The sequence below is a fragment of the Uloborus diversus genome, chromosome 1 (assembly GCF_026930045.1).
Source record: "Uloborus diversus isolate 005 chromosome 1, Udiv.v.3.1, whole genome shotgun sequence".
In the NCBI taxonomy this organism is placed as follows: domain Eukaryota; kingdom Metazoa; phylum Arthropoda; class Arachnida; order Araneae; family Uloboridae; genus Uloborus; species Uloborus diversus.
In genome coordinates, this window is record NC_072731.1 from 74,749,255 (window position 1) to 75,037,612 (window position 288,358).

The following is a 288,358-nucleotide window of genomic DNA, read 5'->3' on the forward strand; positions in this document are numbered from 1 at the left end:
TGTTAACTGATGGCAGGAAATTCATTTATCCTCTACAAAATTGCGAATACTCTACAAAATTTGATGTGAATCAAGGCTCCTTGTTAGCACTTTATTAATTGCAAAGGAGATTTTAAGCCATGCCGATTGACAGCTTATTGGCTTTCATGACACGCATGATTTCTGACTAATCGTTATCATTTTTTTGCTATTCCTCGAAATTGGTTACTACTTTACGCACCGTTAGCTTTGTTGTTCTTCCGACTTATCAATTTAAAGATCCTTCATCTATTGTTTTTAAGTACAGCCAAGAAAAATATGCATTATTTGCTGTTAGATGTACAAGGTTTTGTTGAATGAAAAGTTCGATGCATACCGCTTATCATTCTCCTCCTTTTAAAACTTAAGGGCATTACATTTATTGCTCTGAGGTGTAGTCATGAGACAAACAACTTTTTCACTGAGGGCAATTAACGTTGAGAAACCAGAAGCCATCATTAACTCCCTGACAGTAGCAATAGCTGGGCAATCCGTCACTCTGTTCATCCACCCTCCCAGACACAAGGGGAGGCAGAAAATGAATCAAGTTCTCCTCATTTCTGATTTCGGTGTCATGATCTTCGAGCCACTTCCGAAGAAAAAAGAGGTTATTTTTGAACGATGAATTAATTTTCCTCCTAGGTATGTGTTATTCTTTTAAAATATTATTTTTCATGTAAAAACGTTCGAAAAAAAGTAAAATGACTTACCGGTGTTTTTTCTATACGGTTTAATAAATATTAATTAAAGAAATAATTAAAAGGAAAAAATAATAAGTATATGTGCGGGGACACCATAAAATATTACGTTTCGTTGTTACCATTTTATTCTAAGCAGCAACGTCATTTCCTCTATCCTATCTTTTTAAATTGCAAGAAGAAGTTCATAGGAAAAAATGAACTTGTTGTATATTAGTGCACAAGCTAAGGACTTTAAATTTCTCAAATAGGGGAAAAAATAACTTTTACTATTTCTGTCGCTTTCTGAATGAGAGAAAATGCCGCCAAAAATTTCACAAAATTATAAATTTTTACTTTGCGATTTAAAAATAAGATAACATTTCATTACCATCTTATATAATTAAAAACTGAGCGTATGTTCCAACAGTGGTAAATTGAAACAGATTTTTTAAAAAAATCAAAAAGTTTGTCGCCAAGTTGGGGACAAAACTTGGCAACCAAAAGACTGACGATATATCGCCAAGTGTCCGGCAAGTTATAACACCACTTGAGTTTGCAAATTAACAATGATTTTCCCCTAAAAAGGGGCAAAAGACCCCTATAGAAACACTCGAATGCAACCAAAAGAGGAGATGCTCAACTAGACCCTACTAAGAGTCTACGTACCAAATTTCAAGTTTCTAGGACATACCATTCTTGAGTTATGCGACACACATACGCACATACGTACACACAGACGTCACGAGAAAACTCGTTGTAATTAACTTGGGAATCGTCATTATGGATATTTCGCGTGTCTATGCGTTCTTAGGCACTTATCCACGTGTGGTCGAGTCGAAAAAAAAAAAAAAAAAAACTCAACATTCATTTTGGGGGTGAGCAAAATGGAAATTAAGGTCGATTTTCGAGTGAAATTTGTTTCGCGAATACAATACTTCCTTTTCTGTAAAAGGAAGTAAAAAAGACGACACGCACAAAAAACATCTCATTTGCTTCTTGTCTTGCAATAGTAAAATTATGAGTTTTATCAATTGAATTAATTTTTAAAAAGAGGGATTAAAAATGTAAGTGTCAGCATACTTATAGGAATGAATAGAAAGTCTAGCATATATTTTCAAAATCTGAAAAGTCAAATGCGAACAATTCTTTTGTTGTAGTTCTTGAAGTTCAGCTCAATCCATCTGGATGCATGCAACTTAGCACATCCATTCTCATTTACTACACTTGTGTCAATTTTTCAAGAAAAATAGATTGATTTATTTAAGCATGTTACCTTTCCGCTTTAGAAAACTTATTTCAAACTCTAGAAATCCAACTTAGCATTCTATCCACTAATGGATCTACATAATGAGCAACTAACTTCTTTGATGTAAATCTAACGATAGCAAAATCACTTTTTTTTTCATTCAAACAAGAATTTGAAATCTATTTCAATTTTGTTCAAGCTCATTTGGCTGATCAAAACATAACTCATCAGTACAGTTAGTTTATGTTTAGATGTTTGAGGGCGTTATGTGGGCTACAAGTACGAACTGATATTTTTATCGTTTAGCATATTTTACTACAGTGATTATATAAATCTATCACTCATAGTATGATAAATTTTATTATGTTAATATGGTTTTGAATGTTTAAAGTTAATGTCAACTAAGTAAACAGCAGTTACATTGTTTTCATTGTGTTTATATTGTCATATGGATACTTGCACCCTTGGATCATATATTGTTCAATTCATCAACGAAATAGCTTGATTATTTGGGAGAGCAAAATTTTCCATTCCATTCGAAAAACCGACAGTTCAAAATTTTAAACTTGCTAGAACTTTAATTACAGCATATTTCAAAACTCAACATCGACGGCAGACGAACATTTGAAAAGCCACAAGCCGATTCAGCAACGCCCTTTTTGTAGGTGTCTCAGTGTTACCAACAATCAATGCAGAAACTATCGAGTGCTCGTGACATGTATCCCTCTAAACGAAGGGATCAAGTATCAGTAATATGCGATTTTTACAAACATACTTGTCATATTATTAACAATCAGTGGCAATTTACAAAAACTATTTCTCAATTATGTCTATACTTTAATATACTACGACTGTCTATACTTTAATATTACACTTCAGGGCAAAAGCATCTCAAATTAAACTTCTTCTCAAAAATTCAAATTTGCCGTAAAAACTTGAATGATACCTCATTTTAAAGGCGAAAGCTTGCAGATTTTGAACATGTATTGATAATGCTTATATTTGCAATAGAATTTTGGTTTTGAGTTCATGTTTATTCATCTATCAATTAGTTAGAAACAGCAGTACACAAGGATAATAAGTTAGACTACGTATTTAAGAAGGAAAACATCAAGTATATTTTTTCTTTTCACCTGTTTTATTTGCATAATATTCAGAGGTTCTGATTAGTTTATAAAGTATTTTTCAACAATAGATTTAATATGTCTTAAAAGGCTCACGATTTTTTTTTTTTTTTTTTTTTTTTTTGACTTACTGTGGTACGTCCGTTACTAAACTCGGTTTAAAATGGTGCCATAAATTTATTTTTTAGCAGAAAACTCCCAAAACATATAGGCTTACTTTTAGTTTCAGTTGAACAACCTCATACTAAAAAATAATTATCATTTGATGAAAATAATTGGGTAGATCCTTGGTAACGGACGTACTGGTACGTCCGTTATCAAAATTAGACTTTTTTACACGGTTTTAGATTATTTTTATATTCTATATATAAAGCTTTTGCTTTTATTAAATTGTCCATCATTTCATTTTTAAATTTAAAAAAATAATTAAAAAAAGGATTGTTTTAAAAAGTATATTTTTAATTTTTTTAGTTTTACAATTTAAAAAAAACGCTAAAAATTTTTGTCATATATCTTGGTGTTATTTTTAATATTTATTAAATCGTCTCTCATTTTATTTTAAAATTTAAAAACATAATAATAAAAGGAATGTTTTAAAAAGTATACTTTAAATTTTTTTAGTTTTACAATTAAAAAAAAAAACGCTAAATATTTTTGTTATATATCTTGCTAATATTTTTAACATTTATTTACTATTCAAATTACTGAAAAAGAAATTAAAACCATCCATAGTTCTCATATATGGTAAGCATGGTTGCAGTATGGAAAATTTAAAAAGCGAAGAAGCTTATGTGAACAAAGTTGTTTCACAGGTGGATTTGTTAAATTTTATGAAAAAGTCAAAAGAAAATTTTAAGTGCTCACTGGGCTAATTCTCGGTATACTTCATACACTAGATATGCATGGATTCAAAGAAAAGATTAAAATTATGTGTTAGTTTCCGACTGTTTAGCTTATGAAAAAATTAGTGTTTATACCTATCTCAGATTCAGATAGTGAAAAGTAAATACATTTTCAGATGAAGTTTCATTGTAATTTAAAAAAAAAATTGAATTGTTTAAAAAATTAAACATTCTCAAGATCACTTGCAACTATTCTGTAACTTTTCTTGGTATACCGTAACTAAACCGTATGACTACATTACTACATAAAATCTATAAAAGACTATCAAATCCTTGTACCTGATGAGTCTTGAGGAATATTTAAAATGAAAGGGTGGAAAAATTAAATAGAAAAGCCTATGAAGAGGATGAAAATGATCCTAATAAAATTAGGACCATAAGTCAATGTTAAAGTTGCAACTAAATGAAAAGAACAGTTATTCATAGCTGAACTTACAAATCTGGAATGAGGGGATGTTGGACATGAGGTGAAATGGTATTGAAAATAGTAAGATATTTATAGACAATGGACCTGACCAGGGGCGGCATTCCAGCATTTCATTTGGGGGGTCGAGTTTCTTAAGTATGAATTACCTCAGTATGGAACAAAACACATATTGGCTAACAGCAAGTAATCATGATATGGGCTTAGAATTAATAAAAATTATTTTTCAAAAACAATTTAAATTTTTGTGACAAAATTTGTAATTTATTTTGTAATGTGTTATCATACAAAGTATCTTGATACTACAGTTTTCATCTTTTAATAAAGTTTTGATTCCTGATCTTTAAAATACGGAAGAACAGGAAATCTGGTTACTTATTTTCTACTAGCTGAACTGATTGGAATAGTTGAAAAATAATTAAAACGAAGTTACGTATGAAAACATACGTTTCACATCTTGCTCGTCAAAATCACCCTGGTAACTTTAAAAATTGTTATGGTCTTCATTTTTCATCATTGAACAGTCTAGTCTAGTCTAGTCTCTAAACAATTCTTCTTGCCTCATGCTATAAATTTTACTCATAATTGAAACATTTTATTTTTTGTTTTCAATATCCAACCCAGATAACAGGGAGCTAACAATACAGGAAAATATTTATCATCAAATCTTGTGCTAATTTTATTAGAAACTGATTCTATTATTTTATACAATATTTTAAATAAATATGCATTTTGGTCACCTCTTCTCAAGTCATTTGAATATTTTTTGCGTTTTTAAAAAAATGATCTAGGAGTAAGAATTTTGTTGAAATGATCCACACACTTGGATGAAATGTACATCTGCGTGAAATTTATTAATAGTTTCAATTGTACAGTGTAAAAAAATTCCGAAACGTTGCTGGTTATTTCCGTGGAACGTCTCGGGATTTCACACGTTTTCACCTATTTCCCTGTAAAAACAAGTATCATCACAAAAAAGTATCCTGAATCGCTACTAGTTTCACGCGTGCAGACTTTTCACTGTTGTGGAAAATATTTTTAGCAACCAGTTTAAAGATTGAATGAGCGTGTTTATTAGGTGTATCGGCCTAAGGTTGCTTTCGACTTGTCCAGATCGACTAAGCTCCCAACGAGAGCGAAAATGTCAATGGGTAGCTACAGCTTTGCAAGGCAGGAATTGCAGGCAAGAAATATGCTTGGTTCCTTCTTGCATAGCCGTGGTCGTTCTGATTTTTATGGAGCCTTCTTGGTAAATTAGGAAGGTTCTAATCAATTACACTAAGCCTACTTAATTTTTCTAGAAGGCTCCTGGCTTTAACAGGGCACATTTCGCACGTCTTCATAAAGTTTCAAGGTTGATTTTAGAAAGGTTACTGACTTTTAGCGGAAAGCGTTCCTGATTTTTCCAAGATATGTTACTGGAAGAAATTGGGCACATCAGCTGCCCATTATTTTCCAGGAACGTTTCTGAATCGTTTTTACAGTGTAGCTTCAACATTCCAAAAATTAGTTTTAGCTGATCGAAGATGTTTTGATTGAGCAAGGCATTGTTCAAAAGCGAATAAGCATTCAAACGAAGACGTGTTAAAGTATAGTAACTTTTTCATTATTGAAAAAGTCGTTTTCCAAAATCACTGCTTTGAAATTATCGAGGAGGGTCTTTATAGTTTAAAAGACCATCTTCACTGAAAAAACGATTCAGAAACGTTCCTGGAAAATAATGGGCAGCTGATGTGCCCAATTTCTTCCAGTAACATATCTTGGAAAAATCAGGAACGTTTTCCGCTAAAAGTCAGTAACCTCTCTGAAATTAACCTTGAAACTTTATGAAGAAGTGCGGAATCTCCCCTGTTAAAGTCAGTTATATCTCCAGAACCTTCTAGAAAAATTAAGTAGGTTTAGTGTCATTGATTAGAAACTTCCTGATTTACCAAGAAGGCTCCATAAAAATCAGAGCGACCACGGCCAAAGCTATGCAAGAAGGAAGCAAACATATCTCTTGCCTGAAATTCCTGCCTTGCAAAGCTGTAGCTATCCATTGACTTTTTCGCTCTCATTTGGAACTTAGTCAACCTGGACAGGCCGTAAGCAACCTCAGGCCAATACACTTAATTAACACGCTCATTCAATCTTTAAACTGGTTGCTAAATATATTTTCCACAGTAGTGAAAAGTCTGCACGCGTGCAACTAGTAGCGATTCAGGAAACTTCTTTGTGAAGATACTTGTTTTTACGGGGAAATAGGTGAAAATGTGTGAAATCCCGAGACGTTCCACGGAAATAACCAGTAAAGTTTCGGAATTTTTTTACGGTGTTGTGTTGTCTCTTGAAGAGAAGACCCTCTTGTGTCACTTCAAGATTGCATATTCAAAGAGCCCGCAGGAAAGATATTTGTTGATGTGAGATATTTTTTTCAACATTAGTATGTATTTTTAAGAAGTATAATATGAAATCATACTATGAATTGAGTAGCTGAAATGTGTTTCTGGAAAAAGAAAATGGTGGTGAACACTCATTAAATAGACACACTTAAAATATGAGCGTAACAATGAATGTAAGATACCAAGGCATTTTCTAGTGAAAATCATGCAGCCGCACCACTGCACGGGCCTCATAATCATAATTGCACAGAGCACACAAGAATGAAATATTTAGCCTATATGAGGAAATTACGTCTTTAGTTAAAATTAACCGTGATTCTTCATCAGTTTTTTCTGTTCTGAAAAGGCCGGTAAAGGATTGATGTATTTCTAATAAATCATTCAAAAAACGGAAAACACTTGCTCATGTTTGGAAATGGGTCAAGTTTCATCAATAATTATGGAGAACCAGCAAGATTCTATTTTTATGAACACTGTTTTGCAATTTACATAAATTGAAGTTGCTCATTTTTTATCACTCCTCTCAAAAAATTTGGGGGTGCGACCGCCCCCTCTTGACCCCCCTATTTGCCGCCCCTGGACCTGACCATTATCATTGTATTACACTACTACTTTAATTATGACTGTGTTGATACTATGTTTCAATTTGAACTTAATATTTCAATTATTGACAATCGACATCATTTAGAAAATCCTGTATGAAAGTTTTGATTTAATCATACACACCTTTTTGCCAATTATTTTCGTTCTTATAACAAATCTTTTGGAAAAGGTACATCCGCCACCACTGCTGGTACGTCCGTTACCAACACAAAATATTTTTTTTTCATTACATAAAAAAAGTCTTTAAATGTTTTGATTGTTTTGAATTCTTGTACATTTAAGTTAGTAAGAAAAATATTTTTTCACTTGTGAGATGTAGTAAATCACAGAATTTTGATCAACACTAGCCTTCTATTGAACGTCTTGTCCAAAAATAGTACGTCCGTTACCATTCACAAAAATGTATGATTCTCAGATTTATTTTATGTATGAGAATGAAAACTTGTACAGGGTGAAAGGAAATGTTAGGCTTGAGCTCAACATGCCAAAATTTTAACCAGCAAATCGAGAAATGAGCTATAAAGTGTCATGAATCATTGTATTTTCCTTCCAAATGGTACATCCGTTATTATGATTTTGCCCTTCAGTATTTTTTTTAAGTTGTATATATTGGATAGTGTAAACTTCAGAATACTTTCCTAAAAAAAATTTCCTTTGACACATTCAGACAATCATTTCTTGAGCTAAAACAAAATGACTGAAAAAAACAAAGTGTTGCCAGATTTTATGTACAAGTATACCTTTAACATAATTCTCAGGTTTCAAATCTCTATTTAATGATTTTTGTACATTTTTGGCTATCGAATCATGTATCCCCAAGGATCAAGTATCCCCAGTCTCCCCTACATGTTGTTTTAGCAAACAGTTTTAAAGGAAAAGATTTTATATCAATTTTTCATGAAAGTTATTCAATTATCATAATATCAAATGTTCTTCATAGCTATGTGGCATCATTTTATCTTTTACTTCGGTTTCATAAATGTCAAATATTCAAAGGGTTCAATATTCATAAAGTAAAAGCTACTCATTTGCGTGTTAACGGTTTAAATAATAGTCAAATTCCCAAAAAATCACAAAATACTTGCTCAAAATTATGCATAAAAGTAATCTCATAGCTGTATATTATTTATGTTGAATTATTAAACTACAGAATAATTCCAATTTATTATTCTAAATCATAAGTTTATTGGTGCAAACTAAGCAACTGTTATCTTATATATTACTTAATAAGTTAATTCTAGTTGGAAATGCATTTCCATCCGCACAATTAATCTTATACTAATTACAAATTCATTGTATAATCGTCATATAAATTTCGCTAAGCAACTTTCCTTTTGTAGTCATGTCAAAACGTGAACTTAAATATGCATTTGTTGATCATGAGTTGCCAAAATATTTATCCACTAATATACTTGATAACATCAATATTTAAATATAGAGTTCTAGGCATCGGATAATCAATTAATTTATTGACTAATATTCGCAATACTGTTATAATGTAGGTGAAATCTCAGACATTTTTTAAAAATTGTGTATTGTATCGCTGATGGCCGATTGCTGTTTGAGTTTGTCCTACTAGTCTGTTAATTGAAAATGAGCATTACGATTTACGTTGATGCATTTGAATTATTCTATGCCATAAAATCTCTGTCTCCTGTATCGATGGAAAGATCTCTAAAAAGGCATTGAAAAGGACCTAGAGGATCTAAATCTGTAACACATATCATAGTTTGTATTATAACTGAAATTCGTCAAGTATCTTTGAAGATTTTGTAGTTGGAAATTTTAGTAATTTAACATGTTGTTTTGATATATGAGGCAGTGAGAAGCGAAGGGATGCAAATGGCAAAGTTAAAAATTCGAAGATAACCTGTACTAATGGTAGGTGAACCCCTCCTCTGTCGTGGGGCTAGAGATAGTACTAGTAGCCCTGGTAGGCGCTGCTGTACAGCATGGTTTAGAGAAAAAATATCAATGAAAGCCTACCTAGGGCGTTATCTTTTGATAAAAACTTGAAAATATCCACTTACATCCCTTGCTTCTCACTGCCTCATATGTTTTTACTGTAGAAAGAACTATTTGTAAATGGTGGTGCTGAGAAATCTCAGCTTAAGTGTGAATAGTTTCAGGAAAAGCAGATATATTTCAGGATTAAAATGCAGTTTCTGATTGTTATGCACTTTAATTTATAAACAATAATTTTCATTTATCTTGCATTATTCAACTAGATGTATATTTTACTTGTAAGTGAACCTCAGATGAATAGTAGACAAAATGAATGAAAATATGCACTGATTCTCCATTTTACGTAGTTCAAAAATAGCTTTGACTTTTCCAGTTTGACCATCAAATAAAGCAATTTCCGTCTTTAGGCAAAGCAAGGATCAACGAAGAGAAACAAGCAGTCTTCAAGTTAAATTCATCAGGTTAAACACCAGTGTTCATTGCTTCAACGGAAACCATCGGTGATTCTCATAAACTATAATTTCGAGTCATCAGAATTAGCCTCATTTGTCATTTTGAGTCAACTGATTAAAATGAAACGCCTAGCTTCTTCATTTCATGTAGCTCAAAAATATCTTTGACTTTTCCAACTGGGCCATTAAATAAATCAATATTCTTCTTTCTGTTCTGACTAACAATACTGAGTGTCAAGAAACAATGTTTTCTTCAAGTTACATCCCTCGAGTTAACTTTATTGCTTATTGCTTCAGTAGGAATAATCTATAACTGTCATACATTTTTATTAATAATCTGAAAGAGCCTGATTTCAAGTCAACTGAATGAAATGAACTCCATTGGTTCTTCATTTCACGCAGTTAAAAAGAGCTTCGAAATTTCTAGTTGGATTATGAGAAATACAGTACGTTCTTTCTCTTATTTTTAAATCAACTAAGAAGCAGTTGCATCAAGAAACAAGCTTTCTTTAAGCTCCCGCTCTCTGGATAAATTTCATAGTTTATTGCCTTAATAAAAATCAGGGATAAATTTTCATAAATTATATTTACAAGTAGTCGGAAGTAACCTCATTTTCAAAAACGACAAAATGAAATAAAATATACGGTTTGCCTAAAAGAATGTCCCGGTTTTGCGAATTTATATTTCCTAAACTATTACATTTAGCACTATAAATGATGCATAAAAATAATGATTAACTGTGAAAGTGTTTTTTTTTTCACTCACAAATGTTCGATATGTGTGCTTTTCGTAACGCAACACACATCTATAACATACATTTTGGAGTGTTTCGCTGTCAATCTTTCGTAATGCTACACATATGAGATCTTTCAGTTCTTACAGTGTTGCAGGCAATGGTGGTGTTAAAACGCTGTCTTTGACAAAACCTAGAAAAAAAAATATCATATGGGTTTGGTTTGGAAATCTGGTTGGCCAACGCATAAAGGGTAAATCATCATCACCTGCTCGGCCAATCCAGCGTTGCGGAACGTCAGTGGTGCAGTGAAGTGAGGGGGACGGGAGGAGGTTGGTAAGATCCTCCCGCACTACCCAGAGGTCTTAATTTTTACATTGTTGCCTTCCTAATACAGTAGTTAATACACGTGTAAGTACTGTTGTGACCAAAAAACCTCTTACGGGAGGAATTTCCGGCTGCGCTAATGCGGGACGTGCACTTTTAAGTAGTTACTTAAGTTCAAAAATAATTGGATAGTTTATCTTTATTTTTACGTTTTAATCATGTAAATGTAATAGTTTATGAAATATAATTTTTTCAAACCAAGATATTCTTTTATGCTAACCCTGTGCAACTTTTCTGCAGATCATCTAGTTCAAAGAAAGATTCGACCTTTTCTGCTGGACCATCAAATAAAACTGTTTCCTACTTTAGATTCCAATCACCGAAGAACGAATGTCAAGAAACAAGTCCCCTTCAAGTGCCATCCATCAGGTTAAACTTGATTGCTCGTTGCTTTATTGGTTGTCATCGATAGCTTTTATGTGTCATACTCGTAATTACAAGTAATCACAAAGAGCCTTATTTTCAAAGTCGACCTAAGCAAAAGGATTTTTCATTTCTCGTAGTTAAAAAGAGCTTTGAGTTTTCCAGTTGGACCACCAAATAAAACTATTTCCATCTTTTGTCTAAACCAACTAAGAGTGAGTGTTAAGAAACAAGTTCCGACTCTCAGGATAAATTTCATTGCTTATTATTTCATTAATCAGTAGTAAACTTTCATAACTTAAATTAAAAGCAATCAAATGGAACTTCATTTTCAATGTCGCCAACAGGAAATGGACCACTATGATTCTCCATTTCGCATATAGTTCGAAAAGAGCTTTGACTTTCCCTTCAAGACCGTCAAATAAAGCTATTTCCTTCTTTTTGTTTAAACCAGCTCAGGATGAGTGTTAAGAAACAAGTTCCATCCCTCAGGATAAACTCGGTTATTTAAGGATTTGACTTACGATAGGAATCAGTAAGAAGCTTTTATAACGTAAATTTTTAAGATGGATGGAATATCAGATGGAACCTCATTTTCAAAGTTCATGAAAGGAAATGGAATACAAAGATTATCCAACAGTTCGCGTTGTTCAAAAAGAGCTATGACTTTCCACAGCTGAATCATCAAATAAAGCAATTTTCTTCTTTCTGTTCAGATCAGCAAAGAGTAAGTGTCAAGAAACAAGCTCCCTTCAATTTCCACTCAATTCCACCCTTCTCGGAAAAGCCAGACAAGGCAATCTGGACCTCTCATCCCCTTTTCATCGCTTTAAGGACAAAAGGGTTGGCTCTACTCTGCTCAACCCACCATTAGATTCGATTGATTGAGACATTTTCTCGCGGCTGTCGTCAGAATTTCTCACCCCGCAGCAGGCAGTCGATGCCGAGGAAAATGTAACAATCTAATAGACGAATGGACAAAATTTGGGAATTAGGAGAATCGAGTTTCGATTTGATTTGGGATTCGAGGGTCGATTTGTTTTTGTTAGGAAGTAAATAAACTGGTCCATACTGCTAGAGTTTTTCAAGAGAAAATATGATGAGTAATCCGCTCCAACGAATGAACAGTTCTTAATTGAAATAGAAATGTTTCAAACGTTTCTTGAACTTCCTTTATGCGATTTCAAAAGGGAAATGACTAGAAAATTTGTTTCTGTTCACTGGTTAGACGCGTTCATTTACTGGTTGCTGCACCATTTTCCTTGAACTGCCCTGTGCCCTCCGCCCCCCTCCCAAAACTGATGGATGCATACCCATAAAAGTTCTCCCAGTTTTTGTTTTGATTATTATACAAATCGTTAATAGTGTTTTCAATGCCATTTACCAAATGATACAGTTTTAAGCGAAGTTATGACTCTTTGAATATAAACTGGATCTTAAGCGCTCTCACTGTCCATACTACTCTATGTTAAAATTAAATTTTTGATGGTTTAGAGTCCATAGAATAAATGTCGATCAACTCATAAGTCAGTGGATAAACCATTATGAAGATTTTACTTTTATTTATTTATACAGACGTTAAGCTGCTTCTCATACATAAGGACTACGTACGCGCCTTGCCTCCGGACACACATAGGAAAGATTTACAACACAAGAAAGGGAAATAACACCCAGGGCACCGGCGGGCGGGAATCGTACCTACGACCTACGGATTAGAGGAAGAAGCTTCTACCACAGAGCCACGCAGGCCCCAACATTAAAAAGATATAAGTGAAAAAAGTAATTTGCTACATTTGCCTGTTGTTAATAGGTGACTTGTTGATTGCGCTTTAACATCAGGTAAACTTTCTGACGATGATAAAATCATGATCTACCAAATTTTGTTTTTCTCCATAGAAAAATGGGAGGTTGCCCTTACTGGTCTCCATGGCCTTATTTGGCATACCAACCTTATTGAATCTGTCGCGACTCCTGGTTTACCCTGATGTCTTTCCGCTATAACCTAGAGTTAAAGTGAGTCGACTGCAAACACCACCACGTTTGATGTCCTCCAAGATAGAATCTTTCCCTATGTTTTATTTTGTGCATAATCATGAAATTGGCTTTAATGCAGTATGTCCTAGTGAGGTTTTCAACCTTGAATTTAAAAAAAAGAACATATAATATTGTTAAATGCGAGTTTATTTTTCCAATAATAAAAATTTGCCATCAAACTATAAACAAACTTTATGTCGAAATTTAATGTCGAAATTGATCATGAAAAAATAATTTCAAAATACGATCCTAATCGTTTCTTTTGTAGCTATCGTATGCATCAATACATGATACTTTGTCCCCCTTCCACAAATAATAATAATAATAATAATAATAATAATAATAAATAAATAAATAAACATAATAATACTAATAATAATAATAAATAAATAAATAAAAGATTCTTTAAAGAACAGTGTGCTAGTATTTTCATTTCGCTTGGAAATTATTTCTCATTTTTCTAAAAGAAATGATGTCATTTTCACATAAATAATATGCTTTCAAGTTTGCTCTGCACAAATAAATAACGGAATTCAGTTTTACTTAGGGGGGGGGGGGAATATGAGGAAATGTAACAATTTTGAGAAAATTATTCCACTGCCAGTGCATAATTCTGAAAAAGTTTTATGAAGTACAATGTTGTTCTTACAATTATTCTTGATAATTGCATAAACATGATTTTATTGATAACACAAAAAATTCTTATCTTTTTATCGTTTTGCGGGAAGATTCTATTTATGCATGCTGTTTTATCAGATAAAGCCGATGTGTTTAAAAGGAGTTAGATTCTTCATTTACTTTGCGGCAACAGTAGATTTTTGTTTTAACGCAATTACCGTCTCTTTTTCCTTCCTACACAAGCTCCAAATTGAATTATATGCTCACCAAAAACGTTAACTTTCTTCCAAACTCTTTTCCTATTGTTATGCATATTTTATCGCTTTCATGATGCAGTTATTTTCGTCAAAATTACTAAAATTATTTAATCAGAAACTTATGTGTGTTTTTGTATTTGCGTTGAAAACAAGAAAACTACAATTTGTTTTGGTATTTGTAATTAATATGCACACATTATTTAAAAGAAAATACATTAAAAGCAAAGAAAATTTGAAAGAGTTTTTGAGAATGTTAAATGTATTCCTTTTTTCAAAGTAATAAAATTTGAAATATTGCTTACACTCGCACGAATGAATGTGTGTGTGGGGGGGGAGCGTGTGTGTATATGAGTGTACAATAGTATCCCTAGCGGCAGAACAAATTATTTTTTACAGCGTTTTTCTTATTGTTAGTATGATTGCCCTTTTCAGATCCGTAGATGTTGCCAACATATATTGTTAGTACCTGTACTACTTTTGAATGATGGACAAAAATAATCTAAGATATGTTTTAATTATTTTTGAGAAACTGAGTTTGCTTATTGTCCTCAATTTGCCAAAAACCTGACGTTTATCTCAAATCGCTCTAATATATTGTGCTTGTCACTTGTAGATACAAGTCAGGTAATTCCTTTTTATTTCATTGAACGACTTCAACAAAATGAATCATAAAACTCTAATATATGTGTTAAAATTCATCAAAATTTAGTACTATTTTATGACGTAAAAAACTTGAAAGTCTGTCAAGAGCTTCAACAATTTTGAAAAATTAACCAACTTCGAGGTTTTGACATACGAATTTATGCCATATCTACAACGTTTTTATAACGAAAGTAAACTTTCACCTATAATATCTTTTCATGATTTAATCATTCAAAAATATAACAGTTTAACTGATTTTCAAAGTCAAATATATCAATACATTCATGCCCTTTCAGAAAATATCTCAATTTGTTCTGCAGTTATCTAAAAAATTGGGATTTTTCTCAAATAGCCCTTTTATTTACGTTGAAACGATTAGATACGGTAATTACGAATGAGGCTGGATAACGGTGGTATAGTATGATGTAATCAACTCTTTTTGATGGCATTAGAGAGTCAAATGTAAACATCTCTTTCAGTTTCTATATTATGCATATCTCATTTTATGATTATCACAGATTATGTCTTTCACAAACCAAATGTTCAAAAGCTTTCAATGGCAGCCACATTGAAAGCAGTGCAACAGTCTTTTAATTTCTATAACTAAAATGTAATACATTGTTTTTGCATTTCACGAAGAAATTAGACAATCAACTACAGGGGAGAGCGGAGCACAGTCGGACAGTTTTCTTTTGTTTTGTTGTAATTTCTTTAATTCTAGTTTTGAATAAATTTTAATAGTAGGGCATTATTGCAGAACTCTTTAGCTATTTATGTGGGTTTTTTTCATAATTTATCCTCATTCGTTTCTATTTGAAAAATTAAATTTTCGAAAGACTGTCAAAGTGCCCCAACTTGTGGCTTTTAGCTAGTGCATTGATATTCAACACTGAACAATAATTTATAACTGAAATTCAAAAATTAAAAATTACCTGATTTGTACGGTGCTTACAGTAGAAGTAAAGATGGCTGCAACTTTCTCAAAAAATGAAATGTCGAAGTGGCCAGTTTCCACAGTGTTCTCATACACGTTAAGTAACTTGTGGATTTTTTTTGTTTTTTTCAGATTTGTAAGAATTTGCTTAGTAAGAAAATGTCATTTTCCCCACTGCGTCCTGCGTCCCACTGTACTCCGTCTCCCCTACTACCATACTAAGCACAAAAGTAGTGTCTGCATAAAAGCTCAAACTGGGAACTAAGGGGTAAGGTTTTTCGCCTCCACATATTTTATTTTGATGCCCCTTTTTCAGAATTTTATAAAAAATGTTTCCCATTCTTAAATGACCATAGAATGTTTTATTTAAGTTTAAATTATTACGAAGAAACGCTTGGGTACAATAAGTGAACGTTGTTTAAAAGTATACATACGAGTTCTGCTTAGCGCGGTAGTACAGATATTAATTTCGATATTTTCATGCTGAAACATGTTAAGTTAAACTGCAAATAACAATCAGCTAATCTCAAAGAATTGTCCTAATTCCACAACGTATTATAATTGCAGCTATTTTATAAAGGCGGGAGATTTCACGGGCTTTACCTTCCTTAAATAGATATCATGAGTCATCGTAAAAGGACTGAATAACTCAGGAATTCATCACAAAAATAATTTAATTTTGAAATGGCATATAAATATTGATTAGCAAGTAGTTCACCAAAAGGGTTTCAGGTTGTTTTGATCCATTTATGTTTATGGGTGTCAATTAACGAAATAATATTGCTTTGTAGAATACTATCATTGTACTTTTATATCATGGCTTTAGATTAAGGTTGTTTTAGTGCATAGGCATTAATTTGAGGAATGGCATATGTGTTAAAGTAAAGTAAAGTGAAAGTTTTAGCAAGATGAGCTATAAAAGTAATTGTGTTGAGAAGAATTGAAAGCTTGGGAGTAATTGGAGGATTAGTAAGACTGGAGTGCGAATTCTAAAAATGAACTGCAATGGGAAAAAAATTATTTAAAAAAAAAAAAAAAAAACCTACTGCATAAAAACCAAAAAAACTAAAGCGAAAAATGTATAAGCCCAGTAGTTTAGAACGTATTAAGTACTACTGAATAACTACACCGTTGAAAAAGTTTTATAACCGTGCACAGATAAGACAAATCATAAATTTAAAAGCACAATAGAAGGAACAATAGTCGGGGCCAGTTCCTTTCTGATTCAAGGATCCCCTCAAAATTTGAATGGATCCCCGACTGTTGATCTTTCTATTCTGCTTTGATTTGAATTATCTGTGTACGGTTATAAAACTATTTCAACGGTGTAGTTATTCAGTAGTACTTAATAACATTCTAAACTATTGGGCTTATACATTTTTCTTTTTAGTTTTTTTGGTTTTTACGTAGTCGGGTTTTTGTTTTTATTTAATAATTTTTTATTTTACACTTTTTAGTTAATTTTCATTGACTTAGTTATTATGATTAAGAGACGGTACATTTCGCAGCCTTATCATTTCATTGGGATAGTTTGTTTCTATCGTGAGGTTCATTACGTAACTTGCGGTGGTCTAAACTACTGATAATTAGTCCCTCTAGGGACCTAACTCGGCTTAAAGCTACATGTGCTTGAACTTCGGCAAAAATGCGCGAACTTATGTCAACCACAGCACAGCTATATGAACAGCCTGTATGATGACGCGAAATCGGAAACGTCGTCAGTCAAATCTTTCTCGCAAAACTAAAAAAGCCTCTCAAGAAAGTACACGTCGCGACACTCAGTCCCTTGAATCAAATCAAAAACAAATGCAACATGTTAGAGATGAAAATCGAATTAGTAGACTCCCTTTCTTTTGGTACTTATTGCACGGGTTTATTTTGATGAGGACTACAATCTGAGTGTCTTGCCTTCGTTACGCATAATATATTTTTTATTACAGTACAGAATACATATAAAGAACACATGAAAGAATATAAATCAGAAAGAGGGGAAAGTACATCCGGAGAAAAATGTCTTGACCCATCACCTCAAGTGTGAGAAGCAATCGCTTAGACCACTCGGCCACAGAGACCCCAATTAGTAGACTTAGTGAACAAAAAATTCAGGCAGTGAAAACTTCCTGCATTTGTCGCACGCAGGTAGCGTGCGGCACAGTGTGCGACACCCAGCGTGCGCCGACCCCAAACTGACAAAATGGCAACTGGTTTTTGAAATGGTGCTTTTGATTACTGTCATGTGTTTAGTGACACTCCCAAGGTTAAGACAAACCGATTGACGTAAGAATTACCAAAATTGGCCAAGGCGTTTAGCCTGTACACTGTAAAAAAAATTCGGAAACGTTTCTGAGTATATCGTGCAGCTGCGGTTCATGAAATTTTCAAAAACGTTTCTGAGTATTTCGGAATTCTCTTTCTGTAATGTCCGGAAACGTGTCTGAGTATTTCGGAATCCTCTTTCTGTAATGTCCAGAAACGTGTCTGAGTATTTCGGAATCCTCTTTCCGTAATTTTCAGAAACGTTTCTGAGTATTTCGGAATCCTCTTTCCGTAGTTTCCAGAAATGTTTCTGAGTATTCTGTGCAGCTGTGGTTCATGAAAGTTTCGAAAACGTTTCCGAGTATTTCGGAATTCTCCAAACAATTTTCAAAAACGTTTCCGAGAATTTCGGAATCCTTTTTCCGTGATTTTTTCTAAAATATAATTCCTTATTATAGTATTGCATACCATATCAGTTTCAATTCTTTCATATCTAAGAGCAATAATACAAGCAATTTTAGAATCATTCGTGGATTTTTTTTTTTTTTTTTTTTTGGAATTTCTAATGACAAATAGCATGGTTAACAGCATAACATATGCACAGTTATAAATTTTTGAAAAATTATGAAATAATCTACTAGTTTCATTCCTAATCACAAAATCGTCGGGGAATTGGAGTGGGGGTACCTTATGAAAAGTGGGGATTGTTTGTTAAACAATCTTAAACTTCAGTTTTTCTCTCAATATTTTCAAGACAAAACTATCAACATATTGTATTTTTAATGCAGAATTTAAAAACATATCTTGTATCAAACTTGATAGCTTTTATCTTTGGATAAAATTTGACAGGACTTACCTACCCTTCGCGTTCCGGAATTCGTTCACCTCAAGTCAATTTCTCTGACGAACAAAGTGTACCGAAAAGTACCAACAGAGAAATTGATGAATTTAAATATGACACCAAGTCCCTCTGCTGGAACCATTCGGGTTGATTCTTCTGTTCTTGCCCTTTTCCAGCTCATCACAAATATAAATACTTACTCAAAATAGGTTACTGATTTTATTTTTACAGTGTGCGCAAAATGCATTATATATTTTATTTATTAAAACATTGAACTCTATTACATGATTATTCCATCACATATTCGAGAATACCCCCCCCCCACCATAAGAGTGATGGTGCACCCATAAAATGCTATGAAGCGCCCCCCCCCCCCCTTGAAAAAGCAACATCATATACATTATAAATCAAAGTATCATATACATTATAAATCAAAGTATCATATAAATTATAAGTCAAATACTTTAATATGGTGTAAAAATACAAAATTATTTTATTAAGTCTTTTTTTTTTTTTTTTTTTTTTTGCTTTTGGTAAAATTGAGGCTCGTAAAACGAAAAAAATGAAGACACTTTTAAATACATATATGTATTTGTTTTTTAAATAAATTAATACACATTTAACTAATTTAAAGCGTTTCGCTAATGCAAATATTTAAAGAGATATCGTCATTTAGATAATACTGAAGCACTATGTTCCTAATTACAAGAGATAGTTTTTTTTATTTTTTACTTCATACAATCTAGCTACACTGTTTACAAGAGAATGAAAACATGCAACCTTAAAGACGAACTATCAAACCTGACAATTTGCATATTATAACATTTAATTCATAATGCTTGATACATAAATGTTCAGCCAAATATTAACTGAGATTGACACATAAAAACAACAATAACACTTATTTAAATTTTTTTATAATCTTCAATTCATAAATTTTACAGAATAAAACTAGACACACTTGCACTTTAAATATGTGTTCTATGAAATGTAAAATATTTTCAAATTGCAATAGTTCACAACGAAAAAATTATACTGAAGAAAATAGTTTTTTTTAACGAGATTTATATGAACTAAATTTCTTTAAAGTAATAGAGTTGCAAAGCGACTTACCTATTCGTCGGTGGTGGTCTTTTGCAGGCTTTGGTCACCAAAAAGGTGATTTTTATGACAGAATAAAATTCTGCCAACAAAAATTACCCATTTGGTAGAAAGAAGAAAAGTATCCAAGAAAAATTACCTACACAAGTTATGCGACGCAATGAAGTTACATGGCGTCCTCTCGCCAATTATTTGGTTTTTAATTTCAGTTTGTATTCCTTCCGCGAGCATGCGTCGAGAATTTGCACTTCATACTTAAAAATAAGTGACATAGCTTCAAATTCAATCTCATGACGATACATAAGCAAGAAAATATAAGACTTTAACATTATCTTCAGTGAATTCATGCGAGGAACAAAACTTCTACTAATCCCCTTGATGAGTGTTACTTCGCATACATGAGTCAGCAGTTGTTTTCATTGCGTGCTTTCGAAAGTTTCAGTTTAGAATTGCTGCTGGACTATAAAATTGCCGTGTCACCTGCGCATGCGTCGACTCTTACTTTCTTGCTAAACGGGAAACGTTTTTGATTATAGCAGAAAACTGCGGAGGGCGTACGAATCTGTGTATTACGGAAAACTTTTTTGTATATTCAGAGAGTTTTCCGAGATTTTTTACAGTGTAGAATGCCAGGAACAGACATACATACATAGACTGATAAACACATTACCCTCCTTTGCGTCGCGCACGCGCAGTCGGGTAAAAAAAATGCAGGTCTAGTTCTTGTTACCAAGAAACAGTTTTTAAACGTCTGATTTAAGTGTTAAAAACCGAAAAAGGTTTTCTTTACCAACTGAAATGCCTTCTCTTCTTCGCACTGCATGCAAAAGGATCGCTGTTATCTTTGTTTATGAATGCCAGCCATCATTTCAAAGCAATGAGTTCAATTCTTTTTAATTAAAATATTCACAGAATTGTTTCATTATTTTTTAAGTTTTTTAATCTGTATAATGCAGATGATAAGATTTTAAAACTAAGCACCCGTATCCGACTGCATTTGTGGAAGGGCGAATGAGTTTATCACCAAATGCGTCTGGTGGTGTACATAAAGGAATGTATACAAAAACAACATTTCTCCCATCGCTAGAGCTTAAAACCGCAAAAATTAAAGAAGTAAAATCTGCCTTCTTTTAGAAGCTAAATAAATTTTATTGTTTTACTCTAATTTTTCATGATTATCTTTGTCATCACTAAAATAATTCTTTTAAGAAGAACTTCGTCCTCTTTTTTTCCCCACCTTCGGTGAATCTTTTTTACAAACACTGGATAATTCCACCGCTGAGGGAAAAAATTATCCCAACTAAAGCTAACTTCTGTATTAGCGAGAAAGATTTTTTAAATAAGGAAGTCTTCTCAAGTAAAAAAAAGGGGGAAAAGAACATTTCCAAATACAGCAAAACCCCGCTACTAAGAACTGCAAGGAACCTCAAATTTTATGCATTGCAGCGAGAATAGTTGTAATTGAATTCAAGCAATGTAGTGGCAATTAAAACGGGACTGAACATTTATTTGTTTGAAGCGGATATTTCGTTGTATTGGTATTCATTGTAACGCGGTTTTACTGCATAACAATATGTGACGAAGAATATCGTAATATGAAGTTGTTCAAGTATGCTTTCTGTAGGGCATATTTGCACCAAAAAACAAAAGCAAAAACCATCATACTTTTGCTTAAAACTTTTCATATTTTTTTGAATTTACAAATGCTCAGGTGAGCATAATTGAAAGAACATAACTAAACAACCATGAGGAGTTTTCTGTCTCTCTCTCCCTCTCTATCTCTCACTCTCTCGCTTAGTGAGTGTGTGCATGTGCTTTAATAAAATTTAAATCCTTTACAGCTTTAGTAATATATATTATAAACAAAAAAAAAAGGTTAATTCCTTTTGAATACTTTTATGGCATGTGCAATTTATAACTCACGGGAAAAAAACCTCTTCATAATGAATCAAATCATTTTAGAAAATATGATATGTTCGATATAAACACGGCATAGTTTTTGATGCTTGCTGGAAGTTTCTTTTTTTTTTTTTAATTGTGGTACTTCGTTTAAAAAAGGATCAACAAATTTTCGCTTGGATGCGCCACTGATCACTTCGTTCTATTTTGCACATAATAAATGATAATGATTTTTTGGTAGCGTTAAATCGAAAACTAAAACGATGTTCTTTCTCTTGATCGCGATATTAATCCTCGGCATTTTATTAATACACCTCCATGTGGAATACTGAGGGAAAGGGGGGGGGGGGGTTTCGATCCTGAGAGCACTCCTTTTAATGTGCGATATGAGAAATCTCCTTTTCTCCTGCAGCGCAAAAACGCTGAAACGTTTCTAGCAAAAGTGGCCTAATCTATTGGCATCTCAATCGTGGAGTGCTTCAAAATGTTACAAAATGTATCTACACCTAGGATTCAGTGTAAACTCTTCATATAAGTTTTTGAATGGGATCGATCTAACTGCAACAAATTTCTTTCAAATTTTAGATAAAGAACGCCAAAATTCAGTTTCTAAAGCAGAACTTAATTACTAGCATGCTTTGTAGAGTAACAGGAAGGAAATATAACGAGATACCCTGTTAATGGAGCTGAGAAGGCATGTCTCAAGTTTTCTGCGATGTAACGTAGGCAGATCACAATTTGTGACATAGCTTTACCTAACCAATAAGTTATCGGCTTACAAACAAGGTTTACTAAATTCCCTAATGCATCATCAAATGGTACTACTGCAGTCTATAAGAAGTTTCAATTAGTTATTTTATGATACAATCTATTCATGTGATTTAAAAGTTATAACAGTTAATCTGATGTGGGAGTTTTGGAATCTATAATATTTATGGCTCTTTTTTCTCCATTACCTTTCACAAAAGTTCAGAAGTTTCAATTGACACTGGCATCAAAAGCACAACTTTTAGACTTACTGGCTGTTATTTAAAGGCCGACAAAATCAAATTTCCTGAAAGCAGATAAGAACTTAGAAAGTGATTTAATATAAATAAAGCGTAACGGAATATGTCCTCTTTATCTTCATTAGGAAAATGCGATTTATTTAAAAAATCAAGATCATTACCCTGCTTTTAAGAGGAAATTTTCCTTGATCTATTGATATATCTCCATCTATATTTATTGGCATTTCTTGATTAGTCAGCATTTTTATCAACAGCACAGTCATCGACTCAGTGTTGTGCAAAAAGTCACCCCTCCTTTAATTGGGGCTAACGATTTTCTGACATTAGGACGGTTTTTTTTTTTTTTTTTTTTTTTTTTAATAGCTTAGAGATTCAGTTTTATATATAGGAATCCTGGTGCTTTGTGCTGCGAAAATAAAAAACTATTAGTAGTTACACTGCTCAAATTCACTTTCGTTACAAATTAACTTCTCTAAAAAAAACTAGCATTAAAAATTTGAAAACTGTTGACATGGTTTTGCTTTATAATTTTCATTACTTTTCCACAGTTGCCCTTCTCGAGAGAAAAGTAACGAAAAGAGCATTTGTCTCATTCTCCTACAACATCCATTAGTCTCTCATCCTAGTGTTTCTCTTAATTTTCCATTCACAATTGAAGCACGCATCAAATCTGACCAAACTTTTAAAAAAAAAGTAGTTTACATATAAAGTAAAATGATTAATTAAGTAGCAATGGTAGTAATGAGAACTCAAAAATCTCATTCACTAGATATTTTTAAACATTTAATCCAATGAATGGTTAGATCCAGTGGCGTAGCCATGGGGGGGATAGGAGGGTCAGAACCCCCCTCATGAGCCCCAAAACAATATATATGTATGTATGTATGTATATATATATATATATATATATATATATATATATATATATATATATATATATATATATATATATATATATATATATATATATATATATATATATATATATGTACAGTATAAGTGTACAAACTTGAGCGCATTGCTTTACTTTAAACTTCAGAAAAAATTACCCCTTCCCTCCAAGGATTTTTTCTCGCTACGCCACTGGTTAGATCATAAAAAAATTTTGAAAAAAAAAATAGAACCGACTTCAAAATTGCTCTAAAAAGTGAAAAATAATTTTATTCTTTAAGCACCATCGATAATACTTTTAAACATAATTTTTGAAGTTGGCGCAAAAACGATCGATAAAATCATTCACAGCCATAATTCAACAACAAATATAAATTTTATCAGGTCCAGTTTCTTCACTACCACATGCATTACGCATTGAACACAGCATATTTAAGTAGCGATATAAATGTTTCGTTCCTAACTTTGGATGATTTTTTGATAAAAATATGAACGAAGCATGGTTACAATGGATTTTACGTTTTGTTTTTGCGCCAACTTCAAAAATTATGTTTAAAAGTATTATCGATGGTGTTTAAAGAATAAAATTATTTTTCACTTTTTAGAGCAATTTTGAAGTCGGTTCTATTTTTTTTTTTCAAAATTTTTTTATTTCATTCTTTTTAGTGTAAATGCAGATATTTCAGTAAAAGTAAGAAGTTACCTAGTAAGAAGTTCGGTTCTATATCACTGTATTGCTTTAGAAAAGCCTTTATTCAAAATTATCATTACAATTACTATTAATGTTACTGTTATATGGCACCAAACTTTTATAACAATGAGTTTCATATTGTCGCGTAGATGAAGATAGCGAAGACAACGTGAAAGCCAAATGAAGCGAATACTTGAGAAAGTGCTGGAACTTTCCAGACTTGGAAAGATACAGAAATTAATAGAACATTCGAGAAAATACGGGAAACAGTAGAAATGAAATTTTAGTAAAATTCACTTTGTCCTAGTCGGGATTTGAACCTGGGGCGCTCGTGTGGGAAGCGAGAATTCTACCACTGAGCCACCGTTATCCACGGATGAAAAGTGCGAACTTCGCTGCAATATCATTTTAATTGCATAAAATGTACTGTTTTTTGCCCATAACTTTTTTTCTAAAGAACAAATATGGTCAAACAAAGTAATGGGACCTAAGTTGAGCCATCCCCTATCCATTAAAAAAAGAATCATCAAAATCGGTTCACTAGGTGAGACGCTATGAGTGGACAAACAAAAAAAAAAAAACATACATACGGTATGAACTGATAACCGCCTCCTTTTTGAAGTCGGTTAAAAAGCGTATCCGACTGAAAATTGGACAGCTTTAGTACTGTATCATGCGATTGAAATAGTGAAATCAAACTTTCATTCTGTAAAGTGTGAATGCGTATCGTCGAATGTGCCGGAGAAGTCCAAACAATGATAATAACGCCACTCTTGGTAATTAATAGGTTGTTTTTACTAGCTTTGTAGTTTATGCATTTTATCAACAATATCCGACTGCCTGCGTTTTATGAAGAATAAACAAGTATCACGATTATTTTTTCGAGAATAGAGGAAGGTTGCCGTCAATGAACCACATAACAGTTTTCGATTTTTTTAGAAAGGAAATTCAACTTAAATTTCACATTAATTAAAGGAAAACTTTCTCAGTATAAATATATCTTTTAATAATAATATTCACTTTCATGATAAATGTTTACAATAAAGGATGAAAGGTAAAAATAAATATTTTAGTACGTGGTCCATTCATGGCTACCGGTTGCTATGGATGGACCATAGAGTTTCCATCGATGAACCACATTCTCAAATTAAAAAATCAATGCGTAACTTACAAGTATTTACAACAGGTGATCAATAAACACAAAAAATAAAAATAAGTTATAGAAAAAAGAGATTTATTTTCTAAAATGTTTTATTTTCGGATAAGAAAAACATAAAAAAATCCAGCACTCACACAAAACACAGCAGTTGTCATCACACCTCGTTCACCACTTGATATTTTTCCAACTTTTGCAACACCGTTGTTAGTTAATATCTTTTCAACCTCTTTTGAACTGTTAAGAATTTTGTTAAATCCATTTTGAAATTTATCGTTCAACGCAAGATTGTACTTACTCTCTAAAATATCAGAGAAATTATTGACGATTTTATTACTGAAACCAGAAACTTAAATCTCTGACTGCCAGAAAATATAGTTCTAACGGACATTTTGTCTTATTTAAATCTGTGGGACATGTTATTTTTCTCGGGCTCTAGAAAGGTCGATTCCCCCAATTTTTCGGAAGTAATTCTAAAAAGTCTTCTCTAGTTTCAAAATATGATTCACTAATTATATTCCTATTTTGTAGGGCTTATCTCCTAAATTTTTACTAATTGACTAAGGTAACAACAAACCGGTTTTTATCTTTCTTCCGACTGTTTAAAGTTGCTTTCAGGACTCTATATTGTCGGCAGACTTCGTTACGGTCCATGCCATTATTTCTGTAAGCTACTGTAGCACATTACATGCTCTCACTTGTCCACTGGCCATATTTTACTAGTTTTTGCATTTTTCTGGAACAGCAAAAGTATTTGGAACTGTATTATTATGTTTTAAATTTTTATTCAATTTTATAAAAAAAATGTGACTTGAATTTATAATAAAGTGTAAGAGTTTTCATGAATTACAGAGATTACTTTTTTTCATTGTCACATACATTCAAAAAAAAATTGAGCAATTTTCAAAGATAACTCAGCTGAAGTTAAAAACAATATTTGAGATTTTCCATGAATTAACCACTTTGTGACAAGGTCCATTCGTGAAAACACCTAGCGGTCCAATGGTAGCAATTGCGTCATTTTGAATATTCTTATAGGTGTTACTGCCGTGACGAATCATGAAATATGGTACTTGATAAGTAACTCTTTTAAGTCAATGTTCACGTTTAATTGACCAGTGATATTGAAAGAATGTACAACTAAAACCTCAATAATTAGTAAGATAATGGTAGGAAACTTTTCTGACCTATTAACAATGTGATGAAATAATTTTAGCTACTTGACGACTCTGAAGTAGACAGTTTTCAGACAAAAGAAGGTAATAAAACAGATTACGCATCTGCAAAAACTCTGGTACGAGAAATATCTTCACGGTTTAGTCACGGAACCGGTTCATCGACGGCAACCTTCCTCTACAGTCATGAAAAAGATGATCAAAAAGACCAACTATGTTCCATTACAAAAAGGTTACCGTTATAAAAATCAAAGCTGCCATTTTTCGTTTCATATTCTTGATTTCTGTGTTGTAACTTCTTTCTTGGTTAGGCCACTGTTGCACTAACTTCTCAGCGTGCCCTGACTGAGAGTCGTCTCCACATCGAACAGGGAGTGGAAGCGTTGAGTTGTTTGCTCAACATCTCGGGGAGTCCCCGGAGGCGGATACAATCCACCTGTTTCCCAACAAACCACCGAAGCGGATACAGTCCACCCCCTTTTGCTTTCAGCCTCACTGGGGGAGATCTGACCTGCCACCATTTAAGTAATTAGGATCCGTTACTGGACTCCCCCCGGCAGAAAACCTTTTTGTTGGCAAGAGTCTTCCGAGATGGATTGCAGACGATCCGGGGGTGGTGGGGGAGGGTTTCCATCAGTGTAATTGATTTCAGTAGGAAGGGGTGCAGCAGCAACGAGTGGGACCATAGGAGAGTAAAAAGGTGTGTGTAATGTTGGCTGATTTGCATAGGGGTTTTTGACGTTCACTGCAGCCCTTTTGGTTTTTATGGATGCCAGAATCAATTGATGACTCGGATGGAAACACTTTCCAGGTCTCTTAATACTGTATCTCCGGGTACGAATGGGTTACTTTGAGTGTTGCCGAGGAATGCTTTCAGAGCGATAGTTTTGCTTTGGTTTTCCCGGAAAAGAATATCGCAAGGGAGAGATCTCACTTATAAATGATTGCGTTCAACAAATTTTCTGGTTTAATTGTATTTCTCCAGAGGGATTTACTTTTAAAATACGTATTGCACGAGTTAAAGGATAAAAAAATAAATAAGTTCGTAAATAATGGGGAACGAACATTAGAAAATGCTTTTATTGAGCTGTCTAGTTTAATTCTTCGGGAAATACATTAATTGATATTTAATTACAACGACTGCAAAAATCATTAATTTTATTACACACGCCAGAGAAGAAATGAAATGCAAGTAAATGGATTTACGTATTCATGAATCTCATCCTTTGAATACTATGGCTCTTGTGACAACCATGATTAATTTAATTACTTAATTTAATGCTGCATTTATGGGAAAAAATGAAGTTATTCAATATTTGTCTCTTTAATGCTTAATATTATCCAAAATTTCTTCCCACTCGGTCAGCTGTATTATGTGTGTCGTATGAAGAGAAACGACATAAATGAGTGAAAACCTGCAATGAAAACATGCTTACATGTGTATCAGAGTGTTTAGAATCCCGTATCGTAGGGAAATGGAACGACAAAGGAAAAAAGAAAGATAGTAGCACTTCTACGTACCGAGAAAGGTGTTTCTAGGTACTCTGAAATCCTTGCGCACTCTATAAAAAGGAAATAACTTTAAACCCTGTACAAATTTTCTAGTGACACCAAAGTCATTTTAAGTTCAAGTTCGTGCTGTTTTTACTAAAATAAAATAATCTACTCTGGAGAGCGTTCGATATCGCTGCATATCGATAATGCACTCGACTAAGATCCTGACATTCTTGCGTTCGAATCTCAGTCGTTGGTATGAAAAATACGTAGATAGAGTGTTAAATGAAGCATAGATTCATGCTTTTATTTATTTCAAATGTTTTTCTCGTTGCTTTTTTTAAAGGATTTTATGGAAAAACAGAATAAAAGAACAGCAATTTAACGCCATTAAGAATTGCAGCATTGCCACCTCACGACCAGAGAATATACCTTTATGAATTCAAATGGATAGTTCGCTAAATTTACCTCCATTGAAAAATTGTATTGAAAAATTACAATATTTTCCCCTTTCTTCAGAGTGTAAATTTTTTTTACCACTTCTTGAGGCACTAGGTCAAAAAGTCAGTTTTAGAAGGTGCTCTCAAAGGTATTTTTATAGATCGGATTTTTTTTAGCAAAACTTTTTTTTTATCCTTCTTAAAAATAACTAAAGTATCTTTTTCTTTAAATTGAGTAAGCTATTATAATACGTAATAGAAAATAGCCTATATTATTTCATAAGTGAGAAAGTACTTTTCCTAAAATAATTGCAAGTGGAAAATAATTTAACTGACCTGAACAGTGCGACATTTCAATCTTACTAAAATTGCATATCTTTTCATGAACTCAAACCCATAGTTTGCTAACTTTAATACAATTTAAAAATTGCGATGACCCTTTTTCCACATTTTCCCCCTTCTTACCTTCCTTTCGATCATAAAGTTTGTTTTCCCGTTACTATAGTCGATAAGTCGACTTGCTAAAGTAATTGCAAGTTGAAAATAATTTAACTGAATTAAAAAGTGCAACGTTTTAATTTTACTGCCGTTGCATCTATCTTCATGACTTCAAATGCATAAATTGCTAACTTATTCTCAATTTAAAAATTGCAATGAACACTGTTTTTACATTTTCCCCCTTCCAGATTTCCTTCCAACCGTAAAGTTTGTTTTCCCGTTATTGAAGTCGCTAAGTCAAAATGCCAGTTTTACAGATTGTCCTCGAAGGTTATTTTACAGCTTCAATATTTTTCAGCTTTCTCTTTACGCTTCTTAAAAAATAGTTACGATATTTTTCTTTCAATCAAATAAAGTATAACAACTACGTTACAGAAGATAACTACGTCATTAAAAACTAATTACATATTTTAATTGCAAGTTGAAAATAACTTTTTCTTAAGTAAATTATTTTATTACTATTTTTATTTATTATTATTATTATTATTATTATTATTATTATTATTATTGTTATTATTGCGATTGAGTCGTTTTATTCAACACGTACCATTTAAATTTTGCACGAACAGGTAAATTTCATTCAAAAAATGGTTTAACAGTTCATATGAAAAAACTGTGCTTAGAAAATTGAATTGGTTTTACACGTTGTTTCATTTGTATATTGCTGAAGGCGATTTCCCAAGCAAAGTATTTTTTTATCATTATTTTTGAGTGAAATTTAATTGTCAGGAGTGGGGCATAGGACGCTTGCTTTCCGTCGAAACGACCGTCCAAATCAGCACAAAATATAGTTTTCTTATAAAATGTTAGTTTGCAAGGTGAGATTAAATGAATTGCGTTCTCGATGGAAATGCAGTATTTACAACTCCCTTTTGATTTATAAAGCCTTTATCCTCCATAATCTGATTCATGCTCGGAATTCAAAGTCATTGAAGTTTAAGCAACGAACTTCCTAATCCAGACCAATCCTTCCTTTCACGTAATGCTCTCTGCAAGCAGGTCATAAAAGATCTCCCGAGCCCCAGCAAAAGTACCGACGAAGGGAGTGTGGAGAAAAACCAACTGAACTCGTTCAATGCTGATGCGCAGCTGAGCCCCGAATCTCCCTTTCGAATTCGCGTCCTCGACCCTCTTTATTGTCTCTAATCGTCTGCGTCCTCTGGTTCCTGTAGGGTGTCTTAATCTCCCTCTATTCGCGGTGGGCCGATCAGAGTGAAATGTTCTCCGGGATTAAAATAAATGACCCTCCTCCCTTGGTGGCGAGGTCAGCTCCGTAGGGACATCAATAGAAGTCCTCGATTTCTGAAGCAAATTTCATGAAGAGAGAATTGAAACAAACCGGTATTAGTGAAGAAAGTGCTGCATTTTGATCTTTTAGGGGGGAGGGTAGTGTTTGTTTTCTAAATTCGAGTGTTTGAAAAAACAAAACAATAAATTTAATTTTAAAGGAAATTGTCGATGTGATTAACAAACCCTAAAACATTTATAGAACATTAACAAGACCCGAGAAAGAATATTTTCTTAAACAATTTACCCTCTAGTTTGAAGTATACATCACCAATGTCCAAACACATTTGAATATGAGGTAAAACACTTGATGTTTCTCTGAATTTCAGTTTTAACAATAAAAATTTTAAAAAAAAAACGAAAAAACGATTTGAAATTTTAATTTACTAAGTTTGTTTTCCTACTTTTAAACTTGTAGCAGACCGGGTTCTCTCTCCCTCTCTCGATCAAAACATCGTTCGTTACAAATCTAAAAATATGCGACAATTTTTAATAACTTTATAGTATTATTTTGTAATTTTAAAATACTAAACAGTAAAAGGCAAAAAAAAAAAATGTTTAGCTTCACGGCAATTACTAAATTCATTGTTCACACGTTAAAATGTCATTTCATCACGTAGGGGAAGGTTGCCGTCAATGGACTGGTTCCATGACTAGACCGCGAAGATATTTCACGTACCAGGGTTTGTGCAGACGCGAAATAAGTTTTAGTACCTTCCTTTAGGGGGTCATGGCACACTAACGAGGTACGGGGAGATATACCGTATCTCACGGTGAGCAAGACCCACACATTAAGGGGTAAACACCCAGCTGAGCGGAAGCTCAGTATGGTGACCTTCCCCGGCGCAATAAGCACCAAGCCCGTCCGTAGCACAGACGACTATCGACCGCCGCACTCAGTCCCGCGGGGGGCCCGCTACGCGGACCCCCCGTGAGATGGAACCTAAGGCCTACGGCTAAGAGGTGGGGGGTGTGTGCGGAGAAAAGTACCTTCCTTTGTCTGAAAACAGTCTACTGCAGAGTCGTCAAGTAGCTAAAATTACTTCATCGTATTGTTAATCGGTCAGATAAGATTTCTAGCATTATCTTACTATTTAATGAGATTTTCATTGAGTTATAACGCGCTTTTAATGTCACTGATCAATTTAACGTGAACATTGACTTTTCAAGTACAATTCACCATACTTCATGTTTCATCATGATTCGTCACAGCAGTAACACCTATAAGAATATTCAAAACGATGCAGTTGCTATCATTGCACCGCTGGGTGTTTTCACGAATGTACCACCTCACAAAGTGGTTCAGTAATGGAAAATCTCAAATACTGTTGTAACTTCAGCTCAATTATCTTTGAAAATTGTTCAATTGTTGTTAAAAAAAATATGATAATGAAAAAAAATAATCTCAGTAATTCATGAAAACTCTTATACTTAATTATAATTTCAAACAAAAATTTTCCATAAAATTGAATAAAAATTTAAAACATAATTAAATACGGTTTCAAATACTTTTTCTGTTCCAGAAAAATGCAAAAATTAGTAAAATATCGCCAGTGGACAAGTGAGAGCATGTAATGTGCTACAGTAGCTTACAGAAATAATGGCATGGACCGTAACGAAGTCTGCCGACAGTATAGAGTCCTGAAAGCAAGTTTAAATAGTCGGAAGAAAGATAAAAACCGGTTTGTTGTTACCGTAGTCAATTTAGTACCGCAGTCAAGTAGAAATTTAGGAGATAAGCCCTTCAAAATAGGAATACAATTAGTGAATCATATTTTGAAGCTGGAGAAGACTTTTTAGAATTACTTCCAAAAAATTGGGGGTATTGGCTTTTCTAGAGGCTGAGAAAAATAACATGATGTCCCACAGATTAAATTAAAATAAAAAGTCTGTTAGTACTACATTCTCTCGTAGTTTGAGACTTCAGCTTCTGGTTTCAGTAATAAAATGGTCAACAACATCTTTGACATTTTAGAGAGCAAGTACAATCTTGCGTCGAAAGAAAATTTTAAAAATGGATTTATCAAAGCTCCCAACAGTTCAAAAGAGGTTGAAAAGATATTAACTAAGAACTGTGTTGCACAGGTTGGGAAAATATCAAGTGATGAACGAGGTGTGATGACAACAGCTATGTGTTGTGTGAGTGATCGGATTTTTTTTATATGCTCCTCTTATCCGAAAATAAAACATTTCAGAAATAAAATCTTTTTTTTTCTGTAACTTACTCTTATTTGTAGTGTTTATTGATCGTCTGTTATACATATTTGTAATCCTTAATAAAAATCAATACACCAAGCGAAAGGATTCCTCATTTAACGCGTCAATCGTTCGCAAACTTCTGTTATTTCATTTATTTAATAATTTAATAAATAGTAAGTTTATTTTGTGTGTGTGTGTGTTTTCTGTGTTCAGTTTTTACTATTTATTGAAATCGAACTTATGTTTCGTTTTCATTATGACTTAAAATTACTCTTGCAAATTCATTTTATTTCGCCTTTCTTCCTTTTGAGGCCCGATAAAAGAGGAAAAATCTTTCTATTTCGAGTCAGTATTAAGAGAAACCAAAGCGAAAAGTCATCAGTATTCCAACTCATATTCTCGGTACCACCTCGCAAGCAATACGCGATTTCTGCGGCCACAAAGCGGATCCCATAAAAGCTCCGCGACGTAAAAGATGCGGAGATTGGGTGGGGTACAAAAACGGGGGTTATCTCCTCCGCTTAGCGAAGGGGGATTATGTCCCTCGCAGGGTCTGCCGACCCATTAGCCACTCCATCTCTCGGCCGGCCACATAATTAAATTACCAATTCCGATGACGGGGGTGACGTGTTTCCTCCCCCTCTGGTGATGATGACCCGCCCTTTCTCCGATCACCGGACACCTGCCTGTTGGAGTGCACTTCGACCGGATGGAAGGAGAAGATATTTCGTAATATGATGACATACACGACATATGTATGCGTACATGCTTCCTGTAGGCAAACACACATACACACGCGCACACATCACACACACACACACACACGCGCACACATCACACACACACACACACACGCGCACACATCACACACACACACGCACGTGCGCGCGCGCTCATACATTTGAACTATTTGAAAGACATTTCTTCTGGATCCTTAAAATAAGAGAAAAAAAATGGTTTTAAACTTCAAAGAAAATTTCTTTGCTCAGTTTAAAATACTTTCAAAGCTGTAGATTTGCTGCAACTGTGTACAAAATCATTCTGTTTTCATATAAGTAGAAACTTTCTGAGTTTAATTGGTAACTAAATAAAGAAATTTTTCAATTTTGAATTAAATTTCAAGCTTCCGCTCGCTGTGGTCGGACATTAATAGTACTTTGTTTAGATAAAACACTATAGAGAATGTTGATAACTGAAAATTCTTAACTTTTATTAATGTCAATATAAAATAGTTTATTTGTAAAATATCTATTTACTTGGAATTTTGAGGAAAACAGAAAGTGGTAATACACCTATTTAAAAATATATTCTAAGTGGAAATTCTATTTTATTTGTTTATTTATCTAATACCTTTTTTTTTTCATTCGCTCTTAAAGAATTAGGTGTCAAGGTCAAGGTATGTTTTATAGTCGCCCGATAAACCTGATGTCCAGGACTTGTCGATCCCTGTCCCTGGAAACCTAGAACCTTTTTCAGGGGACTGAAAAATTATTTCTAATTATTCATAAATTGATTCAGCGTAATTTCTAAAAACACTTTTTTACCAGTTATTTTTTGCTGTTGTCCGAGTAACCTAGCGTTCCAGATTCTTTGGACCCTACGTATATATCAATACATAGTATTCATAAGCTGCTTAGACATAAATGAATTGATACTGTTCGCGCATCAAGACCAATGGGCATTAGTACTGATATTAATATTAATGGTGTTAATCGTCAAAATGTACTCAAAATGTGAAAAATATGAAACACTTAAAAGCAAATTTAACTAGAACAAATTCTAGATGTTTTAAAGGTCTAACAACGACGTTCCAGGCGTCGTTGTTGCTCTTAAGAAACACATTTTTCCAGACCATCAAAATTTTATTTTATGCAAATTTCCGTAGAAGATTGCTTTGCGAAAATCGTTCTGGCAGCAGGTATTTCATCATTTCAAAGAATATCCATAGCAGTTAAAAATAGAGAAACTGTGGAGAAAGTGAGTGACGGTGTTCAGTACTGATATAATAAATACATGACATTAATTTAGGAGTAACATACGCAATCGTTGTGCTTGAAGTTTCTAAGCATTATCCATTAAGTTAATTTCTTTGTTTACTCTTGAAGAGATGTTTTCCCTACCGATGCTTTAAAAAAAAAAAAAAAACTAGCCACCCTATACTAAAAGGGATAACGCACCATGGCCATAATTGAGCCTCAAAGCCAAAGAGACTTTTTGGTTCCAAAACACAAATCTACCCGTGTTTGCCAAACTTTCAAACATTTTCCAAGCCTAGGGGCGAGAGTAAAAGCCTCGGTGCTACAGCAATCGAGAGCGGCTCCGAAACGAGATTAAGGTGGGGTGGTGGCTCCATAAGTGGCCGTGTCAACACTCTGCGCTTGAACGGTAGGGGACCTTTTCGGGAAGGTGCTCAGGTTGACACAGCGACAAGTGGTTTCGGAAGAATCTCGTTAGGTTTGTAGCCTTTCCACTTGGGTTCAACCCTCGAAGCTGTGTTCGACAATGTATACTTCACTCGAGTGCATTGCTGAAGATCTCCCTCCCCTGTCCCAATATTGTACCGAAAAGAAATTTTCTGGGGATTATTCCCAAGGCTGCGTGTATGTGTACAAAGTATGTTCCACACTTTTACCGCAACGCTAAAGGCCACAGAGGTTGGGAAATGTTTGCTGTTACGTAAAAGGGATTTTCTATTTATACTATAGTGGCTTAACGATTTCATAAGTTAGCACCATGGCCTGACTATGACTTTTGAGAACACTGGGAATGAACTTCATGAGTTCCCCCTCACCCCCCCCCCCCCCGTTCATACTATATTTTTGAAATAATAAAATTTTAGACTCTGAGTAAAATTTAAACATGTAATTATATTTTTTAGATTTTTTATGAGTCATTTGATGAATGTATAAATATTGGAGTCAATTGAATTTGAGCAAGATATTAGGCCCTGACCCTTTGGCTTGTCTTATTGAGCACTTACCTTATATTTATTTAAGCAAATTTTCTGCTTTAAATGAAGTCCTCGACAATTATTAGTTTTTTCAAATCATTGAAATAAAGTGAATGGTAGAAAATGAAAAAAAAGTATGGGGGGGGAGGACACTAAAAAAAACTCAACTACAAGCAAAATTGTTACTGCTGTTGAACAAGTAATGCGCTTTCAAATTGTAAGCAAAGATTTTCTCTCATAAGCATTGAAAGATTTTCTTCGTGAAATACTAAACGTTATGATTAACACATTGAAATCGTGAAAGCTTAAATGTTAATAATATAACATTTGAGTTAGAACCATCTTTGTAACCTATGTTAGCCAAACACCGCAGGAAAGACGTCAGTGAACATAACATAAACCGAAAGAGACCAGTCTGCCTCACGATTGTTGGCATTTAGCTTAGGGCGAATCTGCTTAAAAACCAATTGAAAACAAGAGAAACTAGCCTTGCTAAAGTCAAGCGTTGTCGAAACAAATTTTCTTCGTCAAGCATGTGTGTTAATTTTCCAAAAGGTGTTCACATAAAATAATTGATTTTTTTTTTTTTTTTTTTAATGGCCGAGTGTCAACAGTGAGGTTTTTTCTGGCCAATATCACCATCACTCACGACTTTGCTGTTGAATTGAGCATTCTTGTGCTAATGAAGGGACTCCACTGAAGGCTTGCAGGAGCTTTTTTCAGTATTGTTTCTTCGTGATTTGTCTTTTATTTAGGTGGATTACAAGTCACGGATAAGCAAATGTTTTTACTTTTCTGTTATAGATTTATTAGCTTTATGTGGATCATTGAAAATCAGATTCTTGTCTTTTTTGTTCAAAGTAAGATTTGTGCCTAAGCAGTAGCACTAACTGCCCACTTTTTTTAGCATTTGGCAACAACGAAATCCACTTTAGAGACAAAAGTAATAGCTTACAATGTGGACTATTATTTGTACAATACATTAACTTGTTTTATGCGGATCATTCAAAATTAGACTCTTGCCCTTTTTTTTTTTATCAAAGTAATATCTATGCGTAACCATTATAGCTGCCCACTTTTATCAGCATTTGGATACAACCAAATTCCCTTTAGCAGCAAAAGTAATAGTGTGTAATTTAGACTAAGATTTAGAGTTTAATTATTGACTTGTTTCAAAAGGATCATTAAAAATTACGTAGTTTCCTGTCCTCCCCTTTTTTTTTTCCTTTCAGAGTAAGAAGATCTGTGCATAATCACTAGCAGCCGAGAGCCCACTTTTTCCTGAATTTTTTCAACAACCAAATCCCCATTAAAAGCAAAAGTAACAATGTACCATTTGGTAAAAAAAAGTTTAATTTAGCTTAAGTTTTGGAGATAGACATGCCTCATAAGCCACTATCACTGCCCTTTAAAACAATTATAACAGCATGAAGTGCAAAAGTTATTCAACAGATTTGATGCCAAAACTGCATTGCAAACAAGAATAAACGGTAGGGGAAGCTGCTGTACCCGCGGACGGTTGTACCTACGGACGTTGGTCGGGAAATTCCGGGTATTATCGAGAGAGATCTTAATTGGGGTTCAACGTGTGTGTCACAGCCTTCTCCAGTACCCATGGACGGATCCAGGGTGGGGGCCATGGGGACCATGGCCCCCTCCGAGAAAATTTCAAGAATAGTTAAAATCCCCTTTTTTGAGCAAAACTGCAATAAATGTCCCTTTTAATACATACAAAGTCTAACAATAAGGAAAACAATCAAAGGGGGCCATGGCCACCCTGAAAAAGTTTCAAAAATAGTTAAGAACCTTTTTTAGAACAAAATATTAAAAAAAATCCTCATTATACCTCGAAGTCTAACAAGAGTATAAAAACAGCGCCGGGGAGCCTAAAACGATACTGAGGTAGTTTCAAGTATAGTTTTTTAAATCCTCTTTCCTAGCTTAAATTGAAAAAAAACTTTACTGTAGTTCATGTGAAGTCTAACAAGAATGGAAACAATGCCAGAGAAAGGGCATGGAAACCCCACGAAAATTTCAAAAATATCAAATGTATACCAAATATTTGGGTTCATTTAGCATAATGGGTTCTTCTTGTTAGATGTGTTTACTTCCCCCATGGGGGAAAGAAATTGGATATGTGTTAGTAAGTGTCCGATAAAAAGTTATACATTTAATTATTGCGCATTAAGTTAAAGTTAATTTCAGTTTTAACCTGGCATTATATAGTGCTATGTAATTATTCTTAATTCCCTTTTTAATATGGGAAGATCCAAACCATTCCTCGTCCACTTCTTAATATTACCAAAGATCGTCTGCAAACCACATTAAAAAAAAAAAAAAAAAAAAAAAAACTTGTAAAAGTTTCCAGGGGAGGGTCCCCCACCTCTCAATTTCGCCAATATCGTTCAAAATCGGCCTAAATTTTGTTTTATGCACTTGAGTTACAAAATGTTTCTGGGGGAGAACTCCTCCCTCCCTAAGATCATTGAAAGTCTTCAAGAATTACATTTCTGGAACTTCAATTTCGAAAATTTCTGGTCCTATAAAAGTTACTCGTGAATCATGGATTGCCTACATTTGCAATTTAAAGAGTTCAAATTTGAAAAAATTTGGGAGTGGACCTCAGAATCTCATCAACCCCTAACCTTACCATAGATAGTCTAGAATACGTTTTTAACTCTATAAATTGGTAAAATTTCCTGGGATGGGCCTTTTAATCTCTTCTCTCCTTAACATCACCACAAATAGTCTGAAACGGCCTTTTTGATGCTACAATTTTGGAAGGAGTGCTTCAAACCTCTCCCCCCCCCCCCCCCCCACCTTTACCAAGGATAATGAAAATGCATATTTAAGCCTAAAAATTAGAAACATTTCTTGGTGTGGGCCCTCGAATTTCTAATCCACGTATCATCACGAAAAGATCGTATTAAACTGCGTTTTTGGATCTACAATAGCAAAAAAAAAAAAAATCGCCCGATATAACACCGAATAACCATCTTCTTAACATTATTGGAGATAATGTTTGCGTTTTTAAGGCTTCACTTTCGAAAAATGGGTGGAGGAGGGCGGGGAGGCACACCCAAGCCCTTAATATTACGAAAGACAGTTAAAATGCATTTCTAAGATTACAAATCAGAAAAATTTCCTTACATGGGCCCTCAAATCTCTCCTCCCTCTTACATCATCAAAGATCGTTTTAAACTGCATTCTTAGAGCTACTATTTCGAAAAATAGAGAGGGGAGCGCCACTGAACCTCTTCTCCCCTAACATTACCAAAGATCGTCTAAAATACGTTTTTAAGACTACAAATTCGAAAACTTTCCGGGGGAGAAATCCCCGGGCCCCCTTTACTTCGGAGTTAATATTATATTTACAGTTTGCTTCACATCAGATTCCTCTTGAGCCAAAAGTCCTGTAGCCTAAGAACACAGTACTGATTACAGAATACCACTTTGAGGCGACGATATTGCGCACATTTGTTAAGAAAAGAGGGAAATTCTTGGGAAGATTACAGCCCTTATGTTCAACTTGTGTCGCCTAGTGAAAATTCCTTAAAAGGTGCTCTAGTTAAAGGTGGGCTATATTGATATTTGTAAAATTCAAAAATTTTCTAAAGCATCGTATCTTTCCAAATGGCTCCCTCCGAGAATTCTGTCTGGATCCGCCCCTGCCAGTACCACAGGAAGTTTCAACGCCATCAAACGAATATGTGAGATTCTATCACATTTTATCGGTTTTAGTAGGATCTAAGTAAAAAGAAAAACATGAACAATTTATTAATTTTTTTATCGTCCGTCGTGGATTGTTTTATTCATTTTTGTTGTAGGTATCATGTTCCTTATATTTTGATAATTTTGTTTCTGGTTTTTATTGTCGTGAAAGTCTGGTCCTGTCGATGTGACTGGCTTGCAAAACCAAAATGGCGTACCTTTGTACCCAAGGGCACATTACCATGTGTACCCACGGAAGGCAGTTTATAGTCCCTGGGTCTCACCTGAGTCTTCTTATACAATGTGAAGTATCTCAAAATGGTGCCTTGTCATCAACGTCCGAAATTTACTTCCAACAATGATGATGAATTTGAAGTAAGGCTTCAAGATATAGTGTTGAAGTAACCCAAACCTGTTGTAGGATCTATAGACCGTCAATCCTATCTGTTTTCATTTGATGTCGACTTTTCTGAGTTTTTATTGGTTTAATCTAAGTTGAGTTTTTCATAATGGGTTAATTTTGCTAAAGGTTTCAATTTGCATATAAATTGCAGTTATTATGTAGGTACATAGAGAGCCCTGATAATATCATGAATCTAGTTAAATTTTTGTTTTAAAACATATTAATTATTCATAACATCATTGATTCCCTTAAGAATAATAGTTTTTTTTTAAAGAGTTCACTGATGTTAAAAATTAAAGAAAATTAAAAAAAGGGAAAAAAACCTTCGGTTAATTTTCAAAGTTTAATTTTTGTTGGATATTTTGTTTAATGTTATTTAAGTATTTCAATGTAAAATGGCTTATGAACATGTGTTGAGCATAATTGATTTCCTCAGACCTATTTATATGCTATTTTTTATATATATCCATGGGTACAGAGGCACCTATCCGCGGGGTGAACGGGGTGTTGTACTCACGGACAAGAAAGAAGGTTTTTAGGAAAAAAAATTTGAAGTTCAAAGCTTTGAGATTTTCACCTGACAAAAATTACCAAATTAGATGATAAGTTGTAGATTCTGCCAGAAAATTTTACCGATCGATTATCCATTCACAGAGACCATCAAAAATTGAAAAGTAAATTTTGTCCGTGAGTACAGCCGCTTCCCCTACATTTCATTTACACCTGACGTTCCATGCTGTTATCGAGAAGCAAATCGTGAATCGGCCAGGTTACAATTGCCTTTCATGTTTGCCCACGCAACTGTGTCACTGATTGGGAGAAACATTTAAAGCACACGCAACCCAAAGCACACTGGTTCTTCCTGAAGAACCAAACCGTTTGCTTTTTTCGGTTCAAAGCCATAAAAGGAGTCAATAGTGGTTTCTGTTGACTCGACAGAAATCTGAGCAAGGTACTGATTCATTTGCATGAGTTCCTTTTTCGATATTGATTCTAAAACCGATATGATGTCTCGTTTTCTGCTTATGTAAATAAGAAATTCACTTTCTCGTTTCATTGATCTTGCTCCTATGTGTGCCTTTTGTTCTTTTGACCAAAAACCGAACCAGACTTTCCATAAAGTGGTCGTTTTTTCGAGCTGTTGTTGTGGCATAAAGAAAGCTGTTTTTCCTCTTTTGTGTTGAACACGAATCGTGTTTCTGATGAATGGACTTGACTTATTTGTTACACACAGTGAATAACAAAGCTGCTATTCGTAGTGAATTTATTTATTTGTAATGAAAAATAGAACTTATTAACAACAGCTAAACTTTGTCATCTATTTTTGAAAATACAGTCATTCATAAAGAGTAGTTATTTTGCTTTATTTATTTGTTTTTTGAAATAGAAAAAAAAATTAAAATAGTACTTGAACGAGACACCTATTGAAATTAAATTAATTGTTCCGTGAAATGTTTGATAAAAAAGTTTCCCCGTGAAAAATTTATTTTGAAACTTTAAAAATGACAATCCAAAAGAAACTTGTAAAACTCAAACATAGTAGTAAAAGTTAAAAAGAAAACAAAATGCAGAACAGGGCAATGTAGCAAAACTTAGTCCTTCTCAAAAAAAAAAAAAAAAAACTTTATATTCCACACGTTCTGTCTGGCCACCGATAAGATAGAAAGGCGAACATCCGGTTTACATACGGATTTGGATGCATCTATTTGTTTTTAGCGTTGCCAGCTTTTGTAGCCTCTAAATTAAGAAAAGTCACTTTAAAATGATAGAAACACGTGCATCAAATTCCCCCCCCCCCCCTCCCCATCATTCACAGACTTCCGTAACTGGACGTTATTGCCATTTCGATAGCAACTGTGAGCAGACATAATAAGTTGAAAAACAACTATTTTCTCATGCATTATTTCTATTAAGCAAGGGACTGGAAAGTATAGTTGTTTTTTAAAAGCCTAAAGTTTTAACGCGTTTTTATTTTTAACCAATCTTGTTTAGTTACCCTCGTTATCAACACCTTTTTGCCATCTAGTGCCTGGAGTCCGGTATAGAGGATAGGAACTTTAAACAGCTGCTAATCATTTGAAGATTGATAAAATCACTTGGTTTTTTTTTTTTTTTCTTTTTTTTTTTCCATATTCGGCTCTTTACATTTTGCTTATTAGTATCTGAGTAAGAATTGTTCATTTTGCAATTGACAACACTAACAAATGGGAATAGTGAGATTCGAACAGGCTTATTTTTCCAATCATGGATTATCATCACAGAGGCGAGGTTTTATTTCTGATTTAAAAAAAAAAAATACATACGATCTTTAATTGATCATTTCAAATGCTTAGATTATGTTTTATTATTGTTTGGAGAACATTTTAAAATGAAGTTTGCTTGATGTCTCATCGTTTTTTTAGATGAAATATTTACTTCAAAAATATACATCCGGAATATTGGACTTGTCAGAACTCTTCTAATTTTTCACCTACAAACTTGAAATTTTGTCTAATAAAATACTCTTTGCCCATAGTAACATAGGAACCGGAATAGAGAGAAAACAGGAAGTGAAATGTCCGGCAAGTTTATTCCAGCGATCGTCAACAGAAAAAAACGCGGTTCTAGTCTAACGCATGATTATTCAAAACCACACATCTCAAAACGAAACTTGGAAAAGATAATGAATTGTGATGGCTTGTCTCACCCACTGTAATCATTCGATAGTGCACAATACTGTGTAAACAAAAATTAACCCATGAAAACTTGAACGATGTCGAAAAAGTCACCTCCAGCTAATTTGGTCCAAAACAAGTTGATTTCTATCCATCCGGAATTGAAAATTTGCATGTTAGATGACAGATAGCTAAATTAAGTGGGTACATAGATCAGTGATCAGAAATGAACTTATAAAAATTTTAAAAAATTACTTGTTTGTGTAAAAAAAACAAGAAAGTAACGACATTACTTTCCGATCCTCTTATAAACAACGTTACTTCAAGATCGAAATTATGCGAATACTGAGATATTTAAATCTAAAAATTGGATTTTTAAGCTCCACACATTCTGACTGACCACCGATGAATGATGACGTTAGACCACCAAAATTATTTAAAGTACATCGTGTTAAAATGAAACTATAAGTTAATATTAAACAGAATTGTAGCTAAGATTTCCAGACTAGTTAAAGTATTATTATCTATAGTTTGCTTTGGTAGTAAGTATCTTATTTAAATGTTGAACCCTTACTTCTAAACCACTTTGGTGATTATACGTTCATATATTGTGATTTGATTAACCTATCCTAGTTACATTGTTTTGTCTTTCCTTTTCCTATAGTTCGATATGCAGTTTGTTATCATTGATTCAAGTCAAATTTGACATGTGATGGTGGAACAAAAGTTTAATTTTATAGTCTTTACTATGCTGCATTTCTCGACGTTGCATGGTCTACCTCGAAAATAAAAGGTGCGTCAAGTACACATGATAAATATTCGGGGTTAAATTTCATTTAAAAAAAAAATGCGTAAAATTTCCCCTTAACGTGTAGAAAAGCAAAATTTTATGACTCAATATCTAAATTCAGACCGCCCTCTTTGGGATTCTTTAAAATTTCAAAAAGTCAGTCATTGTTATGAATAGACTTGATAAACAGTCCGTTTCAACGAGAATCAAGCGAAAAATCTTTGGGGGTCTCCTTTAAGCAGGAGACAAAAACTGAATTATTGACCATCACAAGATCTCTGTGCCAAAGATCCGGCGAAAACTGCGTTTCCATGAGGAAAAACTCCTTATGTGGGGCAAAAAAAAAAAGAAAAAAAAAACATATGGGGACAAAAGCTATCCAACTAAATTCCAGGACATCAAAAGACCTCTGTGCCTAAATTTGGCAAAAATCTGACGTACTTTATTCTGACTCGCTTCTGACAAGATCCTAACTATTTTTCATCTTTAACTTTATTTGTATTTACACCAGTGGTACCCGCACGGCTTTGCCCGTAGTAGAAGATTAAAAGGTCATTTGGTGTGCCTGTATATTTACAAATAATGGATGTTGAATTTCTCGCTAATTTGCTACGTTCATTTGCTCGCCCATGTTACGGTTTCACGTTATGATAATTTGGTTATTTTACTCGTCCACGTTATCATAACTTGCTCGATAAAATGTTCTTAAAATTGAAATAGAAAAAGAACAAAATAGAATTTTCGAAAAATCGCTTAGAGGTGCAAACTAATTTCGTGAAAATTAGCAGAACGGTTTATGCGCTATGCGCGTCATAGAGAGACATCCCGACAGAGATCCGGACAGATATCCAGACAAACTTTGAGTTTTATTATTAGTAAAGATTATGCCTAAGTGCTTTCGCTTACGGCAAATTTTTTTTCAAAATTTTTTGCACTTACTGCCATGGACAAAAACTATTTCACTATGAAAAAATTCCTTTTACATAAAATTTATGAGTATTCCCAATTTTTCCGTGGGTTGACACGTATTTTCTTCAATGGTTAAGTGAAACTGTATTTATCAAGTCTACAAAATCATTTGTATTTTCACAAAGAGTTTCAAGTATCAAGATTACAGAAAAAAAAACACTTTTTAAGTATGAATTAGAAACTATTTTAGACAAGTTATTAGTGCGTTGCTTAGTCTCGGAAAATTTAGCGGAGCAATCAACATTGATTGCAGAGCGCACATACTGCTTATAGAAAAATTATAAAATAATTGCATTTCTGATGCCTAGAGCTATATGTAGAGTCAAACTTTAGTGGGTATCTTGTAACTGTAATTCAAGTAGCGAAGAAGTATTGGCAACATTACTTTTTTATTTCATCTTTTGATTACGAATGCAGTGGCCAATATGAAATTATGGAATATTTTTAGAAACACACAGGGGCTGAAGCAGTCGTAACGCCGTCCATCCCTTATTTATGAATATTTAATTATATGCCTTTTCTTGATAGCAGATGAGAAAACTTACGTTTGTTTTGATCGAAGTGGGCAACCCTAGAACTATAGAGAAGTTTCGCATCTTTTGTATCCATTGGAATTTCACTTTACTTACTCTTAAAATTCATTCGTAAATCGAAAATTACTTCGCATATTTTTAGCACAAATTAGAGGCGGTAGAGGAATGGTAATTTTTCCGTTCCAAAATGGAAAATTTACAGCATTCACTTATTTTTGTAGCTCTGTTAGGCTATCATTATCTAACTACGCATCAATGCAAAAAAAAAAAAAAAAAAAAAAAAAAAATCTGATTGTTCAGACAGTAATTTCTGGTCTCTAATTAAAAGATTTAAGCTAATAGCTTTTTAGCAAAAATGTACATCTTGAAGAAATTGAATAAATACTTTTATGCCAAAAAAAATAAAATGAAACAAAACAACGCAAATAGGTCCAAATTTGCAAAGGGGTTTTTTGTAACCCCGAAACACGTGTATGCAGTTTCCAGAAAAATTGTTCCTACATTTTCTTTTAATACATCTTTATTTACTTTGTTTAAAAAAATATTTGATGTTCGAGCAAAACGTGATTTTTTTTTTTTTTTTTTTTTTTTTTTGCCTTGAGCTACAACACAGAGAAAATTTTGTTCACTCAAGGCTGCTTATTCGTTTCGGTATACCTCTCACGACATATCAATTACTTTTGAAAACCGAACCGGAAAACCGAAAGAAAAACATTTTACAAAAGGAACGAAATTAATTATTTTTCCAGTAAGTTGTCCTTGATTCCAAACTCCTTAAAAAGAAAAAAAAGTTTTTTCTTTCCGTTGAGTTATTAATGTATTATTATTATTACTAGTCGACCTGTGCGGAACTCCACACTCTGCTTCGAATCGTTTCATGTGGCATTTCTCTCTTAAAAAATTTCAAAAAAGAACATTATGAAGAAGAATAGAAAAAAGTAAACGGATTTAAGTAAACGGAAAAAAAGTAAAGACACAAAACAAGGCATGCAATTTAAAGACATCAGCGATAAAACCTCGTTAAATATAACGTTGTGATGATGTAATCATCGCTCACTTTTTGGTTGTACGTATTTTCAATACAAACATAAATATCACTATAAGTGTGACTGAGTGACTCATGAAAAGCAGTAGTTGTGCATGTGAAAAAACGGGTTGTGGCAAATACAATCCTGCCTATGTGAGCCTGTGACGGAAAAAAAAGAGGCATAAAATAGATATGTATTGGCACGGATTCGAACTGGCGCCATTCTGATTGTCAGCATGACACTCCAACCAACCGAGCAACTTCGCCTTCGTTTTCGAGTGCTATTCATTGAAGCAATGTGTAATAAAAAACAGCCAAAAAGCTTTTTGCCAAAAAAAAAAACGTGCGTCTATGTTTTGTCATTAGCCAGCTAATACGCCTTAAAATTCTTTGCAAAACATGGAATTTGATTAAGGAATGAGACAAACATTATAGAGAAAGAATATATTAGATTGAAAATAAATGTTTTTATTTTTGAAAATTGATACAATTTCCCATAGCAGGTTTAACCGTTACGACTTGAATGCCAGCACATGTTTTTCTTTTAATCGAACACTTAAAATTCAAAACCAAAACCAATTGAACTGAATCCGCATTTTAAGTGAAATTTTTCGAACGTTGAAAAATTGCATTTTATTTTCCGCCGAAAGCAGAGGATAAGAAAAGGGTTTCTTATTTTTGAAGTTGATAATAAATTTAATGTTTTACATCGTATTCGAATAAATAGTTAAAGGTTTACTGCATGAAACTCGTAATTTCAATTTGGCATAGTATTTTTTTATTTTTACAAAAGGTCGAACACTGCTAAGAGCAAAATCTACATTTCAGCATACAATGAAGAGTTTTTCTGCGCAAAAAGGATTCCCTTGAGGTCTGAATTTTTTAAGCTAATATTTTTTATGCGTACATTATGCTTAGTAATCTGAACGGAGTTAAAGCTTTAAAAAAAAGAAAGAACAACATTTGATTAATAGTCAATTCATCTGAATAATAACTGTAGCCTGCCATAAAAGAGTTGAAATGCCAAGGAGCATTCCCGTTCGCGTTTATGTTATTGCCTTACGTGTGTTATCTGTTGTAATGAGCATTGTGAGGCTCTGAAAAGTTGAGCTCCGAATCTGACAATGTTTACCTCTGTTACGGTAAATAGGGAGCGGTAATTGGTGCGAAATTGAGTTGAGAAACTTTCTTTGTAGTTTTTCAAAAATATTCCAAATAAAATCCGAGCCAATAACACGTCTATTTTTCACTAAACTCCCCTAAAACAGGTAAACATAGTGAACAGCTTAACTAACCAGAGCTGCACTATACATGTAATGCGTAATATTAATCTAAATTAGCTATAATGGCGGACCCGAAGTTCAGCTAATTTATAGCCAAACGCTCTACCAAAAAAAAAAAACTTATCAATGAAACCGAACAGCTATGCCCAGTGTTTTTGAGCTTTATTTAAAAAAAAAAAGAAAAAGAAAACAGGTTTAATTGTGATTTTTTTTTTTTTTTTTTTGCCGAAAACGGTGCAAAAAATTGGAAATTGTATTAGAGTTTTGAATTTAAAAAGAAAAATCTGCATAAAAAACTACAGGCCTCATCAAGGTTATGCAGGAGCAAGGGGCGCTTCCGAAAAAATAGTTTTTCGACCGCAGGTATGATTTTCGTTATTAGCCGGCTCAATAAGCTTTAAAATGAGGGGTAAATCAAAGAAATCGATTACGAATGGAGAAAGATCTCGCGTAGGAACAAAAAACAGGCCTACAGAAATAAAATATAAGGATCTCGCAAACCGACAGAAAATTAATCCACAGAAATAGTATATAAGATAAGATATTGAAGAGAAGTGTTTTTGTTTTTGAAAATTTATACAATTTGTTATCTCAGGCTGCTTGAACCGTTGTGGCTTACATGGCAGCACGTGTTCATCATTTAAACGATCGGTTAAAATATAAAATCAGTTGAACTATGTTCGTTTTTTAAGCGCAGCTTTTTTGAATGTAGTAAAAATGTGACTGGCTATTTGTTTTTTGCCGAAAGAGGAAAAAAATTATATTTTACCCATCAAGTTGTTAGTAATTTTAATGTTTTACTTCGTATTCTAATAAATATTCATAGGTTAACTAAATGAAAAGCGTAATTTCAATTTGGGATAGTTTTTTTTTTTTTTTTTTTTTTTTTTTTTTTTTTTGTCCAAAAAGTCGAAAACTGTCGTTAGAAAATCTACATTCTAGTATACGATTTTTTATCTGAACAAAAATTATTCCATTGTAGTTTGTAGTCTGAAATCTTAAACCTGATACTTATATTTTCGCTTACATCATGCTTTATTTTTCTGACCGGAACCAAAGCTTAACAAAAAAAAAAAAAAAACTTATAATTAAGAAACAATTGATCTCCAGGTTACATCAACTTCTCGTAATAGCAAGGAGCGTTCCTATCTTATTTATTTTATTCCCTCACTTATGTTATTTACTTTTGTAAGTGTCCATGCAAAGCATGACATCTGTCTAATTTTTCGATGCAGGACATCCAGGACGGAGCTCGAACACTCGTTCTTCTGGTTACCAGTCGAACGCTCTGCCAATCGAGCTATTCTGCTCTGCCGTTCATGGAGCAAGTTAAACTTATAAATTTAATCGCAAATCTCAGTCCAGTGCTTTAAAACAGGTTTTTAACAGAAAAAATAATTTTTAGACTTTGGGTCCATTTTTCGTCAGTAGCCTAAACGAAATGCTTTAAAATGAGGGGTAAATCAAAGAAATCGATCAAGAATTGAGGAAGATCTCGCGTAGAAACAAAAAACAGGTTAGAGAAATAATATATAAGGATTATTATCATTACTATCCCAGGTAGCACATAAGCGTTGAAACTTTCATTAACCTTTTTAAACTGGTTACCACAACTTTAACTGCATTTTGCAATGTTTATGAAACGAAGTGTGCTACCTGAGATTATTGTTATTATTATTATTATTATTATTATTATTATTATTATTATTATTATTATTATTATTATTATTACTACTACTACTTTTGCTGTTGTTGTTGTTAGTTGTTTGTTCGTTATTAATATTAATAACTTCATTTATTATGTCATCACCATCACATTAACGGTTTATTTTATTATTAATATTATTATTATTATTATCGTTATCATCACTATCACTGATTTTCTGCTTCTATAAAGGATTTTATTACCCTCGGAGATTTGAATCTTCCTTTTTTTTCCCAAGTATTCAGTGCAACGTTGAAAACTATAGGTTATGCAAATTTAGTTATGAATGTTTTTTTCGAAATATAAAAGAAATACAAAGCATTTTATTTGGACTTGCTTCTTAAATTCTCCCAAAATGTTTATTATGTTTTCAAGATACTTTTATGTGCATTACTTTTGCTGATTGAAAAGTAATTGTGAATACGCATTTAATAAAACTTTTAAAGAGGAAACTGTTTCACTTTGAAATATTATGTTATGTAAGTCTTAAAATAGTTATACAATTGAAAATGTCCAGTGCCATTTTGAAGTCGACATGTTGTTTTAAATCATTGGACGACATTTAAACACGGTACAGCATGCATGCGTAGACTGGGGGAGCTTCGAAGGTTGCTTTAGTCAAACAACGTGTGAGCTCAACAAATGTTTTTATTTGTGAGCAAAACACATCAGGAAAAACAGGTTTCTCATTGTGCTAAACATTTAGCGACTTGCCTTCCCAAAGTTATTGAACAAATTTCATTAACCATAATTTGATCTCAAGGTGTACACATCACACATTCAGTTAAAAGTAGTTCTAGTACTATTCAAATAGTTCATTGGACATTTTATTACTGAAATCAAAACCGATAGTATCAAAGTTTTTCAAACGAAAAAAAGAAAAAAATCTCAATAACTTCCTTTTTCGAACTTATTTTGTTTTTACTTTCTGTTCTTGTGTGCAAAAGATCTTGGAAAACAAAAGCAAGACAACAAATTTCAAAAACTTGGAAAACGCCTGCAGCTTTTTCCTAAGTAAGAGGGGGAAGCTTTTAGTCTCGCCTCTCCCTTTGTTTATGTGTTCCAAAGCGGCTTTACCATCCAAACTCGTATCTATAAGGAGAAAAAAGAACGTGAAAAAGAAGTATAGAAGGGGACCAAACAAGAGAAGGAAGAAAAAAAAACCTCTAGCCCATTCATTTTCTCGAAAGAAAGGAAGTTTTTGTTTCGCGAGACATTTTTATAGAATCTCTCAGTTTTTATAAGTTTCGTCCATTTCTGAAGGAAAGGGCTTTAACGTTCTATGCCTCATCTCTTCCTTCTGCAATTGCTTTCTTCTCAGAGGAATTTACTTTAGACGTTTCCCTCCCAGCATTTCTCCCTTTCCTCTCTTTCGTTGTTTTATTTATTTATTTTTATTTTATTTTTTTTTTTTCGTTGTTGGAGATTTAGTAGACATAAAGCATACTGAGGATAGAGAGGAGTTGAGGCATTTTTTGCATCTTTTTTCTTAAGTTTTTAATCTAAGAACTTACCTTTTCTATATTCAGTTGCAGTTATAATTAAAAAGAAAAAAAAAAACGAAAAAACGATTGTGATGAATTTAACAAAGTTTGAAAATTTTGAAAAAAGGTTTTGAAGAGGAGAAAATTTTTTAAGAATTATTTCTTATATTAGTTCACTTCTTTGGCGCAGTAAGGGGGAAAGGGGTCAAAGCTCCTCCCACTATGGCCTTGATTTTAACATTACTGCTGATCCTAATATAGTAGTTTATATACATGTAAGGACTGTTTTTGACCGAAATTTTTCTTTGTATGAAATGAAATATAAGAGTTTTGATCAAGGTTGTCCATTTCTTTAACTTTGATATTATCAAAACATTAAATAGTAACTGACATGGACCAACTTACCCTGCAATCCGAACATGTTGGTCCGAGCAACTAGGTGTTAATCTTTGCCTCTTAGTTAATACTTGAATCCCAGAAGCGGAAACAGCGAGACTCTACGATTTGCAACACAGATTCCTGTGAAAGTTTGCAGACGATTTTTTAGTTGGAAAGAAAAAAAATTTCTTAGAAAAAAAATCTTAAGTTTCAGCGAGCAAAGATTTGTACCGCATTTCCTAGGGTATAATGCATACCAGCTTGTATTTTTTTAGTTAAGCATCTTATTTTAATGCATTTCTTGGTGCTAACTTAGATTTTACGATTAACCTAATTTTGTTTTATCTTGAGTAAATTTATGTTGCAGATTGCTGAAGGGAAAAAAAAATCCCGCTTTCTGGCTTGTAATTAATATTATTTAATTTCACTACGGAAACTTAATTCTGAAGGTACGAGGATAGTTTTAGCTTTAAAAAATTTCGAAGTGTTTAATTCTACTTTTTTTTTCCTCGTGGAAGACAAAACGGACCAGCTCGCCCGGTCTACCATATTTATGAGGGAAAAAGAAGCCATGGAGAAACATGACAGACTTGTTAAGGCGCCAATTCAATCAATAGTCAAAGAAAACTTCAAACAAAAATAGCAACTTCAGTTTACTTTTTTTTTATTCATTCAAGCCGTTTAATGTTTTAGTGCCGTTTGAAGATTTTCAATTACGTATATACCTTTTTAAATTGTAGAAACTGTCTTTTTGAATAGAATTTGACGACAGGATTTTGATAAAAAATGATGTATTTCTTGACTTGATACTGAGGAAAGTTGCAGACCAAGAATGATTCCCGAAATTGTACAATACATTTTACCCCAACACTATGAATAATGTCATTAACTACATACTGTGATACCATATTAAACAAGATACTGCTGTTTTCTTTGATTAGGATACATTATTTTTACGAAATACAAGTTGATTTTATTGAAATCTGTTTTATGGCATTGTTTGGGTCAAGTTTAGCTCTTGCGTCAACTGTCAAGTTGATACCGACTTTAACTCACAAGTTTTTTTTTCTTTTTTCTTTTTCACGGAAGCTGAATAACGACAAAAAACGCAAATGAAGTAAATTCCGCATGAAATATTTGAAAGAGCGAATTTTGAGGAATATAGCCGTTCTTGTATTTGCATTAACTGTAAATTAGGTTTACGTTTATCATCTAACTCGGATTAAAACTTCAAACATTTTTGCGAGAATCTTCTTTAAAAATTAGTCTTAAAAGCTTCATTTCGTTGCGTATTACGTCAGCATAACAACTAATTTGTCTGTGTTTCAACATGACCCACTTTTAGCATAGTACATCTTGAAAAAAAATATTAGAATTTTTGATGTAAAAAAAGAATTAATAAAGATGTTAAAGTAGTTAAATTGAAAGAAAAATGATTATATTATAGCAGAAAATGTCGTTTTTATTCAGTAAACATTCGTAACAAAAATTTAAAAAAAAAAAAACGTGAAAACCGTATCAACTATAGTCAGTTTCGCTATACATAGTTTAACTAGTTGCAAGAGTTTAAGTGGCAAGCTGAAAAACGGGATAAAATACAAAATATTTGTAGGACATCTATCACAATTAAGTCCTTGAACTCATGTTGCAACATTCCTTGGAGAAAAATAAAGAGCAACTGCAATATTTTTTTTAAGTAGTGTGCAAGTAAAACAACAGAACTATCATTACACATTTGCATCAACACTGCACCTGTTAATTACAAAACAAAAACCAAGTATTAATCATAACCCACCCTTAAAAAACATATCTCGCCACGCTTCTGCTTAACTTGAATTAACAATGCCTTCTGAGAGAAGTTTTACATTGCAATATTCGTCTTTAAAATTCTCTTTACAGAATTGAAGAAAAAATCAACTGTCAATAAACATTAAATAATTTTGGATGGAAGGTAACCCGAAATATCAAACTCAATTTAGGAAAAAAGAAAGCAGAGGTGAAGTTTATTCTGTGCTAGATTTTCTATGTTCTCCTTGCATTGGCTTAGACAAGACATCAAGCTTAAAAAGAAAAGAAAACACACAGATCATGCGGCAGCTTTCGGTGTAGCTTCTACCAATGAAGAGTTTCGATGAACTTTTTATTGAAGTGTTTTTGCGACTCTTTTAGAAATGAGGTAGTGAGAAGCAAATGGATGCAAGTGGAAAAATTAAAAATTTTCAAATAACTAGTACAAACGGTAGGTGAACCTCTCCTCTGTCTTGGGGCAAGAGATTGTTCTAGTAGCCCTGGTAAAATGCTGCTGTACAGCGTGATATAGAAAAAAACTTTCAATGAAAGCCTACCTAGGATCTGATCTTAAACGCGTTTTTACTCGAAACTTAAAATAGTCCCACTTGCATCCCTTTGCTTTTCACTGCCTCAAATAACAAAATAATTTTTAAATAGTATTTATTATTATTAAGCTATTATTTATGGTGTATATGTTAAGAAATTTTTTTAGCTTGTAAAAATGTTCTACAGGCCCCCCCCCCCCCTTGCACCAAAAAATTGAAAAATAAAAATTGTGCAACATCTCGAAGCTTTTTACAACATAATTTATCAAAATTAGTGAAATTTAAAAAAAAAGAATTAACTCAGAACAATGCTATTGAAAGTTTTGAACAAGGTACCAGCTCATTTTAGAACTGATTTTTTGTTCCCTAAAATTCAGAAAAAAGTTGTAATACATTTTTGAAAAAGCAAGGCAGAAAAAAGCAGAAAATTTAGAAAACTGCGTCGATTACGTGAACAGAATCGCGTTTAGGTCCCAAAATACCAGTGAAGCATTTCACGAGCAATTGGTTCAATGCTTTAGTAAATCTTTTATGGCGCTACTTTACGCACGCAAGCCTGATTCAGGATCAGCATTAAGGGGCCTGCGTTGCAATCTTAAAGTAATGTAAGCACGAATATGCGGGCCCTTTGTTTAAATCTTCCACTCTTTTTTCTGAAAAAAATAATGCCGAGAATTTACCTCAAAACTATTTGTAATGATTTATAAATTAATTTTAAATGATAAAATTTATTTTTCTTCGCCAAAAAAAGGGAATTAATAAATAACTAAATGAATTTATTTTTATCGTATATAAAATCGCTTGCGGTTCTTTCTTTTGGTAAAAAATACAGCGGATTGGTTTTCTTTTTCCCCCCCTTCGCCAACCATAAAAAATTGATATTGAAACTTTATAAGACGATTAAAAAATTTTCGTCCAATAATCATTGAAAATGAGCAGTGAATTAGCTTTTCCCTAAGAATACCCGCTAATTTTGCACTTAAACATTAATATGCGCTTTCAATTCATCCAATCAATCAATCGATCCATTAACTTGTGCTAAAGTTATGTCTACATGAAATAGCGCTTATGTTTTCATTAATGGTGTTTTTTCTACTGAAATAAAAAAAAAAAAATTAAAAACAACTTCAGAACCTTTGCAATTTTCTCAACGTGCTTGAAAGAAAAAATTTCTACTTTTCCCAATTTTATGCAAAAAAAAAAAAAAAAAGTAAAAAAGACAGTATTTCTCTTTAGAAACAAGTTTAAATCGTTATTGGAAAGTAGGCTCGTTTGAGCTAGAGGGAACTCTTCTTGTTAATCACAAAATAGGTAATACTGTATTGTAAATCAGGTTTATCTGGGGGGGGGGGAGGGAGGAATCACGAGGTTGAATTTGAGGAAACAAACTTTACTGGTCACCACAGCATCATGCAGTGATTTCACTTATGAGCGGTAGTCGTTCTCATTTCCAGGTAAGAAAATGTTTCAATTTCCTTGTGCTTAAATTCTTAGGATTTTTGGTACCATTTCTCTGAAAAGTTTATTTCTTTTTCTAAAACCAAATTTACTTCAATTCTGTATTTTAAAATTAATCAAATTAATTGGTTTTACGCCGTGAAAATGGTGACAATTTTGTATGTTCCCAAGTCTGATAATGCAAGTAAAATTATTTTTCCCCAGAAATACAATAGAATGGAATCATGAATATGTGTGATCGATTCTTGGGATCAGCATAGGAAAAAGTATCAGGTACTTCCGTGAGGGGGGGGGGGGGAGCTTTTGTTTGTACTTGCTGCATAAAATCCGATTAAAACGATAGATTTTCGTAGATGTTTATTTCAATTCAATTTCTTTTACTTAATACTGAAACTCAATATCCTCATTTTTTTCATCTTCTTTGCTTTCTTTTAAAATCAGTTTTAATACATGAGCTTCTTTTAGAACGTACAGGAGCGGAAAGTCTTCTGAAAATCTGTCCTCCTTAAGTAGATGGAATTCCGCTTACTGAGCACCTCTGAGCTCCAATACAACTAAGCCTTTCACGATCTGTACCAAAGGTGGACTGCAAGCTAAAATTTTTCCATTTAAAAATAATTAAACTTAATTTATTAAGACAACAAGAGCTTATGCTTGATATCTGCAACATATATCAAGGATATATTGTGCCAAAGTTAGCCAGTCGTGTGGGGGTTGTTCCAAAAAAGAAAAAGAAAAACGTCAGTCACACGTATGCCTAACCAGAAAGTTATGAAAAACGCTCGTACTTCCACTAAGCTCCCTTAAGTACCCTTCTGTCTCATCTACATTTCAGTTTTTCTTAAGTTATTTTTTTCATCAGTGAAAATAAATATTTGAAATATTTTTTAGCAGAAAAACCGATAGATAATCACGAAACAGCTGACATATTGCCAACTAGACGTCGGTTTTACAAGAAGTAGACCTTTTGAAATGAATGAACTTTTGGTTTTGATGAAAAAATTTTCCTTTTATACGATTGAAGTTTTGTATTTGAGGGTAACAACTTTCTGTCATGCACTCGTCCGTGTTTCGTTAGAATTGTGTTTGCTGAAATTCAAGTACATGTTTCCGTATTTGCACTTTCTATGTTTTTGCAGAGTTCTGTATCGGCAAAATTGTAATTTCAGCACTCTTTTATTTCCGATGTTCCATTTTAAAAAAAGAATGAAGAATTTCTATCGAATGTACTATTATTTTACATTTATGAAAGAGTTTAAAACACATATTAGAGAGAGTGAACATTTCCAAAAAAAAAAGAAATACATATTTTTTTTTCATCTTTAAAACTTTCTTCTCTTACTTCGGTCGTCTGTCTTTTCGTCAAAAATGTGGTTGAATTCCATATTTTTTTTCAATGTATGCTTTAAATGAAAATAAGTACCAGTTATCTTTTTGAGATTATATGAACTGATATTTATATGGTTATTTAACGTCATAAAAAAGAACTTACAAATCGCTTTCCAGTCAACAAAGAACTACAAATTTGCTTTTAGATCTGTGGGCATTCTTCGAGATTTTCATTTTCTTATATAATTCAACTTATACGAAGATTACTGTACATATTTATGATCATTAGAAATAACATTCGAATCTAATGTAACAAATGCATTAAAGAACGCAATATTAAAAGCTGATATATATATATATTTTTTAATGACGAATTTCACCAAATAAGTCAAGTAATGTTGCAAGAGCAAGAGAAACAAAACATTCTGCTGGAAATTTTTTTAGCCGAAAATATTTAATGGAAAATATAAAATAGAAAAAAAAAAAGAAATAGTCGTTAAAGTAAATTATTCGAAAATAAATTGCAGTGATATTTCTTTCGTATGACAGAAACGTTCTACCAGCGAAACTAATTTGCAAAGGAAAAACTTGCAACGAATGTTTTGGTTTTCACATATTCCTTTCTCAGCGCATAAAAATGAAACTGAGCTAAAAAGTAAAACCAAAATATTTTTCATTCTGCAGAAGGATAACTTTTTGCAATTCTTATTAATGCACAATAAATAATTAAAAACTATTAATTTTCTTTCAAATAAGAAAACATGGGGCCATTTTATGCGTGGTCAAATAAAAAATAGATAAATAAACAAATAAAATATGGAGATGGAAAAGGGAAAAATCCAAACGGTGCTGCTGCAGATCAAAACGGAAATAGGTCCAGCATGGGAGTCGACAAGGATATTTCTCACCAAGATTCTAAAAATCCTTCCCAGCGTCCGCCATATGCGCGTCTCCTTCTTACTCAGGTGCTAGGCGTTGACAGGTGCCTCGCCACTGGCTGCGCGGCAAGCGCAAGGGGCGGGGCTTGCATAAGTAATGAGGGCGCGCGCGCTGCTCTTTCTCTTCCCCTCCCCACCGTCGCTTCTCCTCTCCCCCTCCCCGCGCGAAAGGGAAAAATTTTTGAAGAAGTGTCCCTCTCCCGGCCGGTGACACATCCCTTTTTATTGGCCGCGTCGGCGGGCGGCACTTACCCAAATTAAAGCCCGGAAGGAGAGTGGAGAAAGAGTGGAGAAGCCCCGGCCGAAGAGAAGGCACCACATTTTTGGAAGGCGGCGCGACCCACAGCCACCATCATCATCACCATCGGCCGAGCCGCGTGGCCCTCGGGCATGTCCACTATGGTCAGCGCCGAAGGCAACCCACCGAACGCCGACCTGCTGCTTGCCCTGCTCGCCCGGAACAAGGCTCTCGAAGGTTTGATTCTTCTTCCACCAAATTTTTTGACTCCATATACATACATGTGTATCTCTCTCTCTGTCTCTCTTTCTCGCTAGCAAAAGCCGTAATTAACTTTAGACCCGCCGCCGAGGCATCCCCCCCTACCCCCTCCCCTCCGCCGTTTAAACCGAGATATCGTGGTGCTTGCATGCACTTAGCCAAATTGAACTCGCTTATTACTGCGGGACTTGATCAAATTAGCGATCTATCGGAAAGTAGAGGAGACCAAACAACGCGACGGCGACTCTAGACGGGAAAAAAAGGAACATTCGCGCTCCCTCGAAATGATTGAATGCGTGCGATTGTTTCAACGCGCCGCAATTACCGTTCTGGCTTCGGATACCGATATTTCAGAATTAAAAACTGCATGACTCGGGATAACCAAATTTGGCCAACGGGTTTGGTTCGAATTTGCTTTCGTTTTTATCATTATTTGTTTATTCTTGCTGCACCTCCCCCCCCCCCTCCTTTTTTTTCTCTTCTTTTTTAATCTTCGACTCCAGCTTCCGATTGGAGTAGAGATCTAAAATTGCCGTATACTGCCAAAGACAGAAAGTGTCCCTATGGACACAGATGAGTTGGTCGACATTCTTCGTCGTGATCGGTTCTCTGGACTTCGTATCGCAATGTTGCAATTTGTGCAAACTACTTCTTGCTTAAAATTCCTTTCACTGGATTTTTGATCGAAAGCTTGACATTTCGGCTGCTTAAAAACACGAGAGTATTATGTGCTTCAGTGAAGAAAATCTTAATAAGGGAGGTGATGACAAAACAACCAATAATTCCAAACAAAGCTGAGATGAGCCATGAGACAGTTGTGTGTACTTTCACTCAACGAATAATTACACTGTCTTTTGTCTATCGACACTGCACGAAGAAAAAATTCAGCTGTCAGGTGAAACTGTTTTAGCATCGGATACCTGCGTTGCAATCGGATATTAATCTCCTTGTCTAATAACTATAAAAATGTGTCTTACTGAAATAAATTGAATAACATGTCTCTTATATGCTCATAGCTTAAGGTATTGTATCTAAATAATGTCACGTTATAAAAGAAAGAAAGAAAGTGGGTGCTATTGCCAAAGTTAAAAAAAAACTTCATTATTTTAAGTTGAGTTAATTTAGTTTTCGTGTCTCAAGTTGCTGTTGTTAGGACGTCAGCTGATGCTTATATGATTTAAAGAAAATGTATTTGACCTTTGAGAAACGAAGTATTCTTAATTCTATTGTGCTGTACAAGAAAGCTACTACAGAAGAGAACTTCTTTGTGCTGGAAATGTGGTTAAGTTTTGATTTTCTCATTCATTTTTGTTGTCGTTTAAAACTGAGTTTAGTTCTCTAACTGCTGTTGTGGTGCTTAAGTGTTCTGACTCATTCAAAATATATTTTGCTAAGTAATCAACAGCTTAGTCGAAACTGACCCCTGTATTAAATTTACATGTGAATAAAATTCCTAAATCCTAAAATTTAGTTTTGAGGACATAGCAAAAGTAATGTCTTGCATTTTCAGTCACTGAGTTATCTGCATGTTAGTAGCTCACTGTTTTTTTCCAGTGAAACAAGTAATTGAGCACTCTATGGCTTATCAAAATTTTGTTCTCTGTTTACGTCAGTGATTAGTTGAAGTTGGAAAATATCTTATGTTAGCGCACTGGAAACTTGATATAATGGTTTTCTGCTCCATAACATAACACCATAGGCATACGAACAAAATGTATATAAGATAAACACGCTGTCGGCGTCAAAAAGAAAGCTTAATTTTGGGTGTATAAAATTCTAGTGCAGTCTAGCTCAGTGGAGTGGAAAATAATGAGAAAAGGAAAATGGCAATAGTCAAAGCGATCAAGATTCATTATGACATTTCATTTCTTTTTTGTTGATTGCATATAATTGTCAACTGCAATAATAAACAGCTGAGTTAAAATGCTTTTGATTGAGAATTTATGGTTGACAGGTAATTGACTTTTTATCTACAGTCTATTTAAACTTTTGTACTCTTTCCAAGTCAACAGTTCTTAAACTATGATAAATCATTTAAAAAAAAAAAATAAATTTTAGAAATTAGGTTGCCTATTTTTGAGGGGAAAAAGCATTATGTCCCGTAACACAGTAAATTGGACTTTATATTTTAAAACTGAACTTTATACAAATGTTACAGTGATTTCTGGTAATTCAAATTTAGCTTTAGAGCAGTTGGAATTTGAATTACATAATAACGTACTTTTTAAATTGTTGAAGGTAAAACAAAATATACTTGCTTAAAAAGTATCTAACTGTTAAAATATTTTTTCCTTTGTACTATTATATTTGGGAAAGTACTGATCCAATGTGTAATAGCAAGCAAATACTAACAAAAAGCACCAAACCCATATGCTCTACTTCCAAAAATGTCTACTATTTCTCGGTTGTTGTACTTCTGAGTCGCTGTAAAAACTTAAGACGGTACTGATCAGTTAAAGTGTTTTTTGAAAGAATGAAAACTCACTTTGAACCTACAAATGAACTGGAATATTGTTTTAAAGGATTTCTTAACTCTATGGATTATTTTGGACATTTTTCTTCGATTGATGGAGAGTGACAGCTCTTAACAAGTAAGGAAAGTGCTGGTCTTTGATACTTTTTCATTTTAATTAATATTCAAAAAAATGCTTTTCCCATTTATTTTAAAATTTACACATTTTATGAATAAGTACTTTAGCAGTTTGGTAAAATGTATAGATATTTTCGTAATTTCAGTGCTCTTTATAGATTTTTTTTATTTTTTTTTTATTTTAAATGATGTGTGTTAGGGTGATAGTATTTTTTTTGAAAAACTTTGAAATCAAAACATGGATTTGCACGTATTGTATTACTAAAGAAATATTTTGTAATGTCAATTCTGTAATTTTCAGTAAAAATATAGTAATAGTTTAGTAAAAATATATTTAATAAAAGTATAGTAATATAATATCTCGGCATAACGGAGGTTTTCAGTCTTTTGTGTGTCCCTATAAAGTAATATGAGCATTTTTTTTTTCTTCTTTCAAAAACTGAAATATTTAAAATGACAGATAATGCGAAAACACTGACATTAGATAAAGAACACCTAATCTAAACAATGAAATAGTTAAAATCATACTGTATAACAAGTGTTTCAAATATACTTTATACTTTTAAGTGATCAACTGAAATATATTTTCTAGAAGTTCTTAGAATATTTTATTTCTCTAATGTTGTTCAAATTAGAAATTAAGCTTAAGCATTGCGTTCACAAATGTATCACTTGAACGAAACAATATATAAATAAGTAAATAATGTAAAAGGAAACCATCATTTTAAATATTAAAAGCGAGAAACAATTAATGAGCAAAAATGGGGCTTTTAAATTACATTAAAGAAGAAAAAAATTGTCTATTGGAGAGAAAAAAATCCAAATTAATATTTGTGTAATACAGAGGTACCCTAAAATTCACACACCTTTTATGGGAAGTTGATGATTCCAGAATTTAGATGATTTCGTCGTCTAATCTTAAAATATGTTGGTTTTTCAGAAAAAAAAAGGTGTCTTAATAAATCTTTCCTTCCTCTTTTAAGAACAAGAAAATAAATAAATAAATTTTAAATGAAAATAATTACTCCGATTTAAAAACGTATCCTACAGTAATAATTAATATAAAAGGCATTTTAATAACTCTCCGCGACATGAATGGGGTTACGCTCAATGTTAACTTTCCACTATTTAAGTCTGAGTACGCAATGCAGATTTTAGAAAATGACAGATTTCTAGCCAATAAATTTTTGAGAATCAACAGAAAAAAGATTAAACTAAAAAAATATGTATGTAATGACATCAAATCGTACAAATTTGTAAAGAACTGAAAACGCGTGTTTCTGGGTTTGAAGGAACCCCTTTTTCAAAGCAGAAGGGTAAGCTTTCGGATATGAAGTCTTCCGACAAAAGAGTTTTTGGATGTAAATGTGTACATCTAAAAGCTCACTTTTCTGCATTTGAAAAGGGGATTTTATTCATACCTGACTCTCTTGACATTGCATAATCCTCCTTAGACAAAATCAACATCCAGCACACGACATCCCATCTCAGACATTCATTTGAATTTTGACGTCTTGAATTCAAATTATGTTTTTCGCAATTATGATTGCGATGTGAGCCATTTGCAGAAACAGGAAACCAAACGAGAAGGGTTCTTGCAGTTCGTGACTGCAAAAAACATAATTTGAATAGAAAGCGTCAAAATTCAAGTGAATGCTAGGAGCTCGATGCTGTGTACTGGATGTTGTGTGTTGGATTCTGGATGTTGTGAGCTGGATGCTGGATGTTGTGTCTGTTTTTAACTAAAGAGGATTGGGTGAAGTCGAGAGGATCGGGTATAAATAAAGTTGGTTCCGGGGGGCACGCTTTTTGTTTCTGCACAAAAATATTTTTACACATATATCTATCGCTATTTCTTATATTTCTTTAGAAAAATGTTATACAAGCTAAAAAACACAAAAAAGCACTAGTTATTAAACATGCGTTATTTAAATTGTGAATCATTCAATAAGTTTCAGTGTCAGCGAGTTATTTCTCCTTACTTCCTGAAACTCAAGATGGATTCAAAATCGGATGTTGAATTGCTGGAAATGGATTGCAGCAAACATTGTTTTAGAACCAAAGTTAAACTATGTTCTACATCAGGAAGAGTGGTTTGCACTAGCGCAGGCAGAAATACCTTCGGGGGGGGGGGGGGTTGATGGAAAATACCTTCTGGAGGGTTTTTTAAAATAAAAAATACCTTCTGGAGCGGAGGGGGGAAGGCGGTGAGCAAAAATACCTTCTAAATGGGATTTTTAATCAAAAATACCTTCTGAAGGTTTTTTTTTTTTAAACAAAACAGCACTTTCATATGCATAAACTACCGTATTAGAATTTGTATTTCTGTTAAAATCAATGGCTCTGGGGGGGGGGGATTTTCACCCCCAAACCCCCCTTCGCTGCGCCACTGGTGGTTTGAGTACATTTCTAGGTTCAACTCCAACTTTTGTCGTAAACTCAAAGAATCGACCGCTAATAGCCTTCTCAGATCTACTTTGTAACGAGTTGGAAACACAAATTATTCATCGCTTTCAATTCTTAGAACAATGGGGAATTTCCTTGGATAGGGAAGGATTTGAACTGGACAGACTTTGAAGAGTGATGTTTGTAATTCACAAACCAGTTCAATTAAGTTCAATCAAAATCTATATCTGTAAATAAAATTTTTTTATACGCAAACACCTAATGAAAAATATGGAGGGGGGGAGAATAAGATTGAATAAAAACATGAGATATTTCGAATATGCTATTATACTTATGCACGATACCTTAAGTTAAGTTATATATGAAAAAAAAAAAAATGCTCAAGATGATTTGTACTTCCTGCATACAAGTAATACTTTAAATATACATAATTTATTGCAAAAAAACTAAAGTGAAAAAAAACTTATTTATTTACTATCTTGTTCCTCGCAAACATTTATTTTGTTAATTACCAAATAAAACAGTTACAACCCCCCCCCCCCCAAAAAAAAAAACATTAAACATTTTTTCCAATTAAAATTAACTTTTTACTTTCGTCAATGAAGATACAGAAAATTATCTTATTGTTTAATGGTAACATGTTTATAATTACAAAAAAATGATAATTTGCTAGAAGGTTTTATAATGTCATATGGAAGGAGAAATGTTTTTTTAATGTCACATTTTTGAATTCTTATAATTTTACTCATCCACATCAGTTCCCTAATTAAAACGCTATTATTGAACAAACGTGAATATTTTTAACGATTAATTGAGAGTAAATTTATAGTCATTATCATTTGTAACGACTTTTATTTCGTCAATAAATAAGCAATACACTGACTCAAATGTAAGTAATATTTTTGAGACATGAAAGATGTATACCTTTAAGCGTAAAGTATCGTAGCATATATTGATTGCAATACCGGTATTCCGAATACCTGTATTTAGAGCAATTTTGTAATTTCGTAATAAAGGTATTTGCTAGGGTAAAATACCGGTATTTTCGGTATTAGCTGATAATAATACAGTTTTAATTAAAGAATTTTCAATTTAACTTATAAAACATCTATGTACTTATATGTTTTAAATGTACATTTATTTTCCCACGATGCGGAACCAAAATCGATCTATTGATTGGTTTCAAAAGCACGAACTAAGAAAATATCATTAAACAAAAGTAGCAAAAAGAATGCAAACTGAAATTGTCATTACTTGATGGTGAGATGAATCGAATTTTCGTACGCTTTTGTGCACCATGTTTTTATTTTTTCCCATTTTCCTGATCACTCACTTTCCCTTTTATGAAAGTTAATTTCGAGTGTAATTTTGGATTTGTCCTATGAACAATTTATTCCAACCATCAATTGCAGCAAAACGTGAAATTCTTTTTTAATTAATTGTCTCTCTCAACTGTACTAAATTTTGACAAAAACTTTTTCTTGTTAGCATAAAAAATAGTAATTTGTTGTCACCATTTGTTGTCCCGCTATTTGGCTTTATAATTGGCAATGTAATATTTAGAAGTTATGTAGTGCTTTGAAAATTTGCATAGAGGTAAAACATAATCAGTTGAAACACATTTTCAGATATTTACAAAATTAAAATCGTAAAGAATTTTGAAAAAAAAAGTAAAAGCGAATAATAGAAACTAACAAGATGAAATTTAGTCACGTTTATCGTAAATTTCAAATCAAAAGGGCTAATAAAAAGCAAACACAAACTAATCCTGCTCAAGAGAAAATTATGTTAATATTGGAAAAGTATCGTCTCACGGAAAGAAATTACAACTAGATATAAGTTAATAATAATACACAGAATGCAAAAGAAACACACACAAAGGGATTTATCCAAAAATAACACGCAAGAGACCGAATTATTTGAAGATGAAGGACTTCTAGACAATATTAGAGAAATTGTGACGCACATTGTTAACAGTATCACCGATATGCGTGAATTCAGAAAGAGTTTTTTCAACCGAAGGAAAGTTGAGCACTAAAAGGAATTCCAGGTTTAGAGACAATTCAAAAAATGCATTATGTTTTTTACTTTTACTGATTTTTTATTATGACATTTGTTCCTTCATTTTTTACTTGTTCATAATATGTTTTCACGAATAATACAATTTTTGTACAAAATTGTGAAATATGGCAAGGATTTTCAAGCATTTTTTAAGAAATTTCAAATACCGGTATTCCAGTATCACGTTTTTAAAATAGCAAATACCGGTATTGAATTTTTGATCCGGTATTGCAATCCCTAGTAGCATACAATCAAAATCATCTCATAGCAATTGATGAGGATTTAATTAATATCAATACAAAATGATTCGATAAAAAAAATTAAACATTTTAAAGCTTGTTTTGTGTTTATTTCATTTAAAAGTTCTCATATTCCTTAAAATATTGAATGTTACTGAACTGCTTCACAATTTTCATATGCCTGAAAATAGCATTGTAGAAAGTGGTATTTTTTGAAATATGCGAACTGAAAATAATCAAAGTCTGAATAAATCTCTCGGCCTTCCTGTGGTGCATCAATTAATGGAAAAAATATATTTAAAAGTTTTAACTTTGGTTTGAAAAGTGAAATTCTAGGATATTTTAATGAAACTGTCATAACTTAAAACTGAAATCCTTAATAATCTAATGTCTTAAATATCCCAAAACAAATATAACCTTCATCTGTTTCCAATTTTATTGTAAAGTTCCAATAAGACGACCTATTGATAAAAGTGCTTAAATTATTTCTTTTGTTTTAACTGAAAAAAGAATTAACCTATGAAAAGTTTTAAAATTGTAATGCAAGTGTTCCACAATGGGGTCGTTTCCAAAATTTTAAAAGTATTTTTTTCGGAAAGAGCATGCTTAAAAACATAGAATCTGACCATATTTTTAAATAATTTCTTTAAGTTTTTTTTAAACATTTTCCTTAAGCCGATGACATCACAAATGATGAAATGCCATTCAGTGTTGCCATTCACGGTCCAAAATATTTAATTCGCATCTTTACTCACGCGTATTGGCAACGGTTGGTAGCAAGCGTAGAGCGCAATTTTAATTCGCTGCTTCATTATCATGGAAACGTAGTAGAAAGATGCGGCAAAGTGCATCATTTGTGACGTCATCAAGACCACGCCTTGTTTGAAAAATCGGACATTTAAAAAAAAATAATTTAAAAAAAACTGTGCAAAATAAGAGTTTTTTTTCTGGGTTCATGTTTTTTTTTTTTTTGCTCATTCTATCCATTTTAATGACTAAATGTAGTACTTTTGACTGAAAAAAACCACCCCATTCAGAATTTTTCATTGATGAAGTGTGTAAATTAGTAATTATTGAGCAAAATGTAAATTTTTTAAAAAAATGTAGGAGGGAAAAAAACCTGAACTCTGAGAAAAACTCCAGGAAAAGAAGTAGATTTTATGTTTATACTGAAGACTAATAAAAGTAGAAAAGGGAGAAAGCTTTCATATTATAAATCTCACTTTTCTTTATAAGGTCTGCTTTGAATCATCAAGCTAGAAAAATGATATTTCTTTGAAATAAATTTTGTGAAAGAATATTAAAAATATTAAATCGAAAAATGTTTCAGCGCAACTATTCGCTGTCAATGTGCGTTTTTTCTTTTTCCCCATTTCTGAAATAAAAATAACATTGAGGAAAATATGCTTTACCAACGATGAACAGAACTCACTACCAGAATTCACATCGACTGAAAGCCTGGTTTACGTATACCTGATCAAAACTGATTTATTCGCAAAACCCTCACTAGTATGAAATTGAATTTTTGAGAGTTACTAAAACACGTTTCAAAATTGCTTGCTTCAATATTTTTCTTCATCATAGTATTTCATTTGAATATTTCAAACTCTTGAGCACGAAAGTGACATTTACGCGTAATCTTATGTGTACGTTTATTTGTCTCTTCCAATAATTGATAATAAGTATGTTTACCTCTTTAATCTAGAAATGTGTTTATGTTATGAAAAAAAAATCAATTCATTTTAAATGTTGGGTCTAAATTAGGAAAAAGTTAGAGGAAATGAAAGCACAAGAGTAGATATGTTAATAATAGAAGGAAAAAAATGAAACAAAATCATTGGTCGCGTTTTTTACTTTCTTCTATATCTAATATATAGAAGAAAGTATTGGATTCGTGCAAATTTTCGAATTTCGAATTTTGACGGATTCGAACGTTTTGAGGTGTACTGAGTCCATTTCAACTATTTTTGGAAAATGTCTGTCTGTGTGTGTGTGTGTGTGTGTGTGTGTGTGTGTGTGTGTGTGTGTGTGTGTGTGTGTGTGTGTGTGTGTGTATGTGTGTGTGTGTGTGTGTATGTGTGTGTGTGTCACGTCTGTGTGTGACCAGTTTTTTGTGGCCGCTCTACAGCAAAAACTACGGCATGAAATCGAACGAAATTCGGTACACATATGTGCCGCTATGTGAACTTGTGCCCATTGGTTTTTGGCGCGAACTCCTCCAAGGGGGGTGGAGCAATGGGACGTTTTTTGAGTTGCGCGTGCTTGCTATTCCTCAGGAAGTAACTGGCGGAATCAAACACAATTTGGTCCATGTGTTGCCATTAACAGGAACAGTTGCTGATTCAATTTTGGTGACAATAACTCAAACGGGGGTTGAGCTATAGAACGTTTTTTGTCGTCAATTGTGACTGCTGTATCTCAAGAAATAATGAACGGAATGAAAGAAAAATTTATCGGCAAGTAACCCTTAGTGGGTATAAGAGCTGATTTTATTTTGGTGTCAACAGCTAAAAAGGGGTTAGCGCAATCACCCGTTCTTTTTTTTCCATTCTGAGTGCCCTATCTCAAGAAGTAATGCTAAGTTCTGGTTGAAATTTGGAATATATGTGAATCCATATGTAAACAGGTTTCGGTTCAATTTTGACGCCAATCGCTCCAAGAGGTGTTGATTTTTTTTTTTTTTTTGAGAATAAAAATAGCTTTATTAATGCAACAATAAGAAAGATAAATCGTAATAGATTGTCGTCTGCGTATTTCACGTGATTTTAATTGCATGGAAATGATCGGAAATATTATCTCAATGATTTAAAATTTTTAACTGTTGCCATCTTATGTTTGTTAACAAATAAAATATTTGTAATTAATTCAAGCAAGGCTTTTAAAATAACTTTCAATTTTCGAAGTTTCGTGATGGCCACAACATACTAGTTTAAACTGCCCGGATTTGAGCTTTTATAAACACTTTCCTTACTATTTTAATCACACCTCAGTCTGAATTTTTTAAACCTTGGCTTTTTCCGTGTTTTAATTTTTCTAAACATAAAATGATGTTTTCGTTAAACATTTACCATAGGTTAGTATTTTTAATCCTCTTTTTGTGAGTGCATTTTATTTTAAATTAATTATTCAATCATTTTTATTTTATTTTATTATTTTTAGTTTACTTATTTATTTATTTTGCTATTTTTGTTTTGTTTTCAGACAACAAATCAAGCACAATTGAGGTTAAATTTTTTATCATTACGTGAAACCTGATCATAAACATAAACTCAGATTTGTTTTACCTTTGCATGAGTTTACCGAAGGTAAAAATTCTTGGACTACGGAAAAATTTTGCTCGAATAAAGCCTAAACATTAACTAATGTTGCTATTAGTGAGCACTCATTCTTTTATTTTTATAAATTGGGGACAAACCTTAAAATAGAGTGGTGGACAAAATTATAAACTCAAGAAAAATGTCGACTTTGTTTTAAACATAATTTAACTCAATTTTATATTATTTCGTTAAAGTGAATATGAATAACTTAAAAAATAGTCTTAAATTCAGAACATCTAATAAATTTAATAAAACAATGGATGAAATTTTAAATATCAGCAACTTTAATAATCTTAGGATCATTATGTGAAACCTGGACGAGTAGGTATGAAGTGAAAGGTAAAAATTCCTGGATTGAAATGAAATTATGTTTTAAAGAGCACATTTAAAGACATAACTGGAATCAATGTTGTCCTTAGTGATTGTTAGTAGCTTTATTTTTCAAAATAAATGAAAAAAAAGGAATTAAAAATGAAAATGTGTGCACATGAAGTTTTTAGTTTCTGGATTTCTTCTCATAAACATTCTTTACGGCTTTAACTTAAAGCAAATAATAACTCTCATCATTCGATATTGTTATTTCCTTTTTTTTTTTTTTTTTTCACTACGTCAATCGATAAAATACGAATTAAGGCAAAAAATATCTCAGAAGTTTGTCTCTTAAGGAATAAGTGGTCAAAACTATGTCCTGAAGAGCTGTTTAAAAACTGCAAAGATAACTTACTGCTTCAGTTAAATCCTTAGGGGTGTGGTAAAACAAAGGCTGGATTTGCATTTTGCTATAGCATGGAGTTTTTTAAACGATGTTTTGTTTCAATAAAACAAGAACTTTCAAAGCAATGATGCCATTCGGATAACGAAGTGAAAGCTGCAACCTAAAAATGGTTTTCGGACATCGGACGGCAGTTCTTTGCAGAAGGCATCGAAAAACTTGTACCACGCTTCGATAAGTGCTTAAATAATGGAGGCGGTTACGTTAAAAAGTAGATTTTGAATGGAACTTTAAGATAACAATAAAATTATTGTAAAATTTCAATCCTTTTTTTTTTTTTTTTTTTTTTGAGCAGTGCAACTAACTTTCTGACTGACCCTCATACATTGAAAAACCTAAAATCATCCTGAATATAAAATCACAGAAAACAAAAAGTTTTTCTAATAGGAAAGTGACAGTTGTATGAAAAGTTGCAATTTATTATTATTTGTTGGTTTATTTTTGTTTTGTTTTGTTTTAAGTCTTATTTTATCGTTTGACATAATCTTTACTAATAATAAAGCTGAAAGTCTCTCTGTCTGGATGTCCGAAGGATGTCTGGATCTCTGTGACGCACATAGCGCCTACACCGTTCTGCCGATTTTCATGAAATTTGGCACAAAGTTAATTTGCAGCATGGGGGTGTGCACCTCGAAGCTATTTTTCGAAAATTCGATGTAGTTCTTTTTCTATTCCAATTTTAAAAACAAAACTATCATAAGATGGACGATTAAATTACGAAATTATTATAACGTGGAACCGTAACATGGGTACAAGTCAAATGGCGAGAAAATTCACCATACATTATTTGTAAATATACAGGCGAACCAAAAGACCTTTTAATTTTTTCTATTACGGGCAAAGCCGTGCGGGTACCACTAGTTAAAGAATAAATAAAAAACAATATCAAATGAAGAGATTAGTCGTTTGTTGCATTTTTAGCCATAAAGAGTATTTATGTGGGTAAAACAAGAAATTGAAAACCTCATACGCAAGCATTTTCATTTTAAATTCATATTCTTATATTTTTCATTAATTCTGAAGAAAAGAGCAACTAAAAGTCACTAATGGCAATGGTGATTCATGTTATGGCTTTAAATGGACTCGTTCAAGCAAATTTGTATTGTAATCCAGGAGTTTTCAAAGTTTCCCCTATCCGTGCGTAAATCGGTCATCTATTGATTTTTATTCTGCTAGATTTTTTTTTTTTTTTTTTTTGTCTTCGAGAACGTGAGTTTCATAACAAAGAGTTGATATACAAAAACACATGATTTCATTTTGATTGAGTGGAGCTGTATCGGTAGATCGACTGCTGAATTCAAGAACCGGTCTTGTGAAACAACGTCTTGGTCGTCAAAAAGTAATGCCTAAAATACAGAGGGTGGCTAAATTATTGCACTAAAACTTTTTTGTATTTTTATTGTTTTTATTATTGTGTGTTATATATTTTTATGATTTGAACATTTTTTTAAAGTTTCTTTAAAATTTTAAAGTTTATTCTGGCAGTACTTTACTTTTTTTATTATTTTAAATGTGACAGATGTCAGTGTCAGTGTTCGTTGAAATTTCAAGTTACGAACTTCTTCTTGTGAGTGTGATTGAGAATACAATCAAAGCATAGCACAATACTCCGAGACTGCAAAAAGTACACATATCATGCATTGAAAGCATGCTGCCACGCCGCATCCAAGCAGTGATAGCAGCAAATGGCGGAGTTACTAAATATTAGATAATTACTTTTTACCTATTCATAGTATCGACCAGAAAGTACTTTATGTTTTAATTTGGTTAATTTATATTTTAAATAAACTTTAAGATTTGTTCAAATACTAAAACTATGCAACAACAACAAAAAACAATAAAGATACAGAAAGGTTTGAGTATAATAATTGGGTCACCCTCTGTGGTACCCATAAGTAAAGTCTAGAAATGAAATAGTGCTTAAATATCTTGGAAATGAAGTTCAAAACGTATCAGTATAATCTCCATTTCTACTAAATAGTGCAACGTCTTCAGAATACCAACAATTTACAAGAGCATCTGGTTCACTTACACTGTATTTCTAAGAACTAAAAATATAAGAGTGCTTCAAAATCATCGAAATAACGATTAAGAAATATGATATGATTAAAAAGAAATCAATAATGTTAAGTCCATAATTTTGTACACCAACGTAGAACAAGAGTTTCTGAATTTAAATTATTTTTCTAACTTTTCTTCGTCTGGAAACAATACTCAACTTTATAAAAAAAGAAGTATTTGCGAAATACAATGGCCATAAGAATTGTCACACAGCTTTATTATAGCGCCTAGAGCTTTATACTGCTGCGGAAAGTAAGCGGCAGTATCTGTCGAAATGAGTTAGCGAGATATCTGAAGAAACGCGTTTTGGATACAATATTTAAGGGAAATGTTGGAATTTGACGTTTGTTTCGCGCTTTTTTCTCAGTGGAAACCAAATAAGCAAACTTGTACAATAAAGCTAACGTAACATCTGATGACAAAAAAATGCTAAATAATGAAAAATGAAGAATTTGCAGTTACTGCCCTTCTCCTGCCCACGGCAGTATAATGTTCTGTTTGCTGCAAGCAAAGTTTGTATCATTTCACTAGCGCAGCCAGAAATACCTTCTGGAGGGGTCTTTGGAACAAAAATACCATTTGGAGGGGGTGTTTTGATGAAAAATACCTACTGGAGGAAGTTTTTTTGATAAAAAAAATACCTTCTTGAGCGGTTTTTTGGATCAAAAATACCTTCTGAAGGGCGTTTTTTGATCAAAAATACCTTCTGAAATGTTTTTTTTTTTTTTTGATCAAAACAGCCCTTTCATATGCATAAACTTCTGCATTAGAATTTGCATTTATATTAAAACCAATGCCTCTGGGGGGGGGGGGTTCACCCCCCCCCCTTCTCTGCGCTACTGTATCATTTACAATCGATACGTTTTTGCCTCCTTTCCATCTTATTCGTCGCAAAAATATCCAAATTTGACGACAACCAAAATAACTGATATCTCTTCTAAGGGCCGCAGAGATAGCATATTTACTTCTCCCTTTAATGTATTTATCTATCTGGCCGAGACAGAGGCTTTTCCATAAAAGGAAAGCATTACGAGAAAAGGAACAACTGCACTCAATAACCTTCGTAATCAAAAGATAAACTGCGGCCCAGAGTTTCGATATGGGCGAACTTTTCTCTCGAAGATGAGGGAAGTTTTGATGAGTTTTTCCCTGCTCGAAACCTACTTTGTTTCATCGTCGGAGAACTTTCGTGCAGAGAGCAGCGCTTTGATAGAATAGCTGTTTTCAAATTCCCTTTTACTCGAATCTTTGTTCTGATAATAGAAGAGAAAGGGGTATAGTGGGAGACGATTTAGAATCTCTCGATATTCCTGCCTTTCTTAGAAAAGCTGTCTGAGTATTTTCCTCAGAGCTCTGCCGGGAAGCAAATGGGATTTTGGTAAGAATGTGAAATCGGTTTGCTAGAATAAAAACAGCTAAACCGGAATCAATTATTATTTTAGCATGATTAGATGATAGAAAAATGCTAACGGGAAGTCCACATGTTTTATGTTGCCATTTTGAATTAACTTCGACCAGTAAAAAGCAATATCCGATTTTTAATTTAATTTGATGCATATAGGGAAACGCTTATGTTTCTGATAATAATTAGCTTGAAAAACACGGAACGAACCTTTTTGTAAAAAATGCGAGATCAAATCAAATTGATGCGTAGGTAGCGTTAAATTATAGTTCCGTTTTCCCGAAAAATTCCACACATTTTTAAAGTAGTTGTAGTTTAAAAAAAAAAGGAAATTTAATTATTTTATTTTAGTGCTTTTATAAAAGTTAATTAAATTTTTAACACTTAAAAATTCGTCAAGGGGCACTTCTTACTTGATATTTTTGCATGTGATAATAAATATATAATGTTGAAATTAGATGGACAGCAAACAGTACTACAAATCCTTTGAAACCTGAGAGGTTTGAGAAAAAATTCGACTTTTCACATTATTTAAAGCTGACATTAGAACTTAATCGAATAGCAATTTTTTAAAATTGCTAAAACATTCAAACTAAAAATAAAAAAAAAACATAAATATTTTGCTATACAAAATGAAGTTCTATAAATTCAAAGTTTTGTGCACTGTATTCTAAATTATGCCATTTATTATCGCTTAACCTTTTTGACATCGCTTGCAGCACAATTTACAAATATCCTCTTACAAAGCAATTCATTGTTGAATATGTTTGCTAACACTTATTGTAATGGATTAAAATGCGAATCGACTCATTTACACTTTTATCATTGCAACCAAATTTGGCAAGCTGTTTTCAGTGGAGATAAGTGATAATACACTGAAGTACTTTTGCTGTAAAGTGATCGGCTTTTCAAAAACAAACTCACGTTTCTCCGCGCAGACACGCCATTACTTCATTATTGATCGCATAAAGATAGCATAAAAGTAAATGCACCAGTTTTACTTACTGAATAATTATTACCGAAATGAAGTTAAATATATCACTTCCCGTTGAAAATAATGGACGCGGTTTGTTTGGGCATCAAATAGTGTGCAATATACATTTCTTTTATGACACTGCTTCTGTGCACTTTTAGCATTATTATCTATACTGAGCACTGAACAAGCTATTTGTTTCCAATTTTGCAAACAGTCTGATTGCTGCTTTTAAGAGAATTTTTGTTGCTGAAACGTTACCCGGATTAATTTAGAAAAGATTACTGCCATGGGCAGGCAAACGGCAGTATCTGCAGAAATAAGTTTTTGAGATATTATATTTTAAGAAACACGTTTTGGATTCAATACTATAACAATTGAGAAACGTTGGAATTAGACTTTTTTTCCAACGGAAACCAAGTAAGCAAGTTTGTACATAGTAGGGTAGACCAGGACACGTTTACGCGAATTTTTTTCAATGAATTTTCTAATTTTTATGTTTTAACTTTGGAATTTTCAGACAGTGCGGCTTTATGACGCAGTTAATAGAGTCAAAATTGGTATGTTTAGTTGTTGCTCAGTTTGTGGTTTTAGCCGTTAAAAGAATTATTTTTGAGTTCAAGTTGGTTGCGTAAACGTGTGCCGGACATGGGGCGCGTTTAGGCATATCGTCGCCTGAGAGCAACAGTAGGTTATCTTAGTATTATTCCTTGCATTAGATGTCTTACTGTTGCTCTGAGGCGACGATATGTATTTTGACACCTAACGTGGTTCGGTTAGTGTTTTGAACATAATGTCTTATCATCGTTAAAAGAAAGCAATTTTATTACAGACTGAAAAAGCTGAACGGGCATGAAGACAGCACTACATGATTGTAAGCTATAAGATTCGAATTTATAACTTAATTAAAAAATAAATAGTGGTTTTCAGAACTAAATAGCCTGAAACTACTAAAATGTTTTGAGACAGTTCGGAGCGAAAAAAGCGTCAGGTTACGTTTAGAAGTAAGACACAGTAAGAACGTGCGTAAAGGTGCTCAGACGTCAATGCGTTAATTTGCCCCGTCGCCAAGTTTGGATTTATTTTTAACGTGCAAAAAAAATTAACAACATTTCAGTTCATACAAATACAATTCTCAATAAATAAATAAATAAGTAAATAGAATAAAATTCTGCTTTTTTTATATATTTGCTCTTTCTTAACTAAGTATTATTTATTCACAATTAACTTCAAAACTTTCAACTAAAAATTTACTCGACTTTCTAAAAAACAGAAAATCCTTTCTGCATGCTAGACCGAAGCTCGACTGATGCTCAAAAACTTGTGAGGATATTTGCTAGGGAGCAGCATAAATCTGTTATGACTGTTGGCTCTCCAGTTATAATTCGTTTTGATAAAAGGGCACTGCGTAAGCGTGTCCCGGTCTACCTAAAAGCTAACGTTCAGTAGTAATTACAGGTACATCAGAAAATGGTGCCCAACCTACGGCCCATAAGCTATATGAGGCCCAAGAAACTGAAAAAAGTGACCCTTTGTTCGATGTTACAAATCGAAAACTACGATTAGTCAATATGTTGCAAATTTGCAATCAAATAAGTCAGAAATTAATTTCTGAAAAACGGGTGTAAACTTTGCATTGATAAGCATCAAGTAACGACAACAATAATTTTCGGCTTTCAATTTTCCTTCCATGCTTTCCTATATTCGCGGGCTGACGTCTTACGCGGGTTTAGTCTTAAGTAATAAGACTAAATTTATAAAAAATACAGAACAATTTTAATCGTCATAATATACATGTTTTTTTTTTTTTTTTTAGAATAACTTCTGCAGGAGTAAATGCATTTATTCCAACGTTCTGTTCACGTCTTAAAATCTTGTAAACGTTAAGTTTGTGAGAGTTATTTCAAAGCCGCCTCTAAAGAGTTTAGTCATGCTTTGTTGCTTTCAAAATGTTTACCTCTTGGTGGTTTCTTAAGTTGAGTAAGCAGCCAGAACTGACTGATGTAAAGTAATTCTGAGATTCCCCTTGATATTTATAGCAGCAGTGTTAATCATTGTCTCTGTGATGGACGTTAAAGGTTGTCCCTCAAGTTCAGTATCTTCCATATTCTGCTTGCCTTCCTTAAAATCTTCATGCCTGCAAAAAGTACTGACTCTACATCGGCTCATCGTTGAAAACTTCACGTATCATATGAAAGATCTCCGATGCTGATTTTTGCAGACGAAAACAAACTTTAATCGCATAACTTTGTTCCAACGACGCTTCCATGTTGACAACTGTCTGCGACTTGTAGGCGAACACCAACAGGCTTCAATTCAAACACGTGATACTCAGGAACATGAATCTATACGCGCCAACTATCGGTAGGTTTTGTTAATACAGACAACAGGCATTTTTCATGCCATAGAAATTAACATTCCGATGAGTGGTTTTGCAGCAGTAGAATTAGTCTTCTTATATGCGCCAGTCAACAGTTTTCAGTTCAATCACGTCATACTCGGAAAAATGAATCTGTACGAGCCAACTATCGGTAAGTTTTGTTAATACAGACAACAAACATTTCTCGTGCCACAGGAATTAACATTCCGATGAGTGGTTTCGCCGCAATAAAATTAGTCTTATTACTTATTGAACAGCCTACTTATTAAGATAAATTTTAAATATTTATAAACCTTGTATGTTTGGGCCGATTCAGTGATAATCATCGTCATCTGAAATGTGACCTTTGGTCAGAAAAAAAGCTGGGCATCATCATTGCAGTCGAAAGTCAAATATCCAAGCGTCAAAAATTCGAAACGTCACAAATCCAAACGCACTTTTCAAAGTTCTTTCAGCCGAATGTCCAATTTTTTAAATTAAGTTCAAGTCAGTTTTTCCTTGAAGAAATTATTTCAACTTTCTTTGTGTCAAATCGGTGTATTGTCCAGAAATTCATTTAATTTTCATCTTTAATTACTGTATAATTGTTCTTCTCATTGTATAAACATTATACGAAATAATTCTATTTTTCCCTCATGAAGCAATCAGAGCTAATTTTTGTTAAAAAAAATGTAATTCCGTATTGTAACGTTATGTACTGCATTGTCTATTATTTTCATACGTATCGTTAACCAATTTATCTGACTAAATAATGTATTATTTGTGTAAACGGTATTTTCTAGGAGGTTTTCGTAAATCCCACAATCTAAATTTGTTCGTATTTTCAACATTCAAATGTACCAAAAAACACATTGCTCCAAGCAATTTAGTTTGAATTTCCTTCCTCCATCTCTCCTCACCCCGCCCCTTTCCTTTTGCTGAAGTTCAAAGACAAATCCTTTTGGGTGTATTGACATTTTTTGGATCATTCTTAAATAAGATTTCTGACTTTCTCTGGTAATAATTATAAATGTGCTTCCGAAATCGCCACAAGGTGTGCCATGTCATTCATTGGATAAACTGCCCCGGAATCAATATATTACTTATGTATTTACTGGATGATTTCTTGACATGTTGTGTCTGCGAGCAATGGAGCTCGGAAGAAAAGAAATAATTGTGTTCTTTGTCATTTGGTTTGCTCAAAACAAAGTATGATTCGGAGGGAGAGGGTCTGGTTTCAAAGATAGCCTCCCTTAGCTGCGGAGTTGACTCAATCCCGGCTATAAAAACATCGGGGGGAAGGGGGCGCTGCGTTTATGACGCTATATCTGAGGTGTCGTAATAAACCAGATTGGATTCAGATAGTTGTGAATTAAATAATGCAAAAATAAAATTAAAATAACGTACGTACCTTTATAATATAAGAGCGTTTATTGAACCGACATACACAATGTTACGCAGATGCTTTAGGATACGGTGAAAAAATGTTTGCTGATTGTTTTAAAGTATGATAATAGCGAAACCCTTTTTAGCCTACTTTCACAGTAAAAATCAGAAAAAGAAGAAAAGAGCATGAAAGAAGGCTTAATACATCTTAAAAATATTGCGAAAAATAAAAAAAGTCAAAAATAAATAAAATAATTAAATAAATATTAAAAAATTAAAAATTGGAAAGTAGGGTATTGAGATGGGGGGAAATGTCTGTCGGTCTGTCTGTCTGTCTGTCTGTCGTCTGTCTGCCCCCCCCCCCCCAATAACTTTTGAATGAATAGTCCGATTCGAAAAAAAATTTTTTTGTTCGAAAGATCTCGGCGAGGACAGCTCATTCCCATATTTCACTTTTTGATTTGAACTATTTTTTGTTCAATTTTGAACAGTTCAAAAAAACTTAACATCAGCGCCTACGGGGAAATTCAAGGCAATTCCGAACTGTGAGGCGAATTTGCTTCAAACAAACTTTGTAGGAAAAAGCTTTTGATGAAAAACTTGTATATAAAATATCTTTTTGATTTGAACAATTTTCCGTTCAATTTTGAACAATTCAAATCCCTTAACATTAGCGCCTACGGGGAAACTGAAAGTCAATGTAGATTCCGTACTTGAAGGCGGATTTACTTCAAACAAATTTTGTTGGAAATAGCTCTTGACGCCAAACTCCAGACTTCGACTCCGAGAATTTAGGGGCACTTGACTCCGACTCCGACTCCCATGCCCGACAATTAATCGGACTCCGACTGCCCGACTTCGACTCTGACTTCGTTGCTTTGGCAAAAATTTATACACGGAGGACAAATGACTGACTCCGATTCATAGATATTCGACTCCGACTCCTTTACCCCAAAATGAGATGGACTCCGACTCTGATTCCGCAGCTATGGTTTTAACTGTGAAATAATTATTGTTAATATGACTTGTTTTTATTTTCACGCTAAAGTTTTAATTTAGGAACTCAGTTTTCGGCGGATAAGTCATTTATGTTTCTACAGAAAGATATGCGCAGACGATTTTTTTTTTGACAGTGAAAAGTATTTCTTTAAGTTGACATTTTATTGTTTTTATTTATTTTGGTAAGTGCATTAATTCATTTAAAAAATTGTTTTTGGCAACAGGGGAAAAAGAGACGATTTTTTTTTTTTTTTTTTTTTTGATATGATGTATTTATTTTAATGAGCTTATTAATTTTAATTATTATTTTTTCGTTTTGGAAGCTGTTAAAGTTTTTTTTAATGGAAAAAAGTGTATTAGCTGCTTTGTTTAAAAGTTGCTGCTATTTTATTTGTTCTTTTTTTTTAAATTTATTTATTTATTTATTTATTTATTTATTTTTTTTTTTTAGATGAGTGAAGAATATTTTATTTCTAGAAATCAGCTTAAATTATTTTAAAAATATGTTTGAAAACATTTGCAATTTTAGCTATTTTTGAGAATATTGATCAGGTACTAGAAAGTAGTATGGGTATTCGGAAAAGTAGGCTCGTCTAGTTCTAGACAGAACTTCTTGTTATTTTTAATTTATCTTTTTTCCTTTTTTTTTTTGTTTTATCGTATCAATACTATTGTTAATAATATTTACCCAACAGTTTCACTTGATTCTCAATACCAGAATATTGTTTTTTAGGCGCTCAGACGTAGCTGTAGCAGGAAAATTATCATGCTGTGAAATAATTGAGTGTCATGAAAAGTAGTACTAATTCGATGTTTGTGCTTTAAATTAGTAGCAAGCCAATTATTAATAATATTTTAATTTTAATTCGCTTTTTATTTAAAATGATTTCTTCATGCTCATTAGTTGGTGAAGACAATAAATATCTGATTTAAAATTTATTTTTACTTACTTAAAAAAAATTATTATAACTTTTTCCTGTTTAAGCTACGCCTTGAAACTTTCAAACTGAAGGAAGAAAACCTTCTATAAGGAAGTATTTTTTACGCACTTGCCAATTAAACTAAAATTGTGACTATCTGAAAATTATTTCGAGTAGAAAGAGCCATTTAATGCCATTTTTTGAGTCCTAAAATTGAAATTTGAACGGTTCAGTACTTTTTAGCGTTTGAAAACCCCTCTACGAACGACCCTTCTCGGGTGCAATTGTCACATTTGGCAGAGATCCGAAGCAAACTGGATTTGTATAGGGAACGTACGAACATACATACACATATATTCTGTATTTGATTTATATAGGTTATTATTAATATTTAGTGTGTTTTAATAATAATCTATATAGATTTTTCCATATATTTTAATTCTGATATTATTTACCATTACCATCTGTAAAATTCTAATAAAATCAAAACTGCAGTCTTGTTTAAAGGTCTTCAGCGCTTCTTTTGTGTCAAACTGAATTTTGGTGACATACAGACCGACATTTTCTATTTGAAATAAGTTATAGCTTGCAATCAATTGGTAAACATTTTTGCTCGGTAAGCTTTCATTTCGTATTTATCTTTACTAATAATGAAGCTGAAAGTCTGTCTGGATCTCTCTCGGTCTGGATATCTGTCAGGATCTCTGTGACGCGTATATAGCGCCTAGACTGTTTGGCCGATTTTTATGAAATTTATTAATAATAAAGCTGAAAGTCTGTCTGGATATCTGTCAGGATCTCTGTGACGCGCATAGCGCCTAGACTGTTCGGCCGATTTTTATGAAACTTGGCACAAAATTAGTTTGTAGCATGGGGATTTGCACCTCGAAGCGATTTTTCGAAAATTTGGTTTTGTTCTTTTTCTATTCCAATTTTAAGAACATTTTTCCGAGCGAAAATACCATCAGATGAACGAGTAAATTACCAAGTTCTCATAACATGGAACCGTAAAATGGGCACGCCAATTGGCGGGAAATTCATCATACATTATTTGTAAATATTCATAATTGTATATTCCTCACCTAAAGAATTCATTATAATACAGTAAATAGCTCTTATGTCTGAATGATAAACAAGCTACCGTTACCGTTCACCAACGAGTTTTAAATTGAGCCAAAAGTTAAAATGACTCTTAAAATTTTATCGCGACACAACAAATACCTATTATTCAAACGCTTGTATCTAAATTTCTATATAAGCTATGTTTAAACTTTTAGTTTTGAATTAGAGCTGAAAATCTAACAAAAATTACAAGATATAACATACATTTAAACAGTACTATTTCATGATAGAATAAAATAATTGTAAAATGTACTGTTTTCTCATGTTCGAAAAATAGAATGTACTCTCTCTCACTGAAAAATGCATGTATAATCCCAATGTTGATTTTAAAGTATTTCCATCTGCCTTCCTCAAAGCTTGAATCTCAATTTAAATTTTTAAAAGCATTTTATTATTTTTTTATAAAAATGTTAAAAATTAATATCAAAATTTACTAAAATTCTGAGATAAAATATTCATTAAAAAATTTGAGCTTGATTTTCAAGTAAAATTTAGGTTCAGATTACAGAAATAAGCCAGAAAAATATACAAAAATATTTTATGAAAATATATAAAAAACTTTTTGAAATATCGGCACGCAAAAAAAAAAAAAAAAAAAAAGAGTTCTGAGAAAAAGGGGTTTAAGCAGCTATTGTTGACACTAATATCATTGGGAATAGTTTACCTTTTTTTTACAATAACTCAAAAAGTTTTAAGCGTATGGTAATGAAATAGGTATCAAATTGTTCAGAACTAAATTAAGCATAACATATATTTTTCCCAGAAAATCGAAAATTTTGAAGGTTAATGGTACTTAGACCCCTTAGCTTTAGGACTAAGGCAGAACAACATACAATTTTTTGACAACCCGATTATGTCGTCCAGAGACTGCAGTTTCGTCCTTGTTGTAGACTCATCAGTCTAGAATAGACAATAACAGAGCAAGAGTTGGATAATGCCTCATTGAAGCTGAAGATGTCATCAAACTACGGTAGTTAAAGTAAAATTAAAGCACCAGAGAGAGTCCGCAACAACGGTGCGGTTCAACTCGTCAATTGAAGCAAAGTTTGGGTATTAGGCAGTAAGTTACAACCCTTACGCCAGGGCTAAGACATAACTATATGCAATGCACGGAAAACCCGACACTGCCATCCAGGGACAGCAGTTTCGTATTGACGTGTTTACCTGCGCCACTGCTGCCGACTTTCTTTGACTTGCTAAAGTTATTGTAGCTGACCAGTTTGCTGGCACTCTTAGCTCCAGTGAGACGACATCTGTCTCCAGCTCGGTTATTGTCTATTCCAGACTGATGAGTTCATAAGAAAAACGAAACTGCAGCTGGTCTGTTGGTATATTCGATGAAGATTAAAATTGGCTTTATTTTGATATATATATATATATATGTAGATACATATATATTATGTTTACGTTCTGTTTATGAGCAATCAAGGAAGCCCCATTTGAGCAATTGAAACAAATGGGGGAAATTTTGTAATTATTCTACAGCACCAAACGGAAATGAATTTATACTTCATTATTTCAGTTTTGATTTTATTATTGCTTGTTAAAACAATAAGTTTATGTCTAAGTTTTTTTAACGTTTTAAGTCTGATACATTTATTTCCATTTTGATCAGTTTGTCAGGAATCGTACTAAATGCGTTTAAAACTACGTTATGGATTTTTTTTTTCTTAAATGCCCTTCTATTCTCTCATAAGTTATTGGGACATTTCATATAAAGATATATTTAATTTTTCATATTAATATTTAAGAGTTCATGCATGCAACATTAAAAAAAAAAATTGTTCTTATAGCTTACAAAAATATTCAAAACATTGTTGGAAAAAATACACCTATTTCAGACAAATTAAATGAATTTAAGGTAGGAAATACTTCATATTCGCAAATTTTATAACGTGTGCAAAAGATCTATAAACACTCGTAATTGATTTGAATAACTTCACACTAAGACTTTTTATATCATTCATCAGAGTAATATGGATACAGTAAAATTAAATTTAAGACGAACTATTAAATGTCTGATACCAACATTCAGAGTTAGTTGTACTGCTTAGCCCCCCCCCTCCCCCGATGTTATAACGTTTTTGATATTCTTGATAAACCTAATGAACTATACACCAATTTTTACAAGTGCGAAAGTAGGCATGAGTTTTTAATTAATCATTTTATTTGTTTACTGGTTGCTTTCCCGGCTTTGCACGGTTTACCTCGAAAATAAAAGTCATGTAAAGTGACGCGTGTTCAACAATTAGGCCTCAATTAGAGAAAAAAAAAACCTGTAAAATTTCCCATCAAAATAATCATTCTTAAAGAAAGAAAACGGCAAATCAAATTAAACGCAACTCTCCTGATAAGCCTCTGCTGGGCCGCACAAAAAAAAAAGAAAGAAGATAAATCGCCAAATAATTATCAAAAGAAGAAACTTTTGCCTGAAAACAAAATTTTATTTAGTCGCAATCGGGGAAAAAAGGGGGCAACCTTCTGAATGGGTTTATTCACGCTAATTTAAAATGAGATCGCGCAAACGATAATTTTCCGATATGAAAATGCTGTTTCATATTACACTGTTATAACCTGAGGTTCCAGACGAGTGAATATATTCCCCCTAAGGTGAAAGCATGGTGCCCAAGGGTGCCATACTAGCCAGGAAGTAGAGCAGGGGAGCGAAAACAGCAGACAATCGTTGACAGGGGTGCCAAAACAGCAAGCAATCGCAAAATGACTTGCTGGCGCATGCGCTTCCGGCATACATTCCCCATTCAACCACTTCAATATGGCGGACGAATGATAGGTTGCATCTATGTGTGGCTTCTATGTCTTTCACATTGAATGAAGTACACTATTGGATTAAATCTCAACTTTTCTAGGATAATTCTTTAAAATAACAAGTAAGTACAGCTTTTGATCACTTTGTAGCTTTTAGGGCTTTCAAACATAGTTAAAAGTATGTTTAATGCTTTTCAGATACCGTTAGTCCGTTACGATACCGTAGTACCGTTAGTTGTCGATTTTCATTTTACCGTTACTGTCGTGAAATTTCCATCATTCAAAACGCTACTATATATATATATATATATATATATATATATATATATATATATATATATATATATATATATATATATATATATATATAAGTATATCATTATTTTCTTGAGTACTCGATAAGCAACATTTAATCACCAAAATAATAACCTGAATAAGATTATCCATAATCAACAAGTGAGAACCTAAATAAAAATGATTCTTTTGCTTCGTAGGTTACTACACAACAGCGAGCGCAAAAAATAAAAAAGAAATCTCTCTCCGTCTCCAACTTTTTCTTTTGCTTTTTCGTTCAAGTGTTTGAATCATTTCCTGTTAGCGGTTAATATTTCGATAGCGTTAGGAATTTCTTTAAATTTTTAAACTGTCGAAAAATTTCATGCGCATTTTATTTTATTGTTATTTTGATTGAAATTTTGAACGTTAGAGAAACGAATTTGTTTTTCCGTAACTTTAATATCCCAGAATATTTTTGGCTCTTCATGTAAATAAGTCATAAGTACCTCTACACTTTACTTTCGGTGCGGTTATTTCTCACAAATGATCATTAACGTAACTATGATTATTCAAATAATTACTCGTCTTTAACTTTAAATATATTTGTGACAACTCTTTGATACCAAATAAAGTCTGTAGATATTTATTGTTTTATTCATTTTTAATATTACTTTGTAAAAAAAAAAAAAAAAAACTCATCAGTACGCAGAATTTTTTTACAAGTTTTTTTTACCGCCCCGAGAGTTATTATAATTATTATTATTTATTTTATTTATTTTTAAGAAAAGGATAAAAATTTCACAGGTCCGCAATGTTTTTCATTTGCTTTTACCGACCCGTGGGTCAAAAGAGGTTGAGAAACACTGATGTAGAGAACGATCAGATGAATTAAAGCAATGAGCACTTCTTAACTATGTTGAAAACTCTGAAATATGATCAAATGCTGTAATTACAAGTTTTAATCATTTCCAGTACTGAATTCATGCAATGTGAAACGTGTGCAAAACGTAGACTATCATGAATCAAAACAAAACTATTTAAAAAAAAAACTATTCAAAAACGCACACAATACGAGGGAGGGGGGGGGAGGATCTACAGTAAGGGTGCCATTTCTCACTCCGAAGGTTCATTCCTTTCACCCCGGCTGCCTATTTTTTAAAAGGTGCCTGTTTTTCACCCTAGTTAGAGGCGCAATTTCGGCTCCGTATTAGGTGCCGCTGGTGAACAAGCGTTTCACCCCTGAAAGGTGCCGAATGCAACCTGTAGTTTTAACAGTGTAGGCTTAACAATGCTTTTAACTTTTTTCGCAGTGATTTTGCAGCCTTAGTTTTTTTTTCTTTTTTTTTTTTTTTTTGAAATTCGAAGGAATTAAATTAATTTCAGGAGTATTTTTCACGAGCTTTCAAATGGCGCTAAATTTGAACTGATCGGATAATTATTTCGGGTACATAGAAAGAGCCATTTTCGGGCCCTAAAATTAAAATACGAACGGTTCGGTTCTTTTTCGGCGCTTGAACACCCTCTCTCCCCCCCCCCCCCCCCCTCCTTTACATTCCTTCTCGGGTGCTCAAGTACATCCCTGCCAAATTTAGTCCAGATCCGACGAAAACTGTGGATTTGTATATAGGGAACACAGCAAAGAATATTTACACACATATTCTTTGTTTTATTTATTCTGTTGAACTTTTATTTAAAGTTGTCAGTATAAGTATAGTGCACGTGAATATTCGCATTTTCGAAGTTCCCATTGATTAAATAAATATATTTTCCTTTCTTTCCTCATCTCTCTCTCTCTCTCTCTCTCTCTCTTTTTTTTTTTTTTTTTTGAAGAGTAAGAAGTTCATACAGCTCAAAACTTACCGTTGTGTTGCATTTCTTTTCTATTTTTTCTTACAATGCTTCAATTTGCAAGTGCACAGAAATTGGACAAGCATTAGCTTCAAATATGTAGACATGTTTTGTTCTTTTTCCAGTATTGGAACTGAATTCAGGAACTCAAATGTTTTATGAGTTCACTACAAAGAATAATATTTTTCACGTCTTGACAAATATTCAACATTTGTTTGGTTTGACTTTAATATGTATCTTGACACTGACAATTTCAAAAACTGAAGAAAGACAACTGAGGTATTCAAATGTCTAAATTGTACCTGGGGCAAGTTTTTACTAAGGCATGTTAAGCCAAATAATTGGAGATTTAAATTGTTATAAACTCTTTTATGCGTATTTTTTAAAAATAGTATCACTTGTGTCAAATAGCCTATTTCATGCACGTAATAAATATTTTTATGAAAAGATTTTTTTCTCTCGTTTATTCCCATACGAAAACATCTCCACTTTTCAGCAGCAATTTCAGATATCAATAAGCGTATTAGGTAAACAGAAAATTAACTGCCCTCTGCTCTAGCTATGCTTTTTTCTCTCATTCTTTTCTTTTTCTGACGAAACAAGAAAATTTGTATTTTTGAACGTCTTTCGAGAAAGATCTTCATACTTTTTTTCATTTTGTTTGATCGATATTCATCAAAACGCATTCTTAAGCCTTGCAATAAGTTATACTAGTAAAGAAGTAAACTATTAATAAACACAAACGAACACAAAACTAGATTCATTCTCTCAAAATATTATACGTGTTAAATCTTTTAATAAATTCCAAACATTGCTGAAGATTTTATAGGAACATCTCAAATTGAACCAATTTTTTCCAATACTTAAGCGCACAAACTTGGGAAAATAAATTATAAAACTAATCTACATCAAAAATGTTCTATAGTGTAAAATTTTGAGTCAGTATGGATAAATATAAGAAAATAAATAAATAAATAAATAAAAAACAATAAAAATAATAATAAACAAGAAAGGAAAACTTTTATACAATATTCTGCAACTTTCGCCAGTTTTAGCGTTTCTAAAATACAACTGTTTTACTTTTTAATCGTTGCTTAAAATATAAATAAACAAATAAAAAAGGAAAGAAAGGAAGGAAAAAAAAACCTTAAAATAAATCATTTGCAGTAACGATTTATTTTTAAATATATTATTTTAAAACAACCATTTGCATTTCTTCTGAGCCAAAAATAAAACACTCGGAAGTTAATCAATCTATCAGCCTTCGTCAATCGTTAATGTTAAATTTAGAAGGAAGAAATATTTTTTGATTTTTAGAAAATCTGTTCTATTTCTTGAAGCAAAAGCTAGAAATAAAATCAAAATGTCTCATTTTCTGGATTTTTTTGGTATACAGTGAACTTTTCGAACCGGCTGCATTGTTTGGCAATCACCTCTGTTATCGGCCAGTTTCCTACGGCACGAAATTTTTGGCCTTATTTATATGATGATCCTTAAGAGCGGCTACTCGATCAACCCTTAAGAGCGGCATGGTAGTCGCCAGTCTGGGCTTCGAAATAAACTGGCAACTTTCATTTCTTTCTTTTCTTTCTTTTTTTTTTTTTTTTTTTTGACCTGTATATCTTCGTTAAGCGAACGGCCAAGAATTCTCTATGTGTTTTTTGTGGTACCGGCTTTTGGTGGGGAGGGGAGGGAAGGGACATTTTGAGATGTATAGGCATGTGTAGGTGTAAACTGTTGTTTTGCCAATAGGCTGTTTTACTAATTCACGAGGACTAATATTTTTTCCGTAGGAGGAAAACAATAATTGTTAGCTTTAAAGTCAGTATTAAAATTTTTATAATGTTTTCATTGATATCGTTTTTGTGACTTTTAGGCGGTAGATTTCGATGATGAGTTTTTTAATATTTATTTGTGATTAAACAAAAAGTAAATTTTTCAACGCAACAAATTTTGGAGAAAATTGATGATATCATCGCTAATTCGAATGCCATAGCTAATTACTCAATTCGGGATTTGCATTAACAAGTTAAAAATAAATCTGAAAAGTAAAAGTAGATTCTGTAAAACTATAAACAAACACAAATTTAGTAATTTTTTTCCTTAAAAGGAGAAATTTTCGAATAAAATATTGTTATTTGTTTATTTTCTTTAAAAATCATTTTAAAGTATTGAATTATGTCATTAGTAATATAGTTTTAGTTCATTGATGAAAGCCCTATTTTCACGAAACGGAAGGGAGGCCGCTGGGAGAGGTTTTACTGCACAACTAAAATTATCTTTGAGTGAAGAGCCAAAAAGGCTGAACTTTCTCTATTGGCACAGATCACCATAGCACAGCCAGAAATACATTCTGCAGGGAGTTTTTTGATCAAAAATACCTTCTGGAGGTTTTTTTTTTTATTTATTTATTTTTTTATTTATTTATTTTTTTTTTTTTGCAACATACCTTGGAAGGGTTGTTTTAATCAAAAACACCTTCCGGAGAGATGTTTTTGACCAAAAACCTTCTGAAAGGGATTTTTGTTCAAAAATATCTTTCTGAAGGTAGGGGAGGGGGCTTCTGAACAGCCCTTTCATTTGCATAAACTACTGCGTTAGAACTAGCATTTGTGTTAAAAGCAATGGCTCTGGAGAGGGGGTCACCCTCAACCCCCTCCCCCCTTCGCTACGCCCCTGGCACTGATGATATTTTTTTCAAAGTAAAAAAATTGAACATTTAAAAAATTCCAAAAGAATTCTTCCGACCTTCGCCCTCCCCCCCCCCCTTTTTTTTTTGAATAGAATCAGAGAGTTTCGTTTTCAAGTTCCTGCCAGTAAGCTGATGTTACAGCCTATTTGACGACCAATTTCATTCATGCACTCCCTGCTACTAAGCGAAAACAAATGATTCGTTCCTGTTGTCTTGCGGCAAAACCATTGAGCCGGCTTTCGGAGAGGTCGCCCCAGTCGTTTGCGCCGATAATAGCTTCATCGCGGCGGGACGAAAGCCCGCGATCTAAATGCCTCACGTGGGTTCTGCACCGACGGTCACGCGTTCGCTCGGTACGTGACTGAACGCTTTTGCGGCGGAGGGGGGTCATAATGTGGGGGTGGAGAGTGCCAGCGTTTATCTAATCAAAATGCTCGTGGTCCTACTCCCATAATTGCATCAACGTTTCACAGGACGCTCGCTGATGGGTAGTTTTCCATCCGCAAAGAATCGGAGGCAATCAATGGCATTATCCCTTGCATTTTTACCGTAGCCAAAGCTCTTTAAAACAATACGCAGAAAATGCTTTGGTTTTTTTTTTAATTATACCTAAATATATATATATATATATATATATATATATATATATATATATATATATATATATATATATATATATATATATATATATATATATATATATATATATATAAATTTTTTTTTTTTTAAATATGTAACATTTTCGTTTTGGTTAGTTTAATTTAGCAAGTATGAATGCGAAGGTTTAGTAATAAGCTTTTTTCGACTCAAAAAAAAAAAAAAAAAAAGGAGCTACGCATACAAATTTGTGCCCATTGAAATTTGAAAACATATATTTCATTTATAATTTAGTTAATTAATTAAAACTCGTGAAGATACATTTTATGAGTCTCTATTTTATTTTCGAAACCTTTTTTGGAGTGAATTTTGCAAAAGGAATACGATATCCAGGCCCATCATCAAAGAGGGTGATGAGAGAGCAATTGCGCTCCCCCTTCCTTGGCTTTGAGAAATTATTGTTTACATAAAAGTGGGCATGGTTTTCGTTGTTCTTCTATAAAATTTGCACTTTTCATTACACTCCTCCCCCTGGAAATATCAGAATGACAGTCCTGAAAGCACCGATCGCTTCAATAGTATGCATTTTGCCCTTCATTTGCAGTACGGAAGTTCCTTCCTCTTATGACATACTAACTGCTGATCATTTTCTTATTATTGCCTGCAGTAATATCATTCGTTTTTCGTTTTTTTTTTTCACCATTATATGTATGATCATTTTCTTATTATTGCCTGCAGTAATATCATTCGTTTTTCGTTTTTTTTTTTTCACCATTATATGTATGACTTTGGCATTCTTACTGGTGTTATTGCTATTGGTATTTTAGTTGCATCACGTGTTTTGTTTGCAATATTGTTGCTTTTATTAGGAGTTTTTTTTTTTTTTTAAATAATTGATTCCATCACTTGGAGGTTTTTTCTTTTTCTGCGACTTTAATTTATTTATCGCTTTTGCAAACTAAAAATTTCGTAGTTGTCGACATTCAACTTCTGAATACTGTAGGAACAAAACCTGGTAGAAACATTAATATATATATATATATATATATATATATATATATATATATATATATATATATATATATATATATATATATATATATATATATATATATATATATATATATATATATATATATATATATATATATATATATATATATATATATATATATATATATATATATATATATGAAACCGTTTTCATGGTTCTTCTCTGACTATGTTTGCAATGCATATCTGCATGTCAATTGCAATGTTATACAGCGCAAGGACTCTTGCCAAAGAAACAAGTCATAAATTATAGCTCTAAGGACGTTGTTACGTGACGATTGAGCGGTTTTGGGAAAAACAGCGTCAAAGTTTTTTGCCTCCTCTTTTTCTCTTACGTCGCATATTCAATGGAGTGTTGATATCAGTTATCCCCCACTCTCTACCTCCCTGTTTTTTCTTTTTCTTTTTTTTTTTTGCTTATATTATTTTGGTGTAAATCTTACTTTTTAGTTCAGCTTCTTTAACTTAGGTTAAAACTTGTCACACCTTTGAAAATATCTTCATTTGGAAAAGTGTCTGATATAACTTTTTCATAGCAAAATTTAAAGAAAGGCGAAGAATATTCAATATCTAGTGCTTGCAGGCTATAAAAACGCTCATTTCTTTTGAAAAAATGTCTCTTTTCATGTTGTCAAACTTTTTCTACTTTGTGCTTTTATTTACCCAACGGATTTTTCTTTAAAGGTTTTTTATCATTGTACTATTTAGCTGCCATTAGGCAGAGCAAGGGAAATGCTGACCGAAAGTCTCTCTCAGTCCACCTCTGAAACATGAATAGTTTTTCCAAAATATCAAAAAATGGATTTAAAAAAAAAACTAAATTAATGAAATGAAATAATAATTATTATTATTAAAAATAAATGAAACGTATAATGATCTATAGGGGAATAGTGGTACAGTTGGATACGAACATTCAATTGCATTTTTTATTATTGAAAAACAATGAAATATTTTTTTGTAATGGTACAATATTTGTCACTGTAATAGGTATTATAAAAGTGGATCTAAAAGAAAATCTATAAATCCATTCACGCGAGAGAAAAAAAAGAAATGCAATTTTGTCTCATTGTTTCTCTAGTTTGAACAGTGAGACACATATTTTTTGAATTAGCAAACTTTGGAAGAATCTAAATTTGTCTAGAAAAATATGAATGATTGTTGCCGTATGTTTTGGTATGAGTTAATGCCTTTGGCAAAATAAATTTCATATCGCCTTGACACACAGTAATGACACCTACAGCGTTTTTTTTTTTTTGGGGGAATGAGCTGTAGAATAATTTAGATGATTCTGGATCAGTAAATTCACGTGAAAAAATCCAAAACATTACTGTCCAACCACGGATTGTATGGATTTTTCAAACGTCCAGATAAGACGAATCTATCTGAATAAGGGGGAAAAGTAAAAATTTGATGCCGGTATTCCGCTCATTTGAATGAGACTCTGCTTCTGCAAAAGCTGGCATCGCTAAAAAATAATAGATTCGTCCATTTCTGGCTGTAAAACGGATGTTTGTCGTTCCATACAATCCGTGGTCAGACAGTACTGATTATTTCCTTGGAAAGTTTCGGGATTTCACGGATTTACATCTATTTCCCAGTAAAATCAAGTATATTTGCAAAAAGGTTTCCAGAATTGCTACAAGTTGCACGAATGCAGACTTTTTACTGCTGTGAAAAATATTTTTAGCTACCAATTTAAAGATTGACTGAGCATGTATATTAAGAGCATCGGTCTTAGTTCGCTTGCGGCCCGTCCAAAATTGACTAAAGATCCCAATGAGAGCGACTAAGTCACTGGACAGCTGTAGCTTTGCAAGGCAAGAATTGCAGGCAAAGGATATGATCGGCTCTTACTTGCAATTCTGTCTTAGCTTTGGCCATGATTACATTAATGGACCTGGAGCTCTCTTGGTAAATCAGGAAGGTTTTAATCAATTACATTTCAAACCTACCTATTTTTTCTTGAAGGATCCAGAGAAATGACTGACTTTAAACGGGCCGGGAAGATTTCCAAATTCTTCGGAAAGTTTCAATAATAATTTTAGAAAGGTTATTGACATTTAGTAGAAATTGTTCCTGTTTTTTGCAAGATATGTTACTGGAAGAAATTGGGCACATCAGCTGCCCATTATTTTCCAGGAACATTCCTGAATCGTTTTAACAGAGTTGGCTTTAAAGTGTCATCTTGTGATGCAGCACTTAATAAAGAATGCTTTCACTGTAGCCTTTGTCTATCGTCAGTTCAACAACTTCTTTCCTGTCTGTTTCTTAAAATCTCCAAAATAGCTTATCAGACTTATCTTTTCTGTATGCTGATATTTTAAAACGTGAATAAATAATATTACATTTTGCATACAATGCTGGCCAAATCATTAAATTAAGACTGTTGTAAAAGCAAATTCTTTATTGATTACATAACTATAGACACATTAACGAAGAGTGAAATAATTATCTAATATTTAGTATGCATTCCCTTGTTCTTGATGAGCATTTGAAGTCTTTTTGGCATGCTTTTCACAAGGTTTACACTATTTCTTAACTTTTTAAAAAATGAGGTAAAAAATTGTTTATACTCACTATTACATATACTCACATACACATACTCACTAATTACCTAAAACTAACTTTGAATATGACAGAACACACTAATAAAAAGAACTAATTAACTGTTTAAGCTGATTGATTTTATGTTCCTGGTAGGTAGATAAATAAAGAACCTAAACAAAGCAGACAGTGCTGCCACATGCAAACATTTAATTATGTAATAATCAGTGTACATTATGTACTGTACTTTAACAGTAAAACAAATAGTATTTTAGTACAAATAGTGTACAAAAACAATAAAAAAAACTCTTTAGTCTAATAATTTGGTCAGCACTGTATTGCAATCAAACAATTAAAAAAAAACTTAAATAGAATAAGTACGTAAACGGAAATTTTTATGTGATATGATATAGCTATAAAAGTCATGACTCCATCTAAGCTATCTTTATGTTGGTGCTGGGCTTTCAAACACATTTTAGTATTATTTGCATCAACCGGCTATTGCAATTAAATTTCATTCAATGTATAATTTCTCCACTTTTAATACAAAAGTTCCATGGGAGTAGTGAGCAAATGGTGTTTCACTGTTCCCTCATTGCAAAGTAAAGCTGCGATTCTCAGACAAAGAAATTACCAACATGATTCTAACTGCTAAAATGAACGTTTTAACAGGCTAATGTAATATTAATACCACCAGTCTGTAAAGTTTATATAACAGTTTAGAAACTGCAACAAACAGAGATATTTTACTTCGATTGGTTCAAACTATAGTGACAAAGTTATTTTTCGTATATGATATTTGAATGCAGCTTTTTTTTTTTTTCAATAATTATGTTCACACTAGGTCGACTTGACTTTTCAAAAGTTTTACATGACTATGGGAATATCCAAACAGAAAATAAATTGCGGTTGCCTCACTGTTCTTCCTTTCTCGTTGTACCCACTCCTCCCCTAATTTATATGAATCAAACTAAAGCGCTAATATTTGTTTCTTAACCTTTTTATTCTTTTCTTATCTTAATCTTTTTTTCATTCTAACAAAAGACATTCATTAGTTGAGTTTCTTTTATATCGGAACAAACTTTTTTTTTCAAAAGAAAACTTTTTGGACCGATGCGTAGTCAGAATGGAAGAGAAAATCATACAACATTGAAAATAATTTAGAAAATTCTAAATGTATGGATAACTTGACTACAAGTTGTCCAACTTGGGGGCGTCTTTTAAAGAAATAGTCCAGGCACAGTCTCTGGATTCACCTCCCTATAAATCAGTCCCTAACTGAATACGTTATGAAATAAAATCTTTTTGGTCTGGAGCTTTCCTTTCGACTGTGATGCTCTATTCTTTTGTTGCAAGGTCACGATCCAAATTGGTGAGAACAGCAGTTTCCGAACTGGGGGCAATTACTTCCAAAGAGATATAGTGAGATTTTTCCGAGGTGTGAAATAAGTACCAGGTTTCGAATATTGCTCGGTCATAAAACAAAATTATTTAAAATCATGTACATCAGATCTACTTCATCAATAACTATTAGTGATTGATAAAAAAAATTAACATGGAACTCGACGTACGAGTGCAATGCGCACTGACAACAACTACTGCAAGACCGCTTATTTTCACGAAAATAAAGATATGGGTGGTTTCGCGAGCTGAAATTTTCACGAATTTTATATGAACAGGATCGAATGTTAAAAGAAAAAAAAAATCGCGAAGCTTAAATATTGCGATTATGACGCGTTCGCGCGAAAATAAATGCTTTTAACAAATTGTTTTGACTAAGCAATATCATTATATCAACCGAATCATTTCCTATTTCTTGATTTCATAACAAACTGCTAAGAAACGGGTGCTTTCCTTATTTGAATGATTGGGATTAATATTAAAATTACAGCGAAGCCCCGATTTTACGTTTCTTGAGGGATGGAATTTAAAAAAAACGTAAAATACGGGAAATGCGTAACAGCAAAACTGATGGTGTTGGGACCCAATGAAAAAACGTTAAATGCGACGAAAACGTAAATTCGGGCGACGTAACATCAGGGTTTCACAGTGTTAGTCTCGTAATTTAAGAAACAAATGCAATAGTTATTTATTTTTAGAAAAAACCTTTTTTTGTGTAGGCAAAGGCGGGTAAGACATTAAACGCTTTTTGGGTAACAGCCTTGACAAGGGTCGGAGCCACTGGGTTAGAAGCTTTAATCGACACGGCCCCTGAAAGCCGCGTAAATGGTGTTGCACCGAGGGGACATCATGTAAGCTATTTGCTCATCACCCGGAACCGTCGCCACGGCAGGTGCATCGGCTGTTACCACGACCGTGAAAAGGCACGCGTGACCCCACCCACTCCGATAAAAAATGGAGTTGAAATGCTCTGGGGATTCCAGATGGCCATTACGAACCTCAGATACGAGACTCCCAGATCACGAAGGAATTGTGGTATTTAAGAAAACTGTTCATAAGAGCTTTTTTTTTCTTTTTTTTTTCAAGCAGAATTTGACCCTTCTAGTCTCTATAGCCGCGTGCACAACACACTTTTCTACTCCGTAAATCCCCGCTACGGCTCCGCAAAAGACCGATTGAAAAATTCCCTGTTTCCATGTAAAAAGAGATTTCCCATTGTACCAGAGAAAGCGATTTTTTACCCAGCATCCTTAGCGGCTTGTAGACAAACTTGCTTCGCGTAATGCATTCTGCCTAAAAACTTCGCTTTGACTCCAGAAGGAAGCAAGAGGAGAAAATTCCCACATACACCCCGCAAATAACGGGAGTGCTGTGAAAAGCATTTTTTTTTCCGGGGTCGAAAGTGTCCATGGAAACGACCCTTATTATGATTAATTCTCTCTTTGAAATTAGTATTTCGACTTTTGCCTTAAACATTTTAGAGTATAATATTTTTTTTTAAACTTTTTATTCATAAAAGCTATACTAAATTTCTAATAAATGAAGACAAATTAATTTTAAAATTTTTTTTATAGATTCTCTATTGCAGTTTAAAAGGTTCAAACTTTGCGACCACCCATGACATGGAAGATGGAGAGGTTAACATCCGGTTTACAGGCTGGAGCTGTAGGGAGGCCAGTTTACCATTACAAATGTGTAGTAGCTTCTAAATTAAAGGGTCTCATTGAAATAAACGAATCACGCGCCATTTTTTTCTTTTTCACTATGAAATAGAATTGTCATAACTGGCCGCTTGCCAATTCATGCCAAGCGTGGTCAGACCGTACTTACGATTGAAAAACGAAGAACACATTGTTCAAAAAAGTAGGGGAGAACTGGGAGGAATGGGACAGCTGCATTTATGCAGAAACAAAATATGAAAGATTATTTTTAGCTTTTCCAGTAGGTGTAGCTACTTTAGAGCATTACTTGATTTTAGTATGCTACGATGAACTGGAAATATTTTTTCACATCTTATTTTGACATAATTCAAACTGTAAAATTTCCTCCCATACACTTTCTTTTTTTACTGATTGTATTATTTAGTTTCCTCCAGGTTATTCCATTTTAATTTTTTTTAAACAGAAAAAAAGTTTCTGCGATGTTTAACGATTAAAAGAAAAAAAAAAGACACCAAAACAAAATGCTCTGACGTTTTAAATGATAAAATAGATGCAACACGCTACATTCATTTGTGTCCGAGCATTGTTTTCGAAACAAGAAATATTTTTCCGTCGCCTCGAAGAACATTGCGAAGGTATCAAACAAAATATTTAATTAAAGCAATCAAACGCGTTTATGGAAATGCCTGGTAATCTGATTTCATTTGCAGTTTCATTATCAATGCGTTGCAATTTAAAGCATGATGCTCGTTGAGAATTTTCATTTGCCTTCAGTCTACGAATTTTAACGAAAATGAAACATGGACACTGTTTATACCTCGCCCTAGCGCTGCGTATTTCCGAAATTTGATTCCTTGTTTCCTCTGAAGTTTGTGCCGCTTTACGACACAAAGCAAGAACTGCCGTAAAGTATTTTAATTAATGAAGATATGGCGGAATCGTAATTATTAAATGTTGCCAATTACACAAGAGTAAGATGCTCTGTAGGAATAACGTTGTTGTGTGTGTTGATTATTTATTGTTGACACGCTGTAAAACTTATACTAAGCAATGTTTCCATTTCATGTTTCTCCAAAAATTATCTTATTTATTCATTCTTTATTATCATTAATTTTTTGAAATTGTACTTGACCTCGCTTTTTGTTGTTCAGAAAATAATTAAAGTTTAAAACTACGGAATGTGCATGCAGTTATATAAATTAAATGTAGCGAAAGACATCTCGATAAATTTCAAATTTTTGTTTCAACTAATGTTCTGGATAATGCCAATTTTTAAGGCATTAATACGGTTGTCCAATTTTTAGAAATTAAAAAAAAGAAAAAATGTGCATTGACAAAATTGCAGGAAATTCACTGAGAATAGTACTAGAAACCATTTGCTAATAATACAGTAAGTAGAACACCTTTATTATGTGTCTCAACTATACGTCTTTTACATTTATGCGCCTTTTGCATTAAGTCCCCATTAATTCCTATTTTTAATTTTAACGCCAAAAATACACAATTTATGCGTCGCAAAATTTTATATTTTATACGTCGTTTTTCCCTCCCTGCAGTTCAAAAAAGTTCTTGACTATCTTTCTTGGTTTATATTAAGGACGGAATTATGTCAGGTCAGGTATGGAAGGCCAAATTAGGGGGAGGGGAGTTCTTACCTCGTGTGTCAAAGCACAAATGAAAAATATTTACAGGAACTTAATTCAATTCCTAATGCTATAACCATTGCTAAAAGACATTCTGCATGTCAGACGACTTAAAAACACATTCAAGGTCATAGCTCAACTTACGAGATCCAAACTACCTATCTTTTTGTATTGAAATGGAGGATACTTGCTACCCCGAATTAACTGCAGCAATTTCCGAATTTATACTTTCTCATCGATGTTGTATTGTGCTTTTACATAAAGGTATTCAAATCTGACTACTTTTAGAATTTGAACACATAGGGAATTTTTCGTTTCGAAGCGAATTAGTTGGTCGGAAACAACATTTCAAGAAACAGCTCAATAACTTATTCGTGAGCAATACTGCTTGTATTTTTACTTATTCCTTAATTTTGTGGTCTTTCCATTTATTAAAATTTATTGCTCAAACTTTGCTTTGATAACTCATTTACCCAGTTTATTTGTTTACTCCTGATTATTCTTCATTTTTGCAGTTCTACTGAATTGATCTTAGTTACTTAGTTTGCGTACATTACATAATACGCGTGCACGTGTATTGAATTGTGTGCTTTATTGAATGTGAATAAATAAACTTGTCGGTTATTTATTTCTGACGAAAAATTATTACGAAGAGATGCATTCATTTACTCTTATTCATATTGAAGAAGCTAAATAGCTTCACATACGTCAGACGGCTGTGAGCAAAACACCTTTCCTCCGGACAAATCCTCAGAGAAGATTAACATTACAATATAGCATTTCTCAATTACATTCAGGCAGCTTTCAGAGCAAACGCTTTCCTCCGCTCGGCCTAGGAGAAAGTTTTTCAAAGAACATAGGATTCAGAGAAATTTCGTTAAAATGTAGATGTTTTTTGTTGCAAGAATCGCAATACAAATGCTTTGAAATGTGGAAAAATATCCAGCATAGACGAGACATTATTTCAACCTTGAAAAACATTTAAAATGTTATGATACAATTTTTTTTATGTTCTTTGACATCAACAATTTTCGTTTTAGTAATTTACGAGCGCTGCTGCTTTGGATTTAAAGTTTTGAAGAAATCGCTACATTGAAAAATGTACGAGTACATTTGTAATATATTTTAATGAATATGCAGTTCACTGTTTGATTGAAATATCCTAATGAGAAAGCAGTTTTTCTTTACATCAGGGTACTTTTTATTTTCGTCTACTTTCACAATCTCGTATATCCCAAGTTTTTTTGATAACTTTTTCCATTATTCTAGAGTTACTATTCAACTTCAAGGGTCATTCTGACAAAATCATCAAAATAAAGCTAGCAATTTAAGAAAACTAATGTTTTAGATATAGAAAGATAATACTGTACGAAGCAAAACATCAATTATTGTTTCGTTTTGTTTTTTTACTTGTAGTTTCTCAACAGGTATCTCTAATGCGTTTGTTCCTTAGATTTATAATTTAAAGCTAATGCGTAGACAATGCGAAATAAAACACAAGCAGGCACAAATAATTACGCTGTGTTAGTCGCTGTTTCATTCTGGAAATTTAAGAGTCGGGAGGGGGGATTAGCACAGAAAAAGCGTGTTCCCAGATCTGGAAAAGGAATATCTCTTGTAACGCTCGTGATTAACATTCAAGAACAAAAACAAAAATGGAAATAGACTGAGCGAAGAAACATTTTTTCCCCCGATTCTTTCTCGCTGGCATTTCGCCAAAGCCCGATACTTTTTATTGTTTTCTGTTTTCTCACCCTACTACCAATGCCCCTTTTTTTTTCGGGAACATTTAAGCTGCCAGATAAGAGTGACCACGCCCACTCTGCCGTCTCAGCCAATGGCGATGCCCGCTTGATTCGAAAGCCGTGTAACATGCAAATTAGAAGCGGAAACCGCGGAGAGCCTTCTCTGCGATGGGTATTGTAATGAGGTGTCGACCTTCTTTTCAATAGAATAGTAGGGGAAAAAAGGGATTTTTTTTTCTTGTTTCCTTTTCTCCCTGCTCGTATATTTAAGGAGCGGGATTGAAAAATGCGTTGACTTGGGGAAAGATCTCAGCTTTTTGGTTGACTCGCGACACAGGACTGCTCTAACTCAAAAGCGAGGAATATTTCCATGTTTTATTTATTTATTTCCCCCCTTTTCTTGTCCCGCGAACGTCATTTATCATTGAAAGGGTCAGATTTGCGCTCCTCGGATAAAAATGTATTCAGCGACGGTGCACTTTTGATAAAACGGAGTTAATTAATTAGCGCAAGGCTGCTTTGTTTTTCGACGATATGTTATTTATATCAGCGTTTCGAAAAGTGCTATTAGCTTTAAAGAAGATCATTTAAAACAATGCTCACTCCTTTTGAGGGTGAAACAGGCAGAAGCATCGATGTTTTTGCGAACTGATACTTTCCGTATAGGATTACGATAAATATTGTCTACTTTTTATAAGCGATAAATTTTGATTTGTTTTTCTGCTTTTGTCATACTGATGAACGTCGTATTTTAAATATTTAGAACAAATGTGTCCATTATTTATTATTAATTTTCTTCGATACTCAGTTAGCGAATATCTTTGCGTAGCTTTTTAATTACTTTCAAGAACTTGCTTTCTTAAGAAGTTCTTAAATTTCTCTAGCCGTTGTTTTCTGGAAGATAAAAGAAGGCACCACCTCTATTAAAAAAAAAATAAATAAATAAATAAAATAAAAAAAAAACAAGAACTCCATTTACAATTTAAATTTTTTACAATTGACGTGGAATATTCAGTGGTGTGTTTTTCCTTTAAAAGTACGTCACTTGGTTTGGCGACCAAGTGACGTACTTTCTACCTAGGCGACAATAGAAAAATTGCTTCAAGCGACTGACGATATCTACAAGTATTATATGACAACCCTAGAATTTAGAATTTGCAGTTGTTGAATGTCACCAACTTCGAAATTTTTAGTTTTCAATAGCGCTACCAAAAATTAAAAATACAATAAGCCTAAACGCAACTTTTAAGAAAAAGTACATTCAGTAGATGCCACTTAAAGAGGCATCTACTGAATGTTTTAAAACAACATCTTCCAGAACAAGAATGTACTATAGCGTTAAATTACACAAAATTGCAAAGAACTGCATGCATGTGTTCCGGAGTTACAAGGAAAGAATTCCGAAACGTTACTGATTATTTTCGTGGAACGTTGCGGGATTTCATGGGGTTTTACCTATTTCCCCGTAAAATCAAGAATCTTTGCAAAAAAGGTTTCCTGGACTGCTTTAAGTTGCATGAATGCACTCCTCACTGGTGGGAAAATTATTTTTAGCTAGCAATTTAAAGATTAACTGAGTGTAGTTATTAAGTGTATCGTCTTTAGCCGGATTACAGCAGGTCCAGGTTGACTAAGCTCCCAATGAAAGCGAATAAGTCTCTGGATAGCTGCAGCTTCCCAAGCAAGAGTAGTAGTCATGAGAGATGCTTGGTGCTTACTTGCAATTCTGCCTTAGTTATTGGCCATGGTTGCATTGATGCTTTTGGAGCTTTTTTAGTAGCTGTGGAAGGTTCTATAGTCAATTTTATCAAACCCATTGAATTTTCCTCGAAGGCTCTTGAGTGACTTTAACTGATGATATCTCCATATTCTTCAGAAAGATTCAAGGCTAATTTCAGGAAAGTTACTTATTTTTAATGGAAAACGTTCTTGTTTTTTGCAAGATATGTTACTGGCAGAAATTGGGCTCATCAGCTGCCTATTAATTCCCCCGAACGTTTCTGAATCGTTTTTATTGTGAAAAGAAGTTAGCTTACGAACAGATGTTGCTTTCATTCGGATAACTTTGCATTCGTAAACTCACAGATTTTCATTCGTAAGTCCACTTCTTTTGCACTGAAAAAGGGGTTAGTTCCTTATAATACCTAAACACTTATAGACAGTTCTCTACGGATTTGTGCGACTTAGCGTTGTAATGTTTTTTCTTTTTATTTTCTGCAAAAAGGTATTTTTTTTATTTCTCTATAGCTTACAAGTCAAGGTGAAACATATGATTTTATGCCAAGAACAATTCCATTTTATTGCATTAATAACACGAAATAAAATTTCCGTTCGAATATATTACCACTATTTATTCTTAATTTTAATGGAAATGATTAGTGTAATGTTTTAGCCAGGGCTTGCGTCAGGGTGTGGGATTGTCCGCTTTCCTTTTTCTGAAATCCCACTGATTAAAAATCCCTCTGCGGGCTGTTGCGAAATTTCTCATCTCGAATTTTTATATTTTTCATATTTCTTTTAAAGTAGCCAATATAAATTGAATGACTTACGATAATTTTAAAACTGCCATCTTGTTATCAACGAACAAAAGAATCTGAGAATTTAGCCACAAAGAAACAGAAAACTGGGAATAGCTTAATTCTTTCGGTTTGCTGAACGCACCAACACCTTTTGGAAATTTGAGCTTATCTTCTGTTCTTAGTTGCACCAAACAAAAGTTTGTCTAACCCATTTTGCATCAAGGCTGCCCCAGAATGCTTTCGTCCGCAAAATCGGAAATTTTTGGCTCTGTTTTTCTTTTAGTCTTTGATACCTTTTTTATGCTTCATTAGTACACCATTTAGTAAATGATTGATTTCAAAAAAGAATTTTGCCTATGTAGCAGAAATAAAGAGATTTTAGTATTAATTTTTTATTAAAAAAATTTGTCGATATCTCTAAAATAATAAGATTATTCTTGCAAACAAATGGAACGTTCTCTTTCGATGTTATGCTTGTTAAATAAGTTTTGTCTTAAGATGGTATGCAAACACTTTGTTCAAATAAATATCTATGTTAAATTTTCACTCAATTAAAAAAAAAAAAGAACTCCCACTTTTTAAAAAAATCCCACTTAAAGTTTTGGTCAGAGTGGGAGATCGAAACTTACTCCCCCCCCCCCTGTGTGAACCCCCTGGTTTTAGTCATTAACCAACGCACGCTGATTTCAAGCATCAAACTACTGCAACTTGGTGTCTCCCCAGTTTCGCCGATATTTAACCCCCCCCCCATTCCTTGGTTTTCAGATTTTATTATACCTTTTGATATATTAAGGAGGGAAATGGGATTTAAAGAGTAAGCGGAACTGGGGAGATAAACCTGCAACTTGTATCTGGGATAAAGCTTCCAAAATGAAAAATATCAAAGCAACAATAACAAGCAGAATAATTTTGGTGATAAATAAAGTTTTTATTGGTATTACTGATATTAATTTGGTGAATTGTTGTTGAGTGCTAATTTTATTTTGTCACTTACATCCTTTGCTTCTCACTGCCTTAATTTTACGAAAAAAGTAAATAAATAAAATGTAATAGTTTTACGGATGCCAAGCCCAAATTCCTCTCCAAAATTCCTTCTGCACGCCCTTCCCCCCCCCCTTTTTTTTTTTTTGTCGCATCAGCTGCCTATGTCCTTTATTGGAACAAAAATATTCTCTCACGATAAACGACTGTCGTATTTTTAAGACCCTCAAAGCAGAGCCACGTGCCAAGTATGAATCTTAAGAATGTTAGCAATATGCTTTTTAATGGAAAATTGTTTCAGTGGAATTGTGTCTCCTCTTCCAGAAATCAGCCGAATTGCTCAGTCGCTGTTTAGTGGTCAACGAGAATAGCTTTCTTCTATTTATGGCCCAGCCTCTCCATCGTCTACCTCTTTACGGTCTTCGACGAAAGAATGGATGGCCAACCCCACATCATCGGCACACGATCGATTCCTTCAGTGCAAGCACGCAAGATTTCCTCCGCGTTGCGAGCGAATAGGAGGGCAAGGGGTGGGGGTAGTCAGGTCGGGGCCCAGGACCGCCCCTTGACATGGCCTCGATCTTGTCCGACACAAGCGACAAGCGACTTCGTGGCTGTCTGGAGGGAACCTTTCGTGTCAGGTGGCATTCCTTTGTTCTATCCGTGCACCACTTGATGATCGAAGAACTTGTGTCTTGGGTGAAAAGACAGCAGAAGATAAGTAATGTTCTGGCGAGATTCTTTTTTTCTTCTCGATGAAGACGCTGATTTTTCTGGTCATGTTACATATGAAATAAAAAATAAAAATCGAAGTTCGATAACTCCGAGAATGATATCCTTTCCGAGATATTAATGGGAAATTAAGTAGTAGAGATTATTCGTTTTACATTTTTTGTTATCTATACACTGGAAGATTTATGACGAAAGATTTTTTTTTTATTCCTTAAAAATAACTTTTTTTTACGACTATCTATAACTTTTCTGATAATTTTACATAAACGCCTATTTTTAGTCGCTGAAATGATCAAGGTTTATGTCTCAGCCAACCGTAAAGAAATGAAAAAACGAAATGTATCTCTCTCCGTTGATATATTTAAGTAGAGTCATCGTTTGAAAAACAAAACGATATAAATGACACAAAATACTTACCGACACATTAATATCTAAATTATATCCGAATTTGGGTTTAAACGAACATACAAAAAAAAAAGGCTATTAATTTACTTAGTAGACTAATGGAAGAAATTATACGAAATATTACAATAGACTACCAAACCTGTGTCACCTGATTCTTAAGAGCTCAGATTCCCTCCCCTCTTTCTCACTCAATATAATATTTAAATAACTGCAATGAGAACTGTTCACAAAATTTCTACAAAAATGATATAGGGGAATGTGGGGCAAAGTAAAATAGTTATGACTAAGTGTTTTCAAAATGAACAAATTGGAAATTTATTTTGAAAATTCCACTGCATAAAAAAAGGACATTCTATTTTATAGTAAAACTTGCATTGAAACAGTATTTGTTATTTTTGGCAGTAAATTCGCGCCTTCAAAAATTATCATAGCGGAATCAGTGAAAAATTATCACTTTTTTTCCCATGGGGCAAAGTGAAAAATAAAATATTTTGCTAATGAAATATTTTCTATTCAAATTTAGAAAATATTTTTTATCAAATGAATCAGCAAATAAAAGGTTTAAGAAATGAATGAAAAGATACTGAATTAATGAGCTGAAAATTAAATTAGTAAATTAATTAGCACATGAAGAAAAATTTAAAAAAAAAAGAGTAAATGAGTGAATAAATAAAAGAATATGCGAATGAATGTATAAATAAGTGAATTACCACATGGAGGAATGTAAATGAATGAATTAATAAATGAATACGTAAGTGATTTAGTAAATGATTGAGCGAGTAAAAAAAAAATAAACTACTTCACTTTACCCTGCATGTACTTGACTGTTGTAGAAAATATTTAAAATACAAATGAGCTTAATATTAACTAAATAAATATTGCACTGTATATTAGAAGATCTTAATTAATGTTTAAAATGTTAATCGCAAGAACTTTATCATTTTATTATAACAAAAATGATTTTTGCCTTGCAACAAAATATTACAATATGAGTGTCAATTTTTGAAAATTGCTTGTATTATCATTTGCTTTAATCATCGCTGGTATTTTTTCCTAACTGGAATAGATTACATGGGCTGCTATATAGTTAAAATATTTCCAAATAGGTGGCATCAAAAGACGAGTAAATATTTCACCATTTCTTTTTGCCTCCATATTTCATTCTGCTTTACATTCCCCTACATAAATAACATCAGTAAGAAATGTCTGTTTTAAAATATGCTTCAAATCCTAGTGATTCTTTTGAAATTAAAATATAAAAAAATTATATATTATGCGTGACTAACTTTACCCACTCCTTCATTTACATTTCTTTCCACGTCATACCTTTTATAAACAAACTTTTAATTTTTTTTATAATGAAGTAAGAGCACAGTTGGAGGGGGAGGTGTAGGAAGGTGTTAAACGCCCCAGAAGCCTTGGTTTTAAGTGAGATTGCCTGCCCTAGTACATATCTTAACCCCTACCTTTCTCTGTGACAAAATTTTGCCTTGTTATAACCAAACTACCCCGCAAGTTTAAATTTTAGCTTTGCTAATGCAATGAAGTACTAAAAGGGGGAAATATTTGTCTAGTTATAAATAAATTTATTTTATCCCATGATGAAAGAATTCCTCGTAGTATTAACTTTTAGACTTCACAGTTAGTAAGTTAGGGAACAAAAACGTTTTTCGTTGGTGTGCTTATATGATTATGTTGATATAAATTTATTCCTTTAAAACTAACTTTTCAATCTAGGGTAATGTGGGGCAAAGTGAAATGGTGAACTATCTACTCAACTTTTAGCGCCACTTATTTCGTAATATTTTAACTATATAGTTACACATATAGTTCATTTCAGTTAAAAAAAAAAAAAAATACCACCGAAGATATTAAAGCATTTGATGATACCGACATTTTAAATATTAATCCTAATGTTTAGTGCAGTATTTAGTTAGTTAATACTAAGCTTATTTGTATTTTAAATAATGTGTACAATTAGTCAAGTACTTGCGGGGCAAAGTGAAATAGTTTATTTCGTTTACTCAGTCAATAATTTGATTAAAAAAAAACTTCTTTATTCATTTATTAATTGACTAGCTGCGTTGTCCGGCTTTGCCCGGTCCACTTTGAAAATAAAAATTGTGTCAAGTGACGTATATTCAACAATCAGGCGTAAAAAATAAATAAAAGAAAAACATCATGATTTACCTTCCAAACAATGACGACAGATCTTAAAATACTTTTCAGAAATTGAATCCAGAAAGATGGATTTAAAATGCGTAACCATGGAAACACAAAATAAAATAAGTTTAAGGAATTAAAATGCGAAAGAAAATGGTTCACAATTTGAATGGAGTCGGGATTTCTTAAACTTGATTTAAAAAGGCTTGTAACTTTTTTCTTTTCGAGATAAAAGCTAAAAAGAAAGCTGTGAGACAATTCCTTCACTTTTTATTGATTTATTTAGTGAGGAAAGTAGTGCCTAAATTTCAGCTAAGCCTCAAAAAATTCGAGCTAAGAACGCAAATAACTCCCGCCGCAATTAAGTTAGAGCATTGGAACAAATTGCGCAGAACGCGGAAAATTCTTCCCTTTCCAACGATATATAATATTACTATTTGCGAATAATTTTTCACCCCCATATTCGGGAATTTATGTGAAAATTGGGCCTAAATTAGAATACAAAAAGAACTATTCATCGAATTATTTTCGAACTGGTCTGCAAAGCTTCTCAGGACTTAAAGGAACAAACTGTGAAAGTTTCAGCAAAATCGACCGGGTAGTTCTCGAGTTTTGCGAGTTGAAACACACAGACGCTTTTTGGAGACTTCATTTTATACTATGTAGAGATTCATTTACATTCCTTCATTCAGTAATTCGCTTATTCCTTCACTAATTTTCTTATTCATTCACTCTTTTTACTCATTCATTTATTTTTCTTCATGTATTAATTAACTAAATAATTCGTTTACTTTTCATTATCTCTTTCTTTATTCATTCAACCTTTTATTAACTGACTAGCTGCGTCGCCCGGTTTTGCACGGTCTACATCGAAAATAAAAGTTATTTCAAGTGACGTGTGTTCAACACTCAGGCTTGAACAATAAAAGATCAGTAAAATTTTGCGACAAATTGTGAAAAATAACCAAAAAGTAAACATTTTAAATCCCCCGATTACAGGAAAAGCCTTTAAAACAAAAGCAAGAATTGTATTTGTTCGTATCCGAGAAAAAAAAATGGCAACAGATCTTTCGTCTCAATGATTTTCTTCACGCTATAAATTTTATTAAAAACATTATTGCGGAAAGTAGAGATGAAGCACTGAATAAAAATTTGAATGGAGGAACAGATCTTTCGTCTCAATGATTTTCTTCACGCTATAAATTTTATTAAAAACATTATTGCGGAAAGTAGAGATGAAGCACTGAATAAAAATTTGAATGGAGGAAAGCCTTCGAAAAATAGGGATTTTATGTCGAAATCTAAGTGTCATTATTAATAGGTTTTAATTGATATCTCCGCTAATTATTATCGGAAGATTATGCTAAATAGCTAGTCGTAAAGATTACGAATCCATTGATACTTGATTCAATGGTCAGTTCACTATCGTTCGGGAGAAGAAACTTGGACATACACATAGATTATTACAAAGATAGATACATAGGTACATACATAGAATCAGGGGTCTCGGCGGTCATTCCAAGCTCCTCCGCTTGCGAGATCGAGATTTTTGCTCACGTGATCGTTTGTGACGTAGAACTGTCGCAAAGTTGTATTCTAATCTACACGAACCTAGCCGCAAGCTAAGTTCGAGTAGATTGGAATACTACTTCGCGACATTTCTACATCACAACCGATCACGTGAGCGAAAATCTCGATCTCGCAAGTTGACGAGCTTGGAATGACCGCGCTGGTCAGAGGAAATTTGGGTCCGTTAACGGACCCTTCACAAAAATACGATCACTCAAAACGGACCCTTCACAAAAATACGATCATTCAAAACGGACCCTTCACAAAAGTCCGATCAACCAAACCGGACCCTTCATAAAATTCTAATCAACAACAAGAAGTTCTGTCTAGAACTAGACGAGCCTACTTTCCCGTATACCCATACTACTTTCTAGTACCTGATCAATGTTCTCAAAATAGCTAAAATCGCAAATTGTTTCAAACATATTTTTCCAATATTTTAAGCTACTTTCTAGGAATAAAATATTCCTCACTCATCTAAAAAATTAGATGCGTAAAAAAAAGAAGAAAAAAAACCAAAACGAACAAATAAAATAGCAGCAACTTTTAAACAAAGCAGCTAATACACTTTTTTCCATTAAAAAAAAATTCTTCAACAGCTTTCAAAACGAAAAAAAAATAATAAAAATTAATAAGCTCATTAAAATAAATACATCCTATCAAAAAAAAATCGTTTCTTTTTCCCCTGTTGCCAAAAATAATTTTTTAAATGAATTAATGCACTTATCAAGATAAATAAAACAATAAAATGTCAACGTAAAGAAATACTTTTCATTGTCAAAAAAAAAAAAAAAAAAAAATCGTCTGCGCGTATCTTTATGTAGAAACATAAATGACTTCGAGTTTATTCACCGAAAACTGAATACCTAAATAAAAACTTTAGCGTTAAAATAAAAACAAATCACATCAACAATAATTATTTCACAGTTAAATCCATAGCGACGGAGTCGGAGTCAATCTAATTTTGGGATGAAGGAGTCGGAGTCGAATATCCAAGAATCGGAGTCAGTCATTTGTCCGTGTATAAATTTTTGCCAGAGCTAGGAAGTCATAATCGAAGTCGGGGAGTCGGAGTCCGATTAATTGTCGGGCACAGGAGTCGGATTCGGATTCAGGTGCCCCTAAATTCTCGGAGTCGGAGTCTGGAGTTCGGCGTCAAGAGCTATTTCCAACAAAATTTGTTTGAAGTAAATCCGCCTTCAAGTACGGAATCTACATTGACTTTCAGTTTCCCCGTAGGCGCTAATGTTAAGGGATTTGAACTGTTCAAAATTGAACAGAAAATTGTTCAAATCAAAAAGATATTTTATATACAAGTTTTTCATTAAAAGCTTTTTCCTACAAAGTTTGTTTGAAGCAAATTCGCCACACAGTTCGGAATTGCCTTGAATTTCCCCGTAGGAGCTAATGTTAAGTTTTTTTGAACTGTTCAAAATTGAACAAAAAATAGTTCAAACCAAAAAGCGAAATATGGGAATGAGGTGTCCTTGCCGAGATCTTTCGAACAAAAAAAAGTTTGTTCGAATCGGACTATTCATTCAAAAGTTATTAGGGGGGGACAGACAGACAGACCGACAGACAGACCGACAGACAGACAGACCGACAGACAGACAGACAGACCGACAGACATTTTTCCCCATCTCAATACCCTACTTTCCAATTTTTAATTTTTCGATATTTATTTAATTATTTTATTTATTTTTGACTTTTTTTTGTTTTTCGGGATATTTTTAAGATGCATTAAGCCTTCTTTCATGCTTTTTTCTTCTTTTTCTGACTTTTACTGGGAAAGTAGGCTAAAAACGGATCTTTCACAAATCATTTATTGTAAAAGCAAATCTAAAATCAAAATAACGGCTAATTTTTCAAAAGAAATGTCTGCATATTTCTGTGATGCTTACTGTTTCTTTTATCACAGCAGAATCAAAATAGCCAGCAACGATGTTGTTGTTATAGATTTCTCTGAAAATGTTATGACCTGCAGCTTGCTATTGCTGCCTCAGCACCTTTCTCACTCTGCTCTCAATCTAAACAATAATAACACATATCAGCGAATTGAACTTGGTACTGTTAACAAATAGAATAGCTATATGATGGGGAAGAAATGTAATCGCTTCAGATATGGTTACCAACTATAAATTTAACATTAACGCTAAATAAACGTCTTGTAAACCTTTTAGAGGGACTTGAAAAATATTCCTAACATTTTACCAGCTTGGCAATTTTTGAGCCTTTATGGTGTGTTGTTTTAACGTCATCTTGAGAAGAAATTATATGAGTTTTGAATTTTTTATGCTAACAAGGGTGCTTGGGTACCGGTTATAAACCGGAATTCCTGTATTTTTTCGTATGTCAAATCGGGAGTCTGGTATTGTCCGTTGTGTTACATCTCCCCACCTCTTTTTTTTTTCTTTCGCCGAATTTTCGGCGAAAAGATCGGTGGTTTATTAATAATATTCATCGTGTAAACCTATTAAATTGCAATTCTAAAATTGTTTTACTTAAATAAACTCTTTTATTTGCTGTTTTTTTTTTAAACTTTTGATGCCTTCATTTTGAAAAATGCGATCTCTTTGCATCCGGAATGACAATGGAATCTTACACATTTTTAATGCTAACTATGCTTTGTTACGAGGCAAACAAATGAAAATTCCCTTTTTTAGTGAAATCATTAGTTTAAGCGGAATTCTGCGTTCTTTTAAAAGTGTCTAGAAGGTTCGATGGTTTAATTTTATTTTTGCTTCAACTATGTCGATAGACATTAACAATATGTTTATCATTAACCTTTAATATGCAGTTTGAAGAGAATTTTACTGAAATAAATTCTTTTATATGCCTTTTTTATACTTTTGATGCCTTCACTTCAAAAATATCAATCTTTTTGCATCCGCTATGGGAATTGAATATTTTGCATTTTTGATGCTTACTACGCTTTATTCAGAGGTAAGCAAATAAAATTTATGCTTTTTTTTTTTAAATAGGGAAGTTGCAACCTATTAAATGTTCATATTTTGGCTATTGGATATTGTTAATTGACCCTCAAAACTAAAAAATTCGCCATCGCCGAATTTTAAAACACCGTGGTTGATTTTTAATGAATTTTTAAAAATCCACGCGCAAAAGTGCGCGCTTCTGAAACGTCACGAGCTTACGTCACAGGGCGCGAATGGGCAGCCTTCCGCCAAAGATCCCTTGTTTTCGCTAGGAACATTTTGAGCGCGCTGATATTTTTATTTTTTAGAAATTCAATAATCCTTTTGAACACACTATGGAGGCCAGATTCGTTAAAGCACAATCTAAATAATCTTCCTCAAGTAACACCAATGAGATATTCGAATATTTTCGAGAGGATGAGAGGTTTAATGTTCCAGAAACGCGAGGAGTTAAATGCGAGGAGAAAGCCTTTTACGTTTCTTCTTCGAAGTCGAATGCGTGACCTTCGCTTCTCCCCTATCGGAAGAGGGGATGACGTCACTTCCTATGCCATTTGACGTCACAAGAGCTTGAACTTTAAAAATTAATTAAAAAAAAAACTACTTATCGTATCGCAAATTTTTTTTCACCTATGATGTTCATACATATTACTCTATCATATAAAAATAAAATTGAAAAATCGAAAACTTCCCTACTGCAAATTGTAAAAGTTTTAAACGAAATTCCGTGCTCTGTAAAAGTTTCACGCGCCAAAAAGCTAAATACTGAACCGCTGCCTGAATTTAGTTTGGTTTCAATTATTTTAAGTTTTTACTTTTCATACAACATCTTCAGAAAAAATTTCCAGTACAATTTTCCACGATGTGGAACGGTATATAGATACTGATACATCAAGGTTGACCGTCCTCTGGAGAATGATGCCTCTCTATTGCCATGAAAACTTTCAAAAATGCACCAGAAAAGAGAAAGAATACCCCAGAACTCCCAACAAATTATTTCAATGCCGCAGTTTGCGCCATGAGCCTCCCCCTCCCCCAACACATTTATTAATGTTCATAAATTTAAAATTTTCGTTTTTACATAATAATTTTATTTTTCACAAAAAAAAAGATCTTGCACAAAAAATCTTTTGATTTTTCACAAAAAACGGACCCTGTGAAAAACCCTGGACAGATTCCTGTAGATATATACACTTAGTTTTTAATTATATAAGACTCATTTGAACAAAAAATAGTTTTCATAGTTGAATAGATTATATTTCATTAGAAATTTTTTTTATTTTTCACTGTGCCTCATGTAAAAAAAAATCCACTTTTTTTTAACTATCAAATTTACTGCCAAAAAAATACTGTTTCAATGCAAGTTTAATTATAAAATAGAATGTTCTTTGTTTATGTGCTGTAATTGTCAAAACAAAGTTCCGATTTCTTTATTTTGAAAACGCTTTGTCATCTTAACTATTTCACTTTGCCCTGTGAAGCACTAAAGTGAAATATATATTTCATACACATGGTGAAAATAGCTTAGTATATGAAAAGGTTTTGGAAAGAAAATTTGTCGTAACTACATTTATTAATTTTAAATTAAGATTTTTACCAAAATACTCTCTCAAGGTTTTTGGATAAGTTATTTACGAAACAGCTACCGCAAGTTGAGCATTTAATTAAGTTATAAATCAAAGATACGAGTTGTAAAACTTGAATCGTCAATTTCTCATTTTGAGCTCTACTGCAGATACCACATCTGTGCTTAGCACGGCAGTATACAGCATGATTCAGATTTTTTTTTCAATGAAATCCTGACCAAGGACTAGAACTTTAAACGCGTTTTACTCAAAACTTGAAAATGCTCATTTACATCCCTTTGCTTCTCACTGCGTCATATTAGAAATGAAAATATGTGTTAAAAACAAAATTGTTCTGTTTGCCCTCAACCCCGCGGCGCCCTGGGGGTTTTTTCTCTCATAGATGCCGTTTTCAGTTTCTGATGTTTGCGCCCCCTACATTTCTTTAGCTAACATTGCTCCAATGAAAAAAAAACTTGATGAAATAAAATTGAAATAAAAAAAAAGAATTATAAATATATTAAACAGTTTTTTTAAATAAATTATCTTTACGAGAAGGCTTTATAAACACCCTGTATGTCTGTTTTGTTATCCAATTCTGTTATTGTCAAGAAAACTCTTTTACAAGAATGTGAGTATTACCCTTTTTTTCACTTGCTTGAAACTGCATTCTCATGACTCCGTTCTAAAAACAGAAATTCTCAAATGCAAAAGCTATTTAAAAATGGTAACCTATTAAGTTGCTCAATCCATTTCCATAACTCAGACATTTTGTTGCATATACAGTAAAATCTCGTTACAGCGAATATCAATGCAACGAAATATCTGTCTCAATGAAATAAAATTTCTATCCCGTTTTAACTGCATTACAGTGCTTAAATTCCATTGCAACGAAATCCCCGTTACAAGGAACAAAATTTGTGGTCCCTTAAAATTTGTTGTAGCGGGATTTCACTGCATTTACACTTTATTTCCGGAAGCTTAGACTTTGGCTTTTAGTTGGGATATATTTAAATACAAGAAATCATTTGAAGCTTAATATGGAGTCTCAACTAACGAAAAAACATTTTTTGAACTTGAAAATAATCATTTGTACGCATTGAGACCGTAAGGTCATTTGTGCAAAGCATTGTTTTTCAAGCACAATTTTCCCCCATAAAAAGGTACTAAACCTTAACGTTTGTCTGCGCCTGGAAGATTTTTCTTTCATAAAGTTCATTTTCAGCTTTCGCTTTTAGCGCCCCTACATTCCTTTAGATAATCATTGCACATGGGAAAAAGCTTGGTGAAATAAGGACTGAAATTTGAAAAAAATGAATCATCATCATTCATCAATACATATATATTTCTTTATTTTTATTTATTTATTTATTTATTTTTATGAGTGCAACGTTTTATAAACAACCTGTATGTCTGTTTCCTTGTCCATATTCCGTTATTGCCAAGAAAGCTGTTTTAGAAGAATGTAACGCGACCGGTTTCCTCTTTTTCAATAGTTCGTTATGTTTGTTTCTTTGCATCTACACTCTTTTTGTTATAAAAGTGAATTTACAGAGACTCATATTTCATAATAAAATTATTAGTTTTTTTATTTTATTGATGGAAAATAATTTTATACACACTGTTAAAAAGTTTCCGGAAAATTTACGGTAATTGTTACTGGCATCCATGTTGCCAGTAACTATTACCGTAAAAAATCAAATGTTACAGTAAAATTTTACGGTTTTCTCGGTAGGCCACAGCAACCAATTGGAGCTGAAATGGCTTATTTCTCCGGTATAAATTACCGTAAAAATCAGTGATGCTGTAAGTCCACAATTTTACAGTAACAATTACCAGAAAATCTTCCTGAATTTTTACCAGTGTATAATATATAAAACTGTGTGCATGTGAGGAGAGAGTAAACAAGTAATTTTAAACGGATTTTGCAATGACGTAATTAAAAAAAAAGCTTTGCTAAGATTTAGAGCTTCAGAAACAAAAAGAAGTCGGGGTTTTTTTTTTTTTTTCCAAAATCTTTTCAGAGTGAAATATTTAAATATGATTTTAATATCGAAGCTCCTAGACGTAATATGAGAAAAAGAATGCTTGTGGATTGGCATTTATTTTTCTTAAGTAGAGCCACTTTCTTCCTAATCTTTATCTCTTCCTTTTAGTTGGAATTGCCATGTTTATTCTCCGCTTTGGAACGAAACACATGTTTTAATGAGAAAATCGATTTGGTAATCTTCCAGGAAATCGGAAGGTGTTGCGAAGCGTCTTTCTCAAAAGCCTTCCATGTTTACATATTAGACGAAACCGTTTTCTGTAAAATTCATCTTTATTTATGTATTAAAAATATACAGAGTGTTTGAAATTATTGAGTTTTTTTCTTTTCTTGCAGAAACTTACGAATGAAGTTTAGAAACTATTAATTACATCAGAGAAATTTTAAACAATGGTCAAGTAAAGATATCCTTGCAATTTAATCCCGATAATTCTAGCAACATTTAAAAATTAACTTGACAATTAACTTGCTATGCTTCAGTTTTGTAATTTTTCAGCAATTATGTCCGAGTTAACATAGAAAAACTTCTGCGTTTGTGTTTCGAAGACTGAACAGCCCCATGATAAAAACTACTGTGCTTACAAACCCATAGATGCTTCAAGCAAAATGTTTCAGTCACGCAAAAAATAGAACTTCCCCCGATAGACTTCGAAAAATATTTTGATGCATTAGTTACCAAAAACTTTTTATGATCTAGATATGAATTCTACAATAGTATGACATTTAAATGATACGCTTTTTTTTTCTTTGAATATTTGTTTTCAAAAACACATAATTCTTTTAGGAAACATATGAGTTTCTAATTAAGGTAAGAATAAAATTAAAATTTTGATACAATTCAATTGTAAGTGCTAATTGAACTTTCAAGTTTATTTTACAAGCGTTGTACAGGGTGACGCAAAAGTAATGTCATAATTTGAATTAACCGCCATTTTTTACAGATGGCGACAAAGGTCACTCTGCTTTGATATTTATGATGTAGCTATGTAGTAAAAAAAATTAGTTGTCAAGAGCCATGGAGCGATACACACCTCAAGAACGCGGATTTATTGTTACTGCTTATTTGACAAATTTTAAGTCTTGTTTTAACGCAACATGAGTTTCTTCGTCGTTTTTCCTGTTGTCGTGTTCCATGTGCTCGAGAAATTAAAGGATTTACCAGAACAAACCACGAGCCTTGGAAGACTTGAAAGCTAACATTGAAGAAGTTGCCAATTTGGAGCCAGATGTGTTGCGAGCAACAGTTGAAAATGCCGTAAAACGAGCGCAATTATGCATCAACTCCTGAGGTAGCCATTTGAGCGATATAATTTTTTCCAAGCAATGTCACCAATTTTACACTTTCAAATAAACTTTCAATGAAAACAGAGCTTTTTTTTTCATTTATAACAAAATGGCAGCCTATTCAAATTATGACATTACTTTTGTGCCACCTTGTTGAGTTTGAAATCTTGTCAGAAGCGTTTTCATCTTTTTCAAAATGATGAAAGTTAAGCTTTATTTAATTTTAGTTTCGATGGTTTGTTTGTTTGCTTTAAATCAGTGCCTAAACCAACTTTTCTTTATAATTTGTGTTATTATTCAAATCTCAGAATGGCTTTGAATTGATTTGAAAGAAAACACAGTGTTGCTAATGCTTTTGACTTGCTTAATCTTGCTAGTTTTTATAATGTCTTAAGAAGTTACATTCTTGATGTCTGCCCAGTTTCACGGACACGAAATCCTCCCCCTTCCCCCTGTTTTTCAGTTTCAATCATGCGTTTTATATATTAATGGGGGGTGGAAATCTGAAATGTCGGCGAAACTGAGGATAAACCATGTTTTTAGCTCAATAAATATTTGAAGATATTTTTGTTTTCCAAAAAAATTTTCGTTCATTTTAATTGTGATTTAAAGTACCAAAATATCAACTCCTTTACTGTCAATTTGGTTAAGGATGGAAAGATTATTTTGTAGTAATAAGATAAGAATTTTCATTCTTGATTTTCTTTTTTTTTTCCCCTTTGAATCTTCATTATTGGAAAAGAAAACTGATGAAATCTTTAAATTTTTAATTAATGAAGAAATAGAAAATGTTTTACCGTTGGTTTAAATAAAAAATTAGTTGTTAATGTGTTGTAGTTGCTAAATAAATAATGTGTTGTAGTTGTTAATGTGTTGTAGTTGCGTAATAAGATGTTTCGTTAAGAAAAATAAATACCAAGTTCTTGTTGAATGGCTAAACAAACATCAACATAAGCTCACACTTTTCGCATTGAAAAAAAGGTTCCTTGAAATCCTGAAACAGGGCTCAGCAGTTTTTTTTTTTTTTCAAATTCGTGCAATTATAACTGTGTTTGTTCAACTCTAACTTTTAAGTTTTAACTAAAACTTATGATGTCAAAATCTATCTTCCATTAATTAGGAGTCACATTTCAAAAGTTCTGACTGAAAAATTTCTTATATACTATAATTAAACGCGGAGTTAATACATATAGTAATCTGACTTAAGTAATCTTAAGTTACTAGAAGCTAAGTAATAGTGACAATCATTCTTATATTTCGTAGCTCAATAACCTTTTCGTATTGAAAAATGAGTAATTTGTTCTTCATAATACTACTTCTCTCGTAATTTGTGTTCCCGCACAAAGATTATATCAATACATTATTTGTGTAATTTATGTAACTTTTCAATGATTTAATTCTACTTTTTCTTCTTCTTCGTCTTCTTCCTTCTTTCTTTCTTTCGTTCTTTTTGTCTTACAGATGTTCGTTTCAGTTGCTCGATAATATGGCTATTTTTCCGTAAGGTTGACTAAAGTCATCAAATTATAGTTAGATCAAACACTTATTGTCTAAATTTGAGCAACTTCAGCTCAAATTAGAAAAATCAGGGTTGAAAAGAATTACTTCCGAAAAAATAAAACATGATGAAAATTAAAATTTTAAGCAAAAACAACTGCAAATAACAATTAAAAAAATAATTGCCGGTTTTAGAACAATGTATTAATGGCTTTTCAGTAAAATGTCCGGCAGTGTTCAGAAGCAATTCATTAATTTATTACCGAAGTAATCGTGATTAACTGTCACAAAAATTTCATTAAGACGAGGAATTGAGGAATTTTCAATAATACAATGAACAGAAATAGAGCGCCGAATCGTTTCCTTAGGGAAACCATCTTAGAAATGCAAAAAATGTTTTAAAAAATATTATGAAGAATAATAAAGTTAAAAAAAAAGTAATCATGTTTAGAATCTATTGTTTTAAAAAAGTAAGCAAGTGGGCAATATGGCTTTAAATCGCGATACTAAACTCTCAGCTTTGTTCAATTCGTATCGTGAGTTGAAGGTTATTATTATTACTATTACTATTGTTATTATTCTTCTTATTATTATTGGTTTCTCCCTAGTTTCTTCGAAACGAAATTTCCTTCGCCCCTGTTTTCCAGTTTCAGTCTTACATTTTGATATTTTTAAAGGGGGAGAAAATTTTGAATGTTGGCGAAACTGGGTAAAAACCTTATTATATTTATATGTAACTATTTTTTTTATTATTATTATTACTACTACTACTAAAATGTTATTATTATTATTATTATTACTTCTAATATTACAATTTTTTATTATTTTCTTTATTATTATTTTTATTATTATAATTACTATTAACATTATTACTATTAATACTTTTGTGGCAACAGCAATGACTTGTCCCTTTCTAACCGAGTTTTCACCTACAAATTTTATTACAAGAGATATTTTGTGTTCTTTTACTATCATCATATATGCGAGGTGTTCGTGTGCAAGTATTCTTAAGATTTTTTGGTGCAGCGACCATGACTTTGAATATTGAAAATGGGTTTCCACGACCGTGTCTGCTGGATCCAAAGTGTCACTTTTCTTCTTCCTCTTCTTCTTCTTCTTCTTCTTCTTCTTCTTATTATTATTATTATTATTATTATTATTATTATTATTATTATTATTATTATTATTATTTTCTTCATTATTATTTTAATATTAATTTTAACATTAATACTATTAATACTTTTGTGGCAGCAGCAAAGACTTGTCTCTTTCTAACTGAGTTTTCATTCTCAAATTTCATTACAGGAAATATTTTGTGTTGTTTTATCATCATCATTCATTTTCAAGTGTTATTTAGATTTTTATTGATCAGTTTGCAGCGATTAAGACTTTGAATATTGAAAATGAGTTTCGACGTCTGCTGGATCCTGAACGTCATTTTTCTTCTTTTTATTATTATTACTATTATTCTTACTGTTATTATTATTATCATTATTTTTTTATCATTATCACTATTATTATTATATTGTCTTTATTATTATTTTTCTTACTATAATTAATATTAACATTATTACTAATAATACTTTTGTGGCAACAACAATCTTGTCTCTTTCTAACCGAGTTTTCACCTACAAATTTTATTGCAAGAGTTATTTTGTATCCTTTTATCATCATCATATATGCGAGACATTCGTGTTCAAGTATTATTTAGATTTTTGGGGATCCGTTCGCAGCGATCATGGCTTTGAATATTGAAAATGTGTTTCCACGTCCGCTGGATCCTCAATGTCACTTTTGTGGTGATCTTATTATGCGGAGTATAGGTTTATTATGCTCAGAAATGGAAATGGAATATTTGCCACGTTCCTCGGGGCTCCCGAAGCACGTCCCGAGCTTGAGTCATAGGTCCCGGATGGCCAAAATGCGTGCCATTACAAGAACTCAGATCTGGTAATGCGAGGGGATATTTCAATGCGGGAAGCTTTTAAGGCATTCTTCATTGCTGGAAATACGGAACACTTCAGATTTCGATTTTGTTAAGCCAATTGAAGGGTACTATACGACTTAAATGATACTCATATATTTAAATTATTTGCTGCTCTTGGATTTTGCAGCAATATTAAATTTCTCATTTGGTTATTCAACAGCAATAAAGTTAAGAAAATAGCGAAATATGTTACTGCTTTTCTTTGTGAACTTAATCTGAAGGTGATATACAAAAGTTAGACAAGATAAAAACTGGAAACATTTGTTAACAATGATAAAAATTTAACTCTTGGGGGGAAAACGGATTTGCGATATATAAAAGTATGTTTGATGGTTGATTGTTACCCAATTGTACCAATTCCGTACCTATAGAAATGGTGAAGCTGTGAGAAGAATGACTATTTGAAAGTTAACAATTATGCGTACTTTATACGAAAAAGTTTTTTATGAATTAAAAAAAAATACAAAAAATAAATAAATAAACAAATAAGAGATTATGCATTATCAGTATTAGAGCTCCAATAACCTGAAGCGGTTAGTATAGCATTTGGTTTCTTCTAGACGACACGTGATCCCCAATCTTTGCTGCAAGGATACAAGCCTGAAAGTGCTATTACATAAATTGTTATGAAAATTTTAATCAGAGTCTTAACAAGTATCAAATAACTAATGCCTAGCCATTGTTCAACAGCGAGCCATTGAAATTTAGCATTTATATTGGTACTAAAATATATTGGTTTGTACTAAAGCGAAATAATGAAAGTTAATTTATGGAAGTTTGCGAGAAAGAATTTTTTTCAAGACAGACATTTTAATAGTTACAGAACTCTTTTTCCACCATCTGATTTCGTACAGAATTTTATTTTTCCTTTTTAACCGAGAAAACATCCATGGTTATATATTTTAAAGATTCTTCCACAAAAGATCAAAATCTAGCAACAAAATTCTCCTTCCCAATCCCGGCAAGTGACGTAACACCACTGACAACACCTCCAGTCACGTGCCGCCCTGACAAAAAAAAAAAAAGAAAGAAAGAAACACAGGGGCGATCTATGGCTCCCACGAGAGCTCGGGGCACACGAAAGCTTTTATCAGGGCGTGGGCTCTGTTCGAACTGTATAGGTGCCCGGCGCACACACCTACCTCCTCCGAGTTTTATCTCTTCCGCTCGGCGCGTGACTTTTTATGATGATTATCTCTGCCGACCGCATCTCTGCCGCCCTACACGCCTAGCTTCAAGTATTCACTCGGTGTATAGGGTTGCTGGTCTCCTTTTTATTTCCCTTTTTCCCGAAGAACTATTACAGATCCATTTTCTCGCAAAGTGGTGCCTAATTTTTTGCAGATTCCAGGCATACTGTAGTTCGGAGACTTTGGTTCTCAACATGTAGTTTGCTGAAGAGAAAACTATAGTGCCATGAAATTCATTACGAAATGCATGACAAAGTTTTAAGATTCGTGCTTATTTCGTTCTTTAAAAATGGAAGAAATTTTAGTCAACAGGCGTCAAATTTTTAAATCCATTATGCATACATATATATGCATACATATATGATTAGGCATACATAAATGTATTATAATTAGTATTTGTTTATTTATTTATTAAAGAAAAACTCATAGAACGGAGAATACCAACCACATCCTGATTTGACTTTTGCCCATTAATATTCTTGAAGAAAAACTTAGAGAAAGGATTTGATATACCCTAGGAGTCCCTGGCGATTCGTGATTCGCTTGAGTTTACTATCTTACAACTTCTTCAATTGATATATCAATAGACTAACGCATATTAAAAATGATAACAAACTATTCAACTTTCTCGAAGTAGAAGTAATTTGTTGTGTTTTAAGTAGTTTTAGCGTATTTTTCTACTTCAAAGTAATTCACGAAAAAAGTTTTGAAGCGTTTTCCCCTAATTTATCTACTTTTAAACATTATATTAATTTTTTATATTTAATTTTATTGTATTTTTAAATTCAAAAAGAAAAGTGGGGGAAAAAATAACAAACTCTAAACTTCAGGAAATTTTTGAAAAACTGGAAAATAAAACATTCTACACTGATTTCAAAAACTATAAAAATTATTGATACAAGTTTAAGTCAAAAAAGTTTAAGTCAAAAGAAGGTTTCCCTTCAGTTATGAATACTACACATGATCTCGAAGTTACTCGTTAGATAAAATTCAGAGGCAGAACATGTCCTATGATATTTATTAAAGAATTAGTTATTTAATTTGTGCAACTGAATAAAGAAAATAGTTTTAGTTTTAAGGCGTAAAAGGGCTAAGAATAGTTAATTTTGAGCACAGTAACTCTAAATGATCAGAAAATGTTTTATTTCATTAGAAACAGCATTTTATGTTTACAGTAGTCCTACGGATTGTATTTCTGTAATACTCTCTGAAAATTCCGCTAAGGTAAGCGCGCCAAATAAGGCCAACCTAAGGTTCAGGGTCTAATATTTCGCTTATGATTCAAAAGGTTCCAATTTTTGTACATTCATCAAATGATTCATTAGAAATAATCATTTCACGTGGAAATTTCAGTTTAAGTTACGCTTTAAGGGGTCTTAGGACCTTTAACCTTCAAAATTTTCTATTTTCTGGGAAAAATATATGTTACTCACAATTTAATTTTGAACAATTTGATACCTTATTTATTACCATACGCGAAAAATTTCTCAAGTTATCGTAAAAATACGTAAACTCTCCCCATAGAGATTAATATTAAGAGCAGCTGTGTAAGCCTCTTTTTCTCAGGTGCCGGTTTCTTTGGTTTTCTCGTTTTGCGCGCATATCTCAGAAAGTTTATTATATATTTCCGTAAAACTTTTCATGGATGTTTGTCTGGTATATTTTTATGATCTGAACCTACATTTTTACTTAAAATAAAAGTTAATATTTAAAAAAAAAAATATTTTTGCACAAAATTTTGGAAATTTTCGATATTAACTTATAAAATTTTGAAAAAGTAAATAAACAATTAAAAAAAAAAGAAAAACAAATTTAGGTTCAAGTCATAAATATAAACCAGATAAACAAACATCAAAAGTTTTACGGAAATATATAAGAAACTTTCTGAGATATCATACGCGCAAAACAAGAGAACCGAAGAAACCGGCACCTGAGAAAAAGACGCTTAAGCAGCTGCTGTTAGCATAAATCTCTATGGGGAGAGGTTACGCTTTTTTAGGATAACTTGAAAAGTTGTTTGTGTATGGTAATAAATAAGGTATCAAATTGTTCAGAATTAAAATATGCATAACATATAATATGGAAGTCGAACACAAGGAAAGTCGAAAATTTTGAAGGTTAAAGGTCCTTAGAACCCTTAATAGAAGCATGGTTCTCTAATAAGGCCAACCCTGAAAAGCTGCCAAAAATTTGTATTATCTTTTTTTTTTAATTTTGAAAATTCTTTCTTGTGAATATGAAACATATTAAAACACATTTGATAAACACACAAAAAAATCTTTACTTCAGAAATTGCGATTGAGAACTGTGGATTGCTTTATAGTTTAATTTATTAATGTATGAATTTGGAAGAGAGGTTTTTTATCCCTCAACGAAACACCATTTTTCAAGCTATACACTACACGCTGTTAAAATGCCTGATTAATACTACTCGTAGAGTTCTGGCAAACAATTACTGATTTGAAATAAATAAATAAGATGCATTGTGATATAGTCTATTTTTGTGGAGGCATATAGAGACAAAGAGAAACCAGATCAGCTGTCACCATTTATTTTTTATTCCTTTATTTTTTTTTAAATTCATTTTCATGTTGGTGCAAAAAAAAAAAATGCTAATACAGTGCGTTTATCAAATCATACACCGATAAAGAAAACTCATTGAAAAAACCGCTTCAGATATAAAAATAATTCTTTGTTTGTTTTTATTCATGTTTCTTTTTTTTCTTTTTTTTTACAACGTGAGTACACTTCTACGTGTGCACCTTTCGTTGTTCTGACGATTTTCAAATTCGCGCCAAGCACTAACGCCAGAGTTTGTGTTCTGAGGGGTGAGGGTTTGGACAAACCAGTCCTTCTGGATATAAAATCTTATATGGGGCAGTGAGAAGCAAATGGATGTAAGTGCCAAAATTAAAATTTGGAGATAACCAGTGCAAAATGTAGGTGAACCTCTTCTTTGTTTTGGGGCGAGAGATAGTACTAGTAGCTCTTGCATGGTCTGCACAGCATGATTTAGAATTTTTTTCCAATGAAATCCTGACCAAGGACTAGAACTTTAAACGCGTTTTACTCAAAACTTGAAAATGCTCATTTACATCCCTTTGCTTCTCACTGCGTCATATTAGAAATGAAAATATGTGTTAAAAATAAAATTGTTCTGTTTGCCCTCACCCCTCCCCCCCTGCGGTGCCCAGGGAGTTTTTTCTTTCATAGACGCCGTTTTCAGTTTCTGATGTTTGCGCCCCCTACATTTCTTTAGCTAACATTGCTCCAGTGAAAAAAAAACCTGATGAAATAAAATTGAAATAAAAAAAAAGAATTATAAATATATTAAACAGTTTTTAAAAAAATAAATTTCCTTTACAAGTGCAAGGCTACAGAAACATCCTGTATGTTTGTTTCCTTACCCATATTCTGTTATTGTCAGGAAAACTGTTTTACAAGAATGTGTAAGCGACTCGACCATTTTCCTCTTTTTCACCAGTGCGTTTGCGTTTTGTTTGTTTCTCCGCACCTACACCCTTTTTGTTATGAAAGTGGATTTACAGGAAGTAAAATTTTCAATATAAAATTATTAGTTTTTTTTTTTTTTTTTTCTAAATTACTCGTTAGACAAAATTCAGAGGCTGATGTGATATTTATTAAAAACTGGGTATTTAATTTGTTTAGCTTAATAAAGAAAGTAATTTTAGTTTTAAAACGTAAAAGGACTAAGAATAGCAAATTTTGAGCGCAGTAGCTTTAAATAACTAGGAAACATTATATTTAATAAATAACAATATATTATGTCTGCAGTAGTCTAACGGAATGTATGTCTGTAATCCTTTTTGAAAATTCCGCTGAAGTACGTACGCCAAATAAGGCCATACTAATGTTCAGGGTCTAATATCTCGCTTATGATTCAATAGGTTCCAATTTTTGTACATTCATCAAACGACTCATAAAAAATAACCATTCGATGTGAAAATTTAAGTTTAAATTACACTTGCCAGCAGTTTAATAAAAAGGGTACCTTAACCTTAGTAGTAGGAGCAAAGATCCCTAATAAGGTCAGCCTTGAAAAACCACCAAAAAGAATATCAACAAATAAATAAATAAATAATTTCTTTATTGTAAGTATCAGACATACTGAATCTCATTTAAAATTTCACAAATTAATTTCTGCTCTTTGGTTACTCCTGCGCACTGTTCGTAAACATGTCTGCCGTGTGCAGGTAAACGGCAGTAACTGCAGAAACGAGTTTTCGAGATATTTGAAGAAAAGCGTTTTGGATTCAATACTAACAATAGGGAAATGTTGAAATTAGACGTCTTTTTCGCGCCTTTTTTTCAGCGGAAACCAAATAAGCGAGCTTGTACAATAAAGATAAGGTACAATAGATGACAAAAATGCAAAAAAGTGAAAAATTTGCAGTTACTGCCCTTTACCTACACACGGCAGATGTGTGTAGCATATGCAGCACAGGATGATATCTTCCACACGATCCTTCGGTGCTTTAATAAGAGCACCGTGGCCCTGATGATGTCAAGGTCTCATTGTGCTACAGTCTACTTTTCCTGAGGTATTGTTTCACAGGAAAAGATGACAGTACCAAAGCGACATTTGTCTTTTTGAATTCGTCATCTACATAAATTAGGCTTTCGAGAACAACTAACAATTTTGTTAAAACTAGTAAGCTAAGAGTGAACCATGAAAAAACGAAATTTACTGCAAGCTGAGATTATACAATTTTGACAAGACTCTTTGTAAAAACTGTTGCTGCACTTTCGCCTGTTGATGGCAAACTGCTTGTTGGTAACGCTTTATCATCCGTTAGGCTTCCTGATAGTATTAAAATTAGGATTTAGACAATTTTTCCTCTCCTATATTGAAAAGATGTGGGGCGGGTTGCCCTTATTCGTCAACATGGCCTTATTTGATGCTCACAATTTATTGAGTACACAATTTTAAAGCGTTTAAATAACCAACGCGTCGAAACATTGATTTTTTTTTTTTTTTTAGAAAACAAAATCTGCACTGACCTATTAAATGCACACAAAATTTCACTATGATGTAAACTATGTTATGAAGTTTTGTTTTCTACAGATTATCGCATATGATACGCATTTTTCATACGCTACTACCCTTTCAAAAATAAACCAATCAAGATTAACAATGTAAATGGTGCTTTGAATTTTGAAGATCATTTCGTCTTTGAATCGGCTTGTAACAGATAAAAATATCAATTAATTAACACATAAACACTCGCTTAGATTGGAAGTTCATTTTATGTCCACAGAATTAACTATGTTTGCCTACACATTTTCGATGTTTAATCAACGGGTACATTAATGGTAATTTTCGTTTTTCCTCTTAAAACTTTTAACGAGGTTTTGTAAAATCCAGAAAATCCAAAGTCGCTTTCTGCCCATTATTTAAAGAAAAGTGGTATTTACGGAACATTAATATTCCATTGAATATATGTTTTCACTTTGATGTATGAGTTTATGTTTATCTTGAAATCTAAGCTCTGAAATTAAAAATGAAAGGGTGTATATATCTTAAATTGTGTAACGATTCAAAAGGTCTTCCTGAAAAGTAAACTTTAACAACAATTAAACGTTATAATTTAATTATTAACTTAAAACATCCATTAAACTTTGAGAAATTTTTGCTGTTACTATATCATTGTTACATTCATTTTTAAATAGATTCATGATGTTTCATAACGAGTCTTTTATGCGGCAGCAATTTTAGTTCATATTAAATTTCATTGCATAGATATTTCAGACAGCTCTGTCTGAGCACCTGACACGTAGCGTTACTTAATGTCAATTTCGCTGTTAAAAACTTATGCTAATAAAAAAAATTTTTTAGAAAATAGTTCAAAACAACATGTTTACAAAATGAATTGGTACTAGGGAGGAGAGAAGCTTGATGAGTGGCACAGCAACCTTACAAATTTTGTGTAACATTTTTTTTTAAAAATCAAACTATGCTATAGTACGTAATTGTGTGATTTTTAAACAAATTTTTTCCTAAACTTTTCTAAAAGAATTTCAAATGCAAATATTTGTCACTAAAGAGTTTTAAGCTAGCTTCAAATACTGAAATTGCATCAAAATGCACGATCAGTTAGCTTGTTCCAAGTAATGAAAATTCTTTAAAAGTTAATAAAATGCATTTGTACGTATGCAATAGCAACAAGTTGCTCACTCTAACTCATGGTTTTTTTTCCTAAATAAATTAATTAGTTAAAGAATTCTGATTTGCGATGTAAACAGTGCATTCCTAAAAACAGAGCATTCCCACAAGCAGTGACGCAACGGGGGGGGGGGGTATGTATTGTATATATATATATATATATATATATATATGGGTATGTATTGTATATATATATATATATATATATATATATATATATATATATATATATATATATATATATATATATATATATACAATACATACCCCCTCGCTGTATGTATTGTATATATATATATATGTATTTTAAATTCAAAGTATATCGAACATTTTTAAGGCTACAAAATAAAAATTGCATACGTCTGTTCTTTTCCTTCCATTTTCCTCCTATTACTTATAAAATTAGATTTTTATGGATTTTATTACTATTGTGGTCTTTACCTTTTTCGTAAATTTCAATTCTTCAAAACTAATTTCACTTTAATTTAAAAAAAATGTAAAGGGATATTTTTACGCTTCGAAAACAACCCTAGCAAAATAACTCTGCTTCGTGATACATTGATTTAAAAAGGGATACTTCAAGCATTGGTTTTTGAATAATAATTGCTTCTAAAAGCATTAGAATTAAAATGTAAAACTATAATAATATTAAAGAATGGCATGAAATATATATTAAATAATGATTCAGAGAAAATCAACAGCATGCATTTATTTATAACCCAAACGAAATACAAAAATAAAATAATAGTGTACTTCACTTTCTCGTTAATTCTTCCCTTACGAGGCAAAACTTTTATCAGCGATGCTTTAAATTGTAAATGTAGGAATATTTCTTGAAGGGAATTTATTGAATAAAATTCCTTCCTAATGCAAGACTTAGCGGAAAGTAAACATTTCGAAAATAATCTCTTATGCCTCCTTGCCTTCTACTTTTCTGCATGCATCTGCACATATTTCACAACGCTGTCGTTGTTTTTCTTTTCATCTCGAATGCAAATCCATGCGCCGGAGAGCTCATTTTAAATTACCATCCAATTTCTGAAGGAAGCTGACTGTTCAAAAAGCAAACGGATTCCTCTCCGAAATACAAAGCCAGCAAACTAACAAACCTTAGCAGAGAAAAGGGATTAGAAGAAGTCGGAAATCCGATCAGTGCATCGGAAGTAAGTCCCTGTTCGGTCGGAAACAAAACAGCAAACGGTACTTTTGAAACAAAGATACTTTTCTGCCGAACATAACTAATTCCTTCTTGCTGCGGATTGTTCGTCTGGCGTAAGCTGCCTTGCATGGGGCCGGCCTTAATTAATAAAGGGCAAAAACCCTTCCCGAAGAAAAGACACCTTCCCCGTCCTTAATCCGGGATCCCAATTAGGGACGGCGACTTTTGATTAAAGACGATCCCGATGCCTTCAAAGGGCCCGCAAAGTTCCAGTATAATTAAAGGCGTTCCTTTTCTGCGCATGCCCTTTCCTTTCAGCTCGGCCCCGTGCCCCGGGTTGCCAGAAATAATGCTGCCACCCGAAAGTTGCCAAACGGAACTGAGAAATTATGAGAATCGATCGGAATGAGGAAGAATACTGTGCAGTGAATCGAGATTTTTTTTAACCAATTGCTGTGAATAAATAGTGATATTTCGATGTGAAAGTTGTCCCATAAATGATTAAACTTCCTTCCTAGGTTATAAGTAATTTTGATTAAACTTAACTTGGCAATTTTAAGATTTTATGAGCATAGTTCAAATTATTTTCTTTGCTCGCTTCTTTTTTATGATTGAGGCAGTGAGAAGCAAAGGGAAGTAAGTGGACATTTTCAAGTTTTGAGTAAAACGCGTTTGAAGATAAGGTCTCAGGTCATTGAAAGTGTTTTCTAAATCATGCTGTATAAGCAGCACGTACTAGGACTTACTAGTACTATCTCATGCCCTGAAACAGAGGTGAGGTTCACCTACTTTTGCACTGGTTATCTCCAAATTTTTGTTTTTGCCATTTACATTCCTTTGCTTCTCATTGCCGTAATGTAACTTCTCATTATATTTCTTTGCGTATCTCCCGCCATGGGTGCCCACCCAGGGGGGGGGGGACATGGCAAAGACTGCGCCATTAAAATTTTTAGGGGGTGTTTTGAGGGGTATTTTTCTCTGTTTTGGGGGGAACTCTTGCTTTGGGAGAGGGGTTTCGCAATATTTAGAGGGTTTGCCCTTGATGATAGGGAAGAACCCCTGTCTCCCACTGCAGTGTTTATAAGCTTTTATTGCTTGTCGATAAGGACACATAAATGAAAAATAAATGCTTCTAGAAAAAATTGAGGGAAACTGTTCCAACTTTAGAGGTCAGTAAAGATGACCGGGGATAGTTGTTACACGGGGAAAGCTGTTAATAAAAATACCGAATATTCATAAAAATTATAAAATGATAACAAATATACATTATATATGTAAAGATTATTATTGGTTAAACTAGTTATTGAAACAATTTATCCCAGTCAGTGTAACAGCAAGTTCTAAGTGTAAGGGATAAGTTGTTAAAAATTTATAAAACTCTGAACGTATTGAATTATAGCTGTGATAACCTTTTCAAAAAATACGTTACGGATCTATAATAGTTATAATAAGCTCTAAAGTATGATCATAAAAATACTCGTATTTCTAGAAAAATTATAATGAAAATTTTAAACGACTAGCCCCGGTCTCCCCTACAATGGAGTACTACCCCCAAAATAGAATAAATAGCACAAGTATCATTTATTCGAAGCTGAAATTCCCAGTGTGCTTATTAGACTGTAAGTTTTAACATAGATTTTCTTTTAAATATCCTTCTTGCAACTTCACACATTTTAATTACTTTCTTTTTTAATTATAAAATTAAAAAAAAAAAACTTTTCTTCTGCTCTTAATATATTTAAAGGCATTCGGGCATTAAATGCGGCAGCGGGAGAATTCATGATCTTCTGCACGGACGCACATTAACACAAACATGCAGATATGCATGTCATACGCGGAGATTCACCGTTGTTTATACAGTGTTTCAATATTTGGGGGACGAGGTATTTCCAGTTTTCATTTTAAAAGCGAAGATTCTGTTTTTCTTTTGTACCGAGAACTTAATTAAAGCCGAAGTTTGCGGACAAACTGCAAACACAGAAGTCACGCTAATTAATCTGGACGAATCACGCGAGCGTCGGGAGGACGAAATCCCTGTAGGGGACTGAGGGCAAGGATCCAAATAACTGCCGATTAGAAAAAAAAAAAAAGAGGGATTTTTCTTCTCTTTCTTTCTTTCTTTTTTTTGTTTGGGGTGGGGGGGGGGAGCTTTTTCCTTCCAGAGGAGTCCCGTTTTTTGACATCCTCACGCGAGGAAAAAAATCTTATTAGCAAAACCTGAAAAAATTAAACAAATAAAAAAGGAAGCGGAGGCCTGTACTACCTGAAGACTTATTGGGCCTTGAAAATAGCTACTATGATCAAAATTCAACAAAGAAAAAATTTAATCTACTCTTCATTTTTTGTTCTCGTTGGATCAAAATGATCTTAAAAGAAGAAAAACGCTAATGGTGCTTTCCGTCTTTCTTCCTTTTTCTCTATAAGTAATTTCCCATAGCAACGCTTGAAAACTCTTTGGAAGAGTTAGAAATGAAATTTTAAGCACTTTCAAACTTTGCAGCAGATAGTATACCATGTCGTTCTAGTGAACTATCAATTTTCAGTGACGTAATTAATACGAATGTATCCGGAAAGAAATCAATTTAAAAGGGTCTTTCAAGTTAGTTAGGAAAAGAAAAGTTTTACGGTAGTCTTATCGGGTGATTACCGTTCTCAAAATTGCTCTAAAGTTTTAAAATTTAATGATGTACGTATATATATATATATATATATATATATATATATATATATATATATATATATATATATATATATATATATATATATATATATATATATATATATATATATATATATATATATATATATATATATATATATATATATATATATATATATATATATATTGTTTTTGAGAACTTAAATTCAGGCCCGCGCCAAGACTGATCGGCGCCGTCGTGCAAATATTTTTGAGCGCCTTTATGAACTGGCGCTCGGGGAAAATATTGTTAACATCTAGAGTGAGGTTTTGTAGTCAAATGTAAAATCAAAAAAAAAAAAGATACGGTTGGCATTTAATTTATTCAAAAAATATGGTGTGAATAGTTAATTTTAGAATATAGAGTATGTTTTGAATTCTTATCTCGAAATTATTTCGAGTTCAGTAGCTCCTCCGATATGCTAATGATGCGTTTTGGAAAAAGAAAATATTTTGAATATCAAAATTAACGCCACTTTAAATATCTATTTCATCTCTAAGTGATGAATAGTTGATAGAACTTTTACGCCTGTCAAAACATGACAACAGAGGAGTGGCGCAGCTAGAAAATAGTTTTTTTTTTCTGGGGGGGGGGGAGGGGGCATTGAAAAAAGAACTGAAACTTGTAGTTTTAAAACGTAGTTTTAGACGGTCTTTGGTTTGGTGGTGATGTGGGGGGGGGGAGGTACAAGGGGCTCCACGGAAATTTATAGAAGCTGAGGCATTGAAACGCGATTCAAGGATATAGAATAAGGAATGGAACTCTGGGACTCTCATCGATAGTTTTTTTTTGAAAAGTAGGCAGAAATCAATTCCTCCTCTCCAATTTTTCAAAATTGAACTTTCAAAAGCGCAATTGTAGACAACTTCGAATATTTTTACGGAAAAAGGATTCTGGAGTCCTACTCTGGAACTTTTTCAAAATTTAACTCCTAAAAACTTAAGCAATGTTTATGATATTAGTAGGAGATGTTCAGCGGCTATTCTACTTAAATTTTACGTAAGTCATGTTTAAAAAACCTAATTTTTAATGATATTAAAAGAAGGCGATTCATACTGAAATAGCATTCACATCTCTACATTCGGATGGTTCGAAAAAATCGATTTCTTTACTTCGGAATCGCGTTACCGCTCAAAAGATGTAGTTTCTATTCTATTCCGAGTCACAACTGACTACAACTGTATTTATGTCGAGGACTGCATACTAAGTGCCTTGCCTCCATTATTTTTTTATACCGGTAGATGGCAGCACCATCACCGAATCGAACAGTTAATGAGAATTTAGAACTAGACCAAGAGCTAATAGCTACCTGGTGCTAGCACCCCCAGAGGTATCGTTTCACTTGGAGGACATTGAGACCACGAACATATTTAACGTCGCCCAGTCTCCTTTAATGACGACGGTGGATCTTCGACCATCGAGGTTCGAACTCAGGACCCTCCGGCCCCGAATCCGACACTCTACCGATTGGGCTACCACGGCCCCGAGTTGTAGTTTGATATCCTCAATTGGGAAAACATGATAAAAATAATTCTTAAGTTGACTTCTTCAGTTCGCGCATGAGGCTGAAAGTTTAAAAAAATAGGCTTAGAAAATTAAATTTTTCAAAACAAAATAAAATTAGTTTTTTTTTTTAAATATTTTTATAACGCCACAGCCATAAATTGCCAGTATATAGTGTAGTTTGAACCTAAAAATATTTTATAGCTTTTACATAAGAGATCATTTTTTTGCGCATACGCCTTAAATTGGGCTCAAATCTCCTGCCTAATCTAAGGCGTATGCGTGAACTAAAGATTTTATGTAAAAGCAATAAAATAGCTTTTAGGTTCAAACTACGATGTATACTAAAAATTTATGGCTGTTGCATTATAAACAAATACAAAAATAAAAAATACATATATTTTGAAAAATTGAATTTTTAGCATATTTTTTCAAACTTTCAGCCTCATACACGTAAGAAGATGTCAACTTAAGAATTTTTTTATTATTTTTCCCCAATTGAGGATACCAAACTACAACTTTTGAGAGGTAACGCGATTCCAAAGTAAAGAAATCCCTTTTTTCGAACCACCCCTCATAGGAAGACAAATGCTAATGTATGCATTAGTTAGCATCATATAGTTCATGTAGTAGTGTTTTCAGTGTAAGAGATTGCGCTTTTGAATAGCATGTTTAGACACAACAAGGTAATATTTTTTTTTCTTTTAGGTAGGCAGTGAGACGGATTGCTTGTTTCAATGAGCAGTATAATTTCACCGCCACTATTTACCCAACTGCGCGTGCGCGACGCAAAGGAGGGTAAAGTGTTTATCAGTCTATGTATGTATGTCTGTTCCTATGTGGCGTTCTACAGGCTAAACGTCTTGCCCAATTTTGGTAATTCTTACGTCAATCGATTTGTCTTAACCTTGGGAGTGTCACTAAACACATGAGATTAATCAAAATTCACCTTTTCAACAACCAGTTACCATATTTTGTCAGTTCTGGATCGGGGCACGTTGGGTGTTGCACACTGTGTCGCACGCTACCTGCTTGCGAAAAAAGCAGGTAGTTTTCGATGCCTCAGTTTTTTGTTTACCAAGTCTACTAATTAGGGTCTCAATGGACGAGTGATCTAAGCGATTGCTTCTCCCCCTTGAGGCGGTGGGTCAAGACACCCTAGCTCCGGATGTACTTTCCCCTTTTTCTGATGTAAATTCTTTTATGTGTTCTTTATATGTATTCTGTAGTGTAATAAAAATTATTATGTGTAACGAAGGTAAGACACTCAGATTGTAGTCCTCATCAAAATAAACCCGGGCAATGAGCACCAAAAGAAAGAAAGTCTACTAATTCGATTTTCATCTCTAACATATGTAGTATGTTGCATTTGTTTTTGCCTTGAAGGGACTGAATTTCGCGACGTGTGCTTTCTTGAGAGGATTTTTTAGTTTTACGAGAAAGATTTGACTGACGACATTTCAGATTTCGCGTCGTCATGAGTTATACAAGCTGTTTATATAGCTGTGATGCGGTTGACTTAAGTCTGCGCATTTTTGCCGAAAGCTAAGCACATGTAGCTTTAAGCCGAGTTAGATCCTTAGAGGGACTAATTATCAGTAGTTTAGATTACCGCAAGTTACTAAATAAAACTCACGATACAAACAAACTGTCTCAATGAAGTGACAAGGTTGCGAAACGTACCGTCTTATAATCATAATAACTACGTCAATGAAAATTAACTAAAAAGAGTAAAATAAAAAATTATTAAATAAGAACAAAAAACCCGACTGCGTAAAAATAAAAAAAAAACTAAAAAGAAAAATGTATAAGCCCAGTAATTTAGAATGTTATTAAGTACTACTGAATAACTACACCGTTGAAATAGTTTTATAACCGTACACAGATAGGACAAATCATAAATTCAAAAGCAGAATAGGAGGATCAATAGTCGGGGCCCGTTCAAATTTTACGGGGTTCCTTGAATCAGAAAGGAATGGGCCCCGACTGTTGATCCTTCTAGTCTGCTTTTGAATTTATGATTTGTCTTATCTGTGTACTGTTATAATACTATTTCAACAGTGTAGCTATTCAGTAGTACTTAATAACATTCTAGGGTTTATTCATTTTTCTTTTCAGTTTTTTTTTTTTTGGTTTTTACAGTCGGGTTTTTTGTTTTTATTTTATTTTTTATCTTTTTGACTCTGGCGCCGCCGTGCAACGCACGACCTTGCACATAGGGACTGCGCGGCCCCTGCTTAAAGCGTAAGTTTTTGATACAACTTTAAAAGTCACAGCTCTACTTCTTCCTCTTTTCTTAAATATTTGAGAAACTGTTCAGCTATTAGCTGAAAAATCCGCAAATCTCATCTTAAGAAAGTTCAGTATTACACAAAATCTTTGCAGTTGAAAAAAGTCGAACATGTTTGAGTTGTGTGGATAATCTAAAGTGTATTTTTGATCTTACGCACGGATAAATTTGAAGAAAACATTGCTCTTTACATGCTTACGTACGTGCAGACGTCAAGACAAAACTTTTCTCGGAGGTGACCCATATGGATATTTCAAATTAGTAGTAAATTTAAGATTTTTAAATGTCGCATGATGAATTTTTAAATGATGAACTGAACGAAGAAAAGACATCGTTTCTTCCAAAAATTATTTTATCTACAGCTTTTATTTATCTAATGTTATATAATTAATTCATGTACCCAAAAGTATGACCGAAATATTTCTTTTTTTTTTCCTTCGATGGCCCATCTCGTTGTAAATTTTAATTCAAAATTTTAAACCTGATACCCTATTTGTTTTAAAAAATTTTATTTTTCTATGCGTTCGCAACATGTGATAGCTGAGAGGAGGTAGTCAGTTTTGTCTTCATTTCAAAAGTATATTCTCAATCTCAAAATCAATCAATTTATAATATGGTTGATTAAATTCAGTCCCTTGGTGAAATGATTAATACTTTTTTACTCTAATTGCCAAAATATTGTTCGTTCGCGTTTTTTGTTCTTTTTTTTTAATTTTATTATTTATTTATGATTATTATTACTTTTTTTAGTATTCATCTTTTTTTTCTTCTAAGGGGAGGGGGAGGCGGGGTACCTATTATTGCATTGCCATCATCCATAAGAGTATCTTGGGAAAATTTTAATTCCCGTACGAAGTTTTTAATTCTTAGAAGCTTTTCAGTTGAGATTTGAGTATCCAAATCAATGCATCAAACTAGATAACACAGTATTAAGTTTCACTGATGTCGTGCATGTGATCTTTAAAAAAAACAAAAAACGAGCTGATGTGTGCATCACGTGACTTCCTTTTACTCTACTCCAATTTAAAGATAATAGTGCCTCGGAGTGAGCAAAGAATCACTTTAAATATTTTCACCCCAAGTTTGTTGCGAACCGAAGCAAAGAAAACGTTTTATACAGATACATTTGCGCAATATTGGCAGTTTTAATGTGATTCAATGGTTAAGTCTCTAAGTATGGCCAAATTGAAACCAGATTTAAAAAAAACGCCAAATTCGCACCAAGTTGGCGACAAAACTTGGCTACCAAAAACTTGGCGATATATTGCCAAGTGTTTGCTAAATTAAAGAACCGCTTGAGTTTACATTGAAATTAACAATGATTTTACCCCAAAAAGTGGAAAAGACCCTCTTTGGAGCATCCGAATGCAACCAAAAGAGAAGGTGCACAACTACTAAACTCCACTTGGAGTCTATGTACCAAATTTCAACTTTCTAGGACATACCGTTCTTGAGTTATGCGAGATACATACGCACATACACACATACGCACATACATACGTACATACGGACGTCACGAGAAAACTTTAACGTAATTAACTTGGGGATAGTCAAAATGGATTCTTCAGGTGTCTATACGTTTTTAGGCATGTATCCACGTGTGGTCGGGTTGAAAAAAAGAATCAATATTCTTTCGGGGGCGAGCAAAATGGAAATTAAGGTCAATTTTTGAGTGAAATTTTTTTTTGCGAATACAATACTTCCTTTTTTGTAAAAGGAAGTAAAAAAGAGTTATAAAATTTATAATTGCTGGTTTTTGGATGTAATTGTCATTAGGCATGCTTACAAAGTTTTGAGCTATTGAAGATTTTACGAAAATATCTGCAGAAAAGAAAAACAGTAATCACTGCGTGAATTTTATCTTCAAGAGATGGATGTATGCAATTAAGCGTAAATATTTTTTTAATAATTATTAAGCATTATCTTTTACTAATAGTAACTTGTAAACTTTTTTAAAAGTAACTTAAAATGACTTACACCACTGTCATTTTACATTCCAGTTGATGAAAGAAAATCACATACACGCAACGACAGTGATAAGTGAATAATTCTCCCCCTAGGAGAAAATTCGGACTGCATGTCCAATCATTGTCATGGATACTAACTTATACCTCTGTCCTCCTCCCTGAAAAGCAGTTTCAGTTAGTGGACAAATTTTTTGCGTTTCTATAGTGCTAAATTTTGCACAATTATCAAACTTTATAGTGGAACTAAAGAGAAACCAGTTTGGAAAATTTTTGACTTACACCACTGTTATTCTAACTCGTCCAATTAAAACAATTGATACTTTGAATTAATTGAATCATCTTTTGTCGAAATAGTGTTCTGACTGAACGTTATAACCTTGGAAATTATGTGTCACCAGATTAAGACTCAGAACCATTAGTATTTTTGGTTAGTATCATATATTCGTCGTCTTCTCTCCCCTCTTCTTTTACCCCATGACATTCCTTAGATTTTCAAAATTTCTAATTGCAGTGGTATAGAGACTATTGTATAGTCTCTATAGTATAACAGACTTTTTTAAGTTTTGAAAGATGACTCCTCCGAATGGACAACCAGGTACAGGCTGCAGCAACAATAACAACACTTAAAAGTACACATATAATGAAGTTGAACCTGAAAGAAAAAACTCATTTGGAAGTTTTACACTTAAAACAGAAGTGCATTTGAGTGTATTTGACTGTATGTGTCGCTCAAAAGCAAAATACGCGAACAAAATATTAATAAAATTATCTATGACATTTCTTGGGGCTCCAAGAATATCTGTTATGAATTTTAGTAGTGTAGAGGCTATTTTGAGCTTCCAGGTTACAAAAGTATTTCAGTTTCAAAATAAGACTCCTCTGAATGTGCCTAACAGCAACAACAATACCAATAATTAAACTCAGACTAAAATGTATGGAGCACAGAAAGAAAAAAAAATTAAAACACCTTGAAAAGTTTTAAACTTGGAGAACCTAAGCGCATTTGAGTGAGTATGAAAAAAAGCATGTGTGGCTCAAGAGCAAAAGAAGAAGAAAATCCGCGGAAGATGACCCATCACATTTCTAAGTATGCCCTCGAAAATATTCATCTTAAGATTGCGTCGATCCGGTGTGAAATCTCCAGAGAATGGAAGTTTGAGGTTTCGATCATCCTCCTTCATTTTTCCCGAGCAGTTTCATCAAGATGTCAAGACACTCAGACGCTTGAGAAAGCACTCTAAATCCAGTTTGAAAATGGCACTTTCGCTTCGGAACAAAAAGTCAAAAATAAAACCCGAGGAAGCAGTGCCTTTTTCTTGGATGGATGATGCCTCTCGGAAGGGGAACATTATAAAAAGAGCAGCTCGAGTTTTTGGCAAAAATCTTAAAGCAGATCAGCGGGAAGCACAAAAGGCAGAGCGCCATTAGGGAGGGGTGGAATCTTTTGATGGATGGCACGGCGAGAACTCTTCATCCTTCCCCCACGAGAAGGCGCCTTCGCATTTTGAAGTGGTGTGGAGGCGGCAAATCGCATTAAAGCAAGATGAAATTTAAAGTAGCCCCGGAAGGAGGAGGCTGGATTTGTCACCCCACCTCCCTCTGCTCAGATTATTCCGGAGAGGGGGTGTTGCGAATCAGTCAATGTCAGCCCGTCTCCTTGGGAACCGAGACAGATGAGGCTGTATTTGTTGCCTTGATGATCCGGACCCGAACTCCATCAGCTGTGGGAATGATGGACGCAATCCCTTCCTTTCGCAGAAAGAGAAGGAATTGTTGTTAATTGCAATGGCGAGAGGTGAAACTGCAGGCAGCCATCCACTGTTCGTTGTCTGCTCTATTGACCCATCAAAGGGCTTCAGTAAGATGGGAAAGAATCGACTTTAGATTAGTTGAGGTAGGTGAGAATTTAAACATTTTGTGCATTACAGTTATACAGGGTTCGAAAATATTCGATATATATATATATATATACATATATATATATATATATATATATATATATATATATATATATAGAGAGAGAGAGAGAGAGAGAGAGAGAGACATGTATATATCAGATATTTTTATATATATGCGATATTTTCCATCAGCACAAACTAAAGTCTCCCAAAATGTAAATGCATCCAGAAATCACTCTTTATTTTCCTATATTATTATTACAATATGTACACTTAAAATTAAGGCTTTTTTCATTTTTTATATCTAATATTTCATTTTAAATTTTTATCAATTTTAATAGAGTTAATTTAGCATCACCTGTTTTAGTCATTTTTCTTCTGTTAGTCACTTTTACAATTCATATGATTCAGAAATACAAAATATGCATTAGTAGTTGCAGTCATAAGGCATTTTTTTTCTGACCAACGTTTAATATAAAGACCCTTTTAATATGAATTAAAATTGCTACAACACAAATAATTTTATTATTATAAAATAAAAAAAGAACATTATATTACTTTGTTATATTAATGATGTATTAATACATCATAAAAATATACTTCATAACTTTTTGGTTATTTTTAATAATAAATGAACAATTATAATTTATTTATTTATTTATTTTTTTGATATATATCAACTGATATATATCGGCGAACCCTGCAGTTATATATCTCGCGACTCAAACCTTTCAATTATTTTCTGTGAGCATGCATTTTCGTTGCTCTCTAACTTTAGAGTAAACCTCTGCTATTTAAACTTTGTGACATAAAATGCTATGCAGGACTTGATTCAAGTGGGCGTGGATTGTTTAGTATTGATTTCATTTGTTGCTATAAAATACAAGCCTTGTATTAAACTTTTTAGGATATAGCTTGGTTGGGCATGAACTTTAATTATTGTTTATTCATTCTCTTGAGTCCAAATCTCGTCTTCTTCTCTGAACGGTTTCATTAAAACTAGATGTTCATAGAGTGTGCATAATCGTAAAATATACATCTTCAGCTCCGGCATAACAGGTTTAGTTAATGTGGTAAGCAATGGTGTTCCCATAGAGTATACTCCATATACGGCGTATACTCTCAATCATTTTTTTAGTGTATACCCTCAAGCTTCAAAAATTTTCAAGCTGCAAAAACAGCGTTGGTAATACAGCGTTATTGATATTCGTTTAAATAAGCAAGTAAATTCTTGCTAATTTAATAAAAATGCAAATACTCGCTGACTTGTACGTTACCGACCTCTATAGAAACCTGCAAATTAATATATTATGCCAACTGCTCCAGCTTTTTTATAACGTAGCAGTTACTGCCCATTCTATATTGTTCATATTGTTCAACTTCTCATATTCACATCGTTTTCAATTTACATTGTTAATATTCTTTTGTGTTCCTTGTTGTTGTTTAGTACACTTGCCATTGCTCCAGCTTTTTTATAGCGTATCAGTTACTGCCTATTCTATTGTTCATATTGTTCAACTTCTCATATTTACATCGTTTTCAATTTACGTTGTTAATATTCTTTTGTGTTTCTTGTTGTTGTTTAGTACACTTGCCATTGTGCTACCTATGAGTGAGACTTCAAATAATATATGTAATATACATTTAATACTTTAGCTGCATTTGCACTGTTTAAATGTAGAATATTTTATTTCAATCTTTCGCAATTCAATAAGAAGCACTTCCTTAAATGGCGATCAGATTTCACACATTGACATGTCTTGCCAAAATGTCAGGTAGCCCTTGATCGAAAAGCTTCATTTTATACCTGTAATTATGGCGTGGGCTTCATGCTCCTGTCATCGGGATATCCTAGACGAGTGGCAGGGGGTGGGAACACTTGATGGTTGTGACGGACAATCGCCGTCTAAGCTTTGGCACCCACATGTCTTCCGAGAGCGAGTTGCCGTGCCTCCGAAATTACGTGAAGCTCTTGGCCCTTCTTTTATATCGCTGTCGTTGAATTAAGTGAAGTCATATCATGTCTATTAAGGCGGCAGATTTTTTATCTTTTTCCCCCCTTCAAACTCTGTTGGTGCTGCGCTTACTGTCCCACTATTCCTTCGAACTGTTACAAACAGATGCGCGCGTAATAGCTTCGTAATATCCTTTGATACCATTTGAATAAACTGATTGAGAGTTTAACATGCATGCTAGTAATATCATGTTTAGGTTTTTTTTTTTTTTTTTTTTCGTTTGTTTGTTTAATCTTGTGTTCAGGTCTGTTATGTGAAACAAGCACGCCTATGTGATTTTCCACTGCAGTTTTTCTGTCGCATTACGAAGGAAGACGTTGGAACCGAGTTATTATTTGACGCTCCACGGCAGTACCTAAAAACTTTGTGACCTAGACATTATTGTTTTTAAAAATGAATAAATACCTTTGTGCTTGAAAAGTAAAAATAAGAAATAACAACGTATAATTGCACAAAAATTGTAGATTACTGTCTACACGTGTTTTGATCTTACAAGGAACCCGTTTTTTAATTTTTTAAGTTTAGTGAGCTTGGTTAAGTAAAGTTATGTAGCTTAATAATTAAAATAGTAATAACATTGCTCTAAGGAAAGTTACCTGTTGCGTATATCGTCGCCTCACAGCAACAGTAGGATATCCTACTGTTATTCCTAAGATTAGAAGGACTCGACCGATGCATCGGCGCCGATAGTTCAAAAATTCAGCCATCGGCATCGGCGGCCGATGCTAACTTTTATAAAACATCGGCACTTCGGCCTTGAAAAACATCTGAAGGCCGATGTATCGTCGATGTTTTTCGGAGAAAACGAAAAAAAAATCCTATAATTTATCTATTTTTCATTGCATAATTAAAAGTTAAAAGTAAGTAGAGCACATAGTCCAATAAATGAGTGCTCAAAAGAGGGGTGTAGCGTGCATAGAATATGCGATAATTTTTGACTTCAGAATATTGTTAGGGGTAGTTAGTAAGTAAACATGCTAAAAGTCCCCGACTCTGTGGGGTAAGCTAAAGGTGGGAGGGAGGGGGAAAACAAATTTTGGGTTTTTAAAATAAGTGTCGAAAATGGTGGAACAAATGGGTTCAAAATAAAAATTAAAGTTAAATAAAGTTCCTACAGAACTGTTTCTGCACATATTTGTCAAATTTCCATAAATTTCTGGGTATATGCTATGAAAAATCGATGATTTTCGAAGAAAATCTCTCATTCTGTTAACATTTGCTCCTAGTGCCTCCCAGGATCAGTATACAAAAAATTGTCAGTGACAAAGTTTTAGAGCTTTAAATTTTTTTCAATTTGATATGCTACTTTGTCACATTTTGTCCAACCAATCAAAAGTTATAGAATTTCGAACACGCACCTACATGGCAAAAAATTGAACACTTGCCATTCACAAAAGTCAAACTGAGGAAATAGGAAATGCGCGATCCTTTCGCGTCAATGAATTTGACAATCCTGATTGACAATGAAGAAGTATTTGTGGATCACTACAGCAAAAATGATGTCTTCTAGGAGGAGGCGGGGGCGGAGAAATTGTGACGTTGTGACAAGGGGGTAGAGTACAATGATGTGTGACATCAATCATTTTTAATATGAATATGTTTATGAAAAGTAGCTTAAGAAAAGTACTTTGTCTAAGATCGACGGGTCAAAAATATTGAAAAAAGTGTAACATCATTTTATGGACAGAAATCGGACTAAGATTTGCAAAATTACGTATATGCAGTATGAATTCGCTCCATGCCCATGGTATTATTTAACGAAAGACGACTGCGAAGTGCAAAAAGTTGGCACTTCCTCGGTAAGAAATTTGTTAGAAGTAATTAATAGGCAAGCATCCCAAAAGCCCGCGTCCCTGGGGGGAGTGAGAGTTAAAGGTGGGAAGGGGGGAGTCAATTTTCGTGGTTTTCGATTATATCTTGGAAATGAAAAAAAAAATGTGTTCCGAATAAAAGTGAAAGTTAACTACATTTATAGTGAAATTGTTTTCATACATATATATCACATTTCTAAACTTTTTTTTGGTATACGTTCTTGAAAACCATTAATTTTGGAGAGAAAAAAATTGCCTCGTTTTTTTAGTCTCAGAGTGCCTGTGCCAAACAGGCACTCAAGGGATCTGTAATGTGCTGCAATCAAGTGAAATTGACCCTGACGGTTTTCTGTGTCTCAAAAACCCACTAGCTGAACACTTGAACTGCGGATTCAAACCTGGTACCAAAGAAATACGAAGCCAATGCCAATGCAGGGGTGCCCCCCTAAGAGCAAGGGCGCACTTCCTTCTCAATATCGCGTAGACCCCCCCAAAAGCAAGAGCCTATCCCCCAAATGAGAAAAATATCCCTAAAAACATCCCCCCCCTAAAAATTTCAACTCGAAGTAGTTGAACCGAACCGTTGTTTCGATCACTCGTCTGGTCAGTGCTAGTTCCATATTAGCTACCAGTTTGTTTGGCACTCTTGGCTTCCTTAAGAGGTTTTTCACCTCCAGCTCAGTCAATCCCTAAGCCCGGCTGATGAGTGCTAATAAGCACGAAACTGCAGTTCTAGGCTGGAATGACTGAGCTGGCGGTGTAATTCATGTATCTCTACAACTTTGTCATTGACAATTTTTATGCATACTAATCCTGGGAGGCACTAGGAGCAAATGTTTGGCAAAAAGAGACAATTTCTCCGAAAATCATCGATTTTTCATGACATATATCCTGAAAATTAATGTAAATTTTACAAATATGTCGATTTTTCGATTTTTCGTCGCAATTTTTCGATAAGAAAATTCCAAATGTGCAATTTTAGGCGATAACTGATAATATTAGGAACCCTTCAACAAAAATTTAAAAAAAATGAAGTCCGAAAAAGATGGTTAAGACCTTCAGTGATGTTGGTGGCGGTAGAGGTGTAAAGGGTGCCCCTCCCCCGAAAGTCCTCCGAAATTGAAGCCTTGAATATATGATTGTAGGACCCAGCTTTGGTAGCAAAAGCAAAAGGATGGAGTTCAGGGACTCGTCCGGTTCTAAAAACGCTGTTTTATAGTTTCTTCAAAGATATTAGTAGGACTTTCCCTTCATAGGAAGTTTTTCAAAATAAAAGCTTTAAAAACGTGATTTTAAGCTATTTTGGCAACGTTAAAGGAAAGGAATGGGTTTAATATGACTCTCGTGTAGCAATCTTTCAAAACAAATGCTTCAAAACAATTTCAAATGGTATCCAGAGATGTATTAAGCTCCTAAAATAATTTTAGAAGAACATTAATGATGTTGAAAGGGAGAATTTGGAGACGCTCCTCGGATTTTTTTTTTTTTTTTTTTTTTTGAAGCCTTGTAAACGCGACTGTAGGCCATCTTTTGGTAGGCGTTAGGCGAAAAAGAGTTGAGATACTTTCCTATGGCAGTTTTTAGAAATTGAAGTTCCAAAAACGCCATTTTCGACGATTTTCGGAACTGTTGCGTAGAGAGGGCTACATGGTCCCGGAATTTTTCTTAAATTAAAGTCTTAAAAACGCGATCGCAGGCCAACGATAGTAATTTCAGAGGAAGGGGTGGGCTTAAGTACTCAACCGCAGCAATTTTTCAAAACTTAAGTTCCAAAAAGTTCCAAGTTTAGGTCACCTTTGGGGCCACTAAGGAAAGGATTGAGTTCAAGAACCACTTCTCTGAGCCCTCCTTGACTGCGGCGCTATTTTAATTTATTTTCGATATAAAATTTTTAGGAAACGTTCTTAAAGTTTTTCTTTTACAAAAAAATTTAAAAGTTATGTTTTTCTATAGTAATATTTTAGATTCTAACCCTTATAGTATTTTTGTTTATTGAAATGCAATAAATCTCTAGTTAAAGCTTTGTTTTACTTCCGTTTTTCACTTTCAGCTTTTAACTACTAATGTAATGATGTGACTCTTCATTACAATCCTTTATATCTCTCTCTTTCTCTTTTATATTTTCTTCTGCTTGAAAAATATTTCTACGACCCATGTATTTTTCTCTACTTTTCTGGGATTTTCAATATAACATTTGATTAAAAAAATAAATAATATAAATGTGTCAGGGGCCTTTGCTATCAAATTTAGTCATGCATTCTTTTTTTTAAATATGACTTGCAATCGGTTTCTACAACGTACTTAATACTTTTTCGTTCTTCAGGAAACTTTTCGAAACCTATATTTCGGCCATCCTTAGTGAGGTTTTTTCATCAGCCATCGGCCATTTGAAGCAGAGAATAATCGGCCATCGGCCGCTTTGAACCATCGGCATCGGCCCATCGGCCAAAAATTGCCATCGGTCGACCCTAAAGATTAGATATCTTATTGTTGTTCTGAGGCGACGATATAAGGACGAATCAACTTTTTATCTCTTACCACGGTCAATCTTATCACATTTTACGGGATTTTTTTATTTTTTTAATCGAAATGATTTTGAACCAAAACCAGTAATATTTGTTGTAATTAAAATAAATGTTAGCAGCATAATTTCACACACATGTTTCGAGGTTGACGAAGAAATCTCTTACCACTCTAAAACATTTGTGAGGTACGGTAAATGAGAAATCCGAATAGCCAAATTTTGTTATGCTCTAAAACTTCTAACTTTTTGCATCGATAAAGGTGTTCCTTGTTAGCGCTTAAACACATTTCAGAAAATTGCCCTTTTTTTTTATTTCCACAAAAATGTTCAACTTTTTATTTCGTGATGATGGTGTGGAGATCTTCAAGAGTTCTATAGAACTCTGTCTCTGCAGATGGTACTTACCATACCAATCTGTTAATAAATCAGTAAAAATTTAAAAGATGTAACTTGTAGTTGTATTAAAAATGTTTTGAAATAAACTAAATACAAGAAGAAAATTAAATTAAAAAAATATGTATTTTAAGTAAATATGAAAATTATAAAAAACTATCTAACTCACATCTTGAAATACAAAATTTATCACCACTTCTCAATACATTGCATTTTGAAAAAGTTAATAATAGTATAATGCTTGCTCTAAGAAATGTTTTGAGGAATACTTTTGTGACTATTTTTCCACACTGTAAATCCCACTATAACCCACACATCTCTTAAGATTGCCTTTGTGTGACTAATTTTTATTAATGTTCTTCACTTAAGGATGCAGAAGATCAATTTAATTAATGAAGATTAAATTGCTAATGTCTGTGCCTTATCTAAGGTTAACTTGAAAGTTGTTCTTGTTCAATTTATTTTTTATTTATTAACAACTTTTCTAAGCAAAAATATTTTCAAAAGCTGACCGATGCAGAATTATCTGGGAAAATTTTTCGCTTTAACGGGGTTTTTAAGATAGCGACTTCGGAGGAATTCTGAATTCTGGGAGGTTTTATTCTTATAAATGGGGCATTCGTATTTCCGTTTAACGATTAAGCGGGGTTGACAATGTGCATAAATAGCTTTGAGGAGGAAGTAGGGAGTCAACTGTGACCCTCTATTCCAATTTTTAAGGCCGTGTCTCAAATTTTTTGTTCAATAATGACATTAAAAATCAATTATTGGTTCAGTTTTGCAGAAAAAAAAACGAAAAGAGAAAAAAAGCAGCATTGGGGGTGGCACCCACTTATCCCCCTCCCCCCCCCCCCATAAAACAGCTTCTTTGATCCCTCACTTCTTTGGTGAACCATCCGGCAATTCAAATCCATGTGTGATCCAAATCCGTATGAGCTTTATAACTTCAAAAAAAAAAAAAAAAATAATAATAAATAAATAAAAATTCGTCATTACAACAGAATATTTTATGATTTGGTCACCACATGTCATTTTTTGAATTAATTTTTCGATATCACAAATAGTTACTGCTAAGAGTACAATGTTGATTTGTGTCACAAATTAATTTTCACTATGAGCTGAGAAAGCTCAATACGCATCGTGTAAATGATTTCTCAACCCATTTCTTATATTTTAAGAGTCAAACAATTAGATTTACAAATGAACGTTTTTCTGACTTTTATCTGACTCAATTATAGAGGTGAGGAGTCCTCCATATCCTCAGTTCAGGATCTAAGATTTTCTTTTCGAGCTGGATCAAATCTTGAAACTGCTGCCAATACACATCTTTCTTCAAGCTTGTACATCAAGTTTCAAAGAAAAACACACACACACACCTTTTCTACCCAGAAATGTGATGAATGAATTAGTCGCCCCACCCCCGTCTATGAGTTGTAAAGGCCCCAGCTTGCTCCCCCCTAGATCGGACACTGACCATCCTATGAGAGAGGAATCGGAGTTGGATAGCTACTGATTTGCCTGATCGCGAATTGACCAAATTCATGTGCACTAAGTCCGAAATAATGTCACATTTCGGACTTGGCACATTTGTCAGTAATTCATGATGCGCGTGATGAGCATTTTTTTCGAACATTGTCCGATTTCGGAGTTGGGGTCCAACATAAATGTTAATTCTCTAATATCATACGAAATCTCGAAGCAGACCGAAGTTTGGCGAGATGTTATCGGCGAAAGTAGGCCAAATCTAGGAACTAAAACAGCGCGTGCGTTGTGCAGTGCGCCACGCGCCGATCGCGTGCCCAAGAGTGTACGCTCATTTCACAGCCATCTGTTGCCTTGCTCTGAGGCCCGTTTCGAGCAGCCTGGGAGGCATGTTCAACTTCAAGCTGATTTTAACGTGTCCTCCAAATCATTCTGCAAAATCTAATCACATACTGATTGTCAGCTGATATAAATCTGAAACATTATATGTATTACAAAGAAAATGATCTATTGCGAAATATTAAAATCCGTGAAAAATGTAAATGCACTCCAACGAATAACAACTTGATGGGAGGAGGGGGGAGAGAGAGTTAAACAGTTAATATATGTAGAAATTAGTTCGGTGAAGTGATGATAAAGAGGCAAAATTTCACATTTATTTATTTATTTATTTATTTATTTATTTTTTCAGCATTTTTTGCGGGGCAAGACGTTTTAACATTCCTATTATAGCGCCTTCCATGCTCAGTATGGATTTTTAAAAAAAAATTAAGCGAACATATTTAGCTATGCCATGATTTATCTAACAGTTATATCTGAGCATATAAGATTTATACATTTTGACACTTTTGATTTTCGTTTTCGAAAAACAATAAATAACGTAAAAGGTACCATAAACCAAAGTAATATTTTGCAAATTTTAAGCAAGTAGCCTTTTATTTGTTTCTGCACTACAATTTATTTTTCTGAAATTTCAAAAATGCTTGAAAAGAATGAAAAAAAAGACAAAAAATAGCTGCCAGCACTAAAATCCTAGTTTTGATGAAAATCAGCAATATTTCGAACGATTCGATATTCAAACTAATTAAAACAACACGTTTGCTAAAGAAACGTTAAAATTGATTCCATTCATTTTCAAAGAGCTGAATATTTTTACGTGTGAGGCAAAATTTTTCATGCTATTTTAACTCGCTAAAATTCACTTTATATGAAACAACTTGAATAATCAAAAATAACAACTTTTATTCTTGTAACAAGTATTTAATCGCATCTTCCAGCTTCTCCCCGGAACGAAATCTAAATAATCTGATTTTCGAATCTCGCCATCATTTTCCAAAAGTTTCTCCAGTCGAATTTGGCAAGATGCGTGGAACGTGTGGAATAAACAAAGAAAAGGATTTAAGTGCATACATAACGCGGTTCATTTCCGAAGCAAAGAATAGAAACGAAGAAATTTGCATGAGCAGAGCAAGCATGGGTAAAGAAAATAAAAAAATAAAACACACACACACACACACACACACACCAAGAAAGCTGAAAAAGAGAAGAGGAAAGCTTACAAAAGTAGGTTGTGGAACGGTGCGAAGTCAAATTTATGGGGAGAGAAAAGTTTCAGGGATTTAGCGATGCCTTCCAAGATCGTTTGTTCCGAGAAACAGTGGGAATTCCTGGCGCAGGGAGCTCCTAAATTGCAGCATCGATCCTGGGTTGCTATGCAAATGAGAGCTCATCTAAATTCGCCCGCGCAGACACATTATTCAAATGCCTTTAAACGTACGAATAGCATTAAGCGAGGATACGGAGTAAAGGGGATTTCTTTTCATTTTGTTCTTTTTAGGGTACAAAACTCGAGATTTCGTATTCTCCAGGCGGCAAAGGAGGGCACAAAAAATATTCCACGGTACTTTAAAATGCAAAAGAAGTTAAGCTAAGCAGCTTAAATTATTTTTAAAAGCTTCGTTTGTTTCCAGGAACATGGTTGTAGAATGTATCCAGAGACGGTTTTCCGATAAAGTTTGACTTCTACCAGAATTAGAATCACGTTTTGATTCACTGAAACATCACAAGCGACTTAATGGTTGCATTCTTTTTCTGTTCTTTTTTTAAAAGATATATGTATTTTGTTTTGTTTTGTTTTGTTTTATAATAAGCATGTGTATTCAATTGTTACTGTTCGCATATTTTTTTTCATTGTGATGTATGAAAAAAGCAAATGCAAAAGAAAAAAAAGCTTCTCTTTGTTAAAATATTTAAAAAAAAATCAAAATAAAGGACGAAATGTTTTAGAATTGATGATTTCAACCCTCTTGCTGAACTGAATGTGTTAGAGACGATATATGGACATTAAAATTGGTTAGGCACGGTAGTTAATTTTGAAATTGTAATAATTTATGACACCTATACTAAATGACCAAAAATTGATTTAATTTGTTTACACCATAGATTCACAAAAAAAATGTTGCATGTGTTGCATACGCTCGTGTATTACAGCTGCATTGCTTTTTAAAGGATTAATATTTAAAAGATATCTGGGGTTACGGGCCAAGTCGAGCAAAAGTTAACCAAGCCGAGTCAAATAAAAGCATAGCAATAGGGTAGAGCGTGACTAGTTGAGCAATTTTTCATTTGAGCGGATATAGCTCCTCAACAATAAGTCTCAATAGATTGTTTTGTATATGTATCCCTTTTCAAAAGTGTCCATAGTAATTTGTTGCTAATAGCACACGTTTAAGAGCTACAGCTGTCGGAATGCAAAAAGTAAAAATTGCTCAACGTACCCCATAGATGGGGTACGTTGAGCAAGGGTATGGGGCAAGTTGAGCACTTATAATGTCTAACCAAACCATACGATAAATGATAACTAGAGATGAAATAAAATTTCCGTTTGACAATCAACTCTTGATTTATAGTCTTTTAGTGACAAATTAACAAAACTCCAAGGTTTCTTTTTCTTTTTTTTCGAATTAACTGAAATAATTCTGGTTTTTGGATGGGTAGTTCAGGGGATTTCGTTTTAAAAACTCTGTAAGCCAATCTTTTTCGGCCATCTTATCTGAAGTCCAGGCTGATGGAATTTTTATACTGAATTTAACAGCACACTCGTAGGTAAGACGACTTTTGGGGAATATCCATAACAGATTGATGCAATTTGCAGCAAGAATTTTTTCATAGTCCTCTTGTTGGGAAGAAAAAACTTTCTTCGGTTTTGCATAACCCATGAATGAATCACCAGCGTTTAATTTCTTCAAAAATCTAGTCAAAGTCATCCGTTTAGTACCGAATAATATTGCGGCGGCATTCACACTTTTTTCCTCATCATTAACAACCTTTGCAGCATTATTCAAGTCGTCAGTAGTTTAAGAATATCGAGTAGTTTTCCTTTTATAAGTCCACATTCTAACAAAAGGAAAAAATATATTACTACTTTTGTTTTAAGTCGTGGGAATCAGTTGAGCAATACTTGCTCAACTAAACCCAAACCATAGTCTTAAAATAAAAGTGAGATTACGAAAAAACGGTACGAATTATATCTAGAATCTCTATACATATCAAAAGTACAGTAAATTTATGAATGAATAAAACTTGCCTGACAGAAAGCAGATGACATTGGACTAATACAGACGAAAACTTGCGGCAAATGAGTTTTTTACTTTTTTGTCACATAATAAATGATGTGCACGTATACTTCAATCATTTGCCGATCTGCAATTCAAGATCATGCGGTGAGTTCTCCTCCCATAACCCTTTCTTTCCGCCATTCGATGCGTACACGTATGGTGAAGAGTTTTCAAGATATATCGATTGCTCAACTAGCCCGGCCCTACCCTACCATCCTTTTCTCGAAGCAATGCCGAACGCGTTTAATCCCCATGTAACTTCATTGTGGGTAAAGCTAAAAGCCTATTTTTAACAGCCTAGAGGACATACGACAAGAAACATTTGCACATTTCGCTCTATCTATGTATGAACAGTTTGCGAATTATTGCTAATTAATGTTCTTGACTCTGTCACTGACAGACGATAGATCATCTAAAAGCTATAAGGTAACTCAAATAGTTGCACGTGCTTGAAATCTTTAATTCAGTTGGTGTTTAGCACAATTTGTCTCGTGTAAAAGAGTTTAGTTATCAGTTTTCTGCACTATTTCTCATTTTTCCCATAAATCTCCTAAAAAAAGAAAAATTAAACATAAAAGTTTTCATTGTCTTTTCGAATTTATTAATAAATATGTTTGTTATTTTATGTACTAGTGTTACAGTTTTTACGGGTATTATGAATTTCTAAAAACAAAATTGTGCATTAGCTGGTTATTTACTTTTCACACAGAACCGCATTTGGCTTTTCTGCCATTCTACTGTTTTATTACACAAAAGTAGATTTCAGAACTTAACTAAGTAAAGTATTTTGATGCACACACAATTCACCAGCAACGCCCTCCTTAGGGACTATCTCATTAAAATGTTACTATAAAATTACTTTATTTTTAAAAAAAAATGTAAGAAAAGTACCCTTCAAACTTTTTATAAGTGAATTCAACAGCAATCATGTCGTGAAAAATAAAATAATTAAGTAAATAAAAATAAATCCACTCACAAGAAAGAAAAAAGACGTTTAAAGCAAAATCAACGACATCCTTTTTCATGTAGAAGAACGTATAGCTTCTTTTGTTTTAAATCAAGGGATGTTAATGGCATCTTTTATCGCAACGCGGAGGTCTTAATTGCTGTTCTTTGCTTTCCCCCACGATTTCCTCTCTGGTACAATGTCTAAAGCGCCTCATTACCTAATCGCCCCGCCTACTATCGGAATGTTTAATTTCTTTGTCATGTGAAGACTTTTTCTTCTCTGCTTTTGGAAACTCGGAGTTTTGTGAGTGAAGAAATAAATGCCCTTTTTGCATTCTGTAATTGACTAATGTAAACAAGGAGAGGGAAAAAAAATCCATTTATGCTCCAGCAAATTATTTCTTTTGCATTATTGTGCTTATGGCTGATACCACAGCGTCACTTAGTTAAAATGAACTAAACCATTACTGTCCATATCCCTTTTCTTTTTTGCTTTGATTTGAGTTTAAAGAAGCATTGTGTGGTACTAGCTCCAAATGGGATGCTTGGTCATTAAAAAAATAAATAAATAATTTGAATTTTGACATCTTGAATTCAAATTATGTTTTTCGCAATCACGAGTGTGTGTATGCAGGCGTGTGTGTTTGTGTGGGGGGTATGTGTGTTTGCGTGCAGGGGATATGTGTATGTGCGTAGGGGTTATGTGCATGTGTGAAGGGGATATGTGTATGTGTGCAGGCATGTGTGTTTGTGTGTGCGTAGGGGATATGTGTATGTGTGCAGGCATGTGTGTTTGTGTCTGTGTGCTGGCATAAGTGTGTGGGTTGTTGTGTGTATGAATGTGTGTGTGGCGGGGGTATGTGTATGTGTGTGTGTGTAGGCATATGTGTTTGTGTCTGTGTGCAGGTATGAATGTGTGGGTAGTTTTGTGTATATGTGTGTGTATGTTTTTGTGTGTGTATGTGTTTGTGTGTGTGCGTGTGTGTGTGTGTGTGTGTGTGTGTGTGTGTGTGTGTGTGTGTAGTTGTGTATGTACGCGGTGTGTGTAGGACATGCATACAACCTGGAGACGGTTTTCGCTAGGAGCAGCATCGTGAGGAGCCGGTCGACGGTGATGGTGCGGAGGGTGGCGGTGGGAAAATAAAATGATAGGACGCCAAAAACAGTCAAATAAAAGCAATAAGCAATCGTGATTGCTCAAAAAAAAAATCATTGTTCGATTGAATGCTGTTTGCCAAAGTTACTGTTCGAAAAATCATTTATGTTTATTTATAACTTAATTTTAGTTTTATGTATGTATGTATTTAGTTTTACACTTGCGGTGCCTAAAACCATTATCCGTTTTCTTTCCTCCCCCCCCCCCTTCATCTTTTTTTTTTTTTTTACCGTTGCTTCAAAACTTTGTTCATTGCTAGTCGATGAGTACATTTTAAAACAAGCATAAAAAATGATTTGGAGAAAAATCCTTATTTTAAAGTATTTAAAAATCCTTAAAGAATTTTTTCCCTTATGGATCTCATAACGTGCAAAACGTGTTGTAGAGTCTATGTAACTAGTATGTATAGAGATACTATGTAGAGGCATTTGAGACAATTCTGAACATCTATTTCTCAGAGTATTTACCTGCACACTGGCCTTTTTTTTTATATTCATAAAACTTCCCAACAAAATATATAAAACCCCTTGCATCTACTATTTATCTACTTGGAAAAAAGAAAAAAAAAAACGATTTTATACATTTCAGTTTAGAAAAAAAAGAAAGAAAAAAAGAAAAGCAGGCTTTTGAGTTAATGGGGGGTAATGAAAAGTTTTTAATAAAATCTTTTAATAAAATTGAAGTTTAAAAACAGTTTTTAAGCTCTGTCACGTATTATTATTATTTTCTGATATGATGATGAAAGAAAATAATGCGTTTGTTACTTAGGTTATAATAATAATAATAATAATAATAATAATAATAAAGAGAAAAATTTCCCGTTCAAATGGTTCATGCAATGTAAGTCATAATTATATAAGTTCTACAGGATTACATGTGTACTTTTATGACACAAAAATATATCGATTTAATTTCAGCAATTCAGTAGTGCATGTTTTACTGGTAAAGAATTTCCAGCGACAACCGCAATGATCTAAATTTCTAAATGCTTTTCTGTCAAATTTGAAGCAGTGAAACCTCGATTATAATGATTTTTTGAAAGTCGCTTCAATGGTTTGGCGTAGATTGTTTGTAAATGTAGAGCGACAAATAAACATTTTTTGCTTAAGGGAGACGAAAATATCTTCAGCATCCACGCGTGAAAATCTTCAGTTTTCTAAACTGTCATTTAAGATATTCATCCACTAAGTTCTCCTTTTTTTTTTCCCCGAAGCAAAACTCGTTCCTTCATACCCGGTTAATGTGTTGGGTGGTGTTCGAAAAGAGCAGCGCAATCCTCCATATGTCAAGTTCAAAAAAAAAAAAAAGGAAAAAGACGATCGACAGATGCGTGGCGGTGCATCCACCATCAAGGGGTGGGGTGGAGTGCTCAGTGTCAATAAGCGAGTGTGGTGCCACCAGACCGCAAATACTGGAAAGGTGATGGGCAGCGCGGATGTTTCATATCGGACCCGAGAACGATACGTCACGCGAATTTGCTGACTCACTCAGCGTTAAGTCAACAGACGTCCACCCAAATCGCCAGATTTTCGACATGCCAGACGGACTTGTTTGATCGAAGTGGGATGAGCACTTTTCACCATCAGTATGAATCTCAAAAATATTGAAATGAACCTCCAAAAGGTGATTCATGTCCAATACGCTTAAGCTATGCACAGGACGTGCACGGAAATTTTAGAGCCCGTCACAAATAACTTTTACGGGACCACTTCATATTGTTCTACCTTGTATTTCACCCCTTGTTTTAATAAATATTAGGGCTCATTTCAGGCTCGGGCCTGGGCCAACAGGTATCCCTTCTCCCCCCCCCCTGTACACACCCCTGGCTGTGCAACATTTTCCTATTTCAAAATGAATAATTATTATACCTACACTGTTAAAACTGCATGTTGCATATGGTACCTATAAGGGTGAAACGTTGTAGCACCGGTGGCAAGTCCTTAAGAGTGCTATTTGGCTCTCTGTGGCATCCCAGGGTAAAAAGAGGGAGTCAATTGGCACGATCAGAAGTGCCACATAGTACCATACCTAGCCAAATGTCTCCTTTAAAGGTTACATTGGAGTGGCATAAGGAGTCAGTTGGCACCCTTCCGGGGGTGCTGCTGTTGCTGCAACATTTTAACCTAAAAGGTGCCACTTAAAAACTCGCATTTTTAACTGTGTGTATACGGTATCTTCTAATTAGATTGCAAATAATTCGATCTGAACCTGCACCTATGCACCACATACTTTCAAATGATCTGACGCACTGGACGAGGCAATACACAATGACACATCATGTGGTAGTGAAAAGTCAGAGATCAATGGAAGGACAAGAAAATTCAGGTTTATTACACCAAACGCCAGTACTGGTGTGTATTTAAGGCAGGGTCGAATTTAGATCCATGCAGCCCCTTGGCAGATTTAAATTCTGCCCCCCCCCCTCCTCCTAAAAGAAGGAAAAATTCCTTGACTCAAAAGCACGCAAAACGTGTCCCAAAAGTTTAAACTGTTAAGCTTATGAAAAATATGATGTCGTTTCACATTCAGGGATGCCCCGATGGGAGGTCACAGTAATCTCCCTAAAAATTCCTTATTCGGCAAATTTACGATTTGAATAATTTCCTCTGTTATTACGTTCATTTACTTGTGTTCTTAGCACTCTTCACTGTTCGATGGTATTTAATTAGCAGATTGTAATTGGACTACATTGCAAAGTGTCCAAGTTTCCCCTTATGAAAACTGCCCATTTGAAAAAAATATATAGCGCTTAAAAAATTTTTGAGGACTCTTTTTTGTTCTTCGGTTTCTAATTTAGCATGCTTCCTATTTAAAACCATTCAGCCATTTTCGCTCGTCACTCATTTTCATTTACCTCCGAGACTTAATATTAACAGAAAACAATTTTTTAATATTAATAACGTAAAAAAGAAAATAAGTGTCAATCACTTAAGAAACCAGTACTGAATAAACTTTAGTATATCACTAAACATTTTAGTCAAATTCCAATCTTGTTGTGACTTCTGGCCAAACGCAACGACACTTTCTAAAATTGACACCCGCTTATCGTCTTCAGTTACTGTTTTACGCGGATGTATTACCATGATTGAAAGTCATTTGATTTTCATAACAAGTGTGAAAGTAATCATTATTAGATTACGCGAAAAAATTGTCCCTGCGGAAAATGAAAGAATGCTAATATTTTACTTTCAAGAATTAAAAATTAATTTTAAAAACGTGTAGTTAAAGCAAAATTTGCCGCCCCTAAAAATTTTGCCGCCCTAGGCAACTGCCTACTCTGCCTACTGGGAAATTGAACCCTGAGTTAAGGAATGCAAAAATGCTGTTCATGGATGATTTTGATTAACAGTGTCAGTTATGAGCCTTAGGAAAGTAGTCTTGAAGTCAGAGGAAAGAAAGTCATTTGGCTCAATGTCTAAAAATCTATTTTTTTTATTTAAAAGTAGTATTTTATTAATCAAACAAACATATTTCTTCCCTTTAGTTAGAAGTTCAAACAACAGTTGAGTTTCAATTTTAGAAAAAATATAATTCCACTTACATAATTAATTGACAATTAAATTTGTTCAGTGATTAATTATAATATTATGGCATTAATACACATTTAGTGAAGTAATTTTCTTCAAATCCCAGAAAGTGAACAAATTTTTGATTGTGTTCTAAACTATTTAGAGATTCTAACTATTTCCAAAAACGATTGGGAACACAATGCGAAAATCGTTTTTAATCATAAGAAATAACTTTTATCATCCTATAAATTCCTACTTGAATGAGTAATATAACTTTAAATGAATGATAAGTCGTTCCAATAATTGAACAACTCCAAAACCGTAATTGGCTGAAATCTTAAACAAAATCATACTCAAATATACCTCTCCCAACCGTTACTCATGAATAGCATACCTATTTGTCAGAAAGAACTCTTCCCCAAACTCAAAAGAAGAGATTGGATCTACGAAAGGGGAAATAATAAACTTTCCCAAGAAAAACAGTGTAACCCACCTTGATGAAAAATTCCCAGGATAGATGGATCTGTGCAGGTCAATTGCTTTTCATTGCATTCCATGACTAGCAGCATCTGCGCCATGACTGATGGTCATTGCAGATCTTTGCCTAATGATATTCATGAAATCCCCTGTTAGGTGAAGAAGAAAGAGCCCATAACTCTTTCGCCGCTTGGCAGAACTTAGGGCATTTGTTATTGGCTTGAATCTCTAGACAAGGACAGCATTTCCACCCTTCTCTTATATTTGGGGAATAAATTATGCACTTTTCCTCTACCAGAGGTTCGCTAAATTTTCAGTCCGCCCGAAAATATGGAAATTTCCTTCCTTTTGCTTTTCATACTTTACAAGAACAATGATCAAGCTCTCTTCGAGCAAGTTCAAAAGTTGAAGTGAAGTAGAATTGTCTGCAGCGTATAACCTATTAATTTAGAAATTTATGATACATCAATGAAATTTAATACCGAACATTCCTATATCATTAGTTATACTTATATTATTATCAAGCATTTTTCTTGATATTTGGTGATCAACTCAATAAGATTCTTTTTCTGCAGAATAACGTTTGAAAAATTAAAAATTAAATCACGACGAATTCTGTTTTACTTAATTTAATGAGCATTTATATCATTAAAACAACTTTTGTTTCTGATTTTAAAATACTTTTATTTTTCGAAAATTTGTATTTCAGCAACGAAAAAGAGATTAAGCAGCCAAAACTGTCGTCAGATGTGTACGACTTCACCATTTATTTAAAACTAACGCAACCGACAGCCCAGTTGTTCCATCCAGACAGTGCAGTTTCGTCCTTGTGTGGACTCATCACTCTGAAATAGACAATAACTGAGCCGTAGGTGGATGTCATCTCATTGAAGCTGAGAGTGCCAACAAACTGGTAGATGAAGTAAATTTATCTCACTAGCGAGAGTCCGCCAGATAGTCGAGTTGCGGTTCAACTCGAAAATTGAAGGCAATGCCTGGGTATTAAGCATTAAGTTTCCGGAATAATTCTAGACTGATGAGTCCAAACAAGGACGAAACTGCAGTCTCTACATGTAGTTCTGTCTTAGCATTGGCTTAGGGGCAACTTGCTGCTTACTTACTCGAGTCTTTCCCACTCGGTAAGCAATCTCTAATTTAAAGAGAACTTTTTATATCTTGTTGAGAACAAGCGCAGTTCAAAGGAGGGGTCATTCGGGTTATGATCCCGCTCCCCTAATCCAATTATGGATACCCTGTGACTGAGCTTCCAGGAAATATAATTCCGAAATTTCGCCCCCAAACCCCCATTTATGCCAAAAAAAGACACTTATGATCCCTCTCCCCTCTTCCAGAAATGACCTCCTGCTTTACCAGAACCTAAATCCGCCCTTGGTAGGAAATCCACAATAAAATAAAAGACACACTAAACATCCTATCAGACTCAGTATTGAATCTAAATAATTTTGGACATTAGGTCACATTTAAGGCCACTATTATGTCCATACTTGCATACTTTCCACTTTTCCCACACTTGAACCTCGACACGCGCCACCTTTTCACCTGGGGCTCCCGCAGGCTAGTAGACAAAGGATCTAAATTAGAGGTTTTGACCCGGGCAATGGATCGAACTCTAGCACGTGCCAGGGTCACGTGTCTGCACTACCGCAAAGCTTATACTGGTCTGTGACTTGTTTGTTTTTAGGCTCGTAGCAGCAGTAGTCGTGTTTGACATCTGCACTATAACATAGATACAAGTGCTTTTAGGTCTGGGAATTACTGTTATAACTCTGTTTTATCGCTGCACGACAGTACATCAGATCGAGTTAAGAATTTAGTTGCTTTTCCCACAGTTAACAGGACGTACGCATGCAACTGGGATTGTTTCCTTCAGTCAAAAGTACTACGTTTAGTCACTGAAATTGACAGAATAAGCAAAAAAAAAAAAAAAAACATGGAGTGAAAAAATACTTCATTTTCCCAACGCTTGATTTTTAATTATTTTTTTAAATGTCCGATTTTGAAAATAAGTGGTCTTTATGACGTCACAAATGATGCACTTTGGTGCATCTTTCTACCGCGTTTCCACTTTATGATAATCAAGAAGCGAATTAAATATTTCACTCTACGCTCTTGCTATCAACCATATCGTTGCCAAAATAAAGATGCGAATTAAATATTTTGCTCTGTGAATGGCATTTCATCATTTGTGATGTCATCTGCAGAAGCATAAAGAATGAAAGCGCACCAATTAAAGTAATTGTTTAAAAATATTAAACTTAGTCAAAAATTGTTTAAAAAATGGTCAGATCCTATGTTTTTAAGCATACTCTTTCAGAAAAAAATTACTTTTAAAATTTTGGAAACGACCCCATTCTCCTGGAGGCTTCTCGCAACACATCAACTCATTAAAAATAATTTACTGAACACTATTGAACATTCCTTATTTTCTGTTCCTTAATTTTTAAATTTAGTGTGCTTTTAATACAAATAAAGATTTATTCTTTTCAAGAAAATATAATTACACTAATAAATAATCTAATGATATTAAAAAAATTAAATTTGAAAGCTATTTGTTTAGTAACGGCTTGTGATTGTTTTTACAGTGATCTTTAACCTGCGGAAGTGGGCCGCATGCAGCCCTTTATGTAGATTTCAATGGCCCGCCTGACGATTTATTTTCAATTCTTGTTTTTCATATTTGCTGGCAGTTCGATAACTACTACTGCATCAAATGGAACTTATTGCGTTTCACTGTAATAGCGATTTACAGGAGAAATTTAGAAGTTTTGGACAATTGGAATTTTATTCATTGCATGTTTGAAAAAATTAATATCTAGCAATCAGACATCATGCTATGATCATTACAACCCTTATTGGCTGCACTTATTCTCCAAAATGAAGAACATAAAGACAAAACCGAGGAATTTTAACATTCATTTTGAGCATTGTCTTCGAGTTATATCTTATCACACCTAAAACAAAAGCAATGTTGATAGTTCAGTAAAAGGGAGGAAATGTCAGATTTCTCATTGAACTTTTGAATCAATTTTCTTATTGAGCTTTTGAAAAAAAAAAAAAAACTTTTCTGATAATTTTAATTAAGTTTTGTGTTTTGAAACAAGTTTGAGATTTATTTGTTTCTAATCATGTTTCGGTATTTCCATTATGCTTGTGTTAAATATAGATTTTCACTATAATTTTCAAACTAAATGAAAATTTATTTTAAAACTTTACACTGTCCATTGTCCCCATGTAAATTGAAACAATGCGGCCCGCAAGTCTCTTCCATAATAAAAATTTCGCCCTTTATTCTTTACTAATAATAAAGCTGAAAGTCTGGATCTCTCTGTCTGTTAAGCGCATATAGCGCCTTGACCGTTCTTCCTATTTTCATGAAATTTGGTACAAATTAGTTTGTAGGATAGGAGTGAGCACCTCGAAGCGATTTTTCGAAAATTCGATTTCGTTCTTTTTCTATTCTAATTTTAAGAACATTTTACCGAGCAAATTATCATAACGTGGGCGAGTAAATTACCGAATTATCATGACGTGGAACCATAACATGGGCGAGCAAAATGAACATAGCAGATTGGCCAGAAATTCATCACCCATTATGTGTAAATATACAGGCGAACCAAATGACCTTTTAATTTTTTACTACGGGCAAATATAGCCGTGCGGGTACCGCTAGTAAATAATAATGTTGAAGACTACTGGAAGTTAACGCATGGAAAACACACATTGGGGAAACAAACAAGTTTATTAATGCCCTTTGATACATTGTTTTACGCTTCGATAATCTGTAGTACTGAGCCACTTGTGTGAAGAATCTAGTACGACATAATGAGTGGCTTATGAGTTTATCTGAATTAACCGTCTTTATATATATATATATATATATATATATATATATATATATATATATATATATATATATATATATATATATATATATATATATATATATATATGAATAATGATCACGAAATCCAAGAATATAACGCCACAGATTATATATATATATATATAATCTGTGGCGTTATTCTTGAATCTCGGGATCATTTAGCGTGGTGAGCATAAATTTTATAATATTCCGTTCCACATATGAATGAGTGAGAAGCTAAGGGATGTAAGTGGAAATTTTCAAGCTACGCGTTTAAAGTTGCGGTCCTAGGTATGCTTCAGGGAAAAGTTTTTCTAAATCATGCTGTAGAGCAGTGCCTAACTAGGGCTACAAGTACTATTACTCGCCCCAAGACAGAGAAGAGGTTCACCCGTTCACCAGCCATTTGTGCTGGTTATCACCAAATTTTCAATTTTGGCACTTACATCCCTTTGTGTCTCACTGCCTCACATTTCAAGTCCATAAACGTACTTGTTTTAAATAATGTATTAGCAGCGTGAGTTGCTCATAATATTACACATACGATGCATGTAGAAGCAACCATAACACAGTAGCAATAGGGAAATAAGCGCGTATGTCATCTTCTCAATATACTTGGGGGGAAGACACCACTTGGTTCAGAAATAAATGAAATTAATTTTAAAATGTGTTTCCTTTTATTTTATAACACTGTATGTTATCGTATACAACATAATTGCAATTAATAATAACGAAATAAAACTAATAATAAGAATAAACATTTTAATTGAATACAATAACAAGTAAAATTAATTTAAAAACTGATTATTGTTATTAATAAAAAATTAATTATTAAAATTAATTTTAAAATAATTGTTATAGTTTTTCCCATATTACTTTAATTAAATAAGACATTGGTTCTATCTTCCCTATGTGTCTATGGGAGAACATGCCGCAATTAAATGACCTACTTTAGCATTACATTTCTTATTTATTTTCATACTAAAAAAAGAATTAACCTGTATACATAACAAACTAAATATTGTAAAATAAAGCGTCGTATATTTTTATGATCTTGTTATTTCAACTTTCAAGTACGAATCGAAAAATCCTTAAATGTGGCGATTTCCCCCGATTTATCTTATATAATATTCAAGTAGACGAAATTTTTAAAGAGATATTTAGGAAATAAAAGAACACTTTTAAATACCGTAAGCGTGACACGTTTCTGATGTTTTTTTTTTTTTTTTCGTTTAAACCGGATAAAATGGATCCAGTCAAAATACACTATGTGCACAGCTACACGACTTTTGGGTTATGTAATAACAAGAAATCCCAAATTAATTTATCTATTAATTTACATCCGACAGACTTATGATCTGGTGAAGCACTTTTTTTGAAATTTCACGAAACACAGAGACGGTTTCGCGTCGAGTCCGGACTCCCACCCGTTCTCGAAGAAAATAATTAAGCGTTAAACCTTCGTATTTAAATGCACGAGACCAACTTGGCACTTGGCACATACAGTTTTGCTCTTATAAACAGGAATTAAGGTATCAGGGGGCCCAAGGTTAAAAAATTTTTGTAGGCCCTTGTATTCAAACTTTACAGTTTTAGCCATTGGATAAAACAATTTTAACCATTTGTGGTCCCTAAAATAGTGGGCAGCATCTAGGCCAATTGACTGTCACATAGCCTAGTTCCCCCCCCCCCCTCCATGTTTGTGAATCTCTCACAAAATGTTTGAAGTTTAATCCGAGTTAACAATAATCATGAACGTAAGTTGCAGTTAATACAAACTTAAGTATGGCTATCTTCTCCGAAGTAAGCTCTTTTAAATATTTCAAGAAAAACTTTCCTATTTTCCTTTCTTTGGTTAAGCATTTCTGGAAAACGAAGAATAACTTAAAAACTTGTGAGTAAAATTATTATACGATATGAACTTGGCACAAACTACCGCATTATACTTTAACTCAAAAACGGTGAAAAAACAGTTTCGACTATAAGCAACTTCTATGATGCAAAATCATGCTTCTTCTTCAAGGAACACTGCAATAGCCTGCTTAATATGATAAAATGACCTAAGCATCCTATACGTCAGTTGAAAGAAAATCCAAAAAATCACTTTTGTGCGCAGAAAAAGTTTTATTACAAATAACTCTCGAACGAAATAGGAGGTGCCCTTTTACGTGCTGGGTCAAGTCAACATAAGTCGGTTACTTTCACTGGGAAGAAATAAAAATGGAGGGAGTGAATCCTTTTTTTTTTTTTTTTTGAAGCAAAGATCCCAAGTCATATGATAGATTTCAAAGTAAGGTATTGAAAGATATTAGTTTTATTTTACTAGTTTTGTGCAAAACGTGTCAGAAATTCGTCGAGTTGAATCGCGTGACTTGGGATCTTTGCCTCAGTTTTCCTTAGGAAATGACCGGACTTAGCTCCCTTCAGTTACTAATTCCTGCTATAAGGTTACTTCTTCATAAGACTCGCAGGTCTGGGCACATGCGCACTCGAAAATTAAAACCCCTGTATTAACTTAACCCTGCATCAACTGTACTCAGTCTCTCCTATTTTTTTAGCGCGACAGCCAAAAGTGTAAAACTAGGAAATAATCATCAAAACTTCAAAATTTCGCACAGAAAAATAAAAATCCTCCTATTCCAACTGCCGAAAAACGCGGAACAACAAAACAATTCCGCTTCCTCCCCCGAATCATTCTCACACCCCGAACCGTGGGGAAGTCAGCGAGTCCTCTGATGCGGTCGAGAGAGAAGATTGGTTTCCGTGGAAACAGTGCCGTCGAATGGGCTGCCCGGGCGCCCGCTGACGTCAGGGCAACTCACACTGAGGGGCCGGCGCCCGAGCACACACGGCCTGCCGGCGAAGCAGCGAGACACCAAACTGCGAGCTCCATCCACAATTGACCTCCTCCGGTGTCACTTCGTAATTGAATTTCTGCGGGAAGAGGACTTGTTGGGGCTTTGGTGTTGTCATTTTTTACTTCATTAGCCATCCGCAACAGCGAGACGAGCAAGCATTGTTTGCTAAAGTGACATGCAAAAATCGAAGTTCTGATTATTGATGAAAGGACATTGATTTTGTTGACTTTGACGTTTCGGGAAAATGATTTTTGGAAGTGAAACAACAAACATCACTGAGTTCAACACAAGTACATTGAACTTTTATTAAAAACGTGTGCTTTTTAGAAGACACTAGAGCTGATTGCCATTTGAAGATAATGATGTGATTTTGCGACATTGCAAACTAAAGAAGAGTTGGAATTGTTAAAGGTAATCGTAACTACTTTTTACAGTCAAATTTAGTAACAATATTTTGGCAGTTTTGTTATGACCTTTAAACTTGTATATTATTTCATCTTAAATGCTATGGTAAATGTATATTTTGTTTTATGGTCTTAAAAGCTAAATATTAACTACTGAGTGTCTTGAATTGTTAGAATGAATCCTTTGCACTATTTTCATAACTTGTTTCCTGCTAACTCATGAAAAGGTCAACAGAGACAATGTTTTTTCAATTATCCGAAGTTTGAGAAAGAAATTTATTTTGATTGAAGTGTTATTGATGCAAACTTGAAACAATTATTCTTTGATATAAAAATGATGACTTTGAGAAACTATTTTATTTTTGGAATGATGTGTCTTGCATGGACTCAATGATTGAAAATCATTACAAGACTTTTTATGAGGTTTATATTTTGAGTGTATGAACTACTGCTGTTAAAAAGAACTCATCCTTTTTGGTTCTAGCAGTGATATGAACATTCTAGAAGCTTCTGCACAAAACATTGAGAAAAATATAAGTAATATTTGAAATTCCACATTTTTTTAACAAAGCAAAAGTAATCATTTGCATCTAAAGAGAAAGACACATTTGAAAGTGACTGATATTTCTCCAAGCATTTGATGAAAACATGTGCCAAAGTAACACATAATAATCAATTTTTTTCTGTACGAGCTCAACCTCATTACAACAATTGTATCGAAAAGCTGAAACTGAATGCAATCCTTCCGAAATAGCAGTGATTGCCCGTTGTGAAACAGACGGTAATTCGAAGGAGAAGTTTTCGAAGCGTTGTCTGATTGTAATTATCGAAGAGTGGTATTTGAAACTGAAGTTGTGATTGTTGGTGGATGATTAAAGTCCTCAAGTAGCTGTTTGCTTCCCCATGGTGATGACCGCGGGTGGAAGGCGTGGTTTGCGCCCGGACCCTCATCGGTCACCGCCGGCCGGAACCCTCGCCTCCGGACTTCAAGACATCAAGCCTTATTGCCCTCCTATGCTGTATCGTAAGTTCTATCGATCTTTAATATCTTAGCATCATTGATAGTTTGATTTTTGGACTGAAGTCGAACGTTCTTCTCAAAACTTAAATTTGATAAAGAGCAAGGGTGCCCAGCTCGAGTAAGGGGGGGGGGGGGTATGGCACAAATGCACTATTGAAATTTTTAGGGGGTTTATGTTATATTTACGCTCTTTGTTTATGAAAAATGTTTTCAGATCTTTCAGTCGTTAATGTATGTTTATATGGAACAAGCAGTACATTAAACGCTTTTCAAACGTACTATTTCTTAACCTTTCAAACACTTCGTAGTTAAAAAGTATCTTTAAACAGTACATGCCGTAACTGGCTAAAAGACTAAAGTTAAATAACACGCAGAAAAGTATTCGCGTTATGCTCTAGCTAAGCTTTTAGAGCAATTAAACTGTTCTGTGAGTATAATTGTGTTTTCCATACCTGAAATTTCGCTATTAAAATAGAAACTGACAAATTGAAAGAATGGGTTTGTTTCAGTTTTCGAATAGTAAAGCGACGGTACAGATTTCAGGTCACCACAGATTTTCCGGTGTGATTAACATGGTTTTGGAATTCATAACTGCTTGTGATTTGTGAATCTTTCTTTATGATACGCAGCATCGAAAGATTGATTAATAAAAGATGTCTTAAGGAAAGACTATAGAAGAAAAGGAATAGCTCTTAAAACACACATACGATTTAAAAAAAAGTTTAAAACACTTTTAATTGGTGCCGCTAACGTCGAAAGTCTGCGGCGTTTGAGCACGCTCGAAAATTTTTGTGAGGTTGCTGTACATCATTTTTTTTTCTTACATTTTTACGATTAAAAATTACCTTTTAAATGGATTTGTTATGTTCACTCAAGTGTTGTCGGAAAAAAAACTATTATAACAGTATTTGATAGTTTCCATCAATTATTTCTCATTGAAAAATACTCGAAGCTCATTTTTATGAGGTTTCCGTAATTTGACCCACTTTCGCACCACTTATCCCCATCAATAGCAGTTGGAAAGTATGTTGGAAAACTTGTATGATGTCAAAAAGATTGTAAAATGAGTTGCATACACTTGTTTCGGGGATATAAATAACCATTTTTTAAATGCCGAAAAAGTTTACAACTTGCGCTGCTTAGTACCAAAAACAACGTTGATTTTATAATTTACATTTTTCAGTACTTAAAGTAAAGAATATTTCACTTTATGATCTAAACACAGTTTTTCATTTAAAATATGGATTTCAATATCGCTGTGTCGACTTGATCTTCGTTTAAGTCCGCGTCACCTCCACAGTACAGTGCAGGAAATATTTTGGGACTTGCAGTTACATGAAACAATGAGTTTTCGTTCAATACAGCAGCATCGAATTGGTTTTAAGGTGGAGTCGGGTGAATAAGGAAGTATTCACAGAACTGGAGCATAAAAAAATGTTTCCTTTCCCATCCGTTCTGAAATCTGCCGGTGATAGTAAATTATGGTGTTGCTTGTTAGCAAGGCACCTTCCCAAAGCCTGGTAATGTGCTCTTATAACATCAGGGAATAAAGACTCTTATACAGTGACCGTCGCTTATTTGAATCATGTTTGTGCTCTTATAACATCAGGGAATAAAGACTCTTATACAGTGACCGTCGCTTATTTGAATCATGTTTGTCTCAAACAGTTTTGATTCAATTAAGCAAAAATGTGTGTTTTTACTTGTTTTTTCACTGTGGAATGTTACATAAAATTTAAGAGAACTTCATTAATTCTTAGTCCAACAAGATAAAGTATTATTAAAAGTTTGCCATTCACTTTTATTCCTTGATTAGTCCCTTTACCGTAAAACAGTATGAAAAAACAACTAAAAATTCAAATTTTAATTTATCGGCTTCGAAAACTGTATCTGCTGTTAAATGCTAAAATAGGTAGTACAGTCGAGTCCCGACTTATGCGAGGGATGCGTTCCAAGACTCCTCACGTAAGTCGAAATTTCACGTTGTAGAAACATGTACGTATACTTTTTTTAGCAACATACCAAATTCTTTTAGACACTGTTAAACACCCCTAAACTGCTTTAAAGCATTTCTCAACTATACATTACAGTTTCTTACTTAAAGTGCTGAACTTTTACTGTTTTTAAAAAGTAAAAAAAGCCGTTTCATTCAACATAAAATACTTAAAGAAGCACAAAATGAATGATCAATGGGGGGGGGGGGCACATAAAGTAAAACACGGCACGCACATTATGTAGTAATAATAAAAGCTGCACTATGATAGTACTGTACAGTATATACAGTAACAATATTCATGAGCTGAAAAAAAAGATGGTGATGATTTATGCTCCATGAATCGTAATTCTTTTTTAATACATTTTTAAATACATTTACTTCACATTTTCTTTTATAACGTTTCCATTAATGCAGCAGCCTCTTTTCCTGATCTCTTTAATCCACAGTACAAGAGCAGCTTCAATTTTCATAAAACATATTTGCATTGCTTTAGACAGTACTCTGCAAGTTTCAATGTTGAAACTAAGTTATGAACTTCTACGGATATCTTTTTGTTTTGACTTTTAATTGTACGTACGGAAGGTTCACGCATGCTTATTGTCGTGCTACCGTCGACGTTTTGTAGTTGTTCAAGCATATCGAGAATCTTAACCTATTTTTTTTTTTGTCAGAAACTTTATTTTTCTTCCCATCTTCAAACTTTGGATGAGACAGCGCACTAAGGTGTTATTATATTTGACCATCCTTAACAATTAGAATGAAAAAAATAAAATAAATGAAATATGCTGAGAGGGTATTTGGTGCACTAACAACGCGATGCGTAGACTAGTTTGGTGTGAGAACTTTCGCTGTCAGTAATGCTAAAGAGATGTAATAACGTTTCACGAAATCAAAATTTTTTAGACAATAACTAAGCCCATACTTCCTTCCAAAAGAATTCGTGTTGTCGACAAATTCGTTACTCGTGAAAAATTCGCGTTATAACCTTTTTCACTTAAGTCGAATCGCGTTGTAGCGGGAGTCGACTGTAGTTAACTCAGGCAATCTTTATTAAACGTTAAAACTAACTACATCAGGCATCAGAATTCGCATCTCGCTGTTCCAATGTTAACGCTAAGTGTGATAAAACCGAGAACGCAAAGGTCGCATCAACACAATGTCTTTCTCCATCTTGCTCATTTTACTAAAAAAACGAGCTGATGTGTGCCTCACATGACTTTACTCTTCCTTTTACTCCAATTTAATATCATTTTCCCATTATTTGCAATTTTAATGTGATTCAATAGTTTAGTCTCTAAATTTCACCAACAGTGGCCAAATTGAAACCAGATTTTTTTAAAAAAAATCGCCAAATTTGTCGCCAAGTTGGCGACAAAACTTGGAGACAAAAGCACTGGCGATATATCGCCAATTTTAAATGTTCAATTTTTAAAGTAAGTGCCAATTTTCGAACAGCATAGCATATTAAGAAAAATGGAATGTTAGAGCACATTGTGTTGCTCCATTATCCATTAATATCAACTCTTTACACACCTGCTTCATTTGGTTGCAAAATTTGTGACAGAACTGGTAATGTAATCAGGTATATATAGGGCCTGTTTACTGAATAGGCCAACTAGGCCCTGGCCTAGGGCCTCGGATATTTAGGGGTCCCCAAATGGCTGAATTTTTTTTAGTCTATGGCTAAAATTGTTTCAGCCAACGGCTGAAGTTATAAAGTTTGAATACATCTGGCCCCAAAAAAATATTTGGCCAGGGGCCCCTCGATATCTTAATCGGGCCCTGAGGGGAGGGGCAATGAAGAAAATCCCCTCCCCCCGAAGGACGAAAGGGTGCCTTCTAAAGGCCACTAATGCTTCACCCAGCCTCCCAAGTTTTTATTGACCCTAAACAATGAAGACATATTTTGTGTAAAAAAAACTATGCTGATAGGATACTCTTGCAGGTATTTCAAACAACAAATTCTGTGTTCAGCAGTAGTGGATGCATGGAGACTGGAGAGACAATGGAAAACTGTGACTCCCCTGAGAGTCAAACATATATAATCAACGAACTAAAATTTTAATATTCCCCCCTCACTTAACGTATTCAAAAACAAACTAAAATTGCGTTTTTCAACCATCAGTTTCGAGGAACTTTGAGGGAAATACCCCGGATCCCCCTTTTCTCCAACGTAATCACTATAGCTCAAAATTTCGTTTTTAGACGGTTCCATGGAGCCAACAAACCCTTCCTGCCTAAACTAGTCTAAAATTGACTTCAGTTCCAAAAAAAAAACAATTCTTGAGGGCACACTGGAACCCCCACCCGCTCTTTGTCTCATCGTTATCAAACAATGCCTAAAATATGATTCTGGGACTTCCATTTCAAAAAAATTCCGGATGGCTTATGTAAATTTTCACGGCGCTAGGGCATCCGGCATCCCCCATCAATCGCCGAGGTGAGGTGGAAAAAAGTCTTTAGTTGTATTTTTCAGATATTAATATCGAAAAATATTCAGAAAGATCCGCTGAAGCTTCCCGGTTTCCTTAACGTCACTAAAGATAGCACAAAATAGGTTTTTTTTAGAGCCCTAAAATCCTTCCTTCACAAAAATAGCCTAAAATTGATTTTAATTCTGAAAATATTTCAGTTCGGAATATTTTCGCGTTTTCCCTATCGTGTCCAAATCTAGCCGAAAATGTGTTTTTAAAACAATAGTGCCGATAAATTACCGGAGGAAAGATGCCACACCCCCTAACGTCACCAAAGACAGCCTAAATTTGAGTTTTAAACTTCAATTTCGAAAACTTTTGATAGGAGAGGAGACCGAATCTTCCTCCCTCCAGCAATTTCAACAAAGATAACCTGAAACTGTGTTTAAAACTTCTGTTTCAGAAAATTTTCGGGAAGAGCGCTGATCTTTCTGAACTAAGGTCACACAAAATAGCTGCAATTTGACATCAATTTTGAAAGATTTTCAGGAAATAACTCCAACATTACTTTCCCCTCAAGTCTCGAACAATTTCCTAAAATTGCAATTTTTGACGTCAGTATTGAAAATTTCTCCATAGACCTTGAATGTTCAATCAGACTCTTTTGTCCTTGCAACCAAACACAACCAAGGATAAATTACAGCTATTTTTCATACGCCAATTTCGTATATTTTCTGGGGGTGATCCCTCCCCCTTCCTCTGATGCACCAAAGACAGACTATAAATTGCGTTTTTACGACTAATAAATTTCGGTACTTATTACTTTCTTCAAAGATATAAATTGTACCTAAGGAGTTTAACTTTTTGCGCAAAGTCATCCTTCTTCTGTTTTTTTTTCTTTAAATTAGAACTTGATACAGACATTTGAAGAAAGATTTATATGGGCGTTAAGTATTAGTCAAAACATGCAAATTGCTCATCAGGGACGGCACATTAGGTCTTTGCACACGGGCGGCCGCCACCCTAGGATCGACCCTGGTTGTTTTGTGCAATACACCTTACAGGAAAGCTTATTTTGTGTTAGTTTAAATTCAGTAGTTGTGTTTTGAAGTTAAAACATTAGAAAAGGACAGTTTCTTCAAACTTGAACGTTAATTAAAAGTTAACTCCAACGTGGTGTGTATCTGTAACGTACCATTGTCATATGATGTATTGTTTTAGACTGAGAGTGAGGATTTATACCATTAAAAGGTAAGTTCTTTATTTTAGAATTCAAAAAAAAAAAAAAATCTCACTTTCGAAATTCTTTGTTTCTACAAATCTTTGAGGGATTCTTGAAGTTTTCAACTTTATTTTTACTGTATGTAAATTAATTTTACAAAAATAGTACGGTTATTTTGCTCTAAAAGTTAAGTCTTATCGATGCCACGAATTTAGACATTCTATTAACGTGCCTCCTTTAGGTACTGAATTTCTGAAAATAAGTTGACTCCAGCATTTTATAAAAATATAAAGGTGTTATTTTATGTAAAATATAATAGGTATTTTGAAAGCATGTCTGGATAACATATAAATGTATGGTATTTTTGTATTGTTTATGTTTAGGATGTTCTGTTGAGACATTTCTACTTTTCATACATCGAAATTTGAGTAACTAAGCGCTTTTTTGGCTGAAATAGTTATTGATTTTGGGGATGATTTCCGCTTTAAACATCGCAATTTGAATCGCTTTGCTCTTTTTTAGCAGAGTATGAGAAAAGTTTTTGTTCGATGAAATGCATGTTGGAAAATAGCTTTTATTTCTATTGGTACATGTTTCATTGGTGAGCTGTTATAGTAATTTGTCAATTTAAGCATTTTAAATACTTTCTAGTAATTGTTATTTGTGTACAAAAACTTTCTAGTTTCTGGTATTTTTGAAGCGAACATTAGCAAAGTTTTTTTGTTGTGGTTTTATGTTGTTTATATATATATTGTGTTCTGAAATGCTTTGATTAAGGTATTTTTTTCTGAGTTTTTCCTGTTGGCGCTAAAAAAGCATCGCTAAGAACGATATATGACATATGTCGCCATACCTCGTTTTCTTGGCGACGCTTTCTTTGCGCCAACAGAAAAAAGTCGCCAAGGGTGGGATAATCACATCAGTTCCAAAACAAAATTTGCCGCCCCTAAAAGAATTGCCGCCCTAGGCAACTGCCTACTCTGCCTATTGGGAAATTGGGCCCTGTACATAAACGAATAAAATTATCATTACTTTTCTATAGAACAAGCAGGTACCACAGAAAATCGTCGTATAAGTGAAAAAGATGCATAAAAGAGTATAAGTGAGAGTTCAATGTATGTATAATGTTTCACTCTACAACACTTAATTTTTTTAAAGAAAGTTTTGATGAGCTACGAAAATGTCTTTGGTTTCCAAATCGGTTTATGCACACAATGATTGCTATCAGATTGTGTGACAAACAATCATCATCTATCTTGACGAACTTGCAAACAAAATGCAAAAAGTTCTAACTATCTGCGAAAGGTTTTTTCCATTAAAACTGCTTGAAAGTTTAGTGGAATATTTTCTTCCGTCATCCTTTCACTAAATATAATTTGGTGCTTTTTTTTTTTCAGCAGTGAACGTTTATTGGTGTTTCTAAATTGTGAGAAAGGGTGAAATATCCTCCTTTATCTTGTATTTCATCATTTTTTCGCTAAAACCATTATTGAACCATGATTCTCGCCGTCTAGTCTGCAAGTCACTTTTACGTGCTTCCACGTTCTCTTGAGAAACAGGTGTCTAGAAAAGAAAACCGATCTCGCCAAGAGGAAAGTATCATGTTGCAGTATAAATAGTAGATATGCTTGTCTTCTAATTGAAAGTTTTCCTTTTTTACTTCCTTTTACAAAAAAAGGAACTATTGTATTCGCGAAAAAAATTTCACTCAAAAATCAGCCTTAATTTCATTTTGCTAACACTCGAATGAATATTGAGTTTTTTTTCTTTTCAATCCGACCACACGTGGATATATGCCAAAGAACATATAGACACCCGAAGTATCCATTTTGACGATCCTCGAGTTAATTACAACGCGTTTTCTCGTGACGTCCGTATGTATACACATGTATGTGCGTATGTATCTCGCATAACTCAAAAATAGTATGTCCTAGATAGTTGAAATTTGGTACGTAGACTTCTAGTGGGGTCTAGTTGTGCACCTCCTCTTTTGGTTGCTTTCGGATGTTCCAAAGAGAGTCTTTTACACCTTTTTAGGGTAAAATCATTGTTAATTTCAATGCAAACTCAAGTGGTGTTTTAATTTGGCAAACACTTGGCAATATATCGCAAAGCTTTTGGTCGCCAAGTTTTGTCGCCAGCTTGGCGACAAATTTGGTGGGTTTTTTAAATTTTTATTATTTTTTTTTTAAATCTGGTTTCAATTTTGCCATATTTAGTGTTAACCATTGAATCACATTAAAACTGCCATATTGGAAAAATTATCTGTATAAAACGTTTTATTTTTGCTTCGGTTAGCAACAAACTTTGGGTGAAAATGTTTAAAGTGTTTCTTTGCTTACTCCGAGGCACTATTATCATTAAATTGGAGTAAAAGGAAGTCATGTGATGTACACACATCAGCTCGTTTAAATTAAATGCAGCAAGACATTGTTGACTTGACTTGTAAAACCATAAATACATCCCGAAATTTAGCAAAAATGAAAATCAATTTTGTTTTAATTTTCTGTTCTAAGCTTACTTTCATAAATTATTTACGTATTTCATTCAAAATTTGAGTTAAAACATTAATAAAATTTTAAACCGTTTACTTCTTTTGGTTTATAAAGGTGCGCATCACACTTTCACTCAGACCTGTCACCTGGGGGACCAGAACTGAGGAGAAGGAAACTGACCCTCTTCAAGAATTTATAAACAAAATATATCTATGCATGTGTACATGTGTGTATGTTAGGAGTGGATATAGGGATTTATTTCGGAGGTGTACCAAGTCAAATATTATGAAAATTTTCCAAATTTAAATTTTAAAATCCTTATTCAAAATGATTGGTTTTAAATTACATTTTGGGGGGGGGGGGGGGGGTTGCGGGTGCCCGTGCCTTTTCGGTTCTTCCCTTTAATACGCTCTTGATGCACGTGTATCTGAATACGAATTTTTTTTCCCGCGTACCTCGACAAAAAAGTTTTTGACATGAGTGGCCTGCTTCCATAAATTCAAAAATACGGCCTCCATACCTGAGCTAAAATAATTTAAAAAAAAAACTGTTCAGAAACACTATACGTGAGAACTCATTTGTTTTGCCGCTACGGTACAAGTAATTTCCTTCTTTTCGAATTTACTGTAGCGCCATCTAGTAGTTACAAGTAAAAATAAAAATTATGCTGGTAATGTTACATTTTCTATGAAAACAAAAACAATATTTGTTTCGTAGAAGGTAGGAATGAAATAAAAATTTGAATCCAATTTTGAGTCTTCATAAAACAATGTGATTATGTTTTCAATAAGGATGAATGTAGAAATTTTATATTTACCCTGTACTTTTTCAAGAACCTTTTTTCCTCCGAAAAAAAGAGCTATATTTGTATTTATTACTTGCTTGCATGTTTTTTTCTTACCTTTTTTCAGTTTGTGTACTGAAAAGCATAATAGTATTAAAGTTTGAAATTAAGCGACAGAATTGTTTCAAATTTTTAAATTTTTGTCATTTTATTTAACCAGCATATTTTTAAAACATACTGTAGAAGTCATTAATAAAACCACTGTATTAGAAAATCAGCCAATTTTTAAATCAAATCTGGCGCAACAGAATCATCTTAAAGCCATCCTGTAACAAAATGATGATCGCCGTTTTATGAAATCAAGCTTTTGGAGAGCTTATGCAAAATTTGAAAGCAACACCTATAATTATGTAGAAAATTGCGACAGACATAATAAATTCTAAAGTTATGTCGCACCAAGAAGTGGAAGAATGTCTTAGAAGATTAAGAAATTACATAGCCAAATTTTCCCGCTTCAATATTTGTCAGAAAAGCTCTTGATTCTTGATGTCACACGATGTACTTTGGAAGTAATGTTGAAAACAGAGGCTGCGGAAAGCCAAGGCGGGCCCCTTGGTTAGCTTGGTTGCTCCCCCCTCCCGCTGTCCTCCCATAAAACATATAAAACATATACTACTCCAATTCCAAGCCGGGGCTTAAGAAATTTTTAAAACTTTCAAAAGATGTTGAATTTTCTATTCGAAGTAATCTTAGTCAAGTTGATTGTTTGAGACTCTTGTGCAAATTAAAATGTTATTCATGTTTACTTAACTGTATTTTGAAACCCTTAAAAAATGTATTTAAACAGTAATTCATTTCTTTTTCAAAATTGAAACTTTAAAAAAAAAGTTCTAAAGTTCTGTTATGCTGATTTATAAAATCAGTCGCTTTATAAAATCAGATGCCCTCAAAACAAATGTGATTTTAAGAAGCGGCGAGCACTGTACTGTTTTATTTAAGTTGTAATCACTTGTATTTCCTGAGCTAGTTCTTTTCATTTGCTGTACAATTGACTAGCAGTGTACTCCCGTGCTAAGCTCAAAAGTCGCATTTACACTTGAGCTCAAAATGAGATACTGCTTTTTTAAGTTTTACGCCTCCTCATCTAGATTCAGAGATGCCACATTTACAGATTTTCAAAAAAAAAAAAAAAAATAAAAAATCCCCATTCACAGGACCATAAAACATCGTAAGGTAAAAAATGCTATATAGAACTACCTGATCTGGTGACAATAACTCAATTTTGAAAAAAAGTGCAGAGGCGACATTTGTGTTTAGCGTGGTACCGTCGCACAGTAGTTGATAGCAGAGCGCCGAATTTGATTTTCTTTCTTCCTTTTTTTTTTTTGAGCAATCACGATTGCTTATTGTTCTCATTTGACTGTTTTGAATTCCTATCATTTTATTTTCCTGCCAGCACCCTCTGCCAGCATCACCGTCGCATCGGCCGGCCTCACGATGCTGCTCCTCTTGCGAAAACCGTCTCCAGGTTGCGTCCATATCCTACACACACACACACGCACGCCTACAGATACATACAGACACTCATGCCTGCGCACAGACACAAATACACACTCCTACACACACATACGCACACTCATGCCAGCACACAAACACATATTCCCTACATACACACACACGAACTCCTACACACACACGCGCGTACACACACAGCACTACATACACAACACGCACACACATGCATACATACACACACGCACCCACATACATGCGCCTACACACAGAGCCGTCGACAGGATTTATGGGCCCCTATGCAAGTTTCTTCAAGGCCCCTAACTTTTTACTTGAATCTCCTCTTTCTTCACTCTGCTTTTACATAAATATCCTAAATATTGTCAAAGGGTCTAGGTCTAATATGAAGGTTTTTTTTTTTTTTTTTTTGACTGAAAGTTTTTTTTTTTTTTCCTCAATTAAAATTGCTTTGCTGTGCTTCTTCTTAATTCAAACTTTGTAATGTTATTAAAAAGAGATTCTTGTATACAGGGCCGGATTTCGACTTAATAGGGCCCAAGGCTACTTAAAGTATGGGGGACCTTTTTTGTAGTTCGGACAACATTATATTAGTAGCAAATCAGGCCTTTTTTAAAAACATTTTCCCAACTATGTCTTTTTCTCTGGCACATATAGCGATATAGCCATGAATGGGTTTTTAAAAAATGATTTTGGTATAATGTCTTTTTCTTTTACCTTGGACGAGGAGGGTTTTCAGGTGAGTTAGACAAGGACCTCCTTTGAGTTGAGGGTAGAATCCCTCAAATTTGAGGGGGTCCGGGGGTTTCTCCCCCGTAAATGTTTTTGAAAAATACATTAAAAATTCTGCATTTTGAGGCCTTATAGGAGGGTAATTCGAACTACAAAAACATCAGTAAAAATAGGAGAACAAAATACAGATTTTTTTTTTAAACTTATGCACTCTTTTGCAAATTAAGGGAACGATATGACACACAGTCTATCACTTGCTCACATCGACTTTTGGTTACATATTTTATTTTTCGACCCATTAGTTTTGATTATCCCCTCTACCCACCGACAAACACAACGCTGAATCAATTGAAAATTTATCTAGATTAAACAATGCATAAAATTCTTTGAAAGAAATGATGGAAATATTTAAAAAAATAGGTACTAATGAGAAGCAACACCCTAACCATACAGAAAGTTCACCTCAAGCTGCAGCTTGTTTAGCTTATAGGAAAATTTAACACTGATTCTAATTAATACAGTGACACAGGGGAACCCCTCCCCCCAAATAAATTTAATGGTCCTGACCTCCCTAGGTGGGCACCCTTGAGTGACATAACAGTGCCCCTTTTAGACATTTGATGAGAAGTGCTGCCTGCGTCCAAAATGTTTTCCCAAATTAGGCAACCGTTTTTAGCCTACTTTCCCAGTAAAAGTCAGAAAAAGAAGAAAAAAGCATGAAAGAAGGCTTAATGCATCTTTAAAATGTCGCGAAAAACAAAAAAAAACAAAAAAATCAAAAATAAATAAAATTATTAAATAAATATCGAAAAATTAAAAATTGGAAAGTAGGGTGTTGAGATGGGGAAAAATGTCTGTCGGTCTGTCCGTCGGTCTGTCGGTCTGTCTGTCTGTCCCCCCCAATAACTTTTGAATGAATAGTCCGATTCGAACAAACTTTTTTTGTTCGAAAGATCTCGGCGAGGACATCTCAGTCCCATATTTCACTTTTTGATTTGAACTATTTTTGTTCAATTTTGAACAGTTCAAAAAAAACTTAACATTAGCGCCTACGGGAAAACTGAAAGTCAATGTAGATTCCGTACTTGAAGGCGGATTTATTTCAAACAAATTTTGTTGGAAATAGCTATTGACGAGAAACTCCAGACTCCGACTCTGAGAATTTAGAGGCACCTGACTCCGACTCCGACTCCTGTGCCAGATAATTAATCGGACTCCGACTCCCCGACTTCGACTCTGACTTCGTAGCTTTGGCAAAAATTTATACACAGAGGACAAACTGACTCCGATTCTTGGATATTCGTCTCCGACTCCTTTATCCCAAAATGAGATTAACTCCGACTCCGACTCCACAGCTATGGTTTTCACTGTGAAATAATTATTGTTGATATGATTTGTTTTTATTTTCAAGCTAAAGTTTTAATTTAGTTATTCAGTTTTCGGCGAAAAAACTCAAAGTCATTTATGTTTCTACATAACGATATGCGCAGACGATTTTTTTTTTTTTGACAATGAAAAGTATTTCTTTAAGTTGACATTTATTGTTTTTATTTATTTTGGTAAGTGCATTAATTCATTTAAAAAATTATTTTTGGCAACAGGAGAAAAAGAAACGATTTTTTTTTTTTTTTGATATGATGTATTTATTTTAATAAGCTTATTAATTTTAATTATTATTTTTTCGTTTTGAAAGCTGTTAAAGAATTTTTTTAAGGGAAAAAAGTGTATTAGCTGCTTTGTTTAAAAGGTGCTGCTTTTTTTTTCTATTTTTTTTAGATGTGTGAGGAATATTTTATTCCTAGAAATTAGCAAAAATATGTTTGAAATAATTTGCGATTTTAGCTATTTTTGAGAACATTGATCAGGTACTAGAAAGTAGTATGGGTATACGGGAAAGTAGGCTCGTATAGTTCTAGACGGAACTTCTTGTTACTCTTGAAACAACGCTAGAATTAGTTTCATTTTGTGTCACTGAACTTAAAACTCAAATCAATACATATTTTAAAATGTTTCATCAAACTGAGCCGTTTGCCAATGTTTTAAGTTTCGAACGCTAAAAATGCAAGCGTTTTTTTTTTTTTTTTCTTTTTTTAATTTTTACCCCTTGTCCATTTCACTAAAGTTCTGGTAATCTTTCAAAAATAAGCGTTTTTTTTTAAGCTACAGTCGATAGAGAGTTCTGAAGATAAGGACAAAACAAAAAATTCTCACTTCGAACTTGCAAGATTGAAAACTTGTAATCTCTAGGAGAAAGAGTTTCTTCAAACTAAAAAGCTTTTTTTTTTTTTTTAAAGAAAAAGGAAAAAAAAAAAAAGTGGTGGGAGGGATTTTTTCTTTTTCTTAGGCCCGCTTCGTGGGCCCCCCAATCTCTCACGGGCCCCTATGCAATGCATAGGCTTGCCCCCCCTTCTCGACGGCCCTGCCTACACAAACACACACGCGCATTCATACACACGCTCGTGATTGCGAAAAACATAATTTGAATTCAAGATGCCAAAAATTCAAATTAATATATATATATATATATATTGATGTGGGAGGGGAAGAGAGATTGCGTTTTGCCATGTAAGACATAGAACCCTTTCTTGTTCTTTTTTCGATTGACTGTGTGCTTTTGAACAATAATAGATGCAGGCACAATTTTCTACTTCGTAAACAGAATCGTTCACTAATTTCCTTTTTAGAGTGCACTAAGTACTAACTCTTTCCCTGTCACAGATTTTGGTTTCATACTTTTTTCTTTGATATGTCTTCTTTTCTTTTTCAATATAAACTTTTAAATTTTAAAGTAATTTCTCCTTTTTGTATTGTTCTGCCATTATGTTTTTTTCTTTGTAGCTTCTAACTGCTCTTGTCTGAGAGCTTTTTTAATCGGAGCATCAGTTAGGATTGTAAACATTCTCTTTCCTTTTCCTTTCCTGGTTCCTAAACTTTGGTCCTACTTTTTCAAATAGTGTATGTAGGGTTAGTCCACACGTGACGATGAGGAAGGCCGATTGGGAGAAATACTTGGATTATCGATAAGCCTTTTCATTATTTTGACATCCGACGTGTTTCTGTTAGTGTTTAGAACGTATCATCTTACCATCTTTAAAATAAAGAAAATGTATTACAGGCTGAATAGTGCATAAAGTTAAAGCTGAGCAGGCATGAAGAAAACATTACATGATTGTAAGCTATAAGATGAATTTGTTACTTTATTAAAAAGGAATGGTGATTTTCTAAACTAAATAATTTGAAAATACTACAGCTGTGAAACAGTACAGAGCGAAAACAGCGTCCGGGGCCCGTTTGCAAGTAAGACACAGTAAGAACACGCGTGAATGTGCCCCTACGAAAATGCGTAAATGTGCCTTGTCGGCAAGTTTGGATTTATTTTTAACGTGCAACAAAATTTAATAACTTTTCTGTCCATACAAATACAATTCTCAAGAAAGGATAAAATTCTTCTGATTTTTATATATTTATTTGTTCTTAACTCTGTATTATTTATTCACAATAGGCTTCAAAACGTTCAACACAAAATTTATTCAACTTGGTAGAAAACATATTTTCCTATCCGCATGCTAAACCGAAGCTCGACTGATGCTCAAAAACTAGTGAGAATATTTGCTAGGGAGCAGATTCAATCTGGTGGGACAATTGACTCTCCAGTTATAACTCGTTTTGGAAAAAGGGCACTGCGTAAACGCCCCATGTGTAAACGTGCCCTACTATCTACGTTAACGTCTACCCTACTATCAGTAAAATGATCAATTGTAAAAAAAAAAAAAAAAATTCGACCACTTGCACAATCATGGTTGATTTTAGCCAAAAATAAAATGCGTCTTCAGAAAAAAAAAACCTTTTAAAATGAATCTTTCATTCCGTGTTATTATGACCAATGTAGATTTTGTAGTAAATCAATTGTTCTTTCCTTTCAGCGACAATCCCCAAGTGCGCGGGTTGTGAACAACCAATCCTGGACCGTTTTATCCTGAAAGTGCTGGAGCGCTCGTGGCACGGCAAGTGCCTCAAGTGCTGCGACTGCGGAGCCCAGCTCGCCGACAAGTGCTTCGCCCGCAACGGACAAGTCTTTTGCAAGGAGGACTTCTTCAAGTAAGTCCCTGTTTCTTGTTTCATTTCTTCAGGTCTCTTGATACACTCCTACAAGTCCATTTTTATTATCTTGTAGAACTTCTTAAAGCCCAAGCTCCTTTGTGTACTCCTTCATGTCCACTGTCGCACGTCTAATCCCAAACCCCCTGTTGTACGTCTAATCCCTTGTTGCACTTCCTCAAACTTAAGCTTCTTGTTGCACTCCATCACTGCACTTGTTACATTTCTCCAAGTCACTTATTTCTCTTTTGCAAGTGCTTCATTACACTTTGTCCGACTACAGTTGACAAAAATAACTTAATTTCTAACACATGTTTCAGAGGTAGCACGGTGGTTCTGAAGTGTCTCGAGGCATTTTCATGTTACGAGTGGTTTTTGCTGAAATGTATCGTGAATATATAATAGTTCAGTTTATAAAATAAAACATCTCTATAGTTGTAGAATTTAGTGGTATAATAATTCTTTCTACATTCAGCAGTTTGATGTACGTGTTATACGCGCTATGTCTCAGTAAAATTAACAATGTGTATCATAAAGGACTTCCGCAAGGTTTGTGTACTATTCATAGTCCACCAATACTTGTAAATAGAGATCCTTTGTGAAAGTATTATGGCCACGAAGAATTTTATTGAATTCCAGGCTTTGTCAGATTTCGAAACTCCATCCACGATCTGAATTTCCACAGGAATTGTCGCCATATAAACTAAAGGGTGGGTCTAAACTCTTGAACAAAACTTATGGGAGGATAAGAAGCAGGAATCATGAGGAACAAATGGTCGTAAACGCAATATTGACACGCTGCATGCACACAAAGCCAGAAACAGATGGATGAATACAGATCACAAATTTATTACGTAATGACAGTTTTACACAACGTTTTATTTTATATGAAAAGTTTAAAGCGGTTGATGAAATTTGCGGCCTGCAGCTGTAATACATTCGTCGCATAAAGACAGAGCACCCAAGCAATTACGAGCCATTTTGAAAAAATTTCATCCGTCGATGCGCTTTTGTTGCGATGCGTGAATTAGAACTACTACAGGCCGTAACTTTTAACTGCTCTAAATATTTCATGAAAACTAAAATGTTTTGTCAAATCATCTTTGTGTTATAAATTTGTTTCCTGTTTTGCAATTTGCAACCATCAGTTTCTGTGTTTTTTTTGTGCATGTAATGCGTCAGCATTGCGTTTGCGGCCATATATACCTCATACTTCATGCTTTTTATCCTCCCCTCTAACTCCCCTCAAAGTTTTTCTAAGAGTTTAGACTCCCCCTGTATGTATATGAGTACTTTTTATTAAAATAGGGATTATCTGTTCCAGAAAAAGTGTCCACTAATGATAGAAAATAAACATTAACGAGTAGAATAAGTTGTGAAATCTCTATACTAGGAGATATAGGAAGAAACTTATTCTTCACTTTATGTGTTTCTACAAATGACTTAACTACAGGAAAATATAAATAAAAAGTACATTTGGGCTGAAAATTAAAATTGATGAAAAGCAACATCTAAAAAGTTTTGCGCTACAAAAAAAATCGTTGTTGCTAATCGTTTAGACTTTACTATAGGTTAGACAAACAGAACGTTCAAGCCAAGTTGTAGGAGAAATGTCCTTAATGGTGGGTATCGGAAAGAAAAGATATTTCTTAAGAGCATGAAATAGAATCAGGCGATAAAAGCAGTGGCACAACGTCCGAGGCATTGGTTTTAACATGAATGCGTATTCTAATAGTAGTTTAAACATATGAAAGGACTGTTTTTATCAAGAAACCTCCACCAGAAGGTATTTTTCATCAAAAAAAAAAAAAAAACTCTCCAGAAGGTTTTTCTGGCTGCGCTAGTGGACAAAAGCATTTATTACTTCCTTTTCCAAAAAAGGAAGTATTGTATTCACAAAAAAATTTTCACTCAAAATTCGGCCTTAATTTCCATTTTGCTCACCCCCGAATTAATGTTGAGTTTTTTTTTCGAACCGACCACACCCGGATAAGTGCCTAAGAACGTATAAACACCCGAAATAACCATTTTGAAATTCCCCGAGTTAATTACAACGACTTTTCTCGTGACGTCCGTATTTATGTATGTGCGTATGTATGTCGCATAACTCAAGAACGGTATGTTCTAGAAAGTTGAAATTTGGTACGTGGACTCCTAGTGGTGTCTAGTTGTGCACCTCCCCTTTTGGTTGCATTCAAGTGTTTCTAAAAGTGTCTTTTGCCCCTTTTTGGGAGGAAAACATTGTTAATTTCGATGTATACTCAAGTGGTGTTATAATTTGGCGGACACTTGGCAATATATTGCCAGTCTTTTGGTCGCAAAGTTTTGTTGCCAAGTTGGCGACAAATTTGGCGATTTTTTAAAAAAATTTTTTTTAAATCTGGTTGCAATTTGGCCACTTGTGATGATATTTAGAGTAAACTATTGAATCACATTAAAATTGCCAATAAAGGGAAAATGATATTAAAATTGGAGTAAAAGGAAGTCATGTGATGCACACATCGGCTCGTTTTTTGTCATAAAATTCCGTTTTTGTGCAGCGAAAAAAAAATTGAACTCTGAAATTAATTTATGAAATTTTTACTGTGGAATTTTGCTTTACGACATAGTTTCTCTCTAGACGAAACAGAAGTAATCATTCATGCTTGATGGTTTTGCCTTTTTCTTACTGAATAGTACTTGACTTCTCTATTTTGGTAACTTTATATTCTAAGATAAGATAAAACTTTTTTTTACATCAAAGTCACAATTTAATGCAATCTTTCATTTATTAAAATTTATTTAATTTCTGGTAATTTTTAAATTAGCTTTTTGTAAAAATTCATTAATCCCTGAACGTTTTTCCATTTAGAAGTTTGTTTTCAAAGAAAGCGTCAGCACTTTCTCCTTTTATTCAATTAACATCACTCTAGCTGCTTCCAGTGAAAAAATAAAGAAGTAAACGCAATTCCCATGCATTGCTAAGCGAATTAGAGTAATTTGTTTTCTGCATCTTGGAAACTTCAATCAGTTTTATATACCGTTTTTAGCCTGAGTTAAATTTATGAAGCATCGCTTAGGTAAGTTTAATTTTAAGAGACTTTTTTTTTTCTAAAAAAAAAATAATAAAAATGAGGAGAATTCAGCTTTTCAATAGTAGAGCAAAATATTCCGAAAAGTTTTCAATTAAGTCTTTGACATGAATTAATCTTTTTAGTCACCCATGAAAGAAAATTCATGTCAAAGGTATACAAAAACATCGATTGTTAATATTTTTAAATAGTAAGTTATTTAAAGTAATTAAAATACAGCAAATACTTTCGAAATTAAAAAGGTTTCTTTTTTCTCGTTTTTCCGAATTATTTTTACCGCATGATTAACATTAAGCCAAAGCTTATTAATTCTTACAGAATCAAAGATGAATCCCTTACTCGAATAAAAAACCTCCTATAATTTGAACATATGAACTAAACTGGAGTTTTGAAGCTTAATATATGAAAAAGTAATTAATTTTGACTCCAAATTTCAGAGGTTTTAATTTATTACTAGTAATTTTAGTCTGAAAATTTTTCTTTTTATGTAAACAAAATTACGTATTTGGTAATTTTTGAAGGAACAGCGATTCACCACTGGTACAACCAATTTCAATCATTGATAAAAAGCGTTTCAAATTATTTACTAGGTAGAATATTGATGAATATGTAATGCAAATAACTAAAATAAAAATAAAAAAGATGAAACTTTAAAGCTATTTTTCACAAACTAAATGTTTCGTTTGAAAGATAAGTTCCAATGATTTTTCCTAAGTTTTAAAATTTAAAAACTTGTTTCAAACAAGTTTTGAGATTTTCAGACTTGCACACTATTTTTTCAGTTTCAGAAAACATTTTCAGGCGCCTCCCAATACTTTTTTCCCTGCTATTTCCAAATAGGATTTAAAAAAAAACTCTATGGAAGAAAATTTAATGCACCAAACGTAACATTACCACTAAAAATAAAAACAAAAATAAATAAATGAATAAACTAACATTGGAAAATAAAAATTATGCTAATGGAATGAATGTAGGGTTATGACATAAGGTAATATCTATCGGGTGGTATGTAGATCTATTTCCTTTCTCTTCCCCCCCCCCCCCCAATATCCGTTCAGGGACTAGTTTGATTTTCAAAAAAAAAGAAAAGAAATGGATCGAAAGATTAATCTGAAGACGCCTGATTCCTGTGTTCCTATGTTTTACATTTTGAAAAAGTTTCGTTAAATTTTAAACAACTAAAAAAGAAAGAAAGAAAAAAGAAAGAAACTGCATTAGGCTCTATGGAAAAATTCGAATCATATCTTTATTTTTATATCTTAATCTTACACTTTTTTATTTTTCTTTATCTTAACATCTTAATCCTACAAATTTTTCTTTCGCTTGATTTGTTAATCTTATTTTTTCTTTATCTTTATGTCTAAATCTAACTTATTTTTCTCTATCTTCATATCTCAACCTTTTACCTTTTTTTTATAACATCTTAATCCCACACCCTTTTCTTGTAACTTTATAACTTAGTTATATGTTGATTTTACACTTAGTTTGTTTCTTAATTTTACACCCTTTCTTGATCTTTAGCACCTTAAATTTAAGTCTTCTTTTATATCTTAATCTTACATCTTTTGCGATTACATCGTAACTGTAACCCTTTTTTTTCATATCGTATTTTTGTCTCTTTCTTTATTTGTACTCCTGTATCTTTAAATCCAAATCTTATGTTTTCCCCTTACATTTACACATTTAACTTACTCCGTTTTCCTTACTTTTTTATCTTAAAATGATATATTTTCCCTAAATCCTTTTTCTTGTTCACATTTTTTTCTTGTATCTTAATCTTATGTATTTAAATCCATATCTAAGACACAAATGTGCTTCCTATAAACTTTATCATAGGAAGCTTATAACGTAGAACAGATACTAAAAATGATGTATTAATTTGATAACGCTAAAGGTATTTTGTGAACAATCAAAAAACATTGTCACCTACGAAGAGTTTCTAACTTTTTTCGATCTTATTTCTTATACGTGAACAAAATTATTTCTCAATGTTTGGGGGAAGAAAATTATGTCAACGCAAGTATTTCATCACTAGCCCAGATAATATTAGGTATCAAATCAACACTAAAAATTTAATTTTGCAGCGAAAAAGTGGGAAAGTTAGACATTTTCGGTATAAGATTAAATTTTTGTTTCAAAAAAATAGAATAAATGAAAACTATTGGAAATTAAAAAAAAAAAAAAAACATAATACATTTCTCCATAAACAACATTGTCTAAAGTAAGGGATAAGACGATAAATAGAATAATCTCAAATCAAAGCACCCAAAATAAAGAGCAATGAACAATTTTGTTTTCCATACAAATGATTGATTCAGATTTATTTATTTCTTAAAATTCTAAGTTTATATTTTCATTTTTATTCATACATTTTTTACGATTATGAAGTAAAAAAGATTTTTTTTTAATCTCAAAACTATATGCTTTTCTAGAGTAGTGCAGAAAAATGTTCTTATTTTATCTAATTTACCAATTCAGATTCAAAGTTTTATACTTACTGAAACTGTTTTTGTGATTCAAATCTACATTTTGTTATACCGTATGTTTATTCGCTTTAAATACTACGAAAAATATTCATATTAAAATTGTTCTGGCAAAATATTGACTAATAGCGCAGAACAGCAAAACATAACACTTACCCGAAAATTGCATTAGACACCCCTTTCTGGTAATGACCCCATCCAAAATCAGAAGCTCTATCCGCGCTTAAACAATTGGCCTGAGAGATGTATCGAGGATGGGAACCTAGGGCAAAGCATAAAATCTGTCAACAGAAGAATTAAAAATCTTTTTGAATAGTTAACACAGGGGCGATACTCGAGTTGACTAGTATAAAAAGAATGAGTCTAAAATATAGGACTGTAAATGAGATAATAGCGGTCGGTAGAGGTTAATAGGAGTCGGTTTCATTAGACTGTAGAAAAATGCAAGAAAACCGCAGGTGCCAAATATTTTGCAACAGTAACTGACATCTGGAGCAAGAGTTAACGGTATTAAATATTAATTTTATGGTAACATTTTCAAAAAAAAAGAAAAAAAAACTTTACTTTAATTGTCGTTACGTAACTAGCTATAACACACTGATTCACTTTAAATTTTATTTCAAAGATGGACTCTACGAACGGTTCGTAAGTGAAGGTATTGATTTTTAAACTTCGAGTAGGGGGGGGTAAGTAATTCGCAAATTTTGAAATCTGAATTCTTTTTTCGTTTTCAGGCGCTTCGGCACCAAGTGCGCCGGCTGCGAACAGGGTATCCCTCCGACGCAGGTGGTGCGGAGAGCGCAGGACAACGTCTACCACCTGCACTGCTTCGCCTGTATCCTCTGCAAACGGCAGCTCAACACGGGGGACGAGTTCTACCTCATGGAGGACAACAAGCTCGTCTGTAAGCAAGACTACGAAGCTGCCAAAGCACGCGGTAATGGAGCCATTTTTGTCCTTTCTGTTTCAGTTTCGAACGCGTGTTGGTATGACCCTTATGAGGAAACCATACCATAATGTAACAATGAAAGTGAAATTGTAGCAATTGAAATAGCATAGTCAAACATGTTTTTTGGACGCATAAATAATTGCCCTCGTGTCAACATTATCAAAATATAAAGTCTTAAAGTCTGCCGAAATTTTAAGAAAAATCACCAAATTTTGCAAGTTTCTCTGAATAATTAGTAACATCTATCGCGCGCTTTGTAGATAGATGTCCTGCGACATGCAGGCTGTGAAATCGTGTATTAATTTCGATTTCTCGCCAAGTCTTTGAATTTGGCGTTTATCTTAAAATTCCAGCAGACTTTAAGACTTTATATCTCTATAACTGGCGCACGAGAGCAAATAATTTTTCGGTCCTTTCAACTTTTTTCGTTATTACACTGTTCGTGTGGTTCCCTGGTTAGAGCAGGAAGTAGTAACTTAAGGGAGAAAGTCTAACCATTGGCTCAGGAAACGCTGAGGCAAAGATCCCGAATCACAAGGTTCAACTGCGATGAACAGTTTTCCGTGAAACCATTAACAGAAACCTGATTTCTGCGAAAACTTTACATTAAAATGTATCACTTGACTTGGTATCCTTGCTTTAAGAATTGAAGGTTTCACCAAAGAACTGGTTCACTCTCTGGCTCTATGTTTGATCCCTTCTCAATGGTGTGGTTCAAGGGTGACGGGGTGAAATGCAAACTTACCAACGGCTAATAAGCTTGGTTAAGAAATAATTATTCGAATTATTGTTGTGATAATATTAATAATTGTTAGTGCAATAAGATCTTCGCAAAAAAAAAAAAGAGCGAGAGCATAGTAAATTACAAACTTTAAGATGATTGTTAAAATAAAATATATATCAAAACGGAAAGTAGTTGCAAATGTTTAAAAATGTTGAAGTGAAAATGAGGAACGTTGAAAAATGATGCTTAATTGGATTAGAAACATATTGAAAAAGATTTTCCATGACAATATACAAGTGTTTAATAACTTGCTCCGATAAAAAAAAAATTAAAAAAAAAAGGCTTAAAGATCTTTACGTAGGCCTTTTTTTATTTCGATCTTCATCTCTTCATTTTTTTTTTAAATAGATTTATAAAAATTAGCTAAAAGAGTGTAGGGGACGCTATCATCGAAAATTTAAAATGGCTTTTTTTTTATAGATTTGTACAAATTAGCTAAAAGCGTGTAGGGGACGCTATCATCGAAAATTTAAAATGGCGTCTATGAAAGAAAAAAACTCCCAGTGGGGTTTTAATAACCGATCGGGAAAAGTAAGTGATAGCAGCGCAAATTTGTAGGGGAGAGTGTTGTACCTTGGGACGTTTGTACCGTGGGACACTGTTAATTTCTAATAATCTATTTTTAGCAGCCATGTTTTTGTAATCTCTATTAGTAACCTTCACAACTAAATGATGCCATGGTAACAAGCAGCATCAAATGAGCAAAATTGGCGGTTTGGCGAGGAAAAGAGAATTTCATGACCCTCTAAAGTAAATATTTTCTCCATTTTTATTTCATTTTCTGTTTTTGTGTGTGTAAAACTAATCAACTGAATTTTATTTTGTTGTAAAAGAGAAGTACTTTAAATATTTTGGTTATGAGAAAATAACGATAGTGCATCTAGATTGACCACTATTTAGGTTTTCCTTAGACCACATAGTGATTGTACCTTGGGACAGCAAAACATATTGTACCATAGGAAACGTTCCATGGTACAACATATGCATGGTTCTTAATAATTAAGAAATGTTTAGAAACATGGAAAAATATTCTTTTCTTTTGTAGTCTTTTAAACAGATTTAATGTTAGATAATTATTCATGATTTAATTCATGACCATGAAAAAAATTTCTTTTTTTTTTTTTTTGGTGCAAAATTGGTTTAAATGTATGTCTGTTTCCTGAATCATGAAGACTTTTCCATGGTACAACAGGATGTGTCCCAATAATGTAGTACCTTGGGACAGCATGGAACTCTTATTTTAAATGGCTGGCAATATTTTATTTTCAAACTGTCTGAATTTAAAAATATACATATTTCATAGAAATAAGTCGGGGTATTTTAATGTGCCTTTTAGATTTTAAATTTGATTTAAATAATTGACGTTAAAAATTAAATTATGAAAAGTGTCCCAAAATACAACACTCTCCTCTACACCACATGACTTATGGTGCGAAGCAAAAAGTTTGAATTCCCGTTCTCCCGACGAGTTCCACTCAGTAGTCAATATAGGGGCTAGAAAACTATTTTCTTCGAGTAATAGGATGTTAGGTTCAAACCCCACTACTTGCATTTCGTTCCTTTTACTCAGTTAAACTAGTCACAGCGTTCTTGTTTTTTCTACCCTATAACTCTACACTGTAAAAAAAATCCGGAAACGTTTCTGAGTAAATCGTGCTGCTGCGGTTCATAAAATTTTCAAAAACGTTTCTGAGTATTTTGGAATTCTCTTTCTGTAATGTCCAAAAACGTGTCTGAGTATTTTGGAATTCTCTTTCTGTAATTTTCAGAAACGTTTCTGAGTATTTCGGAATCTTCTTTCCGTAATTTAAGAAACCGTTTCTGAGTTTTCTGTGCATCTGTAGTTCATGAAAGTTTCAAAAACGTTTCCGAATATTTCGGAATTCTCCAAACAATTTTCAAAAATGTTTCCGAGAATTTCGGAATCCTTTTTCTGTGATTTTTTCTAAAATATAATTCCTTACTATAGTATTGCATACCATATCAGTTTCAATTCTTTTAAATCTAAGAGCAATAAAACAAGCGATTTTAGAATCAACAGCATAACATATGCACAGTTATAAATTTTTGAAAATTTATGAAATAATATAGTAGTTTCATTCCTAATTACAAAATCGTCGGGGGATTGGAGGGGGGTACTTTCTGAAAAGTGGGGATTGTTTATTAAATAATCTTAAATTTCAGTTTTTCTCTCAATATTTTCAAGACAAAATTATCAACATATTGTATTTTTAATGCAGAACTTAAAAACATATCTTGTATCAAACTTAATAGCTTTTATTTTCGGATAAAATTTGACAGAACTTACCTACCCTTTGCGTTCCGGAATTCATTCACTTCAAGTCATTTTCTCTGACGAACAAAGTGTACCGAAAAGTACAAACAGAGAAATTGATGAATTTAATTGACACCAAGTCCCCCCGCTGGAACCATTCGAATTGATTCTTCTGTTCTTGCCCTCTTCCAGTTCATCATAAACATAAATACTTAATCAAAATAGGTTACTGATTTTATTTTTACAGTGTGCGCAAAATGCATTATATATTTTATTTATTAAAACATTGAATTCTATTACATGATTATTCCATTTCATATTTACGAGAATCCCCCCCCCCGCCCACACCATAAGAGTGATGGTGCACCCATAAAATGCTATAAAACGCCCACCCTTAAAAAAAGCAACCCCCTGAAAATGTCAATGACACAGTCTGCGTGGTGAACACCCCTCGTCCTCTCCCCATATGTAGATTGCATATTAATAACATAGTATTTAAAAAATGATCACTTTTAAAACAAGGACATGAAATAATATTACTTTTTATTTTGGCATGTAAATGCAGCTGTTCCATTTTTGCCACTGACTCATTCCTCCTGACTGTCCTACATTAAACTAGTATATCCACGAAGGAAATGTTATTTACGGAACTAATGCCAAGCAATTTTTTATTGTTAACCACATTTAACAAAATGAATAAGCAGATGAATTAATTGCATAACTATGTTGCTTAAGGTCATTTTCTAATGGTATAAATGTTTTTTAATGAATGAATAAATTAAAATAAAAAAAGATAAATAATACTGGCACACACATTTTTTGGCACACAATACTAGAAAACATTTGCATTACCATATTTTTAATAAATTAAACAACTGATTTTTTTTTTTTTTTTTTTTTTTTGAACCAATGTATGTATATCCAAACCATTTTCGAGTATTTCGGAATAACTTTTCTGTGATTGCTTTTCAAATATAAATCATATTTCTTTTGTGTAATTAATCAGTTTCCATTGGTTACAGCAAACAGTACACTGCGCACATAGGTATGTAGGATAACTTTAAATTAATTCGATAAACCCAAAAACAGTTACAATTGGAGCCTCATCAAATGCAAATCAACAAAAATACAAATGTATATAACAACATGTTTTAAAATATTCATTAATACTTACAAGTGAACATCAGCGGAATAAAATCTAAGTACCTCCATTACAACTGGATAAGTAACCCAAAGGCTTTCGTTTCATAAAGTATAAACACGGGTGTTGAAACTATTTACGCTTGAACACACAATATATGTCTAATCATGGTCGCACTGGAAATTGTAAAGAAGCGAATCATATTAACTAATTTAATAGCTTCGTACATCGTCAAAAAAATCAAGGGCAGTCCAAAATGCAAAGGCGTAAAATTATTTTCGTCACATTTTACTACTCTCTAGACATGAAATAACAAGCAATCCAATGCTAAACAGTTGCTGACTGCAGCAACCGTAGATAAGGAAAAAATAAGCTCTCGTTATTTTCGACTCACTGGCGCCCGTGTTGGAAGGATAAACGTTCGAAACGATACGAAGGAATACGGAAGGATAAGTTTCGAAGCATTGCGTCAGCACTTCCACTCCTACATTTTCTGAAATAACAAAAAGCTTTCTGAATAATGAGAAGTTCGTTATTGGATGAAAGATTTTTACTATTTCGGAAACGTTTCCGATATATCAAGAAACGTTTCCGAAATTTGTTACAGTGTACAGTAAAATAGTATTTTACGGTTAAAAGTACTGGTAGCACGTACGCCAGTACTTCTCACCGTAAACTTTCAGCAAAATTTCTCACAATGTATGTGTTACCGACCGTGCGCTAATGACGTGCGTGTCTTTTTCAGCACAGAGGGGACAACGAAGCGGCCTCGCACCACCATCACGGCCAAGCAGCTGGAGACGCTGAAGAGCGCCTACAACACGAGTCCGAAGCCTGCGCGGCACGTGCGCGAGCAGCTCAGCCAGGACACGGGCCTGGACATGCGCGTGGTGCAGGTCTGGTTCCAGAATCGGCGCGCCAAGGAAAAGCGCCTCAAGAAGGACGCGGGAAAGAGCCGCTGGGGGGAGTACTTCCGGACGAGCAGCAACGGACACATGAAGGGGGGCAGCGGGCCCCCCACGAGCCCCGACAGCAGCCTCGAGAGGGGGGGAGACGACTCTCTGGAGATAGACCTCCGATCGCACAAGGACTTCAGAGGTGAGCATGCCCGTTTTCCGGAATTTGACTGGCCAGGAAACCATACGATACTGTAATTAAATAAGTACCATAGTAAAACCTATTTTTGGTAGCATAAATTATTTGCCCTCGTGTCCCGTTACCGAAATATGAAATCTTAAAGTCCTCCGACATTTTAAGAAACATCCCCAAACTTAACAATTTTTGGTAATTTATTTAAGATATCTTTCACACACTTTACAGGTGGATGTCCTGCAATATGCAGACGGTGGAGCAGCGTGGTTGGCAATTTCTCACCAAGCCTTTAAATTTGTCATTTTTCTTAAAATTTTAGCTGACTTTAAGACCTTATGTCTCGGTAATGGGAGCAAAGGGGGCAAATAGTTTTCACGTCAAAAAAAGTCACAATATGCTCTGTCAAATACTGCCTATTTGAACTTTTTTCATTACGCTATTCTTGTGGTTTCCGTGGTGAGGATAACACATCGTGCATCCATACTCAACTGAAAAAACTACATGCAATTTTATATGAATATATATTTTACTGAATAATAGTCCTACTCATTCCCTTTAGACATATTTATCATGTCCGTGGAACGAGTTCTTTTAAACGTGCTCTAATATTCTTAACCAATCCCACGTCTTCTTGTGCTTGTATTCACAATCCCTATCAAACCTATGAGTTTGTCCTCTATAGTGAAATCCCGTCACAACAAACTTCAAGGGACTGCAAATTTTTGTCGTAACGGGAATTTCGTTGTGATGGTATTCAATGGAATTTTACTGTATCACTTTTTATCAAAGCTCATAAAAGTCATTAAAATATTCATACCCTACACACAAAAAAAAAAAAAAAAAATAATAATAATAATAATAATAATGGCCTCTTTTCTCCTCATTTTTAAGGGTACCCTTACGTTTTCTTAAATTGTGCAAATAAGAACAATTAGGTATTACAAAATAGCTTTCTAGGATACAGATATTAGTGCCGTCAGTGGCATATTTTTCTGGGAGGAGTACATATGCTTATAAGCAATCCTTAAATGTATGAAAAGAATAGGGAGATGGATTCAAGACTAAAGGTTGTTAGGAGTTTGAGACATTCTTCAGGCGGTCTACATTCCTGATTCAGAACTAAATCAATTTTCAGAAAAATTTTAACTGTCATATCCAGATCGACTTATCTAAAAAAGGTTAACGACAGTACGAAACACTCCAGAATGATTTTTCCTTGAGAGACCATCCTTATTTTTCAAACAAATTGTCCTTATTTTTCAAACAATTTGTCTTAGCTTACGATCATTAGTAACCATTCTACGTTAGCTTACATATCGATTTCTTTGAATATTCACCGTAAAACCAACAACCTTACAAAACCCTAACAAATCTGTCAACTTAGCAGACGTTATGACGTCACTCAAGTTAGTTGTGTAATAGTTGGTGTTTAAAAAGAAAAACGTATTCCCCACTCTCTTTCCCGATTGAGAATCAGTAACAAATTAACAAAACAGCTAACACTGATCCGCTTGATACATGTAGTGTATACAGGGTGTTCCGTTTCAACCTTCCTGACCTTTATTTTCGCAACCGTTAGTCTTAGATGTGTACTTCCAATTGCAAAAATGTTCAAAATCAGATGCAGAATTAAGATATTGAAAGCTTGAAGTGAAAATATAAAAAAGTCAAATTACAAAATTTAACTTTTTATACGGGCCCCAGGTCCCCTAACTTACATTTAGGGAAATATTCTCAATTGAAAAATAATTCGAACACAAAAAGTTTGACATTAGTACGACCAATATTCACCGAGACATGAAACGCATATTGTTTTGTGATTTGCACCACTTCTCACTCGTCGTCAATAACACCTTTTTGGGGGGAAATATAGCAGTTAACAAGTGTTTAAAATTATATGTGTGCATAGAGTGTGGTTCTTCAAACTGTTCAAGGTTTTGTAGTGTGGTTATGCGTATCACAGCATAGCATTTGCACTTATTTTTGAATAGCAATTAAATATATAAATATCTTGTTTTTCTTACTTTGACGACCTGTCATTCATCTGAAAGAGCGATAAGTTCCAATCTCATCTTCTGTGTGGTCCCTTGAAACTTTGAACTAGAATTGAGATTTGGTCACAAAAATGTCAAGTTTTTTTTTTGTGTCAGTAATAGTTTTCAATGATGGTTATTTCTCTAAATATTAGTTAAGGGACCTAGGGCCCGTACAAAAAGTTAAATTTTGTATTTTTTGACTCATTTTTATTTTTTCTTCAAACTTTCAATATCTTAACTCTGCATCTGATTTTGAATATTTATTTTGAAGTATACATCTAGAACTAACGATTGCGAAAATAAAGGACTTGCAGGTTAAAACGCAAGACCCTGTGTACAGAGTGTATTTTCAGGGAATGTTACACTCTACCACAAATTTTCAATCCTAATGAGAGAACTTACCTCACGTATTTAAAGTGTGCAATCAAAGAAGAGATATTCCTTACACTTTAATGAGAGAGATTTCAGCTCTTTGCTCAGGTTATAAAGGTTGCATACAAGTATCTGGGTATACTATCTTTGAGTACTACGAAACACGGATAGAGGGGTAGCAGCCTTTGGTCAGAAAAGTCTCTCTAAGGATGGAGAAGAGGGTGGGCCGAAAAATGTATATTTTCGAGTAGCAACTTCGAATAGCAAAACAAGGTTGTGTATTGACATCCTAAACACGGGAAAAATAATTTAAAAAATTAATATTTATGTCTTCAGATCGCGCATTGGCAGCAAAAGAGGGTTTGAAAAAGAGGTATAAAATGGTAAAATTTCAAATATTTTTTAAAAAACCAAATGTTCAAAAAAAAAATTTCTAATCCCGTTTAAATGCTTCCTTTTAATAGTCGGTTAATATATCTTTAAGAATATTTATATTCCTTTAGTTTTTAGTTCACGCATAAGCCGCAAAGTTACGTGAAATCAACCAAAAATCGGATTTTTTAGCTTATTTTGTATATTGCAGTATTTCTTCTTTTACACTACTCAGATTTGGCACTGATGTTTGGTAAACATAAAGGTTTTTATAATCTATCTCTTCCATCTGATACCTCAAATAAATTTCTGCTGATTCACTGTACAGTTCCACAATCCCTTTCACGGCCCGTGTGTGATATGGGAATTTTAAGAATAAGCAAATGTTTAGTTTCTAGAAAGGACAAAATATCCTTGTTTTTCACGTCATCACTGAAGTGGAGGAAGTAAACACCTTCACCTGTCAACTAACTGCTGTAGTTCGAAGCTTCAAATCTTAATATTGATGGAAGAAATTCTCTTATAGCCATACTGTAATCCAAGTCCTTTATATTTCGCCTTTAGTGCATTGCCATTACCAATAACAATTTCTCAAAAATAACAAAGTAAGTATTTCTTTGAATCACCGGATCCACGATGTTTGGAAGATTATCACACATCTGACTTGTAGATTTTGTAACTTTAAATAAGTGTACAACAGGTCCATGTTTCACGGAAGTTTGTCCATTTCTTTAAAATTTTAATTATATCAAATTATAGAAGCATAACTTTTAATACTATTCCACTATATAGTAGTTTAGTTTAAATATTATTCAACACCAGCACTCCGTAAGTACACGTTAACAAAATCTAATGACTAAAACGTCTTAGTTTTGTGGGAGCGAGATCAAAGTTGTCACTGTTCCTTTCTGTATTACATTAACAATATATACTTTTGATCGCTTTTTAAGCCAGTTTCCAAAACTTCGATTTCTTCCGATCGAGTTCTTTCTAAGTTAATAATATTTAATTTTACAAAAACAGTTGATGCTTTACCCATAAATAAGTATATATTCTTTTTTTTTGCATTCCGGCTGTGGAATGGGTAATTAAGCTAGTTAGTAGGTCGGTAATTAATTGGTTGGTTGTTTTGGGATGCGACAAGATATGAATTAATGTGAAAACCTTTATGCTCGCGATCCTCAATGCGAAAACTGAGTCCAATTTCATGCAACATTCAATATAAGACAAAAACGTCGATTTTTGGTTGATTTCACGTAACTGTGCGGCTTATGAACGAACTAAAAACTGTAAAGGAATGAAAATAATTTCAAAGATATATTAAAAGACAGTTAAAAGGAAGCATTTAAAAGGGATTAGAACAAAAATTTTGAACATTTGCATTTTTACAAAAATATTTGAAAAATGATCATTTTTTTACTTTTTTTTCAAACTTTGCTTCCAATGCTCGATCTAAAAACATAAATATTATTTTTTTAAATTACTTTTCCCATGTTTAGGATGGCAATACACAACTTCTTTTTGCTATTAGAAGTTGCTTATCGGAAATTTTCTTTTTTCGGCCCACCCTAATGGAGAGGTCCTTGGTTTGAATTCCAGCTTGGGTATGGATGTACTTTCTCCTCCTTATCTTTTATATGTGCGAATGTGTTACTGTGCTGTGAATGGCTGCCTACCCTCTAAACGGGTCCTTATTTAACCAAATTTAAACGTTTTATTTCTCTTAAAATACTTTAAAAATAAAAAAATACAAATAAGTAATTAAAGAACATCTCACTGACTAAACTAAAATCAAAGGACTTACTACTAATTAAAACAGTAACTATTTAGACATCTTCTTCGTCACTGTTAGATTTTACTAACAAAAATAAAGTATTTCTTTTCGCATAATTATCATGGTACTGCGTTTCGACATCTAAAACATTGAACTCTGTCTTTTTTTCGATTGGTTGTGTGCTTTCAAACAATAGATGCAAGCACAATTTTCTACTTCGTAAACTGAATCGTTCCCCAATTCCTTTTTATAGAGTTAACTTTTTCCCTGTCGCAGGTTTTGGTTTCATACTTTTTTCTTTGATGTCTTCTATTTCTGCTTCAATAGAAACTTTTAAATTTGAAAGCAATTTCTCTTTTTTGTTTTGTCCTGCCCATTATGTTTTTTTTCTTTGTAACTTCTAACTGATGTTGTTTGCCTGAGGGCTTCTTTAATCGGAGTATGAGTTAGGATTGTGAGCGTCCTCTTTTTTTTCTCCTTTCCTGCAAATAGTCTCAGTTGTGGTAGTCCGTATGTGGCGATGTGGAAGGCCTATTGAGAGAAATACTTGGATTATTGATAAACCTTTTCATTATTTTGACATCTAACGTGGTTCTGTTAGTATTTGGAACGCAATGTTTTACCATCTTTAAAATAAAGAAAATGTATACATGCTGAATAGTATATAAAGTTAAAACAGGCATGAAGACAACACTATGTTATGAGCTGTAAGATACGAATCTGTTACTTAATTAAAACGGAATGGCAATTTTCAAAACTAAATAACATGAAAATACTACAGATTTGAAACTTTGCAGAGCAAAAAAGCGTCCGGACCCCGTATAGAAGAAAGACAGAATATAGGTTGACATAGTAAGATCATGCGCAAATGTGCCCCGATGAAAATGTGTAAACGTGTCCCGTCGGCAAGTTTGGATTAATTTTTAACGTGCAACAAAATTTAATAACTTTTCTGTTCATACAAATACAATTCTCAAAAAAGGATAAAATTCTGCCAATTTTTATTGAGCAATCACGATTGCTTATTGTTCTCATTTGACTGTTTTGAATTCCTATCATTTTATTTTCCCACCACCTCCTATGCCAGCACCACCGTCGCGTCGACCGGGCTTACGATGCTGCTCCTCTTGCGAAAACCGTCTCCAGGTTGCGTCCATATCCTACACACAAACGCATACACACACACGCCTACACACATATACACACTCATGCGTACGCACAAACACACACTCCTACACACACATACACATACTCATGCCTGCACACAGACACAAACACATATGCCTACATACACACACACACGAACGCCTACACACACACGCGCGTACAAACACAGCACTGCATACACAACACGCACACACACACATGCATACATACACACACCCACACCCATGCGCCTACACAAACACACTCGCATTCATACACACACACGCTCGTTGATTGCGAAAAACATAATTTGAATTCAAGATGCCAAAAATTCAAATTAATATTTTTTATTTTTCGTTTTTAACTGTGTATTATTTACTCACAATAAGCAGCAAAACGTTCAGCACAAAATCTACTCAACTTACTAAACAACAGATTATCCTTTCTGCATGCTAGACCGAAACTCGACTGATGCTCAAAACCTTGTGAGAATATTAGCTAGGGTGCAGCATCAATCTGGCATGACTGTTGGCTCTCCAGTTATTACTCGTTTTGGGAAAAGGGAACTGCGTAAACGCGCCCCGGTCTACCCTACTGTGAAAGCCGGACTTCATGCCAAAGTACGGTACAGATGGAAAAGTGAAGCAGCGAAACTGAAATTGTCAGCCTAGCTGAGACAAGACAACACCAACGGATATAAGGAAATTTATAATGCAGTAAAATTAGTAAATCTTGAGCTATGCAAGCTTTTGTGGATGAGAGAGAAGTTTGAGCTTTACTATATTAAGCAAATAGTAAAATTAAAATAGGTTTTTTTCATTTTAAGAGAATCTTCCGAGATCGTCAACAGTTGTTTGAAACTAAACAGCATACTGTGGAGGAGGATGAGAGAAAGAAGAAAAAAATGGGGTGGAGGGGGGGGGGAGTACTGAGAGCGGAACGAGACGTGCTCTATTGTCGTCACTCGGGCTTCCCCCGTTCTTCGAAAGTTTTCCTTTTATGCTTTCCTTTTCCTGCCTCTCTTCCTATATTATTATTCTTGGTTTTGAAGGGTTTCGCAGGTTTACGGAAGAGAGGGAATGCCCCTTGTATGTATATGAATAAGGTTTCTCTTTCAGTCTGAGTCTGAAGCAAAAAAGAGTAGAAAAAAACTTCACTGCAGCAGCCAAAAATGAGGCCAGACTTCAAAAACTGCGAAGATTTTTCGGGTCATTGACAGGGGTTTCGTAGACAATTATTTTTTTAATCAATGCAAAGACCGTTTTGACTAAACCGTTTGAAATTCCTATAAAAGTAATAAATTCCAACGATCGTTTTCATGATCAATGCTCTACATTACGTTAAGTTTCAAGTAAGCGAAATATCATTATAATTTAAGAGATTTATCATTTAATATTTGTTTTTAATATAGGGCTTCGGAATCGAACTGAGTTTGGGGTAAAGGAGTCAGAGTCAAGTCGGGAGTAGAAGGTTTAAAATTTCAAGAGTAGGAGACTGCCATTTTCCTTTAAAGTCCACAACTCAGTCAGTTCTTGCGGAGTCATATTGATTTTGGGAGTCGAAGGCTTTAAAATTCTTGGAGTCAGAGTCTGTCATTATTCCTCCGACTCTGCAGCCCTAGTCCAATGTGATAATTGTTCAGATAATACGTCCTTGGATCTGTGGTAGAAGCTTCACTTTATATGCCAGAGATTGTGGATTTGATTTTCAGTGGTGCCCTGGATGTTATTCCCTCAAATCTTTCTTTTGTTGACTTATTTGTAAATAAATAAAGATCTTCCAAATCTTTCATAGCGTTTATTAACTGTGAACACGTCAACAACAACGATGATAGTTCAGATTTATAATTGAGGGTTCGATGTGACGGATCAAGATCTGGTTATTTTCTGCATCGAATGCATTGAAACTCTTTCAATTCAACTTCTCTCAATTTTATCTGGAAGTTAAAGATGCAGGTTGTTTAACGTTGTCACTCAGATAGACGACGCCATATCTCTTATTCAGTTCCATTAAGTTCACTCCACTAACTTACCGACTTCATTTAACACGGTCTGTTTAAAGAGTTTTACATCTTAATAATTGATATATTTAAATTTTTGAGAGGACATGACAGCTGATCTTGTGGTGAAATGGGCTGTCCACAAATAATGCCACACGTTGAGGGGGGGGAGGAGAGTTCGTGAAATTGAGAAAGTTTGTGACAAAGGGAAGGGAGAGGGTAACAGGAAGTGGCTGGCTACTTGACACTTCGTGACGAAGGAAGGGGGGGGGGGTAGTGGATCGAAAATGTTGAAAAAAAAAGCGGAATGTCATTTACAAAGGGCCCCTAAAGATATTTTTGGCCTCGGCCCGCCCAAAGTCCGTCAGGTTGATGTGCATTAAATCTGTCCTGCTGCTAGAAAAGTTTTCCTGGCACATGGTTCTTCTGGTTGCTAACAACCAGTGACCCCTTTGAGGATCTTGGGTCAAAATTGTGGTGGCATTAAAAACAGAAGTGAAATCACTGGAAGCAGAAACACCGCCTGTTTTTATGATCATGTTATTTGTGGTTACAACAACATCAAACTATCCTTATTGTTCTTACTTTCCAAATTTTAAAAGTAGGCCCTGGAGTTTTCCCCACGAACATAGGCGGGAAATTGGATTGAAAATTACATCTTATCTAAATATACCTCACACGCTCAAGTGTACTACTCGCATTGTGAGACAGCGTGCTCGAGTAGGACGATTTTTCACAAAAACGAAACTTGCACAAGAGAAAATTGTCATACACAAGTTCAAGTTTGCTTGTGCAAGTACGATTGAACGAGTATGCCAGGACGTGTGTTAGCAAACCCTTGAGAAACATAACTTTGAATAAAATAAACAGGAGGAATGATATTCTTTTTTGTTAGCCTTTTCTCTGTCATTGGTGGGTGAATAAGCTTTTTAATTGCTGACAAGAAACAAAAGTGAGTATCTAATACTAATTATAAAGTGAAATGTTGATGAAACTATCAAATTATTTTCTTGTATGAACTTGTGCAAGCATACTATAAGTTTTTAAGGCTTTCCGTGGTTCACATCAGCAGTTTTAAAGCTTCCCTCCCTCCCATCGAAGACGTTTAAATGGTGTTTCATTCAGCTTGTTATATCACGATACGTTCCAATGCATTCCTCATTGACATCGTTTCCTTTTTTTCCTTTGTGTTTAGATGACGAGCCATACGGTACCCCCATGGGCGGCAACTCTCAAATGGGCGAGACGGACTCTTCCCTACGGCCATCGCCGCCGCCCCCCAACGGTCTGGGGGTCTACAGCTTGGGCCAGGGCCACGCCTACCCGGGGCCCGGAACGCCGCCCTACCTGGCCGGCAGCCACAGTCCCTATCCGCCGCCCTACTACGCAGCGGACGCCTACGGACACCCGCACAACGGCGGGGCCCCCCGCCTCATGGGGCCCCAGGACCTGAGCCAGGGTCGGGGCGCCCCCATCTTCCCAGAGTTCCCCCCGAGCCCGGCGTCCTGGCTCGATGAGGTGGAGGGGGGAGGGGCGGTGGCCCCGCCCTCCTCCGCACAGTATTGAAGACCACGGGTCCGAGGGACTACGGAAACTCAAGCTGGTGGCTCGAGGACAGCGGAAGCCTTCAGACCTCGACCCCAAGTCGAGGGTCAATGCGGGCGAATGTCGTAGCGCCGTCACCGGAACGACGGATGATGTCACTTCTCAAGACGAGAGCAGTTGTAAGGGGATCATTAGAACGCATTCAGCTTTGGAGGAGTCAATGGGGTTAAATCAGAGCACATCCTTCACTACGAGCTAGGCTATAAGCAAAGCGTGAGACTGCCCGTTGGAAATGTTTCAGACTCATTCGTTGAGGCATATTAATTTTTACCTCAAGTTCAGAATCGCCGTTTTCTGGAGATCTCATCAATTAAGAAATATTTTGTTAAAACATTTAATTTTTTGAAAGCAGTCAATTTTATTTCATTCACGTAACTCGATATAATCAACAGATTTATTACTTCCTTGACATAATTGAAAAAAAAAAAAAGACGCTAAAGCTTTGGGAAATACTAAATTATACAATGAATTTAAGTCAGAAAGTTCATGCTTTAAAGCAGATCTTCGCTTTATTTTAGCTTCTTGCTTTATCTTGAGTAAAGCAATTTGAGTCTAATTTTCAAAAAAAAAAAAAAATCCTCATTTCACACTCTAAATATATCTAAGAAAAGTTTTACGAAAAGGAGTTCAAAATATAAGTTGTTTACTGGTTAGAAATCTGTTTAACCAGCTCACAAATTATTAAGTAAATAAATAAATTTAAATACTGCATTTGCCCTATTACCACATATGCTGCATCTATTTTATTATTGCACTCATGTATACTTTAAAAAAGATGTATACCTAGAAGAAATTTAATTATTCTTTTGAACTTGAAAAGAATTAACGAAAAGTATGATTAATTTGAAAGTGCAATTATTTTTACGATGTAAATTGAAATAACATTCTGAAAAAATATCAACGAACTGGAACATTTCACGAAATCAGACCATTGTAGAAGGAAATTTCGTCTACAAAATGCAGAGCTAAATGCTGTTCGCCCATTACCAAGTAAGAAATGATGTCTCGATGAAGGCTGACAGCAGTTTTAAATAATATAATTATTCATACTAAGTTTTCTTATAAAAATAAAATGTTGAATGTGTCAAAACCTTTTAATTTTGATATGACAAATTAGTTTTGAGCAAAAACATGAAAATTAAACTACATCGTACGTCTTTTTAAATAATAGTTGCAAAACAAAGTGAAATTATTTAGTTGCCGTTGTTGAAAATGAAAGAAATAATAACCTCTGTTGCCGACATAAATATTGACTTCTAATGAGAATGTATACTTCCAATTTATATGCATAAAACACAAAAGAAAACGTTATATTTAGTTTTACATTTATAATACGTTTGTAGCAAAGCTTTCTTTTTGGCAGATTCTGTTTTAATTACTCACCTCTTTTGCAAGCTAAAATACTTAATACAATAAAATAAAACTCCCAAGTTAATAGATTTTCTGACTCAAAATAATCTATTTATATAATTAATTTTAAAATGCCAATGTGTGCATGTTGGAAATGTTTTTACACTTTATCTACCTCTAACTGTGATATGGCAATGATTCTCGTCAGGAGTAAAAATAAACTATTTTATTTTATGAACGGCAAGTAATCCGATTAAGAAGTTTCATAAACCATACAAAGACAGTCTCTAGAAATGTAGCTAAATACAAAAGACCGAGGTGAGTCAAAAAAAAAAAATAATAATAATTCTGTATGATTTAATTTTCAAATATTATGTGAAATATTATGCATACTTTATAATTTTCGGATAAATATTCTTTATAGAAGCAGTTCTAACCTATCAAGTTGTTTAGTAATCTTTTTTTTTTATTTGGAAGCACAAGCGCATATAGAAGAAAGTATGTTAGAGAAATTTATTATTTAAAAATTAAGCAATGTATGCGTATTTTTTTCGCTTTAAACTACCTTATAGCAGCGAATAAATAATCAAACTGCAACAATAATTGCAAGATATAACTAAATTGTTGTATATTCTGACAAAAAGTTCAATATCAACAACTTTAAGGCTTACGTTTAAACCTACGTGGTCGATAATTATGTTGAAGTCGAATAATAGTTGAACTTATTTTTAGAAACAGCAGTGTTGCTAAAATCAAGTTGCTCCCATTCAGAAGAAAATTTCTATTTGGTTAATAAAAATGCAACTAGTCAAAGTACGCTAAAAGGTTTAGTACTCAATTACAAAATCAACTTTATCCTATGGTCTAAAGCAGTGATTCTCAACCGGTGGTCCGGCGAACCGGTACCGGTCTGCAGAAAAATTTGACCGGTCCTCAGAGATTTTTCCTCGTTTTCGTTAAAAAAAATTTTCTTCTTGAAAAAGAAAAGAAAAAGACATTCAGCTCACATTATCTAGCATCCAGACCCTGGAAAACTCCATAATAATAAATCAAATATATCTTTTATGTGAATTTTGTGATTAATTATCGCGTGTCCGGAATAACGGTTCACAAATGGAAGTTTTTTTTTTTTTTTGATGCATGCAAAAAAATAAATAAATAAATAAATAATAAATAAATAAAAGGAAAATAACAGGAAAAAAACTATCAAAGGTCCTCGATTTTTATGTATTTATTATTATTATTATTATTATTTTTTTTGAAAAGTTCTTGCTTCTCCGCGGGTCAAAAAAGGTTGAGAAACGCTGCTGCTCATGGTAGCCCATGGTAGCGGCGGCACGTCCATCATCTTGGGGCTAAACGCCGCTTTTTTCCTATGTCTGTTGTGATGAAGTAGCGTGTTTTGCATTTTAATTATGGTGTTTTCTGATTGTAGATTAATATGGAAATCATAAGAAACCACAATCAAGTAGCAAAACACGTTAATTCATCATAGCAGATTAGGATGGAAGCGACATTCAGCTCCAAGATGGCGGACCTGTCGCTACTTAAGATTGAGGGCTTTAGTATGATCCATCCAGGATGTTTTTAGCTAACGTTCCCCTTGACATCAGTCAGACTTCTTCAAAGATGGGTTGAGAAGCAAAAAAACATGTTTGACGAAACACGACATAGAAGTATCACGGTTTGACCACGATCAAAAGATGAAATGAAATTTGGTAATTTATTAACTCAGTTACTGATAACTTGGTTCTTATATTAATAAGTTCATTAAATAAGAAATACGTTAATAATAAATTAGTTCATTCATAAATAATAAAAAAGTTCATAAATAAGTAATAAGTTCATCCATTAAGTTGTTTATTAAATGCACAAACTCGCTGTTGGCCTTTGTAGAAATGATACCTCACGCAACTGCTGCTTCGAGAAATCGGAAACCTTCATTTTCGAAACCAATGTGATTACGTTCACGATTACTCATGTAATTTTGAACAAACGCCTATCACGAAAGGTTTTATTGTACAAAAATACAAAAAGAAACCAGTACTTCAATGATCTGAACGGGCATTGTGTACCTATTCTGACTAATGTACAGCATCAGAGAGGAGAGCTTCTATCTTCCTGTTTGTGGCCAGTGACTGCATATTTTATCTAAAGACGGTGTGCATACTTTGGTTCTTGTTCTGTCTGTGTCAGTTCCTTGCACCGCCTTGATAAGATGAAATGGAACACGAAGGCATCAAATCATAGCGCACACGATAACAGGATCATTTCAAAAAGTAGTGCTTTTTTTCAAAACCCTAGTTGCCTATTTGGTTCCGTTGGCAGTATCTCTTGACAAACTTTCAATGTAGTCTTTTTTCACTCTGATGGAGTTTAAACGGTTTGGATACATTTCAACTTTATTTACACTGCTAAAACTGCAGGTTGCACATGACACTTTATTGGGAAAACTTGTAGCACCCGAATCATCCCTTTTAGGGTGCCATTTTGCCACTAATGTCACACTTAAGGGTACCGGAGGGAGTCAAAAGCACCCTACGAGGTTCCATACAGAACCAAATAGCACCGTTAAAGGTACTATTAGGGTGCCATAGGGAGCCAAATGGCACTTTTAAGAGGGGCCATTGGTACTACAACTTTTTACCCTGAAAGTTGCCATATGCAACCAGTTTTAACAGTGTAATGACCCACAATATGAATTACACCGGTAAAGCAGCAGAGAGATCAACTAGACTTTTAGACACCATTTGAAAAGAAAAAAGTGTACTGATGGGTCTCTCTCTGAGTGCGTAACAAACATCAACTTATTTCCAAAGTTAAAAGAACTAGCTGCCATTTCTACCGTCGGTACCCGAGTCAATTCGACAGATGAATAAAGATGCCATGTTGGATGGAGGAATTCAAAAGCTTCAATGACTTTGAAACTCCATTATTTTGAAGAAAGGAGACTACATTGGAGACTTTTAAAAAGATATTGATAACCAGTAAACATGTCAGTAAAACAAAACGTGCATTGTCTTTGAAACGCCCCTCGTACTTTATTGCTAGCTAAGCAATCATTGTAAAAGGTGATACTGATTATAAGTTCGATAAGCAATTGAAATTAGTACCACAGAACAAATGATTGCCGAGAGAAGGTCTTGAAAACGTTTATGTCCTTACTGACGATGACTGAATAACAAATTAGGCAGTAAAATTCCCTTAAACGAGCAACAGTCTCTTTGTGTGAACATGCATGTGCTTAACTTTTTGTTTCTAAACTATCCCACTTTCATTTATAACACGTAACGGCAGTAATTTGCAATTTTTGTGCATTAAAACGTTGGAAATTCATTCATTTAATTTTCAAGCACAAAGGTATTTGTTCGTTATCATACATTATTGGCTCAGTAAAAAGAATTAATTATTGTGATCAGTATGTTAGTCCTTCCCGAAGAATTAATTAGAGCGTAACTTTTTCTCATACATTCGAATTTCAACATTAAGTGATAGGTTGGTCCCAACCGCATGGCCTATTTAATGTACAAATATTCATTTCTGCGCACAGACAAAGAAGGCCAAAACGTGTTAATAAGTTAAGGTTCCATTTCTTTCTTTTCATGGTGGATGCAGATTATGATTTTTTTGTTATTCATCGTCATTTTTAATACACCTGGGCACAATAAACTAGTCAGTTGTATATTCTTTGACTTGTGTTTTATTTCAACTTTTAATAACACTATGTAATACTTTTCTACACTTTTAAGTATACATTTTTAATACTTTTTCTACAAAAACAAATTACAGATACAAATACAAAAGTGACGACCAGCAACAGGCTCTGGGCCCAGCTAGACTGGTCCTAGTCAATTTACAATCCCCAGTGAAGATCAATGGCCCTCTTAAAACTATCTACTCCCTTACTCATTACCACCTCTTCCGGTAAGCTGTCCCAAGGTTCCACAACCCTGGTTAAAGTTAGGAAATGGGGGGGGGGGGAGGAATTAGAGGTAAAACAAATCAATCTATAACAAAGACAAAACATCTTACACATCTCAAATCTGTACCTCAGAGCCAGACTGACTTAAGTCCAAAAATGGCAATTTTCAGATTATTACCGCTTTATATGTAGAATCTTATTCCGCATCAACTCATCTCAACACAATCCTATAAAAAATCCTTTATAATTACTTAAAAAGAACGCGAGCTCCTTCCTTTATTTGAACACTAGTGGTACCCACACGGCTTTACCCGTAATAGAAAAATTAAAAGGTCATTTTGTTCGTCTGTATATTTACAAATAATGTATGGTGAATTTTCTCGCCAGTTGGCTTGTACCCATGTTACGGTTCCACGTTATGATAATTTCGTATCACTCAAATTGGCTTGTACCCATGTTACGGTTCGACGTTATGATAATTTCGTATCTCGCCAATTGGCTTATGCCCATGTTACAGTTCCACCTTATGATAATTTCGTAATTTACTCGTCCATCTTATGAAAATTTTGTTCTTAAAATTGGAATAGAAAAAGAATCACATCGAAATTTCGAAAAATCGCTTCTAGGTGCACACCCCCATGCTACAAACTAACGTTGTGCAAAATTTCATGAAAATCGACCGAACGGTCTAGGCGCTATGCGCATCACAGAGATCCGGACATCCAGACAGAGAGACTTTCAGCTTTATTATTAGTAAAGAAGACGAAAACTTTTTCGCTCTCCTGCAAAGGAACAATAATGTGACTTACGTTAGTATGGCCCTGAGGTACTGAAGTTACATTTTTCAAATATTAAGATAAAAATCCTTGTATATAACATGATTATTTCAATACATTTTATTGGTCCCCAATACTTTATAAACTTTTCAAAGCATTTCAGTTTTCTTCATTTCATAGCGAAACACTTAATCTGTGAACTTAACATAAAAGTTCACACCTTCTTTAAAAATATCAATACACTACACCAGTATAATACTTTTGCAAGAAGTTTGATGAATTGAATGTGACATTCGAAATTAAAATAATATTTAAAGTAATAATAAAACAGTAAGCTACCTAAAAATTTAAAAAAAAGTAGGTAATATTGTTACGAGTTCAGTGAAACTTCAAACTTTCTTTAAATGACGACAGAGTTCTTGAGAAAACACAGGAGATTTATTAACAACTATGTACAAGAAATATCGTTTGCAACTGCTAAATTAAGCATAGCAATTAGGCAAATATCAATTAACACCGTAAACTAAACGGTCACACACGTATTTACATCAAAATACGCAAAAGCACAGCGCAAGGGCTAATATACACACTTCCAGCGGAACGCTGAAAACGAGACTCCACAGTTAGAAAGCAAACTAACTCTCTCCTCCATTCCCAAGAAACCCAGCGTTTTATACCGAGCAAGGAAATATCCAGAAAATATTACAATGTTCTACAAATTTCTCATATTTTCTTTTTATTCCATTCACGAATCTTATCGTTCGGAAAGAGGTGGGGACCGTATACTTAAGTCGAATGTTAGGGGGTTGCATTTACAGATTAGGTTACTAAGATGAAAAATAATGGAATAAACGCCAAATTTAGCCAGATTACAACAAATTAATCACAAAAATAACTTGCATCTACATAATTTGTAACAATATTTAAGAGAGCTGGGCCGTCGCTAGGTCAAAAATCTGCGGTGGGAGGGGGGAGGGGTGTACGCATTTGGCGGCCACTTAATTGTTTCAAACGTATGTTCCAATATGCAGAGAGAGAGAGAGAAGATTTAGCTTTTTAACAGGGATAGTCATATCACTAGTATTCTATTATCATTGGCCATATTAGTAGACCTTAGAGAAAGTATTATAAATTTGATCGCAGGGATAATATTCAATCAGAAATAGGGGGTGTCAGAGGGCTTCCTCCTGGCATTTTTTCGAAATTGAAGATATAAAAACGTAGTTTTAGACTATTTTTTAAGTTGGGGAGGAGGTCCAGGATAGCCTCTCTGCTTAATTTTTCCAAGTTTAAGAACCCAAAATACCATTGTACGTTATATTTGAACATTTTACGTTCAGGAAAGGGGTTTTCCGGGGGAGAGTCCGATGCTGTTTCTGTAAAATTTCAAACTCCTTCACGTAATTGTGAATTATTTCTGATTATGACAGGTAAATGGGGGTCCGGAGCTCTCCCCGGGAAAAACTTGAAAATTGTAGTTCGAAAAATGTAATTTTCGACGATCTATGATGATAGTAAGGGAAAAAGAGATGCGGGAGCCATCTCCCAGAAATGTTTTTTGAAATGAACGTCTTAAAAACTCGGTTGTAGGCTTTTTTTGTTAAAATTGAGTGCACCGCCAGTTTTTTGAAATTAAAGCTCCGAAAACGTATTTTAAGAAAACTTTTGATGAAAGGGGGGGGGAAGGGGTTTGCGCACAGAAATGTTTCGTAAATGTTTCGCACTAAAAGCGAAATTTAAGACTTATTTCGATGATGTTCGCAAGAGAAAGAGAGACGGGAATTCTCTCGAAAAATTTTCGATCTGTAAAAAACGCAGTTTAAGAAGATTTTTGGTAATGTTAATGGGTGAAGAGATTCGGAGTTCTCCACTGGCTAATTTTGGAAATTGAAATTCAATTTTCGCAATTGTACGTAATTTTCAATACTGTTACTGGGTAGGGAATTTGGGAGATCTTCCGCAAAAAAATTCTGAATTGCAGCCTTAACAATGAAATTTTTGGGGATCTTCGGTAACATTAGGAGAAGGACAGGTTCGGAAGACCTCAGGGAGTTTTTTAAAATTAAACAAAATTTATTCGACCATGAATGATGGTGAATGAATGATTGAGAGGGTGTTTCTCGGCGGTTACGTTGGGAGCACTCTCATGGTTTTTCGAAATTGCAGTTCTAAATACTCATGTGTAGGCTATCTTTTCTTTAATGACGTTAGGACAAAGAATGGGGTTTGAGAACATTTTCCCGGAATTTTTCTCAAAACTTAAGCTTTAAAAACTCACCTTCAAGCCAGCTTTGGGGACGGAAAAAGAAGGGTTTTGCGCTGCAGTTGGATCACGTGGCCATGACGTCATTTCCATGACATAATGACCATCCTAAACTGAAGATTGACAATACTTCGACTATGCTTGGAAGTCGTGCCGTGATCCGCGCTGAAAAAAATTATAGCGTATTTTTGAATATTTTTTTACTTCCTTTTACAAAAAAGGAAGTATTGTATTCGCGAAAAAATTTTCACTCAAAAATCGCCCTTAATTTCCATTTTGCTCACCCCCAAATGAATGTTGAGTTTTTTTTTCGATTCGACCACATGCGGAAAAGTGCCTAAGAATGTATAGACACGCGAAATATCCATTTTGACCATCACCGAGGTAATTACAACGACTTTTCTCGTGACGTCTGTATGTATGTGCGTATGTGTGTATGTGCGTATGTGCGTATGTGCGTATGTGCGTATGTATCTCGCATAACTCAAAAATGGTATGTCCTAGAAAGTTGAAATTTGGTACATAGACTCGTAGTGGGGTCTAGTTGTGCACCTCCTATTTTGGTTGCATTCAGGTGTTTCTAAAGGGGTCTTTTGCACCTTTTTGGGGGGAAATCATTGTTAATTTCGATGCAAACTCAAGTGGTGTTATAATTTGGCGGTCACTTGGCGATATATCGCCAGTCTTTTGGTTGCCAAGTTTTGTCGCCAACTTGGCGAAAAATTTGGCGATTTTTTTTTTTTTTTTTTTAAATCTGCTTTCAATGTGGCCATTGCTAGTGATATTTAAAGAGTTAGAGAGAGAATCCCATTAAAATTGCAATAATAGGGAAATAGCATTAAATTGGTGTAAAAGGAAGTCATGTGATGCACACATCAGCTCGTTTTTTCTGAAGAAGGCGAAATGGCTTTACTATTACATAGTTAAATTTCAGAAAAGAGGCCTTTATACTTTTTGGGGAATAAGATTAGAAAAATTAAATCCAGGAAAAAATGCTAAGTACAGTTTTTTTTTTTTCCCAAAAATTCATAAAAAAAAAAAAAATACAAAAATCACTCTACCTGCAAAATCTTTCTTTTAATCATTCTTAAAAATAAATTTTCTATATTTTAGTACAAAAAATATTTTTCTGGCGCAATTTGGATCGGGGTATGTGGGGTAAAAAGTAATAGAAACTGCTAAAAATCACATAAAACAATGAATAACTTTTTTTTTCTAATTAAAATATCAATCTAAATTATAGCCTATAGCCTTCTTCAATAAATGGACTATTCGACACAAAAAGAATTTTTTTAACTCGAACCAGTTGTTCTTGAGATTAGCACGTTCAAACAAACAAACTTACTCTTCCGATTTATATTATTAGTATAGAAGTGCCTCCAGCATTTCTTGATCAAACTTTGATTTACTAACGATTTTTACATTCAAAGATTACAAACTGCTGGTGTGAGTATTCATCACCATACTTTGAATCTCTCTTTGCATTTAACTGTTTTCTTCTCTCTCTATTTTAAATATATTTCGGAGACCCATGCATTTTTTTTCCACTTAGCAATGATTTTCAGGACAATTTTTTTTCAACAAAAAAATTACATATGGGAATGTTTCAGCAGCCCCTATAAAGCCATCCTATTTATTCATTCTTTTTTTTTTTTAATTTTTTAAACTGAAGAACCATGAAGCATGGTTTTGTATAGCCAATGACGCCAAAAGGCGTGTACTATGTTAGTTTTGTCGCCGTTCTTCCCTCCCATATTATGCTAATTTTACTCTATGCACAATACTTTAATTTGAGCCAGACCCCATAGTTTCCAACTAGGCAGACATATCCAATGTGCGACCTAGTGAATAGTGTACTGAATACTTTTTTTTTTTTTTTTTTGAGTTAAAAATGTTTGAAGCGTACATTTCCGCGGCCCTTACTAAATAATCTTAATAAAAGATAATCATGGATGTTCCTAAATTTTATTTTAAGATTATATTTTCTAATCAAATTTTATAGAAAAGATACTTTTTATCAGTATTATTTCAACTGTTCATTTGTAATTACTATTTTAATTTTTCAAAACAACAAAGAGTTTCCCTTTTTCTTTGTTTGTTGCATCGCCAAAATGAAATTCCCGGACCTACTTCTGAAATATCACCTCTTCTTATTACTTTTTGCGGCATAATAAGAGGCAAGCATTTTCCAGAAAACAAATCTTTAACTTTAAGTTTTAGTACAAAAATCGCATAGGTTCATTTAACAAGTTGTCTTTTTTTTCCCGAATTTTTAGATTAAGAATTATTCGAAAACTTTTTTGGGGGGAGGTGGTGAGGGGATGCATTTATTACCTTTTATTCCCATCGCATTGAATTAGACACTTATAAAAATTCTTTTAATAAATCTATTTACGAATGTCTACTTGACTCTGGGTAAATGCAAAGAAAAATGTATATGTAACCTTTTTAAATTCAGAGACAAAATAGCAGTTTTTGTGTCATTATTTGGACAAACAGCGGTATTTTTTTTATGATTTGCGTTTCATTTAAATTGATTACTAATTGATCAAAAACTCGTGTTTTCACAACGAGTTTTCGATAATTTCTCGTGAACGGTAAATTCGTTCGGGAATAATATTTTACGTTGCCATTACGCAAAAGAAAAGTAAAACTTTTTCCCCAAAAATCCCAGCATCTAAATTTTGCTGGCCGTTTAGATGCTCTACGAAAAGAAAACTTTCAAAAAATGTTTTTTCTTCCTTTTACAAAAAAGGAAGTATTGTATTCGCGAAAAAAATTTCACTCAAAAATCGGCTTTAATTTTCATTTTGCTCACCCCCAAATGAATGTTGAGTTTTTTTTTTTTTTTTCGACTCGACCACACGTGGATATGTGCCTAGGAAACTACAGACACCCGAAATATCCATTTTGACGACCCCCGAGTTAATTACAACGAATTTTCTCGTGATGTCCGTATGTACGTATGTATGTATGTGTATGTGTGTATGTGTGTATGTATCTCGCTTAACTCAAAAACGGTATGTCCTAGAAGGTTGAAATTTGGTACGCAGACACCTAGTGGGGTCTAGTTGTGCGCCTCCCTTTTTGGTTGCATTCGGATGTTTCTAAAGGGGTCTTTTGCCTCTTTTTGGGGGGAAAATCATTGTTAATTTCGATGTAAACTCAAGTGGTGTTATAATTTGTCGGATACTTGGCGATATATCGCCAGTCTTTTGGTCGCCAAGTTTTGTCGCCCACTTGGAGACAAATTTGGCGGGGGAGGGGGTTAATTTTAACTTTGGTTTCGATTTGGCCACCGTTGGTGATATTTAGAGAATAAGCAATTGAATCACGATAAAATTGCCAATAATGGGAAAATGACATTAAATTGGAGTAAAAGGAAGTCATGTGATTCACATATCAGCTCATTTTATTTCAAAGGAAGAGTTAGAAAACGCTTAGTTTGTTGATAAAGAGATAACAGACGTTATTACAAATTTGTTTAAGTCAGTGGTGTCCAACCTACGCCCGCAGGAGGAATCCGGCTTGAGACGCGGTGGTGCCAAATATTCAGAAATTGGTTTTGCAAACACACATGTTAAAGGAAAAAAAGCATAGTAATTGATAACAACAATTATTGACTTATAATTTTCTGTCCTTTTCCGTATTTTCCCGTGTTTTGTGAAAAGTTGTAAAAATTTTGAAGTTTTATGCGTGCTCTGACTCGCGAGAATATTTATATGAGTTACGGCCTTCGTGTAGAAAAAGATTGAGCACCACTGTGTTAAGTGATATTTTTTCCGAAGTCATTCAAATGTTTCGAAATGTGTCGTTAACTACAAAGTGTTTAGATACCCAAATTTAAGAATTTGGAAAGTAATTTTTTGCTTCTATGGGAAGGCAAAAATCGTTTCGCTGCGGATTTTTTAAAAATGCTTTCTGAGCTCTAACACGTTAAGGGGTTAAAGTTTCGCAATATAGTCATGTCTTCTAGAAGTAAAACATAACATATGGAACTCATTAACATCGATTGCAAAAAACTTCCGACACAAAACCATGAAACTTACGAAATCATTAGTTTCCTTTAGTAGTCACGATGCTCTTTCCGCCGGTGTTTTTCTCCAAAGGAACCTAATCCAATACCCTCAACGATGCCGCCAGCAGGGACATATACAGGAAACGGATCATGGGGGTCATGATCCCCCCCCCCCCCAGATCGTCGACACTATTACACATCCACATTGTGTTCAAAGAATTTCTGAATAAAATCTAATCGATTGCAGTAATCTTTTTTATTCAGTTACGATTTTTAAAAGTAAACATTTGAAATATTACTTCTTTTCATTGCAAGTGAAGTTAATTAGTAATGTTTTTGTCCTATTGTGTGCATTATTCCTGTCCGATTCGGTGCCCGATACACCATTTTATACAAAAAAAAGCGCACACACCTTTTCAAAAAAAAAAAAAAAAAAAACTATTAAAGTTTCTTTGGAATTTAAAACTTTTCGTCAAATTGTTAGATTTACAGTTGCTTTAAAACCCTATTTAGCGAGTTAAGCGGTTTTTACTGCAATTTAAAATATTTCGCCAAATAAACAAATAAAAGACATCAAATAATATCTTTTAAATGTAAAAATAGTTCCGCAACTCTATTGTTTATCGTCAAACTCGCCCAGCAACCACGCTATCATAATCCATCCATCGAACGAAAAAAAAAAACATCTAGTGGAACATTCAAAAATCATCGTTAGAAAAAAAAAGAAGAAAATGTCGTACATTCCGCTCGGATAAAAACAATTCAAAAATTTCTTTTCTTTCAAAACAAATCGCCAAAACAATGAATTACATTTACGGTTGCTTTAAAACAATAATCCTAAGACTGAACTGATCAGCGCCAAGCGACCACGCTACCGGAACCCAGCCCTTTTGCGAGTGAAGTGGATGTTTTTTTCTTTGGCAATAATAAATGTTTCACCAAACAAACAAAAAAGTATAAAATCAGATTAACAGTAGCTTTAAAATCTTCATATATTAAGAGCTGCGTTGCCCGGTCTACCTTGAGAATAAAAATTGTGTCAAGTGGCATATATTCAACAATCAGGCTTAAATAAAAGAAAAAAAAAGAAAAAGATTCAAAATTACCCTTTCAAACGATGGCGACAGATATTAAAATACTTTTAAGAAATTACAATGCGAAAGCGTAACCATGGAAACACTTATTTTATTTCGTGTAAGGAAGCAATGGGTTCAAAAAGGGTAACCGTGGAAACGCGAAAATAAAATGGTTGACAACCTGAATCAAAATGACATTTTTCGAATTTGATTTAAAAACCCTTGTAACGTTTTTTCCTTTGAAGATAGAAGCTAAGTTTTTCGACCATAGTTCGAAAGAGATCTGGAGTAAAAAATTTCGCTTTTTCCAATGGTGTCAAAAAGAAAACTGTGGGACAATTCCTTCACTTTTTATTGATAGATTTAATCAGTGGCGGCTCGTGCCTTGAAAAAGTGAGGGGGCCAGATCATGGGAGCAGTTGCAATTCCTCCCCCCCCCCCCCCCCGGTTTTTGAAAAAAAGAATTTTTCTTTTTAAATATTTTTTAATGTTTAAATTTTTTTTAAATGATTATTTGTGTTAAATAAATAAAACTATTTTCATTTTAAACACAGGACAAGCTACAAAATACTGAAACTACTAAGTGAATCACGAAAGACATTAACATTACATGTCTATGATTGCCGGTAGGATGATGCACTTTCACTCCTGACTTTCAAAAGTAAAATTTAATTAATCAGATAGGGAAAAGCTGCAAAATACATCACGAAAATTATTAATCTCAAGTTTATATCCAGTACGTTTTTTGGCGCTGCAGTACGTCTCCCGTGCAGCACCGGTAAAGGGCTGCAAGGGAGGCACTTTCACCCCTTGGCTTTTCAAAATAAATAAATTTTAAAAAGTAATCTTAATCTAATATTTTCAATAGTAATATTATATTTAATCTTTTAATAACTAATTGTTTTGAATGAGTGAGATTAATTTCATTTTAAGCAGGGGCAGATTACATAAGTGCAAAAATATTGTGATCAGAGAAATATGAAAAAATTATAAATTAATTAACTTTAACAAATATGAAAATACATCTGAATATTTGCTTTCAAATAAATAAAATAAAAATAGATAAACTGAATTTTAAAAAAAAACTAAAAATAAATAAATTAAAAAGCTAGTTTAAAAAAAAAAACTTGGCAGTTTACATGCAGGTGCACCCTTCTGCATATGAATATGCCGGCGCTCATGGGCAAGATGCAAAATTTTTATGCAGACAAAGGAAAAAAAACATTGAACTCTTTATTTTCTTCAAATTTTTTATACCTACACATTTTCTTCAAAACTACACGAGCAGTATTTTAAAACAAGTAATAATTTCTATGTAACAATGGGAAGACATGTTTTGAATTAAAAATATAATCTAGTAACGATATATGCACACACGTATACAACACAACAGTGGCGCAGCTAGAAAATAATTTTTAGAGGGGGGGGGGGGGCTTAATAGGAAAAGAATCTCATCAATTTGATTGATTTGATTTGCTCATCAAACTCTCAATTTCGAAACTTGTAGTTTTAAAAACGCAATTTTAGACCGTCTTTGGTGATATTAGGGGAAAAGATGGTACAGGCGAGTCCGCGGGAATTTGTAGCAATTGAAGCCTTAAAACGCGGTTACAGGCCATATTTATTGACTTTAGGGTAAAAGATGGAGCTCCGGGACTCTTCCAGATTTTATTTATTTATTGATTTATTTATTTTAAATAAATGGAAATCAATTCCTCCTCCCTCTCTAATTTTTCGAAATTGCAGTTCCAAAAATGCAAATGGAGAAAAACTTTGAAGATTTTTACGGGAAGGGGTTCTGGAGTTCTTCCCTGGATTTTTTTCCAAAATAATCCTAAAATCGAAAGAATTGACAAAAAAAAAAAAAAAAAAATAATAATAATAATAATAAATAAAAAATAAAGCTTCGTATAATCCGCAGATAATACGAAGCAAAAAAAAACAAGAAGTTCTGTCTAGAACTAGACGAGCCTACTTTCCCTTATATTCATACTACTTTCCAGTACCTGATCAATATTCTCAAAAATAGCTAAAATCGCAAATTTTGTCAAACATATTTTTAAAATACTTTAGGCTGATTTCTAGGAATAAAATATTCCTCACTCATCTAAAAAAATTAGATGCGTAAAAAAAAAAAAACGAATAAATAAAATAGCAGCAACTTTTAAACAAAGCAGCTAATACACTTTTTTCCATTAAAAAAATCTTTAACAGCTTTCAAAATGAAAAAATAATAATTAAAATTAAAATAAACACATCATATCAAAAAAAAAAATCGTTTCTTTTTCCCCTGTTGCCAAAAACATTTTTCAAAATGAAATAATGCACTTACTAAAAAAAAAAAAACAATAAAATGTCAACCTAAAGAAATAATTTTCTTTGTCAAAAAAAAAAAAAAAAATCGTCTGCGCATATCTTTATGTAGAAACATAAATGACTTCGAGTTTATTCACCAATAACTGAATTCGCAACTCCAACGAACTATAGGGGGCACTGAAGTCACTGTCTAATGGCGGAATTGAAAACTAAAACAAACGCACATGGTAACGAAGAAAATGCTAAAAGTGTTGTGATTTTTGTTCGCACGTATGATTTTTTCGCTTTATTCTTTTTAAATTAATTTTCAAAGTCTTGTGGATATTCTGGCCCACGTAGAAAGAAATGAGAATTCAAGAAGCATTACTAAACATCAAAGATTAATGCAAACTACGTAGTTCGTAGTTCTAAGCAGCTATTTCCACGATGTTGAATTCGATATTTATCAATTCTTGATAAAACTAAATAATAATTGTGACCTGACAAGAATAACAATTAATGCTAGAAAATTCAATCTGACATTACAAATTGTTATCGAAAGAAGATGATACTTTTTTGCCTTGCTTGGCTAGCGCTTATTTTTTTTCCATTTGTAGCTGAGTTATTTCTCTCGAATTCCCGAATCGGTTCATTTAAAAATTTTCTGTTTCGATTCTTCTAATTTCTGAGTTACGATTTAATTGTGTCATGTTATGCAAATCATCAACAAAATTCTCACGGATATATGGTGGTAGTTTTCTTTTCAGTTGATTGACCATTATTTCCTTTCACTTATCGAATTCTGTAATCTTACTACCATTTTATTCCACTCATGATAAAAATTAAAAATGGTTTAACTAAAAACGCGAAATCTCGCCAAGGCTACTTTGCTCGCACTATACTAATACTATAACCCTAAACAAATTTGGCGAAACCTTTCAGCTGAGAATAAAAGGAATAAAGTAAATTCTTTCTCGGTTATTCATTTTGTTCTACGATAATATATTCAAGAAAATATTTTGCACACTGTCCATTCCAACTAAATGCTGCTGTAAAATATGGTAAGTTTAATTAATTTCAGATTTAAAAAAAACCCATATTCTTACAAATTCACACAAAACAATCAATTTTTTTACCTTGTATAACGTTATCCAAGTTTGTTAATCCAGAATTTTCGTTTTCACCAATTATTAAGGAAATAATGAAAACTAACATTATTTTGAGAAGCTCGAGAATACTACTAAGGGACGAATTAATTTCTGTAGCTGAAAGCAAACTAAGACACATCGATAGCGTTAATAAATACTCAGAACAAACTGCTTGTGTTTACGTCAACTGACAAACGTGGAACGCAACGTGGCAATGTTTAAGTTTCATTTGCAGTTTTGTAAATCACCGCAAGGTAGCGTATTCGAGCGCTGGAGTTCCGAATACCTAAATTTAAACTTAAGCGTGAAAATAAAAACAAGTCATATCAACAAAAAGTATTTCACAGTTAAAACCGTAGCTGCGGAGTCGGAGTCAATCTCATTTTGAGATAAAGGAGTCTGAGTCGAATATCCAAGAATCGGAGTTAGTCATTTATCCTCCGTGTATAAATTTTTGCCAAAGCTACGAAGTCAGAGTTGAAGTCGGGGAGTCGGAGTCCGATTAACTATCGGGCACAGGAGTCGGAGTCGGAGTCAGGAGCCTCTAAATTCTCGGAGTCGGAGTCTGGAGCTTGGCGTCAAGAGCTATTTCCAACAAAATTTGTTTGAAGTAAATCCGTCTTCAAGTACGGAATCTACATTGACTTTCAGTTTCCCCGTAGACGCTATTGTTAAGGGATTTGAACTGTTCAAAATTGAACGGAAAATTGTTCAAATCAAAAAGATATTTCATATATACGTTTTTCATCAAAAGCTTTTTCCTACAAAGTTTGTTTGACGCAAATTCGCCTCACAGTTCGGAATTGCCTTGAATTTCCCCGTAGGCGCTAATGTTAAGTTTTTTTGAACTGTTCAAAATTGAACAAAAGATAGCTCAAATCAAAAAGTGAAACATGGGAATGAGGTGTCCTTGCCGAGATCTTTCGAACAAAAAAAAGTTTGTTCGAATCGGACTATTCCTTCAAAAGTTATTAGGGGGGGGGGACAGACAGACAGACATTTTCCCCCATCTCAATACCCTACTTTCCAATTCTCAATTTTTCAATATTTATTTAATTATTTTATTTATTTTTGACTTTTTTTTGTTTTTCGCGATATTTTTAAGATGCATTAAGCCTTCTTTCATGCTTTTTTCTTCTTTTTCTGACTTTTACTGGGAAAGTAGGCTAAAAATGAAGTTTTGATTTAACATACAATTTTAGCAACTAAATTAAAAACGTGTAGAAGTAATAACTTTTAAGGTATATTCAAAACTAATTGCAAATAATAATGATTTCTTCTCTGAATTGTCATTATAGTACGCTGATTACTTGAAGCTAAAGAGTCAAGAAAGGAGCAAACAGTCTAACCTTGTGCAAATGGAGACTTCTTCCTTTACTGTATGTTGTTTATTTTACATAGCCTGAATCGCGTAAGAAGAACATTCAATCTATGTAAAATAAACAACTACGTTCGCGGCGAATCCCGCTGTAAATTCTATTGAGGTTCAATACGTTGGTGTTAAGGAAAAAAAAAAAAAACCACATATACGCACAAACAGATAACCCGCGGCAACGTAAAACCCACAACTCATTTTACACTTTTTTTAACAGATAATCCGCGGATTATATGCAGGAAAATACGGCACAATCCATTTTCTTTTAATTTCAAGCACGCACGCACAAAAAAAGGGAAAATAAATAAAAAGTTGACAATTACTGTATGAAAAAAGTGAGGGGGCCCGGGCCCCCTCACTTTTTTCAAGTTGCTTGTTTCAATCACTCACTCGTTTCAATTTCAAGTTCAAGTTATCAAGCTGGCCCCTCCCAAGCCGCCACTAGATTTAATGAAGAAAGTAGAGCCTGAATTTCAGCTATAAGCCTAAAAAGTTTGTGATAAAAACACAAATTACTCCCGCCGAAATTAAGTTAGAGCATTGAAACAAATTGTTTAGAAAGCGGAGATTCTACCCTTTTCAACAATATGTAACATTAATATGTGTAAGTAATTTTTCACTCTCATATTTGGGAATTTATGTGAAATTTGGACCTAAATTGAAATAAAAAAGAACAATTTATCGGATTTTTTCGAATTGCATCCTATGTCACTCAATAAGAAAGCACCTTTCATGTAGTGAAGGAATTTTTCAAATAGGTGAAGTGGTTCCGGAGATTACCTCGAACATATAAACACGCAAAAATCCGCCCTCTCTCTTTGTAATATTAGTATAGATCATACACAGAAGAAACATGGGGGAACTACAAAATAGCTTATCTTTGGTTGATGGAAAGTTAGATAATATCATTCCTGCTGCACGTTTCCGAGGGCGGTTAAAGGACCCCCTCTACGCCGGGAAGATTTTGAATTGGACACTGACTATGGTTATCTTCATAATTGGAAGAGGAAGCTTTTCGGACCTTCCGAAAATCTTGGGATCATATCCTTTTCTTTCTACGGGTTTTCTAGAATGGGGTCATAAGAGTACTCGCTATCTTTTGTAAGAACTTGTTCTGTCCCTTGGCGTGGGAAAGCCATGGGGCTTCTGATATCAAAATGGACAGTTACGGTTGATTCTTTTACTCCGCCTAGTGGGCCTTCTGTTTCCCAGAAGTTTATCTCAAAGAAATCCAGTTATTAGTATAGTAAATAGCAAGTAGTATGCATTTTTGCAAAAGCTGAGGCCTTATATCCTCATATTTCAAAGCTATACATCAAGAAACTATATTTTCTTCTAAGAAAATGAAAGCATTTTATTTAGAGAAAACATTTTAAGCGCTTAAAAATAAAATAATTTTACATGTGTTAGATACGTTTTTAATCCCTCGTCTATGTTTGATCCTTCTCATATCTTGGATTTAAAAGAGGGAATGAGAAAATCTAGAGACGAAAATAAATAAAAAATCAGTATTTTTGGGATAATTTTGGTAATTGGTGGTAATGTGAAACGAAAGAGAAAATACTTTGTTTTCAATTGCAGACAGTACTAATTTTTGCTAACTTTTCTTGCATGAATTGGATGTTTCCAATCCTTAAGTGCATGGAAATTCCTAAAAATAATAATAATGGCGGTATGATATTTACTGTAAAATACTTATTTTCTCGATGTTTTAATTTTCTGCACCTCATCCTAATCGCAGAAATTAAATCCTCGCGAAATATTTTTTTGCATGTAAAATACATTTTAGCTCGTAAAAGTGAGAGAAAAAAAAATAAACAGGAAAAAAAGGCTTTAGAAACCAAAAATAAAGAAAATAATTAAATAAAAATCGAAAATAAAAAATTGGAAAGTAGTGTTTTGAGATGTGGAAAATGTCGGTCTGTCTGCCACCCCCCTCCCCCTCAAAAAAAAAAAAAAAAAAATCTTTTGAGCAAATTGCTTCGATTTTTTTTTTTTTTTTTTTTTTGTTCAAAAAATTTTGGCGAGGAAACCTCATTCCCATACTTTTTGATTTTAACAATTCTTCACTCAATTTGAACAGCCCAAAAAACTTTAGCACTTAGTAGGCATTAGTGCCTACGAGGAAATTTTAGGCCGATATAGGTCCCAAATTTAAAAGCTTTGCTTCAAACAAACTGGAAAAAGCTCTCGGGAATTTTTCGAACAATGCAAAATTTTATAAAACTTTTTACAACACAAAAAAAAAAAAAAAAAAAAAAAAAAAATCGCCCCGAAAACGGAAAAAAAATGTACAGATTCTGAATATATTCTCAATTGTTGGTTTCAAGAAATAGAAAAAAAGCAATAAAAATCGATATACCAGGTGTCGTAGATTTAACATTGAGGCAAGTCTGAGATCAATGTGACTGAATCAAACTGAAATGAATTCAAAGCGAAATGTTTTTACCAGGGCTGCGGAGTCGATGGTCGAAAATTACCAACTCCCGATTCCAAAATTAGAACTAACGCAGCCATAATGCAGATTCGGCGGGAAAATGACCGAATCCGACTCTTGGAATTTTAGTCTTCGATTCTCGACTCTGTAGAGAAGGGTGAATAAAGAAAATGGAAAATCTCCGTAAAATTTTGAGACGAAAATTTTTTTTACAAAAAAAGTTGGGTTATGTCATAAAGTGGAGCAATATCAGTTGAAAAAAAAAAAAATGTTTCAAAATATCAATGTTGAAATTAATACATCGATGGTATCGATACATCCTTCCCAAAACCAGGGCCTGATTGCCGAATAGGCCAACTAAGGTAGCATTCTGTCCTAGCTATTTGGAGCCCCCAAATGGCTAAAATTGTTTTAGCCAATGGCAAAAATTGAAAGGTTTGACTACAAAGGGGCCCTTAAAAATGCGCTTGACATAGGTCCTCCTGATATCTTAATCGGACCCAGCCCAAAACATCGAAGTTTTTAATGGGCTATGGCGGTAGAAACACAAGTTACTAGATGTTTATTTAACTTTTATCCATGCCGTCATGCACATTTAATGTGGACTTGAAAACGAATTTTTATCTGAGCTACAACCTATTTAGTACTTTAACAAAAGGGGGGGAAAATGTGCATAAAATTACAGAAAACGTCAGAAAGAATAGCAAAGAAATAAAAATAAATTGGGGTTCTTTGAAATAAAAAGTTACTTTGCGGTTCAAATGATGGAACTAATATTCAGAATGTCACATATTTCCGAATGTTGCCGCCGTAAATTACTTCCGAAATTAATTCGCAGACAACGTAATTAATCTTTTTTACAACGAACCGTCTTGTCGGAGAAACAATGCTAAAAAAATCTTTTTTTATAAATGTAAGAAAAAAATCCTCCCCACTTTCTTGCAAAAAACCAGCAAATGAGCATGTCAAAAAAATTAATTATTGTTTTCTTTAGCAATTCCCCTGGACCCGAGAATTTCTACTGGCTTCTAAGAATTTCTTTTCTACCGTTGTTGGGAGGAGAGAGAAAAAAATACTTCCGAGCAAGGAAAAAAAATATTCAGGGCAGGGGGAAAAAAGAGCTTGAATTATAAAATGCAAACTGGGGTTTTGGCGGATGTAAATGAGATGTACGCGAAAATTCATTAGCATGAGCTTCACTCATTACACTTTGTATTCAAATGTACCCTAGAACCAATAATGTAGAAGATGAGGGAAAAGTTGAACATTCCTTTTTGTCTTGAATGTTTTCTTTATTTTTCTCCTCGTCATATTTGTAAGTTTCTGATGGGGGAAAAAAATATGGTAATGATGATGTTTAATCATCTTTTGCTACTGCTTCCCTTTAAATTAGAAAATTAAAGCGATGTGCGCAGCCATGTCAAAGTTGAACTTCATTATGTGATGGAGTTCATTGGCTCCGTGTTTTTTCCGTCAATATTTAAATACAGTACAAATTTTATCTATTTCTCTCATGCAACTGTTATGTTGCATTTTATAGCAGTGTCTCGTGTCATAGTTTTTCAAGAATCCTGTTTTTTTTTTTTTTTTTTTTTTTATTATTATTATTATTATTATTATTCTCGGTTTTTTGACATTTTTCGGTAATGTTAATTTTAAGCAACCATTTTGCAAACATTTTATGAAGATTTTTTTAATTGGCTTATACGATTATTTATGTGACTTTCAAATTTCCGAGAACGTATGTTAAGTTCTGAGTGATGTATGGTTGTAATCAGGAACATGTCCAGAATCGCTGATTTTAAGTCATATTGCCAATCCTAGTATAATAGTTTATATGAAAGTACTGTTAAGACCAATATCCCCCCACTCCCCGCAAGTAAATTCTAACGGCGCTAGTGGCTGTATTTATCTATCAATTTATTCCATCGTGTATTAAAAATTACTCTTCCAGTGTTTGTACTGAGATACTACTTTTCTTTGCTTATTTGAGGCAGTGAGAAGCAAAGGGATGCAAGTGGACATTTTCAAGTTTTGAGTAAAAAGCGTTTAAATATTGGATCCAATCAGGCCCCACTCTAGGGGTAGGCGACCTAGGCGGCCACCTAGGGCGGAACGAAACTGAAGTTTTTCGAAAATTGAAACTTTTAAATTCGAAATTGAAACTTTTTTTTTTAAGTTTTTAATACATGTTTCAGTGTTATAAGATACGCAGCTTTAATGTTAAAACAATATTAATTTAGAGTTTATATCAGTGCTTGAATATGCAAAATATAGTTTGGAATTCAAATAGAAATTCAGTTTAATTTGAGGGGCGTCAAATTATGCGATTTAAAAGTCTGGAAAATATTGGTAAATTCCAGGAAAAAGGAGGCATGACAATTGAATTTTTAAAATTAATCTTCGCCACTTGTCATATACCATTCTCTTCAGAAATAACTGAATTTCTTGAATCTTAATCTGTTTTTAAAAAATTATTCTTAAATTTTGCTAACGGTTAATCTTTAAGTCCTGAATAAATTAAACGCAATCCTCCATTAATGCAACTAAAATCCTTGATTATCTTATGTAGGCAGTACAAAAAAAAAAAAAAAAAAAAAGCCCAAAAATATGCAAAAATGGGAAATTTTTGCCTCAAAGCACAAGCAAAATTTTTGTTTGTTTGTTCACAGTCGACAAATAAATGGCAACAGATCCAAAATGATTTTATTCACGTTAATTTAAATTGAGTTCGTTGGTAAACGATAAACTTACGACTTGATATGGATGTTCTATTAGGCTTTAAAATGCTTATAAATCTTTTCTTGGTGATTTACAGCCTTTTTTTTTTTTTTTTTTTGAAATTCGAAGGATGGAAATCAACTTGAGGAGTATTTTTTGCGGGTTTTCAAATGAAACTGAAGTCAAGAAAATCGAATCATCATTTCAAGTAGAAGCAGCCATTTAATGCCATTTTGCCTCACAAATTGTTTGTGAGATTTTGGGAAACACTTTTTCATGTACATTTATACGATTAAAAGTGCTACTTTTTATTCATTATTGTACAAAAATGTATCAACAATGTTTTATAGTTTCCATCAAGCACTTTTAATAAAATGTATCTGAAGAATGTAACATCAAACATTTCACTTACATTTCAGGCGTACTGGTTCTCTGCTCTCTTCTTTCATTTATTCCCTTTTCTCTAGTTCTCAGAAAATAAGAAAGTCTTCTAACGACTCCCGAAACTCATCTCTCTGATATCACCAAAAGGACGATGAAAATTGAATTTTTAGTACTACAATTTCGACAAATTTAGGGGGAAGGAATCTGAACCACTTCCGATACCATAATAGAAGAACGCTCTCTAGGACTTCAATTTCGAAAAGTTTCGAGTGCAGAGTACCAGTGTGGTGTAATCCACATTGGATTCCCTTATTTTTTGTTTGTTTCGATTTCGCGCAGATTTCCTCAGAGCTAACTTTTGATCTAACCCGGTCTGTGATTTTAGAAAAGTGATGACGTCAGAACAGACGGTTATTTCGTGTGTGGCGCCAGTGTCTTTTTCCCTGCGATCATAGGCTGCCGAATATGGTAATGCTTTGTTTAAGAGTTTTGATTTGTGCATTTCGATCACCCGTTTTGTTATCGGTGTAACGGACTTTTTCGCTTGCCACGTAATTTGCTCGCATATTTCGGGAGTTCATAATTTTCCTCCGTGCTGTGTTGACGTACGCGGGGCTTGTTTGTTTTTTTAGCGGATGTGCCGTTTCCCGCTATGTCTGGCCAAACTTCCCGATTTTGAGCCGGGGATGTTCATTATGTCCCCAACCTGCCTGCATGTGTGTGCTTGATGTTTTTGGATGTTAGTTCGCATATTATGTTGGCCTAAATTGGAATTGATAATGTATTATCATTGTGTGCTGATGATGTCTTGTCCCAGTGCTGCCGACCGGGCATCGCACGGCTTGTGTGCCAATTTTTGGGACATCATTCAACTTGGTGAAAATAAACTTCCTTATTTACCATTCTAAACTTTTGTGTGGACTTTTCATGTTTGGATTTCAGCGGGCCTGCGAGGCGAGATCACATGATGGGTGAGACACTTCCAATTTATTTCTGTAATTACGTAACTTAAAAGTGCCAACCTTAGTTATCTTTAAAAGTGCTTGACCTGTATGATGATGTCATGTGTGTCTGATTGTCCCCGTCATATAATTCTCACACTTACGAGTTGTACGCTTCATTGGTCAAGGGGTTCTTGCGATTGTCGTGGTTGCAAGACTCCGGCTTGGGTTCAATGCACCCACTATACGATACGGTTGCCTTTCCAATTAATTTCCCCCCTCACCTTGGGGGATCTACACGACATTTTTGGTGCGTGACCAGTCCCTTTTTGGGGTGTGACAAAAAAAATTTTTTTTTCTAAGCAAAATGAATAATTTGTGTGAAGAATTATGCTGGGTTAATCAGACTCAAAATGTGTTTTGGGGGTCTAGAGGTGCAAATTTTTTTGATATGTTCAATATGCATATTGATATGTTGACATGACTAAAAATATTTGATTTGTGAATATTGTAAAAAAAAAGAAAAATTCTCGGAAGTGATAATCATGAAAAACAGAAATCATATTCGCAGAAATAGTGCACCTCGTGCTGTTATTTCTAACGGTACAAATAACGTGAATTCAAATGTTACACAAACCCCTGAAAACGTTTCAAGGTCTCCTAATGTAAACAAATCGCCTTTTATGTTGCATGTAAACAATTTTAGTGGTGATTCCACTCAGGTTGAATATTTTGTAGAGCAAGTAAAAGATATAATTGAAGTTAATTCTTGGCAAAATAAGAAGGGAGTGCTATATTTAAAAAGTAAATTGACTGGAGCCGCACTCAAATATATTTTGGAAACACCTGATTTACGCTATTCTGATTCAGTAGAAAAAATAACTGATGCTTTGTTGACATTTTTCAAGCCGGTCACAAATATTTATTCTATGAAAGATTTTCATGCCCTTTGCATGGAAGAATCAGAGTCAATTTTGAATTTGGCTCATAGAATAAAATTAATTACCACTAATGTTTTCAAAATTAAAAATCCAGAATTCCAGAATGAGATAATGTTGCAGAAATTGCTATCCACTATCCCTTCAGACTTTAGATCCAAAATTTTGGAGTTGAACATAAAGTCTTTTGATTCAGCTGTAAACAAAATTGAACAATTGCAACAATTAGAACGAGATGTTCAGTCTTATGACCAACCTCAATTTTCTGATGAACAGGTAGTAGCTCTTAACAAAAAAATCGTGTTTTTAGAAGAGCAGTTAAAAAATGTTGAAAATCTCAATGCAAATTCACAAATGAACTCTGATGATTGTTTACCTAGAAAAAAGTTGTTTACCTCTGTGGATGATTTGTCTGATGTTGATGAAATTCCTTTAAAGCGTTCTGATCAAAATGGTGTGTTTCATGGGAAACAAAAATTTTGTAATGATAGAGAAAACAAAAGTACAGATTGGCCTTAGACTTACGACTTTTAAATGCCATAATAGTTCATTCATCTTACCCGCTTCCGAAGATCAATTCCCTGATCAACTCATTGTCAGAATACAAATATTTTTCAACTTTGGACTTACATGCTGCCTATCATCAAATTGATTTACCAGAAGAGTACCGAGACAAATTTTCCTTCACTACACCTTGGGGTACTTATGCTTTTCACAGAATTCCTTTTGGCGTGGCCAGTGGAGCGAGCATACAACAACATTATTCTGACACTGTTTGTGAACAAACAAACATGGATGGAATTTTTAGTTTTCAAGATGATTTGATCGTAGGTTCCAGAACCTTTGATGAGATGAAGGCTAAGCTTCAGAAACTGTTTTCAGTCCTTAAAGACTTTAACTTGACTCTGTCACCAAAGAAATGTCATTTTTTCATGGATAAAATAGATTATCTGGGATTCCAGATTTCCCAACACAAAGTCTTGCCAATCTCGTCAAATATTGTAAAAATTACTTCCTTTCCTCCGCCAAAAACAAAGAAGCAGCTGAAGCGTTTCATTGGTATTTGCTCATATTACACAACACTCATATACAAATTTTCTGATTTGATTCATCCACTGAATCAGCTGACCCATCCTAAAGCAGTTTTTAAATGGACAGATGAAGTAAATGAATGTTTTCAAAAATTGCAAGAAGTGTTTTTCAAAAATCCATATATTGTTCAACCGAATTGGAATGAGAAATTCTATGTGAACGCTGATGCAAGTGGACTGGCAATAAGTGGTGTGCTCTTGCAAAAGAGAGAAGGTTTGTTTATCCCAATTTCTTTCTTTTCGAAATTGCTTTCTCCAGCTGAAACAAGGTATCCTGCTATAAAGCTAGAATTGATGGCAATTGTGAAGACTCTCGAAGCATTCAAGTCATACATATTTAATCGCCACATCTTTTTATTGTGTGATGCCAAAAGTCTGAAATTTTACAGTAAAAACTCGTCTCCTGCATCTTTAACTACTCGGTGGCTAATGACTTTATCTGAATATAATTATTCCTTCTTACATTTGGCTGGTGAAAAAAATTTATTTGCTGACATGCTCTCTCGCACTGACCTTACAAATCATCAAGTTGATATAGTATCAGATCCTTCTTTGTTACGTGATAATCGAATTAACCCTGTGGTTGACACAACTTTCGATAAGGGGGAAGCTTTACCGGAAGTTGTTGAATTGTATGAGGATAATACTGGGAATTGTGTAAACACTGATGGTGCTGATCAAAATGTAAATTTTGTTGATAATGTACAGAATTCTGGTACACTTTTACAACATTGTGTTAATGTTTTGAGTTTAATTGATGTTGGAGAAAAGGAGAAAGATCCTTTGTTGCAAGTAACTCAGTCGACAATTTTAAAAGAGCAGTTAAAAGATCCTAAATTATGTGTCATTTATAATAATATTCTTAATAGAGTTGCTCTTGAAAAACATAACAAATTTTGTATCCATCCTGAAACTTTGGTTTTAATGATGTGCAAAAGTAATTCATCTAATGATGATCAGGAAAATTTGAAAATTGTCATTCCTGATTCTTTAAAAGCTAAAGTTTTAAGTATTGCTCATCATTCACATCTTGGCATAAATAAGACTTATGCATTTTTAACTAAAAATGTTTATTGGGAGAGAATGTATGTTGACTGCTTAAATTACTGTGCTAGTTGTACTAAGTGCATTCAGGCAAAGCCTCATCGGATAAACAAAGCACCCTTTCAGGAAACCTTTTCACCTGTTAAATGTAATCAATTAGTGACACTTGACATTGTTGGACCTTTTAGCAACAACAAATACATCTTGACTGTCATTGATGCCTTTTCGAGACACTTAGAGTTGTATATTTTGAATAATATAACTGCTGTCTCAGTTGCTAAGTCGTTCTTTAAATACGTCACTTTGTTTGGCAGACCTGAATTAGTTTTGACAGATCTTGGTCGTCAGTTCAATTGTGAACTGTTTGCTAAATTTAATCAGCTTTTTAATATACAATTAAGGCATACAACGTCGGCAAATGCCCAGGCTAACACTCTGAGTGAAAGGGTGAACTTGTCCATTAAAACTTCAATTAAAGCTTTGCTAGCTTCTGGTCTTGATTTTGATTATGCTGTTGATGTTCATAAAGCCTGTTATAACGCGTCCACACATTCAACTACTGAATTCTCTCCTAATCTTGTTCACTTCGGTCGGGAGTTGTCTTTGATAACAGACATTGTTAATTTCAATATTAATCCATCTTTGGATTCCGCTTTTGAATTGCACAAGCTTTTAGAGCAACTTCAATTTGTGTATCGTGAAGTCTACCGGAATTCTGTAACTAAAAAGTTGGCACAAAATCAAAGTCATAATGAAAATTGTAAACCTCGTAATATTCAAGCTGGTCATCTTGTGTACTTGAAGTCAAAAAACAAGTACAAACCTTCATATGATGGCCCATATTTTGTTAAAAAAGTGATCTCACCCGTATTGCGTCTTATTCAGGAATTGAATAACAAGCAGGCACCATTGAAGAAAATACATGTAAACCGTTTGATGAAGTTCCAAAAAAGACAATCACATTTGGGTGGTGAACAATTTGGGAATAAGAACAATGATGTTGGGAGACCAGAATCTCCTATCCCATTTCAGGTACCTGTGAATGCTGATGTGGTTCCTGCTGTGAGACCCCAGAGCCCTGATGCTTCCGCCGGTCCGTCTTCGGGTCCTGACGCCGTTCCCGTGCCTGACATCCAGAATGATGTCGGAGCTCCTGTTCCCCAGCATGATCCTGTACCGGTGCAACAGACCAGATCCCCATACCAGCTTCGGCGACGTTGAGTGGCTGGATATGCGCTGCCGCCGCTATGTCCTTGTGGCTCCTTCTGCTGACCGTGATAGGGATTGGGCCTGAGAAATAATAGTGCCTAATGATACTGTCTCTATCTGCCGAGTGCCATGAAGAGACCTCTGATTTGTGCAAGTGTTCCTGATGATGAAGTGATCTCATCAATAGGTGGTAGTGCCTCCAGAAATTTGGTGATAAATGTTTAAATTTTTTTTTTACAGTTTATGTGCAATTGCTGCTGGAACTTTTTGCAAATTAAAGCGCATGAAGAATTTGTCTTCTGCAAGAAGCATGGACCTTGGTTACCTCTTCCAAGATGAAATGCTGTCAAGTATCTTGTATATATTTTTCTTTCTTGACAAATTTTTGATTGAAAATTTTGATATTTGCTTTTGATTTTTTTTAATGATGATGGATGTTGTGCATATGCTTTCCCTTTGGCTTGTGGTTGAAATTTGGAATTGTCCTTGTCACACAATTCTATTTTTTTTCTCTTTTGACAAAAATAAATGTTGAGTGATGAAAAGTGAATTTTTTTTAGGGGTTGATGCATAACATAAAATATGCTTGTGAATGAATTGCCAAATTTTTTTGATGATTGTCTATTGAAGTTAAAAATTCACTTGAAAGGCATTTGATCTCACTCAACTTGCATACTGCTTTGGTTTTTTTTTTTTTTTTTTTTTTTTTTTTGTTTGTTTGTGACCCATGTGACATGTTGTTGAAAGTAATGGCAGATTTTTGCAAAAGATTTTTTTCTGTGCATTACCTTTTAAAAGCAAAATTTTGGAGCAATTTTTTTTTTTGAATTTGAAATATATTTTGGTATGCTCTTGAATTATTGGTCACATGTCTTTGAAAGCATCAAAATAATGGAAAAGTGAATTTAAAATGAAAAATTTTGATACCTGCTCTTGATATTTTATATGTGAAATACCTCTTGTTGTAAATATTAGTTCCTTTGTTGTCACGTTTGTTTGCCCTTTTTGCAGGTTGACTGATTGGAATGATTTGCTCACTGTGAAAGGTTCATTTGATGGTACTTCTTGGTTGGGTTGAGCCCTGTTGAAATTGGTGATCACCTACTTCTTTTGCCCTGTTTTCCCCATTTTGGTTTGTTGTAGAGGTACATTTTTGGCTATCTAAATTTGTTCAGATCTGATTCCTCTTTTCATTTCGACCTCAAAATTTCTCACATTTTGAAAATTTTTTTTTACAAAAATGAGTTGTTGTAATGTGAAGGAAAAATCTTCTTTCGTACCTCATTCAAAATTGTAACCTTCTTGGAGTACCAATTGAATGATGTGTGACAACTTGAAATGAATGATTTGAATGAAGGGCATTCTGTGTCAACATGTAAATATTTTTTCTTTGTTTCTTTGTGGAATTCCATGTTTTGTGAAGTGAATTTGAAGCATGCAATTTTTTTTGAGATGACTGAAAATTTAACATCTCTGATCAGAGCTAATTCATGTGTGATTTTTTTTCGTTTGAATGAATGCTGCAGTTGCCATGTGTACACATTTTTGATTTTCGGATTCACCAGTGATTGTAAATATTGCAGAATTTGATATATGGCCATTTTGTATATTTTTTTGGTACCAATGAAAAGTTTTTGGTGCATTTTGAGAAGTGAAAAAAATGTTTTTTGATTGAAATTTTTAATGCACCCATGTTCTGTGTTAGCTGAAACACTGTATGTTTTTTGATTGAAATTTTTAATGCACCCATGTTCTGTGTTAGCTGAAACACTGTATGTATAAAGAGAATTGCATCTGAGTAATTTGATTGTATGATGTGTAAAGTTTGAAAAAATTGAAGAAAAGTTTCAATTGATGCAATGCCAAAATCTTTGAATTTGATGCAAGGGTTTTGAAAATGAAAAATTTTGAATTTGATATTGTGAAATGACATGTAAAAAAATTTAATGCATCAAATGTTTGTTCTAAAATGCCAATTTGAAAGTTTGAGTATCCTTGTATATATGGAGATGAATGAAAGTGAAAAATTATATTGCTGATCAGTATACTTTTGGCATGTTTTGGCCTGTTTGGAAAACCTTTGAAAGAGAGTTTTTTTTAATTGAAATTTTTTGGCCATTTTGCTCTCTTTTTGTGTTTGGCATTTGAAAATTTGAATCGTTTGACATGCTTAATGCCATTGTATATAGTTGATTTTGAAAATTTTGGCAATTTTAAGAAAAAAAACAAAGTTTTTTTTTTGTTGATGCTCTTTTGGGAAGTTTTTGAGGCTCAATCGGAAGTGTTAAAATTTTGAGCAGCACGTGCCAATTTATTTTTTTTGTTTGTAAATTAGAGCTTTTGTACATAATTGTTTGCTCTGTGTGGTGCATTCTTTGAGCATTTTGATGATTACGTGGCTTAAGTAGAATTTCGACGCACAATTTTTTTTCTGACTACCTCTTGAACATTTTTTTTGTGATAACACATGTTGTGTAAGGCTTCTTTACAGCTTCTGATGTGTGCATGTGCCTATTTGTACTAGTTGTACCTGACGATTTTTTTTTTCTTCTCCTGTTTGACGAAATTTTTTTTTTTCAAAACTTTGTCGAAGGGGGGAAATGTGGTGTAATCCACATTGGATTCCCTTATTTTTTGTTTGTTTCGATTTCGCGCAGATTTCCTTAGAGCTAACTTTTGATCTAACCCGGTCTGTGATTTTAGAAAAGTGATGACGTCAGAACAGACGGTTATTTCGTGTGTGGCGCCAGTGTCTTTTTCCCTGCGATCATAGGCTGCCGAATATGGTAATGCTTTGTTTAAGAGTTTTGATTTGTGCATTTCGATCACCCGTTTTGTTATCGGTGTAACGGACTTTTTCGCTTGCCACGTAATTTGCTCGCATATTTCGGGAGTTCATAATTTTCCTCCGTGCTGTGTTGACGTACGCGGGGCTTGTTTGTTTTTTTAGCGGATGTGCCGTTTCCCGCTATGTCTGGCCAAACTTCCCGATTTTGAGCCGGGGATGTTCATTATGTCCCCAACCTGCCTGCATGTGTGTGCTTGATGTTTTTGGATGTTAGTTCGCATATTATGTTGGCCTAAATTGGAATTGATAATGTATTATCATTGTGTGCTGATGATGTTTTGTCCCAGTGCTGCCGACCGGGCATCGCACGGCTTGTGTGCCAATTTTTGGGACATCATTCAACTTGGTGAAAATAAACTTCCTTATTTACCATTCTAAACTTTTGTGTGGACTTTTCATGTTTGGATTTCAGCGGGCCTGCGAGGCGAGATCACATGATGGGTGAGACACTTCCAATTTATTTCTGTAATTACGTAACTTAAAAGTGCCAACCTTAGTTATCTTTAAAAGTGCTTGACCTGTATGATGATGTCATGTGTGTCTGATTGTCCCCGTCATATAATTCTCACACTTACGAGTTGTACGCTTCATTGGTCAAGGGGTTCTTGCGATTGTCGTGGTTGCAAGACTCCGGCTTGGGTTCAATGCACCCACTATACGATACGGTTGCCTTTCCAATTAATTTCCCCCCTCACCTTGGGGGATCTACACGACAACCAGTATCTCTTTTTTCTTTGACATCATGAAGATTGTCTACAATTGCATTTTTGGAACTTCAATTTCGAAATGATGTAAGGGAGATATATATCAAATTGAAAAATCGATTAAATACAATTTCTGAGTCATATCATTTTCCATACGGCCACAAATATGGTAAGTAATCGCGTTTTAAAGACGTTAAAAATTTCCAGGGAGGGTATTCAAACCCTTACTCCCTTTAACATTACCATAGATAGTCAAAAATTACGTATTTGGGAGCAGATTTTCGAAACTCCTGGATTCCTCTATTTCTACGTGCTCCATCTTCGAGTACTGACCGGTGACGATCCCCTTCCCAAAACCAGAAGTTTTATCACTTCATTCTCTCCATATATAATGTATACATCAGATATGATTGAAAAAGTTGCTGAAAAAGAGAGAGAGAGGGAGATTTAATGAGATTGAGATTCTCATTTAAAATGAGAAAAGTTTTGGCCCTTCCCCCTAAAATTGTTTTCTGATTGCGCCATTGCTTCCGCCTCTTAAATCCCCGACACTTCCCACTATGAGCCCCTGCTCCCCCTGTTTTACAAAGCTACTATGCCACTGATTGCGACTTGTTTAGAGATTTCAAACCCGTTCCGCCATTGTTTTAAAAAATATGTTTTTATTACTTCCTTTTACAAAAAAGGAAGTATTGTATTCGCGAAAAATTTTCACTGGAAAATCGGCCTTAACTTCCACTATGCTCATCCCCGAAAGAATGTTGAGTTTTTTACTTCCTTTTACAAACGACCTCATGTGGGCATTACATGACTTTCTTTTGCTTCAATTTAATGTCATTTCCCCATTACTGGCAATTAAAATGTGATTCAATAGTTTACTCTCTAAATATCACCAACAGTGGCCTAATTGAAACGGATTTTTTAAAAAAAATCGCCAAATAAGTCGCTAAGTTGGCAACAAAACTTAGTGACCGAAAGACTGGCGATATATCGCCAAGTGTCTGCCAAATTATAGCACCACTTGAGTTTACATCGAAATTAACAATGATTTCCCGCCAAAAAGGGGTAAAAGACCCTTTTAGAAACACCCGAATACAACCAAAAGGGGAGGTGCACAACTAGACTCCACTAGGAGTCTACGCACCAAATATCAACTTTCTAGGACTTACCGTTCGACGAGTATATGCGACATACATACGCACATATGCGTATGTGCGTATACGGTGTATGTGCGTATGTGCGTATACGGCGTATGTGCGGACACGCACATATGCGTGTCCGCACATACATACATACGTACATACAGACGTCACGTGAAAATTCGTTGTAATTAACTCGGGGATCGTCATTATGGATATTTCACGTGTCTATACGTTCTTAGGCACTTATCCACGTGTGGTCGAGTCGAGAAAAAAAAATCCCTCTACATTCATTCGGGGGTGAGCAAAATTTAAATTAAGATCGATTTTTGAGTGAAATTTTTTTCGCGAATACAATACTTCATTTTTTGTAAAAGGAAAACTTTCAATTAGAAGACAAGCATATCGAAGACGATTTTTTTCGACAGTGAAAATTATTTTTTTAAGCTGACATTTTATTATTACTTCCTTTTACAAACTGTGCATCACATGACTTCCTGTTACTCCAATTTCAATGATATTTTCCCTTATTCGGAATTTTAATGAGATTCAACAGTTTGCTCTCTAAATATCACCACCAGTGGCCAAATTGAAACTATATTAAAAAATTAAAATATATATATATATATATTGTAACGGATCCGGTGCGACTTCCAACTTTCTTGAAAGGCCGACACAGTTCTTGAGAAACACACAGGAGATTTATTTACACTATGTACAGGAAAGATAGTTAACAACTGCTAAATTAATCATCAGCAATTAAGCAAATATCAATCAACACCGTAAACTCAACGGTTACACACGCATTTACATTCAAATACGAAAAACAACACAGTGAAATGCCTCGCAATAAACAGAGCTAATACACTCTCAGTACAAATTCTCAATCGAGACTGACTCATTCACAAGACGCCGGCGCTTTATACCGAGCGAAGAAATCTCTAGAAAATCCTACTAAAATCTACACATTTCTCATAGCTTCTTTTTATTCATTCATGAATCTTATCAATGAAAAGTAGGGGGGACGTATACTTCAATCGAATGCACGGGGGCTGTATATTCATTACAAGAAACTATTTACAGGTTACGTAACTACAATAATTTTAGACGAAAGATAATTTAATGAACGCCGAATTTAGCTAGATTACGACAAATTAATCACAAAAATAATTACTATTTACAGAATTTGTAACATTGCCCCCTTCCTAAGGACTGCACGTCCCGGGCAGTATAATCCCCAGAAAGGGTGCCAAACTTCTATCACAAGTTCTCAAATGCACACATTAAATAATAATAAATAATACACAGAAAACACAATAATAACAAGAAATATTACTAAACATTAAAAGCAAAAATTATCTACAGCTTTTATGTTATCAACCATTATTGTTTACTTAAATACTCATGAGCTATGACCATAGTATGAGGCTCACCGATCATAATGTACAACCCTAGGTTTTGCATTAGGTGATTATTGGATCCTCACTACGACGTCATTCAGTCGGTCAAGGACTTTATAGGGTCCATCCCAATGCGACTGCAATTTGGGTGAAAGACCTTTCCGTCGGATGGGATTCCATAACCAAACCTTGTCGCCTTCGTTGAATTCATGTCCAGTAGACCTTGTGTCGCATCGGGTCTTCATCTTCTCCGCCGTGATGTTGATTCGCTCTCGTGCGAAGTTATGAACGTCTTCCAACCGGACCTGGAGATCCTGGATTTACTCCTCAGGCGATGAAGGCGCATCCGGAGGACGACTGAAGACGAGATCACAAGGTAGACGAAGCTTTCGTCCGAAGAGAATCTGAGATGGGGCATATCCGGTAGTCTCGTGGACATCCCTGCGGTAGGCCAGCAGGAACAAAGGTAGCTTCTTGTCCCAATCCTGTTGATTTCTGGAGACCATAAGCCAGAGATTATTCAGGATTGTGCGGTTAAATCTCTCCACCATGCCGTCCGATTGTGGGAGTAGTGGTGTTGTCCTAGTTTTCTCAATTCCGAGAATTTGACACAGGCCCTTAAACACAGCACAGATGAAATTCCTCCCTTGATCGGAATGAATCTGCAAAGGTATTCCATATCTCGAGATCCAATGTTGGACTAGAGTCTCTGCTACGGTGGTAGCTTCTTGATCGGGAATGGGATATGCTTCGGGCCATTTGGTGAAATAGTCGATGGAAACAAGAATGTATTTGTTCCCATCAGCAGTTCTTGGTAGAGGACTCAGGATGTCGACCCCAATTCGTTCGAAAGGAGCTCCAACGTTTTACAGATGTAGTTTCCCTCTGCTTAATTTATTCGGTCCTTTACGAGCAGCACAGGCGTCACACGAATGGCACCACTTCTCTGCGTCATCCTTCGCCTTGCTCCAGAAGAAGCGCTCCCGAAATTTATTGAGGGTTTTCAAGACACCAAAATGTCCTCCAGTAGCACTACTATGTATTTCTTTCAGAACATCTGAAATCCTTGATCGGAGAAGTAGTAACTGCCACCTAGATGTTTTGCCGTCATTAGATTCCCATTTTCGATACAGTACGCCGTTCCGTAAATGGAGTAAGTTCCACAAAGCTCAGTATCTTTTTGTTGCAGGACTGAAGATGGAAACGTCCTGCCAGCTAGGGCGCCGACTGTCACTTTCCATAAACTCCAAAATTGGCTTTATGTCGGGGGTCTTCAAGTTGATCTTTTCGAACTTGGTCGTCACTCCCATGGATCAGGTTGTGATGATGTTGAAGTCACTGTTACCTGATAGGCAGTAAGGCTAGTCGTTCCTTACTGTTTCTCGATTCGGGAACAGTAGTGGTAGTTCTCAGGACAGGGTCTCCTTGATAAAGCGTCTGCATTACCGTGAGACAACCCTTTTCGGTGTTTGATCTCCATGTCATATTCCTGGAGCCAATGTATCCACCTGGCTATCTGGCCTTCTGGATTTTTGAATTTCAAAAGCCATGTTAACGAGGCATGATCTGTCCGAAGCAGAAATTTTCGCCGTAGAGGTAATGATGGAAGTGTTCTACAGCTTTCACTATGGCCAGTAACTCCTTTCTGGTGACGCAGTAATTTCGCTCCGACTTGGATAAGCATTTGGTCCAGTAAGCGATGACATGTTCTTGCCGTCAATTTCTTGGGATAAAACAGCTCCGATGCCTTTGTGGCTCGCATCAGTGTCGAGGATGAAGGATTCTCCAGGCTGAGGATATGAGAGAATAGGCGTTGATGTTAAAGCCTTCTTCAGTCGTAGAAATGCATCTTCGCATGCTTTGGACCATTCAAACTTTTGTTTGCCCTCCGTCAGCTTATGAAAAGGTCGTGCAATGTTGGAAAAACCCTTCACAAATTTCCTGTAGTGCGTGCAGAGCCATAGGAAACTTCGCAGCTGATGGATGTTTTCGGGACGACTCCAACTCTTGACCGCAGATACCTTTTCTGAATCGGTTTGTACACCCTCAGAAGAGATGATGTGACCAAGGTAGTTCACTTCCCGGCGGAACAAATTACATTTGGACGGGCTTAGCTTCAGATTGGCTTCCTTTAGCTTCTGCAACACTTTCCTAAGATTAGCCAGATGTGCTTCGAAACTGCATCCCACGATGATGATATCGTCTAAATAGACCAGACAGGGTTCGTAGGAGGGTCCTCTTATCACTGTCTCCATAAGACGCTCGAACGTAGCTGGTGCATTGCAGAGGCCGAAGGGCATCACTTTAAACTGCCATAAGCCTTGTCCAGTTGTAAACGCTGTCTTCTCTCGGTCATCAGGCTGTATCTGAACCTGCCTGTAGCCGCTCTTAAATTCGAGGGTCGAAAACCACTTGTGTCCGGTAAGAGTGTCCAAGGTGTCGTCTATCCGTGGAAGAGGGTAACTGTCTTTCTTTGTGATTTCATTCAGCGGTCGGTAATCGACACAAAATCTGGTGGAGCCATCTTTCTTTCGGACCAAGACGATGGGAGAGGCCCAAGTACTGGACGAAGGTTCGATGACATCATTTTCCTGCATCTCGTTTAGGAGGGTCTCAACCTCTTCCTTCTTGGCGAACGGTAGTCGTCTTGGATGCTGTTTAATAGGGGGGTGTTCTCCAGTGTAGATCCTATGTTGCGTTAAATTCTACTGCCAACATCCTCCGATGTAGATGAAAACATATGCTTGAAGTCGTCCACTAATTGTTCCGCAGCAAGTCTTTGATCTTTCAATAATGGCGCACTCCCAATTAACTTCGATGTCAAGGACTCAGAAGACACATTCTCAGGTTAATTGATTCTTCTAATGATGCAGTTCACTGGAGTACAAGTTGCCGACACTTCACCTTTTCGGATATTCCTTGGCCTTTCACTCACGGAAATTACATCCTTAGAAAGGTCCACAAGCGTAAATGCTACCAGCACTCCTTTTGGGTTATTGCTTAAGTTGGGATATTCAATGAGTCCAAATCGAAAATTATTGCTTTCTTTAATGGAGCCAGGTATTAATGATTCTGACCTTGAGGGAATCTATAAATCTGTTTGGGCTATTATTTGATGAGCGGACTTTACATCACTTTCTGCGAGGAAAACGGCTATGTCTTCTCTCGTCGAGAGCAGCTCATTAGTCTTGAAGTCGAGGTTGAAGTCATACTTCTTTAAAAAGTCCAATCCGAGAATGAAGGGGTCCGTGATATCAGCAACGAATGCCGTATGATGGTAAGTGGCATTTCCAAACACAATTTCTAAGTTTACTTTACCTTCAATCTCGATCTTGTCACCTGTCACAGTTTGGAGGGCAACGCAGGGCGGCGTCCATAGAATGTTGAGTCCAAATTGACGAGCCACATATGTTCTAATTATTGTTACATTGGCTCCAGTGTCAATAATCAGTTCGCAGGGAAACCCGTTTACATATGCGTAAACAAGCAGTCCATTACTGCCGCCCCTCGTCGATGAAATCTGGAAAACTTTAAGATGGGGCTCATTCCAATTTGGCGACCTTCGCCCCGTGAGATTGCCATGGCTTAGTTTTCCTGGACCTGAGAGGGAGAGATGCTCTTCCCTCTGGTTTCTTGGCGAGCTTCACAGTTTCTTCGCAAGTGACCCTCGCCGCCACATTTCCAGCACTTACGTGGTTGTCGGTTTTGGTCCTTGGGAGCCGAAATCCTTTTGAGGGTTCCTGCAATTTCTTTTATTTGCTTTTCAAGTTCAGCAAAACGTGGCGAAACCGGATCGAGCTCATCAGTCTTCACGCCGCGGATTGAATGGCGATCCTTGCGGGTTGCTTGCTGGGCGGCCTCTAACTTCATCGCATACACAACAGCAGAATTCAGGTCTTTGACATCCGTCATCCGTAGAGCTTTCTGGATTTCCGTATCTCGAACTCCGTCGATGTAGTAGTTGAGTGCCAGGTTGTCTCGAACATTCGCAGGGCAGTCGCAAAAAGCAAGATGAGACAGTCTCTGGATGTCCGCCGCAAGCTCTTGCAGGGTTTCCCCGGTTTTCTGGGAACGGGACTTCAACTGGAGTCGGCTGAAATCTTTCTGGCACTTCACACCGAAGCGAAGCTCCAACGCAGATGTGAGGGCGGCGAAATCCAGGCGCTGGCTGTCCGGAAGGGTTTGAAGAATGTCCGCTGCGTCACCTCTCAGGGATACTGCAAGATGGCAGGCCTTGGTAGCGGAGTCCCATCCGTTCGCTTCCGCCACTATCACGAATTGAGTTTTGTTGTAAACCTGCCACGAAGTTTTCCCATCAAATGTGGCCAGTTCAATGCACGGTCGAGCAACCGATGTGAAAGCTCCAATCTGTACAGAGCTGCTTTCCGCGGTCGCCAACCTCCTTTCCATGTCCTTAATTATTTCTTCCTTAAATGAAGTAAATTTCTTGTCTTCTTCTTCCAACTTATTTTCCACATTGGCGATGCGCTCTTCCACAGTATCAAATATTTCTTCCAGAGCATTGACTTTATCTCCCATGGCGGTTAGTTTATTCTCCATCATGGTTTTCATCGACGTCAGGTCAGTTTTCATTTCATCTTGACTTGTAGTAATTTTAGCAGTTAAATCACTATTTAACTGTTCTTGGTTAATCGGTAATTCATTTTTTAATTGTTCTTGATTTGCAGTAAAACTGGCAGTCAAATCACTTTTTAATTGGTCTTGATTAGCCGCCATATCATTTTTCAATTGTTCTTGATTAGCCGCAAAACTTTCAGCCAAGTCACTTTTCACAGCATTAATTGCTTCACAGTTTTAATTGGTCATCCATTGCGCGAGTAATCACCATAAAAATAAAGTTCAAATTCAAAGTCTATGAAAAAATGTCCAAAGTCACACTTACTCCAAGAAAGTCCTAAAGAAGCCCCAAGTTGGGCGCCAAAATTGTAACGGATCCGGTGCGACTTCCAACTTTCTTGAAAGGACGACACAGTTCTTGAGAAACACACTGGAGATTTATTTACACTATGTACAGGAAAGATAGTTAACAACTGCTAAATTAATCATCAGCAATTAAGCAAATATCAATCAACACCGTAAACTCAACGGTTACACACGTATTTACATTCAAATACGAAAAACAACATAGCGAAATGCCTCACAATAAACAGAGCTAATACACTCTCAGTACAAATTCTCAATCGAGACTGACTCATTCACAAGACGCAGGCGCTTCATACCGAACGAAGAAATCTCTAGAAAATCTTACTAAGTTCTACACATTTCTCATAGCTTCTTTTTATTCATTCACGAATCTTATCAATGAAAAATAGGGGCACCGTATACTTCAATCGAATGTACGGGGGCTGTAAATTCATTACAAGAAACTATTTACAGGTTACGTTACTACAATAATTTTAAATGAAAGATAATTTAATAAACGGCCGAATTTAGCTAAATTACGACAAATTAATCCCAAAAATAATTACTATTTACAGAATTTGTTACAATCTATGTATATACATATATATATATATATATATATATATATATATATATATATATATATGTTTTTCGCAATCACGAGTTGCGACAGGACCCGACTCATTGGAGGCTATTGTTACTAAAAACGGCTCACATGTCCTCCCAAGCCCTCCCTTCCTCCTGGGCGGTTTCGTGTGTGCATGTGTGTAAGGACTTGTTTGTGTGTAGACGTGTGTGTATGTAAGAGTGTGTGTATGGGGGCAGGACATGAACGCCACCGCCTAGGGGAAGGGGATTCCGGTGCTAGTGGCTAGTGGAGGCTAGAACCAGACGAGCGACTCCGTCCTCCAGTGGCCGGCGGTGCTGCAGAGGCCCCTGGTCCATTCTGAAAAAGGAACCGGACATCAATAACGGTCAAATGAAAGCCTTTGTAATTAACTCGGGGAATGTCAAAATGGATATTTCGAGTGTTTATGCGTTCTTAGTATTTTTTAACCCTGTTCTTTGACAGCTTGGAGCGATTTAGCTTAGTTGAACCGAATTAGGTAAAGATGCAACGTAAATGATGGAATAGTATAAAGAACATATGCATATTGGTTTTAAGGATCATTACATAAAATGGTTGAATGGATAATCAATGAATTATTGATAACTAACTATTTTTGGTATTTTCTGTGCTGTTCATGTGGAAAATACTGATCTCTTATTTCGTCTTACCATTACTGCTACGGAATTACCAAAAGAAAGCATGCAAAATAAGTAGAATCGTCGGAGATCGGAATGCGTCCCTGCTTTGCAGGCTACAATTTAAAAAGAGCTGAACAGCAGCATTTCTTTTTCGTTCGGCTTTCTTGCCAAACATGCTCTACGCTTAGTGTTAATTGCATTTAAAATATCCCCTGGTGGTCATAAGTTGCTTATCATTTTTATTTGCTTGGAACCAAGGTTCACAAGTTTAACGATTATAGTTAATATTTGAAGAAACTTCATTTGGGGCCGTTTTTTACAGGCTTATCATTCAGACCGAATTCTTAACTATACGAAAATTCGTTCGAGTAGAAAAGATCAATTTTATGTTTAAAATTGATCTTTTCTACTCGATCATTAACTTAAACCTATTCGGATCTTTTTTTAATTCCAAAAACAGCCTGTATGAATTCCTGAGCATCAATTTACCTCTGTGACAAATTTGGAAGAAATCCGACTGAAACTGGAGATTTGTATAAGGAACATACACCTCACCCACAAACATCATCCATTTTTATAGACATAGATTTATCGATTTAAAAAGCATGAAATACTACCAGTGATTCAACAAAAAAAAAATGTACATTCAAGTTATCTTGGGGAAAGTTAGCTAGTTGCAATCCATTATTTTACAATAAAATATTTAATTTTTATTTCTGAAATTTATAATTTTCTGTAAGAGGGTTTTGAGATTCTTAGAAACATAAAGATACAAACGTACCTTTTCCAAAAAGTCCGCAGAATCAGAACTATTTGAGAACGAATTAGTAAAAGGCAAAAAAAGTTGTCCCATGCTACAAACCAAAATTTTTCTTCAGAGTTGACTTAAGATAAGCTTTTTAGAAACATCATTGTTGCAACACTAGAAGTATGCTTTCTTTTGTGCAGAGGGCAACAAAGGATTTTTAATTTCTTTTTTACATCAACAAATAGTATTGTTGAAATACTCCGCCGGCTCAGTCATTTCCAGCCAACAGCTGCAGTTTCGTGCTTATAAGCACTCATTAGCCGGCATAGGAGAGTGATTGAACAGGAGATGGAAAACCTCTTAATTAAGCCAAGAGTGCCAAACAAACTGGTAGCTAATATAGAATTAGCACAGGTGTATTTCATGTATTTCTGCTTTAGCCCAGGCTAATGGGCGGTAATTTACTGAAAATAGTATTGTTGTTAGAATTATTGTTCATTGTGCATAATATTGTTTTATTTATTTATTTATTATTATTTTGAGCAATCACGATTGCTTATTGCTTTTATTTGACTGTTTTGATGTGCTATCATTTTATTTTCCCGCCAGCACCCTCTGCAGCATCACCGTCGACCGGCTCGTCACGATGCTGCTCCTATAGCGAAAACCCTTTCCAGGTTGCGTTCATATCCTACACACACGCGCATACACACACACATACACACACGCATACAGACACCTACGCATACACACACACAAACACATTCACACACGCATACATACAGACACCTTCACATACACACAAACACATACACACACGCATACATACAGACACCTACACATACACACAAACACATACACACACATACATACACACAAACACATACACACATACATACACACAACTACCCACAAATTCATGCATGCACACAGACACAAACACATATGCCTACACACACATACACATACCCCGCTCCCACGCACACAAACACTAACACTCAACTACCCACACACTCATGCCTGCACACAGACACAAACACACATGCCTACACACACATACACATACCCCTACACACAGACACACATACCCCCCCTACACACACACAAACACACACGCCTACATACACACACACACTCGTGATTGCGAAAAACATAATTTGAATTCAAAATGACAAAATTCAAATTAATTTTTGTACATTTTTTTTTTTTTTTTTTGACTGTCAGGTTTGGTCGGTCAACTTTCCCGAAAAATAAATGCGCATCGCACTTGCCTCAAAAAGTAAATTTCCATCAACGCTCGCCTTCACTTCCGGTACGGAAGTCAGAGCTACCTAGCGGCAATTCAATGGCAATGGATGTAAAAGATTCAAATCACATTATTAATTGGTTCATTTCGAAGTTTGGATTCAGAAATCAACCAATTGTTTTCCTCGCTATTAATTTCTCATTCCTTCGATAGATGGCAGTGGCCTCTGTACCATTATTCATTGTTGGTCCTCGTCCCCTCGTTTTGAATTCATTTTTGCTCTGTGTTAAAAGCGAGAAAAACAATAGGCATTTCGTTTTACAGGGCGTTGCTGCAGGATATCAGATGTTTGGAACTAGACGTTTGGGTGTATTTATATTTTGAGAAAATTCAGCACGTAGAAGCTCTCCGTAAAAGATGTCACACATTTTTTCAACATTTATGACCGATCCCCCGTTACCCACAAAGAACTCACTCCGCCTTACCGCCCCCCCCCCCTTATGCCCTCGTTACATGCCAGGCTGTATTTTATAAACGTACGACGTTCATTACAGAAACTGATTTTCTACCCCAAAATGCGTGATGCCACACTTGTAATCCCCTCCCTCTCCCTTGTCACAAACTGATGCAATTTTACGAACCCCCCTTCCCCCTCAGAGCGTGACATTATTTGTGGGCGGCGCCAAAGTCCACAGACCACAACCTGAGTAATATAACTTCTTCAGATTTTTTAATAGAAGCTAGCACAAATCGCGACATTGATGAAGGAAAAAATACTTATCGAACTGTGACACGAAGATATACACATCCCGACTATTTCACATCATATGAGCAAGAGAAAAAAAAGATCAAGAAATAACTTTTAAGAACACGCTGCTGTAGTAACACAGAAAAAAATAAAATGTCTTAAAAGTTGATTCAAATGTTCAAAGTTAAACTTAAGGTCAACAAGAAAACATTTGGAAATATTTTTTCATGTAAAATAAAACATTTTATTTTGATATTTGACTGCCAAACCATTTTGAGGGACACTGGGCACAGTTTTATTTTTGATAATCCCTTCTCCCCCCCCCCCCCCCCCCCTTCTCACTGAAAATTTTCGGGATAAATATTTTTCTACATTTAAGTCTGATTTTACGGCAACAACCAATAGAAAACTTTTTTTCCAAAATGATAGGTCTCGCAATAATTTATTAATAATAAAGCTTTCATCGGAACTGTAAACATACTCACAGAATCTCCTAGTTTTTTTTTTGTTTTTTTTTTAAATTTATTATTTAATTTCTTTCTTATTTATTCATTTGTTATTTTGTGAAACAAAGCGAAAATCGTGAAATACACCGCCAGCTCAGTCATTTCCAGCCGAGGACTGCAGTTTCGTGCTTATTAGCACTCATCAGCCCGGCTAAAGCGAAAATCCTCAACGGAAATTTACCGATGTTACTGTAAGTTACGTTTTTGCAAGAACGTTACTAGATGGCAGCACCACAGATTCCAATGGTGAGAAAGTAATTCCGAAGGGGACACAGCGTGACTGGCATTGCCGAGAAAACAACCACTTCTAAAAACGACAGCATGGCACAAAAGCTAACATTCAGGGAAAGTGAGTGCACGTTTGGCATCAATGATGAACTGGAGGGGCGCAAGTTTGTTGAGGAGAACACACATTGAACTATATTAAAGTAAGGTGGAGTGACTGCTGAGGGAGAAAACGCAATCCGAAAAAAGCTCTCATTCCTCCTCCTCACCGTTTGACAGGGGTGTAGACGGCAAGACAATCTGGTTAGGGGAATCTGCTTTGCTCAAGATACCGAGGAGTTTATTAATATGGAACAACTAAGATATTTAAAATAATATCCCTCTTAGGTTCGCACAAAAATTGCATCTTGATTTCATAACAAACTATTTGTTTAATGAACCGATTTATTCCATTTTTTTTACTTTCAAATTATTATTTAAACACCTTAAACAACCAATGAAAACGGAGGAACATTAATAAAGTTTTCATTTTTATGTTTTAAGAAGATATTTAAGTACATAATTATAAAATAAGTTTGTAAAAAAACGGACTGAAAAAAGATTTTATCACATAAAACATTTATTTTTCGTGTTAGTGTTCCTAATGAAATTATTGACTCTGATTTCAAATATTAAATCAAAATTTTTCCATGAACCAGTTCCTGTACAATCATATGTTTTAAGTTTCTTTGACCCTTGAGTGTTTTTATATCACATAACATTAAAATCATTTATAATTCATAGTTCGAACTCCGTCAGGAAGACAATAAATGTGGTTATACATAGTCTAGTTTGCCTCCAAGTTTCATGATATATGTTATCAGAATTAAATTATTTTCTGTGTTTTTATATATGAATGCAAGGTTTTATAGGTTTTTACTCTAAGGGAAATGGTTAAGAATATATTTATGTCTAAACATCCAACAGTTTAGGTGAGATTTGATAAACTCTTCAAAACTAGTTTAAAAGATACACTATTACATAACAGTAACATATTACCCTAATAGTCCAGGATCTGAAGGGGGTTGAGCATACATGGAAAGGCTGACGCAATATTATTTCTGATTATTGTTACAGGCACAATGGTGATTATGAAACCACATGTCGTCGCCCCCCTGGGTGGTCGACAACCCCGGGGGATGGGGGAAAGCAGTGGGGGAGCCGTTTCCTAAAACACTCATAACTCGCGAACTATTTGAGATAAAACATTGAAAAAAGTGGCAATCGACGCAACAAAATAAGGGCTTCATAAAAGCTAAATATAATTATGCACCTATCTTTGTTGGTTTCTGAGTAAAATTCCATTTTTCGCAAACAAGCAAAATTTTTGAATAAAATGCGCAAAACAAACTTTTTTTGACCAAAATAAATTCCAAATCAAAATTGTTTGATTTTCTTTTCGAATAATGTCCAAAATATCATTATTCAGTTTGTTAAAATCATTTAAGTACTGTTAACTCGTTGAAAAACAAAATGACAGTAGCAAACTCGAACACGATTTGCATTATAGTTCAGGATCTGAAGGGGTATTTTGAGCATGCATGGAAGACCTGACGCAAAATTACTTCTGATTAATGTCACAATCACTATAGTGAATATGAAACCACATGTCTTCGACTCTCCCCCCCCCCCCCCGGGTGGTCGACAACCCCGGGGGAGGGGGGAAAGCAGCGGGGGGAGCCGTTTGCTAAAACACTCATAACTCGCGAACTATTTGAAATAAAATACTGAAAAAAGTGGCAAAAGATGCAACAGAACAAGGGCTTGAAAAACCTAAATATGTTTATGGTCTTATCTTTGTTGGTTTTTAATTAAAATTCCATTTTTAGCAGCCATGCAAAAATTTTGAATAAAATACGAAAAGCTTTTTTTTTCAAAGATAAGTTTTTTTAAAAAATTATTTAACCGTTTAGGGAATTAATAAAACCTGAAATTTCATTATTCATTTTGTTTAAAACTACTTAATTTTACCAACGTGAGCGTTAAAAAGCGAAATAGAAAATGCAAGCACTTGCCTAAGTTAACACATTGAATAAAACGGCAGTATGCTAAGGAGAAAAAAAAAATAGCCTTATTATCCTTATGACGAACTATTTATTCTTCAGTTTACAAACTTATTCTAATTGCAAAGTATTTAACTATGGCTTTAATTTTGTTATATACTGCTTTAAATTTGAGAGGAACTAGGGAACTAGGCCCAGAGTCGTTTCAATTCAAATATAATTTTAATTTATTTCTATTAATTTGTGTTTTCAATTTGCACAAAAGAATATCGCGGGTATTGTTTTGCGGATATTGCTTTTTATAATTTACTCAACAAAGAAAAATGATACAAGAAATAATATGTACTAAATAAATATAAAAAATGAGAAGCTTGAGCTTTTATGAAAACGAATATAAATATAAAATTATACACTAGAGTTCTAAAAAAAACTAATTAAATAAAATTAGTAAAATAATGCGTATTAAAAAATAATTGTAGAATATCAATATGCATACATTAGGCATTAATACATCAGAAATTCTGAAAGCTGGATCATACTCTTTTTTGTTGACTTGTGATCGTTCTATTGAATCGTTCTCTACCGAGTATTTTGTAGTTTACGGGTTCTTGCTTTAGCCTTAAAAGCACAGTATTTACAGCAAGATGAATTATTAATAAAACAATTACAAGATTATTTACAGTTCTTGCCTGCGCAGGGTGGATTAAATTCTCTGGTAACACTGGCTGCATCATAAGGTGTGGGGCTTTATTGTTTTATTTTCATTCAAGTGAAACCCAAACTTGGTTACATCTAAAGGCACTGCTAAGGTACAGGGGAATTGATTCAATAGTACAGTTGAGCAATACTTCTTAGCACATGCTGGAAAGAATTGCAGGAGCATGGTAAAGAGCTGATATTATATTTATTTCTGATGGAAATGACAAGAAATTATTGTAATGTACTTTCCGGAACTTCTGGTTTTCAAGTTATGAAAACGACAGTGAGATGTACCGATCGTGTTTAAGGTCCACTCGTGTAGTTTGACTATTGGAGAGAAAATTTTATTATTTTTTATTTGGAGACCTGCAAAATCTTTGCTACATTTGAAAGTAGTGTTTGGGACAATATGGACCAGAGTCATTCATTCCATCAATAACTTGAACTTTGTTCTTAAAATAGGGTGCTTCTTCCAGAGTTTTGCTGCAAGAAGTATCATTTTCAATTACATTCACGAAATCGGACCTCGCGCTTTGCTTCAGTGAACCATTCTGATGAACCTAACCTAGCATTGGGCTTATTGTATGGGAATGATTTTTAGATGTACTAACATCACTTTTGAGTTAACGTTTCCCAGGTTAAATGTTTTTTGGTTTTCTTTTGCTGTTTTGCAGTCGCTATTGAAGACATTGCCATTGCAGGACTTCTCTAAATAAGAGATTATTCACATTTTCTTTAACGTTCCACTAAAATTTTGATGATGCTTATGTGGCAATAGCCTCGCTCACTATATTTCATAACTCAGGTGTAAAATCTGCAAAAGGGTTATCCTGATCATTTATCCTTTCCGTAATTACTTCGTACTTGCAAACTTGCATGTTTTAATTTTTAAAAAAGTTCCATTCTGACCCATACTAAGCAGCTATAATGCGTTAAAGGTTAAGTAATTACTTAACTGGGACATTGTTTTGATAATATTACGAAATAAAACCGCCAAAACAGGAGAGCCACAAAATTTACTTTGGTTTATGTCGAGTCTTCAAGGTACATAGCGCAAACTTGTTTTTTTTTTTTTTTTTTTCCTTTTGTGAATTACCTCAAATGCTTTTTGAGCTTGCTTTTATTTCACTTTTCAACGCTTTGATAATATTTAAGTAATTTTAAACAAACTGTATAATGATATTTCAGATTTTATTGGTTCCTTAAACAGTTAAATAATTATGATAATTTGAAAAAAAAATGCGTATTTTTTTCAATTTTTTTGCTTGTTTGCGAAAAATAAGAATTTTACTCAGAAATTAACAAAGATATGATCATAGTCATATTTAGCTTTTATGAAGCCCTTGTTTTGTTGCGTCGATTGCCACTTTTTTCAGTGTTTCATTTCAAATAGTTCGCGAGTTATGAGTGTTTTAGCAAACGGCTCCCCCCACTGCTTTCCCCCCTCCCCGGGGATCTCGACCATCCAGGGGGGCGAAGACATGCGGTTTCATAATCACTATAGTGCCTGTGACATTAATCAGAAATAATTTTGCTTCAGGTCTTCCATGCATAATCAAAATACCCCTTCAGATCCTGAACTATAATGCAAATCGTGTTCGAACTTGCTACTGTCATTTTGTTTTCAACGCGTTAACAGTACTTAAATGATTTTAACAAGCTGAATAATGATATTTTGGACTTCATTTGAAAAAAAAAATCAAACAATTTTGATTTGGAATTTATTTTGGTCAAAAAAAGTTTGTTTTGCGCATTTTATTCAAAAATTTTGCTTGTTTGCGAAAAATGGAATTTTACTCAGAAACCAACAAAGATAGGTCCATAATCATATTTAGCTTTTATGAAGCCCTTGTTTTGTTGCGTCGATTGCCACTTTTTTCAGTGTTTTATCTCAAATAGTTCGCGAGTTATGAGTGTTTTAGAAAACGGCTCCCCCACTGCTTTCCCCCCTATCCCGGGGTTGTCGACCACCCAGGGGGGCGACGACATGTGGTTTCATAATCACCATCGTACCTGTAACAATAATCAGAAATAATATTGCGTCAGCCTTTCCATGTATGCTCAACCCCCTTCAGATCCCGGTCTATAAGTGCTAATGGCATTTTCAGTTAAAATGAAGGAAACATGGGTAGATTTTCAAGTTTTATCAAAAAAAAAAAAAAATTAGTACAGCATAAACTGTGGGACAGTGGCAAACACAGAGGGGGTGCAAAAAAAACTCCTCCCCCCCCCAAGATTTTGACTAGAATGAAACTTTTTTGTTTTTATTTTTTCTTAGTGAACTTACATCCCGGATTATATAACCACTTGAAAGTACCTAAAATATGCACTAAAACTAAAAAGATTTGAAGCGCTCTGTAATGTGTTATTAAAGCGATAATTATATATTATAATTAATTTGATTGAAATAATTGAAAATGGAAAAAAAAGGGGGGGGGGGAGGTTGAAAAACAAATTTCGACCTAAAGTCCAAGACAACTTTAATTTTTTGTACACTTACTAATAGTATTATGCTGTAAAAGTTTTAGCTTCTTACTCGAACTTTAAAAGGGTGCTCAATTGCCCTTCATTTTACATTTGCCATATTATAGAAAAAGTTACAAGTTTAGAAATATTCAACTTCCCCAGCTGTTTTTTTTTGGGTGGGGGAAGGGGGAAGGCAATTCCAAAAAGTGTTAGTTATTTATTCATTTATTTATTTTTATTTATTTATTTATTTATTTTATATAGTTATGTTCAACTTTACGGTTTACGCCAGTCAATTTAATTTTAAAAACATTTTAATGTAAAAAGAACATGTACGTACAGGAAAAAAATTCTACGTTGAATATTACAATCTTTAGACATTGTGAAAAATAAAATCCATAACAAAAAGTAACAAAAAAGTACGGAATACTAAAAAGCGAATTAAAAAATTAAAACAGTAATGGCAACAAACTATCAAGAAAATAAATGAATGAAAACTTAACAAAAAAAAAAATGGAAGAAAAAAAAATAAATACAAGTAGACAGAAAAAAAAAGAAGATAAACAAATGGGAGAACGCCCGCCGCAAGTACTGAAAGGGGTTTGTTTACTGTCCCCTGAAAAACCTTCATGAGGCATCCGCAACTATCATCGCCAGTCTAGGAGAAAATTCCGAATTCTCACCCACATGTACTTAAAAGTGAAAAAATCACGTGAAAATACGGAGGCCGTCTCCACGCTACATTTGCCGTAAGACACATTTCATTTTAAAAAAGGGGGACCCTAATACTTAAATTTTATTTTTCCATCATGTCAGTGGAGAGGGGGGGACCTATACAGACTCATTCTATATTAAAAACTTGTTTTTTGCTGGTGATTGCATTACATATCACACAAACACAAATATATTTAACAAAATTGGTTGAGACAAAGGAAAAACTTTAAAATCCAGGCGTTTTGTCCAGCCTGCTCAGAAAACTGGACGTTATGTCCTAGCTGTCCAAAAATGTGGACGTTCTGTCCTTGGACCTTTTGTCCGTTGGACGTTGTATCCGCTGGACGTTATGTCCGTCGGACATTCCATCCCTCGGATGTTTTGTCTGTCGGACGTTTTGGTCATGGATGGTATGACCGTGGATATTTTGGATCTGGTCGTTTTGTCCGGATCCCGAAAAATTCAGAATCCTTGAAAGAAAGAATCTACAGGAAATATTACCGAAAGAGCTTTGTAAAACTGATTAAATTATTACAAGGCAAATTATTTACAGTGTCAAAAAGCTTTCATTCTGTTTGGCTTGATAAATAAACATAAAATAAGTTCGTGTTTAAACTAAAATGAAATATTTCTTTTTAGTAATCCATTTTTAAAATGTTTCAATATAGTTTAAAATGGAGTATTAAAATAGTTTATACAAAGCACTCCTCATTTTAATCCAAAGGTCCGATCTTTTTCAAAAAATTTTCAATATATTTAGAATGGGAAAATGATGTTTTATGCATTTTATGCACTGTTGTCAAAAAATTTTAAAAATATTTTACACACTCTGTAATTGTGAAATTGAACTTTTATACTTGAACAGTAAGTAAAACAAATAATGAATAGTGGTATTCACAAAAGAAAGTTTTTAAATCCATCTATCTCAGTGTATCGCCAAGGACAATATTAGCGAATTTTGTTTCCACAAAATTAATTTTTGATTTACAAGATAGAGATTACAAAAATTAATTCGACATTCAAAAGATTTCACTTAAAATTTCACAACATGTTTTAAATTAAACTTGAACACTAAATCGGGATTCTGTAGAGTGAAGACATATCAGAGAAATCAAGACGACCATACATTAGGGATGCGCCGATTAATCGGCCAGTTTGCCGATTATTTATAACGGCCAAGTACTGCCAATTAATCGCCAGAAAAAATTTTCTTCAAAATGATTTTTTTTAGGCATACCTTCAACAAGAAACTATGATTAAATCATTTAAAGTTTACAAAACAAATAATTTACAAAGTTCGTAAAAATGAATGAAATGTTAAAGGATCAAACTCTAAGTTTATGTTATTACTAGCCGCCTTCGGCGACCAGCTGGTCCGCCTTTTTACGCCATTCGCCTTTTTGCGCCAGGGTTGCCGCCTTCGGCGGCTGCTTGGACAATTTAGGAACGGTATTAATCAATGTTTTTCTTTATGTATTAATATTATCATTCGCTTTTTCACGCTAATGTTGCCGCCTTCGGCGGCAGCTTAAGTCAATTTCGTGGTGGTATCAATCAATCTATATCTAGCTATATCATTAGTAATTTGAATAAAATATTTTCTAGACCTATCTCCAGTTCCGTCGTTTGGAATACTTTTAAAGGAGGGGTATCCCTCCCCCCACTTTTACGTGAAAGCTTTGTTTTTTCAAAGTCATGGTGTGTGTGGGAGAGGGGGCATTGACACCCCGTTGAAGTTTTTTAAATGACGGGCATGTCTCTTTCTTGCTGTCCATCTACTATATCAGCCTGTATATTTGTCTATCTATCTATCTGTCTATCTATACGATCTATGCATATCTACCTCTGACAGTAATTAACAGGCTTTTTTAATTTATATAAGTAAGCCGCCTGCGGCGACCAGCTGGTCCGTCTTTTTACGCCAAGGTTGCCGCCTTCGGCGTCTGCTTAAATAAATTTCGTGGCGGTATCAATCAATCTATATATATACTATCATTAATTTGAATAGAATAATTTCTAGACCTTACCGTTTTCCCGGTAAGCGTGCCACACACACACACACAAACATCTTATTTCATCATAGCCGCCTGCGGCGACCAGCTGGTTCGCATTCTTACGCCATTCGCCATTCTATGCAGGCAGCCACCTACGGCGGCTGTTTGGCTAACTTGTCATCTACCTTTTTACTTCAAATTTGCCGCCTTCGGCAGCTGTTTAAATAAATTTGGCAGCAGTATTAATCAATCCATCTCAATCCTTTTTTTGTGCCATTCACATTTTTACGCAAACATTGCCGCCTTCGGCGGCTATCTACCTTTACTATCTATCTCTAAATTTTCTTATCCATCTCCATTTATTTTAACCTTCCCGCTCATTTCCTAATAAAAACAAAGATCACTCAAAAAACCGCTTTTTTTATTTAAGTAGGGCAAAAAAAAAGTTATCTCCAAAATTCCTCGCAGTGTGCAAAAAGTAACGTTTGACAAAGAAAAAAATCTCGCTGTTTTATTGAAATAAATGCGCACAACTATGCAGTGTAACCTAATATAAATACAGCAAAACATCCAACTTCGGGGGGGAGGGGGGGAATGGAAAAAGAAATAAATGCAATCCCTAAATAAAACAAAAAAAGGAAAGAAAAAAGCAAGCGCTGCCGGAAAAACACGTGGTCATCACTTCATAAAATGTAGAAGTAAGCTATATAGGTAAAAAAAAAAAAAGATTAACATTTGTTTGCGATTAAGATTCCATCCTAAATATCGAATCGAAATCCAAATAGGGACGTCAGAGACATAAGAGATTGAAGAACGCTTTTCTTCGACCGATGCGTGGAAAGACATGATGTGTTCAGTATTAAAAAAATTGTAAAAAAAAAAACTATTGCGTATTTTTAAGAACTTTTTTCTTTTGAAGAGGGCGAAATGTTTTTACTATTACCAACTTAAATTTTAGAAATGAGGCTTTGATACTTCTCGCAGGATGATATTAGAAAAAAATAAAACCCAGGAAACAATGCAAATTAAAGGTTTTTTTCAAAAATTCATAAAAAATACAAAAACTGCTCTATCTTCAAAATTTTTTCATTCATCATGTTTAATATTAAATTTCCTACACCATAGTACAAAAAATATTTATGTTGTGCGATTGGTTCGGGGTCTGTGAGGTAAAACGTACTAAAAAGTGCAAAAAAACACATAAAACATTAAATAACTTATTTTCTAATTAAAATTTCAAAAATCGAAGCCCGAGGTGCACATCTTCGGCAAAAACTGCAACTGTATACCAAATTTCATCTTTCTAGGCCTTACCGTGTTCCCGGGAAGCGCGCCACACACACACACACAAACATCTTATTTTATTATATGTATAGATAGCCTCACCTCAGCTTTTGATGTTTTTTGAGCAACCACGATTGCTTATTGTTCTCACTTGACTGCTTTGATGTCCTTTGATTTTATTTTCCCACCTCCACCCTCTGCAGCATCACCGTCGATCCGGTCCTCACGATGCTGCTCCTATAGCGAAAGCCGTCTCCAGGTTGTATCCATGTCCTACACACGCGCATACATACACAACTACACATACACACGCACGCACAAACACGCACGCACACACACACACACGCACGCACACACACACTCACACCCACACACGCACGCACACGCACACACACACACGCACACACACACACACGCGCACATATACCTACACACATACACAAGCACATACACACAAATACCCACACATTCATGCCTGCACACAGACACAAACACATATGCCTACACACACATACACATACCTGCCCCCACACACACATTCATATACACAACTACCCACACACTTATGCCAGCACACAGACACAAACACACATGCCTACACACACATACACATACCCCTACACGCACACACACAAACACACACACACAAAAAGACATACACACATACACAAACACATACACACATTCATGCCTGCACACAGACACAAACGCATATGCTTACACACATACAATTTCACCCCCCCCCCCACACACACATTCATATACACAACTATTCACACACTTATGCCAGCACACAGACACAAACACACATGCCTACACACACATACACATACCCCCTACATACAAACACACATACCCCGAACACACAAACACACACGCGTGATTGCGAAACAAAAAATTTGAATTTAAGATGTCAAATTCCAAATTATTTTTTTTTACTCTTTCTAACTTTACGTATGATTACATCACACAGTTTACAACTTACTCTTTGAATTATTGATTTTTGATTCAACAAAACATTAGTTATTATTTAATATCATTTGATTAAAAATTGTACACATTCTTATACACAATGATATACAATGATGCACCATTTTTCATGTGTCTAGAATTTTCTCCATCTTTCATAGAAAGGGGATATGGGGCAAAGTGAAATAGTTAAGATGCCTGAGCTGTTTTCAAAACGAACAGATTGAATATTTGTTCTCAAAATTACGCTACATAAGGAACAATATATTTTATAATAAAACTTTCATAAAAACTTGATTTTCTATTTTTGGCAGTAAATTTGTATTTCCAAAAAAAAAAAGGACATTTTCACTTTTTTTTCCATAGGGCAAAGTGAAAAAAAAAAACATTTTCTTTCGAAAAAAGTATTTTTTATTCGATTATTGCAGAAAATTTTGATCAAATGTTTCAGTAGGTAAAAGAATGAATGAATAAATAAAAAGAAAATGAAACAATAAACGAGTAAATGAATTCATTAATTAATTAATATATGAGAAAAAATAGTTGAGTGAATAAAATAGTGACTGAATATAGCTATGCATACTAGAAGCCCAGGAAAAAAAACAGACTGATTTTAGTAGTCTTCATGAAGAATAACTTAACCTTAATGAACCCCATGCACCGACCCGCGGGCCAATGGCGCGCAGAACCAGTTTGCCACTGATCGTGGTGTACGTTCTTACGTGATTGCAATTTGTTCTTTGCTTAACATGAATTGATTTTTTTATTTTCTCAAAACATTACTTTAAATGTATTTTAAATGTGTTGAAAAGTTTCAAACAAAAATTTATTAAAGTAAAATCCCTGCCCCTTCCCCAAAACCAGGGGAAGCAAAGCCACATCCTTAAACACCGAAATGGGAAGATCGGGCGATGGCAGATAGGGCGCCGTTGATTGGGCGACGCAGATTGGGCACCGGGAACATTGGGCACCGGCGCTCAAAGTGCTCGGTTCCCAAAGACCTGGGGGGGGGGATTCTCCGCGAGGTAACAGCATGGCTGTGCTGCAGTCATAAAAAAATATTTGGGAGTGGCTTTCAAAATCAAAAATTCATTTCATTTCTAATTTGTGCCAATTTTCCAATAGTTTTAACGGGATTTTATTTAATCGTTTATTTATTTATTTTTATTACCACTCCTTCTTTTCTTTTTTCTTTTAGTAGCTTAAAAAGAAAGTACATAAACGTTTAAAAATGTAATTTTGTACTGACTTTAATATTCTAATTCAATTTGAAAAAAATGAAATTGTTAAACAAATTTTTTATTTCATTCGATTTCGTTACCGAGAGGTTGGCTTAGGATTTTCGTACTAATGTAGAACTCGAAATCCTAAAACGTTGGCGTCTTCCAAACCATTCTTAGCCATTACAACATAGAGCTTGTTGTGCACGTTATTGAATAGTTAAAAATGAAAGTGCAATAGAGAAAGCAATAAAATAGGTATCTGGCTTGTAATTTTACAACTCTCTGTTGCTTTTTTTTTTTTTTTTTTTTTGAAGTATTTGAATAAAACAGAAAGACAATAAAATATTATTCGTTTAGTTGTCAGGTAAGGAATTTAATAGAACAATGTTCTGGAATCACGTGCATGGTATAATCCGTTTTCGAACGTAATACTGGTCGATTTTATTGCATTAACACCTGACTTCGTGTTCGATCGTTTCTCCTCTCCTTACGGTGTGCAAACGCATAAACTCACATTTTAAATGCACAAAGCGTGTAAAAGGAGAACATTTTATTAGGAAATAAAACAGTTAACTACACATTCTCGTTATGTCTTCATCAATCGATTCAGCTGATGTTTTTCACACCCATTGCGTTATCTGTGGAATTTCAAGAGCAGATTTTACCGCGATTTTTAGCTCCATGAAATTTCGATACGTACAGTTTTACACTCGTTTGATGTCACAATATCGAAGCATATATTTTGGGATTGAAACAGAGATACATTGATTAATTTTGTAGCACGAGATGCATACTCTGATTTATCAGTGACGGATTTAACGTGCCGCAAAGATCGCAATTGCGAGGGACCAATGCGATGATTAGAGATCCCGATGGGGACATAAAAATGCACATGATAAATGTTTGATACAAACAGTGGCGCACACAAGAATTCAGTGGTAACAGACAGACACACATTTCCCCATCTCAAAACTCAACTATCTAATTTTAAATTTATTTGATATTTATTTAACCATTTTATTTACTTTTAACTTTATTTTTTTAGCAATATTTTAAAGATGCACTAAAATGCATCTTTCATGCTTTTTTCCTCTTTTTCTTTTTCCTTTTTTTTTTTTTACTTTCATAGGGAAAAGAAGGTTGAAAAGTAGTATGCTGAGTGTGATTTTCCATAACGCCTATGTGACATTTGTGTCAATAGCTATAACCCATGGAAAAATTGTAAAAAAAAAAGTTGGTTTTAATGATGTTCAAAATCTAGAGATATACCTATAATATAGGGTGTATAGCAACGTTGTTTTAAATATCACAACAGTAATTTATTGACATTTATCATTTTGTTTAGGTAGTTTACACTTTTGCCGTCTAGCATTTGCAATGTCATTAAAGGTGAACTGTATTCGATTTTACTGTTAATTGGATTCCTGCGGATGTGTCTAGAAAAGAGTATCCAAAAGAAAGCAGAATGATACCTTGGGGGTTACAGGAAAAAATGTGAAGCAAAAGAGCCTTGCGAAGATGACCTTAGTTGAGTTCTTTCAAACTGGTAAATTCATTTACATGAATGTAAAATCTGTATCCTCACAGCCAGACTGACGTAAGTCCAAAAATTGCGATTTTCCGTTTATTAGTACATTGTACACAGAAGCATGATCTACATCGAGTCATGTGAACGTAATTCTTCAAAAAAAAAAAACCTCTTCATTTCTTTTACCATTGTTAAAAGAACACGTGTCCCATCCTTTACATGCGCCAGAAAAAAAAAAATCCTCTCTCCTGTAAAATCATCATGATTTGACTTACGTCCTTCTGACTCTGAGATACAGAAACATGCCGTTAATTCTGACAAAGACTATCCGCCTATCACATGTGGAGGAGAAGGTTTTTTTCTTTTTTTAAAAGATATAACTAAAAAACGTCAACACAATGCAAAAAATTTCTTTTTTTTTCTCTCTTTCTCTCAAAGAACAATTTTTAAACACATATTGAAATTACAATCCGAGACATTAGCTTTGAAATCTAAGCAAACGTATTACGAGATTTGTAATTATTTCCTTGAAGGATGACATTTTATTATTGGTAAAAGCATTTTGCATCACTAGTTTTTCACGGGCAAAAAAAAAAATAAATAAATAAATAAATAAATACTTTAATTAGTTTTTTTTTTTTTTTTTTTTTTTTTTGCATCTGTGTTACGTTTTGCGTTTTTTCTTGTGTTTCGTTTATTGCTTTGTTCTTTACAATATGTCTTCCCATAATTTGTTTTTCATCTTGTTGCAAAGCACATTTTAAAACTATACGGCGTGTTCTAGTTTTTCAGACAACTTTTCCAAGCAAAGTTTTTAGGAAAAAGAAATGAAAATAAGAACAAGAAAGGAGGCATAACATCTCGGGAAAATATCGTTAGAAACAAAATGTGTGAAACAATGAAACAAATTTTGCTGATAACTGTTTGAAATAAAAAAATAAAAAAGTTTGTTTATGGGAAGCGGGAAATATTTGTCAGTGTGTTTCCCGCAAATATATTTTAAACAATAGTCCTGTTCGAAAATCTTTTTCTAGGTTAGCATGGCACTTCATTTCTAATTTACTATGCTACATTTTTTTAAAAATAATTTTGCGATCAATTTTGAACAATTAAGAACATCTTAGTACATAATTCGCTCGGAAGAGGGGGGGAAGGGATTTTAGAGATAACTTTATATAAATGCTCATTTAACAAGTGTATTAGCTTCATAGCTTTGACATTTATTACAGTAATCCCTAGCCAGACCGTGCTACGTATACACTGTAAGAAAGTACTGCTCGTTAGTTATAAAATCTGTTGGAAACTGGGCCACTGCGGTTTGCGTTGATAATTTCATTTTTTGTTTTTATTTATCTTTTTCTTAATTAATTTATTTTTTTCTAAGCATAACTCAAACAGATTTTACATTAAAAAACTCTTTTTGTGTGTAAATCACGCTCAGGAAAAAACACCTACATACCTATATGGAAGAATTTAAATAGAAAGAATATTGATTGAACGCAACAGAATACATTTGTTGCGACTATACAGAAAAAATTCTACAAAATAATTAACTATATACAATTCACACAAACATTGGAAACTAGAACGAAGCATCCTGAAAACGCGTCCGGAATTCTGAGCCGATAGATGAAAAAGAAAACCTTTGAATTAACAGTACAAGCTAGAGACAACTTCCCTATCATCACGGTAGGGATTTCGTTTGCTAAATTGTCGCTTTTTGTTGTAAACCATGTTTTCCGCATAGTTGTTTACTTTACCGTGAAGCGATGCCAATTTACGTTACATTAATGAACTACTACTTAAAAGCCGAAACTGGTATCACCCAACCATAAAGTTCTAAAGGATATCCGTTCCTTCTTTTTCCCCAGTCTTTGTAGCAAAAGAAGCACTTCCATTTTGTCTCAATTTCACACTAACTTAATAATGTTGCATCCTTTCTAGTATGAAACATTTAATAGCAAAAATTAGTGAATTAGTTATTTGTTTATCATCGCATGATAACTCGAAGTGAAAGAAATTTCCAGCTCAATCAAAATGAGAAATTCCTAATAAAAATTTTAACAGTTAACAACGATTACTTTTTTCTATGTAACTTTTTAAAAAGTAGAATAAAATGTATCGCTATTTTCACTAAAATAAACCTCTTGCCCACATATACAATGCACACACGACACGGAAATGGAAATTTCATTTCTGATTTTTAGTTATTGTGATTGTGATAATTTAGGGAACGTTTCGACTGGGTGACGTAATGAGAAAGTTCTTACTCCCAAGTCGGCGAGCTTAAATAAGTTTCCATTCAGCGAATCTTCAATATAATAAATCGTCAGCGTCCATGTTTTTATGACTATGCACCCCGTTAAGGGTCCCTTGAGTATGAATTAGGCTAGGATACTCTCGATTAAATTCCTCGTGTAACTTTGCATCGTAAGAGTTCTGATACCGCCATGTGGTGTGAAACTGGGAGTCAGAGCCGGAACTCAAATTTGGTAATGGGAGGGGGGTGCTCCTGTACTAGATGAAAGTAGTACTAGAAATATCGCATTGTAGCAAAAAAAAAAAGTGTAGGAGCTAATCGAAGATTTAAACAATTTCCCGATTGTGCGACCGCAAGACTGTGCAAAAGTTGATGCACAGTGTGCATCAACTTTTGCTTCAGAAAGTATAATATTAATCAGGCCACCAAGGATTCCCCGATGAGAGATCACGGTAGGTCACTGTGAGCTTTCAAAATTTCCTTATTTGGCAAATTTTTCCAGACGATTTGGAAAATTTGGAGAATATTGCTTTGCCACATTGATATTCTTTTTCCTTTTTAAGCACTTTTATTGTATACTTGGCCTGATTGTCACGGAAAAAATCTGACGCCTGCTTTTGCTTTATCTCAGCCACTAGACCACTTAGAGACTTCGGGATTTCACTAAATGATTTGTTTAATCTTATAGTACAACTAAATTCCAGCGTAGCAACAGTAACGCAGATGATAAATGCAGTACCATGATAAATAGCACAGAACTTTGAAGCTTTTAATTTTTACGTTGAATATGTTACATGGTTTTGTGGCTTTTCATTCTTCTTCATGAATTTTATTAATATAATTCTGGTGAACGAAGTGTTTTTGTTTAATATTTCAAAAATGTTTTACTCTACATTTTTATTTTCTTAAACAAATATGCCGCCCCCCCCCCCACTCCCTCTCTAAGTATTGATTTTTTTTTCTTCTTTCACTCAACATGTAACATTTTATTCAATATAATAATTTATGCAATAGCTCTCCCAAAAGTGTACGTAACACTTCTTTCATTTTCAATGAAATATTGCTACCCATTAGGTAAGATTAATATTTTGGAATTGGTAAACAATAGATCTACTATAGTTAATTTTTAACAAAACTACATGAAATATTTTAATAGCAAAATAAAATATGATTTTTAAGAAATTAATAATCTAAAAGTATTAAGAACTTTTTCTCACAAAAGTGTTCATAAAAAATATTTTTTAATAATTGTTTAGCAACCTTTTAAACAAACCCATAAAAAACCGAGGGAAAAAAAGCGCTTAATGCAATAAAAAATAAATGCAAACTGGCTATCAGCTCTTGGTTGGGAAATGATACCCCCCCCCTTTATTTTTTTAGGCTCGTTGACCGGACTTATTAAAGTTACACCCCATGTTGTTTATGTAATGTCTTTCCCTTCTGCAGCTGTCTCCTGTTTATGCTGTATCAATACTTCATAATTTGTTGAGTCTGTTTCTTTTTTTTTCTTTTGAATGGTTTTACTTGCTAAATAAAACATGAAGTAAAGTAAGTATTAATTTAATACAAAGCATTTTAAGTTACAAAGAAAATATTAATTTCCACGAAGAACTATATCTTCGTGCTTTGCAGCTAAATATTTTCAATATTTTTTTCAATTTTTCCCAAATTTAAAATAAGTTATTGAATGTAACCTTGATTTTTAAAAAAATGCAAGATAGTAGCATGTTTGAAAATAATAACAATTATAAAGCGTTCTTTGTTATTTATTTTCACATTTAGTAAGCTAAAGTCTATGTTAATTTGTGTTACTTGATTTATGATAATTATGAATTTTTCCATTATACATAGTTTCTACAGCTGAAATAAATGCAGCATTAACTGTATTGCCATATTTGCTGCATCAAGGAATTGTCAACAAAAAGAGGGAATTCCCTTCAGAAGCATTTCATAGATGAACTACCAGTAAGTCCAAATTTAAGTTAGAGTAATGGTTTTTGCTGTAGACAAAATAAAATGTCTATGTAAAATTTCAATTGAAAAATTGAAAGGAAAATAAAAACTATATGATAAAAACTAGCAAACTTTGCTCGATATGCTAGTCACTATTTTCATTACATACCTTTGAATCTCTTACTTGCAATTCTGTCTTAGCGTTGCCCATTGTTCCATTAATGCTTATGGAGCTATCTTAGTAAATCAGGAAGGTTCTAATCAATTATGTTATATAAAGGTACCTAATTTCCCTTGAAGTTCCAAACAGGTAAGTATGAAGTATGTACCAAAGTACTTCAAAGTATGAAGTATGTACTGCATGCAATAATACAGTTCCTGTATTAAACATAAATTTTGCCTAACAAGCATTCTACATGGAAGCAAAATTAATAAGACAAATAATCGATTGAAAAAAGAAAAAGGTAAGCTTTTTCTTAAGATTATCTAATTTCATTTTCTATATCTAATTTTCGAACAAAGATATACAAACTTAAAGCTGTCCATTTTATTGCACTATTTCTTTAAAATTTATGGCATTAATTTGATAAAAATCTTTTTTTTTTGGGGGGGGGGATTTTTTTCATGCAATGCAATGAAGAAGTAAATCCCCAGCAATTTTCCCATGAGCAAATATTGATGTAACTGTGCATAAAAGTGATCTATGTTTTATTTTTTTAGAACTCAATGTCTGCTGAGGAAGTAGCACTTCTATATTCCCAATAAGGCTGGGCGAAGTAGGAATTTTTACATCGCCAACCTTATATTGCGAGTAGTTCAAGCAGTTTGAATTATTCTTTCCGCTATAGGCGGCAAACCCCCCATTAGGCGTGTTTTCCTAGCATAAATCCAAACTTTTGTCAGATCTTTCCTAAATTTGGCACGAAAACTACCCTATGGGAATTCTCACAAACATCAAAGGACAAATGTACCAAATTTCGAATAGATCCGACAAAAACCCACGCGGGGGATTCCCCCTGCATGGCGGGACTAAAACGGGGGAATTCTCGAGCATCAAAGGAATTCTGTACCAAATTTGGAAAAAATCTTATAAAAACTGGTTTTTGAAAAAAAAAAAACAGACTCCAATAGCTGGTCGGAAACTAGCCAATGAGAAATCCTGAGCATCAAAGAAGTTCTGTGTCAAATTTAGAAAAGATCACACATAAACTTGTTTTTTATAAGAAGAACCCCAATGGGAGTTGCCCCCCCCCCCCCATAGAGGAAAGAAAACTACCCTGTTTGAATTCCAGAGCATCAAAAAACCTCTGTGTAAAATTTGGAAAAGAATCGACAAAAATGTGGTTTTTATAAGGAGCACCCCCATGGAGGTTCCCCCCACCCTCCATAGAGGGACGATAACTACCCTTTAAAGTCCCGAGCATCAAACGACCTCTGTGCCAAATTTAGAAAAAACCCGACAAAAACTTGGTTTTTATAAGGAGATACCCTATGGGCGTCCCCCCCCCCCCCCCCATAGAAGGATTAAAGCTATGTTGTGTGAATTCCCGAGCATCAAAGGACCTCTGTGCCAAATTTGGAAAAGATCCCACAAATATTTGGTTTTTATAGGAATAACCCCAATGGGGGTTCCCCCCCCCCCCCACAGAGGAACAAAAACTATCCTGCTTGAATTCCCGAGCATCAAAAGACCTTTGTGTAAAATTTCGAAAAGATTTGACAAAAACGTGGTTTTTATAAGGAGCACCCCATGGGGTTCCCCCCTTCCCCCAATAGAAGGACGATAACTACCCTTTGAATTCCCGAGCATCAAACGACCTCTGTGCTAAATTTAGAAGAAATCCGACAGAAACTTGGTTTTTGTAAGGAGAACCCCCATGGGCATTGCCCCCCCCCCCCCAATAGAGGGACTAAAACCATTGTGTGTGAATTCCCAAGCATCAAAGGACCTCTGTGCCAAATTTGGAAAAAAATCCGACGAAAACTTGGTTTTTATAAGAAACCCCCCACGAGGTTGCTCCCCCCCCCCTCCATAGCGGGACGAAAACTGCCCAATGAGTATTCCTGATCACCAAAGAATGAACCACTGTGCCAAATTTGGAAAAGATCCGACAAAAACTAGATTTTTTACAGGAAAACCTCCCTTCTGGGGGTTTAGTTAGATACCATAGGGAGTTTCTGGGACCGGACTAACATGCGGGTTTCCGTTCTTTTTTTTTTTTTTTTCTTTTTGCTTGGATAAAGAAAAAAGCTTGGATGTAAGCAAACTGGTGGAGCACACCGATCTATCGGTTTAGAGGTTTTTATTCTAAACCGGTGAAATGCTGTAAGGTGTACAGTCGAGTCCCGACTTACGCGAGGGATGCGTTCCAAGACACCTCGCGTAAGTCGGAATTTCGCGTTGTGGAACAAGGTATGTTTAGTAATTTTTTATAAGCATACCCAATTGTTTCAGACGATTGTGAACACCCCTCATATTGTTTCAAACCATTTATTAACTATATATTGCAGTATCTTTTACAAAGAACCGACTTTTTCTGTATTTTAGAAAAAGCGTTATTATTTGACATAAAATTCTGTATTTTAGCACAAAATCAATTATTAATGGGGGAGAGAAACTTAAAACAAAGCAGTATGGTACTTACAGTATGTACACTACAGCATTGTTATAGCACTTAACAGTATAGATATACAGTCGAGTCCCGACTAACGCGAGGGATGCGTTCCAAGACTCCTCCCGTAAGTCGAAATTTCGCGTTGTGGAAAATATACGCATGTAAATTTTTTAGAAGCATACCAAATTCTTTTAGACACTTATAAACACTTCTCAAACTGCTTTAAAGCATTCCTCAACTATGCACTACAGTTTCTTGCATAAAGAACTGAACTTTTACTGTATTTAAAAAATAAAAAACTTTTATTCAATATGAAATACTTTAAGATGCACAAAATGAATGATCGATGGGAGAGAAAGACATAAAAGAAAACAACACTGTGTGTACGTACAATAAGTAGTAGTAATAAAATGCTTCACTATAATGGTACTGTACAGTAGATTTAAACTAACAATATTTAAGAGTTAAAAAATGAAGATAGTGATGATTTATACTCCATAATCAAATAGTATTTATTCTTATCTAATGCATTTTTAAATACGGTTGCTTCGCTTTTTCTTTTATAATAACCTTTCAAATTGTTGCAACAGCCCTTCTTCCTGATCTCTTTATTAATCCACGACACAGGAACAGTTTCCATTTTTATAATATTTACTTTGCTAGACTGCTCTGCAAGCTTCAATATTGAAACTAAATTCTGAACTTTTACAGATATCTTTTTGTTGTGACTTTTAATTGTACGTAATGGAAGATTCGCTCATACGTATTGTCGCGCTATACCGTCGACGTTTTGTAGTTGTTCAAGCATATCGAGAATCTTTACCTTTTTTTTTTTTAATAAATCAGAAACTTTCTTTCTCTTTCCATCTTCACAAACTTAAGATGCCACTAAGCTGCCATTACATTTCATCAACTTTAATGTTTAGAATGAAAAAAATAAATAAATGACTGGAGCTGCGAGTGACCAAGCGCAGCTCCAGTCATTTATTTATTTATTTATTTTTTGATGTCATTTGATTGATTTTTTTAGTCATTTATTTATTTATTATTTGATGCACTAACAACGCAATGCGTAGTCTAATAGTAGACTTTGGTGTGGGAACTTTCGCTGTCAGTGGTGCTTAAAGGGATGTAAAAACATTCACAAAATCAATATTTAGTAGCCAATAACAAAGTCGATACTTCCTTCCAAAAAAACTCGTGTTGTGGACGAAAAATTCGCGTTAGCGCAAAAATTCATTACTCCTGAAAAATTCGCGTTATAGCCATTTCGCGTAAGTCGAATCGCGTTGTAGAGGGAGTCGACTGTAGTAAATATATTTATACTGTCCGATATTTTAAGGCGAAACCTTACTCGAATTTGCGCATGCGTCAGGTCTCTTCTGATTTTATCAAAACAGGGGTGATAGCAAGAAGGAAGTAACGAGCAAGCGAAAACTGAATGCATCGGGAAGTGCGCTTCCGTGGCCGTCGTAGCCTGATCGGTAAGGCATTGGACTCGGGACCGGAGGGCCTCGGGTTCGATCCTCGCTGGTCGAAGACCCACCGTCGTCATTAAAGGGGACTGGGCGACGTTAAATATGCTCGTGGTCTCAATGTCCTGCAAGTGAAACGATACCTCTGGGGGTGCTAGTACTAGGTAGTTATTAGCTCCTGGACCAGTTCAAAATTCTCACTAACTGTTCGATCCGGTGATGGTGCTGCCATCTATCGGTATATAAAATAATGGAGGCAAGGCACTTAGTATGCAGTCCTCGACATAAATACAGTTGAAGTCAGTTGTGACTCTTGAATAGAATAGAATAGAAGTGCGCTTCCTTGAAACCATCACCCCTTTTTCAATCGGAACCGTTCGCAGCTGCTAGTCGCGGAGTTCGAGAACAGACAGTAATTTTAAAAATGAAGAAGGTTTATGCAGCCCGATCAGAATGTTATCAGAATGTATTTTATCAACGTTCATATGTAAAATGAAAAAAAAAAAAGTTAAGAATCGGAGCGGTTATTTGTATAACTAAAGCAAAGCGTTGTTTAGACTAATACAGTGGGTGAGCTTCCGCTTTCAGTGATGCTAAAGGGATGAAAGTCCATTCACAAAACCAATGTTTAGTGTCAACGAAGCCCATTCTAACTCTCCGCCGCTCTTTTTCGAAAAATTTCATGTTGCAGGCGAGCAATTTGTGTCCGCACTAAAAAATTCATTACTCATGAAAAACTCGCGTTATAGCCATTTCGCGTAAGTTGGATCGCGTTGTAGCGGGATCCGACTGTATTGGAAACGGTTCAAAGAAGGGTAACTAGACTAGTAAGGGGACTTTCAGATTTAAATTATGATACCAGACTTAATATTTATAGCCTGGAGCAAAAGAGGATCAGAGGGGACATGATTTAGTTGTTTAAATTTATCAAAATTAATGATGTTATGGATTAAATTTTTGCACCGGAAAGCAGGACAAGTGATCATTGTTTTAAGCTATTCAAATCTCAGGCTATCCTAGAAATAAGGAAAATCTACTACTTTAGTAGGGTTGTGGGCACTTGGATCAACTTACTGGAAGAGGTGGTAACGAGCAAGGGGGTGGATAGCTTTCAGAGGGTCATTGATCTTCATTGGGAACTAATAAATTGACTAGGACCAGCCTAGCTGGGTCAAGAGCCTTTTGCTGGTCGCCACATTTGTGTTTGTATTGTATTTGTATTAATACAAGTGTGCGCAGTGCCCGGGAGCCGCCCCTGCTTTAAATTACTAGAAAATTGATGTGAATTTTCAAAATTTTCTTCCTAAAAATCCCGGTTTATTCCCGGGAATATTTTTTTTTAATTTACGCCCACCAACGTCCTCTCGGACAAAAGGCACCTTGCAGTCCAATACAACAAAGATGCAGTAGCAGAGCGGGGAAGATCCCTGAAGACGACATCCTTCAGCACATCGAGAAGAACGAGGCAATCAAAAAGATGTTCCCCTGTCATTTGCTTAGTCCCTTCACATAGTGGGCACAGCGGCGAACTGGTCAGTCCGATTTTAAAAAGATGGGCTTGTAAATAGTCGCGACCAGTAATGAGACAAAAAGATGTAGCCCCTTCAACTCTAGGGAGAAGGGAAAGTTGCAGTCTTGTTTGGTCTTCAAGAAGACACGCGAAAGATTTTCCCTGGCAATGCCACGAAGAGATGGAATTCTTTTGAACCTGATATTGCTCCCAAGATGTCGCTTGGCATTTCGAAGAGGGATCGGGAGGCAAGGTGGATTTAATGTTGAAGCATCTTTAGCCAACAAGTCAGCTTGCTCGTTGCCATAGATGCCGCAGTGGCTTGGTATTCATTGGAGCACAACGTCTTTACCGGTCTCAAGAAGTGAACTAATAATGAGTTTACATTCAAACTCAGTCTCTGTTGGGAAAAGGTTATAGTCTGTGATTGACTGTATTGCAGCTTGGAAGTCAACAAAAATAACAATTTTTTGGCAAGAGATCTCAGTGACAGCCCTAAGGGACATATAAATTGCAAAAACTTCACCGTCAAAATTATCTGACCAGGCACTAAGAGATTCCTTCAGGCTGAAAAATTTGGAAAAAGCGCTAGCACCAGCCCTTCCTGTGGAGGCTGTGGCAGATCCATCGGTATAAACGTGAAGCCAATTTTGAAATGGATACCTTTAATGAATAGTAGCCAGGGCAGAAGCCCTTAACTCAGCCTGTGAGGAAGAATGTTTATGAAGAGGCTGCACCAAGTCCAAATTAGCAGTAGCGCAATTTAAAGTACCCGGAAAAATAGACGGTCTGAAATTGGGCTGTCTGATGCTCGAGACATCGAGGTCTGTAGCAAATCGATGAAACTCAAATAAGAAAGGATGTTGTGTTTTGAGTCTGATCTGAGGAGGGATGTAGCTGTTCCAAAAACCCTCTTTTTTGAGAAATCTCTCACCTAGGGATAAAGCACTGTAGGTTCGTCTATCTGACAAACAATAAGTTGCAGTTTGCAATTCCATAGCAGCAATAGGGGTTGATTTTGCTGCACTAGTAATGAGTCTTAATGCCTTGTTTTGTGCAACGTCCAGTTTATCTAGAGCACTATCCTGGGAATATACTCGGCCTTTTCCGTTCGTGTACCACTGGAAACAAAAGACAAAAGGCATCAGACCTGTGAGCTGCGACCTCCTTTACCGCGCGTAGGCAGCTGTCAGAGAAAGCGCTTCTCGCTGCTCGGAAAAAAATGACCATCAAATTTCATAAAACATCACATGCAACTAAAGAACTAGTGATGTGCCGGATCGTTAAAAAAGTAGATCCGCGGATGCGGATCCGGATCATTAGTGTCAAGCTCCGCGGATACGGATACGGATCTCAATTTTTTTTTAAAATCCAATTCAACTATCCAAGTGTAAAATTTGTTACGGAAGGTATTCCCGTCAGATCCCCGGGCAGTTTCTTCAAAAAATGTCAACTGCGGCAAAAATATAATCAATACTATCCTTTACTCTTCAGTGGCGTGCGGATCAGTATTTTTTAGACCAGTTTGTTACGGTAAATTACGATACACAAAAGTAAAAAGATTTATAGATATATTATCTTCCCTATTATTATCAACTTCAGTGTTATGCTACAAAGTTGATGAGTGACATTGCCCACTAAGATGAAAATCTATTCGAGTTTTACCAAAAGTTTTCAACTGAGTAATGGCTCGGTAGTATCCTTGGGTTTTCTCGTGACGAATCGTTGCCTTGTGGAAATTGCTCATATTTGAAAATCCATTGCCATTCCAGGCGCCTTTTCCCTTTTCAAAAAGAACGCAGGGCCAGCTAAATATTTTTTTTCTTGATTTACAAGCAGTCAGCCATTTCAACAGTCCCAAAGTAATCTTTCTTAAAATGCCGATTGTAATTTTTTAGCTTCATAGATATTGCTAGGTCAGGAGCTCCTCAACTACGTCCAGTTGGAGACTTGTTTTTTCGACCGACTCCCCTTCCATTACAAAAGAAAAACACAATGGACGCAGGAAAATAACTTTGACTAGTGAATTTGTTGTTTCCTGAAGCTCACATAGAAACCTGTAGGTACGGAAACAAAAATTTATGCGTTGGATTAAAAAATGCGTGAAATAATCAAATAAGCTTTCGAGCGAACGCCAAGAATCTAACAAAGCTATATGAGATCTGGCGGACAAGTCCATTTAAGACGTCGCACACAGGGGAGAAAAGGAGGGAGGAGCAGTAAAAGAAGTAGCGCTTTCTAAATAAACTTGTTTTTCTGCTCACGTTTTTTCTTAATAAATTATTCTGCAAGGTAATTTTTTTGAAGGGGCAAATATCTAAGGGACCAGCCTAGTCCCTCTGGTCCATGATGAGCGGCACGCCACTGTTACTTTTTAGAAATCTGCGTTAAAATTGAGGGAGAGTTGGAAGGAATGGGCCAGCGCTGCATTAATACTTAGATGGAATATGAAAAACTATTTCTAGCTTAAGTCAGACAAAACAACGTAAGTAGAAGCACAAATTTGTAAATTACAGCAGACACGTGTTTCGGCGTTACAGGGAACGCCTTTTTCAATGCAAAAAATAATGAGCTTATGGATGAAAAGACATCCGACAAAAGCCATCCATTATTTTTTGCATTGAAAAAGGCGTTCCCTGTAACGCCGAAACACGTGTCTGCTGTAATTTACAAATTTGTGCTTTTACTTACGTTGTTTCGTCTGACTTTACTATTCAGCACAAAGGTATTTATTTATCTTATTTCTAGCTTACTCGGTAGATGCAGGATACAGGAGCAAGAGTGTAAAGCTGCTGCTGGACAAGCTAGAAATAATTTTTCGCATTTTATTTCAGCATAAATGCAGCGCTGACCCATTCCACCGAACTTACTCCGACCGACAAAATATAGAGCCGGGAACACCTTTACAAACAGTAAATAGAGAATTTAGTCTCACTTTTTTGGAAGGATGCCGAGAAAAACAAAAATGAAGAATAACAGAAACCCCAAATCAATAACGAAAACCAATATTAAATTAAAAATAAAAAAACAAAACATGTCCCATAGAGTTGATCTCATATTAAAATGAATTTCGAGGGTCAGAACACACATTTGTTAACAAATATGAATTGACAGCAGGTAAAAATTTTAAATCCATGAGCTTTTTTTCCTTATCTTCCGACTATGAAATCGCTACCAATCACGCGTATAAAGGCTAAGGATTGCGTTTAAAATTTACTTAACAAGATTATAGCTCCTACTATGTATATAAGTTGGAAGTTTCAAATAAATATCAAATGCAGAAAACTTCGTTCTTCCAATTAGCGCTAACGTACGGGTAAATTTTTACTACCATAATTGTGAAAAACGTTAAGTCGATTTTTAGTTAATGTCTCACGGTAATCATCTGTTTAGGAGCTACGGTGCCACACACTGATACACACTTTTAAAACTTATTTCCCCCTCCTTTTTGCAACCGGGGAGGGGGGGGTACAAATTGGCTTCTGAAATGATACCTTATAATTTAAATAGGGAATAAAACCTAATTTAAACGGAATTTAAGAGCCTTTAATTCAAATATTTAAAACTTTTTAGAATAGAAATGATCCTTTCAAGATTCGTCAAGAAAGTAACGGATACGACGGATACAGATCTTTATTTTCCCTCGGATTTCCGCTGATACGGATACGGATATCCAGAACATCACTATAAAGAACTAGAACTTAACATTTAACTGGCGATGGCGTGAGGAGGGGGCGGATAATCGGTCGGTCGGTCGTTAAATTTTTGGGGGGCGTACAGAGCAACTCTTTTACCCCGAGTCTATGATGAGCAAACCGTGATAGACTCGGGGTAAAAGAGTTGCTCTGTACGCCCCCCAAAAATTTAACGACCGACCGACCGTTTATTCGCCCCCTCCTCACGCCATCGCCAGTTAAATGTTAAATTCTAGTTCTTTATAGTGATGTTCTGGATATCCGTATCCGTATCAGCGGATATCCGAGGGAAAATAAAGATCTGTATCCGTCGTATCCGTAACTTTCTTGACGAATCTTGAAAGGATCATTTCTATTCTAAAAAGTTTTAAATATTTGAATTAAAGGCTCTTAAATTCCGTTTAAATTAGGTTTTATTCCCTATTTAAATTATAAGGTATCATTTCAGAAGCCAATTTGTACCCCCCCCCTCCCCGGTTGCAAAAAGGAGGGGGAAATAAGTTTTAAAAAGTGTGTATCAGTGTGTGGCACCGTAGCTCCTAGAGTCCCTATATAGGGACTCTAGTAGCTCCTAAACAGATGATTACCGGAGATATTGATCACACGTTTTATACTTGCTCTTTCTTTTGTGAAACACGCATGGCAACACTTGTGAGTATAAACAAAAAACTAGATTTGTAGATTTGTAGACAGTTCTCCGCCTGACACCGCTGGCGCTGGTAGTTGGCTGTGTTACGGCTGGCTCAGTGTTTTAAAATGAAATTTTTACATTTCTGCACACTAATTTTCTATTTTATTTTCCTATTATTTATCGCTCTCGGCTCAGCAATATCTCTTTATAGTCCGGAAGATCCCTTGTGGGAATTAGATGGTACGAATTTTGAACGCATAGTTTTAGGGAAAAGCAATGCATGGATAATTGAATTCTATAACAATTGGTGCGGGCATTGTATAAGATATGCTCCAACCTGGAAAGAATTTGCCAAGGATACTAAAAGTAAGATTTTTTTTATTGGTTAATATTAAAAATTTCTTAAAGAAGATTTATTTTTAAATATTTTTGAAAATAACTGTGGACAGTAATTTTAAATTGCATATCAAATTAAACTTTCACAGTGCTAAGTTTAAACTAACCTAATTTTTATTGCACTGTTTGTCGGCCTATTATTTATTTGTTTGTTTATTTTATTGCAATTCAAACACTATTTAAAGAAAAAAAAACATTTATGTTGACCGATATGGTTGCGTTCATTATAAAATACATTACATAATGTCTCAAATAGTAACGTATGCAACTTATTGTTTTTAAAAACTGTTCGATTACACGTTAAATATTTTTAGAAAAGTTACTACTAATGATTAGGCAAAGTGAGTTTGTGCATTGTAATCATTTGTGCAGTGTTGCCCAGTCGTAAAATTGAGGGGGGGGGATGCAGGGGAGTGGCTTTCAGCTACATTTTGCCCTAGCTTCCTCCTATTAATTTCGCTTATGCTCATATCTGATCCTTTCCCTCCCCTCCAACAACACACACACACACATTTTCTCCTCTGTTGTTGTCCCCTCTCCCTTTTTTGCACCATTCAGAAATGTAAACTGAAATAATCCAATTCATTCTTGAGATCCTCAATTTCAATCTTTTGGATCTAATTAGGTACATTATAAATCTAATAAAGGGCTGTCAGAGCAGGCAGTAAAGTCATTGAAGCTTTGATATAGGAAGGTCAAGCTAAATTTCATTTATGACATTTGAAATGGCAAGCAAAGTTTGAAATCTATTAAATGCTATAGTTTACAGTTAGATTAAAACAAGCTGATGTGTGCATCTCATGACTTTTTTTTATGTCAATTTAACGATAATAGTTCCTTGCAGTAGGCAAGGAAACACTTGAAATATTTTCACCTAGTTAATCACAAACTAAAGCAAAAGAGCTTTTACAAAGATTAGTATTCCCAATATTGGCATACAGTCGACTCCTGCTACAACGCGTTTCAACTTATGCAAAATGGCTATAACGCGAATTTTCCACGAGTAACGAATTTTAGAGTTGACGTGAGCGAATTCCTCGTCCACAACATGAATTTCTTTAGAAGGAAGTATCGGCTTCGTTATTGACTAAATATATATTTTGTGAATGTTATTACATCCCATTAGTATCACACTGACCATTGAAAGTTCCCACATCAAACTAGTCTCAGGCATCTCGTTGTTAGTGCATAGGGTCAGGTGGGGTGAAATGGGTCATGGGTGAAATGGGTCATGCTGTGCATTTTTATTTATAAAATTTTTTGGTCTGGCTGAATTTTTCTCAAACTTTGCACAAGTCATAAGCGGCTTTTTGGCTACAATTCTGAATTTTTAAAAGTTTCTGTGTAAATTGCTGGGAGCACTACACTGACATTTTGTTTCTCAAGTCACATGTGAATTTTTAGGAAGCCTGACAAACTTCTTAAAATCGTGCTATACATTTTTTTTCAATTGAAATTCTCAAGTGTTATCAGTTAGAACAGACTTTCATCTACAATTTGCAAAAAACAGGTAGAAAAAGTATCAATTCTTTCTTTTTTTGTTGCTATTTTCATGTGGTGGGGTGAAATGGGGCATAGTTAGGCTTAGCGAATTTTAATTCATAATGAATGTATATTGACTTTCAAAATCCATAAATAGGTCTTAAATGGAAATTTAGAAGATTTTTACATGTAGCAAAAATAAAGTATGTATTATTAATGTGTAGAATTCAAAAGCTAAACTTGCCATCCATATTTACAACCTATTACCTACCTACTCTTTCCTAATTCTAATTTTTTATTTATTCAATGAAAATGCCTGGGGTGTATGTAAGAAAAAGGGAAAAGAAAAATTCAGACTATGATTTAGAGGCTGCACTAATTTTAAGTTGAAGATGATTTAGCAATTCCTGCAGCTGCAAGGAAATATAATATGCCAAGAAAAACATCGAGGAGATGGGTCTCCGGCGCATTAAGTCGAAAAGGTTGGTTAGACGTACAACGCTAAGTGAAGAAGAAAAATGTATTGCTTCAGCTCTACAAAGTGCGATTCCCCATTTGTTAGAAAGATACAATCATTGTTGCTAAGGTATTTATAAAGACTAATTCTGAAAAATGCAATTGTGGCACTCTTGGCATTGAGTGAGCCAGGAATTTTGAAAAAAGATCGGCATGCCACTTATGTAAGAGAAAGCAAGAATTGCTCACGAAAGCAAGAGCCTGGATACCTTCTAAAAAGCAGCAACCGAATGAAACCCAACTCTTGGATGAAGAAATGTCTGAGTTACTTATGCAAGAACCAACACCTGGGAAGTGGGTTCTTGTCCAATACACGGGCAAGAAATCATCAAAAGAGTTTGTTGATCACTTGACACAAAGTTAATGACCAAGATTACAACAGCGTAAATTTTCTACAAAAAGCCAACTCAGGCAAATACTACATCTTTCCTGAGTAGGAAGATACAGACATTGTTTCTAGATGTCCAATTCTGAAGACATTGAATGAGCAGAATTCGATTGTTGCGGACATTATATTTTTGAGTTTTAATTCAAAATATTTTGGTGTTGAATATGTTAAAATAAATAAATGGTTCTTTGGAAACAATTTCTCTCAGCTATTGTACGTGTTTTGGTAATAATTTCTTAGTTATTGTATGTTTCTATTGCAATGACCCATTTCACCCCATCAAAACCCATTTCACCCCACCGTGGGGTGGAATGGGTCAGATACTTTAATTGCAATTTTCAGATTGTCAATGACAACAAATTTCAATGAGAAGCAGCTTAAATTAAAGGCAAAGAACCAGACGTAAAGAAGAAATTTTTAAAAAAGTACAAAAAAAAGTTTATGGGTTTGCAAATGGCATCATTTAAAAAAATAGACAAAATCCGCCCCATTTCACCCCACCTGACCCTAAAAAACCGCTCAGCATCTTTCTTTTTTTTCATTCTAAACATTAAAGTTGATGAAATATAATGGCCCCTTAGTGAGCTGTTTCATCTAAAGTTTATGCAGAGGGGAGAAAAAATAAAGCTTCTGACAATAAAAAGAAGATTAAGATTATCGATATGCTTGGACAACTACCAATTTTGACGGTAGCAACGCAATAAGTATGAGTGAACCTTCCATACGTACAGTTAAAAGTCAAAACAAAATTATATCCGTATAAGTTCAGAACTTAGTTTCAATGTTAAAGCTTTCAGAATCTGAGTAAAGTATATGAAAATGGAAGCTGCTCTTGCATTGTGGATTAAAGAGATTGGGAAGAGAGACTTGTTGCCATAAATGGAAACGTTATAAAAGAAAAGGTGAAGCAACCGTATTTTAAAATGTATTTAATAAAAAATATAGATCTGATTATGTATCATAAATCTTCATCATCTTCATTTTTAACTCATAAAATATTATTACTGTATCAACTGTACAGTACTAATATAGTGCAGCATTTTATTATTACTTCAAACTGTACGTACCGTGTTATTTCATCAATCATTCTTTTTGCACATTTTAACTATTTTATGTTGAATAAAACAGCTTTTTTATTTTTTAAATACAGTTAAAGTTGAGTTCTTTTTCTGTGAAACTGTAATGTATAGTTGAGGAATGCTTTAAAGCAGTTTGAAGGGTGTACAAATGTCTAAAAAATTTGGTATGGTTCTAAAAAATGTTTATGCATACATTTTTCCACAACGCGAAATCTCGACTTACGCGAGGAGTCTTGGAACGCATCTTTCGTGTAAATCGGGACTCGACTATATATTTTTTCATCCATACCTGCATTGTCAGAAAAACCTACTATTGGGTCAAATAATTCATAATTCTGTTTAATGATCAGAATGAGAATCGTAACGAGGGGAGGGCTCAAAATACTTTCAGAATCCTTATTGTTAAGCAATGTTACCAATCCTAGTATAATATTATGCATGCATGTAAGGACTGTTATACCCCTATCCACCCTCCCCCAGGAAGATATAATATGGCAGCGCTTTTTCTAATGGAAAGCTTTTGAAGACTATTGTCTTCATTCTTAATTTTAGGGACTGTTGGGGACTTCTGTTAGGGACTCAGATGGGAATTTTTAACGACTTTTTTCCTCACTCAAGGATTTTCTGGGAACTTGTCAAGATTGTACTAGAAATTTTGGAGGGCTGTTGTCCTAATTCTAATGAGGATTTGTAGCAGATTTCTCTCTTTTTATGGTTCTCCTTATTTATTCAGACTAAAAAAGTGCCTCAAGGGTCACGTTTCCTCAGCTCTTTTTCTTGGCAGGAATCGATGCAACCATCCAGATAGCTGATGTATTATGATAGCCCCAGTAGAAGAAACTATGAGACATGTGTCGTGTCCCAGATTTTTCAGCGGCCTGCAGATAACTTTACCAAAGAACAAAAAGAAAGAAAGAAAAAAAAAGAAATACAACTTGGCAAAGATCGTTTCTAGATCATTTTTTGATGGAAAAAGCGATAGATGCTTCAGCATTTCAGCTAGAAATGTAGTCGCCACATTTGGTCATTCAGAAGATCAAAGTAGATAAGTTGCTTTAGTGACAATTTTTTTAAAAACAAGGCAGAATTGGATGGTTTATTTAACTGTAAATTAATGAAAACCACTTAAAATATGCAGCAAATCGTTTCTTTTTGTTTAAAATAATTTTCTTGAGAAATGAAAAATTTTATATTTACAACTTCACTTTATATCCTGATTTCTTTGGACGAAAAAATGCTAAAAACTTTTGAACTAAAGTGTAGTCTCATGAAGATTTTTATTTTTAAATTATTTTTTGCAACAAATTCTGAAATTTATTATCTTAGTTTTTGGCGTAGTCGCTATGTTTGGTCATTCCCAAGATGTTGGTACGCTAACTCTATAAGTGCCTACGTTTTCATAAACAGAATTGGATGTTTATTGGAGTGCAACCAGTTGAAAATTATGCAAAATGCCATTTTTTTTTCAGATAATTTCTAATGTCTTGAAAAATGCAAAATTTCATCTTTAGAATATTCTTGAAAAATGCAACATTTTATCTTTAGAATATTATCTTATCTTCATTGCTTTCAGGCACATAGCTAGAACTTTGTTAAGGGGGGGGGGAGTCCAAGGTTTCATGAACTTCAAAAGAGGAGGCATGCTAAAGCAAAATTAGTAGCTCATATTTACGTTAAAAAATAAATCCAATTAAAACTAATTATTAAAATATGATAATTAACTAAAATTAATTAAATAATTGAAATTGATAGAGCATTTATTTAAAAAATATTTAACAAAAATTTTACATTAAGTGGCAAAAAAATTATTGTCAGTTTATAAAATTAACATTAAACTAAAAGTTTTCCCATACTAAGTTTTCATACATGGATAGAAAAATTCCATCACATAAAATTCCTCTGTTCTGATGCTTTGAAAATGAGTGATATAATTCCTATTAATAAAAAGTTCACAATAAAAGAAAATCGGAAAACGAAAACTGTTCTATGGATTACTTGGAAAAAGCAGATAATAGTTTAATAAAATATTAAAGCTTTGTAATATATTTAAACAAAATATGTACAAGTCATTTTATTTGAAAAAAATAAAGAAATCTATATCTATCGAGTCGAATGTATAACTATGAATGCAATATAACGTAATTCCGCCACCCTGTCCGATTTGAACAAGATTCCTGGCAAAATTCAACCACCCTCTCGACGAAAATATTAGCAAGGTTTCATTTAAAAAGCTTGAACTAGTTCTTTATTTATCTACTTTATAACATTCTTTTGATTATATGAAATTGAATGAAGTTTCTAATTTTATCCGTTTTCTAATTATCATTTCTAACCATCATTTAAAAACTTGAACAAACTATTAACTCTTTGATGGGTGGAGACTTCCTTTGATGCAATCATTAAAAAAAAATGCGTATTGCCGTTTTTTTAAATCGTTATTATTATTTTTTTGCAAAACGAATTGGTAAAATAAGCTATCTTAGGATCCGTTATGGTATTTTTTTTTCTTTCTAATGGGGCTTCGTTAGAGGCTTTAGCCTTTTCGGATCTAGTGCGAACCACCGATATGGCATCTAGTCTTTCAAATGCTACCATTAAGGCGCGGATGTGACTGCACAGGAAATTTCGATGCCGAGTTTCCACCAGATGGAGACACTTGAGCTCTCTTCGGTGCGAAACTGCACTAGGGGTTTAATTTTGTCAAGCCAAACGATTACCTGAGAGATCTTTTGCCTGTCGAGTAATGGAATGTATGGTGAATGAAATTAAGCATCTATGTATTTTTATTTTAACAACATTTTGGAAAAAATGCAAATGATTGCTTTTTATAAATGTTTTTTATAAGGTCATGAATGATTTAAACATTATTGGCAATTTTCCTCTGATGTTTTCAATTTGATGTTTCATTTAAAAGATCAAGAGGAGGCATCGCACCCACCTATCTCGCCACCAAACACGAGTTAAGTTTATTCTGCCAATACAAAAAAACTTCTGTACAAATCAGTCTTTTTCAAATTAAAAATATAATTGTAAACAATTACAGGGTAAATGGCAATATACTCTATTACGAATTATCGTGTCAATATTTGATTATAACCTGGTTACTTTACTGTCTTTATTAGCAGTATGCAAGTGTTCGACTCGAAAATTTCATGATTTGGAGTCAAACGTCAAATTTTGATCATTAAGGTAATCTTCGTCCCGTTTGCGATTGTGATAATACAGTAGCATTAAATTAGATACATTTTCAACAATATGTAATATGCATAAAGCTAGCCAATTTTTGAAATCAAAACTTATAGGTTTCTTATAGCCTCAGTTTGTAAATTTTTTGCTCAACATTCATCTGATGTTCAAAAGCCTAAAGACAATCTTTTGTAAAAAAATCTTAGAATGATTGTGGTTAAAAATCCAGTAATGATTTAAATCTACCTTCCAAAATTCATCTAACAATAATAACACTTCTGATTCTTTCATTTTCAAATTGGTATAACTTCCATTCTAGGAGCGATTTTGTAATCATCATGTATTCTCGAAAGCATATCATATTTTATAACGTAGGTATTGACTTTTTTTTTTTCTTTCTTTTATGTGATGTTAGTAAAAGATATTCTATTGCAAGAAATAGCAAATAATTTTAACTTGAAGAAATTAAGAGTTGAAAAAAAATCTAATATAGACGTGAAAACACAAGAAAATGTACCTCGCATTTACCTTTTTTTAATTATATGCGCAGTAAATAGCAGAAACTTTCACCTAGTAATTTTATAGTTAAATGCACATGTTGTTTTTTGATACGTTTAATACTATCTTCGCAATTTACTAATGATGGATGCATAGACGCTTATTAAATAATTCCTCAGTAAAAAGGCGGTAAATACTAATCAGAAAATTTATTCCAATGAAACAAATACAAATATGCTTTTCTTGAAAAACGGAACAACATCGAAGAAATATTTTTTTCTTCAGTTAAAAATGTCTAGCTGCTCTTCTCTTGGGACCATAGACTCACATTTCAGTAAGATTTAAAAGTACGAATTTCTAATAATTACTTTTAAATTACATGTGTTAATATGGCCGAACTTGCAATTTCATAAACTGATTACAGTAAAATATTCAAGTAATTTTCAATTTCATTCTTCGCTTTATAAAATTTTGATACAGCGAAAAGTAATTTCGTTGCATCAACTTCAAATTTATTTATTCACTTATGTTCAAAAAAAAAAACGAACTTTTCAGGATTACAGTTTAAAAGTTGTAAGCTTCCGGGGAGATAAGTAATCTATTATTGTTAAAAATAAACTAAAAGTTTATATAAGATTATTAATCAAAATATAAAATGAATCTGAAATAAATCATACCAAAAATATAAAGTTCAAAAATAAATTAATAATTAATATTTATTTTTTCTCATCCTCAATCACACGAAATGTGTAGAATTTTTTTTTCGTTGCTGTCGGAACTTCGTTTTTAAATGGGAAAACATATTAACACATAAATTGCTCGTATTGTTAAGAAAACTTTAAAAGGAAACACTACAACTTACCTAGTTTATGTACACTTAATTTTCTTCTGATTACAATTTTGTTTAAGATATGTTTCCTATAAGCGCGTGGTAGAAAAAAAACTGTGTGTTAAAACAGAAAATAATAGGAATTTCAATTACTAATTCACCAGGGATGCACCTCACTCTGGCTGTCCTTCGTGCAGCATGTGTCTAGGAAATTATGTCCAAACGGGAAAAGAGTCAAAACGAAAAGAAAGAAAGAAAACCACTCCAATGAGCCTGGGAAATGTTTGTTTTCAATTACTTTGCCGATGGCAATGTGGTGGGCTGAGGGAGAGGGGCCGAATTTCAAGGTCACAACCCAGTTGGTTTGAATTGGAAATTCGTCGTTTTCGGACGGATTCTTCGCGACACAGGAAGAGACCGGCGGCAACTGGGAACCCGTAGTTATTTCACGAGGTTCTCGTGTTCTTGATTGACTCGGACGCGGGAAAATTGTCGATAAATGGGAATATTTAAGGGGAAAATACCGGGTTTCATAAAATTTCTCTCTTTGGAAAATTTTTGTTGTCGTGAGGTGCAACAACCGAGAAAAAGCAGACAGTGGTCTTTCGGGAAGGGGGGGGGGGTCCGGACCCCATGGACCCCCCCCCCTTGGCTACGTCCTTGTTGCTTTGGAGGCTAATGTGCTTAAAACTGACTATTTCATCCATAGTTGCCCATATGCAATATTTTAAGGTGGGGGGGGGGGCTCAAATAACTTCCTCATGGTTTAGCAGGATATTTTCCCCATAGAAGCCGATTTTGGTACAGATTAGAGCTATTAAAATTTGACATTTTTAATAACTTATTCATTAATGGGTGGGGTAGAAATGGTTTTACATTTTTGCAAAGAAAAAAGTACTAAATCAAGGAAGTGCTTATTTCTGGGGGGGGGGGGTCTTGAGCCCCCACTTTCCCCCCCATATGGGCGCTCTTGATTTCATCTAAATTGTAGTTTTTTAAGGATTTTGAATTTATTGCTACTTTTATGTATCAAATTCAAAAATTTATTTACAATCATGAATTTTTCGCGTAGACACAGTGTTTTGTTATTTGCAAGACGGAAATAGATTAGATTATTAGTTGCCTAAGTTTGCAAAAACAGAATTGGATTTTCACCTTAATACAAACTATTGAACAAAACATAAAATGTGCAGTAAATCATGTTTTTTAAATTCTCACAATGCTCAGTTTTTCATTTCTCGTGATGCTGCTCCTCTAGCCAAAACCGTCTCCAGGTTGCGTCAATATCGTACACTTATATGTACGTACACACAAACACACATACATACACCTACAAACACATACACACACATGCATACAGATACCTACAGTTACACACACACCTACACACTCTCATGCCTGCACACAGACACAAACACATATGCCTACACACACATACACATTCCCCCCCCCCCCACACACACAAGCACTCATACACACAACGACACACACTCATACCTGCACACAGACATAAACACCCCCCCCTACTCACACATAAACACACACGCCTACATACACACACACACTCGTGATTGCGAAAAACATAATTTGAATTCAAAAGGTCGAAATTCAAATTAATTTTTTTTTTTTAAATTTCTTTCATGAAAAATGAATTATTATCTGCACAATTGTATTTGATTCTTATTGCTTTGGAAGCTTTGCTATAAACTAAAACATTGATCTAAAATGCAGTTTAATGCCAACTTTTCATATACATACTAATATATTTATTTATTCATTTTTTGAAAAAAAAAATCAAAAACCCTTTTTTAGCTTAAATTTTACATACTTAAACAAATATGTATTGAATAATTGTTTTCACAGATTTAGTATTTTTATGAAAGTAGTGAAAACTGCACCCCTCCCCACTTTATACATTAAAATTCTGTGACCGTAGTGGCCACTAAGTTTTTTCGGGTCTCGTGGCCGCTGCCCAGTTGGAAAATTTGAGTCTTGACCTTTACAAGCATGGGCGGATTTATGGGGGGTCAGAGTATGTAGTAACAACACATCTTCCAAAAATTTAAAAAAAAAAAAAAATCATTATTTTTTTGTTTTTGAATAGTTCAGAAGAGCATGGGTGGATTTATAGGGGGGGGGGAGCAAAGGGGCAATGCCCTCCAGTTTTGGTAGGAGTTTATATAGTAACAACTTATCTTCCAAAATATTATAACAAAACAAATCATGTTTTTTTCTTTTTTGAATAGTTTAATTAAAAGGAAGAGAATAGCGAATGTCCTTTTCTGAAGGGAGAAAAGAAAAAGAAAAAAAAAACGAACGTTAAATACAAGTAGTACAGCTGTCACTGGGGTACTGAAAATTGGTATAAATTCACTATTTCGGACTGAAAACCATTTGGGCAAGTATGAATGAAAATATAGGCTAAACGAGCTATGCATTCAGCTGCTGGGACCCTCCCTCCCCCCTCCCCAATTTGCGCTAACAGAACAATCTACTCGTTACGATTTGTTTTCCCTCTTTTCAGAATGTTTGTTTTCAATTTGCGTGATTTCAAAAACTAGATGTTTTGAGTTGTTACAGACGAAAGATTTTAAAGAACCTTCTGGATTCACACGTTCAAATGAAATTGGCTGATTTGAAATGTATGCTATTGCAAAAGAAGTACAGAGCTAAAAGGTTTTTGTACAGCAGAATACTATCAAAAGTAACAGTTAACGCCGTAGCACAACTCTTGTAAGATCGCATTATTACCTGATGAAATGTTTTTATAAATGTGTTTTCTTTATCTTTTTAAAGAAAAATTTTTTTATATATGAAACTAATAGTTAGAACTGTACTTCATGCGCTTGGAAAATTTTCGGCTTGTCTTTTTTTTTTTTTTTTTTGAGAAAGAAAAATAAGTACTATCGCAAACTGAATAAACTTCAGTTATCTGAACGTTCTGATTAATTGAATCTTTTTACTTAGAGGGAAAGTACCATTTTCCTTACTTTCTAAATACTGTTTAAGAATTAAGGTAAGTCATAATCATTTAAGTCTAAATTAGACAGTTATTGTCATTATTGAAAGCTGAGTAATTCAGTCATCAAAAGTTTTGGAAAAATTTGCTGAAATTTGATAAAAACCGATAAAAACCTTACACAGATTGGTAACATCGTAAAAATCCTTTAACTGTAAAAACTGACGAATTTTCGTTACAATTACAAAAAATCAAACAAAAATCTGCAGGTAAGAGTGAATTACATGCAGGGCTGGATTTGCCTATAAGATAAACAAGCTATAACTTATGTCCCCTGCTTTGAAGTGGGCCCCTAACTCCCAAAAAATTGTGATTCGTTCCTTAAAAAAATGGAAAGTGCTTGAAGAACTAATTTCATTTTCAAGTACTTGAAAACCTTGAATATTTGGAAACGTGTGGTTACAAACCTTAAATTTTAAAATTTCTAACAAATTGTAGGGGGAGGAATGCCATAATGTGTCAAATTCAGCTCCTTGCTACATCCTGCATCAAAAATGTAAAAATCATGGTTCTCGCGTTTGCAACATATTACTTGAAATAAATTTTTGTGACTCACATGCTTCATATCTTGCTGTTAATTTAATCCTGAATGCAGAATTTTGGAAATCCTTTTGTATTGATTGCTTTTATCTTACTTTTACTGCACATTGTTAATCTGTTTAGCCCGGGGAAAAAATGATACATTACCCCTATTCCTTTTCGTTTTCTGTACTACTTATAATTTTAAAAAAAGTTGCGTTGAGAAATTAAAAAAAAATAATTTTTTCTTTTAAATTTAAAATAGCCTTATACAAAGAACATTACTGTACAACTGTATAATCTACTACTCAATTTCAGAGACTGGAAAGTGCAAATTATTGATAGGTTCTAAAATCCCTGAAAAGATTTGGCACAGTATAGCCTACTAGGGCCCTTGAGCCAGAAACCCAATCTAACCAACCAAACCTTGAAAATAACTAGACAAGTCTTTGAAACTCCTAAGCAAAGTGTGCTTCAATTTTATTTCTTATCAAGTGTATAAATTAAGAATTGTTCAAATGGGTAGTATGTTACTCTCTTGATACCTATTCTCTAAATCTCATTTCTTTTAAAGTATTAACTTGCATCACAAAACACTTTCATAGCATGAAACTTAAAAAAAAAATATTTGCCTATTATTTCCAATTAACCCTTACAAGACATCAAAATGCAGAATTTTATATCCATTTTATATAATTTCCTCCGGGGGAGTAACCCACGGGCCCCCGAAAATTGGAGATATTCTATACGTATCCCACTTAAAAGGGAGCCCTGCGTCACTCTCTTAATACCCGCTCTTTTGAGGTCAATTCAAAAAGGACAGCATGATTACACACAGTAATGAAAATGACGCATAAAAAAGTAAAGAATGGCCTTATGCATCACAGAAAACAGACAGAAACGTGGGAGAGGGGGGGGGGGCAATTAAAAATGTTGCTCCAAAAAAAAGTCCTGCTCCCCCAGGAACTCAGTCCTAAATCCGCCTATGTTTACAAGGGTTTGGCGCAGTATAGCCCTCAAAGGCTCTTGCGCTATTTTAATATTTATTCAACCAACCTTTACAAGGGACTTGTGTATTTTATGAAAACTTGAAATAAATATAATAATAAATGCTGCAGATTATTTTCAACTGCCCAAAATAGTGTCTTAGCAGGCACGTAGCTCGAACTTTGTTAAGGGGGGAGGGGGGGTCCAAGGTTGCACGAACTTCAAAAGAGGAGGCATGCTAAGCAAAATTAGTAGCTCATATTTACATTTAAAAAATAAATTCAATTAAAACTAATTATTAAAATATGATAATTAACTAAAATTAATTAAATAATTGAAATTGATAGAGCAATTTGTTAACAAATTTTATTTTAAGTGGCGTAGAAATTATTGTCAGTTTATAAAATTAACATTAAACCAAAAGTTATCCCGTACTAAGTTTCCAAACATGGATAGAAAAATTCCATCATATAAGCTTCCTCTGTTCTGATGGTTTGAAAATGAGTGATATAATTCCTCTATTAATAAAAAGTTCACAATAAAAGAAAATCAGAAAACGAAAACTGTTCTAGGGATTACTTGGAAAATGCAGGTAATAATTTAATAAAATATAAAAGCTTTGTAATATATTTCAACAAAATATGTACAAGTCATTTTATTTGAAAAAGTAAAGAAATCTATATCTATCGAGTCGAATGTATAACTGTTTGAATGCTATATAATGTAATTCCGCCACCCTGTTTGATTTGAACAAGATTTCTGGCAAAATTCAACCACCCGCTCGACGAAAATATTAGCAAGGTTTCATTTAAAAAGCTTGAACTAGTTCTTTATTTATCTACGTTTATAACATTCTTTTGACAATACGAAATTAGATGAAATTTCTAATTTTATCCGTTTTCTAATTATCATTTCTAACCATCATTAAAAAACTTGTACAAACTATTTACTCTTTCATGGACGGAGACTTCCTTTGCTGCAATCATTTTTTTTAAAAAAAGGCGTATTGCAATTTTTTTTTTTTTATCGTTATTATTATTATTATTATTTTGCAACGAATTGGTAAAAAAAGCTATCTTAGGATCCGTTATGGTATTTTTTTTTCTTTCTAATGGAGCTTCATTAGATGATTTAATATTTCTGACCTACTGTGAACCACCGATATAGCATCTAATCTTTCAAATGCTACTATTAAGACGTGGATGTGACTGGCACAGGAAATTTTGATGCTGAGTCACCAGATGGAGACACTTGAGCTCTCTTCGATGCAAAACTGCACTAGGGGTTTTATTTTTTGTCAAGCCAAACGAATACCTGAGAGATCTTTTACCTGTCGAGTAATGGAATGTATAATGAATGAAATTAAGCATCTATGTATTTTTATTTTAACAACATTTTGGGAAAAATGCAAATGATTGCTTTTTATGAATGTTTTTTATAAGGTCATGAATGATTTGAACATTATTGACGATTTTCCGTTTTCAATTTGATGCTTCATTTAAAAGATCAAGAGGAGACATCGCACCCACCTATCTCACCACCAAACATGAGTTCTGTTTATTTTGCCGATAGAAAACAACTGCTGTACAAATCAGTCTTTTGGGCAATTCCATGGTGTCGGACGTAAGAAATGAAGAAAAATTTCTCCGTTTTAATTCCATTTAACAAGTATAAACTGTTCCAAAATGATCAAATTTATTTACAAGACTAGCTGCGTGCCCGGCGTTGCACAGGCTACCTAAAAAATGTAAGAGCAGTCCAGTTGATGCTTTTGTAGTACACTGACAGTAGTTTCTAACGTGTTAAGGAATAAATAAATGCGCGTAAAGCAAGGTTTAACTAAGGTTAGGTAACTAAAAATAAACTGCATGTAAATCACTCATTTACTTTACGACATGCACGGTCCTCCTCGAAAATGAAAGTTATGTCATGTGACGCGTATTTAACAATCAGGCTTGAGCAAAAAAAAAAACAGAAAAATTTTGCTGCAGATTACGGCAAAATAATCGAAAAGTAAACAACTTAAACACCCTGATTACAGGAAAAGCCTTAAAACAAAAGCATAATTTTATTTCTTTATATTCGAGAAAAAGAAATGGCAACAGATCTTTCATCTCAATGATTTTCTTCACGCTGTAAATTTTAATAAAAGCGTTCATCCGGAAAGTTGAGTTGAAGCACTGAATAATAATTTGAATGGAGGAAAGCCTTCGAAAAATATGGATTTTATTTTGAAATCTAAGAGTCATAATTAATAATTTTTAATTGATATCTCCGCTAATTATTATCGGAGGATTATGTTAAATAGCCAAACATGAAGACAGGAAGATGACGAATCCATCGATACCTGGTTCGATGGTCAGTTCACTGTCGTTCGGGAGAAGAAGCTTGGACATAGATAGATAGATAGATACTCAGATTTTATATGTATAAGACTAGCTGCGTCGCCCGGCTTTGCACGGTCCACCTCGAAAATATAAGTTATGTCAAGTCTGAGTTCAACACTCAGACTTGAACCAAAAAAAAAAAAAGGCCAGCGAAATTTTGCGGCAGATTGCGGAAAACTCCCAAAAAGTAAACATTTTAAATCCCCTGTGATTACAGGAAAAGCCTCAAAACAAAAACAAGAGTTTTACCTGTTCTTATTCGAGAAAAAAAATGGCAACAGATCTTTCATCTCAATGATTTTCTTCACCGCTATACATTTTAATAAAAGCGTTGTTGCGGAAAGTTGAGATGAAGCACTGAATAATAATTTGAATGGAGGAAAGCCTTCGAAAAATAGGGATTTGATTTTGAAATCTAAGAGTCATAATTAATAGTTTTTAATTGATATCTCCGCTAATTATTATCGGAGGATTATGTTAAATAGCCAAACATGAAGACGGGAAGATGACGAATCCATCGGTACCTGGTTCGATGGTCAGTTCACTGTCGTTCGGGAGAAGAAGCTTGGACATAGATAGATAGATAGATAGATACTCAGATTTTATATGTATAAGACTAGCTGCGTGCCCGGCGTTGCACGGGCTACCTAAAAAATGTAAGAGCAGTCCAGTTGATGCTTTTGTAGTACACTGACACTAGTTTCTAACGCGTTAAGGAATAAATAAATGCGCGTAAAGCAAGGTTTGCAAAACACCAGTAAAACATATTTTTGCCAAAACACCTCATCAACGTTAATTCGGAACTCCAGCGCTCGAATACGCTACCTTGCGGTGATTTATAAAACTGCGTCTGCACCTAAAACATTGCCACTTTGCGCATCACGTGTGTCTGTTGACGTAAACGCGGTCAGTTTGTTCTGAGTATTTATTAACGCAATCGATGTGTCTTAGTTTGCTTTCAGCTACAGAAATTAATTCGTCCCTTAGTAGTATTCTCGAGCTTATCAAAATGATGTTAGTTTTCATTATTTCTTTCAAAAAAGTATTAAATGGTGGAAGCATAAAAAAGAAAACTCTGGATTAACAAAATTGGATAACGTTATACCAGGTAAAATTTTTTATTGTTTTGTATGAATTTGTAAGAATATGAGTTTTTTTTAATCTTAAATTAATTAAACTAATCATATTTTACAGCAGCATTTAGTTGGAATGGACAGTATGCAAAATATTTTCTTGAATTTATTATCGTAGAACAAAATGAAAAATGTTTAACCGAGAAAGAATTTACTTTATTCCTTTTATTCTCAGCTGAAAGGTTTCGCCAAATTTGTTTAGGGTTATAGTAGTTTTAGTATTGTGCAAGCAAAGTAGCCTTGGCGAGTTTTCGCGTTTTTAGTTAAACCATTTTTAATTTTTATCATGAGTGGAATAAAATGATAGTAAGATTACAGAATTCGATAAGTAAAAAGAAATAATGGTCAATCAACTGAAAAGAAAACTACCACCATATATAAACTTTGAGTACACATTTTATTTATTTTGTTCTGAGTGAATTTGAATAAATATCAGTTTTTCAATTCGATGAAAAAAAAAACGAACTTAACAACATTGACTGGACACTTTTACTTAACCTAATTCTGCATAAATGATTTAAATAACCTTTGTTACTACAGTATCCTACTGAAATAGACAGTATGCAAATAAATTTTCTTGAAAATATTTATCGCAGAACAGATTGAAAAATCCAGAAAGAACGTTAAGAATTTGAACAATAAAAAATAAAAGTTCGCCAAAAATCTGTTTATAGGGGTATGGTTTTAAAATTATGTGAAAGAATAATGTATCTTGACAAGATTTCGCATATCGGGTAAATCATTTCCATGACGAATGAATTAAATGCATGATTTCTTTGGATATCCAATCATATAGTCATAGAAATAAATTATCTAGTGTTAAACGTTACTCTTGACAGTCTGCCACGTATGTGCACTATGTGACAAAAATGTCAACAAATGCCGGAAATGTCACGAAACTGAACTTAATATGTACTAATGTATAGAAAAAACGGTACAAAATGAAAATGCCGTTCGAAGCGAACCAAAAATTTATGAATTCCGAATTCAACATCGTGAAAATGGCTGCTTCAGAACAACTTACTGTGTGTTCTGCATTAATTGTTTACTTTCGTAATACTTTTTGATTTCTAATCTCTTTCTATATGGGTCAGAATAACCAAAAGACTTTGAAAAATCTTTTCAAACGAATAAAGCGA

The 288,358-nt window shown here is 34.1% G+C and overlaps 2 protein-coding genes across 2 annotated transcripts in view; both read left to right on the plus strand.

Moving 5' to 3' along the window:
- Window positions 1–56,917: 56,917 nt before the first annotated feature.
- LOC129234652 (LIM/homeobox protein Lhx3-like) lies at window positions 56,918–198,980 on the plus strand. Its single transcript, XM_054868692.1, has 5 exons — window positions 56,918–57,122; window positions 177,746–177,920; window positions 184,209–184,411; window positions 189,374–189,721; window positions 198,610–198,980. The coding sequence occupies exons 1-5, from the start codon at window positions 57,038–57,040 to the stop codon at window positions 198,978–198,980; spliced, it is 1,182 nt and encodes a 393-aa protein (XP_054724667.1). The 5' UTR covers window positions 56,918–57,037.
- Window positions 198,981–270,913: 71,933 nt separating this feature from the next.
- The window catches only part of LOC129230423 (sulfhydryl oxidase 1-like), a 103,027-nt gene continuing 85,582 nt past the window's right edge, over window positions 270,914–288,358 (plus strand). The window contains exon 1 of the mRNA XM_054864825.1: window positions 270,914–271,166. Coding sequence (XP_054720800.1) covers window positions 270,926–271,166 — 241 coding nt within the window. The 5' untranslated portion in view covers window positions 270,914–270,925. The remainder of the gene's footprint in view (window positions 271,167–288,358) is intronic.

Excerpts from the sequence above, each read along its gene's own strand:
- LOC129234652 (XM_054868692.1), top strand. The coding sequence starts at position 57,038 with ATGTCCACTATGGTCAGCGCCGAAGGCAACCCACCGAACGCCGACCTG. Across the intron at positions 177,921-184,208 it reads TGCAAGGAGGACTTCTTCAA|GCGCTTCGGCACCAAGTGCG; the intron begins GTAAGTCCCTGT and ends TTTCGTTTTCAG. Across the intron at positions 189,722-198,609 it reads ATCGCACAAGGACTTCAGAG|ATGACGAGCCATACGGTACC; the intron begins GTGAGCATGCCC and ends CTTTGTGTTTAG.